We start from the raw sequence: 269,052 nt of genomic DNA, 5'->3' as shown, positions 1-269,052 counted from the left end.
CAGAAGTGAGGACTGCATGGAGGGCTGCTTGGACAAAGGCATGGAGGCAAGAGAAAGAATGTTGTGTTTGAGAAACAGCTACCAAGCCAGTTTGATTAGAATGGAGAGTGGAAGTCATAATTCAAATAAGACAGATTAAGTGACATGCCGCAGGACACACAGGTCAATGTCACAACTGGAGCTAGAACCCGAGAATTCTAGCTTAGAGTCTAGGAGTTCTTTCCAATGTTGTACCTCAGTTTCCTTATCTCTAAAATGAGGGGTTGGCCCAGATAATCTCTCAGGTCCCTTCCAGTTCGGACTTCCTTCGATGCTATGACAGTTAAAAAAAAAAAAAAAGAGAGAGATGCTGAAGCCTCAGGAACAGATTGGGCTCCTCACCTTTGCAGCTGGACAGAGCTGCTTCGATGTCCTTAGGGGAGAGGATATCTGTCATGCTCATCTTGATTCTGTAAAGTAATAATTGAGAGTGAATTATTGTACCCTGGAAATTGTGTTCTGTCTTTCTTTTGTAGAGGTTCTAACAGAAACTCCTTGGCTGGAAACATTTCAAACTATTGATGCCCAAAGAGGTCCAAAGGAGGCTAGCTGCCTGGGATTTAGGCAGTGAATGAGGAATTTCTTGCATTTTCCTCACCTGTGACTAAAGGATATTGAAGAATAAAGCACTCAAAGTCCAGGTAATGTATTTTTGGGCAACAATTCTGTCCATCAGCCAGATAAGCCTTAAAGCAATACCAATAAAAACAATCTATATTTAAAATACCTTCCAATGACTAAGCAGGAATGGCATTTAATGGAAGAAAGTGACTATTTAGAATGAAATCAAGCAGGCTTTACCTATCACACTTGTCTTGATGATGGATGAATGATAAGCTACAGCAGGGGTTCTTATCCTTTTTTGTTTCATAGAGCCCTCCAGCAGCCTGGTGGAGCCCATGAGCCCCATCTCAGAATAATATTTTTTAAATAATTGAAGCAAATGTTAAATTTCAGTTAGAAGTAAGTGAAAATAAAAATACATTTTCCCATCCAAGTTCACTAAGTCCCCCTGAAATAAGGCCTCCTTGTGCCTCAAGTTAAAAACTCTGTTCTATAGCATTCTTAGGAGATGAAAAGAGCCCCCGGTATTAAAGAAAAAAAATCATCCATGGCTTGTCATACTTACTTTCTTTGGCTATGCTTCTAAATGGATGCAAATACACTCTGCCCCCGATGAGGAAACTTTGCCTGGGAATGGGGGAAAATATTCAAGGGAACCCCTTTTCCTTTTCCTCACTTCCCAAGGTGGGATGAGCCAAATCCAGTCCTTGGTTTAGAAAACTGCCAGATCTCAAAGTCAATCTGATCTTCCTGAGAACCCAGAAAAATTTGCCCAGTGGAAAGTTTCAAGGACTTCCAAAGTGCTCCACGTTTAGGTGGAAAAGAGAAACTCTTTTGCTTGCTCTGAGTTAACAAGCTCAGGCATCAGGACCCACCAACAAGAACCTGATCCAAAAGCCACTCACTTGGAAACAGCTACAGCCTTAATCTCCTACAGTCTCAAAAAACTTCCTAATGAACAAAACGCATTCCCTATTTCCCCCCTCCAGTTAGGGTTCTTCCCACCCCCTTCTTTTGCCCTCTCATGGGCTAGTGAGTCTAGAGGAGACATGGAAGACTAGCTACAACCTGTGCTATCCTAAGTAAATGCACTCAGAGGTTAGGAGTTTGCTTGGGTGGTCCTGACACCTTTCCACCCAAACTCTTAGTGAGCTGGGAGTTAAGCTGCAACTCAACCACTTGTTTTACTAGTTAGTCCCTGATGCCTTAGAGAGGTCACCAGGCAACCGCCACTTTTAATCCTCTGCCTCTTTGTGCTGTGTTTAATATGAGAGATTATTTCCTTCAGTGTTTGGGGTTTATGCAAGTTTGTTTTTCCAAACCTGCAGAAGAATGTGTTCTACTTACCTTTAGGATGTTCCTGACTCTACAAAGAGGTGCTACTGGGAAGCAGAGAACTTTCCTTAAGGCTCCTTGAGACCTGATCCCTACTTATATACACATTAAGTTGTAGACCATATACAGATTTTTGGTCTGGGTATCAGGGATGGAGTCAGCCGGTGTCAGATGAACTTGCCTAACTAATCATCTCGCACTATTTTTATCTCAAGAGAATACATATGATATTTGCAAATGAAACGAGATGAGTTGCTATAACTATGAAAGGGTTTCACCAGATCGAATTTCTTATGATTTAAGCAGAAAGTTTTGACTTCTCCATAGGCTCAGGGCCAAGAAGAAAGACAAGTCTGTTGGGCTAGACCCCAGGACCAGAGAATCAGCTGAACCAAACCAGTCTTGCAATAAGAGAGATGACAAATTTTTCAGTGTGATAACTTGTTATTACCCTGAGTAGATGGTATACATGGAGGAAAAATGTCAGGGAAGAATCCTGGCCTGCAAGGTTCGACTCATAATTTACCTGGAGGAAATGATTGGAGACAATCTGAACTCTGTTGGTTGAAAATAAAAAGAAGAAACAGCTTAAATTCTCCTTTTCTTTCTTGTTCTCTCTTCATGCCTGCTTAGAGAACATTTGACTTTACACTTTGGTGCTGTAGAAAGAGCTAGATTTTGAGTCAGAGGACTGGAGTTTGAATCCCACCTCTGTCACTTACTACCTCTGTATGTAGTCACTTAATTCAGGGTTTCAGATTCTTCATCTGTAAAATAAAGGAGTGAAGCCTGGAGTTGGAAGGACCCGAGTGCAAAATCAGCTTCAGACACTTACTAGCTGTGTGACCCTATGCAAGTCACTTAACTCTGATTGCATCATTTTCTTCATCTGTAAAAAGAGCTGGAGAATGAAATTCTAATATCTCTGCCAAGAAAACCCCCAATGAGGTCACACACACTGACCACTGAAAATGACTGGATAGTAGTGAAATAAGAGAGGATACGAACACATGGCTTCTAAAGTCCCTTCTAGCTGCAGATCTCTGACCCTCTGACTCTCCCATTTCCCAGCACCCAAACTCTAAGAAGAGATTTCTATGAGAAATCCCATGAGCTCCTTCCTACCAAAGTGGAACCTTGATCTTAAAGTATGAAGGGGCTCTTCTGACCAATTTCCAATTTATTTTCAATGCTATGGGTTTACACAAGTACTCCAAGTGCTTACCGATTTTCTTTTCCTGGACACCCTTTCTCTGCCAGTCACCCCAAGAGGGCAGTCAGGATTGTCAACATCTCAATCAGTCAATAAATGTTTATTAAACACTGACTATGTACTGGGGGCAGCTAAGTGGGCGTAGTGGATAAAAAGCCAGCCCTAGAGTCAGGAAGACCTGAGTTCAAATGGAGCCTCAGGCACTTACTAGCTAGCTGTGTGACCCTAGTCAAGTCACTTAACCCTGATTGCCTCAGTTTCCTCATCCTTCAAATGAGCTGGAGAAGGAAATGGCAACATGTCTCTGCCAAGAAAACCCTAAACGGAATCACAAAGAGTCAGATGCCACTGAAAACAACTAAACAACAATAATGACTATGTGCCATACACTGTCCTAAGCTCCAGGGATACAAAGAAAGGCAAAAGGTAGTCTCTGTTCTTAAGGACTTCACAATCTAATGAGGAAATAACATGCAAACAGCTTTGTACCAGCAAGCTATACACAGGTAAATTGGAGAGAGTTAAGAGATGGAATGCACTAGATTAAAGAGAACTGGAAAAAGTTTTCTGTGGAAGGAAGGATTTTAGCTGAACTTGATGGAAGTCAGGAGGTAGAGATGACTAGAGAGAGAATTCCAGTCATAGGGGATAGCCAGTGAAAATGCTGGGAGAGTGGAGAGGGGGAGTTGGGGAACAACAAGGAAGTCAAAGTCACTGGATTGTAAATAGGGGGAGTATAAAACATAAGAAGAATGGAAAGGGAAGGGGAGCAGGTTATAAAGGTCTCTGAAGACCAGAGGATTTTATATTTCATCCTGGAACTGAGAGCAAGCTACAGGAGGTTATTGAATGCAGAGAGTATGTGAGGTAGATGGGGAGGGTGTGTGAGGCACTATCAGATCTGAGCTTTAGAAAGATCACTTTGACAGTCCAATGGAGGATGTACTGGAGTGGGGAGAGGCTCATGGTAGAGACACCAACCAGCAGATTATTGCAGTTGTCCAGGGATAAGGTGATGAGGGCTACACCAGGGTAACAGCAGTGTCAGAGGAGAGAGGGTGTATGCATGAGATTTGACAAGAGTACAATAAATAGGCCTTGGCAACAAATTGAATATGAGGAATGAGAGAAAGTGAGGAGACAAGGATGACACTTAGGTTACAAGGGTGGATGTCTGGGAGGATATTGTTACCCTCAACAGTAATAGGGAAGTTAAGAAGAAGGGAGAATTGGGGAAGAATAATGAGTTCTATTTTAGACATGTTGAGTTTAAGATGTCTCTGGGACTTCCAATTCAAGATGTCCAATAGGCAGTTGGAGATACAGGTCTGGAGTTAGCAGAGAGGTTCATGCTGGATAAGTAGATCTGAGAATCCTCAGCATAGAGATGATATTTGATTCCATAGAAACTGATAAGATCACCAAGAGAAGAAGGCCCTCTACAGAGCCCTGTGCTACACTGTAATGTTTATTATGAGAGTTAAAGATCTTCCCCACCCATTAATGGCACTGCCCATTAAGAGAAGCTTGATTGGGGGAGATTTGTAGGAAGGCCCACAGCTTTTGTTAATTTCTAGTGAGGCGCTGGTTCTCAAGGGTTGTGATGCCCTCTGGCCCTGAAAATTATATATACAGTATGTATACATACACTGTGAGATAAGATTTAGTTTGGGGGCTTACTCATTGTAAGTGTTTGTTTGACTAGACAAGACTCTGGGCAGCCATTCTAAGAAGCCCCCCTGGCTTTGAAAACCCAGATGTTGGTGCTTCTCTCTCTGGTAACTATGAATGTATGCAATGGTCAGACAGCTGGATCTGTCTGCTGATCTGCGATGTATATATTGATATATTGCTTGTGGTCAGACAGCTGAAAGCTCTGTCTGTTGATCTTTGTCTCTCTGTTTGTATTTTCTCTGAAGTTCAGGGTGCTGACTTTTTCCCATGAACTAAGGGAATGATATATGTGCTTGATTAAAATAGATTGTTGACCCCTCAAAAGTTACTTTCCTTTTAGAAAAGCAGATCTAAGAACCTGTACAGCAAGCCCTCCTGTGTATGTCGGGGTCCTTGCTGTTACATATATCCAGAGTTATGGATGAAGATCCAGCCAATGATCAGAGAAAGAACAGTCAGACAGGTAGGAGGAGCCCCAGGAAAGAGTCGTGTCACAAAAACCTAGAGAGAAGATACTGTGAAGGAGAAGAAGATGATCAAGTGTCAAAGGCTATAGAGAGGTTAAGAAGATGAGGAATAAGAAAAAATGAGGGGAAAAACTTGGATTTGGCAATTAAGAGGTCATTAGTCATTTTAGAGAGAGGTTTGGTTGAATAATGAAGTTGGAGTCAGAGTAGAAAAAGTGAGAAAAAAGTGGAGGCATCTATTGTAATGGCTTTCTCAAGTTTAGCTGTAAAAAGCAGAAGAGATAGGACAAAAGTTAACAGAACTGGAGGGACCAAGTCAGGGTTTTTTGAAGATCAGGAAAGACATGAGTGTATTTGTAGGCAGTAGGGAAAAAGCCAGGAAACACTGAGAGATTGAAGATCATTAGAGACGCCTTAGCGGGCAGTTGGCAGAAATAGGAAAGCTAAGACCAGGTGCCTCCATCCAGTGTGCAATCAGACAATCAAAACATGGAACTGTGTATATTTCAATTAAATTAAACACTTTTGAATAAATTAAACACTTATGTAGCACCTGGGCCACTAGAAAAAACTACCCTAGGTTTGAGATTCCCACTCAAAACCATGAGCTCTCTCCTCAGCCTGATGAGTTTATTTTTACCAGCCAACACATTAGTTCAATGCAAAAGGCATTTAATTTTAATCATTGTCTCACAGCCCATTTGTCCTCAGGTGATTAATCAGTGCTCCACACCTGCAACAAGGGCAGAGTTGGTGGGAACTTGGGCTAAGACAGATCTTTCTATCTTCCAGTTCTGAGAGGGAAAACATTAGAATCTCTTCAGGTCTCTAAGGGGAGAAACTGACACGATTGAGGTACTTTGGCTTCTTCTCGGGGTCTTTCTCTCCCTACTGGGATCTGAAGAGAGCCTAGAACCTTGTCTTCTCTCTCAAAGTTGGAAGTCAAAAGATCAGGATCTCTATCACAAGTGCTCCCCTACTCTTGTCCCCATGCAGTTGTGGAGTGTTTAATAATCAGTCTAGCAATTAGGAGAGTCTTACACAAATAAGCTTTGAGGCTAGAGTTATCAAACAGACCCTGAGTTCTGGGCTCTTGACCAAAGTATACAGCCTATCATGTACCTGAGTTACTGCCAATGCTCATCTGTGAAACTGAAGGGCTGGGGAACTGTATTCTTGCATATCTGTGAGTAATAAACCACCTAACTTGTGATCTATGAGTATTTAGGTTCCTTCTTGGAATCTCAATCATTTCAGCTTCTTCCCAGAGACTTGAAGGGGTAGGTACCCCACCAAATGCCTGAGCTACTGCCCATGTTTGCCTATGGGAATGAGAGGCTGGAGCACCACATGCTGGCATGTGTGAGTGATAAATTGCCTGACTTGGGATTCTTGATTGCTTGCATTCCTTTACTGTACCTCAGCCATGATCCCACAGTTGACTTGGTGATTCTTTTATAAGTTACCCACACCTCTAGGTGACAATATATTAGCATGGAAAGAGAATTAGCTTTGAAGTCAGAAAATCTAACTCACATCTTGCCTTCGTCGCTCACTACTTACTGGACCTTGGGCAAATAACTTTACCTCTCTGACCTCAGTTTCTTCGTTTGTAAAACCGAGGGATTGGCCTAGATGACATCTCAGGTTCCATTTAATTGTAAATCTATGATCCTAAGGGCACACATGTAGAAAATGTGACAGCAACATTAATCAACGAGCATTTATTAAGTACTTGCTGTGTGCCAGGAACTGTGACTGAAAAGACCCATTGCCATGTGGTAAGGGTCCTTAGGAAGGGGTCCGTGTGACCAGGATGACACACACTTCCAAAGCTTCAAGCTATCAGTGTCCTACAGGGGACTCATCATGCTTCTCTCTAATGGGTGTGGAGTTGGACATTTCTTCATTAGCTTTCACTCTTATTCCACGTTCTTGCCTAAACACGTACACTTAGCAGCAACAAATTACTTAATTTTGTTCTGTTTTACAGGCAGCACCAACATCCCTGTTCTCTCTACCTTCATTTTTTTCCTCAACCCCGCTCCCCAGTCTCCCCTTTGATGAATTATGCAAGGGCATAGATTATCAGAGAAATGAAAGAAGGGGATTTACATGAAAGAAGGCATTTACAATAACAAAAAGTCCCTGTACATGTCTAATGCCTACTAGGAAGGAAAGCAAGGTAGTAGAATAAGCAGAGCACTTAGGTGGGTAGTGTAACATCTTTTTGCAGAGGAAATCTGTCATGTCCACACATGTAAAGAAATTCTGATTATGTTAACCTATTCATCAGCTAACTAGTATACGTGTTATGCTCAGAGTCCTCAGGAAAGACATAGGGGTTGGTAGTGCTGCTTTCATTCCATCCATGGACTCCACCTAAATGGAGAATTCAAGGTCCTGGGTCAGGTCAATGATGTGGACTTGGCCACTCTTCTTGCACAACTCTTTGCCCAAGAAGCAAATTCTTTGATGACCAATCCACCTTTAATCAAATGCTCAACTTACTTTCCCAATGCAGAGTCAGAGTTCTCAGGACTGTTAACATCAGTCAGATAATAAACATTTATTAAATATTATATACTGGAGGCAGCTAAGTGGGCACAATGGATAAAGCACCAGCCCTAGAATCAGGAAGACCTGAGTTCAAAGCCAGCCTCAGACACTTACTAGCTGTATGATCCTGAGCAAAACTGGAAAATTCAATGCAACCATAGGTAGCCTGAGGTGTTCTGGTCATTGAAAGAGGAGAGCAGCACAGCACCATTGTCTGCTTCTCTGCCTCCTATTAAGTCCATAGAACATTTCAATTATGAACTTGGTGAAGTCTTGGGACACCAGGTCCTCTTTGCTCTTGGCAGAGATGACTTTAGCCCTCTTAAACTCTTTACTGTCCTTCTTCAGAACCTTGAGAAGTACTGGGAAAACCCCAATACTTGGCAAAAGCCATTGTGATCAGATCTGATCTTCTGGATGAATGAATCTTTTTTTTTTTTTATAGGTCTTTCATTTGCAGTTTCCAGTCATCTTCAGCTTGGTCATCCATTCTACAGGACAGATAGCTCCAAGAGCTCTAAGACCAGTGAATTTTGGACAGGGATTTCTGGCTGAATTCAAGCTTATTGAGTCACAATGATGTCATCATAAGCCAAACAGTTCTTCTGAGTACTTCCCAGTGACTCTCCCTTCTGCTGCAAAGGTTCCTTCACCATTACCTTTACATGGACCCTGTTTACATTGTCTACTCTATGAGGCATACTGTGCTAGGCTCAGGAGGAGTTGCAACATTTAGATGATACCTGTTTCCTGCTCAGATGAAGCTTATAGCATGATCCAAATTTGTGCAAACCAAAAATTATGCATAATAAGTGCTAAAGTGGTATGTTTCTATTCTGATCACAAAAGCCATCATGCTCAGGGAGGACTATTCCATCAAAATGTACAGTAAACTCATGGAGGTTACAGATAGATCTTGGGATCAGACTTTACATTTAATCTGTCCCTGACTGATTTTAAATACGTTATTTCAGTGTAGTTTTAAGGTAGTATGGAATAGTGGAAAGAATTTAGGACATGATAACCTAAGTCAAATTGTTTACTGTCTCAGCGAGTGGGGAGGGGAAGGAGAGAGGGAGGGAGAGAATTTGGAACTAAAATTTTAAAAGATGAATGTTAGAAATTGTTTTTGCATGCAATTGGGAAAAATAGTATTTAAAAAAAAAAGAATTCAGGAGGTGGAGTCAGAAGATACTCGGATTCAGCTCCTGCCTCAGATACTTACTGGCTCTGTCCCCTTGAGGGAGTCACTTAACCTCTGTTTGCCTTAGTTTCTTCATCTGTTAAATGGGGAAGTTAAACTCAATGATCTCCAAAGTACCTCCTAGTTCTAAATCTATGATTCTCTGATGCCTATAACTTGGTATTAAGAGAGACCTAGTTTCAAATCCTGTCTCTGGTACTCGTCCATAAAAATTAGATGATGATAAAGTGGGTAATTATTATTGGTGGGGGGAGGTAATTGAGGCTAAATGACTTGCCCAGTGTAACACAGCTAGTAAGTGTCTGAAGCCAGATTTGAACTTTTCCTGACTCCAGGGCCAGTATTCTATCCACTACACCATCTAGCTGCCCCTGAAGTGGGAATTATTAAGCAAAACATATGCTACCTAATTCACAGAACTACTGTTAGTGAAGTAGTCTGTAAGTCTCAAAGAGTTATAGAAATATCCTATGGATCAGGAGTCAGCAAACTACCACTCAGGGATCAAATCCAGTCTGCTGCCATATTTGTATGGCCCTCGATTAAGAATGGTTTTCACATTTTAAAATACAATAAAACAGCTATAAACTAATTTTCCCACGTTTCAGTGTACTAAGAAATGAGTAAAAGTGTTAGCTATCACTTCTGAGCTAGACGTTCATAAAGAAACATTATTCTCAAAAATTAGAATTGCAGATATAGTTTCATTTTCTTTACTGTTCCTATTTCACTAATGTCACACCGTAATGTAGGAAATTAGGTCATGTCTATATGGTGCCAAACACCTTACTGAAAATTGAAAGACTCAAGCATCTGCTAGGATAAAAATAACACAGATAAATTAAAACATTAGTCTGTGTGATGCCAAACATCTAAATATCTAGGTAGCTGGTTAAGTTTTTTTTCTTTCAATTTTCTTCTGGTAACCTGGTATCATGTTTAGACAACATTTTTGTGTTTGGAAAAAATTTATCCCAAAGAAACTCTGATTATGTTAGCCTACTCATCAATTAACTAGTATTTATTGAGCATGGAAGTAGTATAATAAAGTAGAAGAGAACTCTGGTTTGGGAGTCAGATGACCTGGGTTCTGATCCTAGTTTTTAGACTTATTATCTATGTGGTCTAGGGTGATTGAGTCAGGTGACCTCTGAGATCTCTTCCAGCTCTTAAAACTATGATCAAATAATCTTATGATGTAAGACATAACTTATTCAACTTGTCAACAAAGAATGATTAAACACTTAGTATATACTATGGCACTGTACTAGGGTAAGGATAGGAAGGCAGAAAATTACATGATTCCTGACCTCAGGGAGCTTACAATCTGTAAGTTATGTATGCCCATGGAAGAAACATGGACTGTCTAAATGTAGAGAAGTGCATCTCACAGGCAACATGGATGGATATATCTAGAATCTGATCCATCCTTTTCTAGGGGAATACTGAAATTTTTTACCTTGAGAAGAGTAAAAGACTGGGTGCTCACTCCTTACCTTGCCTATCTCAAGGAAGGTATCAGACTAAAATTGTATCTTTTTGCCCCATCAAATATTACTGGTCTCAGGGTACAATTTTGCGGGGTTCAAAACATAGCCATTTCCCTATTTTCTCTTAAGGAAGAAGGTAGCCCCAAGCTCACACTTGCCAGCTCAGTCTCTTCCCACAAAATGCTAATTTCAATATCAATTATTCAATATAATAACACTTGAGGCAGCTAGGTGGCAGAGGGAGTGCTGGGCATGGAGTCAGGAAGACCTAAGCGCAAATCTGGCCTTACTAGATATGTGACCCTGGGCAGGTTACTTAACTTCTGTTTGACTTAATCTATAGGAGAAGGAAATGGCAAATCTCTCCAGTATCTTTGCTAACAGAACCCCATGGACAGCATGGGTGTGCTACAGACCACAGTGTCAGGAAGAGTCAGACTCAAATGCCTGAACAACAATAAAACACTTATTAGGTTCCTACTCTTTGCCACGCACTGTGCTAAGCATGGGGTATACAAAAAGAAGCAAAAAAACAGTCCCTGCTCTCAAGGACTGCAATCTAATTACAATCTAATTAGAAAGCAACATGCAAATAAATATATGCAAGGCAAGCTATTGGCAAGATAATGAGGAAGTAATTGACAGAAGGAGAGCACTAGAATTAAGATAGTTTGGGAACGGTTTCCTGTAAAAGATGGGATTTTAGATGGGACTTAAAGAAAATCAGGAAAGTCAGTAAGTGGAGTTGAGGAGGGAGAGCATTCCAGGCATGGGGGACAACCAGAGAAAATGCCCAGACCTAAGAGATAAAGTGTCTTATTTGTGAAACAGCCAGGAGGCCAGTGTCACTGGACCAAAATATGTTGTGGAAAGTAAGATGAAAGAAGGCGGGAAAGGTAGGAAGGGGCTAGGTTATGAAGCGTGTTGAATGCCAAGCAAAGCATTTTTCTTTTGATCTTAGAAGCCATGGGGAACCATTAGAGTTTGTTGAATAGGGAGGTAACATGGTCAAACCTGTGCTTTAGGAAAATCACTTTGGTGACTGAATGGGAGGTAGATTGGAATGAGGAGAAACTTGAAGCAGGCAGACCCAAACAGTGGGACAATAGTCCAGGCATGATGGGATGCATCACAGAGGTGGTAGTGTCAAAGGATAGAACAGGGCATATTTGAGAGACATTGCTGAAAAGAAATCAACAGGCCTTGACAACGAATTGGATATGGGGATTGAGAGATAGTGAAGAATCCAGGACAACTCCTAGCTTGTGAGCCTGTGGAACTGGGAGGATGGTGTTGTCCTCTACAGAGAAAGTGGAAAGGGCAGGGGGTTGTAGAGGGAAAGATAATGAGTTTCTCTTCGGACATGTTGAATTTAAGAGGTCTGCTGGCCGTCCAGTTCAAAATGTCTGAAAGTCAATTAGAGGTTTGAGATTGGAGGTCAGGAGAGAGATAGGGCAGGATAGGTAAATTTGAGAATCATCAGCATAGAAATGGTAATTAAATCCATGAGAGTTGATAAGATCCCCAAGTGAAGTAGTATAGAGAAAGAAGAGGCCCGAGGACAGAACCCTGAGGAAAATGCTGTTAATACAAAAAAGCATCACAAATAACAAATAATGGATGAACACATTTATCAAGCAAAACAGCAAAACAAAAACTGGAAAAATTCTACAAATTAGAATATACCAGTAAATGCATACTAACTGAGCTCACTGCTGGGAGTAAAAAGACATGTAAATAGACTGGGATCTATAGACACAGAGGGGAGGCTGGCTCCCAACAAATCCCTGCTTTCCAGCTATACAAAGTCTACTTTTGCTTTTCAGTTGGGTGAAATCAGAGTCTTTTTCTTGGTTTAAACTGTAATTTCATCTCACTTGCCTTCCTTTTTTCCTTTCCTTGGCAACCTGGACCCCATTCATATTACTAGACTGTGTATACCACTCAAATGAGATAGGAAATCACCAATACTGTTTCTTCTGGTGTGATGAAAGACCACCAGACCTTACCGTTAGCTCTGACACTCCCTATTCCATACCATCTGCCTTGTTGTCATCTGACCTACTCACTATTGATGTCTAAGTCCCCTTGGAACCTGTCATCAGACCTCTCTTGACACAGTTAGAACTCCTAGACCTTTCCATCTGCCCACTACTGATATTTCTTTTATGCATTATCTCTCCCAATTGGAGTATGAGCTCCTTGGGAGCAGGAACTTTCTCACATTTGCTTTGTGTATCCTGAGTATGTGTCATTATCCTTGGACCATGACAAGAGCTTAATAAATGCTTTTTCATTCATTCATCTACTCCAAACCCCATCATTTTTCAGATGAAGAAACTACTGAGCAGGAGGTTTGCTAAATGAACTTGTTCAAGACCACACAGCCAGTCAGTGGTGTGATCAGGGCTTGAAACCAGTTCCCTGTCTCAGTCCTTTGTGTACTTTGCATCCCACCAAACATAGAATAAGATAACACAATAGTGCATATAATAAGATATTCGATCTTAAGTTTAGTAAGTAATCTTTCCTCCCAAAAAAATGAAATGTTTTGTTCAGGGGCAGCAGGGCTGGCAAAAATCAGTAGTCAATTTATCAACATAATTCTGTGGTTTATAATTTTGTGACATCATGACATAGTTTTTATTAATACAGGTACTGTGAACCTTATGAAAGTTTAAACTAAAACAGATAATAATCGTAAATGCCAGGATACACACCAACACTGTGGGACTTATTTGAATAAATCATATGTAGGTCTAGCATTTTAGGCAAAGAGAACATCATTTTTAGGTTGTTAGCCCCCTGTTGCTGTTTTTTTTTTGTTTGTTTTTTTAATTTATGTATTTAAGTTTTCAACATTCATTTCCACAAAATTTTGGGTTCCAAATTTTCTCCCCATTTCTCCCCTCCCCCCACCCCAAAACACCCAGCATTCTAATTACCCCTATCACCAATCTGCTCTCCCTTCTAACATCCCTCCCTTCCCTTATCCCCATCTTTTCTTTTGTCCTGTAGGGCAAGATAAATTTCTATACCCCATTACCTGTATTTCTTATTTCCTAGTTGCAAGAACAATACTCAACAGTTGTTCCTAAAACTTTGAGTTTCAACTTCTCTTCCTCCCTCCCTCCCCACCCATTCCCTTTGGGAAGGCAAGCAATTCAATATAGGCCATATCTGTGTAGTTTTGCAAATGACTTCCATAATAGTCGTGTTGTATAAGACTAACTATATTTCCCTCCATCCTATCTTGCCCCCCATTTCTTCACTCTCTCTTTTGTCCCTGTCTCTCCTCAAGAGTGTTGACTTCTAATTGCTCCCTCCTCCCATTACCCTCCCTTCCATCATTTGCCCACCCTGCTTATCCCCTTCTCCCCCACTCTCCTGTATTGTAAGATAGGTTTTCATACCAAAATGAGTGTGCATTTTATTCCTTCCTTTATTCGAATGTGATGAGAGTAAGCTTCATGTTTTTTCTCTCACTTCTCCACTTTTCCCTCCACTGAAAAGTCATTTACTTGCCTCTTTTATGAGAGGTAATTTGCCCCATTCCATTTCTCCCTTTCTCCCCCCAATATATTTCTCTCTCACCCCTTAATTTAATTTTTTTTTAGATATGATCCCATCCTATTCAATTCACCCTGTGCTCTCTGTCTCTCTCTCTCTGTATGTGTGTGTGTGTGTGTGTGTGTGTGTGTGTGTGTGTGTGTGTGTGTGTAATCCCACCAACTACCCAGATACTGAAAAAGTTTTCAAAAGTTACAAATGTTGTCTTTCCATGTAGGAATGTAAATAGTTCAACTTCAGTAAATCCCTTATGATTTCTCTTTGCTGTTTACCTTTTCATGCTTCTCTTCATTCTTGTGTTTGAAAGTCAAATTTTCTTTTCAGCTCTGGTCTTTTCATCAAGAATGCTTGAAAGTCCTCTATTTCATTAAAAGACCATTTTTTTTCCCCCTGAAGTATTATACTCAGTTTTACTGGGTAGGTGATTCTTGGTTTTAGTCCTAATTCCTTTGACTTCTGGAATATCATATTCCACGCCCTTCGACCCCTTAATGTAGAAGCTGCTAGATCTTGTGTTATCCTGATTATATTTCCACAATACTTTAATTGTTTGTTTCTAGCTGCTTGCAATATTTTCTCCTTGACCAGGGAACTCTGGAATTTGGCCACAATGTTTCTAGGAGTTTCTCTTTTTGAATCTCTTTCAGGAGGTGATTAGTGGATTATTTCAATATTGATTTTGCCTTCTGGTTCTAGAATATCAGGGCAGTTTTCCTTGAAAATTTCATGCAAGATGATGTCTAGGCTCTTTTTTTGATCATGGCTTTCAGGTAGTCCCATAATTTTTAAATTGTCTCTCCTGGATCTATTTTCCAGGTCAGTTATTTTTCCAATGAGATATTTCACATTATCTTCCATTTTTTCATTCTTTTGGTTTTGTTTTGTGATTTCTTGGTTTCTCACAAAGTCATCAACCTCTATCTGTTCCATTCTAATTTTTAAAGAACTGTTTTCTTCAGTGAGCTTTTGAACCTCCTTTTCCATTTGGCTAATTCTGCTTTTTAAAGCATTCTTCTCCTCGTTGGCTTTTTGAACCTCTTTTGCCAATTGAGTTAGTCTATTTTTCAAGGTGTTATTTTCTTCAGCATTTTTTTGGGTCTTCTTTAGTAAGGTGTTGATCCACTTTTCATGCTTTTCTTGCATGTCTCTCATTTCTCTTCCCAGTTTTTCCTCCACTTCTCTTACTTGATTTTCAAAAATCCTCTTTGAGCTCTTCCATGGCCTGAGCCTGAGTGGGCTGGAATACAGAAGCCTTGACTTCTGTGTCTTTCCCTGATGGTAAGCATTGTTCTTCCTCATCTGAAAGGATAGAAGAAGATATCTGTTCACCAAGAAAGTAACCTTACATAGTCTTTTTTTTCCCCCCTTTTTGGGCAATTTCCCAACCAGTTACTTGACTTTTGGGTCCTTTGTCAAGAGTAGGGTATACTCTGGGAATCTGTAAGATCTCAGTTCCTCCAAGGTGGCACAATCAATTCTGTACACTGGTCTGGGAGCAGATGAGACTTTTGTGCCCAGAATCTTAGCAGTTACCTCTCCACAAATCCCTGGTGTCCAGTTCTGCCAAGTCAGCACTGGGCGCTGATTTTAAGTTAAGCTGTGGGGGCAGGGCCGCCATTCAGTGCAAGTCAAAGACCAGCTCCCTCAGGGCCCCTACACAGGGTTGAGGTAATATTCAGCTCCTCAGTGCCCCCAGGGATTTTTACGCTCCAACAATGGATGTGGGTGGCTGTATGGGCTGCTGTGTGGCCTCTGTGGCTGCTGCCTGCTGCCAGAGCTATGTGAAGGCCCTTCTCCCTTCCCAGCCAGCTGAAAAAACCCCCGTCACTGACCTTTGGCGCCTGTGGGTTGAGGGATATGTGAACCGCTGCTGCTGGGACTGGGGATTCGCTGCAATTGCGACTGGAGATTCCGCCCCCGATATGTCCTCCTCCCAGAACCGTGCCACACCATGCTGCATGGCCAAGGCTGGGCTGGGCTCCACTCTGGGTCCATGCAACCAACGTTTCCCATTCCCTTTCAGGTCACCCTGGGCTGGAAATCTCCTCTACTCTGTTGTTCTTCACTTCTGCTGCTCCAAAGTTTGTTGAGAGTCCCTCTCTACAGGTATTTTATGGGCTGTGTGGGGAGAGCCTCTGTATGTGTGTCTTTCTACTCTATCATCTTGCCTCCACCCCCCATCCCCCTGTTGCTGTTTTTAAAAGACGGTGAGTAAATTGGCATCTTTCTGAGGACACTGAAGAAAAGAAAAGAAAAGATTGCTGATATATTCGGTCAATTACACCTGCCTTTCCCATCTGTGCAGGAGAAGAGTTCACACCATTCTGTTTGTTATATTTCTGAAAGTGTGAGGGAACTAAGGGGCTATGATGTGAAGTCCACGGGAGGCTCATAAATATGAAGTAAGTAGGCAAAAAAAAAAGTACAACCTAAAATAACTTTGTCTACTGCTGGAAATGATTAGCTTTTAGAATGGGAAATGTTGGACAAAATAAGTTATGTCTGAGGGCCCCTGGGGAACTCAGCTTTGAAACTCCATTGCTCAGTATGGGAGGTCAGGCAGAGAAAGATGAGTATCATAGGATCACAGATTTAGAAATGAAAGGATCTGTAGACGTCATCTAGTCCAATTGTCTCATTTTACAGCTGAGAAAACAGATGTTCAGAAAGGTTCAGAGAAATGCCTCAGGTCACACAGCTGGTCAGTAGCAGAGGCACTATTTGAACCCAGATTTTCTAATTCTAAATCCAATGTGCTTTCCACTGCACCATAGTCCTTGTTGGAAACCAACAGGAATACAATAATTCTATGCCAGATTATTATTACCGTTCATCAGAGATTCTTGTTTATGGAGCCTGTGAGTAGAAATGTAAAAGGAGAAAAAAAGGAAAATTTTGTATAGTTTCTGCTATTGTATAAATATGGATTAATTTGACCAAAAAGGTAAAAAGTTAAATCGGAACAAAAATCTGGAGTTAGCATGGTTTTTAGGACCTATTTGGACAAAAACTTTTGACTGAATTGATGTTTTTTCTTTTTAGATAATATTGTATTTTTTCTAGTTACACATAAAGACAATTTTTAACATTCATTTAAAAAATTTGTGTTCCAAATTTTCTCCCTCCCTCCTTTACCTACACCCTCCCTAAGACAGTAAGACATTTTATATAGGTTATACATGTGCAATCTTGTAAAACATTTCCATATTAGTCATGTTGTGAAAGAAGAAAAAGCCAAAAGGAAAAAAATACATACAAAAAAATGAAAATAGTATGCTTTGATCTGTATTCAGACTCCATCAGTTCTTTCTCTGAATGTGGATAGTATTTTCCATCATGAATCCTTTGGAACTGTTTTAGATCATTGTATTGCTGAGAAGAGCTAAGTCATTCATAGTTGATCATCACACAATGTTGCTGTTACTGTGTACAATGTTCTTCCGGTTCTGCTCACTTCACTTTGCATCAGTTCATGACTGGATTGATTTTTGCTATTCTGTGCCTAAGCACAACCTCAGAGCCTCATTAAAGACAAATTACTTATAAGGCTTCCTATGGCACCTCTCCAGGTAACATCTGCATTTTAGGCAACATCTTTTAATTTTTTTATTATTTTTTTATTTTATTTTTTTAAATTTTTTATTTTATTATTAATTTGTTAAACATAAACACTTCCATATCCAAAGAAGAGAAAAAAAAATAAGCAGGCACATAAAACTATAAATCTCTGTTTCTAGTGTGAATGTTAGTATCAATGCTGCCATGCTTGTGTGTCCCTTTTTGAACTTCTTTCTGTTCTCCATATTTAAAAAATGCTCTATTGATGTTTTTTATTTAAAAAAATTTTTTGCATCACCATCACTATCTCATTCTTCTCACAACTCTCCCTTCTCCTAAAAAAGTCCTCCTTTGTAACAAATAAGCATATTCAAGGAAACAAATTCACTCATTCGTATCTTAAAATGTAAGTCTCATTTTGCACAATCCACCATCTATTTACCAAGAAGAGGGAAGCATTCTTCACCATCATAACTAACCACTTGCATTGTTTAGTCTTTCAAAATTGTTTTCTATTGTAATAATTGTATAAATTAGTCCCTTGGTCTTCTTATTTCACCTCTATCAGTTCATATAAGTCTTCCCAGATTTCTCTGAATCTGTCCCTTTTGCCATTTTTTACAACACAATTATATTCCATTATATTCCTATACCATAATTCATTTAGCTGTTCTCTCTTTGATGGGCACTCATTTTTTTCCAGTTGATTGGAACAACAAAAAAGTGCCGCTATAAATTTTTTGTACCTATAGGTTCTTTCCCACTTCCCACCCCCAGATCCAGACAATGAGTTATATTGTCTTCCCTATTAGAATGTTAAGATCCTTGAAGGTGGGAGTTGTTTTGTTTTCTTCTATTTGTATCCCTGGCATTTAGTACAATTTCTGGCACTATTAAGTTCTTAATACATGTTTTGTCTATCAGTAATAAAATAGGTCATGCGTGCCCTGAAAAATTAAAGGGAGAAATGGAATTAGCAAAAAAAAAAAAAAAAAGCACAAAAAAGAAATAAAGCAGGAACTGGGTGAGTGTAAGAAATTTCAGGACAAGATGACATAACTTAGCAATTTAGAAATATGTGTGGAGAATATAAATATATTAATAGAATCAATGAAAAGTAGAATCATTTTACTAGGGGACAGAAAGGTAAGGATAACAGTGGAAACAGCCAAACAAACCCATAAAACAGCCCAACTGAAAAAGGATGTAGAAGATGGAGATGGATCTGGAGGATGGATCAAAGAGAAGAGTAACAGGCATTTTAGGGTTAGAATTACCCAGCTTCCTGCACACTATGAAGAAAGGCAGCTGGCCATTATGTTTCAGGAAAACATACAAGACAATTTCCCCCCAAAAACTGAAAACAAGGACAGATTGAAAAATAGATGAACCACACTGACGTAATAAAAGCTAAATGACCCCATCCCAACTCCCTGAGGTCCCACAAAAGATGTAGTTCCCTTGAGAGATTATAGCAATTTTTTCTATTAAAATAGCAAAAAGGGACTTGTATGAGTCTTAATGAGTTGTAAGTTCAGAGGGCTATTTCAGAGAGGAAAGGGAAGTGTTGTCTGCCTACAAATGTGCCAACTCCATTTGGAATTCAAAGTCTTTGAATTAAATGATGCTTTTGCAACCCGTTTCCAATTGTACAAGCAGGTTGTTCCTCCAGGGTTGCTTTAGGACTACTTTAAGTTGACTGAGAACTGAACAATTCAACGAGTCCTCTACAGTTTCAGATACTAAGGAAATTCCAGTGAGGACCAAAGAGATCATATATCAACCATCTAAGTTGACCCCAACCCACACACTTGTTTTAGCACCTTTCTTAAACACAACTGTAACTAGGAATTCTTATATCTGGGACAAATTGAAGTGAGATAGAAGGGCAGATCTGGAGGGATACCTTGGGCCGCAGAACACAAGGTTGTCTGTGGGCAGAGACCCAGGAACATGACCTTACTGAAAACAGTGACCCTGAATAGACCCTGTGGGGAAAAACCACAGGATACAGCTTCTGAGAAGACCATGAGGAAAGGCTCAGGGAAACGCTAGGCCAGGGCAAGCTAACTGGAGGTACAGAAAACCCTAAACATCCCACCTAGCCTGCTTAAATGGACAGTGAAGCTGAGATTGATCCTAGGCATGCCTGTGAACGTTATAGCAAGGGTCCACAGGCCAGGCGATACAAGGAAGGACACACAGGGTGCCCTGGTCAGGAACAGTCACACCACTAGAAAGAGTCCATCCCACCCCTCCAAAGTGTCCAATTTGTGTCTCCACAGTATGATTGACAGCCTCCTAATCTCGAGGCAGAGGTTGGGGACAGGCTAAGAGAAAGCAGGCAGGGGGTATGGTGGTAGAGGAAAGTGGGTTTAAGGAGATAGGTGACTATGGGTATATGGGAACCAGCTCTTACTGACTTTCAAAAGCTGATTGTTATTTTTTGTTTTTTAGTGTGAGCATCACCACCCTGGAAATCAGCAAGTATTGCAAATCAGATCTTAATTTATTGTTTTTGCTGATAGAAAGAACTTAAGAAAGTTATAGAGAAAATGTTAACAATTTGAATTAAGCTTTAAAGTGTGTTGTGGGCATTTTCCCCCCACAGAGCCAGCTGTTAAGCATTTTGCAGAATATTCCTGGGTGTAATAATGTTAAAAAAACAAACCTGGGGGGGTAATACCAGGGGACTGTCTAGGGCAGTGGGGGCAGTCATGTTATACAAGGTGGGATGAGCCAAAGACCATAGCTTGGGGACATCAGGCAGGAAGACTGCCACAGAAGGAAGCATACCCCCCAGTTTTCTGCACCCTGGGATCAATGCCCTGGTTGTCCTGGCCTAGTTACATCTCTTTTCTTAAGAAAGTCTCAGTTGAGATATTTAAGGGACTCATTTTTTTTACTTTTATATAAACATTCATTAACACAGGAATCTAGGGAACCAGAAAGAACCAAAGAGAAGGTATCAAAGCTGTTTGCCTTTGAGGTCAATTTAGGAAAAAACATTGAGAATGAAGCTAGGTAAATTCTATAAGGAACATTTCCTTTTTTCTAAGAATGATCTGTCCCAGCACGCCAGTCCAAGTGCATTAGGAAAAAATGGGAGTTGAGGTTGATTAAATCCATTTAACTCAGCTTTCCAGATTTGAATCATAACAAGATTTTGGTATTGTTTTCAATAAAATTCATGCTTCATGGACTTTTGTCCAAGTAAATCTTGCGGTCATTTCAGAGCATTTCCAAATAGTTAAAATGATGCATTTTATGACTTGTTTGTCCTGAAGTCAGAGGTCCGCTAAGGACTCCAAGCTCAATTCTTTTGAAGAGAATTTATTAAAGACAGGAGCACAGAATCAGAATGCTCAGGCCAAACATGAGGACTATTTGATTTAAATTTAGATATTATTTTCCAACCTCCAAAGAGAAATGGGAAAGAAGACAGGGGAAGGGCACGATAATTACTGTTCTCCAATGTAAGCATGTCAAGGTCTTTAGATAATTTCCTTCTCTCTTTCTTCTTCCCTCCTTTCCATTTTCCCTCTATCTATTCTTCCCGCATTCTCTCCTTCACTCACTGCTTTCCTTTATTCCCCTTCCTTCTTTCCTCTCTTCCTTCCTCCTTCCCTCCTCTTCTTTCCCTTCCTCCCTCCCTCCTTTCCTTCCTTTTATCCCTACCTCTCTTTCTCCTTTCTTTCCTCTTTTCCCTCCTTCCTTCCTTTTATGTTACCTTTAGGCAATCCAGACACTGAAATGTGATCAGAAACATGCCACCTGGAGATGAAGGATGAGGGAGTAACAGGCCAAAATGAGCTGGTCCTTTAATCCTCACGTCACTTATTGTCAGGGCATAAGGCCTTTTACTGACAGACAACCAAGAGAGCAGGCAACCAGAGAGCCCATCTCTCTGGGCACCCAGTCTGGGCACTCAGAATACAGAATTTCTTCTCAGGAATGTCAGGCCAGCTGCCCATCCTAGTTTCAGTGCTGGGGCCTATCTCAAGACTTGCTTCACCTTCTACAACAAAATACCCACTCTTTGAAAATGTCTCCAATTATTTTTCATCCTTGATTCAGAGACTCAGAAAGGCTTTGTCATTCCCTCAAAGAGAACCACAACTTTTTTTGGAGCAGCTTTATGATTTCATTGGTATGTGGACTTCATATATTCTAGTGATACAAATTGGCACCTGTATCTAGGTATAGAGGATAGAGTCCCCAGCTTAGTGTCAGAAAGACCTGAGTTCAAATCCCACCTAAGATATTAGTAGCTGTGAGCCTGTACAAGTCATTTAACTTATTTGAGCCTAATTTTTCCCACCTATAAAATGAGGGAGTTGGATTTGATGGCCTCTAAAATCCTTCTATGAACTTTCAAATTTTACAGTTGCTTAGGACACTGTAGGGGTAGTTAGGCAGTGCTGGGTCTGCAGTCAGGCAGATTCATTTTCATGAGTTCAGATCTGGCCTCAGACGTACACTAGTAAGGTGTGTCATCTTGGGTAAGTCACTTAACCCTGTTTTCCTCAGTTTCCTCATCTGTAAAATGAGCTAGAGAAGGAAATGGCAAACCACTCCAGGATGTCTGCCAAGAAAACCCTAAATAGGGTCACCAGAACTAGGACACAGCTAAAAAATGAATGATAAAAGGGCACTGAAAGGTTGTCAGAGTCACATGACTGGTATATGTCCAGAGATTGGACTTGAACCCAGGACTTCCTGACTCTAAAGTGCCTTCTTCCCTCCTCTTTTATCCCTGGTAACTTCCCTACAGACAGTAATTTTTTTAAAGTGATAGTCAGTCTCTAACATGAGTCTAGAGATGAGAGGCATTTCTAATGCCATCTAAGCCAAACCCTTCATTTTACGAATGAGTCCCATTCTGTGCAAGTCATGTTACATGTTACATGACCCAGAGGCCAAATGGCAATGCACAAGCCTATTGATGAAAGTCAAATAATAACAATATTGATTAATATTAATAATAGTATATTATTAATAGAATTGACTGTTGATATGTCATAAAGTATTATGACATGCAAGATATAATTATATTATGTATATATAACTATATGTTACATAGTTTATATTATACATATATAATTAATATACACATAACAATATATAATACAGATATAAATACATACATTATATATCATACATACACATAACGCGTACATCATATATACATGTATATATAATTACATATCATATCTTTCATGTATAGATGTATGCCTAAGGGCTCCCTCTGAGGTCTCTTCTCAATCTAATATCTGATGTCTCTAGGTATAGTTATCTTTCCACGGTACCACACAGTTGCACAAAAGAACACAGTATTTCACAGTATTTCCAGAAAGGGTGCTATTTCCTAAGGGGGGGTGTTATGTTTCATAACAGTAATAAACTTAGCAAAAACTTTAAGCCAAGTACGGCGATTTTCTGACTAATTTCTGTGTTCTTTTCAAATGTAAACAGTGCTTTCCCTCACTCCCTCCTTCCCTCCCTCTGTCTCTGTCTCTCTGTTTTTCTGTCTCTCTGTCTCTGTCTCTCTCTCTCCCTGTCTCTCCCTGTCTTTCTCTCCCTCTGTCTCTCTGTCTGTCTCTCTCTCACCTTTCCCTCTCCCCATCCCTCCTGGTTCTCCTTATTTCATTTTGTACCAGTTCATATAAGCCTTCCCAGTTTTCTCTGAAACCATTCATTTCAGGATTTCTTACAGCACAATAACACTCCTTTATATTCATGAATCATGATTTGTCCAGCCATTCCACAATTTATATTTTTGTACATTTTTGTCCTCTTTGTGCTCCCCCCGCCCCGCCCGATCTTTGTGGTATATAGATCTAATAATGGTATCACTGAGTCAGTTTGTTTGAGTTTAGTACCTTTGGGAGCACATTTCCAAATTGCTTTCCCACTGCGACTAACAGGGTAAAAAAAAAGATCAGATCTATCAACAGTGAGGTACACTTGCTAAGTCCAGGGCACAGATCTAGAGGCTAGAGGTCAGTGGGTAGGGTCTGTGGTGGGGGGATGCAGCAGGAAGACAGTGGATAGAAAAGAAAGCAAGGGGCCACAGAGAATCAAGAGGCATGGCCACAGCAAGGTGGCAAGGCTAAATAAAGAATGCTTTTCATACGGCTGCCCCTCCCCCACCATACACGTGCTTAGTCACATTTGCCTCTCAGTATCATAGGAACAGAAAGGACAGGAAGTAGAATAAGTTAGTTATGGATTTGTCAATCACAAGGAGAACTTCTTTCTTCTCTCTCTCTCTCTCTTCATATATATATATATATATATATACATATATATTAACATGGTGTGATTTTTGAGGAAATATTATAAAATGATAATTTTAGAAAACTGGGAAGGGGAGAACCCTTTGGGTTATCAAGTCTCTCCCAGCATCACAGATTTAGACCTGGCAAGCACCTCAGAGTGTCTCACTTAGTCTATCCCTTTAATTAGAAACTGTGGCCCAAGGACATACAGTGACTTGCCCAAGGTCTTGCATTTGAATCTGGGTTCTCTGACTCCAGTTCCAGCACATATCCTCTCAACACATAAGGGAAATGACATGCGGAGAAGATAAGTGACTTGTTCACTGAACTTGCTCAAAGCCACATAGCTGGTGGTTGTTTGCTTGATCTCCACAATTTATATCAATATTGATGAAATTGCAGGTTGAACTTTTGGCTAAGTTACACCTAAGTTTCTGGCAGTATTTTCTAGGAAATACTAGGAACCTATACCAATTCCTTTTTTTTGGTCCTCCAGGAACTTTGTAAAATTACTATAAGAAGGAGGAGTCAAAAACCTTGAATTATTTTACCAGGTGCCTCTGATTGTCTAATTGGCATAGATAAATTTAGATGAGGGCCGCTAGGCGGCACAGTGGATAGAATGCCTGGCCTGGAGTCAGAAAGGCTCATCTTCCTGAGTTCAAATCTGGCCTCAGGCATTTACTAGGCTATGTGACCCTGGACAATTCATTAACCCTGTTTACCTCAGTTTTCTCATCTGTAAAATTAACTGAAGAAGGAAATGATAAACCACTCCAGTATTTCTGCCAAGAAAATCCCCAAAGGGGTCACAGAGAGCGGGACACAGCTGAAAAACGACTTAACAACACCAAAAGTTTAGATAACCTCCACAGAGCAGGGCAGGAGAACTCCCCAGATGCTAGATGACCAGGCAATGTTTCCCAGGATAGTGATACACAGTGGCTCCCCCCTCACCAAGAGCATGCAGAAGGTTCTGGTTATCCTTCACGGATGTGAACAAGTACTTAGTCATCTTCTTGGAAAGTCAAAGCTTCCTGTTGCATTGTCCCAAAAGTTCTGTTTGTAATTACCATCGGTTCACTCCCCAGTTATCTAGATTAGTTTCAGGGGTGTCAGGTAAATAGAAAAGAGGCTCACCAACTTGTACGTAAGGATCCCTGCAGACTGAATGCTTAGTTTTAAAATGTAATGTTATCGTGTTTTATCATATTTTTATTAATTTTGTTAAATATTTCCCAATTTCACTTTAATCTGGTTCAGGCCTTACTGGGGAGTGTGGCCTGATGATGTGGCCCACAATCCTCAGGTTTGACATCTCTGGGTTACAGCAATGTTGTAGATCCATCCAGTTGGATGGTGGGTTTTAATGCCCTTTTTGAGCCAATTAACTTTGCTTTGGTCCATGAATCCTTAACCCCAGGCAGCCAAATGCTCCCAACGTATCCTGTCCATCACAAGGAAGACAAGACAAGGTCAACAGCTCTCCATACTACTGGGGAAATAACTCTAGTGTCACCTTTGTATGCAGATATTGTGGTACAGTTTAAAAAGTACTGAATTCTAAATCAAAGGATTTAGGTTGAACTCCTACCTCTGTCACTGTCTGGGTTTCCTGGACCTCAGTTTCCAAATCTATAAAATATTTTAGAAGTAGGTCAAATGTTCTTCTTAAATCAAATGCCCAGAAAAGAGAAGGCAAAAATGAAACAGAAGCAGGTTTGGGGACAAATAGCAGACAACCTCTGGAGTCCTTTCCAATCTGAAATCTATGATCTTATAATCCTTCAATATCTCTTTGAAGTTCTAAGTGACTCTCCATATTATTGTTAATGTCACATTTCTTTCTCCCTGTATCTCAGAGAGCCCAGAATTGCAAATGCATTTTAAAAATAGCTACTGGAGTTTCTATTCTTTCACTGGTTGTTATTTTCTTTCTTGAACTATCCTGGGCTCAAAATCCAGATTTTTCTCTGGTTTACAACCATATGGTTTTCCCAGTATGCCTGTATTTAGTATTCTTCATCCTAGAGCACCTGCAGCTGAACAACCAGTGTTCTAAAGGACAGTGAATGAGGAACCATGAACTAATGGTAAACTTCTATTGGTGTCCACCAGTGGCTGCTGCCTATGGTTCATGTCAGACCTCCATGGTAAACGGGATATTATTCTGGTCAGCAAAGAAATGATACAAACGTATTTATGCAATGCTAATTTTGTCTGAAGCTATCAGGTGGTGTGGGGATAGGTTGCATAATGGTAAGTAAAGCAACTGGAGGCAATCCAGTGTAAAGTGATGTGTGAAGCAAGGCCCTTTTCTCAGTGGGTGGAGATCTGCATCAGCAAGAAAGAGATATTCTAACACCTCTCAGAAGCTGTGCATGTTTGGATACCCACATTCTTTGCCAATGACTCATTTGGAACATAGGCAGGAGCTGACAAAGCCTCTTGAACTCCATTTGGTCAAAGGAAGGCAAAGGCTAGCTTGCTATTGGGACTGTCTTTCTATTCTTGTCAGATGAGACTAAGAAATGCATCGACAATTACATATGTGTGATAATGCTGCACAAGAGCAAAATGTTCGTGGAGCAGTAATAAAAATGGTTCACGTTTATAAAGTGCTTTAAAGTTAACAACATGCTTTCTTCGCAGTGGCAATGCAATGAAGTGGTTAGCTCAATAATTATTCCCATTTTACAGATGAGGAAACTGAGACTAGCATAAGTTAAGTGACTTTCTCAGGGTAAACATGGTAAAATGGAAAGAACAGTAACTCTGGAGTTGGAGAATCTAGGCTCAGGCCCCACCTTTGATGCTTACTACCAATGAGGCTTTTGGTAATTCACATCATCAAGTGCTTTTTATTTGCTAGACACTATGCTAGCAAGTGCAAAGCATGGGAAGCAAGTACAAACAATGAAACTATCCTTACTCACAAATAGCTTACATCCTGATCAGGGAAACAACAAGTACGTACAAAAATATATACAGCACAAATGTAAAGTGAATGAATATAAATATATAAAGAGTAGTTAAATATGAGGTAATTTGGAAGAGAACATTAGTTGTTAGGGAGATCAGGAAAATCTTCATTCAGAAATCAGTGTTTGCTTTGCTTCTTAAAAGAAGGGGAAAACTCTATGATGTGGCCATAAGAGGAGAATATATTCCAGGCAGGTAGGTGGTTCCGTGGATAAAGCACTGGGCCTGGAGTCAAGGAGACCTGAGTGCCAATCCAACCTCAGACTTTGGTCTCATTTAAAATAATAATAATAATTTTTATTTACGACAAGGGGGCTGGCCACTTTTCCTTTGAGTCTGCACAGTCTTCTCTACTGTCTACCCAAACAGAGGCTTGGAGAAAGTGTTTCCATAAATTCTTGATCACTCCTAATAGAAGGGTCTTGTTCCCTACCCAAGGCACATCCAGGCACTTAACTGCTTCCTGTCAGCTTAACTTAGGGGTAAAGTATTTTAATTGACTACTGAGCCCAGGCTGTGTGCCCCAATGGAACAAAAGCCCCAATGGAGGACCTAGAGCTGTCTCTCCTGGCAGCTTTCAAATAAAGAAGAAATAGTATGGATCTGTAGGTGGAGAGAGAGGTAGTAGGCAGCAGTATTAAGCAGCAGCTCTAACTAACTACAGCTGTCTCATTTCCCTCCCTGATATGAATGCATGAGCCTAATAATTCTTCTGTCTCTGCTGTGTTTATTCCTTCTTGAGCGTAAGTGAAAGAATATTGGAGACAAAAGGATCTTGTGAGCTTCAAAGGTCAGTGGAGCCACCAGAGATCTAGTGATTGGAGCCCAAGGCGGATTTTGCCATAGCCACTATAGCTAAGGTGGGCAAGGAATCACCATAACCTCAAAAAGCAACTGGCATGACTCAGACCAGCAAGAAAATCCACTAGGAAGCTCAGACAGTGTGTCCTCTAAGTAAGAGAGTCTATGCTTCACTCGGAAGAGAACTTGATGGGAGAAATGTTTGTAGCAACCACTTTAAATTTGAATCTCCTCCCCCTCAAAGACCAAGCTGGTAGAAAAGAATCGGCCCTTAGTTTTAGAGGTCTTTGTTCTTCCCCTCTTACTGTAACTTCTCAGTCAATATGTCTTTGTAAAAACTAATAGATGTTAAATACTAATTGATAATATCATGGAGATATCAAGTGGTTAAATGATACTGCAAAAATTTTAACTGGCACTGGTCAATGATATTAAGGCAGTAATCATTAGTGATTAATGTTGGGGGGAGCATACCATGGAGGAGATTAAGTCTGTAGTGTTAGAAAGACCCTCTTTCCTTTCAGGCTGCATCTAGAACCTGAGAGGAGAGGCAGCCAGACTCTGAGTTCCTGACCTACCATTGCAAGGGGAAGAGGAAGAGGGAGTTGCAGAGTGGGACCAGGGCCTATATTTTTTTTATCATTCCTAACTTGACAAACATTGACACAATGGACATTTCCATATACAAAGAACAGATAAAGAGGATTGCAGATGAGACTCCATATTTTTATTGTATACAGTTTGCATTTCTTTTTTAATGTATGTGATAAATGCTGCCCATTAGTTTCACGCTGTCCTGCTTATGTCTCTTTTACCTTTTGGTCACTTTTTAAAAGACACCACAATAACCCTTTTTTATTTCTTTTCTCTTTTTTTGCTCTCCCTATAGCTGCTATTTCTTCCTCTTCCCTTAAATCCTCCCTTCCATTTGGAAAAAACACAACAACAACAAATCTTATAACAAATAAACATAATCAAGCAAAAGAAATCCACATATTGGCCATGCCCCAAAATGTGTCAACGCTTGGGAGATTATGGTATACAACATCCACCAGACCAATACAGATATTAAAATATGGGCCTGTGTTTTGGGGGGAGAAGAGTAAGGTAACAAGTTCTTCACTCATTGTCTTTTGCCCTAAAATGCTTCCCTCTTCCAAACTTTCCTGTTATACTCAAGGGCATCACTATCCTCCCAATCACCCAGACTCACAACTTTAGCGTCATTTTCCATTCCTCACTTTCATTGTTTTCATTTCTACTTTGCCAACATCACTGGTATATTCCCCTTCTCTCCACTCACATTGCCCCCATTCTGGTGCAGATCCTCATTCAGTCACACGGGATTTATAAAATAGCCTCTTAACTGGTCTTCCTATCCCAAGTCTCTCCTCACTCCAATCCATCCTCCATTTGGCTGCCAAAACAATCATCCTAAAAGCACAACATCTGATTATGTTACTCCTCTAGTCAATAAACACCATGGGCTCCCTGTTACTGCCAGGATCAAATATAAAATCCTCTGTTTGGCTTTTAAAGCCCTGTATAACTTTGTCCCTTCTATCTTTGAGGATGCCTTCTGACAATAGTTCACTACACTTCCTTTCCTCTCTTCTTAAGTCTCCACGGTCTGCTTCCTGCCTTCTCTGTCTCATTTTTTCTTTCTCTCTCTCACTGTTTTTCTCTCCTCTTACTGTCTCTCTCCTCTTTCTGTCTTGCTGTCCTCTGTCTGTCTGTCTGTTTCTCCTTCCTCATCTCCTTAAAAGTTTTACCTCAGGATTCCCAATCCCCTCAGTTGCTCGTGCCTCTCTCACTCTATTACGTTATATTTATTTTGTTTCACTCTGTGTAGGGATACTGACTCTCCTAAAGGAATGTAAACTCTATATGGGCTTTATTTTAGCCTTTGTGTCCCTACCACCAGGGCTGTGCTTGGAGCCCTGGAGGGCAGAACCAGCTCCAACCTATTGCTAAATTTTTTTTATGAGTATATTACTTGGAAATAAGCAAACGCTAAAAATCAGAACTTGATTTATTGCTTTGTTGATTGTCTTGATTTAAGAAAGTAATGAAGAAAATGTTGGTATAAGGAAGCCCACCTGTGGTGACAGCTAGCCTTTGAATCTATAGTATGGGGGTGTCATTGTATAGTTCCAAAGGAAGCAGACTAGACATTTTCAGACTCTTCTCCTCCCACCCTTCTTCAAGGGAGCCTTTCCTTCATACTAGGAGGAGAAATAGGAAGTTGGGGCTGGAAGCCATTGTACTCTCCCCAGAGATATGGGGTACCAGGTTAGAATTATGTCTATCTCCGTAAATATTGTTAGTTTGGGATATATGATCAGGTTCAATCTAACTTCTGGTTGCTGTGTCAATATGATTGGGGGAGGAAGGATAACCCTAATCTCTATATCCAAAGTGTAACCCCTTTTTCACCTAATACCAATTCTACAATGAATGCATATAGCTAATAGCAAAGAAAACCAATTTGTCTAAATCATAGTGAAACAGAAATCAGACATAATATACATAGAAGAATATGTGCCAGAGTAAAGGAGCTCTCCCATTGCAACTGGGATAACTTGGCTTAACCAAGAGAAGATCCTGGATGTCACCCAAAATGAAATTCCTTGAAGTCTCTGGTGTTAGAGCCATGATGGAGACTCTAACCTCCTCTTACAATCTCCTCTTAGTCTTTTCCTTCAGCAAACTGAAGTGAGATTGGCTTCTTCCGCCTTCCCTCTGGAAGCTAGAAGCCAGAAATTCAACCTTAAAGAGTCTCAAAGAAGACTGAAGAGGGCTGGAGCTGTCCTCTAGTTTCTCTTCATTAGGGCAGGGAATTCATCTCTACCAAGAAGAGAAGCCCATACCAATGGACTTTAGGATAGGGGTAACATTGGTAATGCGGATTTAAATTTTAAAGTGTGTCCTGTGTACATAATATTGAGTTTTGTTTTTAAGAGAGCCAGCTGTTAAACATTTTCCAGCATCCCCCTGCCTGGACCGTCATAAATGATTATCGATTAATTGATCTGTTGGCTCTCAAAATTGATACTGGGAATAATATTTTGTCAGGAAATTATTCCTGTCCCCAAACAAAACCACGAGAAAGCAGGGTAAAGTAAAGGCTATAGAATAGTGTCCACTTCCTCTTCCTTTCAGAGAATCACAATGTCAGAGTTACATAAGGAATCTCAGATTTTACCTTGTTTACCTAAACAGGAATTTCAGACATCTCCAATAAGTTGTCACTTGCCTCTGTTTATTGTTACTATTCATTCTTCATTTTCATAGAGGACAGGGTGATGTCTTGGATAAGTAATGGGGAACTTACTCCCTCCTGGAACACTCCATTCCTGTTATGGACCTCTCTAAGAGTTAGGAAGTTTTTCTAAGTGTTCAACTTAAATCTGTTGCTACAAATTTCATTCCATTGCAAATATCTCTCTTTGATCCTTTGGAGGTCAAGCAGAACAAGTATACTCCCCTCCTCTACTATACTACACTATAGCCTTTCAGATACTTGAAGGAAACAATATGCCCTCCCCTGTAAGTCTTCTCAGTGCTAAACATCTCCATTTTCATCAAGTATTCCTAGTACTGAGGGGTCTCTAGTCTTCCCATTATCCCAGTCACCCCCTCCAGCTTGTCACCATTTTCAGCAACAATAAAATTATTTTCTTGACTTCATAGGAAGTCATGTTTGATCACAAGCACCTCTACTGTGAATCTACTTTGAAAGTCTCCAATTTCCTAGAACCACAATTCTTTTTTCCCTCTCCTATTCCAAGGCAACTGTTTTTAATAGTGGGTCAAATAATATTCACAACTTTGTCTTTGTCTTACATTACTATCTCTTACGATCTCTTTCCCCACAATTCTGGTACTTCTCTTCCCCCCACCCCCATACACTTAATCTATTCCTTACTTGCCATTAAGATGATCTTCCTACTGTGCTTCAGGAGCTGGCCAAATGTTCTTCATAAATTAATTTTTGATAAGAAAGGAGATGACGTTAGTGTTTGGGAAATGCAGCATAAAATAATATCTTTTGTGATATGGCTCTACTATGCTATTCCAGTGAAGAGGTACTAGATTCTTTTTGATGTCTGGAGTCCTCTTTGAGGATCCAGAGGCTTTTCACCTGTAGGCTAGGAGCCCTGGACTAAAGGACACCAAAGGGGACCAACCAAATTGGAGGGTGAGAATACAGGTCATGTCCTAGGCTCCCCAGGCTTTATCTCAACACAACCATACCTACCCTTAACCACTAGCACTTTCCCATTCAGCCCACTTCATCTGTTGTACAAGCTCCCAAATTCTCTTCTGCCTACACACATAATTCTGAGTCTGCTATCTCCTCAGGATAGCTATAAACTGGTCTTTACCCAGACACGCAAAGCAGGAGCTGTTAAGGTACCATTAGGAAAATTTCTCCCATGTCAGATCACTTCCTGACTTCATCCAGCTTAGCTGGCAGACTCCATCTTTTGGAATCAGAGACTAGTCAGTAAAAAACCCCACTTTTCAACATGGGTGAGACAAAGTGGGTCTCATAGGCTAGCAAACATGAATAGGTTGTGATCTGCATTGTAGATTTCATTATAGCATCTTTGCCTTTACTCACCTATTCTTCTTTCTTCTTTTTGTCAAGGACATCACTATTTTTCCAGTCACTCCAGTTCACAGCCTTGGGGTCATCTTCAACACCTCTCTATCCTTTACCCCATATGCTCAGTCAATTACCAGATCTTGTCATTTCTACTTCTACACATCACTTACATCTTATCCCCTTTATTACACACCCACTATGTTACTTCAGGGTGTCCTCTCCTTTCACTTGGACTATTCTAATAGACACCTAATTGGTCTTCTAGCTTCAAATCTCCCCACACTAAGCCATTTCCCTAAATACAGTGCCCTTCTCTATAAACTCCTTATTGACTTGAAGATCAAACAGCATTTCATGCTAGGCAACTAGGTGGTACAGCATATATAGAATGCTAGACTTGGAATCAGGAAGTTGTTATTTAGTCATTTCATTCATGTCCAACTCTTTATGACCCCATCTGGGAATTTCTTGGGAAAGACACTGGAGGGGTTTGCATTTCCTTCTCCAGCTTATTTTATAGATGAGGAAACTGAGGCAAATAGAACCAAGTGACTTGCCCAGGGTCACACAAGCTAGTAAATTTCTGAGGTCACATTTGAACTCAGGTCTTCCTGACATCAGGGCGTATTGGTAGAGTGCCGAGACTAGAGTGAGTAAGACTCATCTTCCTGAGTTCAAATCTAAATTTAATTTAAATTTAATTTACTTTCATTTAAATTTAATTTATATACTAAAAAAAATTTTTAATGTGCATACTCTTTGACCCAGTAATACTGCTTCTAGGCCTGTAACTCAAAGAGTCATAAAAATGGGAAAAGGACCCACATGAACAAAAATATTTATAGCAGCTCTTTTTGTGGTGACCAAGAACTGAAAACTGAGGGAATGCTCATCAATTGGGGAATGGCTGAGCAAGTTGTAGTATATGAATGTAATGGAATACTGTTGTGCTATAAGAAATGATGAACAGGAAGACTTTAGAAAAAACTGGAAAGACTTATATGAACCGACACTGACTGAAGTGAGCAGAACCAGGAGAAATCTGTACATAGTAACACCCACAGTGTGCAAGGACTATTTCTGATAACCTTGGTCCTTCTCACCAATGCAAGGACTGAAACATTTCCAAAGTTCTCATGAAGCAAAATGCCATCCATATCCAGAGAAAGAACTATAGAGTTAGAATGTAGAGTGAAGCAGACTATTTTCTCTTTTGTTATGTTTTCTTTTGTTTGAGCTTTTCTCATGGTTTCTCCCATTCATTTTAATTCTTCTATGCAACATGACTAGTGTGAAAATGTGTTTAATAAGATTGTATGTGTAGAACCCAAATAAGATTGCATGTCATCTTGGGGAGGGAGGGAGAGAAAATTTAAAACTTATGGAAGTGATTGTTGAAAACTGAAAACAAATTAATTATAAAAATTTTTTTAAATGAATACAAGTCATTTTGTAAAATTAATGAGCAAAAGTTGAGAGCATTAAAGAAAGTCTAGTATTAAGGAGTAATCCAATTTATATCATTCACAGTTAAATTTATAGACATAAGCCATCAGAGCTAGAAGATTTGAGACTATCTTGTCCACCCCCACTCTCCATTCTACAGAGGAGGAAACTAAGGCCCAGAGAGGTCAATTCAATTTAATTCCATTGAACAAGCATTTATTATGCATCTCCTATGTGCTGGACACTGCTCTAGGTCCTTAGGATAAATCAACAGCTACAGCAATGACAAATCTAGTCCCTGCCCTCATGGACCTTACATTCTACCAGGAAGAGATAAAGCGTATACATAGAAAACTAATACAAAACATACAAAAAGCAATTTCTAATTCAGATCTAACATGAAAGAATGTGAGTTTCAGAGGGCACTAGAGAAGGATAGAGTAGAGTGGGTTAAGGACATGGGAAGGATGGGGCTAACATGAGTGGGTATGGGAGAGAGCGAGGGGTGATGGACCAGGCTTTGACTTGGGCAGCCCATGACTCAGAATCACAGGGATCCCAAGTGGAACCATAGGGCAGTAGATTGTCACAGTAGCAATCATAACATAAATTTGGTTATTAGTCCCTGAGCAAGAAGTTGAAAGCAAAGGAGCACAGGCAGATGGACATATATAGTAGTAGGAGGGCAGATAGTGAGACCCTGTTGCCGTCTGATGGTCAAGCCAGCTGTCAGTGAAATCTATGTATTGGCAGGGCCATGATATGAACCCAGATCTTCTTATCTCCAAGACGAGAGCTCTTTCTACTACACCTGCTGGAAAGCCAGAAATGAAGTCTCAGGAGGGTTTATGAAACACTTCAGAATTCATTGTCAAGTCATGCTTCAAAGTAAGCATAAAATTCACACATTCACTGTGGTGCTAGTTACCATAAATTACTTAAGTCAGGCTATTCAGAAACAGACTTTGATCTTTATGAGTCAAGTACTGTTAGTCACCTTAAAAAAGAGATATTGTTAAGAGATTTTTAGAATAAAATTAGCTGCCTTCTGTGGTGAAAACACCAGATTTACCAAGATAGCTGAATATAATTTCTCTTAAAAATTATTCCCTTCTTTAATATGTTTACTGGTACTTTCACTTGAAAATTATCTAGAAATCGAGTTTCTTTCTTATTCACTCCTATGTGTCCCAGAAATGAATTGACATCCTAAAATCTGGGAATCCTAAACTAGGAATCATTTCACATAGAAGTATGAACAGGATTCATACCTTCTGCAAATCCTGGGGACTTAGAAATGATTTAGAAAGTCCTAATCTACTGGGCACAGGAAAAGCTATAGGATAGGATTCATGGAACTTGAGATAAATTGGAAAGGACCATGGAGATCAAACGATTTAGTCCCCCTTTTTTGTAGACCGAAATGCAGCATGGCATAGAAGGTAGAGAGAATGGGATACATATACAATATAGAGGCGGTTCCTGCCCTATAGGGGCTCACAGTCTAATAAGAGAGACAGAGAGAGAAATGGTGGCCAGAGAAGAGCATTATGGTCTAGAAGCCAGAAAGGTAGTAAGTGGAACAACAAGGCAGTCAATTCATACAACCTTTCCTTGGCCTATGGTGGTGTTACTTTGCTACTTGGCACTACAGTTACAAAGAGAAGGTGGGGTAAGGGTCCCCAAAAGAAAGTGGAGCAGAAAAAAATAATTGGACCAAGAGGAAGCTGCATGATCATAGGGAGTACTTAGTGGAGTGGCTTAGTTCCTCCTAGACATAGTCCTAAGAAGGCCAGTTTGGAGGGTGGCAGAAAGCCAAGAAACCCTAAATTCAAGTCGCATCTCTGCCCCTGGGGCTGGCTGTTAACCTTGGGTAAATCATGTAGCTTCTGAATGCCCATACTGTTGCTCTGCAGGAGGCAAAAGAAATTTACATGAAGATTCTTAAATCTCTAAAAATCACTGGCCTGGTAAAGAGATTTTCCTCACCTTGAGTTCCCTATCCCAATAAAATTGTAAGGGCAGATCATTTTTTTAACACATGAGAAGACAGAGTCCTAGAAAAGTGACCTGCCTGAGAATCACATAGCAGGCAATACATTTAGAAAAGGTGTTGAAGGGAAAAAGATAAATCCTGTAATAGATATTTGGAGAAAGAGAGAAAGATAATCCAAATGTCAACAATCAAAGTATCAAGCCCCAGACCTGACCAAGGTCAAGAAGTAATCAATAAATTGTCTGCTGGGGGCAGAATAAGAGAAAAAATTAAAAGAATGGTCAAAGAGGAAACTGAATCTCCACCATGTTAACTCTGAATGGAAGGTCTTTCATAAACTTTTTTTTTTTAATGCTTTGTTCTTCCCATTTTATGGACAGAGAAACTGAGGTCTGGAGAAGTGATATGACTACAGTCACAGAGGGGAACCAAGGTGAAGACAAAATAGAATTTGCTGACTCCTAGACCAGGGCAAGAGTCAGGGATTCATCTGCTAAGGAATCTTGAGCCAAAAGATCTTTTGGACTTTACACCTACTCACTTCACCTCCATAGCCCCTTGATTGGGCCTCAGCTATGCTTAATATGGTATGTAGGCCCTTTAAACAAGCTGGATTTGGAAAGAATCTGCCTGGAGGCAGACTGTAGGAGTCCTGTCCCCACCCTCAATTTCAACCTCTCAGGGCCACCCCCTCACTTCCAAGCCCTATTTGGCTCTGAACCACCAGACCATCTGTATTCCTTGACAACTGTCAGTTTATGTTGACAAACTCTGCCTTATGGGAAGCTTTCCAGTGAGATTCATGGGCACCATCTTGTGGTTCCTTTGGATGTGGGCAAGACAGAGACATGAGATTGGAGGAGGATCAGGATCTGGGGCATGTTGGGTGTTTTTGATTTTTGCTTATTCGTATATTGTCTCCTCCATTAGACAATGAACAACCTTGCGGGCAGGATCCAAGTGTTTGCCAAGGATTAGCAGAGTCTGAGCTAGCATTTAATAAATATTCATTAACAAAAGCAATCCCTGTGGGTAGCTGCTTTTGCTCTTGATTTCATTAAATGGAGGCAACCGTCAAAGATAATAACTCCCATCTCTAGATCTCGTTAAGTTTTAAAATCTTAATTTTATCTCTCTCTTTTGATCTTACATTACATTCATTTCTAAATATATCCCGTCCTCTCCCCTCCCTCATGCCATCCCTTCTAACATCGAGGTGTCATAATGAATAAACCCTGTCCTTGAAGACAGGAAAGTCTGAGTTTAAAGTCTGACTCAGACACTTAATAGTTGTATGACCCTGGGCAAATCACTTAACCTTTCTAGGTTTCCTCATCTGGGATAATAATAGCACCTCCCTCACAGGGTTATTGTAAGAATAAAATAATATATGCAAAACAGTTTAAAATGATATATAAAATGTTAACTATAATTGTTACAGATAATTTTTTTCAAGAAGAGAAAAGCAATTCAGCCAAAAAAAAAAAACCCAAACCAAAAACATATTAGCCAAATATGATTGCGTATACAACATTCCATATCCTTAGTCTCCTACAACTAAAAAGGAGTGACAAAAGACCATTTTCATACCTCCTCTCCAGGGTCAAGCTTAGCCATTATAAATACACAGGGTCAGTTTCCCTTCCTTTTTTAAAAAGAAAATTCCTTCAGTTGACATGGCTTAGTCATTGTCTATATTGTTTTCCAGTTCTCCTTCTTTCACTCTGCATTAATTTACGTAAGTGCTCTCTGAACTCTTTATATTCCCTATTTCTTATTGAACAGCAATATTCTATTATAATCACAGAATCACAGAATATGAATGTTGGAAGGGACTTCAGTAGCTCTCTGGTTTAACCCATACATGAAAGGAATCCCCATAATAACACAGTGTACAAGTGGCTGTCTAAATTCTGCTTGAATACCTCATTGGGGGATCCCACCACCTCTTGAGACATCCCTTTCCCTCTAGGACATCACTGTTTTTTCCCTGACGTCATCTTGTTCTCTCTCCTCCTCTCTGACTACTGACTTCCCTGGCCTCCCTTACGTCCCAATGAAGATCCCACCTTCTACAGGAAACCTTTCCCAACCCCTTTAAATCCCAATACTTCTTTTATACCTCTTTTATTTTCTGTTTGTACTGAAAGCTTGCTTTGTACATATTTATTTGCTTCTTATCTCACCCATTTGATTGTAAGATCCTTGAAAGCAGAGACTGTCTTTTGCCTCTTTTTGTATCCCTAGTTCTTAGCACAGTACCCAGCACATAGTAGGTACTTAATAAATGTTCATTGATCAATTGACATCAAACCTAAACTGACCTGTTTGCAACTTTCACTTAGCGTTCCTGGTTTTGCTCTCTGAGGCAAAACAGAATAAATCTAAATCCTCTGTCACATGATAGCCCTTCAATACACTTTAAAACCTCTAATATGTCTACTGCACTGTTCGTAATTAATAATAATAATAGCTAATATTCATACAGCACCTGTGCCATTTATATAGCACTTGAGAGAAGTGCTTTATAATTATTATTTCATTATATCCTCACAACAATCCTAGGAGGCAGATGCTGTTATCTCTTTTTTACTGATGAGGAAACTGAGGCAAATAGAGGTTACATAACTTGTCCAAAGCCATACAGGTAGCAAGTGTCTGAGACTGGATTTGAACTCAGGTCTTCCTGGCTCTGAGTCCAGTGTTCTGTACAATATAGCACCACTTAGGTAATCTTCTTCATGTAAAACATCACCAGTTCCTTCAACTAATCCTCATTTGATATTTACTCTATGCCCTTCCTCACTTTAGTTGCCCTCCTCTGGAGATTATCCAGCTTATCAGTGTTTTTCTTAAACTCTGCTGCCCAGAACTGAACATGATATTCCAGATGAAGTCTAAAGAAGAGGCAAGTAGAAGACATAGTAAACAATGCTGAGCCTGGAATCAGGAAGACCTGAGTTCAAATCCAGCTTCAAACTTCCAGCTGCATGACCTTGAGCAAATCACTTACCTTCTGTTTGCCTCAGTTTCCTCAACTGTAAAATGGGGATAATAGTGGCACCTACCTCCCAGGGTTGTTGTGAAGATTAATAAGGCAATATTTGTAAAGTACTTGGCGCAGTACCCGACACATAGTAGGCTCTATATATCATAGTCCAATGGCAGGACAGAGTCAAAATGACTGGCAATGACTCAGGATGCATTGGATGACCTTGGCATCTTCCATGTCTAACAGAGCTCTAAGCACTCCACATTGCCTGTTTCAGCTGCCTTCATGGCCGTTGGAACAAATTGTTCTCATCCACCCATTCTACCAGAGGAAGTCTTCACATGCTTGGGGTAGACACCCCTCCTAACTCATCAATGGGTTTGAGACCCCTTGGTTACCTTCAACCTGGCCAGTCTGCTAAAACGGTTTGCCTGGGTGTGGTGACTGTGCATGCTGCAGCTTCTTGGAGCCACAGGTGAGAGTTGGGTGGAACAGGGGACACCAAAGCTGGAAAAAGCCAGGAATAAGGCTCAGCAGCCATCACACCAAAGTAGGGTCAGATAGAGAAAGGAGGAAATCACCCTCTGTCAGAGAAAGTCTAAACTTTGCATTCATATTTAAAGCCTATCCACACTCTGACACCAACCTGCCTTTCCAGTTTTGACTCCTAAAACTCACTTATCCCTGAACTACAAAAAAACTTAGGCCTTCCTATCTTCATTCCTATGTGTGTATTAAGTGCCAAGATGCTAGCTATCATCTGCAAATGTGATGAACTATCATCTATGAACTATGAACTATCATGCAGATGAAGCTATCATCTGCAAATGTGATCGCTACCTTTACCCAAGTCATTGATAAAAATGTTAAGTTTAGAGAGTCAAACACAGATTCCACCAGAGGCCTCCTGCCACAGTGACACTGAACCATTAACAACTGCTCTTTAAATCTAACCATCCAACTAGTTCATCAGCCATTTGATTATCTTGTTGTCTTATTCACATCTTTCCATCCCCATAAGAAACCTATGAGATACTTCATCAAAAACTTTACCAACATCTAGGTAAACTATCTCCATAGCATTCCCCTCATCTACCAGTTTAGTGATCTCATTGAAAAAGAAATGAGGCTAATGTAGCATGACTTGTTCTTCACGAAGCCCTTCATAATCACCACTTTCTTAACTGGATGTTCGCCAACCATCACTTTAATGATCTGAACTAGAATTTTCCCAGGAATCAAAATTACGCTCACTAACCTAGAATTTTCAGACTCTATTATTTTCCCTTTTTGTTTTTTTTTAAAATGGAGATGACATTTGCCCTCCTTCCCCATTTCTCATGATCTTTCAAATTTTAATGATAGTAGCTCAGCAATCATATCTTCCAATTCTTTAATTCAACAAGGGCATTTACCCTCTCTCATAGTACCCCCTTGCTTATCTTGGGTATCAACTCCCTATTAGTCAGTTTTGTTCTGGTTTTTTTCCCAATATGACTTTTAAAGTACCTCTTTCTGTTGTCCTTAGCTTACCTGTCTAGGCTCTGTTCATTCTGAACTTTAACATTCCTAAGACCATGTCACACTCATATTTATTTTCTGTGGCCTGGCCTTGTTCCTATCTGCTGTACCTTTCCTTTTTCCTATCTACTGTACCTTTCCTTTAAAATTCAAAGTTGGTTGGTGGGTTCCCTGTGTGTACACATAGGTCTCTTTCAACAAATCCTATTTTCCTTCCTCAATGGAATTGTTTCCTTTTGGGTGTTCAAATTTTCATTCCGGAGCATCTCCCATTCCTCCCAGGCTGGCTTCACCAGTAGCTTTTTATTTTGTGTCATTCTACCCAGCTTTGCTCTCATACCTATAGAATTCGTTTTCCCAAAATCTAGGGCACACATAACTTCCTCTCCTCTGTCATAAACTCTTAGATAAAGTGGTTATTTTTTCCCCTTCAGGGTTTTCTTCCCTTTAACCCCCTGCTCCAAACCAATTCCTCCCTGTTAGTGAGAATCAGATAGAAAATAAAATATATTCTTATTGGTTTCTCTACTTTTTGAAGGATTAAATTATCACTGAGTCAAGTCAAGAAATTATTAGCTGATGTACCTTTGAGAGAGAGAGAGAGAGAGAGAGAGAGAAAGAGAGAAAATTTTTCCATTCTGGAATAACTAAAGTCCCTCATCACTACTGTATCATACCCTTGTGCCAGGTTTATCATCTCTTTGCCAAACTCCTAATCTATTTCCTTCTTTCGTCAGAGTGATCTATAATATTCTCCACTGACAAAATTGTCCCCGCTTCTCTCTCCTTAGACCTTCTCCCCAAATATTCCCTGTTGTTGCCCCTACCCTCTGATTCCTAGATTTCCTCTCATGAGGATACCTTCTTAATACAGGATATCCTAAAAATCTTAGTGCAGTTTTAAGCTTTAATAGCCTATATTAATTTAACAGCTTAAATTAAAACGATTAAAGGTTTAAATTGCACTAAGACTTTTGGGACACCCTATATGTGGCATTAGCTTTCCTTATCTTTCATCTGTCCTAGTCCTTTGTGGTTTTTTCCCACAATAACATTCTGATTTAGATAGAAAATGTATTATTTTTCCTTTTTTAATTCAATTCAATTCAACAAGTTATGTGCCTACTGTGGATATAAGGTACTATGATAGGAACTGAATGACCCTCATTTAGCATTCTCTTGGTAAAGATTTGGAAGTGATTTGCCTTTTGCTTCTCCAGCTCATTTTACAAATGAGTAAAGTGAGGCAAACAGGGTTAAATGACGTGTCCAGGGTCACACAGCTAGTATCTGAGGCCACATTCAAACTCAGGTAGTTGAGCCTTCCTGACTCCTAGTCCAGCACTCCATCTACTGTGTCACCTAGCTGCCCAATTAGGCACTGAGGAAGTAAGGCAAAAAAGTGAACCACTTCCTGCCCTGAAGGGCCTTACTTGGGGTGGGGGAGGGGGGAAGGAGGGAGAAGATAATTCATGGTTGTTTTGTTTTCTTTGTTTTTGAACCAATGATTTCATCTGTTTTGGCAGTTCACTTGAAGAAATTACCATTGTGACCAATAATAAAATGTTACTTGGGGCACTGAGAAATTGACACATAGCTGTTATGGGTCAGAGGCAGGACTTGAACCCAGGTATTCACAAAATAATTTCAAGAGGTAGCAGGCACTGATGCCTGGGTGGATCAGGAGAAACATACTGAGAAAGATTTAGTGACTTGCCCATGGGGCCATCAGAAAGGGAATTCAGACATAGGTTTTCTGACTCAGAATCCTGCATTCTTTCCACTATGCCACGAGGTTCCCAAGGAATATTCATTCAGATTGTGTGGTCCTTTTAGTCGTGTCTGACTCTCCGTGACCCTGTGTGGGATTTTCTTGGCAGGGATACTGGAGTAGCTTGCCATTCTCTTCTTCAATTCATTTTACAGGTGAGGAAACTAAGGCAAACAGAGTTAAGTAAGTTGCCCAGAGTCACACAGCTAGTAAGTGTCTGAGGCCAGATCTGAACTCAGGAAGATGAATCTTCCTGACTCTGGGCTGGGTGCTCTATACACTGTGCCACCTATGTACTATGGATAGGGGAAACAAAATACAATCCAAATAGATAAAAATGAATATACATGAAACAATGGTGAACAGTACATAGTTAAATGCTAAATGGTGAAAAAGAAACTGCAAATCGTGTAGGATTTCCGAGGAGATGATTTTCATACATATTATCACATTTGAGTTTCATAATAATGCTGAAATAAAAGTGATATAGATATTATTATCCTAGTTTGCATATGAATCTCAGACCTTCAAATTATAATTATTGCCTGGTTTTTCATGTTTTTACATCCACTTCTCTAACACTGTACCTTGCACCTAGTACCACCTTCAAATAAATACATGTTGAACGAAATTCCTCAAGCTGATATAACTTGAATCAGAGATTTTGTTGTATTTATTATGGGGGAAGGGAGGAGGGGTTTGAATTCAACCTGTGATCTCTTTGGTGTAGGGAATTTCAGGTGAGGAAGCTCCATCAACCAGTGCCTATCAACTCCTCCTCCACAATTTAGTCTTAGAGAGTTGCGGCAGCACTGAGAAGTCTAGTGCTTTGCCCAGAGTCACACAGACAATATTTGACGGGAGTAGCACTTGAATCCTTCCTGATTCCAAGGTCAACTTTAGCCTCTCCACCAAACTGCCTTTCAGATTTATCATTAGTAGGACCACAGTACATAGTGTGCTCTGAATATTATTATTATTGAATCCTAGTTTTAGAAAAAAGATCGTAGAACTCAGTTTAGACTCCAATAGTGAGCATGTGCCTGAAATATCCAGCTCTGCCGTTAAATCTAATCTTGGGCCAATCACTTAACCTCTTGATGCCTCATTTTTCTTATTTGTAGAATACAGAATCGGACTAGATAATCTCCAAGTTTTATTTTAGCGTGAAATTCACAATCATTGTCTCTAAAATTATGAGCTAATATATATTGCATTCTTTAGAGTAATATATAAATATTAAGTAGTTGTTGTTGTTCAATACCATGTAAAGCACTTTGTATGCCTTTAAAGCGCTGTATAAATATTACGTAGTAATTGTTGTTGTTTATATAAAGAACTTTCACCCCTTTAAAATATTATAGAGTGGTGGAAACTGGGCATAGACCAATGCCTGATACCACACATCAGAATAAAGTTCAAATGGGTATACAATTTGGGTATAAAGGCTGATACTGTAAACAAATTAGGGGAGCAAGGAAGAGTGTATTTGTCAGATTTATGGAGAATGGAGAAATTTATGAACAAGTAAGAGATAGAGAACATTATGAAGTGCAAAATGGATAATTTTGATTACATGAAATTGAAAAGTTGTTGCACAAACAAAGCCAATGCAACCAAGATTAGGAGGGAAGCAGAAAACTGGGAAAGAATTTTTGCAATTAGTGTCTGTGAGGAAGGCCTCATTTCTAAAATATACAGAGAATTGAATTAAAAGAATACAAGTCATTTCCCAATTGATAAATAGTCAAAGGTTATGAACAGGCAGTTTTCAGAGGAAGAAATTAAAGCAGTCTCTAGTCATATAAAAAATATTCTAAATCGCTATTGATTAGAGAGATGCAAGTCAAAAAAACTCTGAGATACATCACACCTATCAGATTGGCTAACATGACAAAAGAGGAAGATGATAAATGTTGGAGAAGATGTGGGAGATTTGGAACACCAGTTCATTGTTGTTGGAGCTGTAGGCTGATCCAACCATTCTGGAGAGCAATTTGGAACTATGTGCAAAGGACTACAAAAATGTGCATACCCTTTGACTCAGTAATATCGCTTCTAGGGCTGTACCCCAAAGAGATCATAAAAATGGGAAAAGGACCCACATGAACAAAAATATTTATAGCAGCACTTTTTGTGTGGTCAAGAACTTAAAATGGAGGGGATGCCCATCAATTGGGGAATGATTGAACAAGTTGTGGTATATGAATGTAATGGAATACTATTGTGCTATAAGAAATGATGAGCAGGTGGACTTCAGAAAAACCTGGAGGGACTTGTATGAAATGATGCTGAATGAAGTGAGCAGAACATTGTGCACAGTGACAGCTACAGTGCGTGAGGATTGTTTATAATAGATTTGGCCCTTCGCAGGAGTGCAAATACCTAAAACATTTCCAAAGGACCCTTGATGCAAAATGTCATCCACATCCAGAGAAAGAACTATAGAGTTGAAACTCAGAATGAAGCAGACTATTCTCTATTTCGTTATTTTTTGTTTTGGTTTGGTTTTTCTCATTCATTTTAGTTCTTCTGTGCAACATGACTAATGTGCAAATGTGTTTAATAAGAATGTATGTGTAGAACTCATATAAAATTGCATGACATTGTGGGAATGGAGGAGGGAGAGAGAGGGGAGAAGAATTTAAAACTTACGGAAGTGACTGTTGAAAACTGAAAACAAATTAATTATTAACCAAAAATAAAGTATTGTATAAATATTAAGCAGTTATTGTTGTTGTTCAATACTTGGTTGATTTGATAACAAAATAGCTGGTCAATTCCTCAAAAATAATTGAACTATTTGCTAAGCTGTATTACTTTGTCATTTGATTAAACGAAATAGTCTTGGACTGAACTGATACATCAATAAAATAAAAACAGACTATGTAAAAACAGTTGAAAGTTCCCAAAGACATTTGATTTTTTTCTTAAATGATAGCTCTTTCCCAGACCTATGATTTCATTGGCTAGAGCAGCTCCCAATGAAAAAATTCCTTTTACCAATGCTGAACTATAACTCATCTTACAGAATTACCTGGGGGTACTTAAGAGGTTAAATGACTTGCCTTGCCTCACAAAACCAGTATAAAAGTTGTCACGTGAATCCCATTAGACAGATCTTCCTGGCTTTCCATACACTATACCACCTCTGTGAGGCCTCTAAATGAACAAAAGCCAGAGCAGGGCTGTCTCAGAATTCTCTCTCTTGGCATGCCTAGCAGCATCAGCACTTTAACGTGGTTGAGAAGCTATGGGTACAGGCTAGGATGTGATTTTTTGTTCAGACAGATCCAGGCGTGCTTGCTCCACCTCCATGTGAAGACCCAGGTTGGGGGTGGGGGGGAGAAATCTGTTGCTTAACTGGAAAAGAACAAATCTTCAATTAATTGTTCCCTAAGGGGATCACAGGAGCGGAGTGAGTCTTCCATGAAATTTTCCATCTGCAAATGACTGTGAAAATGGTTGGGGAAGGAGGTTACATTTTTCTATTTCCAAGATGATCCTATAAAACTATGAGAAGGGAAGATTTTATTTTAAACTAACCAGATGACTCTGATCTTTTCTTCTCATTGGCAGTCCAAGTATAAAAATGCCTTCGATAGCTTTAACTTTCACCACGTTATTAGAGATTACTGAAAAATGATATTGTAATATTTTCCTGGCTTAGCACTTCATACGCCTTGAGGCCGAACATATCCTTTTCCTTGGCCAAAAGGGGTAAGCAGAAGTCTCTGGACCTTTCCAAGGGAAGTCCTGAGACTTCCCTGCTCAACTTCACTGACTCACTCATCTTGATCCCTTCCTAATAGCCTCCAAGAACCTGAGTCTACTGCATCCAGATAACTGTCCCAAAGCAACTAACCAAGAGAACCACCAACTCAGAGAAGGTTTGAGAAAAGAATACATCCCTCACTCTTCTTTGTAGTCTATTGGTGAAGAATAACAAAAGATAAGATTTATATAGCGCTTTAGGTTTTGCAAACTAATTTACATATATTATCTTATATGATCCTTGTAACAACCCTATGAAGTAAGTGTTATTATTATCCCCATTTTATAGAGGAAGAGAGTGAGGTCGAGAGAAATTAAATGACTTTAAAATTTTATGTTTTAGTATTGCATGTTCTGTCTGATTAGAGGGATATTCCAATTATTTTACTTCATTGCTTTTTTTTCTCCTTTAAAAAATTATTAGTTACAAAAGATGGCTATTTGGGTAGAGGAGGGGAGAGGAATATATCTCAAATGAAAGTAGTATAAAAACGGAAGATGGCCACAAAAAATTTTTTAAAAGGTGGATACCAAATATATGAACAAGTCTCATTAGAAACTGTCTCTTTAGGAATTTGTCTCAGGATTGGACTGACTCAGAGCAGCCCATAGCTGCCCTGGAGCTGTGTGAAGTTGGAGCAGCTGGGAGAAAGAGAGATAGTACCATGAATCAGGGGAGAGTCAATATCTTGCTGCCATCAGAAACATATCTAGAGAACCTTCCTGGTGGATTCTTTTGGGACTTTCCTCACATTGTCATGAGTAGGCCACCAAATTTAACAGAGAGAAAGAGAAATATTGCTCTGTTCAATCATCATCATCTTCATCCAGGCAACTAGCATAAGTATTATATTCATTTGATATCCATGGGGATGTATTGGGGAAATGACTCAGGGTGGGATAAGAAAAGGAGTAACTGCTGAGTGATGGAGCATTTTAACTCTAGCTCAGTCATTGTACTCTAAGGATCATCTCAGCCCAAGTGACTTAGTTTCTTGGCTTTAACAGTAACACAAGAATCAGAGCAACTGCACCAGCCTTCTACTTGTCCTCTGATCTTTTAAAGTTCTGACTCCTCTTTTTATCCAATTCCTGGCTAGAACACCAGGCCTGAAATCAGAAGGATCTAAATTCAAATCTGGTCTCAGATACTTTATAGTTGTGTAACCTTGGGCAAGTCATCTAACCCTATTTGCCTCAGTTTCTTCATCTGTAAAATGAACTGGAGAGGAAATGACAAACCACTCTGGCATCTTTTTGCCAAGAAAACCTCAGATAGAGTCATAGTCAGACTCAACTAATCAACAAAACAACAACCTATCCTATGGGCACTAGTTTATCTTATCTCTTCCAGAAGGAAATATTTCAGTACCTGTTGATCAGAGGATCATCGGTTTGGAATTGGAAGGAACTTCAGAAGTCATCTTGTCCAACCCCCTCAAGTGTAGATGAGGAAACTGAAATCCCTTACCCAAGATCACCTAGCTAATGTGTCAGAAGTCTTCAATTTTGGCCTCTTTTCTGTCTCCCAGGACTCAGAAGCCATTATAGTCTCACTTCTTCCTTTTATAATTGACAAAACTGAGGCCAGAAAGGTTAAAAAGACTTGCCCAAGCTTACATAGATATTAAGTTGAAGAACTAGAATTCAAACCCAGGTCGTTGGACTCTAAATTGAGGTCTATTTCCATTGGATCATGCTGCCTCTCTTCCCCTAGACTTTCTTTACAGCACTTATGGTTTACCCCACACACAATCTGTCACTTCAGCATAAATAGTCTTATACCATTTTCTAATTATTTCATTTGTCAGGTTTCCTTAAAAAGAATGTAAGCTCCTGGGGGCACCATATTTATATTTCTCTTGTATTTGCACAGAGGATAGTGCAATGTTCTATTTGTGCATAGTAGATGCTCAATATGGGGCAGTTGGATGACTCCATGGATAGGATGCTGGGCCTGGAGTCAGGAAGACCTGAGTTCAAATTTGGCCTCAGATACTTACTAGTTGTGTGACCTTGGGCAGGTCGCTTAACCCCTATTTACTTAAGAGGCAGTTAGGTGGCTTAGTGGATAGAGAGCTGGGTTTAGAGCCAGGAAGACCTGAGTTCAAGTCTGGTCTCAGACACTTACTACCTCTGTGACCCTGGGCAAGTCACTTAACCTCTGTTTCCTTTAATCCACTGGAGATGGAAATGGCAAACCACTCCAGTATGTTTGCCAAGAAAATCCTAGGGAAAGGATGGTTCTCAGGGTCACAAACGTGACTGAACAATAACAATGACAAGATGGCAATATAAATACTTGTTGATTGACTGATTGAATTGATCCCGAGTGTTGTGCTATATGCAAAACATGGTGTCCTTTTCTCTACCTAGTCATTGGCCTCAGAAGCAAATGGGTGGATTTACCCATTTCTCTAAGAAATTAGAAAGACTCTGTCTTGGAAAATTCACAATATAATTAAGGTCAGACTAGTTCTTGAGAGAAAGATTTTATATTTGATGTTTGGAGATTAGAAGTATGACATTTCCATAGTTCCCTCCTCCATAAATCTGCCCTAATATGTCTCAGCTGTTTTAGATCTCTTCCTAGAAGGGACCCCTCTGACTTCTTCCCCAAAAGGAAGTATTAATTCCTGGGTTCATTTCAAAAGTATGCCTCACGTCTAATTTCAATATATCAATACCTGTCCCTAAGGAACAAGTATGATGGTTTTGAAAAAACAAAACTGATACATTTTGCCAAAATCCCCAGATACTGAGAACCTGGACCATAAATCCTTGGGAAATATCGGAAATGGTTCTTCTACCCTAAGCTAATTCTGTCCTGGGAGCCCAGTATGACTTTGTTTACAGGAGCTAGCAGCTGGTTGGTCTAGTTATCTACAGGCTGCTCTATGTAATTAAGTTCATCATCACGAAAAAATTAATGACACCCACCAAAATCAATCCAAATGAGGAGACAACCAATAAATGCATTCCTCTCAACTCCCATCCCAAAGAAGCAGATAGGAAATGGCTCAGAAGGAAATGAAACATTTCAAGGGAAATCAAGTGATCTGAATTCCCAGGTCTGAAAGAATTAAAAGGAGTGGGAAGGTGGAGGTGGAGAGAAGAGTCAGGTAATTCAGGTAGGACAGATCAGATCCAGAGTGTAAGTTCCTGTAAAAGGCTGGACGAAACTCACTAGTCACTCTTCATTCAGAACTGAAATTCCTGAAATGATCAAATGTTTACTGCATTTCCATATTGTTAACCACCAGAATAAAGGAGGAGATCTGGAAGACAATTGTTGCTACAGAGGTAATCATTGTGTTTAAGGGAAGGCTAGAGAAAGTGAGAGGAAAAAATGACCAAAGGACACTGAATTAAATACTAGGGAGACTTAATAGTGGTATATCGACAAAACAAAGGACTAGAATAGAGGTTCTTTAAGCATTTTTCTTCTTAAGCATTTTTTTCATCACGAAATTGACCCCTTTGGCAGTCTGGTGATACCTACGCACTTCTTCTGAGAAAAATATTTTTTTAAATAATTGAAGGAAATGCTAAATTTCAGTTAGAAGTTAGTGAAGATTTTTCCATCCAAGTTCATAGACCTCCATGAACTCTATCCATAGACTTGAAGTTAAGAACCCTTAAGCTAGAGCAGAAGTTCCCAGACTTATTCGACCTACTGCCACCTTTAAAAAAATTACTGTGTCCCTCCAGAAATCTACTTTCTTTAACAGTTTTTTTGAAATTTGCATCATTTCAAAAAAATGTTTTAAATGACACATCTTAAGTTTAATAATTTATGGCAAATTTGTGGGGTTTTTCCTGCACTAAAATTTTGATGATGCAATATTGCATCATATAACCACATAGTATTGTATTGAAAACAAGTCATTACATGCACGTATTCCTACTGATACTGATGCAGGACTTCCCAACAATGTGGGACAGACTAGCCTGCCAACACTTGCTTGTTAAGTCCTGTTGACACACTTGACCACTGATTGATCATAACTTGCATTTTGTGTGTTTATTAAGAAAATAACGTAATCACTTTGACTTTAACTCTATTACCCAACAGATGAAACTGTACTAACAGTTTTTCAAAATTTTGTGATCCCTTCTTTTCTTATACTTCCATCTCCCTTTATTTTTATTCAACAACCCCAATTACACACAAAGCTATCCCTCCAAATCCCACCCCACCCTGATCAATCCAGCACCCCACCCCCCCAGGGAGAGGTATCACCCACTTTGAGAACCTGCTAGACTCAGAGGATGAGCAGGCCTAGCTTGTTATCCTTCCTTTACCTTCTTCTCTGACTATGAGCAAGTTATTGACTCTTTGTGTCCTCAATTCCCTTAGCTACAAAATAAGAAAGTTAATTTAGATGATCTTTAAGGTTCCCCCTACTTCTAACTTTTCTTTGATTCTAATCATAGTTTTATACTTGAAGTCTAATTCCAAATGAAGACATATGAAATCCAATGTAAACAACAGAAAATATCAAGGAATTTCTCAGAAAAAGACTATATTGCATGATAGCGATTTCTTCTTTCCCTTACTAAGTAATATGCTCTTTGAGGGCAGGTGCCATATCATATTTACCTTCATATCACAGATTTATAGTTGCAAGGAACCTTAGAGACCATTAGGTTCAATTTTCTTTCTCCCCTCCCCCTCCTATTTTGCAGATGAATAAACTGGAATACAGAGAGGTTAAGAAACTTACGCCAGATCATACAAGTAGTAAGTCAGAGAACCTGAACCTTTTTGTTATTTCTCAGTCATGTGTTTTCCTTGTTTAACAGTGTTGAGAGATGAGAGAAATAGGCCCAACAGTCTTCAGTCTGATGGGCTAATTTTGTACAGGAGGCAAAAACATAGATTTAGAGCCTAATCCTAATGATATAATGTGCTTGGAATGGTTGATTATGTGCATGAGTATATATACATATATATACATACCCCCAAATATGTGGTGGGTGTATTTCTATGTATGTGTACATAAATTGCAGCTCTGTAGACCCAGAAATTTCTGCCTATAGGGGTAATACTAGAGAAAACATAAGGAGGAGAAAGAAATGTGGTAGAGGGGAAGCCAGATCATTTTTCATAATGAATTCAGGCAAACTGGAGAGATGATGGAAATTGAGATAACTACTTTATTGAACTATGGTTCACTGCTACACCATAAATTTTCCTTTCCTGAGTGTGATTTAAAGCTGCAGTCTTGATCACAGGCTATCACAATGCAGCCTCTGTCCTGTAAATAATCCAGCTATTATATTCTTAGATCAATCCTGTGAAGAGGAAGAGTTTAAACAAAGAAAACTTTGTGGTGTCAGTTAATGGAAGTGTAGCAAGAGAACTTTTTTTCTTTGGTACTTGGTATCTAATGCAGGTGTAACATTCTGTTCAATTTCAGTTTCTTTTAGAATAAAGACTATGTTTACCCCCAAATCTCAAATTTATAATACAACTTGGTTATATTGTTTAACTTTGTCTTATTTACATATATTATTTTTAATTTTGTCTTGTTTATATATGTGTGTATATATGTGTGTATTTATATATGTGTGCATATGTGTGTGTATTTGTGTGTTGCAATTTGACAAAAGTATCCTTGAGAAAAGTCCAAGCAGTATTCTAGAAGTAAACACTTTATTTTAAATGCTTGTTAATATTAATTATATTAAAATATTAAATTTTATATTAAAAGTATTAAATTAATTGTAAAATTAAATTGTATAAAACAAATAAGATAATATACATAATAATATTTTGAAATACTGGAGAATGTAAGGCAAAGAAAAGCTTTGGGTTTACATAGACTGTGTTCAGTCCTGGGACTCTTCTCTCCAAAAATCTCTTTTTTTCTCCAAAGTTCTCCCTAGAATGCGAGATTTGTTCATGTCTGGGTAGCCACATAAAAGGAAGAGGACCTTTAGCTTTTCTGCAAGGACTAAGGCTATTAGAACAACAAAAAATAGTGCAAGCCTTATTTAACTCCACAAAAATAAATGCAAAGTATTCACATCCAAGTCAATAAACAGATATAACTCCCTTTCATGTCCATGACCACCTCCCCAGAAACCCATACTTCAGGTTTGTAGTACTATTTGGAAAGTCTCCCACCTCCTATCCCTGAACAAAAAGAGATAATTGAGTGCTTCTGGAGAGTCAAGCAACCACTTCCCAGGGACTTAGACAGTCCTCCTGACTTACAATAATACTAGCCTGGATGGAGACACCGCTCCCTTCACAAAGAGGACGACCTGAGGATCAGTTGAGGATTGACTCCACTTTGTGGACCTGCATAGATCACATACGGACGTGTTCAGTAAAGTTCTGGGTTTGGTCTTCTATGCCATGGCTACATCCCTTGAGTTTCTTGCTTGGTCCAGAAACTAGAGACATTGCTCTCCTTGTCAAAGAAATCTAATTCCCCACACCTCTGTAACTGGGTAGTTCCTTGAAGCAAGAACACATATATCCTAGTCCCCTTCTGGGAATGGAGTTCAAGTCTCTATTCAGCCCTTTTTCTCTCTTTCCCTAATTCCCCAGATCTTCAGTTTTTGAAGGTTAAGTCTAGCAATGTAGCTCGAGTATGAACAAGCCTTATCAAACTTTCTCAGCATGGTGTCAAAGGGGTATCAAAAACATTTACAAATCTTCTGCTGTCTTATCAAAGGGTTGCCAGGTGGCGCTGTGGATTGAGTGCCTGGTCTGGAGTCTGGAAGACTCATCTCCCCAGTTCAGATTTGACCTCAGACACTTGCTAGCTATGTGATCCTGGGCAAGTCACTTAACTGCCTCACTTTCCTCATCTGTAAAATGAACTGGAGAAGGAACATATCAAACTATTCTGGTATCTTTGCCAAGAAAACCTCAAATGGGGTCACAGAGAGTAGGATACAACTAAACAACAATGAAATCCTATCAAAGTGGCAACCTTGTTCATAGAACTTCACATCTTATTAAGGAAATGAGTCAATGCTGGGACAAAGGGTGTCTAGTAATAAAGACCTAGGACAATACCTGAGCACATCAACCACCACACAAATGAAAGGGATTTTTCTTAAAATGATAATATCTAGCAAATGTTCATGGAAGATAGGCAGGACTTGGAGTCTGAAGACCTGAGTTTGAATCTCTAACACCACCATTTACCTTCCTTTACCTCCCACCCCACTTTTCAGCTCCTTATTAGATGTTGTCTTTCCTCCATTATGAATACATGTTCTTTCAGTGGAGACTAGACTGATTTCTTATTTTTTTTTTTATTCCCCAGCACTTATTTAGCACAATTGGCATGTCATAAGTACTTAATAAGTGCTTTATCTATCATCTATCAATCCATCTATCTCTATAGGGCAAATCTGAGCCTCAGTTTCCTCAGATATAAAAAAATGGAAATAATAACATAGTGCTATCTACCTCACTGGGCTATTGTGAGGGAAGTGTTTTGAAAATGGTCAAACCTATATAAACATGAGTTATAATCATCAATTTCTCTGTACTTCTGAATCTCTATGACCTCCAAGTACTTGGCCAATTACTCTAAGTTGGGAGCAGTTTAAAGATAAAAGAAACTGTGTCTGAAAATGCGAGGGTCCCTTCCTCAGAACTTCAATTAGTTCCATTTTTTTTAAAACTCAAGAGCCAGGAATAAATGTTACAAATGGGTTAGAGGTGAAGGTTGGCGGAGATAGGGACAAATTAACCAACCAATATAGGTAAGGGAGGAGTGAATCTTACCCAGGCATGGTCTTTTCCCAGGCAAAGAATAGGGAGAATATCCATAAATGTCTTCTTTGCTACTGGAGAATGACTAACTTTAGTTTGTCAGCACCATGATTTTGTACCATAATTTAACATACATAATCACTCTCTCAGAGGAGGGCAACCATTACAGAGGAAGCTGGGAAAATATGCAAAATGTTAGGTCACTGAAAAGAATTTCCAGAAACTCATATCAGCTTTCTCACCAAGAAAGGTATAGTTTTCCCACAATTCTTTTGGCCTTAGGAAAAGAACCCTATACCTTAAGAAAAAATTACCTGTTTTTAAAAATAGACTTTTATTATTGTCTGTGTTTTCTTCACTACCTACATTTCCCCTGTGTCCTTCCTACCACCCTATACCAAAGAGCTATTATAAAGAAGTTTATTATAAAGAGTTTCTTATAAAGAATTTTTTAAAATAAATAAACATTTTAAAGCATCTACTAGCTGCAAGGCACTGTGCTTGGCACTGGGACCACAAACATTTAAAAAAATGACACATAGTGTCTGTCCTCAAATAATTTATAAAACAGTAGAGAGGGTTAATCATATACACAAGTAACATGATCCATTACGTTCATCAAGTATTAATTAAGCACTTATTATAAATCAATTTAATGTAATCAGAGTTATCCATTTTGCACTTCATAATGTTTTCTATCTCTTGTTTAGTCAAAAATTTCTCCATTCTTCATAAATCTGATAAATACTATTCCTTTCTCCACTAATTTGTTGATAGTATCAATCTTTATACCTAGATTGTGTACTCATTTGGACTTTATTCTTGTGTATGGTGTCAGGCATTGGTCTGTGCCCAGTTTCTGCCACACTGTTATCCTATTTTCCCAGGAATTTTTGTTGAACAGTGAGTTTTTTTCCCAGAAGCTGAGGTCCTTGAGTTTATCAGACAGTAGATTGCTATATTCATTGACTACTGTGTCTTGAGTACCTAACCTATTCCACTGGTCTACCCCTCTGTTCTTCCTTTTCTTTTAAAATTTTGAAGTCCAAATTCTCTCTCCCTCTCACCCATCTCCTCCCCTGCCCACTGAGAAAGCAAGCAATAGGATATCAATTATATATGTGCAGTCATGCAAAACATATTACCATGTTAGCCATATTTCCCAAAAAAAGCAAGAAAAATAAAGTGAGAAAATTTTACTTCAGTTTGCACTCAGAGTTCATCAGTTCTCTCTCTGGAAATGGATAGCATTTTTTTTTTATCATAAGTCCTTTGGGAATTTCTTGGATTATTGTATTGATCAAAGTGCCAAGTGTTTCACAGTTGATCATCATCACAACATCATTGTTACTGTGCACAATGATCTTCAAGTTCTTCTCACTTCACTTTGTATCAGTTCATATAGAACTTGCCATGTTTTTCTGAAACCACCCCCCTTGTCATTTCTTATAGCACAATAGTATTATATCACAATCATATGACACAAGTTGTTCAGCCACTCCCCAACTGATGATCATTCCCACAATTTCCAGTTCTTGGCCACCACAAAAAGAGCAGCTATAAATATTTTTATATGCATAGGTCCTTTTCCTTTTTCCTTGAACTCTTTGAGATATAGACCTAGTAGTGGTATTTCTGGGTCAAAGGGTCACAGTTTTATAGTCCTTGGGGCATAGCTCTAAATTTTTCTCCAGACTGGTTGAACCTGTTCACTACATGACCAATAGTTTATCAGTGTCCTTATTTTTTTTCCCTCAACCCCTCCAGCATTTGTTCTTTCTTACAGATGTGTGGTGGTGCCTCAAAGTTGCTTTAATTTGCATTTCTCTAATCAATAGTGATTTAGAGCATTTTTTTATATGACTGTTGATAATTTTGGTTTCTTCTTCTGAAAACTACCTGTTTATATCTTTTAATCATTTATCAATTGGGGAATGACTTTTATTTTTATAAATTATAAAGAAATTTTTAAGAAAAAAAATTAGCAAAACTGATTAATGTATACAAAGATCTGTCATTGTATGCAACGTTCCACAACTGAGGAACTTCACTTCTGAAAAAAATAAATAAGGAGAGGTGTCTTTTCATAACTCTTCTTTGAGTCCAAGCTTATTCTTTATAATTTTGCAACATTCAGTTATGACTGCTTTGTAACTTTTCTTTCTATTTACATTGTTGTAGTCATTATGGATTATTGTTTCCCTGGATACACAGATAAGTCTTTCCATATCCCTCTCTATTCATTGTTCATTGTTTCTTTGCAACACAGTAATATTCCATTATATTCTTATACCACAACATGTTTACCTATTCCCCAATTGATAAGCATCTACTTTATTTCCATTTCTTTGCTAGTAGAAAAAATGCTACTATACACAACCAAAGCCAATGCAACCAAGATTAAGAGAGAAGCAGAAAATTGGGAAAGAATTTTTGTAACTAGTGTCTGTGATAAAGGCCTCATTTCTAAAATATATAGAGAACTGAGCCAAATGTATAAGAATACAAGTCATTCCCCAATTGATAAATGGTCAAAGGATATGAACAGGCAGTTTTCAGAGGAAGAAATTAAAGCTATCTATAGTTCTATGAAAAAATGCTCTAAATCACCATTGATTAGAGAGATGCAAATCAAAACAACTCTGAGATACCACATCACACCTATCAGATTGGTAACAGACCAAACAGGAAGATGATAAATGTTGGAGAAGATGTGGGAGATTTGGAACACCAATTTATTGTTGGTGGAGCTGTGAGCTGATCCAACCATTCTGGAGAACAATTTGGAACTATGCCCAAAAGGCTACAAATATGTGCACACCCTTTGACCCAGCAACATCACTTTTAGGACTGTATCCCCAAGAGATCATAAAAATGGGAAAGGGTCCCACATGTACAAAAATATTTATAGCAGCTCTCTTTGGGGTGGCCAAGAACTGGAAATCAAGGGGATGCCCATCAATTGGGGAATGGCTGAATAAATTGTGATATATGAGTATAATGGGATACTATTGTGCTATGAGAAATGATGAACAGGAAGACTTCAGAGAGGCCTGGAAAGACTTCTATGAACTGATGTTGAGTGAAAGGAGCAGAACCAGGAGAACTTTGTACACAGCAACCACAGTGTATAAGGAATTTTTCTGGCAGACTTAGCACTTCATTGCAATGCAAGGACTTAAAACATTCCCAGTGATCTCTTAAGGCAAAATGCCCTCCACATCCAGGGAAAGAACTATGAAATTCTATTGCAGAATGAAGCAGATAATTTTCTTTTGCATTATGTTTTGGTTTGTTTTATGATTTTTCCCATTCATTTTAATTCTTCTATGCAATATGACTAAGGTGAAAATGTATTTAATAGGAATGTATGTGTAGAACCTATATAAAACTGTATGCCATTTCAGGGAAGGGGTGGGGATGTAGGGGGAAAGGGAGGAAGAGAGGGGAAAAATCTAAGATATATGGAAGTGATTGTAGAACACTGAAAACAAATAAAATAATGAAAAAAAAGAAAAAGTGTTACTATAAATATTCTGGTTTAGAGGAAGCTTTCTTTTCTTCAATGACATCCTTGGGGTATATGCCCGGTAATAGAATCTCTGGGTCAAAAGATATGAACATTTTAGTCCCTCTAGACAAATTTACTTTTAATGTTGTTCGAGTTTTCATTGACTTGATGAATTGTCAAGAAAATGAGTGCTAGAGAGCTATAATGATGTCAGAAGAATGATAATAAAGCATGCTTCTCACCTTTTTGCCAAGAGATAGTGTGTTCATGTGTTTTCTGACATACTTATTTGTTACAAGGAGGAGGGAGAAATTGGTGGAAAAGAAAGAAAAGAGTGTCAATGCAATGTCAATAAAAGATAAACAGAGGAAAGCAAAAGAAACTTCAGAAGGTAGCATAAAGGAAGTGATTAATAAATGCTTGGTTTTTTTATCATTACCATTGCATTAAATTTAATATATTCTTTTTTTAAAAATCAAATTATACATAACAGTTTACATTTTCATATCCAATCCTCTCTTCAGTTTGTACAAACACTTTATATATCGAAGTATTTATGTTGTTTGATATTTGTTAAGTTCATAATAAAAAAGAAAACTTTGAAAATTTTAAATTACAATAAGAAATTGTATACTAAAAGTGTCTTGGGAATAGAAATTAATATTTCAAAATCTAATCCATGGGAAAGTGCTCCTTGTTGTAAAAGCATATTTTAAAAGAAAATCTCCTTTAGTTTCTATAGAAATATTAAGAAATGATATTTTTATCTAAAACTCTTTCCACACTTGTGGGAAAAGCTCCTTGGAAAAGTGGATGATATGCTGAGGATAAAACAACCTTCTAGCTATGATTTGTAATGTTCAGTCAGGGTTATTCAGAGTCAGTAAGAGAAGTAAATAAATGGAACTAAAGATAATTCACATCATTCTGATTGGAAAAGTAGAAAAAATTAAATGCAATTGTGCACAAAGTGGCATTAATTCATCTAGAACCTAGATGAATGACTTTAATTTCAGATTCCCCCAAATCAGGAAAAGAGAATGTCATTTTCACTTAAATATGGACCAATATAACCCCCTCATTTTTGCCAGCTATCAGAATCTCTAGCAAGGGCCAACTTAGAAAAATGGCAGAGGAAAAACAAAAGGAAAAATCTAGGATTTCAGAGAGTGGCCAAGCAAGTTTAAAGTTTTAGACCTTGTTGAGATAAGAGATTAGAGATATTACCATGCCTAAGTATTGATGTCTGTCCCCTGCATGTAATGTAGCACATACATCATTGTGTGGCTCAAAGGGAGGCAGAATATCTATCTCTAGTCTCTTCTCCCCACAACCTGTCCAAGAAGGGATACAAGAGGGTGGGGGGAGAGACTTGGACACTGTGCTCTTCTCAAAGAGAGGGAGTACCAAGCTAAGATCATAGCTATCTGGTCCCATAAATATTACTAGTCTAGGGGAATGTGGTTTTTTAAGGTTCAAGCTAACCTTCTGATTGCTATCCATTAATGGGGAAAGAGGAGCCTTATATAAAGCCTTATATCTAAGGCTTGAAGGCTTGGCTTCCTTCCCACCAAATAACAGTACCACTAGGAGATAGCAAAGAAATTCCATTTATCCAAGTCAACTGCAAAACAGAAGTCAGAGAAAACATACAATGGAGAATATATTCCAGACAATACAGAGTGGAGGAGCTCTTCCACAGGGAGAGAGGTAATTCAGTTCATGAGAAAGTCTTAGATTTCACCTCCAGGAAGTTCCCTGAAATCTCTAGTGTAGCAAAGTGGGAACAGGGACATAGTGGAGACTGCCAGCTCCTCTCACGTCACTTTCTTTCTTGAGTCTTTTCCTTTAGCAACCTGCAGTGGGGTTGGGATTGTCCATCTCTCTTAAAGCTGAAATCCAGAAGCACCCTGATTACAGTGCTCTGCCCATTCAGATCCTAGTCAATACTGTTAATCTGCATAGCCTTTCAGCTATTTTTCAGGAAATTTAAAGGCTGACTGGAAACTGTTGAGGAATTCTTCAACATAGAGATCCTACGACCCTATTAGAGAGTAACTCCTCCCCTCTTGGTTACTTTTTCTAGAAAGTTGTTTCCCCAAAATTCATAGTCTCAAATGTGTTTTGTCTCTATCCCTCTGCTTTGCTTTCTGTACTCCAGTTCAAGGCAATACTCCAACCCTATTGATATTGGAGTAGTTTGCCATTTCCTTCTTCAGCTCAATTTACAGATGAGAAAACTGAGGCAAATAGAGTCACATAGCTAGACACTTGTCTGAGGCCAGATGTAATCTCAGGAAAATGAATCAGCCTGATTCCAGGCCCTTTCTATTCTATCCACTGTGCCACTAGCTGTTACTAATTAGCAGGTACACAATTGAGATCTCAGAATCAATAAATATGGAACATGCTTCGAATTGTGTATAAGCACAAGAGCAGGGAGGGTTTCTTCAAAACTTGTCAACAACCAAATTCATAGGATCCTAGATTTAGAATTAGAATGAACTTTAAAGGTAACCTCATTTTACAAATGAGGGAACTGAGATCCAAAGGTTACAGTTTCTTGTATCAAGATTACAAGGTACTAAGTGTCTTCTAAATGCTGTTCTCCTACTTTTTTCTACCTCCCTAAATTCTTTCCTTGTTAATTTGGTCTGGTGCTTCATTTATCTGTCATTATGGCTCTAAATGTGAAATTTCTCTGTGATGTAAAAGAAGGACCCCTATGTTCAATGTCAGAGGACCTCAGTTCAAATTCTGCTTCATCATTATCTTTGAGATCTTTGGCAAATATCTTTCTGAACCTCAGTTTCCTCATCTGTAAAATGAGAGGTTCATATTAGATGAATTCTAAATCCTATAATCTATTTGCAAGGGCAAACAAAAAGCTTGCTTTTGGGGATTTCTCACGAGGAAAGTGGTATAGATAGTTATAAAATGCCCCTAGAATCAGTTCCTCAAAAGCCAAGCCACTCCAAAATGTACCTACACCTCAGTTCCTTCTTTTAAGTTCTTACATCAATTATCTTTTGGACTCCAATGAAAATATTTTTCCCCCATTAAAAAAAATCAGAATATGAAAGCTTTTCTGTTTGTTTCTGGGGAGTAAAGAGTACTGAATTGAAGAATACATAAATACATAAAGAATATATAAAATGGATATAATAGTAGTACCTATTTCATAGGGTTCTTTTGAGGACGAAATTAAATAATATATGTAAAGCATTCTGCAAACCTTACAGGGATATTTATATGCTGGCTATTATCTCTACACAGCTTTGAAAGTCATGTATGTGCTTTCTGTTTGAATTCAACTTGACATCTTTTCCTTCATCTGCCTTCCTGAGCAACTGAGGGTTCTATCTGTCTTCTCCAACACTTCTGAGAAAGTAGACTCCTCCTTTGTGAGTCATAAAGTGTTTTCTTCCTTGGGTAAGGTGCACAACCACATGAGCAGTTTTAGATTATCTCTTATCTCTGGGTCATGGGAGGGGGGAAATCTGTGCTATTTCTTCAAACTTTGTTCCCTCTTATGATTACTAGATTTTTTGTTTTTGTTTTTTTCACTTAGGTAAAATGGTGAGTTTTCTCCTTTGAAGAAATTAAAATAATAACCATTCCTTTTATCTTGGCTTTCTGAACATAGCAGCATTTTTCCATCCTACCCTTTGTAAGAAAGAGGTTTTCTTTGTCTTCTCTACTATCTGCCTTCCCACTTCTTTGAATAAGGAAGTGTAGTCATTTAGGACATGAATGTTTCTGGGAAAAATGTTCACATCCATCAGGAAGTTCCAATTGTTTCCTCTCTCTCTTAAATTAGTTATTCTCAATTTAATGTCTATAGCAAGGTCCATGGGAGACAATGGGGTATAGTAAAAAGTTTTGGAGTTAGGAAGGGTCAGGTTCAAGTCTCTGTCACATATCAGATGTGTAACCCTAAGCAAGTAATTTAATATCATAGTTTCCCAGGTAATTCTCTAAGCATATTTTACAGACCAGTTGCGTATCTGCATTGGTGGAAGAATCCACACCAGGGGTTTCCATTGTAATGAAATTACTAGTCTAGATCTGTTAATAAATAGTATGCATTGAAGTTACACCTTTGATCCAGCTTAGTAACAGTAGATATTAGCTTCAAAGATTTCATTTTTGCCTTGGGGTTAATAGGCAGTACAGATTAGAAACATAGTAGTTAGCATTTTCTGGGGTTTTAAAACCACTATCATGTATTCACTCTCTGTGTGAAATTCCAGAATGTGATTATTCCTAATTTATAAATGAAGGATAAATAAGATGTCCTTATATGTGCTCATTGTTAAGTATTATTGCAACCTGAGAAAAAAAATAATAACTCTAAACTGTGAAATTTTTCTATTTCAGATAAAAACTCCTGGGACTATAATTTAATTCTGTTCTGAGTTTCAATTCCAGGTATGATTATCTGAATTCTTATTCAGCCAATGGGCTGCCATTCAAGGAGAATGTCATGTGTTGCCCAAAGGGAGTTTGGTCTGGGAACTACTACAGGTGGATATCTGTGCCTAGGAAAGGTTGAGGGGTTGATATTGAATAGGCAAAAGTTGGATCTTCTTGATTCAGTTTTCCCATTGTGCTATTCCCTTTCTGAACAGGAAATTTTCCCACCTGGTTAATTCTGAGTCTGGCTATTACATCCTGTGTATGATGTGGAACTTGGTTGAATGATTGGCTGTTAACTCTGAATCTTATCTGGAATCAAACAGAGCTGAGGGAATTTTTTTCCCCTTATGGTTTATGTCAGGTCAGTCCTTGCCCTTGAAGGGGACAGTCTTGATATTGTCATAACCATGTCCCTACTTTTTCCTTTCATAGCAAATTTCTTGGTTATAAGGGTGGGTGAACAGTAGAAGTTTTGTTGTTGAAATACTAAAACTATTTTGCTGCAATACTAAATCTATTAATTAAAAGATTAATATGAAAACATCTGAGTTACTATAATAGAATGCAAGTATGAAAGATCTTAGTATTTTTTATCTAAATTTGTGATCACTTCCATATTCTAAGCAATTAAGTAAATGAGTTTTTAGGCTTACCACTCTCTTGCTAATAGTTATATATTCATATATAAAATTAAGTCCTTGAAGTATCTCATTCTTTCAGGATGATATGAGAATGTGTGTGTGTGTGTGCACGCGCATGTGTATGTGTGTGTGTGTGTGTGTATCCTCAAAGAGAGGGTTAGGATAAAGATGTAATAGGTTTTTCTTTTGTTTTTGGATGTAATACAGTAGCAAATTTTGAGAAAGAATCAAGATTAGACCATTAAAAGTCTGAGGACTAGGATATATGTGTGTGTGCATATGTAATTGTGTGTACATATGTATAGATATATGTATGTGTATACATAATATCCATATATATAGATGTATTACATGTGTATGTATGTATGTATGTATGTATACAATTGCCTTCTAAATGTTTCTGATGGGAAATTCAGGCTTGGAGTATGTTTTAGTAATAAGTTCTAAAAATTTGATTAAGGATTTAACACATAAAGTTAAAATGTACATTAATAATTGTAAAGAAATTCTAAATTCATCTCTTTTTTTTCTTATTTTGAGGCTTCTGTCTGATATTATTAAAGGATTGAAGGATTCATTTTCCAAGTCAGGCCTTCATGGATTTTTGTTTGTTTATTTTAAAAATTCTTCTTGCAGTCTGTTGATGAAATTGCCCATATCAGATACATGGTTGGGTAGAGGTAGAAAGAGTAAGTGCTATGGAAAATTTAGTTCTCTGAAGTTTCAGGTGAATTATGAGTTCCTAATTTGGTATTTTTCTTATAGATCTGTTGCTAATAGGATTAAATCCATAGTATTTGAATTTATTTTCATCACATAACAAACATTTTATAAATGTTAACTATTGTTATTTTTATTTAGTGTAATGACTTGATGCTGCTTTTTGAATGCAAGTGGTGTAGAATGCCAAACTGATAGATGAACTAGTTTCTGTATAAGAGGATTTGGAAATACATTCAGCTGAATTGATGTTATTTGATTGAGGAAAATTTTTGTGATGTGTTTTTAAAATCCATAATATTATTTATTGTTAGGGTTCTAATTTTTCTTGTTTTATGGTTTTGGGAAAATCCTTATTTATGAACTGCCATTACTTTGAGAAAAAAGATAACCAGAGAGTGATGCAATTGTATCATTAGAAAAGTAACTTCCTTTTCAATCTGGTTGCTTTTGGATTATGAATGGAGCAGGTTGAGAATGTGGTCACTAAGTTTAACACTGTATGATATATTTAATTGGGTATATTTTGCTTTAAAATGGATAATAATAATAATAAAAACTTCCTATTTGGGAAAAATGGGTCTTTTGGGTTTTCCTTATCTGTGAGGTTTCTTGGGACTCTCTATTTGGGCAATGTCATTAACCTTATGAGAAAAGCTACAAAAATAATGGAGTGGGTGGAGCCAAGATGGCAGAATAGAAGGATGTACTTCTAGAAGCTCTCCCCCCAAAGCCCATAAAAATGACTCTAAACAAATTCTAGAGCAGCAGAAGTCACAAAATGGCAGAGTGAAAGAGATTTACAGCCTAAGGAAGCCTAGAAGGCCAACAGGAAAGGTCTATTGCACTGGGCATGGAGCAGAGCACAGCCCAGCCTTGGCTGTGCTGTGACAAGGACAGAACTGTAGGGAGGTTCAAGGCACCACTGGCAGTAGCTGCAGGTCCCAGATTCCTCAACTCACAAATGCCAAAAACAGGTTCAAAGGTCAGTGAGAAAGCTCTTTCACCTGGGTGAGAAGGGGACTCAGTGGTCTAGCCCTGGCCCCAGGCAGCTGCAGCTTCCATTGTTGAAGCCCTGGCCTAAAGACCCTGGGAGAATTGAACAACTGATCTGGTTCTCAGACCTGAGTGGTGGCCCTGGGGAGAGGAGGAGTGCTGACTGGCATGGTGGAGCTAGAGGCGGTTGTGGAGAGGGAATCCTGCTCACAGACCAAAGTGCAGGCCAGGAGAGGAGTAAACTCTTCTCCCTTGATAGTGCCAACTTGGAGGAACTGAGAACTTACAGGTAATCAGAGTATACCCTCCTCACAACAAAGAACTCAAAAGTCAAGTAACTGGCTGGAAAAATGCCCCAAAAGGGCAAAAGAATAAGACAATAGAAGGTTACTTTCTTGGTGAGCAGGTATTTTCTTTCATCCTTTCCAATGAGGAGGAACAGTGCATACAATCAAAGGAACACTTAAAAGTCAAGACTTCTTCATTTAAACCCTCCAAAATAAATATGCAATGGTCTCAGTCCATAGAAGAGCTCAAAAAGGATTTTGAAAATCAAGTAAGAGAGGTGGAGGAAAAATTGGGAAGAGAAATGAGAGCAATGCAAGAAAATCATGAAAAGAGAGTCAACTACTTACTAAAGAAGACCCAAAAAAGTGCTGAAGAAATTAACACCTTTAAAAATAGGCTAACTCAAATGGCAAAAGAGGTCCAAAAAGTCAATGAGGAGAAGAATGGTTTAAAGAGCAAAATTATCCAAATGGAAAAGGAGGTTCAAAAGTCACTGAAGAAAGTAGTTCTTTAAAAATTAGAATGGAGCAGATGGAAGCTAATGACTTCATGAGAAACCAATAAATTACAAAACAAAACCAAAAGAATGAAAAAATGGAAGACAATGTGAAATATCCCATTGGAAAAACAACTGACCTGGAAAATTGATCCAGGAGAGAAAATTTAAAAATTATAGGACTACCTGAAAGCCATAATCACAAAAAGAGCCTATATATCATCTTTCATGAAATCATCAAGGGAAACTGCCCTGATATTTTGGAACCACAGGGTAAAATAAATACTGAAAGAATTCACCAAAGAAATTCACTTTCCTTCAGGAGAAAGGGATCTGAAAAGAAAAACTCCTAGGAATATTGTAGCCAAATTCCAGAGTTCCCAGGTCAAGGAGAAAATATTGCAAGCAGCCTGAAATAAACAATTTGAGTATTGTGGAAATACAATCAGGATAACACAAGATCTGGCAACTTCTACATTAAGAGATTGTAGGGCTTGGAATATAATATTCCAGAAGTCAAAGGAACTAGGATTAAAACCAAGAATCACCTATCCAGCAAAACTGAGTATAATACTTCAAAGGGAAAATGGTCATTCAATGAAATAGAGGATTTTCAAACATTCTTGATGAAAAAACCAGAGTTAAATAGAAAATTTGACTTTCAAACACAAGAATCAAGAGAAGCATGAAAGGGTAAACAGGAAAGAGAAATCATAAGGGACTTACTAAAGTTGAACTGTTTACATTCCTACATGGAAAGATAATATTTGTAACTCTTGAAACTTTTCTCAGTAGTTGGGTAGTTGGAGGGATTATACACATGCACATATATAGAGAGACAGAGGGCACAGAGTGAGTTGAATAGGAGGGAATGATACACAAAAAAATAAAATTAAGGGGTAAGAGAGGAATATATTGGGAGGAGAAAGGGAGAAATGGAATGGGGCAAATTATCTCATAAAAAAGGCAAGAAAAAGCTTTTTCAAAGGAGGGGAAGGTAAGAGAAAAAAAGTGAAGCTTACTCTCATCACTTTTGGCTTAAGGAGGAAATAACATGCACACCCAATTTAGTATGAAAATCTATCTTACACTACAGGAAAGTAAGGGAGAAGGGGATAAGTGGGTTGTTAGGGGGATGATAGAAGGGAAGACAAATGAGAGGAGGGGAGTAATTAGAAGTAAACACTTTGGGGGAGAGATAAGGTCAAAAAGAGAGAATAGAATAAATGGGAGGGCAGGATAGGATGGAGGGAAATATAGTTAGTCTTTCACAACATGACTATTGTGGAAGTCTTTAGCAAAACTACACATATATAGCCTATATTGAATTGCTTTCCTTCTCAGTGGGGATGGGTGGGCAGGGAGAAAGGGAGAGAAGTTAAAACTCAAAGTTGTAGGAACAAATGTTGAGAATTGTTTTTGCATGCAACTGGGAAATAAGAAATACAGGTATTGGGGTACAGAAATCTACCTTGCCCTACAAGAAAAGAGAGAAGATGGGGATAAGGGAAGGGAGGGGTATGATAGAAGGGAGGGTAAATTGAGGGAAGGGGTAATCAGAATGCTAGGTGTTTTAGGGTGGAGGAGGGGAGAGATGGGGAGAAAATTTGAAACTCAAGATCTTGTGGAAATGAACATTGAAAACTAAAAATAAATAAATAAATTGAGGGAAAAAAACCAATGGAGTGGTTTGATGAGGGGCTAAGACCACTCTGAGTCAAAGTAGAGGGATTTTGCTTATAGTAAAAAGTGAGTTCTGTCTGATAGATTATTTTGCCATCACTTATGAACATTATGAAATTGTACCTGTTAATTATATAATGTATATGAAACTTACATCTTTGAGCTAATTTAGTACCAGTAGGACTAAGATTTAATTATTTTATTTTGCTTTAGAGGTTAATAGGTAATACACATATCTGTTAGTCTGAAAGCTTACAGTAGTCAGAATTTTTCTGGGGTTTTTGAGTTAACTACCATGTGTTCACTGTATGTGTGGAACTCCAGAATGTGGTTACTCTTAATTTCTAAATACTTCATTTCTGCTCCAGGATGGATTTAAACTAGTAAGTCCTCATATGTATTTTTGTTAATGATTACTGCAATTTGAAAGCAACAATAATAACCTAGCCCTAAGCTGTGATTTGTGAAATTTTGCTGCATGAGATAAAATCTCTTGGGACTATAATTTGATATTATTCTGAATTTTGATTTCAGGTATGATTATCTGAATTGTCATTGAACTCTCCAGTCTACCACACAAGAGAAACGCTATGTGTTTTCCAAAGGGAGTATAGTCCAAGATCTACTACAGATCTGGGCCTGGGAAAAGTTGAAAGGTTAACCTTTCTTGGTTAAGGTAAGATCCTCTTGACATAGTTTTCCCATTGTGCTATTCCCTTTCTGAACAGGAAATTTTCCCACCCAGTAAATTCTGAGCCTTGTCATGATTCCTTGTGAATAATGTGGAACCTTGCTATATTATTGGCTGGTGTCTATGACTTTTACCTGGATCAAGCAGAGTTAAAGGAGTCTTTTTGTTTGTTTGTTTTCCTCTGTCATGTTTATGAAGGGTCAGACTGCTCTTAACAGGACAGTCTTGACACTGTTAAAACCACTTCCCTCTTTTTTCCTTTTATAGCAAATTTCTATAATCAGAGTAGATGAATAGTAAAAGTTTTTGTCATTGCAATATTAAATCTATTAATTGATAGATAAGTACTGAAACATTTCTGAGTTACTGTGGCAGGATACAAGCATGAAAGATCTTACTGTTTTTTATCTGCATCTGTAGTCAGTTCTATATACTACATGATTAAGTGATGATAGAAATGATTATTTTTTTCACATATTAATAATCAATCATTAAATTAGGACCACTGGGTTTTCTACTTCCTCATCCAGAAACCAATCATTGTGAGAAATCTTGGGCAAGATTTACTCAGCCAGAAAGGCTAAGAGCTAATAAAAGAGAATAAAGAAATTCTAAGTTTAGGTGAATTGGTGAATTCTTGCTCATTGTATTTATTCAGACAGGTCTGGGAGAATGTGGATTCTCCCTTTTGTCAGAAGAGTGATACGGAGACAGATAATTCTCCTTGACCAGAACTGAGTGCTCAGTGTCCTCATTGAAATAAGCCTACCTCTCATAATATTCATTCTCTCATTACTTATTAACAGTCAGAGTTGATTTCCACCCTCAGGTACAACCCCTTTTTAAAGGACTTTATAAAAATTGAAGATTAGACAGGCTCTGTCTCTTTGTTCACCAAGGGGAATAACAAGCCTAAATGGTTTACTACTTTCTAGACATAGTTAACAAAACTGATTATAATTTACCCAGAAACTCTTTCTCTTGGAAATTTTCAATCATCACAGTGAATAAGTTCTTAGGTTTGCCATGTCCTTGCTAATAGTTATATATTCATATATAAAAGTAAATCCTTGTAGTATGACAATCTTTCAGGATGATATGAAGATAATATATATTCTCAAAAGAGGGGGATATAATAAAGATGTTAAAATGTGCAATTTTTAATTTAACTTCTTTTTGTTCCATTTTAAATTCCAAATTCTCCCTCTTTCCCTCCCCACCCCACACTAGAGAAGGTCACCATTTGACACAGATTTATAAATATATGCAAAACCATACTATGCTCACTTCTATTTATCAGTTCTTTCTCTGGACATGGATAGCATCTGCCTTCTTAAGTCCTATAGAGTTGATGTGAGTATTTATAGTATTCAGAATAATTTGGTAGTTCACAATTCTTCAAATGACATTGCTTTTGCTGTATACAATGTTATCTTGATTCTGCTCATTTTAGTTTTCATTATTTCATGCAAGTCTTCTCCACGTCTTTCTAAAATCAACCAGCTCATCATTTCTAACAGAACAATAGTATCTTCCATCATGGGAGAGAGGAAGAAAAATTTAAAACTCAAAATTTTTTTAAAAGGATGTTAAAAATTGTCTTTACATGTAATTGGAAAAAATAAAATGTTATTTCAAAAAGAAAAAATAGGACTACTATAAATATTTTAGAATATTTCTTAGGTTCTTTTCCTTTTTCCCTGATCAACTTGGGATCTTACAGGAGTATTTCTAGATCAAAGGATATACACAGATTTATAATTCTTTGGATAAGTTTAAGTAAGTGTGTTCATCCTTCGTTGCCAAAGAAAACCATGCCGTCGGAGAAATAATGACATGACTTGCACTTGACTGTGTTTTGAGTGAGGGAGGGCTATGCAGGTCACCAGCCTCACTTCTCCTCCAGAGCCATCTGAATCCAGTGACCAGATATTCCTCAGAATGACTGGAGATGACCCAGGATGAGGCAGTTGGGGTTAAGTGACTTGCCCAAGGTCACACAGCTAGTGAGTGTCAAGTGTCTGAGATGAGATTTGAACTGAGGTCCTCCTGACTCCTGCACTTGTGCCCTATCCACTGCACCATCTCGCTGCCCCCTTGGGCAAGTTTACAATTTGAATGAAGTAGTACACTTTGAGAAAAGAATAAGTTTAGACTGTTTTCTTTTAAGATCTAGAATACATATATGTTTGACTTTTAAATGTTTCTAATGAGATATACAAACTTTGAGTATGGTTTAGTAGTATGGCCTCAAAATTGGATTAGGATTTTGCATATGAAATTATATTAATAATCATAAAGAAAATTTTAAATCATATTCTGTTCCTATTTTGAAGTCTCTCTCTGGTAATAATAAGAGACAGAAGGGCTCATTTTCCAAGTCAGGGCTTCGTGGATCCCTTTTGGGATTCTTCCTTCAGCCTGCAAATATCATTGTCCATGTCAGGTGTTCAAGTATAGACAGTATGCACAAGCAGTATGTAAAAACTGAAATTCTCTGAATTTTCAGGTGAGTATAGGTTTCTAATTTGATGTTCTGTAGTCCTATTGTTAATAGGATTAACTCCATAAGGTTTAAACTGGTTTTACCACATGAACTAGTTATTGGAGAAACAAATTTAGGAGGTTGTACTACTAAATTGTATTGATTCTTGTTACTAGCAGATTTTAGCAGTATTAAATAGGGAATCTCTGCAAGTGACTTGGAACCAGAGAAGTAGATGTTCTAGGAGAAGCCCCCTCCAGAGCTACTCTTCTCAAATTTCCAAGGAAAGAAGTTTCCAGGGAGTAGATAACCACAGGTGGGACTCAAAATGGACATTGGGAGGGGGTTATCAGGAACAAGAAGCTTGATGTTCTATAATATTGATGATCATTACTGTATTATTTTAGCTTTAATGTTTCATGGGGTTTTATGTTTGTCTGCAAGAGAGGTATACCTAAATTCCTTTTATTTACTGTGCAAGAATCAGGGCCATTCCTCTTGTGACTTTTGGTCAACTGAAAGCCTCTCTTCTATTTATATTAACCTCACATGACCAAAACTGGATGTATGGAAATGATAAGGTTAACTGTTTGATGTTCCTCAAGCGGGAGACAAAGGGAAGTTTGAGCTTTTTAAAGTGATTTAGTTATTTATTAGCTACCCTTGCTAACTGGTGGTATGCAAATCTTTCTTCTCAACCAGTCCATTGTGAACTCTTTAAATTAGTATTTTAATCTCTATCCTGACTTAGTTTACCTATAGAGTCTGTTTCATAAAGTTTGTGTCCTTAAGGGACATATGAGATTATGATGCTTATTTAACTAAGTTTGTTCAACTTTTATGATATTGAAGGAAATGTGGGATTATGATTTTTTGTTTATTTTCATGGTCCCAGTGCACTTGTTTCCTAGTACAAGTTTAAGTTCCTTGACTTAACAGCCCCCTGAGACCAAAAAGGCTTTTCACTCTCTCCTCAGGTTGGCTGACGACTGCAGGTTTTGGATCCCTGACTACTCTGTAACTGTCAAATCATTGGAAACCAATCAACTTCTAAGGACACTGATAACCATTTCATGTAACCCTAGCCCACTTGTAAGAATATCATCCATGTATTCTCAGAAAAACCTGGAAAGACTTATATGAACTCATGTAAAGCGAAGTGAGGAAAACCAGGAGAACAGTGTACACAGTAAGTGCAATATTGTACAATGATTAGCTGTGAATGACTTAGCTATTCTCAGCAATACAATGATCCAAGACAATTCAGAAGAACTTATGATGAAAAGCACTATTCATCTCCAGAGAAAGAACTGATGTAGTCTGAAGTATACTTTTTTTAACTTTAGTTTTCTTGGGAGTTTTTGGTCTGTTTTCTTTCATTCTTTCATACTGTGACTAATATAGAAATATGGTTTGTGTGACTGTATATGGATAAATTATATCAAATTGCTTACCTTCTTAATAAGGGGGGAGGGGAAGAAGAGGAAGGGAGGGAGAAAGAGAATTTTAAAAAGAGAAATAAAATTTTAAAAAATGAATATTATGATTGCACATATCTAATCCATATCAAATTGCTTACCATCTTAGGGAGGGGGTGGTAATGGAAGGAGGAAGAAACTTTGGAAAACAAAAATTTTTTAAAATTGAATGTCTTTTGTCTTTTCATGTAATTGAGGAAAAAATAAAATATTCTTAAAAACAATTATTAAATTACTATTTAAATAAATAAGTTATTAAAAAATAAATTATTTTACATGTAACTAGAGGAAAATATTATTATTATATACTAAAAATAATTTAATTAACCTAAAAAACAAATAGTAAAAAAGAATATGATTCTTGGCCCCTAGTTTTGTCAGGATTTTGTGCTTCTATAGCACAAAAAGGGAAGAATTATGGGTCCTGACCTCTCCATCCTGTCACCTGCTAATACCCCCTCATCATGTTCCCTGACCAGCCTGGAATAAGGTATCAACATGTCCTGTTTTGCACCCAACTGCTTAACTGCAATATCCGGGGTTTGATGGACAAAAAGGTATGAAATAAGATCTTTCCTAAGGTCCTGGAAACAGACTCCATCCCCAGTCATCTCTAGCTTTATAAACATATTGCTCCCTCCCTGAATGTTGCAACTTTATTCCTATGAGAGAGCTGCCCTTATGGGCAAATTCAATAAACCTTGCTTCAGTTTAAAATTTCTGATCTGCTTAACTGGTTATTCCCATCTCCCCACAAGATCCTCAGATGAAAGGTCCTCTAATGAGGCCTGGCTGTACTCATGGTTATTTCTGCATTGCATCCCATTTGATTGTAAATAGGGAAAGCCTGGAACAATTCAGCTGTTTAACCCATCAAGTAATTTATTTAGAACTGAGAGCTTCATGGAATTCTCTGGCACTTCTTAAAGATGGCTACAGATTGATTCATTTCTCTTTTCTTTTTAAAAAATTATTATTATTATTATTATTTTTACAGTTTTAAATTTATTTTTAGTTTTCAACATCCACTTCTATAAGTTTTAAATTTTCTCCGCCTTGCTCCCCGCTCCCTCTCCAAGATGGCATGCTCTCTGATATGGGCTCTACACATACATTCCTATTAAACACATTTTCATATTAGTCATTTTGCATAGAAGAATTACAATGATTGGGAGAAACCATGAGAAAGAAAAAAATAAAACAAAAAAGAAAATAGTCTGCTGTGCTCTTCATTCTGACTCCATGGTTCTTTCTCTGGATGTGGATGGTATTTTCCATCATGAGTCCTTTGAAATTGCTTTTGGTTCTTGGATTGATGAGAAGTCTATCAAAATCAGTCCTTGCACACTGTGTTTCTGTGTACAATGTTCTCCTAGTTCTGCTCATTTCACTCAGCATCAGTTCATATAAGTCCTTCCAGTTCTCTCTGAAGTCTTCTTGTTCATCAGTTCTTATAGCACAATAATATTCCATTACATTCATCTACCACAGCTTGTTCAGCCATTCCTCAACTCCTGGGGATTTCCAGTTCTTGACCACCACAAAGAGAGTTGCTGTAAATATTTTTGTTCATGTGGGACCCTTTCCCATTTTTATGATCCCTTTGGGATATAGTTCTAGAAGTGGTATTGCTGGGTCAAAGGGTATGCACATTTTTGTAACCCTTTGGGCATAGTACCAAATTGTTCTCCAGAATGGCTGAATCAGACCACAGCTCCACCAACAATGAATGTATTTTTTCATATGACTGTAGATAGCTTTAATTTCTTCCTTTGAAAACTGCCTGTTCATATCCTTTGACCATTTATGACTTGTATGGGAATGACTTGTATTCTTGTAAATTTGACTCAGTTCTTTATATATTTTAGAAATGAGACTTTTATCACAGACACTAGTTGCAAAAATTCTTTCCCAATTTTCTGCTTCCCTCCTAATCTTGGTCGCATTGGCTTTGTTTGTGCAAAAACTCTTCAACTTAATGTAATCAAAATTATCCATTTTGTACTTCATAATGTTCTCTATCTCTTGTTGGGTCATAAATTTCTCCATTCTCCATAAATCTGACAAATACACTATTCCTTGCTCCCCTGATTTATTTATAGTATCAGCCTTTATACCTAGATCATGTATCCATTTGGACTTTATTAAGATGTACGCTGTCAGACATTGGTCTATGTCCAGTTTCCCCCACGCTATTATCCAGTTTTCCCAGCAGTTTTTGTCAAAATAGTGAATTCTTATCCCAGACACTGGGGTCCTTGGGTTTATCAAACAGTAGACTGCTACGTTCATTGACTACGGTGTGTCTTGAGTCCCTGACCTATTCCACTGGCCTATCCCTGTATTTCTTAGCCAGTACCAAGTAGTTTTGATGATTGCTGCTTTATAATACAATTTGAGATCTGGTAGGGCTAGGCCACCTTCCCTAGCATTTCTTTTCATTAGTTCCCTTGATATTTTGGATCTTTTGTTCTTCCAGATGAATTTTGATATTTTTTCTAGCTCTAGAAAATAATTTTCTGGTAGCTTAATTGGTGTGGCACTGAATAAGTAAATTAATTTAGGTAGAATTATCATTTTTATTACAGTAGCTTGGCCTACCCATGAGCAACTGATGTTTTTCCAGTTACTTAGGTCTGAATTTATTTGTGCAAAAAATATTTTGTAATTGTGCTCATATAGTCCCTGGGTTGTTTTGGCAGGTAGACTCCCAGATATTTTATAGTGTCTACCATAACTTTAAATGGGATTTCTCTTTCTAAATCTTGCTGTTGGGCTTTGTTAGTAATACATAGAAATACATGTGATTTATGTGAGTTTCTTTTGCAACCTACAACTTTGTCAAAGTTGTTTATCATTTCAAGTAGTTTTTTACTTGATTTTCTAGGATTCTCTAAGTATATTATCATATCATCTCATTTCCCTTTTCAAAAGCAATGTATCTTAGATCCCAAATATTTGAACCTAGCTCCAATAAAGTGTTAGACCTTCTCCTTTAGTAGTCAATAGGTGATAAACATTTAAGTGCCTTCTATGTGCTCTGAGGATTCAAACACATACAAAGACATTCTGTCCTCAAGTAGCTTACAATCTAACTGGAGAAGACAATATACAAAGGAAGCTGAAAAGGAATGTGTACCCTAAACTGTGAGCATGATGTTCCTGGAATGGAAACCAAGTAGAGTCGCTGATGGAAAATGAAGTACTAACTAAGTGTTTTTGGGGTGGGGGAACCACATTCATCATCAAAGTATCAGAAAGCAAGAGTAAAAGGAATAGAATTGAAACCCTTCCCAAACACCTGGTGATTCTGGGAAAGCAACCAAAATAGAAATCTGAATGAACCAATAAAAAATTTTAAAAGCATTTATTAAGTGTTTATTGTGAGCACTGTGCTAAGTGTTGGAGATACAAATTGAAAAACAGACTCTGACCTCAGGTAGCTTACATTATGAGGATAGCTTACATTATAATATATAAAGGAGAGTGGTGGCTAGCAAGGTGCACTTTGGGCCAGAAAGTTACAGGGATAGTGAGAAGGGCAGAGGGTAACATAAAGGAGAAGGCAAGAAGGGCTACACTGGGGAGGAAAATAATTTTTCATATGAAAAAGTGAACATTAGGTATTATACCTCCTCTCCCTTCAATTAACTGTGGTTTCATCTTCAAGAAATATAAGCTTATTTTTTTCACTATAATTTCATGAAAATCGTACTACAATTCTCCCTATAATTGTCTAGTTCATATCAAAAGGTAGGTGTGGTGGTGGCATGCTCTTGAATAGCCTTGACAACACAAAGGCTCACAATCTTTTCCAATTCCTACATGAAGGGAAGGGCCAGATTCTTTTCTTATCTCTGGTTGTTGTGAGTTCTGGGCTCCCTATCTCTGGATCTGACCCAGTCTCTGTGTGGTTAGGCACATGAGGTGGAGGTTTTTGTTTTTTTTTTATTGGGTTTCTTTTTTCCCCAAATAGTGAGAACAATCATGCCCTACATATTTGGGAACAGAATCTAGATAAGGTAAGGTCATGGGGGAAAGGGAGCCAGTAAGGATTGGGTTCAGAGGCCCCACCCCTTTCCCCCCAAAAAAACAGTTTAAAAATAGGCATGATTGTGAAGGTAGTCCATGTCTGCTAAAGGCATGTTGCTGAAGCAGACCCAGATCTTGTCCTTCCCTTGCTCAGAAAACTTTCCCTTACCTATTGGAGACAGCATTCAGAGTCAGAAACCTGAGTTCACACCCTGGCTCTGATACTTAAATTCGTGTGTGTGACAATGAGTCACATCCTGGCTCGGATAATTAACTGCATGTGTGGCAGTAAGCCAGCTACCTTACCACTCAGTGGCCTCATCTGTAAAATACAGAAAATAACAACACCTATACTATCTACTTCACAAAGTTGTTAGGAAAGTTTTTCATAAACCACTAATGTACTGTGTCAATGTGACTTGCTAATATTATTACCCGACAACCCTTAGGTATCAACTTTACCTCTATTAACTTCCTTTTTTTAACCCTACCCTTGGTTTATCTGAGTTCTAGTCTCAAATATGGAAAGCGCAGTCTGAGGGAAAAAAAGACTTCTTTATTCTGGTCATATAATACAGTGGGAAAAATCCTGAATTTAAAGCACTCCTGGCTTCCTTAGTTTTCCTTCAAAAGGCGACTAAAATGGCAGGAGGGGCAGCTAGGTGGTACAGTGGGTAGAGCACCAGTGCAGGAGTCAGGAGGACCTGAGTTCAAATCTCATCTCAGACACTTGACACTCACCAGCTGTGTGACTTGCTGTGTGACATTGGGCAAGTCACTTAACCTCAATTGCCTCATCCTGGGTCATCTCCAGTCATTCTGATGAATATCTGGTCCCTGGATTCAGATGGCTCTGGAGGAGAAGTGAGGCTGGTGACCTGCACAGCCCTCCCTCACTCAAAACAAAATCAAGTGCAAGTCATGTCATTATTTCTCTGATGTCATGGTCTTCATTGGCAACGAAGGACGAACACTCACAAAATGGCAGGAAGCCTTTCCTAATATCCTTAATTCTCCCCTCCGTTGATTATCTCGAATTTATCCTTTATATAGTTTGTCTATACATAGTTCTTTGCATGTTGCAATCCCCATTAGACTGTGAACTCCTTGAGAGCAATGACTATTTTACTTTTTGTAATTAGCAGTGCTTAACACAATAATGCCTAGGTCATAGTAGGTGTTTAATAAATGCTTATTGATTTTATTGACTGCTTCTAAGTTAGAGGACCTAAGTTGAAATCAAGATTGCCACTGCCTGAGTGACTGGACAAGTCACTCAATTTTCCTATGTCTCAGTTCATCTGTAAAATTGGTAAGTTGGCCGATATAATAAAAATGACAATTTTTGTCATTTTGTCATATCCATTGTAAAATGGATAAATTTTACCTATTTATTTAAGTGCCATCCCCATTAAATTACCAAAAAGAACTTGTTTTACTGAATTAGAAAAAAATAATAATTAAATTAATTTGGAAGAATAAATGGTCAAGAATATCAAAGGAATTAATGAAAAAATGTAAAGGAAGGAAGTTTAGCAGTACCATCGCTTAAACTATACTATAAAGTAGTAATTATGAAAACTATGGGTATTGGCTGAGAAACAGAAAGGTAGATCAGTGGAACAGAGTAGACATTTAATACTCAGTAGCAAATGGTTATCGTAACCTTGATGGGGTACAGATTCTGGGAACCTCCTTGAACTCTCCTTGAATCTTCCCACTTAATCTGGCTTTTCATACTCAAATCTGTTACCTTTAACCTAGCGTGGCCCTCAGTGTTACCAGAAGTGACATTGTCTGTTACCTCTGGATGGCCCCATCTGCTTCCCACCCAAGCCCTCCATTGTCTGATACCTTCCAATTGCCTCCAGCTGTTTCCCACCCTGTATTACATCATTAGTTACAACCCCCACCCCCTCCACCACCCCACCACCCCCTGTCCCATCAAGATCCTCCTTAGACCCTCCTCACAGGCTACTAGATCACCTTTCTGTGTATAAATTCCATCTCGCCTCCATGAAGGTTCTCAGATTCAATCCAACTCAGATTTAGTCCAGCTGAGATTGTATCTGGCTCACTTGTTAAGACAAGTGTTATAAATGCTTAGGCTAAGAGTCAACTCAATGTGGCGAATCTTTAAAAAACTTTGTTTTACTTTGGCTGAAGGAAGGCTTGAATCAAATTCATTCAAGAAGGACCCAGTATTTTGGAGTCCCAAGCACCCCGAACCTCAACAACGTTATGTTTGACAAATGCAAAAATTTAAAATTTTGTAATATGATTTGATTATCTGGTAAAAAAAAATTGTTGGGAAAGCTGGAAAGCACTCTAGCAAAAATTGAGCATAAACCAATATCTTACACCATTTACCAAGTTAAGGTCAAAATGAATACATGACCTAGATATAAAGGGATATATCATAAGAAAATTAGAATAACATGGGGTCTATTACCTATCAGACTTATAGACAGTACAATTTATGAATAAACAAGAGATTAAGAATACTGTGAGGTGTAAAATGGATAATTTGGATTACATTAAATTTAAAAGATTTTGTACAAATAAAACCAATCTAGTAAAGATTAAAAGGAAAACAGAAAGTTGGGAGAAAATTTTTAGAGATGGTTTCTCAGACAAAGGTTTCATATCTCAAATATATAAAGAATTTTGTCAAGTTTATAGGAATATGAATCATTCCCCAACTGATAGTCAAAGGACATGAATAGATAGTTTTTAAATATATATATTTTATATATATTTTCATATATAAGATATATGAAAAATGCTCTAAATCACTATTGATTAGAGAAACAAGAAATAAAACAACTTTGAGATATTTTCTTATACTTATTAGATTAACTAAAATGATAGAAGGGAAAAGCTACAAATTTTGGAGGAGATATGGAAAAATTAGGGCACTAAATACCATTGGTGGAACTGTGAACTAATCCAATCATTTTGGAAAGCAATACAGGTTACTATGTATACCTTTTGACTCAACCATACTACTATTATATCTGTTTCTCAAGGTGTTAGGGAAAAAGGAAAAGAATTTATATGCTCTAAAATATTTACAGCAGCTCTCTCTGTGGTAGCAAAGAACTAGATATTGAAGGGATGCCTGGCAGTTGGGGAATGGCTAAACAAGTTGTGGTATATGATTTTAATGTCATACTACTTACTACACTATAGAAAATGAGTTGGTTGATTTTAGAAAAACATGGAAAGACTTTCATGAAATAATAAAGAGTGAAATGCGCAGAACTAGGAAAATGTTGTACACAGTAACAGCAATATTGTTCTAAGTAATTTTCAGTGTTACAATACTCACATAAACTACAAAAGAAGATGCTGTTCACAACCAGAGAAAGAACTGATAAATAAAAATATATATAGAATGGTTTTACATAAATATACATATTTGTGTCTAATGGTAGCCTTCTCTAGGGCATGGTGGGGAGAAAGAGAAAAAAATTAAAAGTATATGACAGAGAACCAAGAAAAACTTAGAAGGAAGCATAGAAAAACAGGATAACTGAAAAATATGTACAGTATTTATTACATAGTTTTTTTTAACAAAAGCATAACAATATGAAATGGAAAATTCACCATTTTATATTGAATCCTTTTTTAATGTTGTGCTGTGTACATAGAAAAGTTCTATTTTTCTTTGTGTTTTTGTATTGAAGTTCAAAATGGATAGAATAAAATAAAATAAAATGGGAAGTTGGATGAGATGCCGCATAAAGTTGCTTCTAGCTCTAAATCAGCAATCCTACCTTTCCAACCATATTTGTCTCTCCTCCCTTAACACGTATCTTCCAATGAAGTCAACTAGTTTTGATTTCAGTTCTCTATACGTACCTTGAATATTTCTGCTTTTATTCATATAATTTATTCTGCAGAATGCTTTGAAAACTTTACCACAATCCTGTGAGGTGGGTACCTTGGCATTTTGCGGATGAGAAAACTGAGACCTAGAGAGATGTGACTTGCACAAGGTCCTGCAGGTAGTATTCAGGGAACAGTCAGGATTCGAACACAGGTCTTCTGAAGATGATGATATTGATGATTATGATGATAATTAATAATAATGATGAGTGATTTACATTTATAGGTGTTTCAAGTTTTACAAAGTGCTTTACAAATTTATCTCATTCGATCCTCATGACAACCCTGGGAGGTAGGTGCTATTATTACAATGATCTGATAGATGAGAAAAGTAAGGCAAAGAAATATTAAGTCATTTATGCCAGGTCACATAGCTAGTAAGTGTCTGGGACAGATTTTAAACTTAGGCTTTCTTGATTTGGGGTCAAGCACTTCTATTCACTGCCTCCCAAATCCAGTGCTCATTTCACTGTACATTTTTATTTTTCCTATTAAATTGCAAGCTCCTGCAGGGCAGAGAGTATTTCTTACTCTTTTTTTGTATTCCCCACAGTGCCTGGAATAGTGTTTTACACGTAGTAGATGCTCAAGTAATGTTTATTGAATGAATATATGAGTGAATGAAAATTCTATTTGAGAAATGTGACAAGACCTCCTGACTCAGTTTTTATTTTTTTACTGGCTTACCACTATTCTTGAAAGGTCAACAATTAGGGAAGGTGCTCTAAATAACAGAATTAAGGCTCCTGTTAAAATAGAACTAGTTTTTCTGGAAAGGGCAATATGGTACTAAAAGCAAGACAGTAATATGAAAAAAGCAGTTATAATATACAACTTATAACATATGATATATAATGTAATAATATGTAATAGTTATAATACATAACTCCTATATATATGTATATATGTATACATATACATGCATATGTAGGAATTATAAGACCTCAGTTTTGAATCTGGGCTCTTCTACTTCTTGCCTCTATTTCTCTGAACTAGTCACCTAGCCTGAGTTTCAGCTTCTTCGTCTGTGAAACTGATTGATAACATGTTCACTGCTTACTTCATAGAGCTATAGAAAGGATAAAATGAGATGATAAATGTGAAATCACACTGACTGCAAAGTGCTATATAAATACATGTGTACGCTATCATAATCATCGTTATCGTTATTAAATAGTCTGCATGAATTGACTATATATCAGATTAGTTCTAGATGTCTAGTCAGACCCTGGCTGAAGAAACGAGAAACAAACCAAGGAAATTTTCTATGAGTTATCAGGGAAAGGAAAGACGAGTACTGAAAGACACTAAAGTGAATGGGGGGAGGGAATTCAGGAAGTGTCTGGGCAGCCAAGAGGCAGTAGGTGAACTCAGGGAAAAGTAGAGGGGGATCAAAAAGGAAGGACAACAGAAGGAGAATGGAGTAACTCTAAAAACAAATTTTAACCTTTGAATAATTTTGCCTAATGATGACTTTGATCCCCAAAAGTAAACTATTTAGGATGCAATGAAATGGAAAAATTAATTTCTCCCTTCTCCCACTAATTACTCAGAAGTCTTAAGGTATACTTGAATAATCTTTGATTTCAGTATTGTAGGGAGCTCCTTGCATGAGAAATCTATCCACCAACACAGATCATTCTCACTTTTTGATTTAAAAGATAAGTCCTAAGAAACAGCCGAAGGACAGATGTAAAGTGGCTTGTCCTAGGTCACAAGGCTCATAAGTGTCAGGCTTTGAACCTGGGGCTTCCTGACTCCAAACCCAAGTCATCACAACTCCAACCACCACAACAACATGCTACTTCTAGCCAATGATTAACTAACATAGCATTATTCCAAAAGCACCAGTGTGGTATATCTCTGAGTCTCATAGACTCAGAACTGTGGAGCACCAAATTCAAATCTTGAATCTTCCCCCTTATCTTTACTACACTGAGGAGAGACTTCCAGGCAAAACCATAAATATTCATCCAATGAGGTTATTGCTGGTGTTGGTAAATGCAAGGGTAATCAGGTGCCAAGTTCCAACCCAACAATCCCACTTCTGACAGAGACATGAAAACATAAATACTCAATTGCTTGATTGATTCATTGGTTGAGAATTATGAAGAAATCATCACTATTGTCAAAAAGAATTTGTCAAGTGTTCTGTGATACATGGTGCCATGTTGGATATTGATCAAAGTAAGCTGAATAGGTGGAAACTTAGCCTTCAAAGAAGTAACACCTCCCCTTATAAAAAAATTTTCCTCTTCCTCTAAGATCCATTAAAGGTGTCTCCTCATTGGTGTAGTTTTCACTGCTCTCTCAATTGGATGACTTCCCTCTTTCCTCAGGTTTTTCTAAGATACTTACATGACATCTCTCCTTCATCCCCACAAATCCTTAACTTATATCACACTGGACTGTACACATATCATCTGGGACCAGCGATACAAGGTATATCTCTTGTCTAAGGTAGTTAGGTGGTGCCATGGACAGAGTGTCAAATTAAGACTCATCTTTGTGAGTTCAAATCTGACTTCAGATACTTAACACCTGTGTGACCCTGGGCAAGTCACTTGACCCTGGTTGCCTCAGTTTCCTCATCTGTAAAGTAAACTGGAGAAAGAAATGGCAAATCATTCCAATATCTCTGCCAAGAAAACCCCAAATGGGGTTATAAAGAATCAGACAACTGAAAAGTAACTATACTAGAAAAAGGACCAACCTAGCTGAATTCAGAGATTCATCACTATATTGACCATAGACTAATGAATTTGAGGCCATGATATCTCTTGCTGATCAATTACTACATTGTAGTAGAAAGTTTACAGTCTGTACTGGTTAAGGAAAAGCTCAAATTAGGAAATGAAGGATTCTTTCATTTACAAACTCAGAAAATCAGAATCTTAAATTTGGAAGGAAGCTAAGAAGCTATCTAATTCAACTGTATATGAACAAGAACCCTTTCCATCATATACTGACTGATGATCACTCAGAATTTGCTTGGAGACCTCCAGTAAGGAAGAAATTCACCAGGTAACACTTTGCACTTTTCTAACTCTAACCCTTAGGAAATTTTTCCCTTCCATTAAGGCTAAATTTGCTTCTGCCACATTCACCCATCACTCCTAGTTTTTTCTGCCCTTTAGGGACAACTCCTTTTCCATATGACATGATACTCATTGAAATATTGAAGAAATGCCCTGTACCTGTGGTGTAAGTTACCAGAGGGCAAGGACTGTGTAGTTTTCCATCTTTGTATCAGCAGTGTCTTACAGGTTAGAGACAGCTAGGTCTTGAAGTGGATAGAACACTCAGAAAATCTGAGTTCAGATCCTGCCTCAGATACTTACTACCTGGGTGATCCTGGCAAATCACTTAACTTCTCTGAGCCTCAGTATCATCATCTGTAAAATGGTAATAATAGCACCTATCACATAGTGTTTTTTTAAGGATCAATGAGATAACATGTAAAGATCTTTGCAAACTTTAAAGCAATCTGTCTAGTATTATTGAGAAATGTTAAATGAAATGACCAAAAAACCTCTCTCTTACGAATGTTGTGAGGATAAAATGAGATAATACTCATGGTGTAAAACACTTTGCAAACCTCAAAGCACTATATAAAGGCTAGTCACTATTATTACTGCTTTACTGTTACTATTATTTAGTCAAAGTACCTTCGTCTCATTCAGGACCCCAGAGCCCCTAACTGATGAACTTTAGAGTTAGAACTCTCCCAAACCAGCAAAACTTGTGTTTGGCCATGCCCCAAGGGAATAGAGGTAATTAGGGGAAGGAGTCTGACCTGCTGGACAGGTGGGTTAGCCAGATTCCCAAATGTGGGAGAAAGGCTGTGGCTTTGGATTCTTGAAGTGGGTTATGGGAAAGAGAAAGAGACCACAGAAGGAGGAAGATGTCATAGGAAAAAATCCATCTAGCTAAACTACACGCATGTTGTTGAAATTTGAATCCCTTGTGGTCACCTGGGTGCTGCTTACTTCATCTAGCTGCTAAAGGGTTAGCTCCAAGTTCCTAAATTCCACTTTAACTATGAGTCAATCATTTCCGGGCCACTCTCCTTCCTGGCTAGCACAGAAGGAAGAGAGAGAGGGAAACAGACAGGAGACCTGACCCAGGGCTGTCAGCCAAAAGCAGCCAGGGCTCACACTTTTGTTAGCATGACTAACCACTTTCCTATGCTATCTTGATTGTACTCTACAAAATTGTGGCACCACCATCCTGGCTTGTGTGTTATTGATAGACATGAGGAGATGGAGAATTTCTCTCATCCTTGTGGAGACAAATATACTGAGGGCTAAGGTGAGAGAGAGGTTTTGACCTTTTTTTTTTTAAAAAATAAGTTTTATTGATAGATTTTGCTTTTATATTACTTACATTTCCCAAAGTAACCCTTTTCCCTCCTAATCTTCCTGGAATAACAAAAAATCAAAAAGAGGGGAAAAAACAGTCCAGCAAACTCAACCAATACATCCAAAAAAATATCTGACATTTCAGTGTTCCACACCTATAATCCTTATCCTTTCCATGTCCCATTTCAATCTCTTGGAAGAAGAGAGAAGAGTTCCCCAGTTGATAAATGCTCAAAGGATATGAACAGGCAGTTTTCAGAGGAAGAAACTGAAGCTGTCTAGTCATATGAAAAAATGCTCTAAATCACTATTGATTAGAGAGATGCAAATCAAAACAACTCTGAGGTACCACATCACACCTATGAGATTGGCTAACATGACAAAACAGGAAGATGATAAATCTTGGAGAAGATGTGAGAGTTGGAACACTATTCATTGTTGGTGGATCTGTGAGCTGATCCAGCCATTCTGGAGAGCAATTTGGAACTATGCCCAAAGGGCTACAAATATGTACATACCCTTCGACCCAGCAACATCACTTTTAGGACTGTATCCCAAAGAGATCATAAAAATGGGAAAGGGTCCCACATGTACAAAAATACTTATAGCAGCTCTCTTTGGGGTGGCCAAGAACTGGAAATCAAGGGGATGCCCATCAATTGGGGAATAGTTGAATAAATTGTGATATATGAATATAATGGAATACTATTATGCTATAAGAAATGATGGACAGGAAGACTTCAGAGAGGCCTGGAAGGACTTATATGACCTGATGCTGAGTGAAAGGAGCAGAACCAGGAGAACTTTGTACACAACAACAACCACAGTGTGCAAGGAATTTTTCTGGTAGACTTAGTCCTTCACAGCAATGCTAAGACCTAAAAAATTCCCAATGGGCTCTTGAGGCAAAATGCCTTTCATATTCAGAGAAAGAACTATGGAACTGAATCACAGAATGAAGCAGACCATTTTCTCTTGTATTATGGTTTTTTTTTTTTTTATGGTTTCTCCCATTCATTTTAATTCTTCTATGCAACATGACTAAGGTGAAAATGTATGTAATAGGAATGTATGTGTAGAATCTATATAAGACTGCACACCGTCTCAGGGAGGAAGTGGGGAGGGAGGGGGGAAGGAAGGAGAGGGGGGAGAAAGAATCTAAGATATATGGAAGTGATTGTAGAACACTGAAAACAAAATAATTTTTAAAAAAAGAAGAGAGAAGAGATATCTTCTTCTACAGTTATTTTTCTGTTTCAACTTACTTCATTTTATATCACTTCATATAAGTCTTCCCATGATTCTCTGCATCTTGGTTTGGCCATTCTTTTAAAGAGTCATTTTGGAGCATGAGGTCAGAAGGGCTAGGAAAAGAGGACCCTTCTCCATTTTCCAGGGGGTAGGGGTGGAGAGGAATGCATCCCTGTGTAATGACTGTAGAAAACTCCAGTCATGAAGTTAAAAGCCCAAGTGAGAGGAGAAATGCAGAAATGCAGAAATGCAGAAATTGACATTGAGGCTTTCTGCAGGCTTCTTAGCCCAAAGACCCAATGCTGTAGCTGCTAACGGGCACTGAGGCAGGTTGGCTACAATAATCATTTGTTGATCTATTACATTCCTAAGTGAATAACCCAGTTTCATAATTCATTTACACATGAATATATGTGTGTGTGTGTGTGTGAAATATATTTTATACCCTAAGTGAAGATGTATTGTTGTTGTTCAGGTATTTTCAGTTGTGTTTGACTTTTTGTGACCCCATTTGGGGGTTTTCTCAGCAGAGATACTGGAGTGGTTTGCCATTTCCTTTTCCAACTCGTTTTTTACAGATGAGGAAACTGAGACAAACAGGATTAAGTGACTTGCCCAGGGTCACACAGCTAGTAAGTGTTTGAGGACAAATTTGAACTCAGGAAAATGAGTCTTCCTGACTCCAGGACTGGAACTCTACCCACTGTGCCATCTAGAAGCCCCTTTACATGAGTGTAGCACATGCTAACATGCTACCCCTGCCATTCAGTAGAAATAAATGAATTGTTTCCTCCTCTCTGTTTAGGAGACACCACATCCTTTGAAAACTGTCTATTTTGGGAAGCACTTGTCTTCTAGTTTAAGTGATTGACTGGCTCACATGAATTCAAGTCCCCTGACCCCATTACTTTCAAATAGAAGTTGTAGGCTTTTTCTTTGTCTTGCTACCTCACTTTACACTCTGTCCAGTTGCGTCTTGGAGTACTATAAGGATTGTTAGGAGTGGAAGAAAAAAGATCCAAGGATTTCTTTTCATGACTTCATAAGCAACTACCCCTTTCATAGGGGAAGGAAAAGTGTTTTCACCATAATTCCCTGGTGGGGGACATTCCCAGGCATAAGTCCATCGGATATGACCCAAGAGTCAGGACAATTTGAAAAGGAAGTGTTAACTCATCTTGCTGTTAACATCTGTGACTTGCTGGTCTCCAGTTACAGTGTATCTTGATATGCCCAACAACAGATTAAATGAATTTGCCATAAGATCTCTTCGCAGGCACCCAGCATGAGACTTGGGTTTCATCAGAGAACATGTGAACACAGCAATTATTTTGCATAATCTTTTCTTTGTAAACACCCTCTTGGGTGAGTCATGAAACTTTCTTGGCAGCCTGTTTTTGGTGCCACATTTCATTAAAATAAATATAATTTCCTAAAGATGCATTTCTCCAGTAAAATAACTTATGTAAATCACAGCTGGAGCATTGTATATTAATGTAATATGGAGGTATATTTCTAAAGAAACGTTGATTTGCAAGATGTCATTTTTAATTAGCAGGAGTTTATATAAGCTAGTGGGAAATATTTCCTTACTATATGATGGATGGCTATTTGGTGTAGTGGATAGAGTGCCAGACCTAGAGTCAGGAAGATTCATCAAATCTGGCCTCAGACTTACTAGTTGTGTGACCTTGGGCAAGTTACCTAACCTTGTTTGCCTCAGTTTCCTCATATGTAAAATGAGTTGGATTAGGAAGTGCCAAACCACTCCAGTATATTTGCCAAGAAAAACCCAGATGGGGTCATGAAGAATCAAACATGACTGAACAACAACAAATGTGATGGCTGTACTTTTAAGTTTTACAAGCTACTCGCAATGAAAGCTAATGTTGTACATTATTACTCAGAAAAGAACAAAGTCTAAATCTAAAGGATCCAAGATCAAAAGTTTACATGACTTCAAAATCTTTTCCTGGATAAATTGATTTCCTTAATTTATCTTCAATAAAAATTGGATAAAAGGATTAAAATATACAGTAGTGAGATGAGCTTTTTCTCAAAGAAATGAGCTCATCACTGGAAATATTGAAGCAGAGGATTCCCTTTTGTCTCTAGGATAAAATATAAATTCCTCCACTTGGCATTTAAAATCCTTCATACTGTGCCTCCAGTCTATTTTTCCAGGCTTATTTTACATTATCCTTCTTCATATGATCCTACCAAAGTGATCTACTTGCAGTCCCCAGTCACTGTATTTTCTACCACCTTGCCTTTGTAGAGGATGTCCCTCATGCCTGAAATTCCCTCACCACCCCTGCCCTTGCTTCTGTCTCTCCTGATCCATAATTCACATGCCACCTCCCACTGATTCCTTTAGTTGTTTGTGCCCTTTCCCTCCTTGTGTAAACTTGTAAGTTTACATGTTGTATTCTGAGTCCGTCCCCCTCCATACAATGTTAAGCCCAAGCCAAGGCAAGGCAACAAGTACTATTTTTAAGTGCTTTGATGTGACAAGCTCTGGTCTAAGTGCTGTAAATACAAATACAAGCAAAAAAAAAAAAAAAAAGACAATCCCTGCCCTCAAGAAGCCTGCATTTTAATGAGAAAAGATGATACATAAAACGGATATGAAATGGAGGAAGAGATGAAGGAAGAGACTCTCCCCAGTATAGGGAAAGCAGCCTGAGAGAAATAAAGACATGCCTGGCCTGGGCCTCCTCCTTCACATGGAGGCCTGGGAAGAACCTCAGAAAATCAAAAGGAGAGGCAGCAGAGGCAGAGGGTACTTTCAGCATCTGAATTTCGGGGACAAAATGAGCTTCCAGGGTGAAAAGGTTTCTGGGGCATTGTATAGAAAGTACCAGAGAGTTAAGAGCACAACCTGGAGCTGCCTTGGATCTCTAGGTCTAGCACAGTGCTGAGTACAGAGTAGGAGTTTGATAAATTCGTGTTGAATTGCATTGAACTGATGAAAACTTTCCAGGAGTTGGCAGAGAGAAGCTTTGATCCCAAGGAAGACTGAAATTAGGGGCCTGCTGTTTACCTCTCCCCAGGTAGTCTTCTGATTTCCCCTCTACTCCTATCCATCACCACCCCCTTCCAGTAATATCCTGTCCTCACTTTCCCTCTTTCTTCTTTCCCTCCTCCTTCATTCCTAAATGCTGCCAATCCAATCCAATGCTATTTCTCCATCAGTATCTCATTCTGTCCTCGGTGGAATATGGGTTAAGAATCCTAAAGGGTTTTTTCTAATACTAAAGCTCTATAACTTTGTAATTCAAGTATTTTGAAGAGTTAAATTTATTTTAAATCAGCCTGTATTATGAATTATTTCAGAATGACAAATATGTGAATAGATCAGTTTGGTGAACATTATCTATGACTTACCAGAGAAGTCTTAGGACCTTAGCTGCTAGAGTTACACAGAGTTAAGTGACTTGTCCAGGGTCCCACAGCTAGCAAGCATCAGAGGGAGAATTTGAACAGAAATCTTTCTGACTTTGAACCCAGTACCCCAACCACCTGTGCAAACCTTAAAGCACTGCATAAGTGTGAGCTGTAACAGTCATAAAATACCAGTATTCAGGATGTACTTTCCCAAACCACATAAAAATTAGCAGGTTGAGTTGAGTTCCCAGAACTAGATCCTCTGGATGTCTATCTCTAGCTATCTATTTGAACTCCTTTTCTGGGTGTGTACTGACCCTCACAGTTAACTGCCAGTGATTAGTGTCCCAGATACTTTTAACTAATTAATATCAATGAGCTTTTAAACAGATAAATATTGGCTGGGAAGATATAACAAGAACAGAAGTTAAAAAAAAAATTTCCCCCCAACATCAGAGTGCATAGTCAATAATCAGTGAACATTTATTAAGTACCTACTATGTGCCAAGCACAAAAAGAAGCAAAAAACAAGCTCCAATCCAATGAGAGAGACAACAAGCAAAGAAATGTGCACAAACAGGATAAATAAGTAATTAAGAGAGGGAAGGCACTAGAATTAAGAGGGATTGGAAAAGGCTTCCTGTAGAAAATGAGATTTTTTTGTCAGGACTTAAAGGAAGACTGGGAAGCCAATTGGTGGAGATGAGGAGGAAGAACACACTGTCTACTATGTTGCTTTAGTTCCTGGAAAGAGTGGGCTCAAATTTAAAACAGCTTCTACACAGCATTCATCCTACCAAGTTCACTTCCAAATGCAGCAATGCCCATGGATGAATAAATCCTAATAGCTGCTACTGATAGACTGGGTCATGCAGGTCCACAGGACTTGGATCCTCTCCCTTTGATTGCAGCAAATCCTAGCACGGACTTCAGCTCCCAGGTTTAGGGTGGCTCACTCTCCTGACTTTTCAAAGCTCACAAGGTACTCTTTCACCTAAAAGCTCAAAAAAAAAATATGAATACAACAGACATTATTTTCCCTTACAAGGGAAAGAAACCAGAAAGAACCCTGATATGTGGCCAAACATCAATTCCATATGCAGTCAGTCAATTCAAGACAAATATTAACTGACTAGGTGTTGGGTCTATCCTATACAAAGCAATCACTACATTGAGCCAAATTTGACAACTTTAAGGCTCCCATTCTTGTCCTGCTCTCTGCTGTCTCTTTTCATGCTTTTTCTCATTCCATTCCCAAGGCCTGGAACGGACTTTCCTTTTCATTGTCTTTCTTCCTTCAAGATCCACTTTAGATAGCACTAAACTATATCTGTGAAGCCTTCTCTTGTCTACTCAGATGAAAGTACCCAGCAGGTCTTCCTTCTCAAACTTCCCATGGCATTTGATCTGTACCCATCCCTCACACATCACACTCTACATTTATATCATAATTATCTCTGCTCCCCATCTCAAAATATTAACTCTTTGAAGGCAAGACCTGGACTAATTAAGGTTTTTTGTATTCCCAATGCCTAGACCAGAGCCTTGTACGTAATAGGTGCTCAAGAAAATATTTTAAATGGAATGAAGTTGAACTGAATCAGTTGGGTTACATTTTTGGCCAAATTGGTTGAAAACCCTGGCAAAACCTTTGTCAGAGATCGTGTCCACGTAAGTATGATAACTGTCAGCTGAAAAGTAAAAAAAAAAACTCAGTGAACTGGTTATTTATCACAAGATGTAGATGGCATAGTGGTAAAAGCACTGGATTTGATGTCATGAAAACCTGAGTTCAAATATAGCTTCACATACTATCTATGTGACCCTGGGCAAGTCACGTAACTGTTATTTGCCTCAGTCTCTTCATCTGTAAAATGAGAGTGATAACAGCCCCTATTTCCCAGGCTTGTGGTGAAAATCATGAGATAATAATTATAAAGTGCTTAACACAATGCCTGGCGCATAATAAAGATTAATGTTAGCTATTACTATTTTATAGACAATTCCAACTATTGAAGACAATGATTGGATAGATAGATAGATAGATAGATAGATAGATAGATAGATAGATAGACAGATTGATAGATAGATCGATAGATAGACAGATAGATCATAGAAAGACAGACTGAGTAATATTATATAAAGGATTAGGAGTCAGGAGTCTTGAAATCTAATCATACCTGGATAAGTGCTAGGCCAGTGTGGCCTTTTGGATATTATTTCACCTCTTTTTATCTGTTTCCTTCATTTTTGAACTGTAGAGAGGAAGGAGTTATAATAGATTATCTCCACATTTTCTGTTAACTCTCAGCTTGGAGGCAGAAGACTTGGTTTAAAATTCCAGTTCTGCTACTTAAATCAATTAACCTCAGTTTCCTCATCTATAAAATGACAGGATTGGACTAGATCAAGGGTTGTCCATTTTTGTGTGTGTGACATGGACTCCTTCAGCAGTGTGGCAAAATCTTTATACCCCTTCTTAGAAAATTTGTTGCTTACATTCATTTTTTTAAAAAAATATTTCATTTTCCCCCAGTTACATGTAAAGACAAATTTTTACATTCATTAAAAAATTATTTTGAGTTCCAAATTTTCTCTTACTCCCTCACCTCCCCCCTCCCTGACATAGTAAGCAATTTGATATAGGTTACAGTCATATTCATTGTTAAAGAAAATGCTGGATTTCAGTTAGTTAGTGAAAATAAAGATGGAATATTTTTTCCCATTCAAGTTCAAGGATGTCCTGAACTCTATCCATGAGGTTCTATGGATGCTTCATTAAAAATCTCTGGCCTAGATGATCTCTAAGGTAACTTCTAGCTTTAAGTCCTATGATCTTATAATTCTTCCATCAACGCATATCAACACTGCTCTACAATTTTAGTTTTTGTTGTTGTTTAGTTGTTTTCAGTCATGTGCGACTCTTCTTGATCCCATTCAAGGTCTTCTTGCAAAGATATTGGAATAGTTTGTCATTTCTTCCTCCAGTCCATTTTCCAGAGGCAAGTAGAGGCTAGATGGCTTGCCTAGAGTCACACAGGTAGCACATGTCTGAGGCTGGATTTGAACTCAGGTCTTCAGGCCCAATGCTCTTGCTTTATGATCTTATAGATAAATAGCTAGTCCATAGGACTTTTCACTATGGAAAAGATTCTAAGTATATTCCATAAGAAAAATACACATATGTACAAAAAGTACCATATAAATAGTAAGAACTTCCTTAAGTTTTTATGCTAGACGTTTAATTATTCAATCGATTAAAAATATGTATTAAAGGCTTGCTGCATGCCAGAACTTCTGCTAAGCTGTAGATATATAAATACATCTCACCTTTACTACTTCCTTTGAGGTCAAAGGGGAGGGAAACCCAAGGCAAAGGGAATTCCCATAAGGCTGCTTAGGAAACCTCAAGAACCCCAGAGGCAGGAAGTGAGTTAAGCAAGCCAGTTTATTCAGCACCTACTCACTACCAGAAACAAACGCAAACTTGAGGTTTGAGTTTTTAATATGAAAATTAGTATTTACATGATTGAAGATGCATAAAACTATATGATGCCAAAACATCCTTTCAATCACTATTCATTACAAGAATAATATGGAATAGGTTTTCTGTTGTTATGGTGGTAGTGGCTGCGTTTTTTGGTGGGGGAAGGGAGAAGGAAGGGAGATTCCAAGCCTAGGAATTCCTTTTAAAGAGGCAGATAAAATCTAACTCCATTGCTACAGCCTAAATCCTAGGGATTTGTTGAGGCCAACAGAGGTTAAAAGATTTACCCAGATTCAGGTTAGTAAGTATCAAAGACCAGATTGTAAACCAGTCAGTCTTCCTAACTCCAGATTCAGCACACAGTCAGACTTCCTCTCGGCATTTATTAAATCAGAAGGAGAAAAATCAGTCAAGGCAATTTTGGGATATCATATAAATTTTTGAAAAAAGACTGATTGCTTTTTATTCTTGTTAATCAGTATTCTATGCCATGCTGACACAATCTATTAAAAGATGAAAAATTATTTGTGAAGATGAGAGGTAACTACCTAGATATTCCAAAGTTAGCCGTTTTTGTACCCTTCAAAGGAGCAAGCCAACCTTCCTTCCAAACATCGACCCACAAATGCAGATTTGAATGATCACAAAGTGATCATGTTTCATATCTAGAAATCTAAGACACTCACAGACAATGCAAAGTTGCACATACATACATACACACATACAAACATACACAGCCCCAAACTGTAAAAACATAACTAGACAACAGCAATATTTCAAGCAAAATACAAAATTAAAAACAAATTATTCAAGAATTCCCACCAGAAATAAAACACTCCACTTCCCTCAGTTGATTCAATTATCTCTCTAAAAAAAGGCTTTTTTCACACCTCCCACACAAGCAGCAGATTCAGTCAGTTGGTGAGGATAACAGTGCATAATCTAGATAGAAGCATGAGCCTAGGGTGTGGAGCAAGAATTACATGGATTGCTTAAGGTAGGAAGGAGAAGATAAGTCTGATCTTCCTAAGAGTAAATGTTTGGAAATATTCATTGCCATTTTGGGTCACTTTTGGACTTTTTTTCCCTTTTCTTTCCTTCTTTCTTTTTTCCTTCTTCTCTTTCCCCTTCCCTTCCTCCTTTTCTTATTTCTTTCTTTTTCTCTGTTTCTCTTTCTCTCTCTCTCTTCCTTTGTTTCTTTCATCTTTCTTCATCTTTCCTTCCTTTCTCTCTTTCTTCCTTCTTTTTTCTTTCTCTTTCTTCCTTCCTTCCTTTTCCCCCTTTCTTCCTTTGTTTCTTCCTATTTTTCCCCTTCCTTCTGTATAGAGGAAAGATACTGATACTGACTGGCACAGAAGCTTTAACCTGCTCCATTTTTTCTGATCTGGACCTGTTCATTCCTTCTCAGGCAGCCCTGGTGATCTTCAGCTCCCTGAAGACGCAACATAGTGGTGTAGTCTTAGTTCAGTGTGTGTGTGTGTGTGTGTGTGTGTGTGTGTGTGTGTGTGTGTGTGTGTGTGTGTGTGTGTGCGCGCACACGCGTGTGTGTGTGTCCTTCGTTGTCATAGAAGACCATGCCATCAGAGAAATTAATAACATGACTTGCACTTGAGTTTGTTTTGAGTCAAGGAGGGCTGTGCAGGTCACCAGTTTCACTTCTCCTCTAGAGCCATCTGAATCCAGTGACCAGATATTCATCAGGATGACAGGAGATGGCCCAGGATGAGGCAGCTGGGGTTAAGTGACTTGCCCAAGATCACACAGCTAGTGAGATTTGAACTCAGGTCCTCCTGATTCCTACACTGGTGCTCTATCTGCTACACACCTAGCTGCCCCCAAGTTCAATGAGCTTCAGCTCTAATGCATCTCAAAACTCCTGAATTCAAGCAATCCACCAGCTTCAGCCTCTCTCAACAGAAGGACTAACAGGCCTGTACTAGAATACAAAGAAGAGACCCATCATCAAAACCTTAATGAATTCCATCAGAACATTCTAGTACAATCCCTAACTATTATAGGATAGACTCTATCTTTGTGACTATACTGTTTTCATCTTAAATTCCTTGTGAGATAGAGATACATTTTATAAGCAATAATCTGCAGAACTGGTAATAATGCCAACATAGACCAATGCCTTTTTCTTGAGATGCTCTAATGTTTTAGGGCTACAATGCCAGACAGAGGCCCTCCATTTGTGAAACTGATGAGTTTCTAAAAAGTTGGCCTCTAAATTGAACTTTTGTAAACAAAATAATTTTTAAATGTACTAATGATGATTTATGGAGGCAGTGTGCCTTCATGGAAAGAAAGCTGGGTTCAAGATCTACCTCTAACACATACTAGCTTTATATCATGAGCCATTAGCACAGTGCATGGCACATAGTATGCACACAATACATGTATGTCAACTGATTATATGACCCTGAGCAAATCATTTAACCTCTTTGTGCCTATGAATATCCTCTAAAGGTATAAATTTCAGAACAGTTGCTGATCCTCATTGGTAGAAAAGTGGTTTCCTGAGAAAGTTCCCTATACCAATGAAATGATAGATCTGGAAAAAAGAAGTAATTTAAAATCATCCTATTTTTAATTCTTTGGTAAAGTCAAATAAGTGTTAATTCTCACTTCATCTTCTCAATTAAATTCTATTTAATAACTATTTGCTAAGAGCTTTTCATTTAGATTAGACCTATGATTTCTTTGATGTAGGTAATCTTATACCAAGTAAACATTTACTATGTACAAATTCAGATTTTCATATGCCATTTTGGGTTTCATGAATTAAGACATGGACAGTACTAAACCTGGACAAGAAAGTGTGTGGGGAGTATAATCTCTAATAGAGGACAGAGTATCCACATCAATAAGAAGAATTATAAGAATAAAAGCATTTATACAGTGTGTTAAGGTTTATGGTACTTCACATGAACTCACTTGATCTTCACAACTCTGGGAAGTAGGTGCTAATATTATCCCCATTTTATAGTTGAGGAAACTGAGGCTGAGACTTAGGTCTTCTTGACTCCAAGTCCTATTCTCTACCCACTGCACTATGGAACCATCTAAGTATCTGTTTTCCTTAAATGGAAGTGACCCAGCATATTAGGTGTCTTTACTGTCTAGTAAGGCAGTAAGTCTCTAAAAAGAGACACAAGAAGGAACAGTGACTTGCCCATTTTACAAATTTTCCTTAGTGAGTAATAAGTACTCCTTTATTTCTCCTTAGCCCTCTCCCTGCCAGCCTTCTCTCCACCTCCTTCAGAAGATCAGGTTCTATGTGTTCCCTTTTCAAGGGATTTTTACTTCAAATTCCTAGTCTTTTTTTTTCCTTTCAATAACCTTTATACACAGTATATCTTAAAATAACAATAGAAATCACTTTCTCATAGCCCATTAATTTTTTGCTTTTCTCATTTGACATTTGCTTTATTTTTTCTCAATTACAAGTAAACAAAAATTTTTTAACATTCTTTTAAATTTTTTTGAATTTTATACTCTTCCCCCCCTCCCTTTTCTCCTCCCTTCTTGGGAAAGCAAGCAATTTGATATAGATTCTGCACATGCCGTCATGCAAAACATTACCATATTAGCCATGTGGCAAAAGAAAACATGGACCAAAAAAGCCAATATTAATAGAGAAGGTTTAAAAAGTATGCATCAACATGCATTTGGACTCCATCAGTTCTTTCTCTGCAGGTTGATATTATTTTTCTCCATAAGTCCTTTGGAATTGTCTTGGATCTGTATTGCTGAGACTATCTAAATCATTCACACTAGCTCATCACATAATATTCCTGTTACTATGTACAATGTTCTTCAGGTTCTATGCATTTCACTTGGCATTAGTTCATGTAAGTCTTTCTATGTTTTTCTGAAATCATCCTGCTCATCATTTCTTATAAGCACAATCATATTCCATCACAATCATATACCACAACTTGTTCAGCCAATCCCCAATTGATGGGCATCCCCTCGATGTCCAATTCTTTGCCACCACAAAAAGAGCTGCTATAAATATTTTTGTACATATAGGTCATCTTCCTTCTTCATTGATCTCTTTGGGGTTCAGATGCAGTATTAGGTATTGTTGGATCAAAGGGCAGTTTTAGATTCCTTTGTAGTCCATGTAACTTTTTTTTTGTATTACTAATTTATTTTCAATTCATGGCACAACACAAGTGCTGGACCTGAAGTCAGAAACATTGAATTTGAATATACTATGACCCCAGAGACTTGCTAACCATGCTATCCTGGACAAGTCACTTGAACTCTGCTTGCCTCAGTTTCCTCATCTGTAAAATGGTTACAATAATAGCACCTGTTTCCCAGGGTTGTCGTGAGGATCAAATGAGATAATATTTGTAAAAGCACTTAACACAGTCAAGTAGTAGGTTCTATATAAATGCTTTTTCTCTTCTACTATTTTTCTTATCCCTTCCTTTCCCTTTTGTAGGTCATCAGGTTCCTCCAAGACTGAACCTGGTCCATAGGTGCCTAAATTCAGAGCAGAAAGGGGCTCTGTAGTGGAGAAGGAGGTGAAGGACCCAAGTCCCCTGGGTACAGCAGCAGCTCTTGTTACTACACTAACACTGAGTTTTAAATTATCTTCAGCTATTTAATTGATCGAGGCATTTAGGGTTAGGGTTAGAATCGAGGGTTAGGGCTAGGCTTGATTTCTCATCAGAAAATAAACTAATTTTCTGATATCATTGAAGAATCATCTTTTGTCATGGGTATGTGCTTAATTTGGGGGGAAGGGGGAACAGTTAATTTGGAGTTACTAATTTCTCTTAGTTTTTATTATACCAAACTCCAAATTTCTTCTTTAATTTCATGTCCTCAAGAAGTCTTACACATTTCAAATAGGTATTCATCAATACATAAATGGTTTCCTCCTGATTGGTAAGATTTTCTCTTGGAGTATGAAACTACCATTTCTGGGTGTGTTAAATTTAGGATCTAAATGGTTGACATCCTGTGAATTCAACTCTTTTACACCCTACCCTCTGTTTCTAATACCTCCATGCTATTTTGTCATTTGATTTCCTGGAATATAGTATTAAAATGATTTTTTATTTATATTTTTCCAGGAAAAAAATAATTCTGAGACTGTCTCACTAAACTGTTTTTGTTTCTTTGTTTTCTGGAGATTTGAAATTTTGCTTTTCGTCTTTTGCCCAGTTTTGCCACTTTAAAATTGTTCTCAATTGTTTGTTCTTCCATCTCTGAATTTTTTCATTCTCTCTAAGCTAATTAATTTCTCAGAGAATATTGTTTCACTAAAGTGTTCCACTATTCTTTTTGTATGGTCATCATTCATATTTGTCCCTTTGAATTCTTCCTTTAGCCATTTTATTTCCAATTGTAAAGATATCAACTCTTCCTTCATATCTTTTATTATAATTATAAACTATTCTTACAACAGATGCATTCTCTCTTTCAGAGCTGTCATTGTTATTATATTCCTTTTCTTTCCTTTTGCACATTTATCCTCATTTTCTTTTACTCTCTAGTAATATTTTGATGCCTCTTTTTTCATTAATACTTTCTTTGTTTATTTTTTTCTGCTAGTTTTCTCAAAAGGTTTTCCTTTGGGAGGTTTTCCTGCGGAAGGTTTTCTTGCAAGGGCTTCTTCCCTTTCCTCTCCTTTAAAAAAAAAAATTGGCGTATTTGTCATTGTTTGGAGGTGATGAGGGGAAATTGGGTGTAGTCACAACTACTCACTCTGTTGTCTTGCCAAAGGTATTTAGACACACCCTTAGAAAGCCCTTTTTTCCTGTTGATCCAAATTTTTTTTTCCTTAGGCCTTTTCTTAAATTGACTCATAGGCCTGGAATGTCCTTCCCTTTCTTACCTCCTACCACTCTAAAACTAAAATTGAATAAATTAAACAGATATTTATCCAGCACCTACTATGTGCAGTGTACTGTGCTAGGCCTTGGGAGCAGAATAAAGAAAAAACCTGAAATAGACCTTTCCTTTAGGGAATTTATTACCTAGAATAAAAGGGGTGCTTCATACCTCTCAACCTCAATTAAGGTAAATAACAAAATGCTGTAGGTCTCACTGCCTTTATCTGCTGAAAATGCCTCCAAACACAGAATTAATCAGAGTATGTATAAATAATTCTTAGACACTTGTATTGGATCAATCAATCAATCAATCAAAGGCATAAACTAGGTGTGGAAATGTCTGTAATCAACTTGAAATGTTTCTAGAGATTAGATAAAATGAGATGACACTACACACAAAGTATATTGGGCTTGGTTGAAGAAAATGAGTCATGCACCAGAAGTCTTAGATAGGAGAGCAAGTGAGTTTGAAATTCAGAATTTTAGTACCAGGCCAGTCTAGTAGCAAAAAGTTACTGCCAAACCCATAAGTGGGAATCACTTGGGGGAAGGTCAGAGGGGAGCCCCTTTGGCCAGAGGAAAACTTTGTGAACTTCAAGGGGTTGGAAGATTTGGATTTCCATTGGCAATAGTAACCATGGTCTGAGGATAAACTAGACAGGCCAAGGAAAAGGAGTGTCAGAACTATATAAAAGTCTCAGCCCACTAAGTCTAGTATAATGCTGCACACTTAAGGAGAATCTCTGACAACTCCACAAAGAAAAAAAAAAGAAGAGGACTCCCATTGACCTAGTGGAAACCTATGCAGTTGGGGCATTGTCTCTGGCTGTCGGCCAAAGCTGGAATGCTCTTTCCTCAATTCTACCTGCTCACTTCCCTGGCTTCCATTAAGTCTCAACTAAAATTCCATCTTCTACTGGGCCTTTCCCAATCTCTCTTAATTCTAGTGAATTCCCTCACTTAAGTATTTTCTATTTATCCTGTACATAGCTTGCTTTGTATATCTTTGCTAGCATGTTGTCTCTCCCATCAGACTGCATGCTCATTGAGAGCAGGAACTGTCTTTTGCCTCTCCTTGTGACACTAGCACTAGCACAGTACCCGGCACATAAACGGCACTTAATAAATATTGATTGATTGATTATATATAAAAACAAAACATATACTTTTAAAAATAAATGTTTTAAAATAATGTCTGATAAGTAAATAATGATCACTTGTTTTGTTTCTAGTATTGTGCTCATGATGGGAAAATCTCTTGCTAGTCAGTCAGTTTTCATTGGCGATCAATGGCTAAGCTAACTTTCAGTGTCTCTTAATTATATTAATTCACATTTCTAAAGTACTTTGAGGCTTTCCAATGAAGTAGGTAGTATCATCTCCATTTTACAAATTTACATTCTGCAACTAAGAGAGGCTGTGATTTTCCCATGGTCACAAGAGTTGAGTCAACATAGATTACCTTGTAGGCAGCTAGGTGGTGGAGAGCATAAAATGAAGGCCCTGGAGTTAGGAGGCCCTGAGTTCAAATCCAGTCTTGACCTTATCCCTCTTTGCTTCAGTTTCCTCATCCATAAAATAAATTAGAGAAGAAAATGATAAACTACTCCAATATCTTTGCCAAGAAAATTCCAAATGGACTCAACAGTAATAAGGTTACTTACTCCTAATCCTGCTTCCTTTTTGTTTTCCTTTCTTCCTTCCTTCTTTCTTTTCTTTTTTGAGATTCTACCACTTTATTTTACTTAGGGTAGAAATACATAAATTACTCTGTAAATCAAGGCAGAATTCTGTAGGCAGAAATCACTCACAGTTTCGATGCCACTAATGATTAGCAGGGAAGCTTTGCCCATTTCCAACCGGCATTAGTTGGTTCTCCCCTCCTTAGGCAGCAGATCTGCTTAGTTCTACTGAATTTCAGAACTCCTGAGCTCAAGCTTTCTACCCATGCTCAACCTCCCAAGTGTGCCACTAGGCCTGACTCCAGCTCTCTTTCCATTGCTCACTACAGTCTTGTGAGATTATATTTCTACCTTTCAAATACTTTTTTTGAAGCTTCATATAATTAATCTAAAGATTAAAAGGAAAATAGAAAGGTCATTAGCTGAGTGGAGCCTTTATGGAAAGAAAGAAATAAGAATTATATAGGATGTGACAGGTCATGGAAGAGTTGTAAGAAGCATCAAAAGAAAAAATACCTACACCAATAATGTCTGTCAAAATTTTAAAAAGTAGATTTTGAAATCAAGTTTTCCATTTGTTTCCGCTCACAGGAACTCAGAATGGAAAATTTCTCATGCTAGACTGTAAACTTCTTAAAGTCAGGGACTGTGTCATGTTTCATCTTTTTCTTCCCAGAGTCTAGTTCATACTTCAGTGGCTAGACTGTGGTACTTGCATGGGTACTCCTATGGATCATCTCCATCGTTGACCTCTCATCCTATGTAGCTTTTCTCTAGGTCCTCCCATAAATCCTCTAAGCTAGTCCTCCCCACAGGCCAGGCAGACAATAGGCAGACAACAGGCATTTGCTAAGTGGTTACTATGAGTCAATAGCTGTGATATAAATATAAGTAAAAAGAAAGATGGTCCCTGCCTTCAAGGAACTTACATTCTAATAGGGGAAGATAATGCATAAAAGGGTTTTGTTTTTTAAAAGAGGGAAGAACATAGGGGCATGGTGGGGAAGTCAAGGGAGTCAGAATCACCTGCCAGGAAGGAAATGAAGCATGGTCAGTCCAGATCCTTCCCTAAAATGAAGGTCCCCAGAAGGACCAGTGGGAGAAGGGGACCAGAATGGAAGCAGGATGTCCCACATTGAGGATTCCCTAGATGCTGAGGGAAGTTCTAGGTTCAAAAGGCAGCTGAGTTTTAGTGTCAAAGTCCAGAGAGTCAGAAGCACAGCCAGAAGAGTGTGTCAAAATGCCTTTTGATATCATGTGGTTATCAAAGCAGCACCCAGGACATCCATCAATGTGATACACTCACCCTAGGTACATGGACTATCCACTTCCTTTTCTGATCATCTTCTTGAATAATATCTCTTATATCATTTCTTTCATTCAAGTCATCATTATGAATATTCTGCTGCCTACTTATTCCTATTATATATCTCTGTTGCCCCCTGGGTCACCCACATTTTTAACTATGGTCATAGCCATGACTCATAGCCATATAGCATCAAATAAGGCATAAAACAAAGACATTCATGCTCCCCAAAGATGTTTGTCATAGTGGAAATCCAATATAGAATCCAAATGGAAGAAGTGAGGTCCTTTTGGTGGCTGGCATTATGTTGATTACATCAAACATGAGGATACAACAGATCCTCCTAAATGAGACCCTCAAGTGCTTAAAAGAGTTTAGTATAACAATCCACAGAGGAAAAATAAGAAGCTAAGAATGCCTGTTGTCTGATATAATGATATAAATATAATGATATCAAATTAAACAGCTCATTGAGCCTATCCATCTGCACATATACCTCAAACAGACTGAAAAGGGCATTTGAGATGGACCCAGATTTGAAGAAAGGGAGGAGGCTTTTTAGGATGAAAATTATGCATCCTTTTTGAAGATCCTAAACAAAGTTCAAGTAGTTCTGGTGATATTTTCCTCATAGCTAGTGCCTATTAAATTTTAAAAATTGAATTAGGGAGGGGTAGACCCAAGATGGCGGAGTAAAAACAGGGACTTGCTTGAGCTCTCCCCCAAAATCCCTCTAAATACCTGTAAAAAAATGACTCTAAACAAATTCTAGAGCCATAGATCCCACAAAATTACAGAGTGAAACAAATTTCCAGGTTATGATAACCTGGTAGGCTGACAGGAAGGGTATATCACACAGGCTAGGAACAGAATGCAATCCAGAGTCACTGACACAGACAGGGACTGAGCAAGCCTCATGAGACTGAATCACTGGCAACTGTGGCAGTTTCCAGACTTCTCAACCCACAAATGCCAAAGAGAGCATAGAAGGTCAATGGGAAAACTCTGTGGGACCTGAGTAAAAGAGGAGGGCTATCTGGCTGGGGTCCAATCCCAGCACCAGGGTTGGGGAAGTGGCTGTGGCAGCAGGGCCAGCAGCAGCGTTGGTGGTGGCAGCAGCAGCAATAGTAGGAGCAACAGTAGCAGCAAGTGCTTTCAGAGTTCTGGACCCACATTCAGTGAGGGATCGAGTGGTGATACAAAACCCCTGAACCCTGGAACAGTACACCCACCTCCACCACCGTCACCACTAGAAGCAGAGTCCTACCTTGACCAAGAGTTAGAAAATCAAGTATTTGGCTAGGAACATGAGCAGACAGAGTAAAAAAACTCAGACTATAGAATCTTAATTTGGTTAGAAAAAAGATCAAAACATACAACCAGAAGAAGATAATAAAGTCAAAGCTCCTACATCAAAAGCCTTCCAAGAAAAATGTAAATTGGTCACATGACATGGAAGAGCTCAAAAGGGATCTTGAAAATCAAGTAAGATAAGTACAGGAAAAAATTGGGAAGAGAAATGAAAGTAACGCAAAAAAAAAAAATCATGAAAAACAAATCAACAGTTTGCTAAAGGAGACCCTAAAAATACTGAAGATAATAACACCTTAAAAAAATATACTAACCCAAATGACAAAAGAGGTCCAAAAAGTCAGTGGGGAGAAGAATGCCTTAAGTAGCAGAATCAGCCAAGTGGAAAAGGAGGTCCAAAAGCTCACTGAAGAACACAATTCTTTAAAAATTATAATGGAGCAAATGGAAGCTAATGACTTTATGAGAAATCAAGAAATTATAAAACAGAACCAAAAGAATGAAAAAACAGAAGACAATGTGAACTATCTCACTGGAAAAACAACTGACCTGGAAAACAGATCCAAGAGAGATAATTTTAAAATTATTGGACTACCTGAAAGCCATGATCAAAAAAAGAGCCTAAACATGATCTTTCAAGAAATTATCAAGGAAAACTGCCCTGATATTCTAGAACCACAGGGTAAAATAGAAATGGAAAGAATTCACTGATCACCTCTTGAAAGAGATCCAAAAAGGAAAACTCTTAGGAATATTGTAGCCAAATTCCAGAGTTCCTAGGTCAAAGAGAAAAATATTACAAGGAGCCAGAAAGAAACAATTCAACTTTTGTGGAAATGCAATCAAGATAACACAAGATCTAGCAGCTTCTACATTAAGGGATTGAAGTCTTGGAATATGATTTTCTGGAGGGCAGAAGGTCTAGGATTAAAACCAAGAATCACCTACTCAGCAAAACTGAGTATAATGTTTCAGGGGAAAAATGGTCATTCAATGAAATAGAGGACTTTCAAGCATTCTTGATGGAAAGACCAGAGCTGAATAGAAAATCTGACTTTCAAACACAAGAATCAAGAGAAGCATGAAAAGGTAAACAGCAAAGAGAAATCATAAAGAATTGATTAAAGTTGAACTCTTAACATCTGTACATGGAAACATGATATTTGTAACTCAAGAACTTTCTCAGTTTTAGGTTAGTTGGAGGAAATATAGATAGATAGATGACACAGGGTGAGTTGAATATGAAGAGATGATATCTAAAAAATAAAATTAGGGAGAGAAAGAGGAATATATTGGGAGGAGGAGAAAGGGAGAGATAGAATGGGATAAATTATTTCACATGAAAGAGGCAAGGAAAAGGTTTCACAATGAAGAGAAAGATCAGAGAGGTGAGAGGGAATGAGTGAACCTTACTCTCATCAGATTTGACTTAAGGAGTGAATAACATACACACTTAATTGGATATTTTACCCTACAGGAAACTAAAGGGGAAGGGGATATAGGATGATGGAAGGGAGGACAGATTGGGGGAAGGGGTAGTCAGAAGCAAACACTTTTGAAAAGGGACAGGGTCAAAGGAGAAAATAGAATAAGTGGAGGGGCAGGGTAGGATGGAGGGAAATATAGTTAGTCTTTCACAACATAAATTTTATGGAAGTGTTTTGCATAATTATACATGTATAACCTATGTCGAATTGCATACTTTCTCAGTGAGGGTGGATGAGATTGTTGTTGTTGTGTTTGTCCTTTGTTCTCGAAGAGGACCATGACATCAAGATGAGAACATGACTTTCAGTTAACTTTGATTTGAATGAGGGAGGGCTGTGCAAAGTCACCAACCTCACTTTCTTCACCTGAGCCATCTGGGTCCAGAGGTCTGAAATTGATCAGGATGACTGGAGATGGCCCAGGATGCAACGGGAGACCCTGGACCTTTCAGGTCTTATCACAGTCTCACTTTGAGTGAGAAGCATCCATTCAGTGAATAGGCTTCTTTAAGTAGTTACTCAAGGGATGGCCCCTTTAATAAAAAAAAAAAATCAAACTGGGAGGGGAAGACCCTCAGGATTCCTGGGTAAAAGAGAAACAGTTACTATTTAGTTAGTACATTCACTCTGTGCTAGATGGGTGGGGACTGGCTGTCCAGTCTATGACCTTCAGAGTGAATTGGGTTTAAGGCTTGGTCTTTGAGCAAGAAATGTAACCAGTAAACCCAGAGGAAAAAAGACAACTTTTGGGCACCAGAGAAGGAGAAGAAGGAGGAAGAGGAGGAGAGGAGTTGCTACTCACTCACAGGTTGTATTTGTTCTTCATTCTTGAAGAGGACCATGACATCAAGATGATGACATGACTTGTGGTTCACCTTGATTTGAGTGAAGGAGAGCTGTGCAAGGTCATCAGCCACACTTTCTTCTCAGGGTGGGTGGGAAAGAAGGGAGAGAATTTGGAATTCAAAGTTTTAAAAACAAATGTTAAAAATTGTTTTTTTTTTTCATGCAACAGGGAAATAAGATATACAGGGAAAAGGATGGAGAAATCTATCTTGCCCTACAGGAAAATAAGGGGGAAGGAAATTAAGGGGGGGTGATAGAAGGGAAAACAGACTGGGGAAAGAGGTAATTAGAATACATGCCATCTTGGGGTGGGGGAATGGGAGAGATGGAGAGAAAATTGGGAACTCAAAATCTTGTGGAAATGAATGTTGAAAACTAAAAATAAATTTTTTTTAAAAAATTGAATAAGGAATGAAAGAAATATGTATTTGTTTTTTTTTTAAGTTTGACTTAATCATAGATCTGGACCAAAAAAAATGTCCTAATCATCCTCTACTCAAGTCCTACACTGATGCCTCCTGGTGTTATGAAGTTGAGCCTGGGTCCTTGAAACAATGCCAGTAGGGAATGTCTTCCAGGCCTTGTCAAGCTGTAAAAGCTTGGAGGATGTCTGCTGTTCAAGGGCTAGCCCAACAGAGTTCAGAAAGGCTCTTCACCAACTGGGCCACAGGACTGTGGGTTTTTCAGCTACACCATCTCTCAGAGATTGCTTACTAAGTTTCAGAGATCACAATCTTCATTGGTGGGAGAATTACCCACACCAACAGAATTATGGGTACTCTAGGTACCAATATAGGTACGAACAGGTGTTTGTCCTAACAGTAGTAGTAAAGCTTCAGTATGATTGATAGGCTTATAGTCTGTTGCAGCATAAAGAGTATTGGATTCAGGGTCAGAAAACCCTGAAACTAGTACCAGAACTCTAAGTTCTACTATTGCATGCCTTTGAGACCTGGATCAAATTACCCCTGCCCTCATCTGTTTCTTCATCTGCAAAATGGGGGTGGGAGGGGTTCAATTCAGAATTCGATGGAATGACTTGCCCATGGTCACACAGCTACTAAATCTTGTTAATCCTTTGTTCTTGAAGAAAACCACTGTCTTGACTTGACTGTGAATTGGATTTAAATGAGGATAGGAAGTAGGGTAGCTAGATGCTGCAGTGGATAGAGTATGAGACCTGGAGTCAGGAGGACCTGAGTTCAGATTTGATCTCAGGTGCTTATTAGCTATGTGACACTTAGCAAGTCACTTAACCTGTTTTCCTCAGTTTCCTTACGTGTAAAATGATCTGCAGAAAGAAATGGCAAACCACTCCAGTATCTTTGTCAAGAAAAACTCAAATGGGGTCATGAAGGATAGGACACAACTGAAACAACTCAAGGACAACAACATTGAGAAGAGTGAAACCATGGGTATGCTGGAACTTGCTTCAACTTGGTTACATTTTCAGTGTGAGCGTTAACATCTTTCAAATCAGCAAATGCTACGGCTTAGGACTTCATTTACCATTTTGTTGACTGTCTAGACTAAGGAAAGTGATGGAGAAAATGTTAGAAATGTGGATTCAACTAAAATGTGTGTCCTGTGTACATGGTTTTGTATATGTTTTTTCCCCCAGAGAACTGATTGTTTAAACATTTACCAACCAGCTCTTGTGATCTTACTCTTGGTCCAGCTCTCTTTCTATTACCCAACCCAGTCTCACATTATTCCCACCTCTTTCCTTGAAACATTTTTTTTTCTGAAATCCAAAATAGTCATCTAAATTTAATATAGTTCATAGGATCGTATATTTTGAGCTAGAAGGGGTCTTCTAGGCCGTCTAATCTAAACCTCATTTTACAGATGAGGAAACTGAAATCCAGATTGGTTATGTGACTTGCCCAGAGTCACATAGTTAATACATTTACTCAATATCGGAGATTGTATTTGAACACAGGTGTTCCTGATCCCAGTGATGTGGTTGATAAGGTTCAGGAGTCAGTCATCTGGAAAGAATTTAAGAGACAGATATTCTCCTAGTCAAGAGGGCTTTATTGATGTGACAGCAACGGGTTAGTCCTTAGGGGAACTAGCAATTTAGAGAAGGACAGGGGTTTGCTTTTATACACAAGTCTTAAGCACTCAGAGAGGGGTGGGGTAGGCTCCTTCCTGGATAGTTAAAAACAGGAACGATGTCAGGAAAGGGGAAGCAGGTATATTGGGTGCTTTACAAAACAGTTCAAGGACAAAACAGGGAATTTCATTTGCAACATTCAAGGATATGGTCATTAGTTAGAAGGGTTAGTGATGTACACAAAAAATAAGTAGGTTTTCTTGTCAACAGATAGACCCCCCTCCCCCCATTCCCCTAACCCCCAGTACTGGGCAGACTTAGATATAGACAAGGCTGGGCTCTTACTGCTGGGCAGAAGTCAGCCTCATCACCAGGTCTAGCAATCTAATGCTTATAATGGGCAAAGCACTGCCCTAGGTACTGGGCACAGGTACAAAGACAAAATGTAGACTGTCCCTTCCCTTAGGGAGCTTATGTTCTGCCTGGGAGAGGGATACATGTTAGCAGATAAATACATAAAAGGTAAGTTGATCTTTGAGGTCTTTCCTAGTTCTGACTCTGAGGATCCCAATATGAAAAATTTAACCCAGTAATATAGACCTATTTTTAAAAATTCAACAAACTCAATAAGTATTTATCACATGTGGATTTTGTAAAACTGTTGTGCTAGGCAACAGATATACAGAGGAGATGGCAGACCCTCCTCACCCCCATTCACTCCTTCATGTCTGACAGCTCTCAGGGTTAGGAAATTATCCCTGGTGTGTAGTTTAAATTCTTCATGCTGAAATTCAAGAATTTGTTTCATTTCCATAGAAATAGAGACTATCATACTTCATATATTTGAAAACTCCTATTACATCATCCTTTAGGCATCTCTTCTTGGACTTAGAGTTGGATCAAGAGAAATCTAGTGAGAAGAGCCTTTCTTCTATAACTTTAGAAAGATTCCTTAACATCCTTTAAGGGATGTGGTGGAAGCAGCTTCTACAGACTTTGGAGAGCCCCTTGTTAAATTTTCAGTGAGAGCATTAAACCTCAGAAATGGCAGCTAGGGGGCTCCTTGAATACAACACTGGGGTTGGAACCAGGAAGATTCATCTTCATGAGTTCAAATCCAGCTTCAGACACTTCTAGCTGTGTGACCCTGAGCATATCACTTAACCTGTTTACCTCAGTTTCTTTATCTGTAAAATGAGCTGGAGAAGGAAATGGTAAACCAATCCAAATCTTTGCCAAGAAAATCCCAAAAGGGGTCACAAAGAGTTGGACACAACTGGAAAATGATCTAACAACAAATTAAGGATTGTTTTAACATTTTGTTGATTGTCCAAACTTAAGAAAGTGATGAATAAAATGTTAACAATGTAAATTAAACTTAAAAGTTTGTCCTGTATATATTTCATTTTTGGAGAGCTAGTTGTTAAGTATTTTGTAGCTCAACCCCCTTAATTGATAAATGGTACAGTAGATAGAGCATTGGACCTAGAGTCAGGAAGACCTGAGTTCAAATCTGTCCTCAGGTACTTACTAGCTGACCCTGGGCAAGTCACTTGACCCCTATTTGCCTCTATTTCCTTATCTGTGAATTGGGGATACTAATCTCACCTACTTCCCAGAGTTGTAAGGATCAAAGGAATTGTAAAGCCTGAAATATAGTAAGTGCCATATAAATGTTAGCTATTATTATTCAAATTTGATGATGCCAGGTTAGGCCTTTGGATTCAGAAGATCCTAGCATTTCTACTTTCTCCTTATGTAACCCTTAGCCTTTCTGCTTCCTTCTAATTCCAAACCCAGATCCAAAGAGTCCATAAACTTCAAAGTCATTTAAAAACAAAGTCATGAGGAACAGAGATAACTAAGTGTTGCCCACTGATTTTACATTCCTAAAAAAGAAACTGGGAGAAAGAGGAGAGAGTCACTCACCCCTTACCAAAACCTCAACTTGATTGTCAAAGTTTACACCTTCCACAAAAAAACTCTCTCTAATTGTCTGTTAAATGTAGAAACTTGCCTGTATATTTGTGACTGAAAAAAGAAAGGAAAGCTACATTCTTACTTCAACTCCACTTTTGCCATTCTGTGGAAAAAAATCTGCTACTTGTGTTTAAAATTTTGTGAAATATAAGATTATGTACATATATAATACATAATATGATTATAATATATATAAATAAATATAGACAGAAGACTGTACCATTCCAACCACATTTTTTTTCCTTTTTTTGAGACAAGCTCTCCTTTTATCACCCTAGATGAAAATACAGCCACCATTCCCAGACCGTATCTCACTACTGGAGAAGCATGGAAAGCTCTGACCAGAGCCATCTGTGACGTGGGCAGGTTTGCCATTCATTGGACATCCTGGAGGGTTTAGTATGCCAGTGCCAAACAGTGTGGTCCCTAGACCATATAGCATAGAACTTCTAAACTCAAGTGATTCACCAACCTCTTCTTTCCTGGTAGCTGGGGTTACAGGTGTACTCCATCACACCCAAAACAATTTCTTGTTTTTATGTTTGATACAGGTGGCAACAAGTTTTCATTATATAAGAATACAACATACATGATAGAAGAGACGACACTCTCCAACGTGCTTTGTCTCAGAAGGCTGGAAGTACTTCAAATCATTTTCTGCATAAGAGGATTGCAAAGGGTAAAGGTGGAAGATGGCTCATTTCAAAACCTGAAACAAAGGCACTCCATCTTATTGATCTGTTATGATAGATGTCATAATTAAATACCTATATTTGTGCCACACATTGCTAAAGAGTCCTATTACTTTCTACATAAAGAAAGTAATATTGTCAAGCATTTTCAGTAGTACATTAAAAAGAGTGTTTGTTGTTGTTGTGAGTTGTGTCCAACTCTTCACGACCCCATTTGGGGTTTTCTTGGCAAAGATACTGGAGTGGTTTGCCATTTTCTTCTCTAGCTCATTTTACAGATAAGGAAACTAAGGCAAACAAGATGAAGTGACTTGCCCAGGGTCACACAGCTAATAAGTGTCTGGGGTCAGATTTTAACTCATCAATATGAATCTTCTTGATATCAGGCCCGGTTCTTTATCCACTATGCCACCTAGCTGCCTGTGGAGTCCAAAGTACCCAGTTTCAAAATACTAGCTGTGCTACTTACTAGCTGTATGGCCTTGGATAAATCATTTAACGTTTATGAGAATGAGTCTCCTCACCTGTAAAATGGAAGGGTTATACTAAATAAACTCCAAAGTCCCTTCTAACTCTAAATTTAAGAACCTTTGATATCTAGGCACCCAGACTTTAGGTCCTTCCTAATGGTTTGGAATTTAGAACAATCTAAGGTAGACGCTAATGATGAAGACGGAGACATTAGAAATTAAAATTAAATTAAGACATAAATAAGAAAAGGTAGAAATATATGTCATGGAAGTTCTATTTTGCCTTATTTCTGGCTAGTCAGGGAGACCTTCTGAAGTCATCCCATTCAGAAATGTTGGACACCTGGCCTAGGGGTACATGCGGCCCACAACCCTTCTGAGTGCAGCTGGAACCAGATTAAAATATAATTGGGAAATGTTTAACAAAGTAAATAAAAATACAATAAGACAGAGATAATATTATATTTTAAAACTAAGTCAACATGCAGGTTGCAGGGATGTTTATGTACTCTTCATTGGCCCTCCTCACTTCTATTTGCCTTTGCCACCACTGATATAGTCCATTCCCTGTTTCTAAACAAGACCTGACCTGAGATCCAAAATTACTGTGTTTCTAAAGCATCTGAGGCCTCTGAATGGACATAAAATAGAAAAAAGTCTTTCTTTCTCCCTCTGTCTCTGCTCTGTTTTTTTGTCTCTCTCAGTCTGCCACCCTATCCCTCTTCACCTTTTCTTTTGTCCTATCTTTTATTCACTCAAAAGGAAATCGGTCACATTCTTTTCAGAAGGGTGTGGTTTCCAGGTACTTGAATAGTCTCATACCTTGACTTCTTTTCCTCAACAGGGTTGAGGGCAAAGGGCAATGTAACTGAGGGCTGTAACTTTGGATCTGGCCAAGAGAAGTTTCACCTTTCTCAGCCACGAATATCTAAGGGTGCAGAGTTTGAGGAAGCTCCTGGGCTCAGCCTGTATGACTGAGGCAGCTGAGGTCTGATTGGTCTCTGACACACTATTTAATTCAGGCATAGCCCACACCCTGCTTAAATGAATAACCCATCATGTTGCATAATGGCACTTTGGGGATTGTTCCCAGTCTTCGGTTGAAACATACAAGTCAGCCATAAAACAACCTGTTCAAAGATTAATCTCTCTGCCATTTCTAGTTTGTTGGAATGGGATGTGTCCCTTGATGTTGTAAAATGATTAGTAGATGAAATGATTCTACCCTTGTCATCTTCCAATTTATTTGCTTGGGACAAAAGTCAACACTGTGACAGAGCAGTCAAGCTTGATGTGAGCTAACTCGCATAGGCTTTTGTTATAAAACCACTGAATAGAAGCATTTGTTGTTATTCAGTTGTTTTCATTGCATCCAACTCTTTGTGACCCCGTTTTGGGTTTTTTTGGCTGAGATACTGGAGTGATTTGCTGTTTCCTTCTCCTGTTCATTTTACAGATGAGGAAACTGAGGTACCAGAGTAAAGTGACTTGAGCAGGGTCACACAACTCATATTTGAAGTCAGATTTGAACTCAGGAAGATGAGTCTTCTACAGACTCAGCCCTCTATCTATTGCACCACCTGACTGCTCAAATAGAGGCATAGTGATGGCAAATTTAGTAGAAAGAACACTGGGTTTGGAATCTGTTGCTGTTGTCCATCCTTTGTTTTCAAAGAGAACCAATGATACCAGGAGGGTGATTGTCTGGACTTGGGCATGAATCGGATGTAAGTGAGACAGTTGCACAGTCATTACCTTCATTCTAAAATCTGTGGCCTTAGGCTGAAATCCGAAACTTTTCTATTTTATTACTTGTGAAACCTTGGGCAAATCACATCACCTTTCTGGGTCTTACTTTTTTTTAACCTACATTTATAGGGATTGTCATATTATCCATTATTCTATAGACAATATTATAATTCAGGTCTCAATCAGCAACCTTTCAGAAAATGAAAAGTAGCTGAATACTGTTTTTCATTGGGTAGTAATGGGAGAAGGGGGAGAGGGAGGCAAGAGGACTATAGGCTATAACCCTGAATTAATTAGGAACAACCAGAAAAGATCCTCGATCCTGCTCAAAAATGTCTACACCCACAGTCTTCCGATTAGATATTATTTGTGGGCTAAACCCCTCCCCATGCCCCACTCAATTCCTCTTTTAAAAGAAAACTACTCTATTGTAGAATTAAACCCAGTTGTCACACCTTGTGGTAAATTATTTCAACAGGAATTCTATGCTTACTAATACATAGTAAGCAATTATCAGTTCAACCAACCAACAGGCAATGGAAATTTTTCTGCAGGGAGGAGGAAGCTATGGTAGGGAGCAGAAGATCATATAATTGGAAGCACCTTTGGATATCAATCTAGTCCAATCCCCTGTTTTATAGATGAGGAATTAGAGACCTGAAATTTCTTCATATGGCCATACAGGTAATAAGTGGTAAAATTAAAATATAAATCAAGGTCTTCTAACTTCAAATCCAGTGCAGGAAAAGGTAATTTTGGAGCAGGGACACTTCTAGGGAGGGTGGACCAGGTGTGAATGTTTGTTCATCCTTTGTTGCCAAAGAAGATCATGCCATCAGAGAAATAATGCATGACTTGCATTTGACTTTGTTTTGAGGGAGGGAGGGCTGTGCAGGTCACCAGCCTCACTTCTCCTCCGGAGCCATCTGAATGCCGTGACCATTCCTCAGGATGACTGGAGATGACCCAGGATGAGGCAATTGGGGTTAAGTGACTTGTCCAAGGTCACACAGCTAGTGAGTGTCAAGTGTCTAAGGTGAGATTTGAACTCAGGTCCTCCTGACTCCTGCACTGATGCCTATCCACTATACCATCTAGCTGCCCCGGGTGGACCAGGTAGAATGCTATGAAAAGAAGTATCTGGACAGACAGTTGAAACCCTGGAAGATGGATTCCTTCAGGACAGAGGCAAAAGGGCACTAGGGCTCTGGGAGTTATCACAGGAGTACAGAAAAGAGAGGATGAAGATACCAAAGAAAAATCACCCACTACACAATTTTACCTTGGACTAGGAAGTCTGATTGATAACTGAAAACCACAGTGAGATAGATTATAGAAGAATGGCTTTCCTTGGTCCCCTGAACAGCCTTAGTTAGGGGAACACTGCTAATGAGTTACTAATTCAAACCTCCCCTGGGAGGTTCAAGAAGTTTCTCTGAATTTATTGAAGGGTATTATTCCTGTGACTGCCTTTGTATTGCTTGGCAGTTCATGAAAAGAGTTTTCCCCCAATCCCCCACCCCTAACTCTCTTCCAGGAAGCCTATAGAAAAGAAAGTGGCTGCAGATAAAAAGAATCATCCAGTTTGGCGGGAAGCGGGGGGAGGGGTGTGGGAGAGGAGGGTTTCCTGATCCCTTTACCTAACCTGAGTTTCCCAAAGTTCTTAGGTCCTCAGATTCGTTGGTTTGTCAGATTCTTATTCTTCATTGTGCAAGACAGAATTCAGGTGTCATCTCTGCTTCTGGTGCAGCCAAAAGCTTTATGGGGAGAGAGGGTGAACTCTCTATTGATACATCAATCAACAGATATTTACTTATTATTTAATATTTGAAAAGTTTTGTCTATGGTTCCTAGGAGGGCAACAATTTATGAGTCAGATGCAAGCGGCTATGAATTATCCCTTAGCATTATAACTTTTGGGGAAAAGCAGTAGATAGCAAAAGAAAGTGTTCACATCATACTAAATTCTTTTCAGATAGAAAACACAAATATTACATAGCTGTGTTCCATTACAAACAGGGTATAGATACCTAGTTTTTATTTGGCTCAGAAGAAAGCTGAGTAGCCTGCAAATGATTTTTAGATGATTTACTGCCTTTGCATAAGCCTGAAGAAAGAAGAATGCAAAAGAGAAAAGAATTTAGTTATTGCCTGGTAAAATTAGCAAGGAGCCAGGCCCTTCTTAGGGTCTTCTCTGATAGGAGAGGCAGGTGATGTGGTGGTTAGAGAGGATAGCCTTTGAAGTTAGGGAGAACTAGATTCAAATCCTACTAACTTGCTAGTTATGTGACCCTGAACAAGTCTTTCAGTGTCCCAGCAACTCTGAATCTATGAGTTACTCATCTACATGTGAGTTTCTTCACAGGGAGTTCACCATGCCAGTGAAATCACAGGTTGTAAACAATAAAATAGATAAAGGGTGGTTAGATGAATAACAATCTATGTGGAAGAACTTCAGCAGCTCAGAGGTCCAGTAACAAAACAAATGACTGGAAGTGGGAAAGTCAACAAGATGAAATGAAAATGCAGAGGAAACTGAAAAGCACATGGGATAGACATTGTGTGATCATATAACTTCTAACCTTTAGGAGTTTAAAATGACAGGCTTTGTTAATTTCACGTAGTCTACCTCTTTTGGGCTGGGAGTGAGATTTTTGTTTTTTGGTTTTTTCATTTTAAAAAAGATCTCCTTTTGGAAATCTTGGAAAGGGAAATAGAAATGTGTGTGGCAATGTTGAGGGGTACTAGAAAGGGTGTAATGTTAGCCACCTGATGAAGAATTCGAACTCTTTCTTCTAGTGTGAAGTGAAAATAAGATTTTTTTCATCTCTGAGATGACTGTGAGCTCTGAAGGGAGTGATTATTTTTGCACTTTGTTTATTTCTTCATACACCTTTGGCATTTAACTATAATTATTACTAACAATTATAATGATAGAGGTGATGTGGTATGGTGGATCAGGTGCTGGGCTTAGAATTAGGAAGGCCCGGATTCAGATTTTTCCTTTGACACAAACTAACTCTGTGATCCTGGACAAGTTCTTTAACTTCTCTCAGCTTCAGTTTCCTCATATGTAAAATAAGGGGATTGGACCCCAAAGTCCCTTCCTACTCTAAATCATCTTCCTACTTTAAATAATCTTTTTTTTTTTTTGATAGACCTGTGATTTTATTGAACAATAGTCCAAAGGACAATAGAGCTAAGTATGATGGCACTTTAGTATATGTATACACTTTAGCTACAAAGGTGGCTGAAGCTGTCCTCAGGAGTTCTGAGCTGCTTTGAGCTAAAGTATCATGAGGGGCCACCAAGTTGTATCAGCATGTGCTAATCAGCTCAGATTGGAAATGGAGCATATGAAAGCTCCCATGATGCTTAGAGAGGGAGAAACTGGTTTGTGAACAGCCCCTGAATATGCAGCTTAGGCAAGATGAGGAGACTGAGTCTTAAAAAAAAAAAGTGTGGGATGTTCCAGAAGTCCTCTGGTATGAGGACTTGTTGGGCCCTTTTCAGGACTGCTCATCCACCTTTGGAGTCTCTCTGATTCACCCAACTCTCACCTGTGCCTCAAAGAAGCTGTAACACATGGTGACCACACCCTGGTAAACATTCTTGGCAGACATGCTAAACCAGGTTGAGGATAGCCTACAGGCCTCAAACCCATTGATGAATTAGGGGGATGTCTCCCTCAAGCATATAGAGACTTCCCCCAGTGGAATGGGTGGGTGAGAACAATTCCAATGACCATGAAATGGGCTGAAAGCCAGTGCTGTGGAGTGCTTAGAGCTTGGTCAGACATTGCAGAAGCCAAGGATTCCCACTGGATCCCAGTGCACCACTAGTTGTCCTGATTTTTGTCTTGCCACTGGACTTTGATGGCTCTGGAAGAGAGAATGAGGCTGATGCCTTCATGCAATTCTGCCTCACTTAAATCCAAATCACCCACAAGTCAAGACGTCATCCCATGATGTCCTCTTCAAAAACAAAGGATACACAACAATAAAATAGAATAGCCAGATGGTAACTTGCCCTAGGACTGTTTCTATCTGACAATTTAGTACTTTCTCCATCAAAAAAAAAAAAAGGGGGAGAGAGAGAGAGAGAGAGAGAGAGAGAGAGAGAGAGAGAGAGAGAGAGAGCAACTAACAAAAGGACTTTCTGCACACACTGCTATCAATATATTTTCTCTTTAGGCTTCAATCCTGACCCTGTGAACCTTCCTTACTATGCCCCTGTAGCTCCTCACCCTGGAATTTCACTCCACTGCTGGGTTTCTCACATTGGAAGTATACTTTACCCCTGTAACCCCTTCCTCTGATTGGCTGATTTTTCCCAGAACCTCCATTTTAAAGAAAGCTATTAAAGCATACATATACATAAAAGCTCTTAGGGAAATCAAATCTTCTTTCTTTTCCAGTCTCACTTGACTCTCAGAACTTTCTCTATCATGCCCCCATCCTAGCACCTTTCCTCCCTACCCCCTCAGTCTTTTATACATTGTTAGAGATTCTCCAGAATGTAAGCTCCTTGAAGACAAGAAGTGTTTCTCTTTGCTTGTATTTGTTTTCCTGAGGCAGCTAGGTGGTGCAGTGGATAGAGTGCCAGTGTAGGATTCAGGAGGACATGAGTTCAAATCTTACCTCAAACACTTGACTCACCAGCTGTGTGACCTTGGGCAAGTCACTTAACCTCAATTGCCTCATCCTGGGTTATCTCCAGTCATCCTGATGAATATCTGCTCACTGGATTCAGATGGCTCTGGAGGAGAAGTGAGACTGGTGACCTGCACAGCCCTCCCTCACTCCAAACAAAGTCAAGTGCAAGTCATGTCATTATTTCTCTGATGGCATGGTCTTCTTTGGCAACGAAGGATGAACACAATTTGTTTTCCCAGTGCTTGGCACAGCACCTGACATGTTGTTAGTGCTTAATAAATGCTTGTTGACTTGATTTAGCTATCATCAAGTAGTATGCAGTTGAGTACTTACTTTGTCCTTCAAACTTAAAAGTTAAAATAAACTCATGAAATCTTCTTCCCTGACTGAGTGGAGTGATAGGATAGTTTTCCTATCCTATTAGACTTCTGCTTTTCCCATATGAATAATTCAACACAAAATCTTAAATTCTTAGGGTCTGTACATCTAATGATCCTTTAACTTCTGTTAGTGTGCCATTCATTGGTTATTTATTGAGCATTAGTAACAATAGAAGATGATAACACAACCGAGAAGAGCAAACTTTTGCCAATTTATTTTGCCAATTTTGCCAATATCATTTAGGAATAAATGATAAATCTTTGTCAGAAAGAGTTGGGTTCAAATCATGTTTTTCGGTGCTTATTAGCTATATGACCCTGGACATGTCCCTTAACTTTTCTGAGCCTAAGTTTTCTCATCTCCAAAGTGAGGATGATCATACTTTTTGCCTTATGTCACTGGATGGTAGTGAGTCTCAAATGAGATTGGGGAGGGAGTGAACTATAGTAGTTAGGAAGACTTTCCTGGAGGAGGTAAAACTTGAGAGAGTCTTGAAAGTCACAGTTTCTGAAAGTGTGAAGAAGTAAGCATCAAGGAAACACGAGGGAAAGTCTGAAAGATAGAAATATATATGATCTCTTCTGGGACAGTAAGAATAGTACGGCTGGAGCAGAGAATAATAGGAGAAGAGTGAAAAGTAAAGTTGGAAAAGTTGGATAATGGAAAATAAAAGTTGGAACTGGCTTCAGAGAGTCTTAGAAGCCAAGCTAAGGAGTTTGGACTTTATCCCATGGGAAATGGAGAGTTGGCCTTGGAGTCAGGAAAACTTGGGCCTAAGTTCTACCTCTGACACAGTGAGACTATTGTAAAGGTAAGTCACTTACTACCTCTGTGTTCCCAGGAACTTTCTAAGACTGTAGATTACAAATGAGTTCTTCATCTGTTTGAATCAATGGAGGGAGTTACCATATCAGGATTTCCTCAGAGATGAAACCACATGTCCAAATCAATTAACAGGGAGGATTTTTAGTAAGGCAATGACATAATAAAACCAGTGTTTTATGAACTGGCAGTGATAAACAAGATAGATTAATTGGGTAGTGACTGGATGCACAGCGGTCAGTTAGGAAGCCATTGTGGCCATGGTGGTATGATGTTATAAGGGTCTGGATGAGGATGGTGGTAGTGATAATGAAAAAGATGTCAGGAATTTGGGAGACATTACAAAGAAAAACTTTACAGGACTTGGTCATTAATTATATATTATGACTGGGTATTGGTGCATATCATTTTGTTTCCTGAGGCAATCAGCACTGAGTGACTCGCCATGGGTTGCACAGCTAGTAAGTATATGAGGCTGTATTTGAACTGAAGTCCTCCAGGCCTGGTGCTCTCTCTATCCATTGTGCTAGCTAACTACCCCTGTTGCACATCATTTTACAGACAGATTTAGAGCTAGAAGGTGTCCGCTACTTAGAACTTTCAACTTTATAGATGAGGAAACTGAGACCTAGAGAGGTTAGATAACTTGATCCGCTTTACACAAATATTAAGTGGCAGAGCAGGAATTTGAACCCAGATTCTTTGACTATTAGAGAGGGAAAAGTAAAAAATAACATCGTTATCAAGTATGAGTGATGGAGGAAATGACAGAACTATTGATAAGCATAAGTAAGTCATAAAGAAGATTTATTTTGAGAGGAAATGATAAATAACAATCATAGGATGTTAGAACTACCGAGGGGAAAACTGAGGCCAAAGAGAAGGGGATGTGGACTTGAGTTCTAAGGTCTTTTCAGTCTATCAGTTAGTCAACAAGGATATATTAAGCCCCTCACATACACCAGGTACTGAACTAGGTGCTGGGAATATAAAAATTAAATGAAGCAGTCTCTCTCCTTAAGAAGATTACATTCTAAAATAAAAAAATATATATGTACATATATTAGTATTCACAAAATAAAGACAAGGTGATTTTGGGAAGGAGTCCCAACAGCTGGGTGAATCAGGAAATCCCTCATGTAAGAGCTTGAAATGAACTTTAAAGGTAACTTGGTATTCTAACAGGTGAGCACAAAGTCTGTTGCAGTCATGGGGGTCAGCTCAGTTCAAAAATCTGGAGAAAGAAAATGGGATATGCTGTGTGGGGAACAGAAATAAGCTAGCTTGAATGGTACATGCCTCTGTGACTTTGAGGACTTGACCAAAGTTCTAGATCTATGAGCCTGGGGTTGCAGCTAATTGATGGGAGAACTGGGAGCTGGAGCTCAGGTCTTCCTAATCCTTGTCTGTTTCCACTGTACCAATATTTGGCATAGTGCTTGGCATATGTTATTGAGTCATTTTAGTCATGTTCAGCTCTTTTGTGACCCCATTTGGAGTTTTCTTGGCAAGGATATTGGAGTAGTTTTCTATTTCCTTCTGTTTATTTTACAAATGAAGAAACTGAGGTGAATAGGGTTAAAGTGGCTTGCCCAGGGTCACATAGCAAGTAAGTGAAGCTAGATTTGAACTCATGAAGATGAGTCTTCCTGATTTCAAGCCCTCTGCTCTCTCTATGGGCCAACAAACTGCCCACTTTCAATATAGGAAGTGCTTTAAAAAAAAGTTTGTTAAAAGAAAAAAAGTTAGTTGACTTGGCTGAACTGAATTTGGCTTTGGTTGTGTGGTGATGGTGTGACATCCAATAGGAAGCTACAAGCATCCTATATTTCTTTTTTCCTTAATGTTTTTCTTGTAATTTTCTCTTTCTTACATTACTATAGTTATATACCATCCCTATCCCACACCCAGGGAGTCATACTGTTAGAAACACTCTTGACACTAAAAACGTATCAAGGAAAATTTATCATAGCAGAGTTTAGAGGAATTGAACACTTTGGCCAAAGCAGACCCCCACCCTCTTTTCAGGAAGAGGAAGCCCTGAATACTGAAGTGAGATCAGCTATATATATATATATATATATACATGTATATATATAATATATGTGTGTATGTATATGTGTGTGTATGCATATATATGTGTGTATATGTATGTGTATATATGTGTGTATACATATATATGTGTGTATGTATGTATATGTGTGTATATATGTGTGTATACATATATATGTGTGTATGTATATGTGTGTATATATGTGTGTATACATATATGTGTGTGTATGTATGTATATGTACATACATACATACATACATATATATATATTTCAAGACAGATCCTCCTACCAGGAGATGGATCGCTCTGTTCTCCATTAGGTCACCATCTTCTCTCCCTGCCCATTATGGGATCCCCCTCCCAAACACGCTTGAACACAGGACTTTAGCATAGGGACCCGTTCAGGCGGGGCTGTGCCCGCTCCCACGCAGGAGGTTCAGAGCCTTCTCCAGGTAACTCGAGGTCATTTTCTTGGCTACTGTAGCGAGTTGTGGATTCCGTCCCTCTATCAGGAACTTTGTAAGTTTCTGAAGGCCGCTGTCTGTCTCCTGATTGGCTGAGTCCACCTGCAGTCTGCCGGTCTTCTCCTTATCTGACTTATTCTCAGTGACTTCATCCACTAATAATAACCTGCGTGGATACTTAATTTTTGCCGTGTCTCACAGGATCATACGACAAACGGTATTTTTTAGAGAAAACCCGCGCAGCGCCTGGGGGTGCCCACGTGCCAGGACAGGGTAGGCGGGGGCACCCTCTCACCTCTCCTCAGCGGTCTCCTCGGGCTGGATCGCGTGTTACACGGCTCTCGTCTGCCCTTCTTTCCACGGACACTACTGGAGTCCTTTTCCCGGCTCTGTTTCATTCACACCATATACCTCTTTCCATGCCTTGTATTCATGGCACGCAATATTCCTCACACCACATATACAGGTACCACCATTGGCACAGCCATTCTTCAGTTGATGGGCATCTACTTTGTTTTCATTTTTAGCCATCACAAGAGCGCTATTTTATTTTATTTGCTATTACATTTGGAGTGCACGAGGGCTTTCTTCTCCGTGACTTTCGGGTCCCGTCCCCCGCCTTTCCGCCTGCAGGGGGCGCTCCGCCGGCTGCCGCCTCTCTCCATCCCCACCCTCCCTCCAGCCGCAGCGGATCTTGGCTCCTCCTCCTCCCTCCTCCCCCTGCCGCCAAGGAGGTGGGCGGGGGGGGGCCCTCCAGGAGAGACCCAACTGCTCCTCGATTGGCTCCCGGAACCATCCATCCCGGGATTTCGCTCCCGCCTACGTCACGTGACGCAGCCCATCATGGCGACGGCGGCGGTGGCGGCGGCGTTGCTACTGCTGGGGCTCCGGGCTCCGGACAGCGGCTGCTGAGAGGCGGGCGGTAGCGGCGGAGGCGGCAGGAGCCGCCGGCGCAGCTGCGACCGACAGACACTCCGACGCGGGCTGGAAAGATGCTGTTTCCGGGGCTGGAGCGGCGGGGGCGGACCGGGAGCCGGGCCGGGATTTGGGAGCAGCGATTTGTCTTCAGGAGCCGGCGCGGGCGCCGCTGAGGCAGCCCAGGGGAGGGAGGGAGGGAGGGGAGCGAGGAGGAGGGAGCGACCGACGGGCCGGCCCGCAGACCCAGCGCCCCCAGGCCCAGGGAGCCGGCATCCTACGCCGGCCCGAGCGGGCCGCAGAGCCCTCGCCCGCCGCCGCCGCCGCCTCCACTCGCGCGGGGGAGATGCCGGGGCCGCCGGGCGCGCTCGGGCCGCCGCCGCCTGGACCTCGGGCGCCGCCGCCGCTGCCGCTGCTGCTCCTGCTGCTGCTGCCGGGCGCCGGGGCCGCGCCACTTCCGCAAACAGGTGCAGGTGAGAGGTGGGGACGCCGCGGCGGGCCCCGGAGCGGGCGGGGGGCGCTCGTCCGGAAGACGGAGGAGAAGAGAAAATGGCTCTGGAGAGCGGGCTGGGAATGGGGGGACCACTTGGGGGATGTTGTCAGGGTGAAGGGGAGGAGGAGGAGAGTGGAAATCCCCCCGACATCTCCGGAGGATGGAGGGGAGGAGGCCGGGGAGAGCCTGTACCGCGGGTGGGGGGGGGGAGGGACAGCTTTGGGGGGCATGGGTTGGGGTTCGGGGTGTGTGGAAGCAGAGCTCGGCCGGCCTCCCCCCGCTGCGCTCCCGGAGGCGGCCGCGGTGCCGGCTCCGTACCTGTTGTACGTGCCTCTCCTCTCTGCAAGGCGGCCGGGCTCCCCTTTTCTGCTGTCACCTGCCTGCCTGCTGGGGAATTCTCACGTCTTGCAGCAGGAACGATTTTTTAAGCCCTTTTCCTACTGCATTGCAAGTCATTAAGGGTAGTGCTGGTTCTTCTATAGCTTCCTGAAACGTACTCTTTAGGTTTCTGGGCTTTTTTAAAAAATTTTCAATGAAATGAATCCTTGAGGATAATAGTTGTGAAACTGCATCTGTAAATTCCCTATTTGTTGAAATCGTGTGATCGGAGTAAACTACTTTGTACGGTTATTAGGAATCTGGTCTAAAGGTGATCAGTTTATTTTCTTAGCAATGTCAGTTATCTTTTCCCGTTCTTTTCTTCCATAATGTACGTTTGGCAGTCTTGTCCACTAGCCCAATCAAGTATTCTGAATTTGCCCCCTTTTTTTCTTAACAAGTCTACACTAATTTGCCATTGTGAATGAATGGTTGCTTGTTTGAAATAGGAGAGACCAATGTATCTAGGAAGCTTTTTGTGGTTTCCTTTATCTATATCAAATTCTTGGAAGAAGAGCTGAAAAGCAAAAAATCTTTGTAGAATGAGTACCGTTTATTGATCCTATTGAAGTTATGTATTCAAGAAGCTTTGGAGAAAAGCTCACAGTATTTTGAGACAAATACCACTGAATTTGACTCAACCTGGTACCAAGAGAGGCTTTCGTTCATTAATGAACTGGGTAATGTTATTTGTGCCAGTTGTGCTTGTCGTTTCATTGATACAGGGAAGTACCAGATGAGGAAATCCTTCTGTCAGTATAGATTACTGTCATTTTTGCAATGATTAGTCTGAAAGAATTGCCTAGAGCACGAAGATACTTCGACTTGCCCACTAATTTTCCTGGAAGGAATTTGAACCCAAATCTTCTGCCTTTGAGGCCATTATACTTCAGCTTCCATTACACTTCAGCTTCCTAGACCTTATCCTGTAAGATGAATTTTGTTTTCTGATCTAGTAGATAAAAAAAAAGGTGAATTTCTAATTAGCCCAGAGCAGATTAGCACAGCATCCTCCTAGACTGAAGAGAAAATGAAAAAAGGAGATGTAAAAAAGTCATTTGAAGTCAATTCAAAAAACATTTAAGTTCCTGCTATATATATAAGGTACTATTTAATAGAGTAGAGACAAAATTTTTTAAAACGACAATCCTGCCTACAAGGAGCTCCTAGGAAGATTGTATCAGGTATTGATTGACATAAATAATGAATACAAGGGTAGGATAAAGATTGCTTGTAAAAAGACTAATGAAGGTACAATTGTCAATTCTCAGGACTATTGGGGACTTGTTTTTAAAACCTTAAAACAAATCTTAAAATAAAAAAAATTTTAAAAGCAAAAAACAGAATCTTAAAGCAACAAAAACTCTGCCTGTTTGTGAATGCTAAATGTCGGTTACTACCCTTTATGCCTCTAAATTCATGTGGATGCTTAGGTATAAAACAAAATGAAAGATCAGCTTTTATCCGAGTATTATAAAACAGATCTTTATAATGTATTATATGTAACTTATTATGTACACATAATAATTACATATCATATATAGCATATATATAATTTATTGATATCTAGATTATCATGTTAACTTTTGTAAAAAAAAAAATTCCCAGTGGATGTTCACCTTGTGATATATTGAATTCTATTGATTAGAGGATTTCAGTAGATGAGTGATAAATGTAAATGGTAAAATCTGGGTAAAATTTTGTGGAAATGACAGACTCAAAATATAAAGTCTGTTGTCTTTTTGTGGCTGACACAGGACTAGATATTACAGTACAAAGATTCTAAATAAATGTTTGTTGGATTGGTCTAATAATTGAGATGATTCAAAACTAAATTCATTTTAGGCCAAGAAGAATAATTTGAAGAAAACTTTATATGTTATCATTTCTCACTAGGTAAGGCAGACTTCCCAGTGAATTTATACACTTGACAAGAGCCATTAAACATTGTAAAAATGGTAAACACCTATCTTTTTTATTATATCAGTCATTCAGCAAGCATTAATTCCCTTCTGTGTGCCAGCCATGATGCTAGATTCTGGGGTTGCATTCTAAAAGAGAAGACCATGTGTACACATAATATGCAGATACAAAATAAATACAAGGTAATTTGGGGGGAAGGCAGCAACAGGGGTGGGAGAAGAATGAAGACCAGCCTTCATCTAAGAGGTGAGCTCATCCTTGGTCTAATCTCAAAGTGGGGAACCTGTGGCCTTGAGGCCACATGTGGCCCTCTAGGACCTCAAGTGCAACCCTTTCCCCTGGCTTATCTTTGAAGGACATCAGGATTCTGAGTGAAGAGGAATTCCCTTTAAGCCTTGTGAGGAGAACAGCCTATTAAAAAGTAAGGGAGCCATGAAATTAGAATTGGTAAGAACAATTATATTTTTATCTGACTTATTTATTGCTTCTTTTTTCCTTTTGCTCTTTTTGGAGAGAAAAGAGTAGCATAGCATTTCATTTACATACACAATGATTATAAGGCTGTTAGGTATCATCTAGCCTGGGAGAGGCTTTGCATTATTCACTTTTATTGTGTTACTACCCCTTTATGTAAAAAAAGATACGGTAGAGAAATCATTTGAAACAATCAGATAAAATCAAGCTTTAGAATTTTCTTTGTACTTTGGGTATCTTTAACCACCCCTCTTTGTAAATGACAAAATAATCATGGATAAATGAAAGTCACAGAAAAGTCAGCAACTTGATTTTATCTGATTGTTCAAATTCCTGCTTAAATCATTCGACTATAATGTTTCTGTGTAGTTATGGTAAATATATTGTGTTGGTCTGAAGGAGTTTGCTTCATAAATCTCTTTCTTGGTTCTCCCTTTCAGTTTCTTGGAGATACCTTGCAGTGTGTGATCTGAGGTATCTTTCTTTTGCTACTAATCCATATTTCCAGCAGGACCATCATTTTCAGGCACTTCCATCTTGGAGATCTTCAGGAAAAGAAGTAAAAAGAGAGAAAGTTCATTATTTTCATGACATGTTAACATTTTAGTTTGAACCTTTTCTTCTGGACTTCAGTTTTCATTAGATTCTGCTTGTCTTAGAAAGCATCTCTCTGTCTGTATGGATTTGTTTGACATTTGCAGTATTCTCAGCCCTCCCAAAGTAGAGAGACTTCAAATTGTTTTGAAAGATTGGGTACTTTCCTGTGTAGAAGGCCCTTCTATAAGTACACAGTATCTTAGTGGTATTGGGGCAGTATTTAGTCAAGGAAACCTACTTCTATTGTTCTGTGGGATATTAGGTCACAGAGTACAGAAGAAGCTTTCAGCAGTTCCAGATAAAGGACTATACGGAAGTCTCAGTGAAGCCAGTGGGAATCAGCTACTGACTAAACTTGAGTATGTGAAACTGGGGCTCTACCTAGAGTTAGACTAAACAAAGACTTGTCACTTACAAAATGCTTTTAAAGGGAGAATTTAGTGAAATGCACGTTTCAACATACTGACACACAGCTGCAAATTATTTCTATTACAATTTCCATAAAGGAGTTTTTCCATCTTTGTTAGAAATAGACTATATTATTTATTGTAATTACTACTGCAACTACTTTTAGTATAATGGGTAAGAAAAAAATACATCTTATGAAAAGGTCACTTCAGATAGTTCATAGTTCATTTACATATATACATGAAGCCCCTAAATTTTGCTTGCATTGATAATGTTGAATATCCATTTGTTTTTTCTTCTTTTTTTTTTTATGAGTTAAAGAGTCCTTAAGTCATCAGAGTTTTGTGGACAGTGTAGTTGACATAAGTGTTGTAGATGTAATGAGGGGGCATTGCAAGTAGATAAAAAAGGAAGTAAGTTTTCTCTGGATTATATCCAAAATTCTGAAACACCTGGGAATGAATCCTCAGAAAAAAACTGTGTAAATTGAGTTATACAAGGAAAAAATATATAGTCAGTATTCTGTTTCATACTCAGTGAGAAAAGAATTTATGTAAAGACTTGAGTTCAAATGTGGCCTTAGACACTTGCTGCATGACCCTGGTCGGGTCACTTAAAAAATATGTTTGTCTCAGTTTCCTTGTATATAAAATGGAGAGAATAACAGCACCAATCTCAGAAGTTGTGTGGACCAAATGAGATAATATTTGCATGAGTAATGCCTGCACGTAGTAGACACTATGTAAATGCTAAGTGGTGGTGGTGGTATTATTTTTCCCTCAATAGTATTTTATTTTTTCTAGTTACATGTAAAGATAGTTTTCAACATTAATTTTTATAAGATTTTGAGTTCCAAATTTTTTTCACTCTCCCTTTTCCCTCCCCAAGACAGCAAGCAGTCTGATAAAAGTTATACATGTACATTCATATTAGAGATATTTCCACATTTGTCATGTTGTGAGAGAAGAATCAGAACAAAAGAAAGAAAAAAACAAACAAAAGAAAATAGTATGCTTCAATCTGCATTCGGACTCCATAGTTCTTTCTCTGAATGTAGATAGCATTTTCCATCATGAGTCTTTTGGAATTTGTATTTCTGAGAACTGTATCAAGGTTGATCATTCACAGTGTTGCTATTACTGTATACAGTGTTCTCCTGGTTCTGCTCATTTCACTCAGCATCAGTTCATGTAAGTTTTTAAAGATTCTTCTGAAATCTGCCTGCTCATCATTTCTTATAATAGTATTCCATTACATTCATATACCACAATGTGCTCAGCAATTCCCCAATGGATGGGCATCCCCTCAGTTTCCAGTTCTTTGCCAGGTAGTGATATTTTTAAATTCTCTTGTATCCTGTTCTTGTTAATAATAGTGAAAAGTATCATTTCAAAGAAGGAAGCACCTTAACTTCAGCTCAGGGGAATCATTTCTAGAAAAAAGATACCAGGGAAAGTTGAGAATTTTTTTAGATTATTAAATTTTAGTTAAATTTATTCTTTCTTTGGTGTGTTGACAAAAGAAGACCCTTCATGACTAGTATTCAGATTGCATAGGCTGGAGTAATTAATTCTCAAAATAATTTTTTGTATTGGTAATTTATAGACAGAAGGACAAGAAATAATTTGAACCTCTGAGAAAGGGTTATGTAAATTCATGCTGATCTTAGTATACCATACTGAGGTTTTTTTTAGAGTAATATGTTACTCTGTTTTGTGGAATACTTTTTTGGGGGACATGTTTTAGTTATAGCAGCTCTTGTAAGTAAAAAAAAATTATAAACTAAACTGTCCATCTAAATTGAGTGGATTGAAGAATAAGTACAGTATTTTGTTAGAATAAGCATCTCTGAATGCCACAAAAAGGAACATATAGTAGACATGTTATTTTTCTGTGGGATAAGAACAAAGAAATGCAAACCCTTAAAGTTAGTGTGATTTCCACATGGGGAATGGTTGCTACTGGCTTTTAGCTTTTTACCATTTTTTCCCTACCTCCTACCTGTCTACGTATCTTTTTTTTATATGGTCTAGCTGAATATCTCATTCATAAGGGAAAAAAAGTATTATAGAATAGGGAAAGTTAGACAAAAATACCTAGTCTGAAATGTGCAGACTGCTAATTACAAAGCACTGCTTATACATTCCATTGTTTATCTGTCCTCGGACCTTTCTTGGTGACACACTGTAAGAACAAGCTAAGAAAATATGACAAAGCAGGTATATTGGAGCAAAATAATGAGATAATATATTTTAAAATTTTAGCTGATGACTAATTTGGAACCATGCCTTGTCATTGCAGTCATAGCCATACCAACAGGCTAATCAGTGAATAACTTTTTCATGATTAGAGAGTAGTTAATATAGATTGTACTTTTCTTTCAGAATTAATATTTGATCTTACAAACATGGAAGAAATGAGAACTGTTGTTATCATATGGTCTAGTTACCTAAACCACAGTACGGTAGGTGTTTTCTGTTTCTTTCTTTCTGCTTCCATTTCTCTTATCCTTTCCTAGCCTACATCATTTACAGTAATCTAATGCTCTCCTCATCCAATTTCTTCTCCCCTTCAATTCATCTTATATATCGCTCCCAGATTAATTTTCCTAAAATATTGTTTTTTTGACATTTTGCCTTCACTGCTCTAAAATCTTCAGTGACTTCCCATTGCTTATAGAACAAAATACAAACTCTTTAGTCTTAACATTCAGGTTATCTCCACAACCTGAATCCCACCTAAGGCATCCAATTCATTTCATACCAATTTCTTACTGCAGTGGTTCCCAAACTTTTTGATCTTAGGATCCCCCAAAGAGTTTTTGTTTGTATGGTTTGTAAATATATAAATAAATACAAAGCAATTTAAGGAGGGGAGGTAGCACTAATACCCTGGGAGGAGGTTGTTTGGGAGAAATCCAGGGAAGCCTTCAAAAAGATGTTGCTACGCCTTGAAATGTCATTATCGTGATCTTGAAGTTAGGTAATGATGACAATAACTTCTGACATTAGATAAACTTTTAACATTTGCAAAGTGGTTTATATATGCTATTTCATTTGAAACAGTAAACCTGTTATTAACCCCAAGTTAAAACTTAGATTCTGTGGTCATTTTTCCCATGAGGATTCTGAGTCTCACAGAGCTTAAGTGACCTTCCCATGATTACACAGTTAGTAGGCATCAGAGGCAGGTTTTGAGCCCAGGTCTTTCTGATTCCAAATCTAGTATTCAGTGTACCTCAATTCTAAAGAGGCAGAGATGAGGCGAAAAGGCACATTACAAACTCAGAGGAATGGTTTCTGTGAAGGAAGTGGAATATTGGATTTGGAAAGCAACTAATAGTACTGTTTTTATAAAACATAGAATTCATAAAAGAAGTATAAATTGAATTAAGCCTCAAAAAGAAGGTTGGAGCCGAACTGTAGAGGTTCTTAAATACTAGGCAGAGGGTAGGCTTTGAGATTCATTGCAACTCTGTGGATCCCATGAATTTTTCTTTCTGTTACAGGCAATTGGGAACCCTTGGCACAGGAATGACATTGTCAGACCTGGGCTTTAGGAAGTTAATTTTGGCAACTTCAAGATAAACTGGAGAATGTTACAATAGCACAAGTGAGAGATGATGAAGGCCTAACTGAGGGTAATGGCTCTATGAATTGAGAAAGGAGAATAGATTCAAGAGATGTTGTGGGTTTAAATTTATGATACTTGGGAACTTATTGAATATGGTGGATGAGGGAGAGTGAAGAGTCAAAATGACTCAGAAGTTAAATGTGATTGACTTGGAGGATGGTGTTCTCAACAGAAATAGGAGAATTTGGAGGAGGAATGGGTTTAGGGTAGAAAAAGATAATTCCAATTTGGCCTTGAGATGTTGATGTGTTATCCATGTGGGAGATATCTAGCACTCAAGTTGTGGCTATGGAAGTTGGGTTTGTTGAGAAATAGAATAGGATTTATGTAGAGTATGACATGTGTTACTGTAGCGCCATTGTGATATTCACAGTGCCTATTAAGGCCATGAACATCCCAGTGCAGTTCTGAATCACGAAATATGACAGACTCTCCACATGGAAGACTGAACCAAAATATTTATTCAGACATCAGGAAGCCAAATCCACCATAGTAACAAAAATCTATACATAATAACAATGCAGAGGACATCGCCATCCCCAGGCCTTCCCTCATGGTTGACTTCCCACAAACCAGCTCCCTTAAGCAAATCACAAGCAGACCCCCTTAAATAAAATCACAAACAAGCTCTTTCACTCATGTCAGCCAGCTGCCTTCTTGCCTGCATCCTTCCTTGCTCTGACTGCTCTCTGACCTATTTCCTCTCAGCTCTGCTCTAGCTCCACCTCTTCCTGTTCTACCCATTCAGCAAACTCCTCCCTCTACAGGCTGCATGTGACTCGGGCTTCCACATGACCTAGACAGGTCACATGGGCTTTTTAATGAATATGTAAGATCTCCCCATTTAAATTACCATTACTACCTGTAGTAGAAGTCCACTGCTGCCAGCTTCTGCTCTCTTTCCCCCAGAGCCCTAAGACTAGAGGTATGTATAGTAAGCAATCACTTTATGGTGCAAGGAGGGATACTTTTTTTATGATTATTTTTTATAAGTGCATATAAATGTATGTATGTAAGAATCGCAGTTTTTTGATTATCTATAAACACTCACTTAACATGGTTGGTATGTTAAATAGGAAGTTCTTGTCCAGTGTACTTTGGGTAGAAATGCTACTAGAGTAACTGAATCATTTCATTATTGACATTCTTGCTATAAATGAAGACAGAAAGCAAAAGGAAATTGCAGCTAAGTGGAAGATTAATGCACTCTTGAATTTTATTGAGAGGCTTAGCCCTAGTCAGGCCATATCTGGAATAGTATTCAGGGTACTACACTTTAGTGAAGGAAAGAATTTCCAGATTAGGGCAAACAGGTTGGTAAAGAGTCTTTTCTATGAGTCTGTGTCATGTGAAAATCATTTGTAAGAGTTGGAGGTGTTTACCTTGGACAATAGAAGACGTGGGGAACTCCTAGCAATGGGTGAAAGTTGAGAAGAAGCACATTCAGGCATGAATCAGGAAAAACTTGCTAATGGTTAAAGCTGCCCTCAAATGGAATGTATTACTTCAGGAATTACTGGGTTACCCCTCCTTGGAGACCTTCAGGCAGAGACTGGATGACTACTTGTCAGGTATGCTATAGTGGGATTCCTTTTGTGTATGAGTTGGGCCACTGATGATCCTTTTTGATTCTAATATTTAATTCTAAAATTCTGCAAGTCTATGAAGAATGATTCTTGCATAGTTCATGGAGAAGGAAATAAAGGAGTTTTTTTAATGTATTTTAAATTTATAGGATAAAATAAACATTTCTCTAACAGTATAATAAAAAAGATGATTGCACATAAAAATACAAATCTATTATGTACAACTTGCTATTCCTTTTAAATACATAATAAAGTTATCATGTAAATTTCCCTCCCTCCCTTTTTTTCTTCCCTTCCTGCCCTCTGCCCTAGGAATAGCTGCCGTAAAGTATACAATTTAATTAAACACTTGGTCACTTCATGTTATACTTGTGATGAGCATTTCCAGAAACCATGAAGATAGTTATGCTTATACCCTAATATCCATTGTAGATCATGAAGTGGTAGAGACAGTCTATGAAGAAATCAGTGAGACACTTTAAGTTAAAACAATGTTAAATACTTGGTGATTTCAATGCAAAGGGAAGGTATAGGTGAGAATGATGAGAAATGTTGGAAAAATTAGGTTTGGATGTAAGAAGTAGAAGAGGCCAGACGTGCATGCACGCGCACACACACACACACACACACACACACACACACACACACACACATTGACTATGCATCACAAATATTTTCTTCAGGAAAGGAATTAGGGCATGGCAGGCACTAAGTAACATCACAAGAAATGAAATTGATTTTATCTGAATGGATCTGAAAGAACTAGTTATAAATGTGGGAGTCATTTCCACATCAGTTATCTTTGTACAGTTAGATAATCAAATTTTTTAGAGCAAAGATCAAATCAATACTGAATTATTAAAAAAAAAAGTTAGAAAATCTGAAATCCCTTTAAAACCAGTCCAGCCTTTATCCAATTGATACTGAAAAAATGGTAAATGGAATAGACAGTTATGTGGGCTAATATCATTTCCTAAGGATTTAACTATTTTCTTAACATAATTCAGTCATCACAATAATGAGAACAAAAGAGCTTAAAAACTACCTTAATCAACAGATAATAACCTCTTTGCTGAACAGATAGATGTGGCAGCTGAGGACAAGTCTAGAAAATAAGTTCATATGGAAAACTTATAAAAAAAAAGATGTCAGAAGGTCATAAGTAGTATTATGTCAGAAAATACTGAGAAATGATGTAAAAAATTTTATAGAAAAACTTGGAAATATGAAAAACCCAGTTAATCCAGATCATTCTGAGGGCATTTGGAGAAGAACTGGAAGTACCATATCAAACAGATAAAGATGGAAAAAGATTGGTTACCTTTCAGCCTTTTTTAGAACATGTTACCTGCATTCTGGCCATCCTACTCATCCTCATTCCACCAGATTATGAATTCTGCCCTTTGGGACCCTGGCTTTAGATAAGTTTATATTTTATCTTGCCTAGAACCAATCCTCATTATTTTCCAAACTGTGCTGCCTTGACATCATTCCTTTTTCCTTTTATGAATTCTCTTCCCCCATTAGAATGTAAGTAGCTTGAGGAAAAAGGCTTTCTTGCTTGCTTGTACTTGGAACCACAGTTGTTTAACTGTGTTCCCTGGCACATCGTAAGCACTAATAAATACTTTATCATTCACTCATTCTTTCATTCATGATCATTTTATTATGACAAGTTTTTCTCTCCATCAATAACTGAAGGCACAATCCCGAATATCCTGCTTAAGGAAATAGAAATGGCACTAAAGATAGCAAAGGGCAGCTACGTGAGTCCTAGTGACACCAGAGGATGGTATAGGAAAAGAAGGTAAGACTGCCAGGCACTTGGGGAAATATCGTAGCTATTTACTACTTATACTTTAAAAAGAGGGGGAGGAGCCATTAAGAAAACATCCTATATGCCTACTTTCCCATCTACATGATGGAAAATCTGTAATGAGATGAAAATAAATTATAGATGTATCAGCATCATTAATACAGGTGTGTATAAGTAGGATTTTGCAAAGCATGTTACGTAGCAGGTTATATATTTAAAATCACAAAATTGACTGAAGGTTATAGAACATACAAGGAGCCACTTTGTTTGTTACTAGTTGACCAAAAAAGAATTTGATTCAGTAAGGCATAACCTTTCCTTCAGTAACATATCTCATGTATTGGTTAAAATCATACAAGATTCCTTGAAAGATAGAACAGAGATAAATTTGTTCAACCCTCTAATAATAAATATTAAATGATATTTATACAATATAATGTAGGGATAAATATAATTGTTAAGGTTTGTTTACCATTCTTGAGGAGGATGATCAGAACAGAGTCCACATGGAAGAGGTTTTCCATATAGATGGTGAGGTCCTCCAGATGATTCTGTTTTCTGATGCCAGTATGCTGATCATATAAACATTGGAATGTGGGAAAGTCTCCTAAATTAAATGCATAATCACTCAAAGGCCTTGTCAGTTGTCAACTCAGGAAAACCCAAGTGAATGAAGAATGTCCGTTGATGAGGCCATATTATGAAGGCAGATGGACAATTCAGTAGAGCAGATCGGTACATGGTGGCACTTCATGGAGAGTGAACGGGGCCTAAACTTGTGTAGAAGAAAAAAGAGGCACATTTATCCACAGTTTGTGGACTTGTGAATGGCCATAACCATTTTGGAAAGCAATTTGGAATTACATACAAAAAGTTGTTAAATAGTGTGTGCCGTTGTCCCCACTCTATCACCGCTAGGCTTATGCCTAAAAGAGAGAAAAAAAGAGGGAACAAGTTTTGTGTGTTTTTATGTATACACACATATAAATACATACATACATATATATGTTCTTTTTTGTACAATTGAGAAATGTCTGAATGAGTAAGTTGTATATGAATATGATGGAATACTATTATGTGCTATAAGAAATGAGAATAAAGATGATTTAAAAAAAAACTTAGACACATGAATTGATGCAGAGTAAAGCAAGAACTGGAAAAACAATTTATAACAGCAGTGTGAAAAGGAACGATTTTGATAAACTGATGAATGAAATGAACAGAACCAAGAGAACATTTTATTGAATAACAACACTGTAAAAACTACAAGAATTACAATCAATGTCGTGACTAATCATGGAAAAATGTTATTGAAATGTAGGCTCAATAAAGGAGATCGTAACTGATTACGTAGCAAGAATAAAGGGTAACAGTGGAGAGCATATGTGCTTCATTGGTAACCTCATATTGTCTAGATCTAGAAAACACCCTTGCCAGAAGATTAGTCAAATGACACGGACAAGAATAGCACAGATTGAGAAAGTACGGATGGGTTATGACCTCTTATTATCTGGAAGAATGAACCACATCAGGAAGAACATTGATTCATTTGAAGCCTATTTTTAAAGCTAGAAAATTCAGCTCTTCATGGCATAGTAATATGTGATCAGCCACATATTATAGTGAAAGCTTAGAGTCTTTTGATAGTACAGTTTATCTTACCTTCAAGCATTCAAAATAACCTTTCCTGATGTAATTTTCCAGTTTTAGTTATTATTTCTGCCAGTTATTGGTAAACCACACCCATTAGAAGCATTTATACTCATTGATGCCCTCCTCTTTCTGTTACCTGTGTTAGCTAAAAGTAGGTGGAGTTTTAGATGGTTTTGTAGAGTAGTAGAAGTAGTAGAAGATTGTAACTGGGGAACAGAGGTAACATGGTTTTTGTATTTTGAGGAATTATCTGGAGTTTTTGAGACTAAGTCAAATAATATTCATGAAATACCATGTTAGAACTGCTAAATCTCATTTTAAATATGTTATTTAAAGAGGAAGCAGGTAATTCTTTAATTAGAAAAAGTTCGTATTTTAACTAGTCATGGTAGTGTGCTGTGATATATCAGAATAGCATATGGTATTGATAGTCCTATGTAATCTGAAAATGTATAAAATCTTGCTGGGGAAAAAAGTATATTCATTTTAATCAATCTTGTATAGCATGGGAAAATTCTTATTAAAAGTTGTATATGTGTGAAAAATAGTCCTGAGGTATTGCCTACTTTTTACTTATTTTTTTGTGTGTGTATATGTATATAATGTTTATATATGCACAGGATTATATTACTAGAGATTTACATACACTCTAGTGGTTTTGATTTAGAACATAAAAGCACATTAACATTTGATAAAGATATGTACGAATTTTTATCATTTTTGATAAAATGGGTTACTTACGACAAGAAAACAGACTTTAGTCTGTTTTTTTTTTTAATCCCTAAAATGATTTTGATGGAGAGGGAGTGCTTAATAAGAATAATTTGTACATTGAGATTTAGCTAAACCGAATTAATTCTATAGAACTTTATCCTCTAAATTTGGCTTCTACAGTACTAAAATATAAATAGACCTGAAGGGATTTCAGTTTAATATTCTGTAGCTAAAACTCCTAATTATAATAGGTAAATAAGCAAAATGTTTTAAAATGTAACATAGGAGCAGTTCCATGGTTCCACCTCAGACCCATCAGAAATAGCAAAGTTAACAAAATTGGAAAATGAAAGATTGCTGAAGGGCCTACAGAAAAAGAGGCGCATTGTTGTATTGTTGGTGGGGCTATGTATTGGTTTAACCTTTGTGAAAGACAATTTGCAACTGTGTATGCCACCAAACTTACTAAATCGGACCCACCCCTTTCCCAGTGATACTTCTATGATGCCTGTATCCCCAAAGAGATTAAAGAAAAAACAAAAGGATCTGCATGTATGAAAGTATTTTAGCAGCTCTTTCTAGTGTCAAGAGACTGAACACTAAAGAGGGGCCCATCAGTTGAAATGGCTGAATAAATTCTGGTATGTGAGTGTAATGCAGTACTGTGGTACTGTAGGAAATGAAGAAGTAGACAATTTCAGAGAAATCTGGAAAAGTTCATATGAACTGATGCAGAGTAAAGCGAGCAAAATGAAAACAATTTGTACCGTACCTCAATTGTAGATTTCTTTGCTGTACCATTCTCTTGAATGATATTTCCTTGGACTATTTTGGGTAAGTTTATTATTTCTCAGTGTCTCAGTACTAATCAGTGTGCTGCTGTTGCATTTTAATAATAGTTTTAAGTAAGACTAAAGTAGGGCTCTGAACATAAACTGAAAGGCTACTTTTCTGAAAAGTATTATTTGCCTTATATGGACAGTCTTTTTTTTAGAGCCATTGTACTATTAAACAATTTTGAAAGACAAGAATTCTGGTTAACCTTGATTCCAGGGACCCCAATGTTAAAGATTGCTCCCCAACTCATGATGGAGAAGTGATGGACTAATATGCAGAATAAAATGTATTTTTGGACGTCACCAATGTGGGAATTTGTTTTGACCTTGCTTACTTGTTATAAGCATTATGTATTTTCTTTTATTCTTTGAGGAGAGGGGGAACAGGTGGGAAGGAGGAAAAAAATAAATGCTTGATTTTTTTAAAAAACCTATAATACTCAGGATTTGCCAAAAAAAATGTAATATAGACTACTTTATAATCATTTTGGGTATAGAAAAAATAGCTGTTTTAAGCTAGGTAGTAATTGTTTAGCAATTGAAATTCTTGTTTTAAAAACTTTAAAACATTATGATGTACTTACCTTTCATCAAACTAGCTGCTCAATTTACAGATTGTTAGGTATTTAAAATACACAACTACGTTGAGAATGATACTTTGATGATGATTTTTAAAAAGTCAAATCTCTTTCAGCAATTCTGATGAAAATGGAGACCTGTTTTCAAGAATGAAAAATTGGAGCATTCTTATGAATCTTTTTATGCTAATTTTAATAGTACTTTTTCTAGTGGGGCTCATTACTAATCATCATAATTTACAGTATGAAGGGATTTCTTTTGTTATACCGCAAGAAATAGTTGCTTGACTCAAAGTAAGGCCCAACACTCACATCAGCAGTTTCAGATTGTGAATAGAATACATATTTGCAGATAGTATTAGAGCAATCATTGGTAATTGGCAGTACTGGTATAGTCAGAGGTCTCTAAGGTACATTAAAGTCACGATGGATTAATGAAAAGGTTGTGAGACAAAGTCAAAAGACATGATTTCTAGACTCACTTCTCCAGTTAACTAGCTGTTTGACCTTTGGTAAGTCATTTAATTTGATTAAGCCTATTTCATCCTGTGTAAAATGATCACTTGGACCTAAATCCTTTAATTGTAAGATTCTGTGATCCTAAATCCTGAGAGTTCACTAAGAGATAACCAATATTAGCTGCTTTTGGTGATCAGAAATTTTTGTGATAAAGTGAATATTAACTTTTTTTTAAAAAAAAGCATGTTTTATATTTTATCTTTTCCAATTACATGTATTCACAATTTTAAACATTTAAAATAAGTTTTTGAGTTCCAGATTTTCTCCTTTCCTCCCTTCCCTCTCCCACTTCTTGAGAAGGCAAGCAATTTGATATAGATTATACCTGTGCAGTCATGCAAAACATTTCCATATTAACCATGTTGTAAAAGAAAACATAGACCGAAAACAAAACAAGAAAAATAAAGTTTTAAAAAGTATGCTTTGATACTGCATTCAGACTTTATCTGGTCTTTTGCTGGAGATGGATACATTTTTCATCCTTCAGAATTGTCTCGGATCATTGTATTGCTGAGAATAGTTAAGTCATTCACAGTTGATTGTTGTACATTGTTGCTGTTACTGTGTGCAGTGTTCTCTTGGTTCCGCTCACTTCATTGTGCATTAGTTTATATGTCTTCCCAGGTTTTTCTGAAGCCATCTTGCTCATCATTTCTTATAGCACAATAGTATTTCATCACATATCACATACCACAACTTGTTCAGCCATTCCCCAATTTATGGGCATCTCTTCAACCTACAGTTTTTTGCCAGCACAAAAAGATGCTATAAGTATTTTTGTACCTTTCCTTTTTTCTTTGATCTCTGTGGGATATAGAAATAGTGCTATTGCTGGGTCAGAGGGTATGCGGTTTTATATAGCCCTTTGGGTTTAGTTCCACATTGTTCTCTGGAATGTTTGAATCAGTTCACAGTTCCACCAAGAGTGCTTTAGTGTCTCAACATTTGTCATTTTCCTTTTGCCACATTAATCAATCTGGTAACTGTGAGGTGGTACCTCAGAGTTGTTTTAATGTGCATTTTTTTAATCAGTAGTGATTTACAGTATTTTTTTTTAATATGACCATGCATAGCTTTGATTTCTTCTGACAACTGCCTGTTTGTATCCTTTTACTGTTAATTGGAGGATGATACGTATTATAAATTTAACTCAGTTATATATTTGAGAAACGAAGCCTTTGTCAGAGAAACTTGCTGTAAAAATTTTTTTTCTTGTTTTCTGCTTTCCTTCTAATCTTGGTTGCATTGGTTTTGTTTGTGCAGAAACTTTTGATTTAGTGTAATCAAAATTAACTGTTTTACGTCTTGCAATGCTCCTTATCTCTTGTTTGGTCATTAAAATCTTCCCTGAGAAAAGCATTTTCAACTATAGATTTCTTTGCAGTACCCTTACACAGTACCATTCTCTTGAATGGTGTTTCCTGGGGACTATTTTGGGTAAGTTTGTTATTTCTCAGTGTCTCAGTAGCAATCAGTGTCCTGGTGTTGCATTTTAATGATAGTCTCAAGTAGAAATAAAGTGGGGCCCTGAACAGTACCTGAACAGCTACATCCCTGGAAAGTAGCATTTGCCTATCTTGAGAGTCTTTCCTTAGAGCTAAATTACCAGGTTGAAAAGGGAAAAGATTTAATTTAATTTTTCTTGAGAAGAGTCCAGCTTGCTTTGCTTCGCTTTGCTTTGCTTTGCTTTTTTTTATAAAAGAATCAACGAGGCAGTATTTGTGCAAAATAACATTAAGTAGAGGAGACCCCTTCGTTTGTATAGATCCTAAATTGGTTATTATTATGGAGAGCAAATTAGAGAATGTTCTGTTGAATGTGGTGAATTATAAAGTGAGTAGATTATTGGTGTTTCTTTTAAGTAAATTTAATACAAGTACTTGTAAAAAAAAAAGCAATATGTCAGGTAAAACCCATCATTTAATTCTCCTTATCTGTAGTTAGCAAGGCCTATATATTGGTGTTTAACCAGTTCTAAACCCCTGTAACTTAATGGAGATCTAGAGAACTGAGAGGTCCTCTCCTCTAAAAAAAAAAAAAGTAATTTAAAAAAGTTTAAAGGAATAAAATGGTCCTTTTAGGAAGGATTTCTGAACCTTGGGGTCTGTGAACTTAAAGAAAAAAATTTTAATAGCTCTGTTTCAATATAATTGTTTTCCTTTGTAATTTTAGGGTTGTGTTTTTTTTTGTAATTTTAGATATTTTATTCATTTAAAAACATTCTGAGAAAGGGTCCACAGATTTCACCAGACTATCAAAGGGGATCTATGACACACACAGAAAAAGGTTAATAAGAATTTCTATTGTAAGGGAAGACTAAAGGGATTAGAATTTTTTTCATTCTAGAAAAGATATTGGGATAAGGGGCTTGAAAATCTCTTAAAAGAAAATAGTGTTCTAAAAGAGGAAACTGCCATATATTGCAGAGCAGAATAAGATAAAATAGTTTAAATTATACTGGAAGAATTTAAGGTAAACAGGAAGAATTATAGGTTCAGAGACACCAAAACGGATTATTAAAATGAGATTTTGCAATCGTAGTCTCTGCTGAGAGGCAGCATGGGATAGAGGAAGGAGTGCTGGACATAGACATGAGTTCAAATTCTGCCTCCTACTATTGGGCAATCAGTCATAGGTTATCTAATCCAAGACTTAGTTTCCTCATCTCCAGATATTTACCTGATAGCATTGTTATGAAACGCATGCGAAATAATATATAAGTGCCTTATAAGTCTTAAAAAGCCTGTATGTTATATAATCTCTTAACATTTTTAAAGGAAAAAGCAAACCTCTTTTGAAGACATTTAATCCACTTTAAGATCTGTAAAGCAAAGGGGCATGAATGAGGTGGTCTGATCTCCAGAGATTCTTTTCAGCCTTGATTCAGTAAAAGTGACATTATATTTTCAGAGGTTACTAGTAATATTAAAATGCCCTAGAAGTTTCCTTAAAATTTTATAGGCAGTACTGGGGGTGGGGAGAATGTTCGTTTTTGGACTTGAGCTTCTTCCTTTAGTGTCTTATTTAAAAAAATTTCTCAGGTTGAAAATTTAAGCAATAAACTAGTATAACAAGGAACTAGCAGTAGTAAGGGTCTAGAGTCCAGGGGTAGGGAATCTGTAGCCCTTTGAATGAATTCAAACTTCTCAGAACAAGTCCCCTTAATAAAAGGATTTGTTCTGTAAAACTTGGACTCAGTCAGAAGGCCACACCCAAGGACCTAGAAAGCCCATCTTTTAGTTAAGAGCTTTCTTCCTTCCTTACTTGGCTCTTTCCTCCCTTCCTTCCATCTTTCCTTCCTTTGCAGTCTTTGACTGTGGGCCTCAAAGCAAAATCTGATTCACATCACAGAAAACTTTGACTTTTCTGGCTAAATTGTGAAAGGTACTTGTACCATCTTGTATTGGAGCTACCAATAGTCTTCTTTTAGATTGATTTATATTGTCTTATGTTATAATTTTTCTGATGTGGCTAAAAATTAGACCTCTTTCTGTGCATACCCTTTGACCCAGCAGTACTGCTACAATGCCTGTATTTCACAGAGATAAAATAAAAAGGAAGGAGGACCTATATGTACAAAAATATTTATAGCAGCTCTTTTAGTAGTGGCAAAGAATTGAAGGATGCCCATAAATTGGGGAATGGCCGAACAAGTTGTGGTATATGATTGTGATGGAATGCTGTTGTGCTATAAGAAATGATGAGCAGGAAGATTTCAGAAAAATCTGAGAATACAATGTGAACTGATGGAGAATATTGTAATGATGATCAACTGTGAAGGACTTGATCAGTACTCTGATCAATGCAGTGGTCCAGGACAGTTCCAAAGGACTCCTAATGAAAAATACTATCCACCTTCAGAGAGAAAATTGATGAATTACTGAATACAGATTGAAGCATTTTCCACTTTACTGCACCCCCCCCCCCTTTTTGCAACATGAATAACATGGAAATGTTTTGCATGACATGTACAATGGATGTCATATTGTTTGCCTTCTTGGTGGGTGGGGAAGGGGCTAAGGGAGGGGTAGAATTTGGAACTCAAAGTTGAAAAATGATTTTTTAAAAAATTAGAGCTCTTTTTTTAGGGGCAGAATTTAATGGAAAATGTCAAGAGAAATACACAATTTTATCAAAAAACCTTCGTAACATTTTGTTGAGGCAGTGATCAAATATACAAAATTCTCCTAATATTAGTAACAGTTGGTGAGCTAGTCAGCCTCGAAAATGATCATTACATAGGTTGGACAACATTACCCGTAATTAGTGCAAGGTGCAGTTTTATTTCCCTAAGCTGTTAATGTTTAAGTTATGTGTCATTTCAGGATCTCTGACTCATCAGCTCTAACACCATTTACAGCATTCACAGTACTGCATGAACAAGTATATTTAGTGCTTTGGTTCATTGTCCCTACCTTTCTAATATTAGAAACTACTGAGACTTGAAATTGCTTAACATTAACATTATAACAAATGTATTATTACTTTGAGGCACAGAAAAACATTTTAGTGACTTAAGATTTTGTGTACAGAACTTATGATAACTTACATTGAGGCACAGAAAAACATTTTAGTGACTTAAGATTTTGTATACAGAACTTATGATAAATGTATTCATAATTTGTGGTTGAAACTATTTGTGATGTCCCTTCAAACCACATTCTGTCTCAAATAGTATTGATTCCTCCCTCACCCCCACAACTTCTATATGTTACAGAGCTGCTTTCAAAGGTATGAAGGAGGAAGAGATAGCTGCTATTTGCTGCTAAATGATGTAATTTCATTTTATCCCTTTAAATTTGTCTTTGCTAGGCTAGTTGGCATAACAGGACTGATTTACAAGCCTACAAACCTCAATCCTTCGCCATTCATACCATTCTCTCAAGTCCAGTGTATTTTGCTATTTCAGGCCAGGTACTCTCTGTTCACCACCACTTACCCATTTCAGTTTACAGTTGAATTTCCTGAAGTGGAAAGGGGTGATAGAAAAGAGGAAAAAGAGAGATCTGTGTATAGGCTTTTGTGGGTCCCCCTTTTTTCTTTATGTTTCCCACTCTTCTTGTTCCTAAAGCCAACATGATGGGAAATGAAAGGGAATGGATCATCAGGTAAATTTCTCCATTAGTGATGATCCCCAGAATGAAAATGGTGAATATATCTTAATAAGTATTCACAATATTTAGGTAGGAGATACTCTTGGACATTTCCTTTGATAGTACTAAAGTGAAATACATTTATGAAATATTCTAGCCTTGAAAGAATTTTGAACATTTATATGTGAAGAGAATATGTACAAACACATAATATATAAAATTATTTTATTATTTTATTATCCTTGCTTGGGACTTTAGCAAGTAAACATAGGTACTATGGATAGAACTTAGTTTCTCAAAACCCAAATTCAAATCTTTGCTAACACATTCATTACCTATGTTGACACTGGGCAAATTACTTAGCCTCTTTGGGCCTCACTTTACTTATGTGTAAAATGAGAGCATTGAATTCAATAATGTCTAAGATCCCTTTCAGTTCTAAATAGTTGATCCTGTGAATGTGGAAGAAATATAATACTCTCCTATCTATTCAGATAGGAGAGTTGGTGTTATGGAAAATACTTGGTTACTACTTTGGCAAAAATGAATTGCAAAATAGGTAAGAAAAACCTGAAATATTTTATTATATAATAGAGGATCTAAAATGTTTCTAACTTCTAAAAAGTGGTAAAGAAGAGGACTAACCAAATGCAGTATATGTAAGGAAATTTCTGTCTAGCTCTGATTTGTGATGGAAATAATTTGCTAATGTGGATATTGAAGGTCTTGTGCTTCTCATACATAACAAGTGTATGACCCTGGGCAAGTCACATAACCTCTCAGTGACCTAAGCCTTATCAGAGAAGTTATTGATCTTCATTGGTAGAAGAAGTTTCTACAGCATGAATTCACAGCTCCAGGTTTCCCTGTTTTAGAAGAAAAAGAAATTGTTGAAATTGACTTTCCTCTTTAAAAAAAAAATTATAAACTTAATCCTCAACATACACAAAGATTTTAATATATAAAGGACTACCAAAAAAACCCGCTATGAAACCATGAACTTGTTATGTATAATGTTTTGAAAAAGCATATATTAAATTTAATGTGGCTAACAAATGGCCATATTTAGTGTGGCTTTCTGAATTTAAAGTTTGGGTATTGTTTCCAATGTTTTATTAATGATCCATTTTCTTTTTTATCTGTCACTACCTTTTTTAAAAATTGTAGTGCATTTTTCAGTTAATCTGTTTCCTCTCTCCATTCACCTTTACCCACACCCATACTGGAAAAGGAGGAAAAATAAAACCCTTGTAATAAATATGCACAGCCAAACAAAATATTTTTACATTGTCCATATTAAAAATATGTATCAAAAGTATATCTCTGAATCTGTCACATGTCTGTGGGGTGTACAATATTTTACAGCATGAGTTCTCTAGAAAAATGGTGGTCTTGGTGTTAATCAAAACTTTCAGATCTTTCGGAGTTGTTTGTCTTTATAGTATTGTTATTATATAAGTCATTCTTCTGGTTCCATTCACTTCACACTGTATCATTTCATATATGTCTTCCTAGGCTTCTTGGAAACTGTCCTCTTCGTAATTTCTTATAGCACAATCATATTCCATTATATTCATACTACAATTTGTTTAGCTATTCACCCATGGATGGGGAATCCCCTTAGTTTCTGTTTCTTTGCCACCACAAAAAGAGCTGCTATAAATAATTTCATTCATATTAGTCATTTTCTTAGATCTTTGATCTCTTTGGGGAATAAATCAAGTTGTGGAATTGATAGGGTTTGTACAGTTTACTGACTTTTGGGACATAGTTCTGAATTACTTCCCAAAACGTCTGGCTTAGCAGTTTTTGTAAATATATGAGTGTGTACAGTACGTAGAATGCTTTCTGGAGTGGCTGAATTAGTTCACAGCCCTACCAGTGGAACATTAATGTACATGTTTTCTCAGCCACTCACACATTTGTGATTTTTCTTTTTTGTTAACTTAACAATTTGATGGATATGATATGAAACCTCAGAGTTGTTTTAATTTAAATTTCTCTATTTGTTAGTGATTTGGAACATTTTGATGTGATTATTTGTAGCTGATATGTTCCTTTGAAAACTGCTTCTTAATGTCCTTTGACCATTTATGAATTGGGGAATGGTTCATTCCTAAATTTGAATCAGTTTCGTGTGTGTCTTGGAAACAAGACTTTTATCAGAGGAACTTACTGCAAAGATTTTTTTCACAGTTCCCTGCTACCCTTTTAATATTAGTTGCATTGGTTTTGTTTATGCAAAAACTGTTATTAAATTTTTATACAATCAAAACTACGCATTTTATTTATCCTCCTTATCGTTTGTTTGCTCATGAACCTATCACTACCTATTCTCTACCCAAATCCTCATAGAATCCCTCTGGTAGTCAGGCAAAACAAGTCAGTACATTGGCTCTGTTTGAAAATATACGTCTCCTTTGGCACCTCTTGTCTATTATCCTTCTTGCCAAGAGGTAGGAGGCATGCATCATCGTTAGTCTTCTCAAGTCATGGTTTATCACTGGTTGATCAGAGTTCTAAAGTTTTGTAAAGTTGTTTTCCTTCACATAATTTTGAACATTGTGTATATTGTTGTCCTGTTCTGCCTATTTCACTCAGCTCATACAAATTTTCTCTGAATTTTTCATGGTCAGCTTTCTTATATCGGAATGATATGTCATTAGTTTTGTATACCAGCCATTCTCTAATTGATGGAGTCTGTTTTTCTTTGCTCCAACAAAAAATACTTTTATAGATATTTTTAGACATGTATGTTTTTTTTTTTCCTCTGACTTGGGTCTTTCTGGGGTGTATGCCTCATAGTGTTATTGTTGGGTGTACTTAGTGGAGTATTTTTGGTTTTTTTAATATCATTTCAGATTTTTTTCTAGAATTGTTCAATCAGTAATATCACCACCAGGTATTAGTGTGCTTGTCCTCTTACATCTTACAGCCCATTTAAGTCATTGACTCTCCTTAACCATGTCTTTCTTTCCCCCCCACCCCCTTTAGGTCATTTTCATGAAAATTATTTTTTTCTCATTATACCAGTTACCAAAAAGCAACTTATATACTTCTGAATATTTTTGGAATTTAGGTTGTCTACCTTGTGTTCTTTTGAAAATATGTAGTAATAACCCTTCTAGATTTTGTAACAGAAGAATTGGCATTTGGGTATACTTCATTGTGGGGAAAAATGATTAGAAGCTTTTGGCATTAAAATTCTTTTCCATGTTTTTCCTTTCAAGCCCTCCCTTCTTTCAAATTCCTCATTTCTGTCAAAAGTATCGCCATCCTTCCAGTCTCTCAGGTTTGTAGTACAGGTATTAATTTTTGTAGTACAGGTATTAATTTAGACTTTTTATTCTCCTGCACCCTACATAGCTAGCCATTTTTATCTCTACTGCATCTCACACCTAACCCCATCTCTCCACTCACACAGCTACCACACTTAGCTCAGGCCCTTACCATGTCTTGCCCTAGATTATTGAAGTAGTTTCCTGATTATTCACTGTGCCTCAAGTCTCTTACCACATCAGTCCATCCTACAGACTGGTACTAATGTTAATTTTCTTTAAGCTCAAATCTGATTGTTTGATTCCCCTAATTAAATGATTGGCTGATAGAATTCTAGACCCTGGTTCTCATACATGTTGTAACCTCTACCTTCTACCTACCTTTTGGCAGTTCTACTGTTTTTATTATGTATATAGAATTAAGTAATCTTATGGACTAAAGTGCTGACAGTATATATGGATAAATATCACAGATCTGTTTATGGAAGCAGCCGAGATTTTATAGGCCGAGTCAAAAGTCTCTGGGCATTTAGCATTGACGGTTAAGTACAGTAAAATCCCTGTATAAAGATGATGTTGAGAACTGTGTTTATGTTAGGTTTTCCTCAAGCTTTTTGTTATCTGGCATATCCAAATCTTTGTAATAGCTAGACATGTTATTATAGGAAGATACTGTAACAGAGCACAGTTCTTGCATACAGCATATTTTTCTTATCTTGCGGCATATTTTTCCTGAACTAAAATGTTAACACTTGTACTTTCTACTTGTTTGTAGGCCTGAATCTTCATATCATAATTATAACTGTTTAATTTCTCTTAGGCCTTTCGGCAAAGGTACCATAGGAACATTTGAATCACCCTATTTAAAGATTCCTTGTTTCATTCTTGATATTTTAAATACTTAATGCTTTAAAAATTATGATGAACAGATCTCTGTAGTTCACATTTTGTTCATTATGGATTAAATAGCATTATAGTTGCTACTTTTTTGTATTTGAGAGGAATGAAAGGGTACTTTTTGTTGTAAGTCAAACATTTTTTTCATTCAGGAGCTTTCAGATTATACTAGTTAAATAATGTTTACTGTGTTAACATTTGTAGAGAACACAGAGCTCCTTAGAAACAACACTGTTTATGATTATTTTGTTCAAAAAATGATTACTTTTAAGGTTCAGCTTTCTAAGTTCTGATGTCTTCACTGTAAACGCCACCTAATTTTTAAAACTTAATAATGCTTCTGATGTATAAAGTGACTATAGTATTTGACTCATAAAGATCAAAATCTGTGTCTGAGTATCCTCATTTGATGACCTGGGTAATTCATAGTAATTAACACCAGAATTAATATGAGAATTCTGTGTGTATTTTGATGCATAACTTGAAAATGAATTGTAGAGTTTCACAATGGTACTTCCTCTTAACTAAGTGTAGGGCTCTAGATTTGCAAACAGAATATCTGAGTTCAAATCATGGCCCTGTCAGCAAATAGCTGTGAAATATTAGATAGATCACTTCACCTCTCTGGTCTTCAGTTTGCTTATCTGTAAATTGATTAGATTATGATAGCTGGGCTCAAATTCTGACATTCTGTGAATCTCTGGATCTTCCTGTAAACAAAGAGTTGGTGACCAGTTTTTTATTTTTACACACATTTGGAACCCACGGTGTAAGTTTTCCACCTTCTTTTTCATTTTCAGGAAATACCAAAAATCTTAGTTCAGAAAAACAGAGGATGAAACACCCCTCCTTTCAGTAGGCAGTTGGGGGGTCAGGGTGGAGAATGTTCCATAAACAGTTAGATGCAATTATTTTGCCAGTCATTTTTGCCCATTTCATTGTTATAGTGCAAGTTTCCTTGGGGAGAAGACTGTATACTGGGAAATGAACCAGACCTCTTTCTATAGTTACTGATGATCTATTAACTACCCAATCCTGAGTACTTGATTACCTTCTTCTTCTGGATGCTTGCTCTTTCCTGAATTTTCATTGTGCCCTCTTTTTTATTCTCTTAATTGTCTCATCATTCCTCTTTGGTACACTTTGCTGATTTATCACTCATATCTGACCCCTCTGGGTCCACCTCAAAGCATAGTCCTAGGCCCTTTTCCCTACATTTTCTCTCCTGTTAACAATCATCAGCTTTCATGGGCTCTGATTGTAACCCTTATGCCAGGAAAGTAGCTTTCCTCCCCTCAGCCTCTTAGAATCCCTGGTTTCTTTTAAGACATGGCTCAGACACCACCTTCTGCGTGAAATCTTTCATAATCGCCTCCCCAATTCTCTGCAGATACTATTCCCCTCCCACCCCTCCAGATTGCCTTGTATCTAATTTGTGTATCAGTTGAAAGCCTAGGACCTAATCATAGAAAAAGGGCCAAAATATTAGATGTGAGATCATGCCATATGATTTATTTATGATACATGAAAAGTCCCTTAAGTAAGTCAGAATGGAGCAATGTTATTGGATGATGACTGAGCATTTTTCTAGGAGACCCTTAAAAAGTCTAGGCAGATTTTAGAAAAACCTGAAAAGGCTTACATGAACTGATGCTGAGTGAAGTAAGCAGAACCAGGAGAACCTTGCACACAGTAACAGCAACATTGTGCCATGACCAGCTTTGATAGACTTAGCTCTTCTCAGCAATGCACTGATCTAAGACAATTCCAAAAGACTTATCCGCATCCAGAGAAAGAACTGAATGCAGAGTCTGAATGCAGATCAAAGCATGCTATTTTCTTCTTTGTTGTTTCTTTATCATGGTTTTCCCCTTTTGTTTTGATTCTTCACAATGTGACCAATGTGGAAATATGTTTAATATGATTATACATGTATAGCCTATATCAGATTGCATGCCTTCTTGGGGAGAGGACAGGGGAGGGAGGGAGGAAAAAATTTAGAACTCAAAATCTTATAAAAATGAATGTTGAAAATTAAAGCAAATTTTTGAAAAGATGATAGTCTAAGTCACTCAGTTAGAGGTAGTAGAGGCAGGAGTGAGAAGCCAGGGAAGAACCTAACTCCTTAGCTTTTGGGGAAAGAGGTAACTTTCTCTCCTCCTGCCATCTCCCACTGACCATAGCATTTAGTATTGGAACTACTTGCTCAGGTACCACCTGGCATTTGGAAAGTCACTTCCAGAGAGTTCAAAGAATACTTGAGAAAGGACAGACTAAAAGTGGCAGCCATTTGAGGCTGGAAGCAACTTGAAGGAACAGGACTTAGAGCAGTACAGAAGAGAAGCCACTCAGGACTAGCTACCCTTGGCAGTCTCTGAGAGTGGAGCTGAACAGAAGGGTAGATCTTAGGAACCAAGCTGAGCAACACCCAGCATGTGCTGTCCCCAGGAGTAATTTTGTGAGGACTCCACTGAGAAATGAAGGACATTGATGCTCCAGAGTTGCTGGACTTGTTCTCTGAACAATGTGCCTCACTGTCATTGTACTCTGTGCACTCTTCCCATGGACACAACATTTGTGGAAGAAGTTTATGCCCCAGGTTTATGTCAGAAATGTTTTGTAGCCATTATGACATTTTTTAGTAAATGCCCTTATTTTGAGTTAATTGTGTCTGTCTGTAGTCTGACTCACTGAGAATCACAGCAGTGGAGTCTGTACTGTTAGAAATGTAGACCCACAGGATACTTGTCTTTTTATTCCCAGCACCTAGCACAGTGCTTGACACATAGGTGCTTAATAAGTGTTTATTGTTTAAAATAGAGCCAAAAGATTTTGATTAAAAAGGGGCAGAGAGATTTTGAGAACCACTGTTAATGTTATATTCCATTACACATAGAGTGGGATATATTTTTGTTGTTCAATTGTTTCAGTCATGTCCAACTCTTTGTGACTCCATTTGGGGTTCTCTTGGAGTGGTTTACTGTTCCTTCTCCAGCTCATTGTACTGATGAGGAGACATAAGGCAGACAGAGTTAAGTGAATTGCCTTGGGTCACACAACTAGTAAGTGTCTAAGGCCAGATTTGAACCCAAGAAGGTGAGTCTTCCACTGCCGCCACTTAGCTGCACAGGATATATCTTAAATTTCTTCTAATATGTATTTTCTCTTAGAATGATGACTTATCTGAAAAATACTCTAATATTTCTCTTTATTAACAAAATATCTAATCATTCACTCAATAGACATTCAGTGTTGGTTGATACTAAAAAGGTACCCTTTAAAAATTCAGTTGAATAACCAAAGAAAGAAGCAGAACTTGTAGTATTACTTTTTTAAAAAAAAGATTAATTCTTATCTAGGAAAAGATTTTTCAGACATTTTCAAATGTGTCATTTTTTAGAGCTTCAGTGCATAAGCACTTCACAACATAATTTTTTTGTGACATGTATTGTAACTCAATCTTTCCAAGTAAATTTTAACAATTTTGTTACTAGCTGTCTTCAAAATATTTTTTAAAATGTCTTCTTTGCATTCATTTTTTTATAGGACATCTTAGTGTAGTGCAGATTTCCAGTTGTGTATGGTTATTTCAGAGGATGTTAATTCTTTCAACTAAAATTTAAAAAAAAAGATTTAGGCAACAGAGGTTTTTACTTTGCTAGTGAAATCTGTTTCCTATTTCTAATAGGAAGCCTAGTATGGACATGAATATGTACATTTCTCCAGAACAAAGAAAGATTGTATATTTTAATCAAATTCTACTAAATTAGGTATAGAATGAGGTTTTATAAAAATAGCTTGACATGTTTTCTGTTATGCTTCCACTGTTTAGTGGAATCAGTTTGGGGGTTAAATTTGGAAAAGTTACTCCTTAAAATATCTTTTATTTTCAGTTGGTACTTTAACAAGTTTTCTATTGCATTTGAACCATTGTTTCATAGATGGCTAAGAAGCAATTACATAGACCAGGGTTACATTTGTTTTTCTTAGTTAGGAATTTTGAGAGCTTTATTTAGTATTTGGATTAGAGGGTCAGGTGCCACCCTTGACTAAGCTGCTGAGATATACTAAGAAGCTTTCTCTCCATGTATCTTTCTGTAGAATGTGTGAAATATGTGCTTAGTCCTTTAAGTTGTGTACTTACTTTGATGAAGGATGACATACCCTGACATCAGTGAAATTGTGTATCATTGGAAGCGCTGAAGCATATTTCATGAAAATTTTCAGTGTTGAGACCATCTGTTAGTGACTTTATTTCCCTTCTTTCAGGCCTCAAAACTTAGCTCTGAATCTTCATTCATTCTTGCCTCCTTTTCTATAAGCAAGGATGAAATGACCTTTTTTGGGGGGGGAGGCAAGACCGATCCCTCCAGTTATGCCTATCTCCTTTAGAAGCTTGCCTCTTTTATCATTGTCATCTGAGATAAGAAATGTAAATATGTTCTAAGTTTTAATGAGCCAAATAAATGCCAGCTATATAAATCTATATTTATATAACAAATTAATCTCATTCTTTTCATCTCTGATGAAATTCAGAGAGAAATGGTCTTGGGACAAATAACTAATCTGCTCTTATTCCTCCATATTTAATTATATGCAGGTTATTGCACAGATGGATAAAATAGCTGGGTGTTGTTGTTTTTTAATAGAAGAAAGGCATTAGATTAGGATATAAGCTCATCCTCTGTGGATGCGCTGAAAGCATCCTTGGTCCAACTTCCATGATAGACAAGTCAACAGGAATGACATATACTTTGTCCTATTCCTATGTGATATTGATCTCTTCTGTTTGGTCTTTATGTTTTGAAAGCTTTTTGTTCCGTGTAGCATGAAGATTAAGAATCTGGTCTAGTGATATCTATTCAAATGGTCATTCTTAAGTTTTTATGGAGCAGTGTTCATAGGGGCTGGGTGGGAACAATTTATTCTGTAATAATTATAGGGTTCCAGTAGAATTTAGTATTTAGTTCTCTAGGTTATTTTGAGGCCTATATTTGTAGTATGGGCATTTTCCACAGAAGGTAAGTAATTCTAGCTTCTGATAAATCTGGCCGTAAGGTCATGTTTTGCTAGCTGTATTTTAGTGGTGAATTTTCATGATCTGCAGTAATGTGCAGCACTGCCTGTGTCATTTCCTTGTATATCTACATAGATTACTAAAGCCAAGATCCTTAACACCACTGTAGGTTCTTTTGGCAGTGTCCTGGGCCTGAATTACCATTTAAAAAACAACAAACTTGTTTCCACAAACAAAGCTGCATGACTTTGTCATTTGTTTAATGTTTCTTTCTTAAAATATTGTGAAATAGTATGAAAATGTTGGGTGGGTCTTTTGATTCCTTCCTTGGATCATAGCCGTTTTATAAGCTTCATCCAGAGGCAAACCACTTTCACTTTCATTTGAATTTCTATTCTGGTGACACCTACCTCTTAACTACTTCAGCTATTGTTTAGTGAAGTAGTCTGTCTTTTTCCAAAAATCTTTGTTTAGATTCTTAACCTATCATATTTGCTGAGAGTGTCTGTCAATCTTGTTCCTCTTTTTTTGATGAAGTATTAAATTTTCTGTAGCTGACTTAGTATTGTGGGTCCTTTGCTTCATTAATATTATACAAATATGTACAAAGGCTAAATAATAAAAATAATGATCTTATATCTGTAACAGATTCAGACAGTAGAATCATTATTCACATATTTTTAAAGCTGGTCTTCTGATATTTTATTATTTAGTATTATAGAACCATAGATTCATACTGGGAAGGTACCTTACAAAGTAAATCTGTCTTAACTACCTCATTTTACAGATGAATAAACTGAGGCCCAGGGAGGTTATGCTGTTTACTGAGAGTCACACAAGTAGCAAATAACAGAGCCAGGATTTGAACCTAGGGCCTCAGATCATACTCCCTGTTTTAAAAAGGCTGGTTCCATGCTCAACTAAATCCATGACTTATTCTTAATATAACAGTAATTACAAAACAACAATAAAAAAATAGCGTATATACACACACACACACACACATATATATCTTACTTTTAGGTTTACAGAGTGCTATGCAAATACTATCTCATTTGATCTTCACAGTAGCCTCAAAAGGTAGTTTTTATTATTATCCTCATTTTACAGATGAGGAAACCAAAGGCTTTTCATCACGGAGGTTAAGCGACTTGCCCAGCTTTCCACAGCTGGAAAGTATCTGGGGCAGGATTCAGTCAAGACTTCCTGATTCCAGGTTCCATCCATCTAAGTGCTTAGGTTGCTGAATATCCTTTCACTGATATTGTTAAATAAACCTTTTATGAAATGTAAAAAAATAAAATAAAAAGGCTGGTCAGTCTTCACAATATAGAATTAGAGTGTAATATTAAAACACTTAACCATTGGAAGATCTTTTTTAAGTTTTCTGTTGAAATTGCTGATTATAAATCTATAGAAATGTACTAATTCCGATCTTTTCATTGTTTATGCCATAAAATAAGGAAATATTTATTATGAATGAAAAAAAGTGAAAGTATTTTAGTGTCACTGGTACATGGAATATGGAGGTGGGAGAGTACCAAACAACCAAGGAATAGTAATAGGTTTCAGTTTTGACTGTGTAGGTTTATTTAGGCTATTTTATTAATTTGAAAAAAAGGTTTATAGCAATGACTCATCATAGTGAACCTGGGTGTGTTGTATTTTAGTATATAGTTATAGTATATAGTTATATTTTTAGTATATCATCTCATTTATTCTTCCTTTATGAGTAAAAAGTTTAATTTGCCACACTATGCAATACCAACATAAAGTATAGGTTGAACTACTTATAGACTAGCATAGGTAGAAACAAAATAAGAAAAGTGACTGTTAGTGGTGTTAAATCTTAGAAGATTCAGCTGTTAGTGATTTGTTATTATCTCTTAGCAAATTTCTGCCAGTATTATAAATGAAGAATGTGCTTATGGCTACACACATACTTTCACAGTGGGGATGAACTACTTCATTTCTAATTTAGTCCAGTGCTATTCTTTATTTTATAAAGTTTAAAAAAAAAACTATAGTCATTCTTATATATATCTTACCATTCACATAATCCTTCCTCATGACAAAGATAACGTTGGTACTACTTTTAGAAATCATTAACCAAAAGTAAATATACATATTTGTGTACGTAAATATGCTAAAAAAAAAATTCACCCAGTTTTTAGAACATCTATAGACTTTAATTTGACTAAAAGTGAGATTTTTGTCCAGTGATCAAGATGTGGACATACTGCTGAAGGAGGTGAATCATATGAATCTTGACATTCTTGGTATAAAAAAGAATTGAAGAAAGTTCTAGCTAATTGAAAATATGGCATACATACTCTTGGAGAAACAGAGAGAAGTTGGTAGCATTAGTTAATATTTGTAAAAAGAACAACATGTAAATAATTGTAGCTTATGCACCAAAAGGTTGCTGAGAATGAAGAATAAGAAAGTTCTACTTAAAAACTCAGCAATATCTTCTGTATTAAATAAACATACCTTTGATGCTTAAGAATTTCTTTGCAAGGGTGAAAAAAAGTTAGGATTCTAAGAAGTATTTTAGAAAAAATGACTCAGAGAGAAGACTCATAGACTATGCAGAAGCTTCACACTTCGATGAGAAAATAATTGGTAGGCACTCGACATAGTATATACCAAGTAACATCACAAAAAAATGCAAAATTGATTATATTTTAACAGATAACAAAAGATTTATTATTGATGTGGGAGTCAAAACTGAATCACTTATTTGTGTACCATCAGATTACCAACTTGCTAAAACAAAGATCAGAATAAGAATCAGAATTTGTTTTTTTAAAAAAGCAGGAAAAAAGAAAAACATAAGCTTATCACCACAATAAGAAAGTCAAAAGAAACCAGAAAGTATCTTAGCAAACATTTTGTATATGACCAATCAGAGATATAGGACATTCAAAGGCAACACCAGTTTGAATGTAAACTTGTTTGAAAAATGTTATGAAGAGAGGGAATACAGCAAATTATAAGCAGTATCACCTCATAAAGCAGAAGCAGTAAAACAGTTCCAACTAAGCAAAGTTGTTCTAAGGATATTCAAAGACGAAAATGGGAGTATAACAAAAAAAAGGAAAATGGAAAAATCTGCAAAGATGACAGTTACAAAACTGTTAACTTTTTACTATCAAAGACAGTAGAACAGAAATACATGGATCATCACAGTTCCAGATGTGCTTGTAGGGTAGGTACAAATAGCACTAAATAGAGCACAGACAGAAAAGGATCTGGCTTGGATCTATATAGAGGAGAAGCATGCCCCCCCATGCCAGAATCACCACAACTGTTTGAGCATTGAAGAATTGATATGCAAGGTATCTGAAGGTGGGGTAGATGAGACATGGACAGAGTCTTGGACCTTATTGTCCCCACATTCTCCATTCAAAGGCAACTGAGAAAAAGCATCAATAACTCTCAGCCTATACACCTGTTCTCCCTTCTGTACAAGTTTTCTGAGAGTCATCTATACATGAATTAAGGGCATCTTCAAAGAGTATGTTAGTATGTAATATCGGGCTTTAGCAAGCAATATTAAACAGTGGACAACATATTTGTCGTTTTGCTGTTGAGTGAAAGACGTAGAGAATATAAGATCCCATTGTGCTTATTGTTGAGTATGAAGAAGTATTTGATTCAGTATAACAAAACTCTGTTTTCCAGGTGCTCTCCCAACATGTCTCCCATCTATACATCAAATCATTTAAGATTACTTGAAAGAGAAAACAGAAATAACTGTTCAGGTCATGCATAAAACAAGGAGAGATGTACTCACCAAAAATGTCTGATGAAGGAAATCCAGTCCAAGTTGAAGAGGGATCTCTAGATTGCTATTTGTAGATGACATTGTTCTTTAAGTATCCTCAGTACCCAGAATGGAAGAGATCTACAACTATTTAAGAGTTTGATCTGACCATCCACTCAGGAAAGACCAGATGATTGAAAAGTGTCTACTGACCTGGTTACAACACAAATGAATGAGTCTAAAGTTGAATAGAAGGAGAGGAGGCTGATTTGTCCTTGAGAAATTGTAGATTATGATAGTTAGAATTTATGTAGGATTTTTAAGGTTTCCAAAGCACTTTGCATATATTATTTCATTTGACCTTCACATTATTTCATGTGTGAGGTATTTATATTAGTCTTATTTTACAGATGAAAAAGCAGAGGGTTAGAGAAGTAAAGTGACCAAACCAAGTCACACAGCTAGTAATGAGGTGAGTTTTGAATTCAGATCTGCCTGATTCTAAAGGATTTCCTAGGAGAGTTCCTTTAATGACTCCAGGCTTCCCATAGAATTCCAGACCAATTTTTTTATATCATCTTTCTGCCAGTCTTGCTATATGGCAATGAAATGTAGAATATAATGGTTTCTAATGTATTAAAAATGAATATCACACAGAAGGCAGTGGAGGGTCATATGATGTTTATGAGCTTGCTTTATATATTAGAAAGGGACATCACATAAGAACCAGAGTAAAAGATGTCTTCAAGAAAATATATGATTAGAAGAGATATGCTGATGGTCATGTTGCAGGGGTGCAGGAAGACAACTGTGTGATACCTCCTGATATTGAGAGAATACAGGAAGGCCTCCATCATGTGGGTTGGACCCCTTCGGTGAACTTACAGGAAGACATGGACAGTTGTACAGGACAGGCAGATGTGAATAGGTTGTGGTCTTTAGAAGGAGCAGCTTCCTAATTGATGACATCTTAAAACCATTTAAGTATTGAGTATTTGCAGGGAACTGTGGTAGGTTCTAGAGCTACAAAGATAAAAAGAAAACAATCCCTTTTCTAAAGGAGCTTACATTCCAGAAATACACAAATAGTAAATACAAGGCTATGTACAAAATTTTGCAGATTAAGATCAGTATAGGATGTGTTGTAGTAATTGAGGGATTGGGATTGGAAAAGGTCTTGTGTAAGAGATGGCACGTGATTTATGCTTTGAAGGAAGCTACAGATTCTGTGATTGAGAGGTGAGGAAGAGAATGCATTCCAGCCTTGGGACCTCCATGTGCAAAGGAAAAGAGATGGAAGTTGTGTGTGGGGAACAGGGAGTAGGCCAGTTTGCCTAGATTAGAGAATGCATGAAAAGGGAGTAGTATGAAATAAAATTGGATAGAAAGTCAGGATGTGGTACACTTTAAATTCCAGACTGAGGATTTTTAATCTTATCCTAAAGACAGTAGAGGGCCATGCAAATTTTTGAGTTGATCATGGTTGAGGTAGAATGTCACCTCACTGTTAGATCTGTGTTTTAGAAATAACTTTGACAGACATGCAGAGAATGAATTAGGAAAAGAGGAGAGTTTGAAGAATAGCATTAATCTAAATCAAATTTGGAAAGCCCTTTCTTAGGGTTAAAATCAAGATAATAGAATGAGCTATTGAACAAAATTCTGGAATCTCCTTCTTTGTTTTTAAATATAATGATTTTTCATTTGAATTACACTGTGAAATACTTACCAGTACTGCCGAGAAGAATGTACTCTTAATATCCTTTGTGTTCATCAGTTAACATAGATTCTTGCAATACATATTTTTCAGCACAGATTTAAGTTCTGATATTTAGTCAAAATAGTTTTGTGAGAATTCTTTCATTTGAATGCTTATTACATCATTACTATTCACATATAGGTTGTGTTCATACAAGAATTATAGTGTTAGCACTGGGGAAGCACTATAGAGATCACCTAGTACAACTTCTTTATTTTACTTTATTTTGAATTATCATTCACATTTTTTAAAAATTTTTCTGTCACTCCTTTGTTAACTCCCTACCTCCCAGTGAACTCTTCCTAATAGAGAAATGTAGTTAAGCAGAATAACACATTGAACATGTTTTAAAATGAATGCCTCATTCATCTTCCTGTTGTTTGTTCATCACACCTTTGCCAGGAGTCAAGATACATGCTCTACCCTTTACCCTCTGAATTCACAGTTGGTCACTAGACTAACCAGAAGTCTGGAGTCTTCTGGTGTTTTCTTTTACATTATTGTGGTCATTATGTAAGTTGTTCTGGTTCTTCTTACTTTACTCTGTTTTAGTTCATGTCTTTCTCAGTTTCTCTTGATTTCTTCTTGTCGTTTCTCATGGCACATTAATATTCCATATAGCACAATTTGTTCAACTATTCTGCAGTTGAAGGATACCCACTTTACTACTATAAATATTTTTACATTTAAAATCCCTTCTTTTTACAGCAGAGAAAACAGACCTAGGGGGGAGGAATGATGTGCCCAAGTTAACGGTGTTATTAGTGATGGGAATTTAGTGCTTTTTGTTTGTTGTAGACGTATTCTGGTCTTTCTTCAATGAATCAAATTTACAACAAAATTTACTTCATCACAACTTGGATGGAGCATAATTCAGTCCCTTTTTTTTTAATCTGTGATTTCATCATAGGTATATTAGCTGCACTGTTAGTGAATGGTATTGGACTAGTAAGGAAAAATTCTTTATTTAGAGAAAATAGTGTCCACCAGTATGTCCTAACTCCAAAAATGTTCAGACTTGATAAGTTATCATTCAGGTAACTTATTCACTTCTCAAAGACTCTTAATTTGGCCATAGCTTCATTCTAAGCATTTATTTAATATTTGATTCAGTTTATGCTTGTGGGAGGAGCATGTATATTTATTCAGTGATTAAAATTGAATTTTGAATGCATTTGTTTTTAAGAGTACTTCTTTCTTTTTAGGGGAAGCAGCTGCTGCAGAAGTGTCCTTACTTTTTGTGGTTCTATCTGTATGCAGTTTACTAACATTGGTAGTGCTGATTGTGAACTGTGTATCCTGCTGTAAAGATCGAGAAATAGACTTTAAGGTAAGCATTAAAAAATAGAAACACTTTAAATGGTCCTCTGGAAATAACTCACATATAATGGTATTAAATATGTGTAGCAATTTTGATAGTATTCACTACAGAGAATCTAAATTTTTGCCATGCAAGTAGGAAACCATGTTCATTAATTCATTTTTTGTGGGGGAAGGCACATTCCTTTTAAAATAAAGGACAAAAGCCCATAAGACTTTTTTTGACTGGTAAATTTGTGTTACTTAGTTAAGATTACTATGGAACAGATGTCTGCAAACTTTTTCTGGAGTTGAGCTATTTTTTATTTCAGACTAGATGAGCATTTGGGGATATTTTTAGAGGACATTTCATCCTTCAGCTACAGGTTGGGCTAGATAATTTCTGTCTAACTTGAAATGATTTCCAGAAGCCTTGATCTCCCTAAGAATAGGAGTTTCCAGGAAAATAACTAAATATTATTGGAGAGGAATACTACTAAGAATGGAATACAGTAGTAGCAATTGACTTTAAGCTTTGAGATCTCATGGGAGGTCAGAGGGTCATTAAAAATCATATAATCCAAATAGTTCTTTTCACAGATGAGGAAATCCAGACCCAGAAATGTAAAGAGATTGGTTGGGAACCTTAGCTATAAAACTTTGCTTTTTAAAAAGGAAATATTTTCAATTCTCATTCCCTGGTTTTATTGGTTATTTTATGTTTATTTATGATGTGGCCAACTTCCCTTAATTCAGCATTACTTGTGGATGATATCTGTATATTAACAATAATAATAGCTAATTATATATTAGTACTACTACAGAAGGTTTGAATGCTATAAAGTCTTTATAACCAAGTATTTTCTTGGCTTTGATGTATAAAAGCAGCCTTGTTATCAGAACCATCTGTGCCTATTGAATGGACGTTTCATTTATATGAACTTCTCTGCAGCTGCTACTTTGTTCCAGTCTAGTGGCACAAGAAAATTACCAACTGTCTGTTTATCTCTGAGATTCAATCCATACAAAGTAGAGGTAGAGTACAGCTCTAGGAAAAGAATCATACCAAACATGCTTCCCTCCTGGAAGCACAGAGGTAGGGTGACTACCTGGGTCGTGAAGTGTTGCACATGCCATTGCAATGTCGTCATTTTGCCAGTTTATTTTTGGTAACCTCTTTTTGTTGTTACAAGAGGACGGTCTAGTGTCACTGATGGGAAAGATACTCAGAAATGCTAATTGAATAAAACAGTCATAGTAAAGGAGGAAAAGAATCACTAACAGTGATAATTTTGTCTTTAAAGATTTTATGATGAGTAGGATATTGGTATCATTATACTAAAATCAATTTTGTTAATTTAGTGACCAAGCTACCCAGAGTAAGGATATAGGTAGGTATAGGAATCTGTACGCACAGAGAAAAATCTGTGTCCATGCAATGTCAGTATTTTTAAGGACATTTTAATTAATATTTTGCTTTTATATAACCTATGTTTCACAATATGTTTTACTCATCTTCTGATCCCATAGAGCTATCCCTCATAACCAAGAAGGAAAAAAAGAGGAAAAACAACTCAGCAAAACTCAACAACATATCAAAAAACTCTGACATTATCTCTTCTTCAGGGCCACACTTGGCCATTATAATTTCAAAATATTTTCAGCGGTTGTTTTTTCCATTTACATTGTTGTCATTACGTATATTTTATTCCTAGTTCTACTTACTATACTTTGCATTATTTTATAACTTATTTTTCTTTTTTTATCCTATCTTCTACTGTAGTAATATTCCATTACTTTCATATGCTAAATCTTGGTTAGCCATTTTGTTTTTGGTTCTTTGCTAGACCATAAAAGGTTCCATAATAAATGTTCTAGTGTACATTAGGACTTTGTGTCATTTACCTCCTTCTTTGGATAATTCTAGAATGGTTGGATCAATTCACAACTCTACCAGTAATGTCAGTATGCCCATCTTTCCACAACTCCTCCTACATTGACTGTTCTTGTCTTCTGTTTATCTTTGACAGTTTTCTGAGTGTGAAATTTTGCCTCAGAGTTTTCATTTTTTATTTCTCTTATTGTTCGCAATTTGTAGTATTTTTACAGGGTTGTTAATAGTTTACAATTCTTCTTTTGAGAACTATTTGTTCATATCCTTTTCTTCTAATGTGAATAGCTTTTGACCTTATGTGTTTCTTTTAATTGTCTTTATATCTTGTATATTAGGCACTTATTAGAAATAATCCACACTAAGATTTTTTCTTAGTTGATTACTTCCCTTCTTATTCTAGTTGCTTTTATTTTGTACATGCAAAAACTTTTAAATTTCACGTAATCAGCATTAATCATTTTACCTTTGGTAATTTTCTCTTTTACTTATTAAGAATTCACTTTCTGGTCTTAGCTGTGAAAGGTACCTGATCTGATTCTCATCTGATTTTTTTCATAGTTAGATTTTTAATAATTTGGGTCATCCACCCATTTTGAGTTTGTGTATTCTACAGTGTATGATATTGCTCTGGACTGTTTTCCAGTTTTCCTCGCAGTTCTTATCTCTCTGGGTTTATCAAGCCCTGTGTAGGGTTCAGTTATTTCTGATTCTTTTTTGTCTAGTCTGTTCACTTAAGTTTCTTGGACATTTTTAAACTAGTACTAAATAGTGCTGATGATGGCTACTTCATAATGTAGTTTTGAGTATTCTTTTTTCATTCATAATTTTTTTCATTGTTTGTCTTGATGGTCTTGATCTTTTGTTGTTCCGATGATTTTTGTTATAATATCTAGCTCTGTATTCTGTTGGAAGTTCGATATAGCACTAAATCTGTAAGTTAATTTCAGTAATATTATTATTTTTATTATATTGGCATCACATGTGGACATAGACCATCCCTTTAAATGGTTTATTTCTGTAAAGAACATTTTGTAATACTTTGATATATTGACTCCGTGGTAGTTTATACATTTTGTAGTTATTTTGCCTGGAGCTTCCCATTCTGTTATTTTTTCTTGGATTTTGTTGTTTCTATACAGAAGTATTATTGATTTTGAGTTTATTATATAAGCTACTACTTTAATGAAGCTATTATCTCAGTTTCTTTCCTGATTCCTTAAGATTGTGTAAATAAACCATCATGCATCACCAGATAAACAATTTCATCTCCATTTTGCCTATCTTTATGCCTTCAGTTTCTTTTTCTTGTCTTAACTGCCATTACTGCCTTTTTCTAGAAATGTGTCAAATAACAGTGGGGCAAGGGGATGTCCTTGCTTTATTCCTGGATGTACTGGAAAAACTGGTTTTGTCACATTTGCATATAATACTAGCTTTTGATTTTAGATAGATACTTTTTATCCTGTTAAAAAATGTATATCCTTCTCTGTCTTATGCTTTGTAGGATTTTTAGCAAAAATGAGTGTTGTACTTTGTCAAAGGTCGTTTTGCCCTCTAGTGATATATAATCATGTGATTTGGTATGTTTTGTTTTTAGTAATATTAATTATGTTAACTGTTTGCCTTACATTGATCCTTGCATCCGTGGTATGTATGCAACTTGATCATGTTGAATGATTTTTAAAGATAAATTGTTAGGGGTTTTTGGGCCAAGATTTATTTTAAAAATTTGAATCAGTATTCATTAATGATGTGGTCCATAATGATATGCACCCCCTAGTTTAGGTATTTGAATTGTATATGTCTCATAAAAGGGATTTAGTTGAATGTTTATCTTCACAAATTTTGAGAATGGTTTTTGTGTAGAGATATTAATTGTTCTCTCAGAAGTTTGAGGGAACTCTTCTTTAAATCCATTTGGACCAAGTTTTTTCTTTTTTCCTTTAGTAGGTGATTTTACAGCTAGTTCAATTTGCTTTTCTGAAATTTGATTGAGATCTCTATTGTTTTGTAATTTAAGTGGAATTTTTTTTGTTCTGTGTTTTTAACCTCCTTTCAAATTCTCAGTTTTGTTGGCATATAGTTTTGCATATAGTAGATTTTGATAATTTTTATTTCTTCTTGATTTATTGTGATTTTATCTTATTCTCTTATTTTGATAATTTGCTTAAGGTGGCTAAAGGTTTATTAATTTTGTTAGTCTTTTTCAAAGACTCAGATTTTAGCTTCTTCAGTTCAGTTCTATTGTCTATTTGATTTCTAATTTATCTGTTCTCAGATTTTTTAAGATTTCCTTTTTTGTACTTACTTTGAGCTTCTTGATTTATTTTCTATTTTAAAATTTCATGTTCATTTCATTATCATAATTTAACACAGTGCCTCACATTCATATTAAGTGCTTTATAAATGCTTATTGACTTCATTAATCCTCTCAGAAAGCAATATATAATTTCTAAGAAAATGATCCTATTATTAGTTACCTGAGTTCTTATCTGAGTAATTCGATAATAGAAACCTGGTCATTTGGAGCCATATCTAAATTCTGACATTTAACTGTGGTCAGTACTCCAATATGGTCTTCATTTCACCTTTCTTGGCCTCAGTTTTCTCCTCTGTAAAATAGGGGTACTGACAACACCTACTTCCCACAGTTGCTTCTTTCTCATGTTGCACCAACCCTTTTGAATTACTAATGAAATGAATATTCTGCTTGTCTGTTTGGTCTTTTCTTAATAGCAGAATAGGGGAGTTAGGGGATGGAAAGAGTTAGACTTAACTGTAGCATGAAAGCTTTTCCTCAGTTTTTGTTGGGTAACCTTTTTTCCTGACAGTTCACATTTCATCGAATTTAGTATGCAAGGATTCATGTAAATAGAAATGCAGAGGTCTATGCAATAAGTTTTTATGTATTTAGGGTTAACTGAGCCCTATCAGGAACAGCCTTTTTCCTATGGAATTTAGAGTTGGTCATGTAGAACTTATTCTAAATATAGATGGTACAAGTAACTTCATGGTGGTTGTTTGTTTTTTTTTAAATCTAAGATCACTATTGGCTGGTCTTCAACTCCTGAGTTTGTGTCAGTTGCATTAATATTAGTTTAAGGTGTGGCAGCATTGTGTAGTGGAAATAGCATTCAATCTGGGATTCGGGAGACCTCAGTTACCATCCCAATTCTAAAAAATTTTATAACAATGGGCAAATTGCTTAATCTTTCTTAGTCTGTTCATTCTTCTGTAAAAATGAAGTGGCCATCTTTTTAAAATTTCTCTGATTCTAATGGTGTTCCAATCTCATAGCTTACTGAACTCTTTAGGACAAATATAGGTCATAGGAATTTTAGCTATTTTAGAAATCAACTAGTCAAAAACAATCAAAACCAAATGTTGGAAAATTATGAATTTGCTTGACCCCAAAGAAGAGATATGAGACGATACCTTTGCAAAGCTAGGGGTTTAGGGGTGTGGAACATTGCTTCTAATGCTACCAGGTTTTTTTCATTGTGTTGGTTGGTTTTGCTGGGGTTTTTTCCTTTTTTTAAGAAAAAAAATTTTTGTTATAGCAGATGGCTGTCTGGGAAGAGTGAAGAGGAAAATATACAAAAGGAAGTGTAGGTAATAGAAAAATCTCTTTTGGAAAAAGAAATCACCTAGTCAGTCTCCTCATTTCCAAATGAAGAAAGAAGGGTGAAGGTCACAAAGCTAATAAGTGATAGAGCTGAGACCAGAACTTAAATTTCCTGACTCTTAGTCCAATTATGTACATCATATTAGCACCCTAAGCCTGTGAAACGCACTTATTTTTCCCACCACATCTTATGTTCAGTCACTTGTACTGACCCTGTTTTTTGCAGCATCTTTATTGTGAAAGAGGTGGTAAACTAAGCAACATTATCATTTTGATGAAAGAACCTTTACAGCTTCCTACAGGGGAAATTGAGCAAATCTCTTATTCAGATGTTCCCACACACATATTTTAATTTGGTATAGCTCATTTGCTCTATTCACCTTGCAGATGCGAATAGTGATGGCATCCATTAAAGCTTTTGCTTATGTGAGAATATAGCTATGTAGTATGTAAGAAATAGATTTTATGATTTTTCTTATCATACAGACTTAATTTTCCATTAATTGTTTGACCCACTAAGCACTGTGATTTATAAGATGATACTTGATGATACACGGGGGAACCACAGACCATTTGGGTGGTGTTGACATGGTAGATTATGTCAGTAAAATAGAATATTCTCTAAAAACTAGGTAAACAATATCCATGGCTGTCCATTATTTAAGCTATTAAATGCTTTAGGCAAGCCCCCAAATTATGATGCGATAGTACTTACTGGATCAAGAGAGGAATTTTGTTATGTTTAGCTTGATCAATCACTTCACATCCTTATTCAGTGTTTTCTGAATTTTCGAGGTATCATTTTTCCGATAATTCCAGCTTTTGCCAGTTTTAATTAAATTCAAATTACACAGAATTGTTTTATACTAGTCATTGTGGTTCAAGTCTTGCTGTTTTTTAAATTAATTAATTAATTTTTAGTTTTCATCATTTACTTCCACAAGATTTTGATTTCCAGATTTTCTCCCCATCTCTCCCCTCTGCCCACCCCAGGAGATCATGCATTCCAATTACCCCTTTCCCCAACTGCCCTCCCTTCTATCATACCTCTCCCTTCTCTCATCCCCTTCCCCTTTATTTTTTTGAGGGCAAGATATATTTCTATACCCCATTGCCTATATGTCTTATTTCACAGTTGCATGTAAAAACAGTTTTTAACATTTCGTTTTAAAACTTTGAGTCCAACTTCTCTCCCTTCCTTCCCTCCCCACCCATCCCCACTGAGAAAGCATGTAATTCGCTATAGGTTATACTTGTGTAGTCATGCAAAACACTTCTATAACAGTCACGATGAAAGGCTAACTATATTTCCCTCCATCCTGTCCTGCCCCCCATTTATTCTATTCTCTCTTTTGACCCCATCTCTCCTCAGAAGTATTTACTTCTAATTAGCCCTTCTTCCCATTTTCCCTCCCTTCTATCATTCTTCCCCACTCCCACTTATCCACTTCCCCCCTGCTTTCCTGTAATGTAAGATAGATTTTCGTACCAAATTTAGTGTGCATGGTATTCCCTCTTTAAGCCAAATCCAGTGAGAGTAAGGTTCATTCTTTCCTTCTTACCTCCCCCCTCTTTCCCTCCATTTAAAATACTTTTTCTTACCTCTTTTATGTTAGAGGTAATTTGTCCCATTCTATTTTTCCCTTTCTCCTTCTCTCAATATATTCCTCTCTCGCCCATTAATTTTATTTTTTAGATCACATCCTTTCATATTCAGCTCATCCTGTACCCTCTGTCTATATGTATATGATCCCGCCAACTAATTGAGAAATTTGTTGAATTGAGAAAAGTCTCAAGAGTTATAAATACTATCCTTCCATGTAGGAATGTAAACAGTTCAACTTTAATAAGTCACTTATGATTCTCTTTGCCTTTTCATACTTCTCTTGATTCTTGTGTTTGAAAGTCAGATTTTGTATTTAGCTCTGGTCTTTTCATCAAGAATGCTTGAAAGTCCTTTGTTTCATTGAATGACCATTTTTCCCCCAAAGTATTATACTGAGTTTTGCTGGATAGGTGGTTCTTGGTTCTAATCCTAGCTCCTTTGACCTCTGGAATATTATATTCCAAACCCTCTGATCCCTTAATGTAGAAGCTGTTATCTTGTGTTATCCTGATTGTGTTTCCACAATACTTGAATTGTTTCTTTTTGGCTGCTTGCAATATTTTCTCCTTGACTTAGAAGCTTTGGAATTTGGCTACAATATTCCTAGGAGTTTTTCTTTTTGGATCTCTTTCAGGAGGCAGATTTGTGGATTCTTTCAATATCTATTTTACCATCTGGTTCTAGAATGTCAGATAATTACTTGAAAGATGATGTCTAGGCCCTTTTTTTTTAATCATAGTTTTTAGGTAGTCCAATAATTTTTAAATTGTTTCTCCTGGATCTGTTTTCTAGGTCAGTTGTTTTTCCAATGAGAAATTTCATGTTGTCTGTTATTTTTTCATTCCTTTGATTTTGTTTTATAATTTGTAGATTAATGAAGTAATTCGCTTCCTCTGCTCCATTCTAATCTTTAAGTAATTATTTTCTTCAGTGAGTTTTTGGACCTCCTTTTTCATCTGTCCAATTTGCTTTTTAAGGCATTCTTCTTCTCATTGGCTTTTTGGATCTCTTTTGCCATTTGAGTTAGTCTATTTTTGAAGGTGTTATTTTCTTCAGCATTTTTTTGGGTCTCCTTTGGCAGGCAGTTGACTTGTTTTTCATGATTTTCTTGCATCACTCTCATTTCTCTTCCCAGTTTTTGCTCTACTTTGCTTACTTGATTTTCAGAATCCTTTTTGAGCTTTTCCATGGCCTGAGACCAATTCATATTTTCCTGGAGGTTTTGATGGAGAAGCTTTGACTTTGTTTTCTTCTGTTTGGATCCTTTGGTTCTCTTTGTCACCAAAGTAGGATTCTATAGTCTGATTCTTTTTCCGATTTTTGCTCATTTCCCCAGCCATTTACTTGACTTTTGAGCTCTTTGTCAAGGTAGTTCTCTGCTTCCAGTGGGGGTGGGGAGGTGCGCTGTCAGCTGCTCGTTCCCTCCCCCACACACACACAATCTGTGGGCCTAGAGCTCCAGAAACAGCCTCTGCCTCTGCCCCTGCTGTGGCTATCACGGGCTCCTCCACCCCTTCCACCACCATGGGGCGGGGTCCATACCACTCTTTTGTCTCACACAGGTCAGATAGGTTTTTCTACTGACCTTCCAGGTTGTCCTTGGTGTTTTGGGATTGTGAAGTCTAGAAAATGCCATAGGTGCCAGATACTCAGTCCCCCTGAGGCCTGCTCAGGTCCCATCTGTGGCCCATGCTGGACTGCACTGTGTTCTGAGCACAGCCACGACAGATGCTTCCTATTGACCTTCCAGGTTGTCTTGGGCTGGAGATTTGCTTCCCTCCATCATTCTGAGTTCTACTCCAGAATTTTGTTAGAGTCATTTTTCACAGGTATTTGGCTGGACTTGGGGGAGATAGCTCTAGGAAGTCTCTGCTTCTATTCTGCCATCTTGGCTTTGCCCCAAAGTCTTGCCATTTTCTAGAGATCAGAGATTTTATAACTAGTTTATTTGTTTTTCTGTAGAAGCTACTTTTCAAAATGTCTTCTGTATTTTCACAAAAATCAACAATTGGAAATGGAGAGAAAATTAAAATCATTATGAGGAATCTGATTTGATTTGCTTTATTGGGATCTGTAAAAATGTTCATTGAAGAATAATTTCTCATTTTATAGTTAGCTTCATATAAATTAATTGAATGATGTAGTATTTTTAAAGTCATAAATATTTTGGAAATCTAAGTAACTTTTTGATACAAATATTTTTGTGTGCATGAGGCAGGATTGGTATAGTGGATATCGTGGTAAAAGAGTCCTTCTTTAAATTAAGAAGATCTGTATTCAAGTCCTATCTTTTGACAGATTAGCTGAGGGACCATATCAGTAACCAAGCATAGTCTTCTGTTTCTTTGGTTGACATTTGCTTCATAGAACCTCACATTAGAAAGAGAAATCTGAAGCCCTCTGCAATATATGGTTATATAAAAGTTTTATGTAAAGGAAATCCAAGTTATGATGGAATTTATAATTTCCTGACTGTGTAATTTAGTCATAAGTGTTTTCTTTTTTTCTTAAGTGAATCCTTAGTTCAGAAAACTCCTATGATGCACATTCTCTCCACTAAAACAAATTAGCAACTCCTTTATATCTCACCCTTTTAGAGTTGTCTTAGGTCCTAAAAGTGACTTGCTGTTGGTTACACAGCTAACATAGGTGAGAGCCAGGACTTCTTTTAACCTCAAGGTAGGACCTCTCTATTCACTTTGCCATACTGCCTTTCTGTCAATTTTTTTAGGTGTGGATAGTTGAAATATTTCTTGTTAATAAATCAACATAATTAATATGTTTATTCTTTTCTGTCCCAACTTTTTTTAGGAGTTTGAAGATAATTTTGATGATGAAATAGATTTTACACCACCAGCAGAAGATACACCCTCTGTTCAGTCTCCTGCAGAAGTTTTTACACTTTCAGTTCCAAATATTTCTTTACCAGTTCCATCCCAGTTTCATCCTTCTTCAGGTAGTATTATTGGTCAAATTTTTGTCCTAATGTCAAGATTCACTCCTTATTCTGAATGAAATCTAAAGATTACGAAAACTTTTATCATTAGTGGAAGCCCTGCTAATCAATGAAAATTAGAGGTGATATTTATTTTATAATCTCTATTCTTTTTATCTTTCTACCTTCCCAAAACTTGTTCTTTGTTTTGAGTTAATCTTTTTGCTGCCGCTATTCAGGGATCAAAGGGGAGAACTTTGTTCTTAGAAGAATATGACTTCATAAAAGGAAATGAGCAGTTATTGAGCTCTTACTATGTTCCAGTCACCAAGCTAAATCCTGGGAATACTTTAAGGTGGGGGTGGACGTCACCTTCCCTTGGGAAGCTTACATTCTAATGAAGGAAGATAGCACACAAAAGGAAGCTAAAAAATTGGGCATGGGAATGAAGTATCCAGTGGAGCGCATGGTCAAGAGCAGAATTAAGAATGAATGTGGCCGACTGCCCTAGGTTCCTCCACAAAATGGAGATCTGTTAACATGGATAGTTAAAGTATATGACTGATCTTTGCCATGTTGTGATATGAAAACATAGACAGTAGCATAAATTACAAATATAGTTACATTTGAACACATTAAAGTATAAAACGTTTTCCTTTCTAGCTCATAAACTCAATTCCATCCCATAACCCTAGACTTTTGGAGTCACTATTCAATTCAATAAATTCAGTTTAGTAAACGTTTATTAAATGTCTGCTACGTAGGCCAGGCAACGTCAGCACTGGGGATACAGATACAAAAAAAGAAAGACATCCCCTACCCTCAAGGAGCTTCCAGTCTAATGAAGGATGACAACACACAAAAAGAAGTTTAAAAGTCAGAGTGGGGATGGACACCACGGGTACCTGGTGCAGAGGCATAGTATTTCCTGGAGTCCAAACCAAGCAGAGCTGCTTATGGAAAGCAACTGGAGAGTTACCTAGAAAGTTCAGATCTTAGACCCCTGTAAAGAAAACTTTGGGAGGAGTTTAGTGCTCCACCCTCCAATTCTTAGTAGCCCATATTAATTCTAACTTCCAGGCCTAAGGTGCCCTCTTCCTTTTAATCTTTAAAAAGTTAACCCTTTTTTTTTTTTTTTTTTTTTTTGGTTCTGCTCCTTTAATTTTAGTTCAGGACTCTTCTCCTGGTCTTCTGACCTGTCAGTGCAGCCAGTGTTTGGTAGGTTCTAGGTTCTACCCCTAGAAAATATTTGATCAACCTTTCTCATAATTATAAGTATTCAGCCTCTTACTGAATTTCTTACTGCTAAGTAGTAAATTGTGATCTTGGGTTCAATGCATCCTTTCATTCTTTCCTTAAGCTTTTAAGTAGTTTTACTAAAAAGTTCGCATAATTCTTTATTAACTCTTCCTTCTGTCACCTTATGTCACCAGCCCACAAACCACATCCCTTCAAATAAGATTCTCTGTCCCTTTCTCTGGGAATCACATATGTCAGATACTCTATTACTGTATTTTAAAAAAATCCAGATACATTTTTGTCTTGGAAAGTCCCAGCATTTTTTTTTTTTACTTGTGGTAGTTTAAAAAATAATTAAGATCTTATATTTAGCATGTTATCACATTGACTTTTGCCTTGGTAGATAAGTCTTTCACTCTTTGTTTTTTGGTCTTTGTATTTCCAGCACCTACCGTGATGCTTTGTATAGTAGGTAATTAATTCATAAATGTTCATTGAATTTGTTGAATTGGTATTGCACTTCAGTGCACCATAGGAAGTACGTCGATTTGTCAGTCTGATTGACATCCCACAGTAAACATTTGGGAATCTATTTGGTTGGATCCTACAGCTTTACTGTATGTTATAAATATTTTATAAATAAGAACTGAGTGATTGCATGGGTAGAAGAGCGTATCATTAATTGCATCTGCCATCCCTTAGGGCTAAGTAACCCTTTTAGAGTAAATCAGTGTAACAAATAGAAACAATTAAATAAATCTGTAGTGATTGTGTAAGTTTACTATCACAAATGTGTTATAGTACCCCAGGCATTTATAAAATGTATAATGAATGGCATTTTGATGTGTAAATCCTTTTACATTGATGGAGCTAGAAATATAACTCAGTTATTAAATTAAGTTGGTGTTAAAAGAGCAAATGCATGAAATTGGAGAGCTATATCAAATCTGTATTTAGGGGCAGCTGGGTGGCACATTGGATAGAGCATGGGCCCTGGAGTCAGGAGAACCTCACTTCAAATCTGGACTCAAACACTTATTAGCTGTGTGGTCCTGGACCAGTGACCTCACCCCAGTTACCTCCTCCCTTCCCCCCATATATATATATATGTGTGTGTGTGTACATATATATACGTATGTATGGACAGTTTCTCAATATATGTCAAAAACTATTTAGCAAACCACTACGCTTGGTGAATAGTCAACTGGGTTCAAACCTCACCTCTGATACACATTGGCTTGGCACAGATTACTTGACCCATCAGTGCCCTAGGCACATCTGTAAGAATACAAGTTGAAAAGTATGTATAGTTCTTTATTGGTAGAGGGAGTTTTCTCTTTGGGAGATTCTTGTAACTGTGAAGGCTCATGCAGGTCTGTTCCAAAACAATACAAATACAAATACCTAAGGTTTAGATGGAGGCTTTGAAATTATAGGATATGTTAATTTGCTGGGTGTTTATTTTGTGTTCTTTGCATTGAACTGCTCTTACTTCTCCCATTTCTAAGGGCCTTATGGTATTGAAGACCCTGAGCTCAGTGTTAGGGATACAAAAGTGAAAAATGACAGTATCACCTTCAAGAACACTGTTTTAGTATAGTTTATGGTGACAGAAGCTAAATTGCAGAGGATTAAGGATGGAGTTGGTAGAAACATGGTTGCAGTAGTTGAGATTACTTATTTGGGAAGTTTGGCAGTTCTAATATTTGAAATGAAATATTCTAATGTTATTTGCCCATTTACGCTATTGTTGTACTTGAATAAATGCAACAAATATTAACCATCTAATAAGTATAAAACACTGTGCTAGGTGCTGAAGATGTGAAGACAAAAGGGAAACAGCCCCTGCCCTTGGGAAGTTTATACTGTGCTCCATTAGGAAAAACTTGAAACAATACATAGTTTTGTATACATATAATAAAACTGTGGTCAGTGCCATGACTAGCCCCAAGTCTGTAGGACAGAAGCCAAAGCATGCTTCTACCTCTTGACAGGGAGGTAATAATTAGAGATGCAGAATGGAATACGTGTTGTTAGATATGGCCAATATGTTGAGCCTTTCTGTTCTGCTAATTTGTGACTGAAGAGGGTTTTCAAAATTGTTTTCCAATTTCAAATTGTAGGGAAGAAAGAGACTAGTTATAACAATGCAGAGAGAAAAAACAAAAGCATAAAGAAGTCATTTTTAAAACTCATACAAGAGAACAAATGGAAGTTTAGAGGGAAATAAAGATAAGCATGACAGCTTCTGGAACTAATGTGCCGAAAACTAAGTAAATAAAACAGTTTGTGCATAAGTAGATTCCGAGATTCAAATGCAATATTATCATCTTTGTACATAGAAACGTTCATGTTTATTGATATTTGTCAAGTTCAGAAAAAAATTTAATATATATTTGATGACTTTGTTACTTAAGTTCTGGTGACCTATAAAAAAAAATTTAATATAATTGGGGGGGATGGTTTTTTTTCCCCTGTAACAGAAGGATTGAAGTCTCAAGTTGCACGCCAGAGTCTAAACTATATCCAGGAAATTGGAAATGGCTGGTTTGGGAAGGTAAAAATTTAATTTCTAAAGCTTTAGTAGTGAAATTTTGATTGTCTGCTTGATTGATATACATCCTTCATCATGTAGAATTCCTATTGAATATCATAATCTATAGTTATTGAAAATCAAATCTCAGAAAATCCTATGTGAATCATACTTTAATTACTCATATTTTAAAAATATTTCCACAAATTATGTATTTGTGTATGTATCAAACAATTTTATAGTTGAACTTTAGTACTGGAGAAATCATTCTTGTTCTACATATTTCATTTTCTGATAATTTTTACTTCTCAGAGCTCCTTCACCTCACTAGCTCCCAATTTTATTTATTTATTGTCTTAAAGATGTCCAGCAGGATTTTTAGGTTCAACACAGCCTTGTGATTAGCACACCAAAATGACTGTGATTGACCACTTGAGTATTATGTTAGAAATCATGGGATAGGGAGAAAGAAAAGAAGTCTTTATTTGAAATTCTTCCTCCAAGTTCCTCCAAATTGGCACTTTTTACCTTTTTTATAGTTTTTTTAAAAAAGATCTATCAATAGTTCTTAAAACCTTAGCGATATGGGTAACATCCTGTTGTAACAATAGTAGCTTGTTCCTATAGCATGTTTGAGACTTAGAAGGAAAATTCCTCACAGTAGTCCTGGGAGGTTCATAGTACAAGCATTTTACCCCTGTTTACAGAAGAGCAAGCAGATTCTGAGAGGTCAGTGACTTTTCTATCATTTCAGAAGAGAATTCTAACCCTGGGTTCCTGATTCCCATTCTGCTTTTTTCAGTATTCTGCAATGCTTCTCTCTTTGTAAGGAGTGCCATTGTAAAGAAGCATTCTGTATAACCAAGCTTTTGATGCCTTTTTGTTTTTACATTATGGTCATTTTTGAGGAGTCTTCCTCTCTCAGATTCATCCTTTTATGACAAAGAAAGCCATTTCAGCAGATATGCAGTAGTGTCCCATATGTGATATTGGATACAGTAGTCAGTCTTAGCATTTCCCTGTGTTTCTTCCATGAATAGGGAGTTATTTGTCTTCCTGTTACCTGTTCTCCAGGACCTTCGACTTCATCGTCGACTTTGCTGTGGTCATTGTGCATATATCATACTTTTGTTTTTGCATTATAAAGTGAATGGCAGAGAGAGCACTAAGTTAAGCTGAATTATTATTGAGCTTTTTAGAGTTTTTTTGTTTGTTTTGATCTTTACCATCTCAGTTATTTTTTAGATACTTTTACTTACATCTCATCTTTCCATCCCTCAGTTAACACATTTAAATTCCCAAGCTACCTACCAAAATAAAATAAAAGTTAAAAGATCAAGGAATTAGAAGATAATATGTACATGAAAGCATTTGTGCTTTTGCTACTGCTCTTTAGTTTCTCATTCATTTCTGTGTTATTATGAGATCAGACATTGAGTAATAAGTTGTTTATCACAGCAGTTCACAAAGAGTGTCACCTAAGGTATAGAGAGTTTGCAGTCTGTATTGGTGAAGGGTATATCCACACTGTTCAAATCATGGACCCTTGAAGTAAAAATATTTTCTCTGTAGTGAATGACATTGCTAGGTCATACAGATCAGATATGTGACTTCTAGCAATATACTCACTATAATAAAATTTCATTGCAACAAAACCATTTCAGGCACCCTAGGAATTTTTTACTATTGTATGATATCTGAGGGATTAATTTTTCCAAATCACAAAGAACCAAATATTGATATAATGTAACTTCTAACTCACTTTCATGCCAGTCTTTGGTTTTTAGATGTTGGTATCATTTTCTGGATCAAGCAATATAAATTTAATCCCTCCTCTTCATGACAGCCTATCTAAAATGATATTTGATGATACCTTTATATCTCCCTTAGATCTTCTCCATAGTAGTTTCTTCAGTAATTCATCAAATAGCTTATTTTCCAGTCCTTTCAATATTTTGATTGCCTTCATATGTTTGTGCTCTGTCTTGTCAATGTCCTTCTCAAATATGGTGCCCAAAAAGTAATGCAGATGTGAAATTACGAAATATAGTACTATATAACCAACCCCATTTGGGACACTGAACTTCTGTTAATGCAGTCTAAAAATGACTTAGCCTTTTTGTTGGTCTCATCACATTATTAACTCGTATCAAACTTGAAGCCCACTAAAATGTTTTGATCTTTTTTACATGGTCTATTATCTCTCTGGGCTTCTCCCATTTGTATTTCAGTTTTTTAAAAATTTAAGCATAGAACTTCACACTTATTCTTTTTGAATTTTATCTTATAATTGAGTCTATTCTGTTGACATCCTTTCATATCTCAATTATGTCATTCAGAGCGATCAGTGTTCCTTTTAGCTTGGTCTTCAACAAATTTGATTTGTGTGCCACTTGTACAACATTTTGTTAAATGTTGAACAGAATGGGGCAAAGAACAAATTCTTGTGATACCTTCCTCTAAGCTATCATCATCTTTCTACTCTTTAGATCAGGTTTTGGAGTTCTTAACATTTTACTATGATAGAGTCCATTATTATCTCTTATCTTACAATGATATCATGAGAGACTTTGTTAAAAGCCTTGCCGAATTCTAGATTAGCGTCTGTAGCCTTCCTCTAGTTAACTTCTACAAGAGCCATGTCAGAAAGGGAAATTTGGTTAGTCTCCATTATTCTTGAAGACTGCGTCCTGGCTCATAGTTTTCAGTTGTCTTATCCCTTCCTTAATATTCCATTTTCCTCTAAGTTAGGTTAAACAGCAACAATAAAAAAGCTTTTTCTCTTTTGATATACTCATTCATGGCTTAAAATCACAAAGATCAGCTTCCTTTTCTTTGTTGACATACTTTACCACATTGGTGGCAGTCTTTTTTTCACATATCCTCCTTCTTATTACTTGAAAAAATCATAATTCAGTTCATTAGCAAAGCTATGTACTATATATCTTACCTACCCTCTTATTTACCTTCAAACATTGTTTGCTTATTTACAACCTTTTCTGCTTACAGGACATATTACTAATTTATTCAGCCAGCAAGTGAAATAGTTTTAAAATATTTAAAAGGAAAGTGTTTTTATTTTTGATCATTTTGATCTTAAGCCAACATTAGCTATTAACTTTAATTTATTTTATCACTTTTACCTTAATTACTATACTCTAAATTACTTTGGTCATTTTTCATACTTTTTTACCTTGTGATGCTTTTAACCCAGATCTGCTTTTCTTAAATCATTTGTTAATCCTATATTTCCTTACTGTTTTATAAAATTGAATTAAGCAAGTTTTTTTATGCTTCTTTGTTTATATTAAGCATTTTTAATTTGTATTTTGTTACTTTAAAGAGGATGTTCAATGTATAGTTTTAGGTATAAAATAAAGGCATACTATTTCTGGAACGTGATGATTATTTTAAAATTAGAATATATGTATCTAAAGTTATGCTATTTACTTGCACCCAGGAGATGAGTATTTTTATCCCTTTATAACTACCTGCTCCTTCTAAAACCCTAGTCTGTTGTCTTCTGACTACCTAGATTTAAGCCTAAGGTGGTTAAGTCCTGTGTCATTAGAGAACAAGATCTAGCAGATCCTACCCAATTAGAAAGGTTTGGAGTACATTTTAGTGACTGTTAGAATCAGTCTAGCAAAATTTGGAGAGACACATAAACACTGGGTTGGACAATGGATATTATCTTTTGGTCAGAGTAATAGTAATTTATAAAACACAGAGGACATAGAGAACTCAGACAAATTAAATCTCAGGTCCTTTGCATTATTTAAATATAACAAAGGAGACTTAACTAACATAATCCTATCAAGGTAAAATGTTTTTGACCAATAAAATTTTAAAGTAGCCCTGTAAAATGACCTGTTAACTGATAAGTTATGTCTTGCTTAATAGAAAAGGTATTTGTCCGTATGCATGTTAGAATAATTTGCTTCTTTCTGAAAGAAAGGAATTATCTAAGACTTCTATGTGGTGGTTTAAAAAAAAGGAAAGAAAGGACTATTGTCTTCACATATTATTCCCACTCCCATATTTCAGTTGATTTTAATCAGGAAATGAAACTTCCTGTTCTAGTTTGCTGGGATTTATATAAGGAACTATTCTTTGTTTCCAGGTTCTGCTCGGGGAGATTTACACAGGCACTAGTGTAGCAAGAGTAGTAGTGAAAGAGTTAAAAGCCAGTGCAAGTGCAAAGGAGCAAGATAAATTTTTGAAAAATGGAGAGCCATACTAGTAAGTAAACTTTAAATTATGCAATGATGTAAATATATTCTGTTGAGTGAAATTTTTTATTTTTTGAATATTGAAGACACTTTTCTTACCTTGTTTTTTTTTTATATTAGTATGGTATCTTTTGTGGGAAATATTATTCAAAGAAATTTTCATACTCTATGACAAAACATTGAAAGGATAAATTATTTGCCCTAAAAACAACTTTTTTATATTAAATATTGAATTATAATTATATAATTAAATTTGCTAATGTATAGTAGCATGGTAATAAATGTTGGCTCAAAATTGAACCTTTCTTTGTAAATTTGAATGACTACCCTTAATAAACATCCAATGAAATATAAAAATGTTTTCTCTAAGTTATGTGTAAATTATAAGTCCATTTCTCCTGATCAGAAGTAACATACTTTTAGTTTGCCATTTCTGTTTAAATTTGACTTAGAATGTTCTGGGATGGGGGTGTAATGCTGGATTTATTAAAGGCAGGGAGTTGAATGAAGACAGTTGATATCCTGCCTCTCACACCTGCTAGCCTTGTGACCACAGGCAAGTCACAGCCTCTGTGAGACCAACAACTCAATAACACTGACTTTTGAAAGAGGTTGCACTCTGAATAGGTAGAGGGAGTTCCCACATATTTAAAATCATAGGTCCTTAACATTTTGATATATTATGATTGATTTACGTTTGAGTCAGTACAAAAAAAAATTGGGGTAAAAACTTGTAAAAGTTTTATTGACATGCTTAGTGATGAACATTGATTTGAGGTTTTTTGTTTTTTACAATATAGTATTCTTCAGCATCCAAATATTCTTCAGTGTGTTGGACGGTGTGTGGAAGCAATCCCATATCTTCTGGTGTTTGAGTTGTGTGACATGGTAAGTTTCAGGAGAGAATTTAAGTTCAGATTTTTAGAAGACTTTATTTGAAAAGCATATGAAATATGTGAACCTGGGGACCAAATATCAGTTTCACCACAACCTCTTGCCTCAATTCCAGGTGCTTTGTTGGTAATTTATTAAAAAATCATAAATAAGCTTTTCTGGAAAGTGCTTGTTTACGTGTTTTCACCGGAGGAGGAACATCTTGCTAGCTCTTTTACTTCCTTCCTGGACTCCAGGCCTTCAGGTCAGAGTATAACTTGGGGACTTCATGATGTAATAAACAACTTGATCTTCCACTCATTGTGTGAGGCTACCAAAGAAATGAGTGAGCCCAAGCTCAAAAGCTCAATTCAACTTTATGGATAACTGTGGCAACGTGATATTATTAAGTATCTATTAACTGTAACCTTCCACAGACAATTGTAGGTACTGCTATCATCTACCTATGACTTGTCCACTTCCTGTCATATAAACTTGTTTTTGCTGAGTATTTAATATACTGTTAGGAAGATGTTGCTGGGTCAAAGGGTACACAAAGTTTAGTAACTTTTGAGGCAGGGTTTTAAACTACTTTCCAGAATGATTGTGGAACAGTTCATAGCTCCACTGACTATACATTTATATGACTTTTCTCATAGCCCCTCCTCATTTGTCATTTTTGCTGATCTGAGTGTTAGGTAAAGCCTCAGAGTTCCTTTAATTTGTATTTCTCTAATTATGAATGATTTGGAGCACTTTTTCATATTGTTGTTGATAGTTTGGGATTTCTTTCTTTGAAAACTGCCTGTTCATATCTTTTTGTCTTTTATCATACTCATTTATCTATTAGAAATGGGTCTTAGTCTTATACATTTGGACCAGTTCCCCATGTATCTTGAATTTTTATCCTAGAAAATATCCTTTATTTGGACTTGTATCCTAGAAACTTTCTACAAATATTTTTCCTAGTTATATGTTTTCCTTCTAATTTTAACTACACTAAGATTTGTTTGTGCAAAACCTTCTAAATTTTATATAGTCAAAATAGCTCACTTTATGTTTTGTAATCCTCTCAATTGTTTAATCATAAGCGGTTATCTTCTCCATCGATCTGAGAGGTAGTTCCTTCCTTGCTCCTCACATTTGTTGATGATGTCAGCCTTTATAAGAGACATCCAGATTGACTTATGAATTTGATATCTGTGCTTTACTAGTTGTCAAACGGTTAAAGGTCCACTAGAATTTGAAAATTAGACGAACTTAAGAGTGGAGCCAGTTAAAATAGGAAAAAAACTTTGTATCAGATTTCTCTGATAAGGGATTGGTACCTAAGATATATAAACAATTGGTGATTATATATAAGACTATTAGATGTTTTCCAGTGGTCAAAAGATAGGAACAAATAATTCTCAGAAGAACTGCAAAGTATTCACAACTACATAAAACAATGATCCAGATCATTAATAGTAAGAGAGGCAAATCAAACAGCCCTGCAAAAGGACAAAAGTGACAAAAAGTGGTACCAGTCAGTGTTGGAAGGGTTGTGGAAGGATAAGACACTTAGACGTTGTCTGAGGAACTTTGAAGTAGTACAGCCGTTTTGGAAAACAATTTAGAATTATGCAAATAAGGTGATTGAAATGTTCATGCCCTTTGAACCAGAGATTGCATTACGGGGCTTATATCCCAAGGAAGTCATTGGTAAGAAGCAAGTCCCTATATACTCCAAAATATTTTTGATAGCTTAGAATTGTAATCACAGTGAATGCCCATCAACTGGGGAATGGATAAACGGTTGGTAGCACATGAATATAATGAAATATTATGGTGCTGTAAGAAATTACGCATGTGATGAATTCAGAGGAATGCAGAGTGAAGTAAGCAGAACCAAAAAAAGATTTATATAGTCAAAACAGCAATATAAGTAGAGAGTACAACTACACCCCCCAAAATCAAAAGTGAATATAACAAAATTATCAAGAAGGGCTTGAATTAAGAGGTTTGAGAAGACAGTTCCAATCTAACCATTCGCAGATGTAAGAAGTCCACAGGTGTCACTCATTGCACATGTTTTGGACATTTTCAAAGTTATTTGAGTTTTTTCTCTTCTCTAAAACAATGCCATTTGTTATATAGGATGGCTGTCAGGGAAGGGGAAGTAAAGAGATACTTGGGATAATTATGATGATATAAGAAAGAAAATATCAATAGAACCTTGTTTTTTATAAGAAATGGAATGAATATTAGGTAAATAAAGTAATAACAACAACCACTAGCATATTTATTGCCCTTTAAAATTTGTAAAGCACTTTATCTCCTTTTAGCTTCACAACAGCCCTGAAAGATAGATGAGGAAACTGAAACAGAGGTTAAGTGACTTGCTCAGGGTCACATAGCTGGTAATTGTCTGAGGGAAAATTTGAACTCGACTTGACTCCAGGTGCAGAACTTTATCCACTTATATCACCTATCTACCTCAGTAGTAGTAATTTTCATCACATAGTACCTCTGCTTTCACATAGATTCCAATAATTAGGCTTCCTGAATATAGTACTAGAGTTGAAGTTTTAAAAAAATCAAGTAAATATTATATTCTTAATCCAAAGCCAAGTAGCTTATTTTTTCAGCATAGGAATTTTTAAAAATTTCTATTTAAAATGGAGAATTATAGCCCTTTATGTGTGAAAAGATTGTCTCTTTTTTCTTGGTTGAATATTGAAATTTAATAAGGATAATTGTAAAGTCTTACACTTGGTTACAAGATGGAAGAGACATGGCTAGATAAAAAATCTGACAAAAAGTTTTTAGTAGTCTGCAAGCTCAATGTGAATCAATAGTCACAGCCAAAATGCTTATGCTACCTCAATCTGCCTTAAGAAAGGCATAGCATTTAGACCCAAGTGGAAAATAGTCTCACTTTATTTTGCCCTGGTCACACATTTTTAGTATTGTGTTTAGTTCTGGATGCCACTATTTAGAGAAGAACATGAGCTACATGGCTAAAAGGAAGGGTGACCAGAATGGTATAAAGCCTTGAATTCATGCCATGTGAAATTTGTTTTAGAGAATTGGGCATGATTAATCAGAAAATGAGACAATTTAGACTTGTTAGCACCATGTCTGTGAAGTATTTAGTAGGCACTTATAAATACTTGTTGATTGATATTTTCATTTAAATTTCCTGATGGAATTTTAAATGTTTGAATATCAGTCATGAAGATAGTGCATTCCAAAGAAAAGTGATTTGGTGAACATAATTTGTTCAGGATTCTTCCTGCTGCTTTAAAGAAGTAATACTCTTGAGTTGTGTGATATTTTAGAGTCATATTTGAGATAATTGCTAAACAAAAGTCACATGACTATTGTATTATATATTCTAGTATGAAGATTTGGAAAATCCAAAGACTTATACTAGAAGGAATTCATATGCCTTTAGTAACATGGTATGAAGAGATTCATTCAAAGTAAATCTAGTAGTTTTTGATAAGGCTTTCATTTTATTGGGAGATCATTTAATCTAAGTGCAGTTCACTTGATAAAAATAAGATGTCCCAAATCTTACCCTTCAGGCCGTCCTAAGTCATACTCTGCACTTAGCAACCATATTTTTCAAAATGTTGGTTGCCTTTCCCACCTCCCCCTTCTTTGCCTGCCCACACAGTAGTTTAAGCAGACTTTTGTGTAGCCAAGTAATATGTGTTTACTTCTTTACCAACTATCATAAATATGTATATAAAACTATCAAAATTATGATCTATAAACTCTCAAAATCCCCAAAGCACTGGATTCCTCCTTCCTTTTTTCATCACTGTTAAATAATATACCACAGTAATAATAATAATATTACATGTAGCACATATAGTTCCAGAGTGAAAATGCAAATGCAGAATTTCATTTGATCCTCATAACATCTCTGTGAAATAGGTAATACTACTTCTGATTTACAGTAAACAGGCTTAAAAGGATCAAACTGTTAATTGTGGATCCAGGAATAAAACCAGTGTCTACTGGCTTCTTGAAATATGTGTGTATGTATAGACTAATTGTTTGTTTTCTAAATTATGCTAAGGAGACAGAGACAAAATGAAATTGTCCCTGCTATAAAGGAAGCGTTCTTTCAGGGAAGATAAGGTGCTCACATAAGCATATACAAGATGAATAGGAAGTTAGTTTGGTTTGGGGAGGGGGAGGGAAAACAGCTGGGGAGATCAGGAAACTTCTGCAGGTGATATTTGTGCTGAGTGTGGAAGAAAAATAGGGGGAATTCTAAGAGGGAGAAGTGCGAAGGGATTGCATTTTAGGTAAATGAGACAGTCATATACACAGGATGTATAATGTCATGTGTAAGGAACAGCAGGAAGTCCAGTTTGGCTGGAGTAAAGGCTAGGAATGTAGGCTGAAACCAGGTTGTGAAGGCCTATAAATGGCCCTCTTCACCAGTCCAAAACTCTCAGGTTCATTCTTCTTGCTAATCCATCTTCCTTCCAACTTCCAGCCTAGGCTATTGAATCTCACTCTCCTTTTCTTTTTCAATTTAAATTCTCTTCATAGGATTCTAGGATTTAGAGCTGAGAGGGCTTGAGAGCTCTTCTAGTTCAAGCCTTCATTTTAATAAGGAAATTGAAGCCTAGAGAGATTAAGTGACTGCCCTGAGGATATACAGGGATTAGCAAATATCAGAACTAGGAAGTAAGGGAGGACATAGTCCTTCCCTCAAGCAGCTCATCTTCCAGTGGGGAGAAAATGCCTCAATATCTATGATCATTCAAGACATAATGAGAGTAAATGTTTGGGAGTAGATAGGAAAGACCTTTTGCAGAAGGTAGGATTTGAGCTGAATCTTGAAGGAAGCCAGGGAAACTGGAAGGTGAAAATGAGGAGGGAAAAAATTCTAGGCATAAGGGACAGCCGGTGAAAAAGGCAGGAAGAAGACCAGTGTAGCTAGATTTTAAAGAACATGGTGGAGATTAAAGTATAAGAAGACTGGAAAGGTGGAAAGGGCTTTAAATGCCAGACGATTTTATATTTGATCCTGAATGTAATAGGGAGACACTGGAGTTCATTGAGGTAGGGGAGTGCCATATCAGACCTACATTTAAGAAAACTTCTGGGATGTGAGGTGGAAGTAAGATAAGAGAGGTGAGAGATGTGAGGTGATGAGAATCTACCCGATGGCCTCTGTGTGAATGGAGAGATGAGAATATTTATGAGAGATCATGTGAAGGTTCAGAAAGGTCTCCTGGCCAATGTAGTCAAGTGTCTGATAGGTTCTACCCCTATAAAAATCTTTGAATAGTTTCTTTTGCTTTATGGATGTTTAACCTCATCTTTCTTACGTCCTCTGAGCTGAGCTACATCTTTCTATAAGAACATCTTGGATCATATTCCCATCACTTGTATTCCTATTTACTTTTTATCTTTATTTCTTTTTTATAATAGACTTTCTTAAACAAGGCTTTCTTTGATGAATTAACTCATTTCTATATCTTCTGACTCTTCTGCAACCATAAATCCATTGTAAAAAAAAAAAAAAAAGCAAAACATAATTTTTCTCAACAAAAAATTTCATCGAAGTATTTCCTTAGGGTATTTAAAGTATTTATGCTCTCACATCTCTGTTTTATGTTTTATATGTGTGTGTGTATACATTCTTCTTCCCTATATGAGATTGCTATTTAGTCTGCCATCCTAAGGGAAGAGATACATTTTGCCATATGTAATATTTGTTAAAAACCACTTGATTTTATTTGGGAAGGTGTAAGCAGAGTACATTAAGTGGGAATATGTGCATTCTGAATTATTTTGTGAATGTTATTTTACCTATACTGTACATTTGGAATTACAATTAAAACACATTTACTAGGTAAAAAAATGGCACATTCATTTGTTTGATAATTATGAAACCTTCATTTTCACACGTTTTCTTTCCTATTCAGTTTTTAGATTGAAAATACTTAGTTCAGTATAGCCTCCTATACAAATTAAAAGTCTCTCAGAATAATTTCCATTCATTTCTCTAGAATTAATCCTGTTTCAGTATATTTCAAACGAGATGTAGAAGTTAGCTCTAAGAAACATAAAGTAACGTGTTGCTGCCCCTAAGTGACGTCTTAATATAGTTGCTTGCTGCCCTCTACAGTCAGGTATGGAAGATAGCAGGTTTGTGGGGATTTTTAAAATTCAGACTTCTCTAGGGTATTTGATTTTCATCTAGAATGTATACCATTAAGTGCCCATTTAATTGGTGTTTATTAAGTTCAGTATAAAAATTAATTTTTTCAAAATAGAATATGCCATTCTAGAGCCTTTCCAATGCCCCCCCCTTTTAAAATGAAACAATACAATTGTGAACCATAGGTATTACATGGAGGGAGTTAACATTGTGTCATTTAAATGGTAATGAAAGTTTGTAACTGGATGACCTCAGTATTTTCCAGGAGCTAAAACTCTGAATAAAGACTGGCCATTCTGTAATTTGAACAAGCCAATATGAACCAATCGCTATAATGTGAAATGTATTGAAACCAAAATCTTTATTTTGAATTTGCCATTGGAATGCTTTGAAATGTAGAATTATTTCTTCCTGGATCCCATTGATTTCAAAATAATTATGAGCAGTCAACCACCTTTATTATTATAGATTTAAATATCAGCAGCGTTCTAATAACTGACATATAGAATCATCCCTGTATCCTGCTCAAATGTTGAATGTCTTAACTTGGAAAAATATCATAGGGAAAAATTATAGAAATGTTGACAGAGAAGCCTGACCACAGCTTATCAGTCATCTTTCTCCCTGTTGAGAATTGCTGTTACCATTTTAACATAGTTCTATCAGTTTAACGTGCCTTTACCTTAATATTTTGGGTTTTAGTGACATAGGAAGAGAGAGGGACATTTCAAAAAATAGTATGTGGACATGAATATCCTCTAGTGATATTTTTAAATGACTGCTGCCACTTTGCCATTTCTCCTTTCACCTTTATAGAAAAAGGCACTTGGGAAAAAATGTTAACTGTTTGGCAAAAATTGTTTATTTTGAGAAGTAGCCAAATGTTATAGACCACAAATCATCATTCCCATAGGTTTGTGTTTGACCTCTTTGTTTGATAGATCTGATAAGGTGTCCTTATAGTTAAGGAGTCTCGGCAATAGATTGAATTTTAATATTTCGTTGAAAATATAGGTGTACACCTTTTATTTCTTGTTTAGTTTCCAAATAGATTACTTTGAAGAGTCCTCCTTAACCTGTAACCCTGTGGTCATTTACCTGAGTTTGTTTGAATTAATTTAATTCGTATTAATCAACATTTATCGATTTCTACTTTTTGTAGAGCAGTGTGTAGAGCAGATGGTGGGGGGTTTTTTGTCTTTTTAATTTTGTTACTGCCCTTGATATTTTTCATTTAAGAAGATAGAGAAAAAGTCATAAAAGTGATAAGAGAATTTTAAAAGACATAAAATAATATAAATTTAGTGTAAAATATATGCCTAATTCCTGAGGGAGTGGGACATTTAAGACTTGCTTTTTCCTTGTGAACAAAAATATTGTTTGGCTTAAAAATTATTTCAGTGAAACAACATGATAATTCAGCACTCTTTACTAAGAGCTGTAATATATTACAGTTCTTCAGAGCTTAACTAAAATTTTAAAAGAAAAACTTCCATGCCTTTTAGTTAGCATTACCTTTTTTCCTTGATTTTATGCCTCTTTTTTAAAGTTAAAATTGAAACTAAGGTATTTTCAGATTTCTTTCCCAATGAGAAGTTGAGACTAGTTGCCTTCATTTTTAATAGTTTGTTAGATGTAGTTATGGAGCTTATTTAATCTAATAATAAAAAGCTTAAATTTCTAATCTAATAAAAGTTCAGTAAAAGTTTAAATGTGGTTTTAAAGTCATTATCAAAGCATTGAAGATTTAGCAATAGAAATGTTTTCCATTTTTGTGATAAATTCCTTTTATTGCCCTGATATGGGCGCCCTGATCACCATTTCCCTTTATACTACTTAACTAAACTTGTAAAAGATGTCCCAGGGAATTTAGAAAATTATGTAGTAGCAACATGGGGATGACTTGGGGTCTCAAACTTTAAATTTTATGTAGTTTTAGAGGTATGCAAAGCCAAATTTTATCATCTTGTTTATACTTTTCATCAGAATTATTAATTTAGTGAACTTTCTTTAATTCTTGGGGACAGGTAGTTAAAGGAAAATAGTTGTCAAAAAAGCATGTGACTTCAAGAGAGACTTTCCTATCACATAGCAGGTGCCAGGTAACCTGTTGGAACACCTGAATGAATTGTTATTGATTCTACCTCATTTTTCCCCTTTCTTCTCCTACCTCTATAAATTGATCAGTATTAGAAACATGAGCCTCCCCAGTTTGAGAGTGGCAGGAACAGTGGGTTGAAATCAAAGGGACCTGGGTTTGAATCTCAGTTCTACTTATCTCCTGTGTGACCTAGAGCGTTATCTTGTCCCTTTATGCTACATTTTTCTCGTGTAAAATAAAGAGGGCTGAACTGTATAATCTGTAAAATCCTTTCCAAGTCTTCTGGCTATTGTTATTGTTACAGACCTTCCAGTTTTAGTTTATGTTGCATTTATTCTCTAAGAGTGCTTAGCTGCATTCTTGAGAACACTTTGAGGGTAATAGTATGACACCATTTCTTTTGCTCTCTATTTTCACATGTGAGTCTATGTGTGTTGTAATCTAATACCTTGAAAATATATATTCCGTCATTCAAAGAAAAATCACTATATGTCTGTACTCTGTGATCTCAAGATTCCATTGCCAGGCCCATGCTCCTGAGGAAGTCAGTGATTTAAAAAAAAAAACAAAAATGTTCCAGACACTTACCAGCTATGTGACTCTAGGCAAGTCAATTTAACTTCGCTGTCTCAATTTCCTTATCAATAAAATGAGGTTAATAAAAGCACTTTTCTCATAGAATTGTTGTAAGGATCAACTAAGTTTACATAAGTTAAGTAGTTTGCACGACTTGTAGCATTACATAAATGCTAACTGTTATTGTTGTTATTTTACACCAAAATATTTAGTAGTACTTTTTGTAGTAGCAAATAACTGGAAACAAAGTAGGTGCACATAGACTGAGAAACTGCTAAACAAGTTGAGGCAAATGAATGTAGTGGAATGCCATTGTGCTGTAAGAAACAGTGAAAATAACGAATGTACCAAAACTTGAGAAGACTAATGCAAAGTTAGGTAAGCAGAACCAGGAAAATAGTCGTGTAAACAGGGAAAATACCACCAGTATAAGTGAAAACGAATATTGTGAAATTAGGATCACCAAGTTTGACCCCAGACAAGTTCTGTGAGAAGGTATCTTCCCTTCTTCTTTACAGACATGGTGAGAACTTTAGGTATGGAACACTCCTAATGGTGTCAGACTTTTTTGATATGTTGGTTAATTTTTCTGAACTATTTACTTTTTCATCTCTGTTTTCTTCTTTTTTTATAAGGAAAGGCAGAGGAAAAGATACATCAGGAAATGCAGGTTATGTAAAAACAAAAGATATCAGTAAAAAAATTTTAATTTCTATATTCCCATTTTCAGTTTTCTCTATAAAATGAGGAGTTGGACTAAGTGCAGGTGCATAATTCTGTATTTCTGTGTTTGCTTAAGTTTGGCTTAAAAATCAAAGCTAAAATAAGTAATGCAATAATGCAGAGCTATTTTTTTTACTGTTGTGCATATACTGTTTCACATATGATTGGATAAAGAAGGTGATATAACATACTTGTAAGAAAAGCACTATATATTTAAGATGTATTTTGTAAGAATCATTATTTGTGACTTAAAACTTGATGAGTTGGATCTATTAAGTTCATACATTTTGTAACTACCAATAACCTTGGTGATTGATGTTAACTAAGTAATGCATTTAGTTGCTGCTTTCATCTTAAGTATCTCTTGGACATATTTGGCATTCAAAAATAGTAATATAGCTAGTTTATTTTTTCCAGGGTGACCTAAAAGCATATTTGTGCAGTGAGCAAGAGCATATTAAAGGAGATTCACAAATAATGCTGCTACAGAGAATGGCCTGTGAGATTGCTGCTGGACTTGCCATAATGCACAAACATCATTTTATACATAGGTAAGATCTTCTGACTTGAGGATTGGTTTATCTAGCAACACTTTGTTGCATTCTTGGGAATATTTAACTTTCTACAAAGGTTATCTTGTGTGTGCTCGTCCTTTGTTGATGAAGAAGGCCATGCCATCAGAGAAATAATAACATAAGTTGCACTTGACTTTGTTTTGAGCGAAGGAGGGCTGTGCAGGTCACCAGCCTCACTTTTCCTCCAGAGCCATCTGAATCCAGTGAGCAGATACTCATCAGGATGACTGGAGATGACCCAGGATGAGGCAATTAGGATTAAGTAGTTTGCCCAAGGTCACACAGCTAGTGAATGTCAAGTGTCTGAGGTGAAATTTAAACTCAGGTCCTCCTGACTTCTGCATTGGTGCTCTATCCAGTGCACCACCTAGCTGCCCCTAAAGGTTATCTTACCAAAACATATAAGGAGATAGAGATGTCAAAGTAGAGAATTTTTTATAATATGCAGCCAGATAGCATTACATTGGGAGCATGGTTTTATTAAAGGGATAGGCTTTTGTAGCAGTGCATATGTTGAAATCACCATAAGTGCTGTATAATTTCACAAATGCTATCTAGTCACATCACTGCTTCTTTCTCAGCTCCAGGTCCAGCTCATTATCAGTTAGCAGGGCTTACCAAGAAATAGATTGACAGACCAATTGAATATCTTGTGATGGATCTTCTTCCAAGTCTAACCTTCTAATCATGGGTGTTTCTCCCAAGGCTTTGTTTCTCCCTCTGTACTTTTTAATTTGGTGATCTCATGAGTTCCCTTGGATTCAGTTACAATCTCTATGGAAAAATTCTCAGATCTATTTATCCAGCCCTAATCTCTCCACTAACCTGTAGGCTCATATCTTCAACTTCTTAATTCAGCATTTCAAACTGGGTGTCCCATTAACATCTTAATTTCCTTATGTCTAAAACAGAACTCACTAGCTTCTCAAAAAATGTTCTTTTCTTCCTAACTTTCTTATTATCATCTTATTATCATCTTCTTCATCACCCCGACTTGGAACCTAAGTGTTATCCTCAGCTCATCACTATGAACCCCTCCCCCCTTCATTTCTAATTAGTTTCCAAGTCCTATAAATATAGGTAGATATTCATATTTATCTGTACATATCTCTTTCATATCTACCACCTTCTATCCTTTGTATGTAGTTGTTTTCATGCTGTTTTCCCCATCAGACTGTGGGTTCTTTAAGAAGATGGACTGTTTTGGGCCTTTCTTTGATTCTCAGTGCTTACAACAGTGATTGGCACATAGTGGGTCCTTAATGAATGCCTCTTGATTTGACCAGTTCATTAGACTTCCCATTCCTTTACCCCTTATGATCTGTTCAATTTAGAGTTCTTCATTTACATTGTAAGTAGCTTAAAAGAAACATGAGATGTGCACATTTAAAGTCATCACTCCAAATGTATATGCAGACTATTTGTGCCTGACCTGTGGGAGAGCCTTCCAAGCTCATATTGGTCTGGTCAGTCACAGTTGGACACTGTGCATTGACCCCCAAAATAGTGATGTCATTTTCAAATGAGAAGGACAACAACCTGTGAGCTCCCAGAGCTGCTACTATCTTAACATAACATACCATTCCTAGCTTTCATTGACCAAGAGTCTGGACTTAACATTCCCTAAATTCGAGTCTTCTCAAACAGTGTATTATTAAAATGCCATCAGGTCATTTTGAGGAGATTATACTGTTAATAAATACACTATATGATTATCTGTACATTAGCCAATTATATGTGTTCTGTCATAGCCTGTTAAATATCCAGCTTGTTAATAGTATAATATTACCAGAATTGTTTCAACTGAGAATATTGAGGTAACTAAGTTATTAAGCTGTCATAAATTACTAGTGTCAAGTGTTATCCAAATGTATAATTGCATACTTAATAGTAAGGATCGTTTTCCTTAAAAGTTTTTCCTGATGTGTAACTAGAAGCATCTTAACCAGGAAAACATAGGAGTTAGTTCATTCATGTTAGCAGTGCATGTGCCCTTTAGCCAGGGAAGTTCAGAGGTTTTCATTATTACATAGGTAATTTGACATTCATTTTGACTTTCTACTGTTTCTCTTGTTCTCTTTCGCTGTCCCTCATTTAAGAATAATTAAGGATTCATGTATAATACACAAAGCTTTGCTCTAAATAATTTGTGTAGTTATTAATTTTAAATTAAAAAGCCAATAACAATTTGATTTTGTGTGATTTTACTTTCGGGATTGAAATCTAATGTCTTAGTTGCTACCCATTGAGTGTAGGAAGTAACTTCTTCATAGGACCTTTCTAGCCAGCTTGCTTTTTTAGATTCTTGGATGAGTCTTGGGTGAAAGATGTTAGGGAAAGGCAATCAGTTTACAAATGAAGTTGGGGCCCACCTTGCTTTGGGAACATGTGATAGCACAATCACATCAAATGTACAAAAATATATAACTACTTCATTTTCTTAGATTGAGCATAGATCCTAAGGAAAAATAGATTTTTAAGAGATCAACACTACAGATAGACAATTTATGGCCTTTAACTTATTTTTAAAAGTTCAACATATTTACTACTTTGAAAATGTACATGTATAGAACATGTGTACACAGTATTATCGTATTTTTAATATATTTTTGTCCAAACCTTATATCTAGCTTTGAGTTTTCAAAATAATGATAAAAGCAACTAACATTTACACTTAGAAGACTGACAAAATGCTTTGCATGTATGATTTAATTTGAACATCACATCATTCATGTGATGAAGACACACTGTTACTCTCCCCATTGTGCAGATGAGGAAACTATTCTTCAAAGAGGTTGAATGACTCAGTGACCCTGGATCTCTCATCTGGGAAGCATCAGAGGTAGAATTCAAACCCAGGTCATTTCTGACTTCAAGTCCTGCTCTCTATTCCATACTGCTTCAGCCTGACCTAAATAGAATGTACTGAGAAATAAGGCTGTTTGCCTACTACTTCTATTCTTATAAGCTCGGAAAGTTCTAGCTCCCAAAATTTTTTAAGAGTAATGCCCTAATGTAAAATAAATCCAACAAGTCTACTGTGGCCTTTAGTCTGACTTAGTTGAGGTTAAGTCTAGAAATTGCATTTTGTTCAAAGCTCCTCTCTCAGTCAACCCCCCAAGCCTTGGGGTTAGTTAACTGAAAGCATTTCTCAATGACCTGACAGATTCTCTGAATTTGCCCCAGGCAGGTGAAACACTTTGGCAATTCTCTTGGCCTAATACATTTCCTTCCACTTCTCTGTGTTCTCTCTGTGTATAATAGATTGTGTCACATTTTGAGACAGTAAAATATATGTGTATACTGGTCTGCTAAGAAATAGCTTGGTCTGTACTAGCTCTCAGTTTTAAGATGCAAAGAAGTTTCTCAGAAAATGAAAGATCTTTGTATCAAATCACTTTTCAGTCTCGTCCTCAAACACATAGCAGATGACCTCATTCGCTTCCTGCTTTACTGAGAATATTGAAGCCATTAGCTCCCTTCCCATCAAAACCTCTACTCTTTCACCCTTCTCTTGAATTCTTAGTCTATACTACCTGCACTCTCACACTGCTCACTCATTCCTTAACACTTGCAATTGGGTTTCTATCCCCCCTCTCTGTGGGATCACCAGTAACCTCCTAATAGCCAAATCCAATAGTCTTTTTCTCAGTCTTTATCCCCCCTATCGTTTCTGTGTCCTGTGGTATTATTGATCTGTTTGTTTTGCTTCCACCACACTGTAGTCTCCTGGTTCTCTTCCTTCCTTACTGATCTTTCCTTGATGATTTCTCTTGAATCACCCAACAGCAAAATGTGATTCTCTCCTGAGAGTTTTTCTTCAATCTTCTTTTCTCTTTACACTCTCTTCCCTTAGTCATTTAAATCCTCTTTGAGTTCTTCCACCACCTCGCTTGCACATAGTCTGTGTACCTCTTTAGCTCTGACTTTTTCCTCCCAAGTGTCAGACCCCATTTTCAGCTCTCTGCCAGTCATCTCCATTTTGATATCTTGCTTTATCTCAAAGCCGTTGTCCGTAAAACTAAACTCATCACCTTTTCCCCTTAAACCAGTTCTTTTCCCTGATTTCCCTGTATTTACCCATGGCATCACCATCACAGGCAGAAAACTTTAGTCATCTGTGACTCCTTTTTCTCCTTAGTGTTCTATACCTTCAATGTTGAGTCTTCCCTCTCTTTGCAGTTTATTTCCATAGCAGTTTCTGCCCTTTGTTCTCTTAACTGTATTATTACAGTTGGTCTCCAGGCATTGTTTTCTCTCCCTGTTCCCCTTTACCATTATTCTTTGTTTCAGCAAATGTTTAAGTATCTACTGTGTCGAAAGCATTTGCTGTGAGGATGAGATAGAGTTAAGAGTGAATCCCTACCTCCTGAAGTTTATAGCTTAATAGAGAGATTAGTTAGTACACAAATCATTATGATATACAACCTTCCATGCCAAACTGAGCTTAACCTTTTTTTATTAAAAATTATTTTTTAAATTGAATTTTATTTTATTTTCAGTTCCTAATTCTCTTCCTTCCTCTCTTCCCTTCCCTTACCCATTGAGGAGATAAGAAAAACAAAACCTGTTACCAACATGTATAATCTTGCAAACAAATATCTGCATTCAGTGAGGGTGAGAGAAAATATTCTTGTCTCTGCACTCTTGAGTCCATCAGCTCTATCTGGAGGTAGATGGCGTGTTTCATCTTGAGTCCTTTGGAATTGTAGTTGGTCATTGTTTTGATCAAAGTTGCTATGTTTTTCATTATTGGTTATCTTTACAGTATTGTTATTTTTTCCCTTTTTTTAATTAATTTATTTGTTTTCAGTTTTCTACAATCACTTCTATAAGTCTTAGATTTTCTTCCCCTTCTGCCCCTCTCCCTCCCCTCTCCCCAAGGCAGCATGCAATCTTACATGAGTTCTACACATACATTTTTATTAAACACATTTTCACATTGGTCATGTTGCATAGAAGAATTAAAATGAATGGGAGAAACCATGAGAAAAAATAAAACATAACACAAGAGAAAATATTCTGCTTCATTCTGCGATCCAGTTCCATAGTTCTTTCTCTGAATGTGGAAGAGGTCCTTGCATTCTTGTGAAGGGCTACCAGAAAATTTTCTCACACACTGTGATTGTTACTGTGTACAATGTTCTCCTGGTTTTGCTTGTTTTACTCAGCATCAGTTCATATAAGTCTTTCCAGGCCTCTCTGAAGTCTTCTGTTCATCATTTCTTATATAGCACAATAGTATTCCATTACATTCACGTTCAGTCATTCCCCAATTGATGGGCATCCCCTTGATTTCCAGTTCTTGGCTACCACAAAGAGAGCTGCTATATATATTTTTGTACATGTGGGACCCTTTTCTTTGGGATACAGTCCTAGAAGCGATATTGCTGGGTCAAAGGGTATGCACATTTTTGTAGCCCTTTGGACATAGTTCCAAATTGCTCTCCTACAATATTGTCATTGCATAAATTATTCCCTTGCTCCTTAAGCCTAATGTTATTAACTAATTCTTCCAGAATTCCTAGGTCATGCGATTCAAAGCTGGAAAGGACCTTAAGTATTGTTTAATCCAAACACTTTTGTTTTACAGATGAGGAAATTGAGGCCTAGAGAAGTTAAGTGATTTCAAAGTCACAGGGATGTTCAGTTAGCTCTCAGTTCCTCTGACTGCCAGGGCTCCTTTCCATTATTCCATAATACTCTTTTTAAGTGCATTAGAGGTGTTAAGCAAAGTTCTATGAGGGGAATCATTACTGAACAAGGAAAACTTAAAGGATTGGAAGAATTCAACAGATGAAAAGGAGGAAATAGCAGGAAACCACACCAATAAATACATGCAAATGGAATTGTGGACTTGTTGAATCTTTTGCATCTCTCCCCTACCTTAATGCTTTCGAGCCTACCTCAGGTTCTCATCACTTTTCACTTGTTCTGTTGTAATAACTTAACTCATTACCCTATAGTCTTTCTCTTCTCCAGTCCATCCTCCACATAGTTGTCAAAATAATCTTAGGCAGAAATCTAACCATGGAACTCCCCTGCTCAGTTTCAGTTTCATTTGTTCCCTGTTGCTTCTAGGATTAAATATAGACTTCTCTACCTGGTATTTAAGGCCCTCTGCCATCTGACTTCATCTGAGATCTCTAGCCTTATTTCACAATTCTCACTTTCATGTAGTTTTTTCTTGGTTTTGTTTTTTTGTGTTTTTTGGTCTGTTGGCTGTTTCAGGTATTCTACACTCATATTTCCCACCATTTGTACAAGAACAAGTACTTTCTACCCCTTTACCAGGAATGTTATCCCTCTTCACCTCTACTTCTCAAAATAATTTTTCCTTCAAGGTTTCACTCAAGTGTAGACTCTTCTATGAGTCTTTCCTGTTCTGTTTCTCTTCGAGTTTACTTATATTTACTTATATGTATTACATCTTACTAGAATTTTTCATTGGAAGAGATTGTTTTTGTATTCCCAGCACGTAACGTCTTACATGTTGTAGCAACTGTGAATACATGTTTATTGAATTTGAATTTTATTCACACAGAATAGACTATTTTAGTTGTATTTACAATAAGCTTGAAATTAGCATTGAGAAATGGCTAGAAAGGTAGCATGGTGCCACATTAGAGAGGGTCTTGAATGCCAGACAAAAGAGTTTGAATATCACTTGCAGGGCAGCAAGGGAGCCTCTGAAGGTTTTTAGAATAGGTAAGTGACATGACTAGATCTGTGAGTAAGAATGATCGTTCTGACACTGGTATGGAGAATACAATGGAGGAAGCATTGGAGTTCAGAAGACTTGGTATTATTGGCTATTAAAATTGGCCACAAATTGCTCCATAATGCACAAAGTTGATCCCGTAACTACACTGCTCAAAAACTTATGTTAACTTTCCATTGAATAATAAACTCCCATCTGAATGAAGTCTTTTTTCTGTGGCCCTCCTTCCTTCCAAGGCCTTCCATGATCTTAGTAACTACCTACTTCACAACTTCTATCCCATACTATCCCCTCCGCCTAAGTTGATCACTTGCCATCTCCCAAACACTGTTTGCAGTGTTGTACTTGCTGCCACTCTTTTGTGCTTGGAAGCCTGGTAGTATGGAAGATAGAACACTGGGCCTGGAGTCAGGAGGACCTGAATCAAATCCAGCCTCACAACTTACTCCTGTGTGGTTCTGGGCAGCTCATCTAACCTCTGTTAGCCTTATTTCTTCACTATCAAATTGGGATCATAATAGCACCTACGTCTTGGTGGTGCAGATCAAATGAGACAGTTATCAAGTATGTTGCAAACCTTGAAGTGCTATAGAAGTATAAGCTGCTATTATTATTCGATATGCGTAGGGTAACCTCCTCTCTGCTTCTGCTTCTCTCAGTTAAATTCTTCCTCCCTCATATGATCTTCAATTTATACTAATATCTGTTTCCATTAAAATGGAAGCGCCTTGAAAATGTAGCATTTCATTCCTTGTATTTGTGTCCCTAACTCCAATCCCTAGGACATAGAGACATTTAATAAATGCTTGTTGGTTTATTGAGCATCCTTGCTAGATACCAGATTCTTAGTTCCTTGAGGTCTGAATAGTGTTTTACGTTTATTTGTGTCTCTGGTAGCACCTGGAATAGTCATTTACTAAGCATTTTTTGGCCTGAGGGAGGGAGGAATAGTGGAATAAAACTTGATGTGCCCATGGATAGTAGCGCTTCATTGCATGAATTTTGGTATTTGTTTGTTTTGGATGGCTCATAATTCTAATCTAGGCAGAAAAGTAAGAATGTTTGGTTTAAAGGCTCACAAATTAGTTATAACATGTTTGTTATGGATTTTTGATATAAGAAAAGACAAAGTAAAATGGAAAAGCAAACTTAGAAAGCTATCCTGCTAGGGTTAGAGTTTTCTTTTGGTTCAGGGAAGAACAATAGCTCCTAGGTGTCAGTGACTCACCCATCAAGATTTTAAGATAAAAATATCACGAAGGCAAAGACTTAATTCAACTTTTTTTCCAAACATACCTTCCACTTTTATGGGCTATAGTTACACAGTACTGTGTATGTGTATATGTGTGTGTGTGTGTGTACAGACTTGTCATTACAGCTGTTTATTTCCAACAACACTCCCTTGATTATGTCAGTACACGGTGAAGCTTCAGCTTCCCTCGTTTTGTTAGGGGTAGCAGATTCAAACAGCAGGAATGATACTCCCTCACAGTGCTCATTTTCTGGACTTCTACGAACTGATCTGAAATGATGAGTGTAATTTTCCTTTTTGAGTTATTATGGTTTTCCCATTGTTGAGGACATCAGCATCTAGAAGTGACTACTTCTGTTTTCTGTTTGGTTCTGTAGTCTCTTAAACTGTGTGCCAGTTAAGAGCCACAGCTACAAGAAACCAGCAAGTTAGGGGATTTTTTCTGAACTAAACATTCTGAGTAGAAGAATTACAGCAAAATCAATAGAGGACCTTCTTCAGAGTCTTGAAAACCAAGGATTTGTGTGACCAGTCATTTAACCTCTCAGTCAGTATCCTAGGCAACTCTGTAAGGCTAAAGTACACATAAGTTGCTTAATGTGCATTGGTAGAGAGAGAGAGAGAATTTTATTATTTTACTAATGAAATTACAAGTCCACACAACACAGAAAAACTAAATAGTGATAGGAATTTCTACCAGGTCCCGTTTTATCCTTAATATTCATTTAACCCGAAAACAAGGTGTATCTCTAGCTAGTAAGCAGTTTATATAACAGTGAAGCTCAACTAAGCTTTTCTTTTTTTTTTTCCTAATGAAGTAATGGTCTACTTAATTTTTCCATAGAATAAAATATAGAGATTAGGAGGAGCAAGGATGAGTTGAAAAAAATCTCTTATTATTCATCTTTAATTAAGAAAAACAATCCTCTTACTTTGAAATTTTTTTCTACTATTAAAAATAAAGGAGATAAGCCCCCAAATATAGTTTGTCAGTTCTCTGCCTCCTGGCTTCCTGACCATTCAAGCCCCAGCAAAAATCTTACCCTCAACAAGAAGCCTTTTCTGATGCCTCTTAATCCTACCCTCTTCCCTCTAGTTATCCTGTATATTTCTTGTTTGTCCATAATTGTTTGCATGTTATCTCTCCCATTAGATTGGGAGATCCTTGAGGATAGGGACTAGGCTGACTTTTGCCCTTCTTTGTATCCCTGGTAAATAGGAGGCTCTTGATAAAAATTCTTGCTGACAGGCTGACATGGTATAACACTGAATTAACTGTACTGATTTACAAAAGAACTTATTTACATCTGCTGTCCAAATGAAACACATATATTAAAATTTCTTGGAGTAAATTCATGGAATGCTTTGAAAATCAGTATTAGAACATAGCATAGGGTTTATCATTACATTCACTCTAAGGTTTAATTAAGGCTTTATTTCTCAGTCAGCAAACCATTACTAACCACCTCCATGTGCCAGGCACTGTGCTATAAAACCCAGGGGATACAAAGAAGAGCAAAAATCAGACTACTCTCAAAGGAGTTCACCATCTAATGGGGGAGATAACATGTAAATAATTACATTCAAACAGGATATACATGCAGGATAAAATGGAATTAATAAACAGAAGACTTTAAATATAGATAATAATATGGGGTTTTTTGGTACCAAGATTAATTTTTTTAAAATTAGTTTACTCTGTTGCCTGATAATGAATTCAACCACAATTCAAAACCTACATTAGCCAAGTTATTGATTTTTGTCACAGAATTGGCTTTGGCTTTTCATATTTTTGTTTCATTCTTTTTTGTTTTGTAGTGACTTAGCCCTGCGGAATTGTTTTCTCACATCTGATTTAAATGTAAAAATAGGAGACTATGAAATAGGACTTGGCAAATACAAGGTGAGTTAGAGGTTTTGGTGTTGACTTTTCCTTCTAATTCAGTTTCAAAGAATAATAACCTTTATGTTCACAAAATATCATTCTTTATTCAATGCAGCTTTGGTCTTGATGTAATTTTTTAAAAGAGGGAATTACTGTTCTAATTATTTTAATGGCAGTTTTGGCTTCTGAAAGCAGGAGGGAGTGGGGAGGGAACAGGATAAAGTTGAAGTCTACGTCTAGTGTTTCTTCCAGAATATTATGTACTTCTACTTGGGAAATTTAATATTTCCTTCTGGCAAATAAGAAATTGTAAATGAGTAAGTGGACAGTAAACCTTAGTACTATTATCCTATTTTTGGTTTATACAAGGGAATTTTAAAGTGGAAGATCACAGAGGTTAAAAAATGAATTGGAAGAAATATGAACTTCCCTGTAACAATTTTAGAGAAATAGTGCTGTTGTTTTTTAACAAGTCTAAAGCTTCTTTTTAATATAGAAATTCATTTCAAAACAGCAGCAGCAAATTACTGAAGTTACATTGTATGTACAAGAGAGACAGCCTCGTGGAAAGAGCCCTGACTTTAGAGTCCAAGGACCTAGGTTTGAATCTTGGTCCTGCTACTTAACTTCCTATGTGACTTTGAGCAGGTGACTTAACTTTATGAACCTCAGTTTCCTTGTCTATAAAATGGGAGGGCTAGATGATTTCTAAGATCCCTTCCAGTTGTAAATCTGTGAAACTGTGATCCTAGTAGCATCTGTTATGTAATACTGTACATATAAACTTCTTCATATAGCCAGCAAAATTACAATTTAAGTTCTGGTCCCTTCTGGAGGTAATTATCAGTTTAGACTAAACTGTCAGAACATAACCCTGAAGAGAGAGTTTCCTATTTTGTTTGTTTATTTACATATAGATCACCTATATGAAATACCATATTTATAATACTGTAAAATACCCATAAGTTCTGGCATTTATATCCAAATATTCTTTTGTCCTGTGACTGTGAGTGATTATACACCAGATATTGTGTGCCTTTGTTTTCCAGGAATTAAAGACTATTCAGGGCCATTCTGCAGTTCACTATTCAACTTACAGAACATTGTAGAGAATTTCATAGAAGCTTACTTACCATTTATCCTAGAAAAATTCTTTTGTGACAGCAGAAGCAGAAAAATATATTCCTTTACTCTACCCCACCCCTTTTTTATACAAGCATTTTTAGTTCACGTTAAGCATCTCTTAGAAATAAGTTATGGTGCATATTAAAAATCTCATTCAGTTTTCTCATACTCTGTGTCTTACTTAACACCATAGGCGGATTATATTGAAACAGATGATAATAAAATTATTCCCCTTCGGTGGACTGCACCAGAATTGGTAACCAGCTTCCAAGAGAGATTACTAACTGCAGATCAAACAAAGTTTAGTAATATCTGGTATGTAACTCTTTAGTTGTCATCTTGTATAGTCTTTATTTGGCAAAAATCAGATTGTGGCCATTTTTAAGAAGAAGAATGGTTTATATAAAATATAGAAAGAAAACTTTCTAATTAACTGTTCATATGACTGGGAAATTTTGTAATTTTTTTTTTTTTTAGCACTTTTACTTTCCCAGAATACATATTTTCCAAAACAAAAATGAGAGAAGTCAGCAAAAGGTGAACATGTAAGTTGATATTAAATAATTCTGTACTAGCAAATGAGATTTTTATTAGTGTACTTAATGCTAGTTAACGAGACATAGTTGAACCTGGTGATTTCTGTTTAATATTTATTAAAATATCAGTCTGTTGATCTTTAGAATGTTCTTTGTAATTAAAGATATCTATTTCTAACAGGGAGAAATACAGACAGGTAAAGTAATTTTCCAAGGACATGAAATTAAGAATTGTAGCATTTGTTTATACCATTCATTTTTATACCTAATTTTATGTTAGTAACACTTAACTGTTTCAGTATTGAATTTAAAAGCATTGTGTAATAATGGATAAACAATTGGCTTTGGAGTCAAGAAGACCTAAATGCCTCAGGCAGTTCTCTAAGAGTATAAATTATATATACATTGGGAATTCCCTAAATTAATTGCATTTCAGGTACATGCACCCTTCTCCCTCTGGCTTCCCCCAAATGATGTATATTGCCAATATCACTATTAAATTATAAAGTCTAAAGATAGGAACTGAGTCCTTTTTTTTTGTTTAAGCTTTGTATCTCCTTTAGATTGTGGCACAAGGTTATATACATAGCGGATACTTAATAAATACTTTTAAAGTGTCGTGTGGAACATATCTGCTCAGCTATGTCATGAGCTCTTTGAAGGCAGGAACAATGTCTCAGATATTTTGAACCCAACACTTCTCACCACATAGTGGGCACTCATAGAATTTGAAGCAGCTCAGTGGCTAAAATGTTGGGCTTGGAGTTGGGAAAATCTAAGTTCAAATTCAGCCTCAGACTCTTATTAACTATGTGACCCTAAATCACTTAACCTCTGCCTCAGTTTCCTTATCTATAAAATGGGGATAGTAATAGCACCCATCTGCCAGGGTTTTGTTGTAAAGATTAAATGAGTTAATTATAAAGTGGCTTAGCACAATGTCTGGCGTATAGTAAGTGTTATATAAATGTTAGCTCTTATTATTTTGAATTAGAAGAAACTGCAGAGGTCATCTTGTCTAATCCGAACTTGAACAGGAATCTGTTTATATATCTGTCATCCAAAGATGAAGTTTTTTTAAATAAAAAAGCACTTAACAATATTTTCCCCTCCCCTCAAAAAAAAAAAAAAAGATAATCAAGAAAGATTGTAATCATAGACTCCTGGACCTAGTTTCTTATCTCTATAAAATCCTTGAAAACCATTAGAGATAGATAGACAGACAGACAGACAGACACACACACACACATATATATATGTAAATCAAAATGATCCTTTATGAAACTTGGTAATCACATCTGTAGAGTCACTAAAAGGGGGAGAAAATACAGGATTCCGCTGTGTGGTACTCTTTTTATTTTAAAAAGACTTTGACTTGGTAAAGACTGTCCTCAGATAACTTATCTCTTAAATATACATTTTAACTTTATGTAATCCTGTCACAGATGTGGCTGTGAAATTAACAGTCCTCTGAGTATTGATATCAAGAGACATATGGAACAGTAAGGTAAATGTTTATTTAAGGGGTTCACCCAGTGTGGTGAAAGATGTTATCATTATTCAAACAGAAAGATTCCTATTCATGTTCTTGTTCAAAAAACCATTATACTAATTGCATTGAGCCTTATAACATTACAAATACATAGCTATACAAAACAAATTAGTCTAACCTTCCACACTGAAAAAAACCAAAGTGAATGAAAAGTGAATATGTCCTAGGCTGATGCAAGCTAGAAAAGCAAGCTGTGAAGGTCACCCACTGTTTCAGAGTGTCTTTCACAGGTTCTTCAGATGAACAATGAGGTGGACTGAGAGTTCAGTTGAAGGCAGACTTTGGACTGTGTCACATCTGAGAAATCCTTTTGAATAATCCCAAATACCTTCTGCCACAAACGCTTCGCTTCTCTCTCTCTCTCTCTCTCTCTCTCTCTCTCTCTCTCTCTCTCTCTCTCTCTCTCCCTCCCTCCCTTTCTCCCCTCATTATTTTCTTAGTAATGCTACATGGCACAGAATCATGGAAAAGACAGAATTGCTAATAAACAGAGGATTTAGAACTAGAGGGGAGCTTAGACAACATTCAGTCCAACCCCCTAGTTTTGTAGAAACTGAAGTCCCAGAAGGTTACTATTTCCCCACAGTAACACAGATTTGAACTCAGATTCTCTGACTTCAGAGCCAATACTCTTTCCCATTATCCAGCAGATCTTCTGTAATAATAGTAATATTATTATTAATAAGCAGTTATAAAGTACTTCAAGGTTGCAAAGCACTTTATATGACTTATTTGATCTTTACAACCCTGTGAGGTAGGTGCTATTATCTCCATTTTACAGATGAGAAAATTGAGGCAAAGAGATTAGGTGATTTGCCCAGGGTCATACTGCTAGAGAATGTCCAATACAAGATTTGAACTCAGATCTTGCACCTTTGCAGTCTGGCTTCTGACCATACCACTACTGAAACTTCTTTCAACGGTTTCACTTGATTTCTTAAGGGAAATGGCTTCTTTTCAGCCATTCTCCTTGACTCCTCTGTAGCTTTATTTTATTTTATTTTTTTTACTGATAGCTTTATCTCTTCCTCCTCCCCCTCCTAGATAATCTCTCTTCCCTTGGCTTCAGTCATATTACTATCTCTTGGTTTTCTTCCTATCTGACTGCCCCCTCAGTCTCAGCTATTTCATGGTCCCTCCCACCTCCCAAGCATGTGTTCCATGACGCTCTGTCCTCAACCTGTTTTTCTCTCCACAGTCTCTTGATGACCATATCTATTTCTCCAGGTTCAGTGATTTATTTAGATGACTTCAAAATTTATTACATCCAATTTTTAATATCTCTCCTAAACTCCGTACCCACCAATTAATTACCTACTAGACCTCTCCCTTTGGATGTTCCGTTGAATCTCAAGCTAAGTATATCCAAAATAGATCATCTCAACTTCCTTACCCCAAACATGCTTCTCTTCTAATCTGCCTTGTTTCTGTTGAGAGCATTACCATCCTGCCCCTTGCCTAGGTTAATAATCATAGTATCATCTCTAACTCTTCCATCTCCTCCTTCCAAATCCTATTTATTTTACTGCCCCAGTTTCTCCCTCCATATCCTTTTCCACCACCCTTGTTCAGGCCTCATACCTGTAGTAATTGTAGTAATCTCCTAATGAGTCTCTCTGCATCCAGTCTGCTCCTTGTTGATTTGTTTTTCACACACAGCTGCCAAAATAATCTTTCTAAAGTAAAAGTCTAAACATGTCATTTCTCTGTTGAAAAGCCTTCATTTATTCCCTATTATTTCTTGGATAAAATAAAAATGCCTTATCCTGGCATTTTAAGCCTTCTACAGCTTGATTACCAAAGGGCCCAGGACAGAGCTTTGGGTTATAACCCAAAAGTTAGTGGGCATGACATGTATAAATACAGCAAAGGAAAATGAGGAGGGGCATTCAGATAGGATGAAAAAAAGAAATCGTAGGATCAGAGACTTAGAGCTGGAAAGATCTTAGAGGCCATCAAGTGCAGCCTAAAGATAGGAAAGTAAGTCAGAGAGCTTGAATGACTTCCCAGAATCATATGCAGCAATGTCTGTGAAGTATATTTTGAACTCAGGTCTTCCTGATGCCAAGTGCAAAGCATATCCATTGTATCATGCTGCCTCTTACCATACCTCATGGTTAACTTTGGAGAGAGCAATTTCAATTTAGTGATGAGGTCAGAAACCAAACTCCAGAGAGTTTAGAAGTGAAGCAGAATTAAAGAAGTGGAGGCAGCAGGTATTCTGCTCAAAGGCTCTCTATAAATAGGCCTCCCACTCCCTACCTGTTGTTTCCAATTCCGCTCAAAGATCCTTCAGACCTCTCTTCATGGTCCCTAGAAGATACCATTTCCACCTCCATGTCTTTGTTTATATACTGAATTTCCTCCTCATTCTATTCTGGAATGCCCACCATTCTTCTCTGCCTATATAAATCCTGCCTATCCTAAGTTCTATATCCCCTATAAAGTCTCCCTTGATTAATTTGAATCCACATTGATCCTTTCTACCACCATCCTTCTTCAGCACCTGTGGTCTAAAATGTGCTCATTTTAATACTTATGATGTGTTACCTTTTTTACTCTTCTGCCTAATGGGATTTGCAATCCTTGCAATCCTGGAACTATCATATATTTATTTTTTAATCCATTTTCCCCACCTCCTCCTTATAAACACCTAGTAGCAGAGTGTAAAACACATAGTAGTCAGTCAGGCAGTCAGTAAACATTAATTAAGTACCTACTATATGCCAGCCTCCCATGGAGCTCATAACCTAATGGTGAGACAACATGCAGCTAGCTTGTGTGTAAGCAAGTTATTCACAGGATCAATGGAAATAATTAATAGAGGAAAGGAAAGAGAATTAATTGGGATTAGGAAAGGTTTCCAGTGGAAGGTGAGGTTTTACCTGGGACATGAAGTAAGGTGGGCAAACCATGAAGCAGAAATGGTGAAATAAAGTGTTCTAGGGGGACGGAGCCAAGATGGCGGAGTAGAAAGACGCACATACACTAGCTCCGAACCCACAGCCCATAAAATATCTATAAAAAAGATTCTGGAGCAGCAGAAGCCACAGAACAACAGAACAGATGAGATTTCTGTTCCAGAGAGACCTGACGCGAAAGGTCCATTGCGCCCCAGACCGGGAGGCGAGCCCAGCCCTCCTTGGCCATGCGGCGCCGAGAGGAGCAGATCCAAGCAGGCTTCAGGGACGGAATCTCCAGCAGCCGTGTGGGTCCCTCCACCCACAGGTGACAAGGGTCGGTGAGAGAGACTTTTTGGGTGGCCGACAGGGGAATGGGGTGTCCCCGTGGCTCGGGCCCCCTCGGGAGGCAGCAGTGGAGGCGGCAGCAGACAAGGGCTCCCCAAGCAAGCAGGAGCCTGGATCCATTGTTGAAGGTTTCCGCATAAACCCCCTGAGGCAACTGAGCCCGTGAGGCGGCCCTGCCCCCACCTGAGCACCTGAACTTAATCTCACACTGAATAGCAGCCCTGCCCCCGCCAAAAGCCCTGAGGCTGGCAAGCAGCATTTGAATCTCAGACCCCAAGCACTAGCTGGGCGGATCTAGAGGTGAGGTGGGTATGGAGAGATTATTCAGAAGTCAAGTCACTGGCTGGGAAAATGCCCAGAAAAGGGGGAAAAAAAAATAAGACTATAGAAGGTTACTTTCTTAGTGAACAGGTATTTCCTCCCTTCCTTTCTGATGAGGAAGAACAATGCTTACCATCAGGGGAAGACATGGAAGTCAGTGCTTCTACATCCCAGCCCACTCAATGGGATCAGTTCTGGGAAAAGGTCATAAAGAGCCCAAACAATTTTCAAAATCATGTTAGAGAGGTGGAGGAAAAACTGGGAAGAGCAATAAAAGACTTGCAAGCAAAGTATGAACAACAGATCAGCACCCTGCTAAAGGAGACCCAAAAAAATGCTGAAGAAAATAACACCCTGAAAAATAGACTAACTCAATTGGCAAAGGAGGTTCAAGAAGCCAATGAGGAGAAGAATGCTTTCAAAAGCAGAATTAGCCAAATGGAAAAGGAGATTCAAAAGCTCACTGAAGAAAATAGTTCTTTCAAAATTAGAATGGAACAGATGGAGGCTAATGACTTTATGAGAAACCAAGAAATCACAAAACAAAACCAAAAGAATGACAAAATGGAAGATCATGTGAAATATCTCATTGGAAAAACAACTGACCTGGAAAATAGATCCAGGAGAGACAATTTAAAAATTATGGGCCTACCTGAAAGCCATGATCAAAAAAAGAGCCTAGACATCATCTTTCATGAAATTATCAAGGAAAACTGCCCTGATATTCTAGAACCAGAAGGCAAAATAAATATTGAAAGAATCCACCAATCACCACCTGAAAAAGATCCAAAAAGAGAAACTCCTAGGAATATTGTGGCCAAATTCCAGAATTCCCAGGTCAAGGAGAAAATATTGCAAGCAGCTAGAAAGAAACAATTCAAGTACTGTGGAAATACAATCAGGATAACACAAGATCTAGCAGCTTCTACATTAAGGGATCAAAGGGCATGGAATAGGATATTCCAGAAGTCAAAGGAACTAGGACTAAAACCAAGAATCACCTACCCAGAAAAACTGAGTATAATACTTCAGGGGAAAAAATGGTCTTTCAATGAAAGAGAGGACTTTCAAGCATTCTTGATGAAAAGACCAGAGCTGAAAAGAAAATTTGACTTTCAACCACAAGAATGAAGAGAAGCATGAAAAGGTAAACAGCAAAGAGAAGTCATAAGGGACTTATAAAAGTTGAACTGTTTACATCCGTACATGGAAAGACAATATTAGTAACTCTTGAAACTATTCAGTAACTGGGTACTTGCTGGAATTACACACACACATGCACACGCACACACTCATAGAGACAGAGTGCACAGAGTGAATTGAATAGGATGGGATCATATCTTAAAAAAAAAAATGAAATCAAGCAGTGAGAGAGAAATATATGGGAGGAGAGAGGGAGAAATGGAATGGGGCAAATTATCTCTCATAAAAGAGGCAAGCAAAAGATTTTTTTTAGTTTGGGAAAAAAGAGGGGAGGTGAGAGAAAAACATGAAGTTTACTCTCATCACATTCCACTAAAGGAAGGAATAAAATGCACACTCATTTTGGTATGAAAACCTATCTTACAATACAGGAAAGTAGGGGATAAGGGGATAAGCAGGGTGGGGGGGGGATGGAAGGGAGGGCATGGGGAGGAGGGTACAATTTGAGGTCGACACTCACAGGGAGGGACAGGATCAAAAGAGAGAATAGAAGTAATTGGAATCAGGATAGGATGGAGGGAAATATAGTTAGTCTTATATAACACGACTATTATGGAAGTCATTTGCAAAACTACACAGATTTGGCCGATATTGAATTGCTTGCCTTCCAAAGGGAGGGGGTGGGGAGGGAGGGAGGAAAAGAAGTTGCAACTCAAAGTTTTAGGAATAACTGTCAAGTGCTGTTCTTGCCGCTAGGAAATAAGAAATACAGGTAAAGGGGTATAGAAAGTTATTTGGCCCAACAGGACAGACGAGAGGATGGAGACAAGGGCAGAGAGGAATGATGGAGAAGAGAGCGGAGTGGAGATGGGGGCAATTAGAATGCTCGGTGTTTTGGGGTGGGGGGAGGGGACAAGGGGGGAGAAAATTTGGAGCCCAAAAATTCTGTGAAAATGAATGTTAAAAGTGAAATTTAAAAAAATAAATAAATATACTTTAAAATACTTTAAAAAAAATGAAATCAAGCAGTGAGAGAGAAATATATTGGGAGGAGAAAGGGAGAAATGGAATGGGGCAAATTGTCTTTCATAAAAGAGGCAAGCAAAAGACTTATTAGTGGAGGGAAAAAGAGGGGAGGTGAGAGAAAAACATGAAGTTTACTCTCAACACATTCCACTAAAGGAAGGAATAAAATGCACACTCATTTTGGTATGAAAACCTATCTTACAATACAGGAAAGTAGGGGATAAGCAAGGTGGGGGGGGATGGAAGGGAGGGCATGGGGAGGAGGGAGCAATTTGAGGTCAACACTCATAAGGAGGGACAGGATCAAAAGAGAGAATAGAAGTAATGGGGGACAGGATAGGATGGAGGGAAATATAGTTAGTCTTATACAACACGACTATTATGGAAGTCATCTGCAAAACTACACAGATTTGGCCTATATTGAATTGCTTGCCTTCCAAAGGGAAGGGGTGGGGAGGGAGGGAGGAAGAGAAGTTGGAACTCAAAGTTTTAGAAACAGCTGTGGAGTACTGTTCTTGCCATTAGGAAATAAGAAATACAGGTAAAGGGGTATAGAAAGTTATTTGGCCTTATAGGACAAAAGAGAAGATGGAGACAAGGGCAGAGAGGGATGATAGAAGAGAGAGCAGATTGGTGATAAGGGTAATTAGAATGCTCGGTGTTTTGGGGTGGGGGGAGGGGACAAAAGGGGAGAAAATTTGGAACCCCAAATTTAGTGAAAATGAATGTTAAAAGTTAAATAAATAAATGATTTTTTTAAAAAAAGAAATAAAGCGTTCTAGGCATGGGGCACAGCTAATGAAAATACTCAGAGTCAGGAGATATAGAGTGTCATGTACTTGGAATAGCAAGGAAGCCAGAGTCACTGGATCACAGAGTATGTGGGGAGGGCAAAGCATAAGAAGACTGGAAACGTTGAGGGGGAAAGGATACATTATAAAGGGCTTTGAATGCCAAACCAAGGATTTTATGTCTGATCCTAGAAGTGATGGGGAGCCGTTGTTATTACGAGGTAGGGGGAGAGATATATGATCAGACCTGCACTTTAGGAATAGCATTTTGCAACTGAATGAAGGTTGAACTGGAATTTTGTTGCAGCAGGCTATTGTAGTAGTCCAGTGCCTACAGCAGAGGAGAAGCTAAGTAGCTGTGGAGAGTAGTGAATAAAGCATAGGGCCTGGAGTAAGAAGACCTGAGTTCAAAGATGGCCTCAGACATTGTTGGCTAGCTTATGACCCTGGGCAAACCATTTAATTCTCCGTTTGCCTCAGTTTCTTCATATGTAAAATGGGGATGATAATAATAGCATCTATTTCCTAGGGTGGTTGTTAGGAGCAAATGATAATATTTATAAAGTACTTATCACAATGCCTGGCAGATAATAAGCGTTCTATAAATGTTAATTGCTATTACTGTTACTATTTAAAATCAGTAGTCTTTGGCAACAGAATCAAAATAGGGAAGGAGTCAAGAATGACACCTAGGTTGTGACTCTGGGTAACTGGAAGGATGGTGGTACCTTTATAGTAATAGGAAAGTTTGGGAAAAGTTAGATAACTAGTTCAGTTTTGAACATACTGAGTTTAAGAAATGACTAACAGGCAAATGGAAATGGAATCTGGAGGTCAGTAGAGAAGTGGTTGTTGAGTAGTTCAACCCTCATTGTTTTGTTTACTTGTTTCAGTCAAGTCTGCTTCTTTGTGACCCCATTTGGGTTTTCTTAGCAAAGATATTGGTAATGGTTTGCCATTCCTTCTCATTTTACAGGGAAGGGACTGAGGCAACCAGGCTTTAGTGACTTACCCAGGGTCACACGGCTAGTAAGTGTCTGAGATCAAATTTGAACTCAGGAAGATGAGTCTTTCTGACTCCAAGCCCAGTGCTGTATCTACTTCGCCACCTAGCTGCCAGGAGAGGTTAGAACTGGATGAGTAGATTTGAGAATCAGTAGCATAGAGATGATCATTGAATCATTGAATCCGTGGCAGCTGATTAGATCATCGAGTTATTTCATTCAATAAATACTTGCTGATTTGAATTGTGCTTTTACCTATGTGCAACATACACTGTCAGGTGTAGTTTTTAGCAAATGTTACATGATCTTTTCTCAGCCATAAGAAGCAAACTTGTATTAAAATGTAAATGTATATAGATTTGGTTCCCTCAAGTGCCGATTTATTTCTGTAGCCAGTGATTTTCATCTGTGGTCGTTTAGAGTACCAAGTTATGACTGTTATGGATGGTATACATGATTACACATATATGACCTATATGAAATTGCTTACCATCTTAGGGAGGGGAGGGAGAAAATTTAGAACTCAGAATTTTATATAAAAAGTGAATGTTAAAAGTTTTTTTACATGTAATTGGAAAAAACAAAATACAACTGAGGGGGAGGGGAAGACAAAGTACCTTGTCAATGAGACTTAAGTATCCTAGTCTGTTACAGCTGCTTTGAGACTTAAGAGGCTTTCCAAAAAACCTCTAAAAACATTCAGAATGGACAGTGATACTAAAAGCTACAGGTCTTTATTTGGCACATTTTAACTCACAATAAGGGAAGGTTGAAGGGGTGATCAAGGAGGGAGAGCACCACAAGAGGAAGCAGAGTCAGCAAAGGAAGATATAGTCTTAGCCGGCACTGTGTCTCGGGTATTCTCTTCGGGCCATGGCAGCAGGAGAAAGGTTTTTAAGAAGCTGCTCCATGGCCTTGCCTCTTTAGCTCTCTAGTTCTCCTGTCTCTACCCTAACTGGTATGGAAAATGACAGCCTCCTTTACATAACAGCAGACCTACACTTGTATACAACGACATGGCTTGTCTGCTGGGGCAGCTCTGAAACAGAGCAGGCAAATAGGGTTTTATAGGGAGTGATAGAGGCTCGGGCTAGCACATCTGGTTATTTCCTACCTCTGATGTCATAGACAGGAAGACACCAGGGATTGGCTAGTGAGCATAGAACATAGAAGTTTCCAGCTTCAAACATTCCAGCATGGAAGATTCCAGAAAAGGGAGGGCATATTGGGGAGGGGGGGTGGGCAGCATATTGAGAGCAGAAGCAGGCTGCTGCACACAAGTTTTATGGATCTCAAAAAGGCTTCTAAAACAAAAAATTACCACCCTAAGGTCTTGGGTTTTCTTTTTATGGGCCCTATTGGCTTTGTTTTGTTTGACGCTATAGACTAGACCTTTAAGTATAATCACTTAGTCATTTTATAAATGTGTCCTGTTGTTCACAAGGAGGAATAGGGAAGGAAGTATAAATGGATCAGTGCAAATCTATCCCTGCTACTGGAAAAACACCTAAAAGAGCATGAATCAGTAGTCGTCTTCATGTATCAAAGCACATATTAACAATAAGGAGGAAATGTGCTGAACTCACCCTCTTGTTCATGGTAATATTACCATGATGCTAGGTCCAGAATTGTTATGAGTTTTTATTCGTCGTTTATGATTTAGTGCAAACCATTGTGAAATCTTTCAATGCTGTTGGTATAGAGGGATTTTGATATGTAACTTAAAAGAAAAGTAAAATGACAAAATGTCCAATACATATTGTCCAATAAGTATAGAAACTTAGGTGAAAAAAATTGTAGGAAAATATGATAATCCTTTCATCTTCTTCCCTCTTCTAGGTCACTGGGTGTAACACTTTGGGAACTCTTTGACCATGGTGCTCAGCCTTATGCACACCTTTCTGATGTCGAAGTTCTCCAGCAGGTCATAAAAGAGAGGGACACAAAGCTCCCTAAACCACAGCTGGAGCAGCCCTATTCAGAAAGATGGTAACCTTTGGTTTTACTTTGTTGACTTTCAAATAATTAGGTGCTCTGAACATGTTCCCATCGTGTTCATTTTGGGGAAATTACAGTTGTGAAAAGCCTCTGTTTTGTGTGTGATTGTTTTTAATTGTTTTTCAACATCATGGTCCACTTAAAAGCTTAGTTAGCACTCTACTTGCTATTTTTAACTGACCTTTTTTCTTCTTTAAAGCAAAATACATTTTTTTCTTGAGGTAGTAAATTGTGGTGAATTTCTAAGCTATATTGAGCTGTTGATGCAGTAGGGTATTTGAATCTGGAATATTTGTCTTTTTTGGATAAAAATTAAAGGCAATTAAAGAGTAATGTTAAAATTATAATAGTTATTATGTAGTACTTTATGGATTTAGAAGTTATTTTTCTTGTAACTCTGTGAAGCAAATGTTTGTTGATTGATTGAAAGAATTATTCCCACTTTACAGATTAGAAACTAAAACTCGAAGAGCTTAATTGACTTGCTGAGCTAGCTACAGAGCACTGAAGCTAGATTCAACCTAGGTCTCCTGTAAGACAAATTTCTTGCGTATAAAAAAAATAGAGATAAAACATTTCTATCAGTTACATTATAAAGGGCTTCTGCAAAAGAATGTTTCTTTTTCATGAGGTTATTTTAACCTGTGTTTTGTAATATTAATAGTGTTAGACTTGAACTTCACAGTTTTCCTTGCCTTTATTTAGTCTGTTTACTATATAATATTGAGTTATAACTTAGCATACTGCCTTTGGTCAGTTAAAACCTACAAAGATTTAGCTGACAGTTACCTTTTACTTGGACTTTGTGTTCCCCCATTTTTCTTCTCTTATTTCTTCTCCCAGGTTATGTTGTGTGCTTTATGCAGAAAGAATAATACATGGCAAGAAATTATATCTTTTCTAATTCTTTACTGGAAAGAAAACAAGTAAAGGACACTTGTCTGTGCTAAATTCACTTAAATCAAAATGAATCCACTTAAAATATAAAAGACCATTTCCCAAATATAATGAACAATTAAATCCAAATTTAATGGATTTGGGGTTGGGCAGTTCCCATAAAAAACTAATGATTAGGCAAAAGAATTAAAAGCAGACTTAAAGAAATGTCATTCTGCCAAAAACTAGATTTTTATGTCCTTTCATCTTAATATCTTGATTGAATTGGATCTCAAGAATTAAAGAATAAAAATTATCCAGGGGGGTGTAGAGGTCTTGGATTGAGATGGGAATTTGCACTTAGTTTTGTTATTTTGTTATTTTATCTACAAATATAATTGCCTCTTATCTTTCAGGTATGAAGTTTTGCAGTTCTGCTGGCTACCACCAGACAAGAGACCAACAGCAGAAGAAGTACATAGACTACTAACTTATCTTCGTATGCAAAGCCAAAGGGACTCTGAAATTGACTTTGAGCAGCAATGGAATGCTCTTAAACCAAATACCAATAACAGAGAGAGTTCAAATAATGCTGCATTCCCAATACTTGACCATTTTACCAGGGATAGACTTGGTCGTGAAATGGAAGAAGTCCTCACAGTAACTGAAACAAGTCAGGGGCTTAGTTTTGAGTATGTCTGGGAGGCAGCTAAACACGATCATTTTGATGAGCGCAGTCAGGTCAATCCTGATGAGGCCATGTCATATACAAGCATCTTTTTTCCAGTCGACGTTTTTGAGAGTTCACTCTCAGATCCTGGACCAGGAAAGCAAGATGAGAGTGGCCAAGATATGTCACTCAGGGCACCAGGGGTAGTCCCTGTTTTTGATGCCCACAACCTTTCTGTTGGGAGTGATTATTACATCCAGTTAGAAGAAAAAAGTGGTGGCAGCTTGGATCTTGATAACCAATCAACAATTCTTACTACAGAAGTGGATAATCCTGACACATTAACTGATCAAAGTTCCCAACTCGTGGCACTCAGGGATCTTGATGATGGGGAATCAAATACAGATGGAGATTTTTTTCACTATGCTGGAGACCCTAAAGATATTGGTATACCTGAAGATTCACATGTTGCCAGTGTCCCTGAAAGCCCTTTCAGTAATATATTTAATGAGCTTGACAAATCAGAGGATTTGCACAGTCATCAAAAAATATTTGACTTAACCGAACTAAATGGTATTCATGCTGAATTTAAACCAGCTGCTCTGAGCCCAAGCTTGGATATGCCTAAAGAGACACAAATAACTGGTTCTCTTGAAAAAAAGAATGGCCATATTTTTGATAGTGATGCTGTTTGTTTATCTGAAAATCTTGTCCATCAGAATGATTTTGACCCACTGAATATTCAAGAACTGTCAGAAAACTTCTTGTTTCTTCAAGAGAAAAACTTAATAAAAGACACATTGTCTATGAGAGAACACACAAATGATCTCCAAACAGAATTAGAAAAAGCAGGTTTTACAGGGAATGTGTTAGAATCTTCGCATAGAAATTCTTTAGACATTGAGCTTAACTTCCTTGAAAATAAATCAACCTTGCCTTTGTTACAGGATAATGCAAAATCTGAAAGTAAAGAAGACTGCATAATGCCTTTAGAGGAAAATTTGAATCTCTCATTGCAGTCTTCTCCAGACTTGCAAATAACATCTAACTTGCCCAAAACAGAAGAAAAGGTTTATGGAGTACATCCAGATTCCATTCTGTTTCAAGAAGAAACCAAACCCACATGTATAAATGTTCTTACTTGTGATGATAGCCCCAAGCAAGAGTTAAATCCAAGCTCTAAGGCTGCCTTGGTTGAACTGCTATCCAGTGATGCCATAAAAGAAAACATTGAAAGTGGATCACATGACATTTCTTCCGAAAGCGAAAAGTCCACAAATATCACTAAAGGTGAACCACTTCATTTTGATGAAGAAACTATTTGTAGTATGGATATGGAGACTCGTCTTCCAGAAGAAATGAACCAAGATTTGGAAAACAAGTCCCCTTTACGAGACCATAATGCTGGAACTTTGCTAGAGAAAGAAAATGAAACTCTAGGGATTTCAAATCAACTTACTTATAAAGAAGCACCAAAGGAAGTTGGCTTGATATCTGCCCTTTCTTCTGATTCTACAAGCCAAGACAGTCTCTTGGAAGAGAGCATCTCAACACCCATACAGACATCTGAGCAGTCTGTAGAAACACCAGACTCTTTGGATTCATTAGATGTCCATGGGGTTTTAGATGTGTTAGGTACTCAAAGCCCTCAGAAACTTGTGCCACCTGATAAACCTGCGGACAGTGGTTATGAAACAGAGAATCTAGAATCTCCAGAATGGACTTCCCATCCTGCTGTTGATGATGCTTCAAATACAGGTGCCACATTAATTGATGATGGCACTCTTACTGCTTTGCCTCCCAATCCAGTTATCATAATTTCAGATGAAGCAGACGGCAACAAAGATTTTGACTTGACCTCAAAGACATTAGCATGCAGTACTCAAAACTCCTATCGAGACTCTGCCTATTTTTCCGATAATGATTCTGAGACAGATAAGAAAAGTGAGGATGTCACAGGAACATCAGCAGCATTGGCCTTGTTTACAAAAGATCAGCCCCAAAGGGATTTAGCCAATGCTGAACAGAGTTATGATGCCAAGCATAATTGTTGTGAAGAGAGAGTTAACCAAAGCCCTCTGTCTGGTTTGCAAAACACCAAAGAACCAGAGTTACAAGATACATTGGAGCCAGAGCAGACTGACATTCCCAGACAGGTTGATATGGCTGAATTGGAGGCAGAAAATTCTTTGACTCTTATTGCAAGTTCGGAGTGTAGCTATAGTGAAGAATTTGACATTCTAGATGATCACTGCTGCAGTCGCACTTCTACTGGCACCAATACTGATGAATTACTTGCCTACACAAATGCTAACTTTTGTTCTGGAAGCCCTTCAGCAATGGCAGGAGCCTCCTTTTCTACAGACTTGATGGGCGATAAGTCCTTATCCTGCTATTCTGAGGGGCCTAAGTTGAAGGAACCAGATATTGAAGGAAAATACCTAGGGAAACTAGGTGTTTCAGGAATGATTGATATATCAGAGGATGGAATAGATGCAGATGAAGAAGATGAAAATAGTGATGATTCTGATGATGACCTGAGAGCTTTTCATCTTCACAGTCTCAGTTCTGAATCAGAAGATGAAACAGTACATCCAGTGCCAGTGATACTGAGTGATAATGATGATGGGAAGCATTTACGGAGTTTACTGAAACCACCTATGGCAGTTAGAAGTGACAAGCTACCTGATAATTGGAGAAAGGATAAGAAGGCAGTAACATTCTTTGATGATGTCACAGTCTATCTATTTGACCAGGTAATCATAATTTGCTAAATTATTTTTAATTTATTTGTTTTCAGTTTTCTATAATCACTTCTATAAGTCTTAGATTTTCTTCCCCTCCCCAAGACAGCATGCAATCTTATACGGATTCTACACATACATTCTTATTAAACACATTTTCACATTGGTCATGTTGCGTCGAAGAATTAAAATGAAAAATGAGAGAAATCATTAGAAAAAACAAAACTTTACCCAAGAGAGAATATTCTGCTTCATTCTGCATTCCAGTTCCATAATTCTGTCTCTGGATGTAGAAGGCATTTTGCCTCAAGAGTCCATTGGGAATGTTTTAGGTGCTTTCATGGCTTTGAAGGGCTAAGTCTACCAGAAAAATTTCTCGCACACTGTGGTTGCTACTGTGTACAATGTTCTCCTGGTTCTGCTCCTTTCACTCTCAGGTCCCAAATTGTATTATAAAGCAGCAATCATCAAAACCACTTGGTACTGGCTAAGAAATAGAGGGGTAGATCAGTGGAATAGGTTAGGTACTCAAGACACAGTAGTCAATGACTATAGCAATCTACTATTTGATAAACCCAAGAACCCAAGCTTCTGGGATAAGAAATCACTGTTTGACAAAAGCTTCTGGGAAAACTGGATAACAGTGTGGTGGAAGCAGGGCATAGACCAATGCCTGACATCGTACACAAGAATAAAGTCCACATAGATACATGATCTAGGTATAGACTGATACTATAAACAAATTAAGGGAGCAAGGAATAGTGTATTTGTCAGATTTATGGAGGATGGAGAAAATTATGACCAAACAAGAGAAAGAGAACATTATGAAGTGCAAAATGGTTAATTTTGATTACATTAAATTGAAAAGCTTTTGCACAAACAAAGCCAATGCAAATAAGATTAGAAGGGAAACAGAAAACTGGGAAAGAATTTTTGCCCCTAGTATCTGTGATAAAGGCCTCATTTCTAAAATATATAGAGAACTGAGTCAAATGTACAAGAATACAAGTCATTCCCCAACTGATAAATGGTCAAAGGATATGAACAGGTAATTTTCAGAGGAAGAAATTAAAGCTATCTATAGTCATATGAAAAAATGCTCTAAATCACTATTGATTAGAGAGATGCAAATCAAAACAACTCTGAGATACCACATCACACCTATCAGATTGGCTAACATGACAAAACAGGAAGATGATAAATGTTGGAGAAGATGTGAGAGAGTTGGAACACTAATTCATTGTTGGTGGAGCTGTGAGCTGATCCAGCCATTCTGGAGAGTAATTTGAAACTATGCCTAAAGGACTACAAAAATGTACATTCTCTTTGACCCAGTAATATCACTTCTAGGACTGTATCCCAAAAAGGTCATAAAAATGGGAAAAGGTCCCACATGTACAAAAATATTTATAGTAGCTCTCTTTATGGTGCCCAAGAACTGGACATTGTGGGGATGCCCATCAATTGGAGAATGGCTGAATAAGTTGTGGTATGTGAATGTAATGGGATACTATTGTGCTATATAAGAAATGATGAACAGGGGACTTCAGAGAGGCCTGGAAGGACTTACATGAACTGATGCTGAGTGAAAGGTGGTAAATTCTTAGTGGAGAATTTTTTTAATGTTTAAAAATTAGACATGTCAGGAGTTCAAAATATAAAAATGAATTTACTTAGAAAATTCTTGCCATTTTGGAGCACTGCTAGCTTAGTGTCATCATTTTATTACCATTGGACAGTTGGTTTCATCATTTTGTAGCATTGTAATCTAGGTATGAAATCAGATTAAATTGAGGGATACAGATTCAGGTTCTTTTTTTCAATTCACCAAGTGGCCTCACCACCAAAAGTGCCTCAGTTTCATATATTAAAATTGCAAATAATATTTAATCCTTACTCAACAGAGCCATTGCACAGACGATTGAAACCAAAATTTTTGTGACTCTCAGAAAATAACATGGGCAGTAAGCATAAATTAAGCTTTTATTGGCATGCAAAGTAAAATATTCTCCATGGATATTGCTCTCTGGACCTCTCCCTTCTAAATCAACTGGGTTACATTAGCAAAGAACATCCTACTATGGCTATGTGGTTAGGTGATTTCTATTAAGAGAACGTCATGTAAATTAAACCCAGATAACCAACAAAAATAACAAAGTGACAGCAGTAATTTTTTCTAATTCCTAATATATGCCCTTTGGAAAAAAAGTAAAGTAAAGGTAGGCATTTGGGCCTAGCTGTTGGGGAAAGAGATTAACAATTAGCACCTTAGTAACTATTATGGTTGTGGCAGTGAGAATGAGTTCGAAAAAGAAGAAGAGCATTGATCATAGAGAAGACACTAAAGAAGTCATCGTCTCATTTCCTTTTTTTAATAAATGAGAAATTTGAGGTCCAGGGAGATTGTGACTTCCCAAGACCACACCATAGTAAGGGGCAGGATGTTAGGATCTGAATTCAGCATTCTTTTCACTGACCACTATCTGCCTTAAGTTTTATGATCATTTCTGTCCCTTGATAACAGTATTTCAGGATTATACCCTGTTTAAGGGTATAAGCATTAATTAAACTTCTCCTGTGTACAAAAACATGTGTTAAACCCTGGGGATACAAATTCAAACAAACCAACAAAAATGATCGCTGATTTAAAGGAATTTACCTTCTACTGGTTGGATACAACATGTAGAAAGATAAATATGTATATTACTTTTGAGGAAGGAGAGAGTATAAAGCATGTATTAGAAACTTACTGTGTATCAGGTATTGTACCATGCACTGTAAAATAAAAAGAAAAACTTCCTAATTGAGGAAAACAACACATGAAAGGGAGGGGCAAAGAAGCAGTTCTGAGAGTCAGAGGATGAGCCAGGTTTGAAGTGAGTGTGACTGTGGTGGATACTTCCTCAAAAGGAGGTTTCAGGGGAAGAGTTCTCTAATTGAAGGAGGAAGCCATTAAGTGTAAAGATAATTGCCAGAATGAGGCAGCTGCTGTCTCAGAGGTTCAGTAGGCCAGAGAGTCATGGCCTGAGCTAGTACAATATAAAGACTAGGGGAAATTAGAAAATAATTCCAATAGAGGTAGCTCATGAACACGAGCTAAGCTTTGAAGGAAGTCAAGGATGCCAGTAAGTGGCAGTAAGGAGATAATACATTGCAAGCAGGGAGGGCAGACTTTGTGTAGGCATAGAAACTGGAGATAGGATGCCAGTTCAGGGAACAGCAAATAGACCAGTTTGCCTGGAATGCATAATGGACATCTAGGTGGCCCAGTGCATAGAGTAGCAGGTCTGGAGTCAGGAAGACTCATGTTCATGAGTTCAGATCTGGTGTTAGACACTTCCTGGCTGTGTGACTGGGCAACTCACTTAACCCTGTTTAACTCAGTTTCTTCATCTGTAAAATGAGCTGGAGAAGGAAATGGCAAACCACTCCAGTATCTTTGCCAAAAACCCCAAATGGGGTCACAGAGTTGGATATAACTAAGAGCAGCAACATAATAGGTGAAGGGGGAGGAGAAGAAAGATGCAATCAGTAAGCCTAGGAACATAGGCTGGAGCCAGATGGTACAGGGCTTTGTATGCCAAGGTGAGTGAGGAGTTTATATTTATCCTGAAAACAATTAGAAACCATTGAAGGGTCCAAGGCAAGGAAAATTCCACTCTTTGGAAGGCAATTTTAATTACTTTGCTTAATTTCACAAATAACTTGACACTGAGGTACAGTGCTTCTATTTCTAGTCTTCATTTGAGGTCATCTGTGACTTTTGATTTAACTCTTTAAATAAGACTTGCTGACATGGGATAGAACTACATCTGTAGAATGTGCTGAGGCATCCTCCTTGAGATTCAATCTGTGTAAAATCGTTTGACTTCCTTTGACCATTTATACAGGAATCACATTTTCTTTGCTTAGGGATGGGCTTCCTCAATGTCTGCTATAGCAGAGGTGTCAGACTGGAGGCTGAGCAAAACCCTGAACCAGATAAAAATGTAATTGGGAAATGTTTAACAAAATAAAAATACAGTATAACAGATAATGTTAATTTTGTTAATTTGAGATTTTCTTTTTTATTATTATTATTTTTTAATGTTTAACAATCACTGCCATACAATTGAGATTTTATCCTCCCCACACCTACCCCCCACTACCCCCCCTCCCTCCCCACGACTGCATACAATTCTGTATAGGTTCTACATATACTTTCCTATTGAGTATATTTTCACTATAGTCATGCTATGTAGTCAGACTAAAATAAATGAAAGAAATCATATAACAAATCAAAACATGATACACAAACACATACACATACACAAACATGATCTGCTACATTTTGTGAATGACTTCCATATTTCTGTCTCTGAGTGTGGAAGGCATTTTGCCTTGAGAACCACCTTTGGGATTTTTTTTTTTTTATAAGAAGTTTTTGCGTTATTACAAAATTCCAAGTCTACCAGAAAAAACTCTCGCACACTGTGGTCGTTGCTGTGCACAAAGTTCTCCTGGTTCTGCTCCTTTCACTCAGCATCAGGTCATATAAGTCCTTCCAGGCCTCTCTGAAGTCTTCTTGTTCCTCATTTCTTATGGCACAATAGTACTCCATTACATTCATATACCATAATTTATTCAGCCATTCCCCAATTGATGGACATCCCCTTGACTTCCAGTTTTTGGCAACTACATAGAGTGCTGCTATAAATATTTTTGTACATGTGGGACCCTTTCCCATTTTTATGATCTCTTGGGGATATAGTCCTAGTAGCGATATTGCTGGGTCAAAGGGTATGCACATTTTTGTAGCCCTTTGGGCATAGTTCCAAATTGCTCTCCAGAATGGTTGGATGCGCTCGCAGCTCCACCAACAATGAATTAGTGTTCCAACTCTCCCACATCCTCTCCAGCATTTATCATTTTCTTGTTCTGTCATGTTTGCCAATCTTATAGGTGTGATGTGGTACCTCAGAGTTGTTTTGATTTGCATCTCTCTAATCAATAGTGATTTAGAGCATTTTTTCATATGATTATAGGTATCTTTAATTTCTTCCTCTGAAAATTGCCTGTTCATATCCTTTGACCATTTATCAATTGGGGAATGAATTTGAGATTTTCTAAGTCAGTGTGAGGGCCACAAGGATCAAGGCTTGTGCTGGTGCAGCAGAAGGATTCCTTGCTCTTTCCACTTTCCCCTGCCTGTTCCATTTTTGTTGCACAGAAGCCTGTTTTCTAAAGCTTCCTTCAAGCTCTCAACCTGTGGTTCCTTTTAATCTCAACAGTTCTTTCCGCTGTAGTGTTACATATGGTTTAAAGCCAAAGCAGCTCACATTTATATAGGTTCATAATGGGCTTTCTCCACAACAACCACTTGAGGTGTAGGTATTTCTAGAGTTGTATTTATTTTTTACGAGAAGAAACTGGCTCAAAGAATTATTTTTTTTAATTTAAAAAAAACTGTTAAAACTTAAATACACAATAAGAAAAGAAAATGAAACATAAACTTAAATACAAAATACAAAAAAAGCATTGCCCCATGGGCACAGCAGAACATAAGATTCAAAATATACAGCAATAAATTTACTTTTCAAGAAGGCCTAAATAAATACTACATATTGTACACTGAGCTGCCCATCTTTTCTTCCTGTTTTCTTTTGTTCTCTACTGTTTTTTTAGCTCCTTCCCTCACCCCCACCTCAAGAAGGCTACAGTTAATAGAGAACTCAGTCAAATATACAACAATACAAGTCATTCCCCAATTGATAAATGGTCAAAGGATATGAACAGGCAATTTTCAGAGGAAGAAATTAAAGATATCTATAATCATATGAAAAAATGCTCCAAATCACTTTTGATTAGAGAGATGCAAATCAATACAACTCTGAGGTTCCACATCACACCTATTAGATTGGCATACATGACAGAATAGGAAAATGATAAATGTTGGAGAGGATGTGGGAGAGTTGGAACACTAATTCATTATTGGTGGAGCTATGAGCTGAACCAGCCATTCTGGAGAACAATTTGGAACTATGGCCAAAGGGCTACAAAAATGTGCACACCATTTGACCCAGCAATATCGCTACTAGGACTGTATCCCCAAGAGATCATAAAAATGGGAAAGGGTCCCACATGTACAAAAATATTTATAGCAGCTCTCTTTGTGGTGGCCAAAAACTGGAAATCAAGGGGATGCCCGTCAATTGGGGAATGGCTGAATAAATTATGGTATATGAATGTAATGGAGTACTATTGCGCCATAAGAAATGAGGATCAAGAAGACTTCAGGGAGGCCTGGAAGGACTTATAAGATTTGATGCTGAGTGAAAGGAGCAGAACCAGGAGAACTTTGTGCACAGCAACAACCGTAGTGTGCAAGAGTTTTTTCTGGTAGACTTGGAACTTTGTAATAACGCAAAAACTTAAAAATAATAATAATTCCCAGTGGTTTTCTAAGGCAGAATGGGCACACTCAGAGAAAGACCTATGGAATTCATTCACAGAATGTAGCAGTTCATGTTTGTATATGTGTGTGCATGTGTGTATTATGTTTTGATTTGTTATATGATTTCTTCCATTTATTTTAGTTCATCTATACAGCATGACTATAGTGAAAATGTATTCAATAGGAAAGTATATGTAGATCCTATGTAGAATTGTATGGCGTCTTGGGGAGGGAGGGGGTTGGGGGAGCAGGTGGGGGGGGGTAAAAATCTAAGCTTTTTGGTAGTGATTGTGGAACATTAAAAAAATAAATAAAAAAAATTTAAAAAGGCTACAGTTAGGCACAGATGTATGTACACATACATGTATGCATACATGTACATGCACTTACACATATACTTAGGTATATCTCATCCGACTCGTATATAAATATATACATTTATATGCATCTGTGTAAAACAGTACTACACTTGTTTGTCTTCTGTTGCCTGAGGGTGGAGAGCATCTTCCTTCATAGGTCCAAGTCTCTCCATAGTTATCGAAGTCTGTCATTTCCTGTGCCACAGCAGTATTCCAGCCTTATGCTGTCTGGTTATTTTAAATAGTCTAAAACAGTATTGATTAATATGGCTGACATGTGGTGTGGTTTCCCTTTTTTTCTCTTTTGATTAAATCTATTTTAGCTTTAACTTTGTCTTAGATCACGTTTACTACCCCTGCTTTTTTCCCCTAATAAATTCTACTCCTTATCTTTATTTTATATTTGTTTGTATCTCCTTTATCTTATCCCTCCTGACACCTGTACTTTACTTCTACCTGCTACTTTGCCCTTCTATTACTTAGCCTACTCCCCCCACCAAAGATCCTTCCCTTATCCCCTCTGCCCATCCTGAAATCCCTCCCTAATCCTCTCCTCCTTCCCTGTCCCTTCAATGAAGCCTTTATTTCTTTCCTGAATTTAGAATACTTTTATGCCCTTTTAGATATATATGTATTGTTCCCTCTTTAACCCATTCCTGATGAGGGTAGGGTTCCTCTAGTAGCCCTCCTCCTCCACTGAATTCCTTTGTCAGTTGTTCTTCTCACACCACGTTTGTATAAAATAATTACTCTTTTTACTTTTTCCTAAACAGTTTACTTTTTAGTTTTGCATCATATACAGATATGGTTCTGATACCTAAACCAGGAAGAGACAAAACAGAAAGAAAATTATAGACCAATTTCTCTAATGAATATAGATGCAAAAATTTAAATAGGATTTTAGCAAAACAAATACAGCATCTTATCACAAGAATAATACTTTATGGTCAGGTAGGCTTCATACCAGGAATGCAGGGCTGGTTCAATATTAGGAAAACTATTAGCATTATCGATCACATCAACAACAAAACTAAGAAAAACCAAAAGACTATCTCAATAGATGCAGAAAAAGCTTTTGACAAAATACAGCACCCATTCCTATTAATTTTGCATCATACTTAACTGTACCCCAATCTTTCTTTCAAGCTACCCAATAACTAATAACAGTCTTATACAATTTGCATTTCCTCATATAAAAAGTAAACAGTCTGACCTTATTGAGTTCTTGTAATTTTTTATCTTATATTGCTCTTGGATCTTGCATGTCAAATTTTCTATTGATTTCAGGTCTTTTTGCAACAAAATCCTGAAAGTCTCCAATTCATTAAATGCCCTCTTTTTTTTCCCCCATTCAGGATTATGCTTAACTTTGCTGAGTATGCTGTTTTTGGCCACAACCCCAGTTCTTTTGCTCTTTGATATATAGTGTTCCAACATCTGCTGTCTTTTAGCGTAGATAGTGCTAAGTCTTGTATGATTCTAATTGTGCTTTACCATGTTTCTTTTATTCTTGTTGCTTGTAATATTTTCTCCTTAAGCTAGGGTTTTAGAATCTAGCTATGATGTTCCTGTAGGTTTTCCCCATAGGATCTCTTTCAGGTACTGATTGGTGGATTTTTTTTCTATTTCAACTTTCCCCTCTTGTCCTAATACTTCAGAACAGTTTTCTTTAATTATTTCTTGTATTATTGTATCAGGATTCTTTTTTGGATCATTACATTCAGGTTAGTCTGATTATTATTGTGTTTTCTCTTCTTGATCTGTTCTGCAGATCAGTTGTTTTTCTTATGAGATATTTTACTTTCTCTTCAGCTTTTTCATTCTTTATATTTTGTTTTGTTATTTCTTGGTCTCTTACAACTTCTCTGGGTTCCCCTTGCCCAATTCCAATTTTCAAGGAGTTATTTTCTTCCTTAAGATTTCGGATCTCCTCTTCTAGTTGGTTGACTTTCTTTTCATAATCTTTTTGTTTTTCTTGGATTGTTGTTATTTTTTTAATTTTTCCCTCAGTCTTTCTTATTTGATATTCCGAGTCCTTTTTAAGTTTTTCTATGAATTCATTTTGGGTAGGTGACCGTTTGACGTTACTCTTTGGGGTGAGAAAGATTTGTTTTTCTTCAATATCTTCCTCTGAAGAGGAGCTCTCATCTTCTCTATTCCCATAGTAACTTGCTATGGTTGGGTTCTTTCTCCTTAGCCTGCTCTTTTTTTTTTTTTTTTTTTAATGTAGAAGCTTGCTTTTATAATCACCTCTGGTCTTGGGATATAGGGGATGGTGCCTCTGGATGCAGGTCCTCCTTCAGTTCTCTGTTCTGGCTTGGAACTAAATCAAGACCTCTACCCTCCTCTGAGTGTCCACAGCCAGAGGTGTGCTGCCCCACTGCTTCTGCACTCACCTGGCATGTACTGGTTCCTTCTCTCCCAGGGCTGTGTCTTGCCTAAGGTGGTCCTGGGGTTCCTTATCAGCAGAGGTTCCCTCAGTAATCTTTCCCTGCTCAGACACCTGCCTCTCCAGCCCATCTCCCCACACCGTCTAGGAGGTGGAAATTCTAGCCCCAGGACTCCCAGCTTGCTGTTTCAGAGGAACCAGCCCTAGAGGTGTTTACTCTTCACAAAAATCAAACCTTGGTCCTGAGATTTTTCTTCAGATCTTCTCTTGTTTGTCCCAGGAGGACCACTGTTCTGCCCCAAACGTTTGTTTTTACTGCTTTGCCTTCACCCTGAGGTGTTATTTTGTCTCGTTTATGGGAGGAATCTGGAGAGCCTGGAATTTTCTGACCTACTCTGCCATCTTCCCAGAATCTTTCTCAGAGTTTAATCTGTTCGAGATGATAGAACTAGCAAATGTGGGTGACTGAATTCAAAGCTCTCTCATAATGCTCTTTCCATACCATACCTGTTTTTAAAATATGGTTGCTGTCTTTTAAATTTTTTTCTGATTTCTGCCTACTTTGAGTGTGAATACAAACATAAGAGTGCAAAGAGCCGTGAGTCCATGTCATATGAGGAGTAGTTGGGGGAGACAGGAATGATAGCTGTCTTCCACCATTGGGGAAGAGGCCATCCTGTGGAGGAAGGGTCAGAATGGTTATGTAGAGAGCAAAGTCAGGAAATAAGTGGACATTGAAGAGAAGCAAATTTGGGTTTTATGTCAGGTAAAACTTCCCTAAAATTAGAAAAGTCCAGAAGTGGCTGTGGCTACCTTGAGCGCCTAGTTAAATTTCCCTTCCTTGAAGGTCTTCTGGCAGAGGCTAGAAAATGACTTGGTTGTTACTTTATAGTCAGGATTCTTTTCAGATATGGGTTGATCCCTTCCAACTTTGGAAGTCTGTTTCTGTGATTCAGATTTGATAAAACCTTTATTAGTTTTAAGCTTCAAAACCTATGTGTAACTTTTCAAATGTAAAAAAAAAAATGCCATCATGGTAAGTGAGGACTGTACAAAGCAATTCACTAGAGATTGAGAATTGAAGGTTATGTTTTAAAGGATTTTAAAAATGCAAAAAAATCAGATATCATACAGTGGCATAATGAAGTTCTGTGTTAGAGGAAACTAACTAGGGAGTTTAGAAATTAAGATACAAATCAAATATTCTTTAGCTCTTTTGATTCTGTTTTTCTTTTCCTGGTTTGTTTGGCCAAATTTCATTTCCTTTTGCCTAATTAATTTACTATTATTTATTTGACCTTCTGTTATACCCTCCTCCCTTCCAGTTTTCCCTTCCCTTTTGTTTTTAGTTAACTAGAGAATCCTAGTAAAATGAAATTTTTTTTTTCTATTAAGGAGTAGAAAGAAAACTTAGACCTGGTCTGAAGGACCCATTTTATTAGATATCCAACAAAAAATAAAATTTCTCCATTACATTCTGAGTGTGAATTGTAGGCTTATCTTAACTGTTTTTTCATGGAGCACTCAAACAAAATTCTGATAAGTAAATAATGTAATTATTTAATCAACAAGTCTTTGTTGAGCACCTACACATCAAAGGCATTCTTTTAGATGCTGTGGAGATTGAAGAACAATTCAGTTGGAGAGAGAACACCATAGTCCAGTCAGATATGGGCAGGCAAGACAGAGAAAAAGGTTTGTTTTGGAGATCGAGGGGCAAAAGACAGCACGTAAATGTTATAGACCAAGTTGTTGGCTAAAATTGAGAATAAGATTTTTTTCCCCTTTTTCCATATAGTATATAATTAGAATTTTTATCTTCTTAGGAAACACCAACCAAAGAACTGGGACACCGAGGAGCAGAAGCAAATAATCAGGAGTCTAATAGTGCATCACCATCATTAAGTCCCAATTACTTGAACAGATTTACAAACTCAGAAAGTTCAACTGATGAAGAAGGTATTTTGAAAATCTGAGACAAGCTTTAAAATGTAGTATTTATCCGTTCATTTGTATTCATACAAACACTTATTGTTGCCTGACGATGTATCTCTGCTACAGAGAATTTTCATTGCTAATTATTGTAAGCAAATTTTATTGTGTGTAATATCAGAGTACTATATATTTGGATTCTTTTCTTTTGAATAATCAAGAAGCAGTTCCAAAACTAGAATTTTTTTTTCAGGTGGAGGTTTTGAATGGGATGATGACTTCTCTCAAGAATCTTTTATGTCAAAAACAGCAGATAACCTTGGTTCCAAGGCCTCTCTTCAAACATCAAAATACTTTTCTCCTCCACCACCATCTAGAAGCATTGAGCAAAGTTGGTCACATGCATCGCCTTATTCCAGGTTTTCTATCTCTCCTGCCAACATTGCAAGTTTTTCTCTTACACATCTTACTGATTCAGATATTGAACAAGGAGGTGAGTACTTGTGTGACAGTGGATGCATGTACAAACACGTGGGTATGTGGGGGTGGAAGATTTGGGGAGGTGTCAACTCTTCGTTATAAAGAGGGCATGCCAATTAATATGGTAGAAGTTACTATATAAATAAAGGTTAATTTCAAAGTATCTTGTTTTCTACACCCATTATAGAAAATTCTTAATCAGATAATCACAAGCCTTCCATGAGCTCAGTTCTTTTTCTCATATCTGTTCCATACCACAAGCTGAGTAAATTCAGTAAAACCAGATATGCCAGATGTCTGGTGGGGATTTTTAGGTTCCATTTACCAGAATGGACAGAGCTCCATGAAGGAGCAGTGACCTGTTCCTCCCCAGTATTTTTCTGATCTTTGGCTTGAGTTTTAGAAATAGCTCTGAATCATTGCCAGATGGGGCAGGATATTCTCTTGCCCTTAAAAACCTTTTCTTCTCTCCCTGCCCTTGGCTACAGAAAGAAAAATACAGAGGATTGATTTAAGCTCCTGAATTCATGTTTTTGGTAATAGACCACACTTCGCTACAGTGGCATTTGAGGCACCTTCCTTTTAGAATTCTCTTTTTCCATAAAGTGCTTTGTTGGGGTTGTTTGGGTTGGGTTTTTTTTTTTTAATATTATCAATATGAGGTAGATAGGGAGGAGTAGAAGTGAAGGGACAGGGATACGTATTAAACAGTATCTTAGAATAAATACCACCTTTTCATAGCCAGATTTAAAGATTAATGTTAACGGGTACTCTGGCAACTGAGGTTTGCAAATCAAATAATGTAAAAGTAATATAAAGAGCTTTTATTTGTACTCGCACTGATTAGATAATACCAGTTACCCAGGAGTCCTACAAATAAGGCAGATGTTTAGAAAAATCTACCCAATTTTTGGCGTGCTTTATGACTGGTGACATTGAGCTAGATGTGTGGGTTAAACAGATGTGTTTCTTCTGTGTGAGAGTATGACAGGTGTTGCTTTAAAGGAGAAAAATCAGTCAGGTAGTAAGTCTTCAACTGCTTACTTTTCTATGTAATGCATTTGTGTTGAATTTGAACTAGAAAATTTTTATCCTACAAAAATTGTTTATCTTCATGTCATCTTCTTGTCTTTTTACCATATAGGAAGCAGTGAAGATGGAGAAAAGGATTAAGTGGGTAAAATGCTTTTTTTAAAATCAGAAACTGCTCATCCAAGACAGCGCACCCACACTGACGGCCTGCTCAGTGTAAATACTGATGAGCGCAGTCGTGTTCGGAAAGCCCTGTAGGCTTCCTCTGCAGTAAGAAGAGGAGAGTCAAGAAACACAGAAAAGAAATGTTCAACCAGAACTTTTGATGTGTATTTGTAACGTGTGTTTTTAATCAGTGCAATTTGCTTTTCATTTGGAAGAGATGAATCTACAGCTGTTTTAAAAAACTTGAAGTATTAATTCTTCAGGCAATTGTTGTTTGTAATAAACTTGTAAAGCAATTACACAACCTTCTGGTTATGTATGGGACTGTATCATATTCTTTTTATATTTTTCCATGTAGTTTATTCTATTTGAACCTGCACCTGTCATAGAATTATATATAATTGTGTCTGTACAACAGGTGGCTGTGTCACTGAAGCCGTATGAATGATAGTTGGTCAGTGGTGAGCCATATTTATTCTTGGGGGGTAAAGATCATTAAATACATATTACCTTGCTTTTTGTAATTGCACTATGGATATATGTTCCCAGAGTCCCCGACATTGTACAGAATCAGAATCGTAAATTATTCAGGAAAATAAAGCAGGTCAAGCTAGGGCTGTTTGCTAGTTTGATTCTCCTGTTTTTATATTTTGTTTGCTATGCATGGTACTTGTAAATTTTAAATGAGTGTTATGCTGTTGTAGAATTTGCTGGAATCTTAAACCCAGTACCATTTTTCAAAATGATAAATGATTCTGAATGTTACAGTGTTCATGTTTTTATAGGAAATATTTTTGAGGAGTCTGAAAACACTGATCTGGGTTGCCCAACTGAATCAAATGCATTTTCCTTTCTTCTCTTAGAGTGACTTAAGGATTCAGGCTTCTTTCCAGTTAGTCGAAAGATCTTTCAAACAGCGATACTTATTTTTTTGTTTTTAAAGGGATGCAGAAATGATTTAGCTCCTGAACTCTCTGGAATAAAAAATAAAGCAACTGTAAAGGTTGACCCAAATAAAATTTCTTAGCTTATATTAACTAAATATGAGATTATTAAGTGAGATACTTCATCGTAATGTCATGGAGTTTTCTCAAAACAATTTAAAAGATCAGATTTTTATAGTGACTGTTTGATTCTCCTTTACTTTAAAAAGGCAGTGATACCAAAACTGAAAAATGGGAACTGCTACTCCCAAAGTCCAGCTGCTTTAAAATAAGTAAATGTTAATTGCCACTTAACCTAGACTCCATCGTTGGTTGATGTGAACAGCTGATTAAATCAGCAGCCTCCCTGGATGAACCTGGTTGATTCCAAATAGTTCTCCTGGGTAGTATGGCGGTCAGTCCATGAAATGAGTGATGCGTTGCAGTTGAGGGTGGTGGCCAGCTTTAAAATTGTACTAACTCAATCTTGCAGACCTTTCAGATGTTTCTGTTACTGTCCTGAGCACACCCAAGTCATTTTCTTCTTTCTTTCTTTCCTTTTTCCTTTCTTTCTTTAAAGCAGGGATTTGGGGAAATGTGCCACTAGATGGGCATGACCATAAGCTGGCCCCAGTGCTCATAGGGGACTGGATATTTCCTCCTGGATTAAAGCATGGTGCTGCTTTTTTATTGTTTAAAAACCCTTGATTTTTAAGAGACTGGAATGCTTGAGAAACAGCTTGTGATTGTGCAGAGAAGGGGAAAAGGAATTTACTCTAAAACAGTTTTTCTTTTTGAAAATTGATAGTGGCCACGGATAAGCCTACTGTCCAGCTTCCCCAGATACACTGTTTGCAGTTGCCAAAAAGCTGCAGTGATATTGTGCTGAGTGAAGAGTCAAGTTCATGGTGAAGCCATTTATCATAAGGGAAATTTTGCCAATCAGTGGGTTGAGTTGATGCCACAGAACATTGTTCTTTATGTCAGCAAGCACTCCTAAGACCCAAGTGTAAAAAGCCTTACTCTCCTTAGTACGTGTTACAGTGTCCGCTACTCTGAGAGCTTTGAAAACAGCATAGGTCACAGTCTGTGACTAAAGGTTAAAAGAAATAGTGAAGACTAGCAGGCCATAGCACCTTATAACTTATGGCCTCAGTTCAGTAATGTAAATTTTTATAAAATCTATAAGTTCATGTAGTAAAATTATGACCTCCTTACTACATGTACACATTGACTGATTTCTTGTAGTAGCATTAAATTTCCACAGACAAAAAAAATTCAAAGTAGAGACTGTGACCCTTTTTAAAACCACTATTGTATACACTAAACACTCGCAGGAGTCCCCCAGGAGCATGAAATCCTGTTTCAAAAATATTCGTATCTCCTTGTGTGTATATTTTTTTAATCACAGGGCATTAGAGTATGATTATGCCAAAATTAAACCTCAACTCGGAATTTCTTGCTGTGGAGACTCCTTGAATATTAGTAATGAATAATATGTTTTATAGCTGATCACTCACCTAAATTGAGTAAAAATTGAGATGGCTGCTCTTATTTTACAAAATTGTAACTATGGAAATTCAGCTTATACTTCTGACGTCAGACACATTGACCAGACATTAAGTAACCATCTACTAATACGTTGTGGTAAGTGCTGAGGATTCAGATATGAAACAAAAAAAATTGCCCCTGCCCCCCAAGGAACCCACATGGTCAGCCCAGCAAGGTTTTCTTCAAACTTTTAGGCAATTTTTTTTCACCTTGTATAAAGAGATTAGCCACATAGTTTCCATTTAATAGATTTAAAAAAAATTAGCACTACCCTGAGCCTCAATAAAAAGTTACTTCTTTAAGTCTAAATGACATGTAACTAGTTGCCAAACATGCATCTTTATATGATCAATTTAGATTGGAATTTATGGAAAAATCTTAATGTATTAGGATATGGAAGGTAGAATTTATTTACTTAAGTGTGTGTTAGCATAGTATTTTGAAATTTCAAGCAATACACAGTAGATGGTTCAATAAAATATATTTATAATTGTCAACTCTGTGTTGGAAATATTAGCATGTAGCTCATTGTTCAGATCTAGGGGGGTTTTTTGGTTACAAGCAGTAGGATTTTTTTTAAATGTTATTTGTTCTAAAACAGATTATGCAATTGGAAAGTAAATCATTGGGATTCTTCAGATTAGATAGAATTGGTTTATAATACTTGATCCACAGCAAATATTCATTCCTAAACTTCTGTTTGATAGTTCAAAAAGTATCCAGTTTTAGGTTGCATCTTATTTTTTCGGTGGTTTATTGCTGAAGAGCTGGATTCTATCATATAAACCCCATATTATTTAAAATTGCCTTTATTGTCCATCCAAAACAGTTAACTCATTTTCTCACGTGACCCCATAATCAACCTAAAATAGAAATGCATAAAAAGAGCTTCCAAAATCTCTGATAACCTGGTTTAATAAGCCACAAAAGTGTTTAATTTGAAACAAAATATTCAGTAATCTGGCTTGTAGATGTACAGTTGGGTGAGTAACCATTTTTGTAGAAATGGGCTTATCTAGGAAAGGGTATTGCGTATTTCTGCTGCACTAAAAATCCTTTCAAGCCACCTCCTTTTGTTCCTATTTTGAAGAGTAAATTTATAGGATTTAATGAATCTTTTTGAGTGTGTATTGAGGGGCTTGGCCAAAGGGAAGAACTTTTAATTTTGAACTATATACTAAGCACTTCATTTAAAACTTCAGAAGTGAATCAAGTGTTATAAATCCAGTTGTTTGGATGTAGTGGTGGGTAGCATCAAAATATATTAGCCTTATGAGAAACAGCCTTAAAATAAGAATGGGGTGTACAAAATAATTTCAGCTTTAAGTCACAAAAACAATATTCTAAGATATTAATGGTATTAGTTCAAGTCTTTGATTTGAAAAATAAAATTTCTGTAATAAAAAGGACCTTAAAGATGTGCTGACAGTATTTGTGATACCAGCAGCCTGTTAAAGATATGTTTGAATGACTTAAAATAATTTGGTTTTCTTTAATAAGTTATTCAGATTTGCACAGGCCTCGATGTAACTTGACAATGGTACTGATGTGTATATGATGTTGAATTATGTTTGTAAATGAGGAATTATGTAATAAAATCATAGGTATGAGGGTTTTCATATTGTAATTTAATACAGGTATATGAGGTTTATGGCAATATCATAGTTAATGAAATTTCAGGTAAATTGTCTTTAAATTGTGTACATTTTTAAATTGTAAGATTTCTACTGTACATTGATCATGCATAGTGTGATTCAATAAATTGCTTGTAATTTAAAAATTATTTAATATTCAAAATAAAAATATAGTTATATATTTATAATCTCTGTTTCTGTGGTCATTTACTGCATCTTCACCATTAAAAAAAGAAGGAACATGTAGATTGATGGAATTGGCAGTCATCTTGAATGGTCCACTGCCCCTTCATTAGGATAGCATTTAAGTTGTCCCAGCTGAATTAGGAATCTTTCCTATTTTGGGGGAGCTCATCAGAAGGTTTCTGTATCCCTGGGTAATGGTATTCCAGGATAGTGAGTACTCTCCTTATCTTTTGTCACCTTTTGTTTAGGCCCTACAACTCCTACACTGTGACTTCAGAAATACTTATATAACCCAGTAGGTATACTATTCATGTTAACAGTTAACTACTAATTCAAACACTAAGCTAGATACTTATCAATTTAAGAATTTCCTCCAGTAATAAAAACAATTTATTCACATCTGCCCATCTTTTGCAACACTTGTCCTTATCTCCCCAAAAGTTTGCCCCAGAGGATCCACCCAACGTGCCAGAGGTGTCCTTTACTTTCTCCTGACATTAGAGGGATACTAGAGGAGCACCCTGACTATCCATCCATCATCCCGCATTCTTGCTACGTAACCCCCTCCCATCTCCTATTCCTGTCATACAATTCCTTGATGACATCTTGTACTCCTCTTCTTCATTCCTTCCTAGGGACATGTTGCAGCCTTCTCACACCTGTTGTACACTCTCCTGGGATACTCATTTTTGGTTCAGAAATAACAGTATTCCATGCCTTGTTGCCATGGAGGAATCACAATGGAATGTTACTGTTGAAAAGATGGGCCTTTGCTTTCATGGGAATCTTGGGATCAATAAAGGAGCATTTCAGTTTCCTGAAAACAGCCAATCCTTTCTGTTCAATTCTGGACCCAAGTTTTTTACCCATCTGGGATGTGCCTCCCAGATAGACAGACTATTGGATAAGCTGTATAGAGTAGCCATCCAAATGAAGGTTGAAATCTGGGCAATTGGCATTCCTCACCTGTTTATTCTTTCTTCTGCGTATGGACTGATCAGACTTCTCTGAGTGATTACCTCCTTTCTCATCAACTCAAATCAGGATACATCCAGAGTTCTATGAGGAGCTGAACCTCTTCATCAGACTTTGTCGTATTACTTAGATGGGTTACAGATTTGTGTTGCTACCGATTTTTTTTGTTCCCAATACTTACAGCAGCATTGTGTAACTTTCGTTCTCAGTCACATGAAAGAAAATGGAAATGATGACTTAAAGAGGTCCTTTATACATGCTAGCCAAATGTCCTTATGTACTATAGACATCCTAAAATCAGAATTTCAGAGCTATTTTCCCCAACAGTCATCTAATCTAACCCACAACCAAAGGTAGTCCTTTCTGTCTTTCATTTTTGAAGACCAAAATGACATCGCTATGTGGAAGTCAAGGTACAGTATGTCCAACTGTGGCTGATCAGATCAATATGAACTCAGAAGACTCTACAATGGATCAGGCACAAATAGCCCATGTAATGTACAAATAGTCCACTATAATGTGACATCTAATCTGTTTAAAGATCTCCAATGAGGGGAAACTTATTACATCTTGAAGCAACCCATTTCACTTTGGACAGTTGTAAATGTTAAGAAGTTTTTCCAGACTTCAATCCTGTCTGGGACCAAACAGAACAAGTCTAGCCTCTCTGAACTTTACAGCATTTCAGTACTTGAGGACAGTTATGATACTCTGCTGAGTCTTCAAGCCCAATTCTTTTGACTGATCCACATGTGACAAATAAGACACTTGACCATCCTGGTTGCCTTCTGAATAACCTTTGGCTTATCAATAGTCTTAAACTATGCTCCCAGAATAGAATATTCCTTCCAGAGTTGTCTGACCGTGCCAGACTATAAAAGGACTCCCTTGTTTCCCAGGAGCAATGAATCTCAAGGTTGCATTAGCATTTTTTGACTGCAGTAGCACACTGCTAAGTTATTGACCTTGCAATCTACTCAGTCGCCCAGACCTTTTCCAGACAAACCATTTAACCAGATTCCACCACCATCTTATATTAACAAAGTTGATTGAATTCATGTGAAAATGCCCATTCCTATCGAATGCCATCTTATATTCAATCTGACGTTCAAGTTTGTCAAAATCTTCTGGGATCCTTCATTTTATCATTGAGTTCTTAGCTATCCCTTCCCGCTTTGAGTTATCTTCAATTTTGACAAGTTGTTTATCCTTTTATCTAGGTCACTGATAAAATATTAAACAGCATGGGGCCATCTACATTTGGAAGGATGGAGGAAGGAGGGAGTGCTTCTCAGCTAGAAACCTCCCAACTGATTCTAAATCCAGTCATTCAACAAGTTCCAAATCCATCTATGCATCATCTCTCCATCTTTCTCAGAGGAAGAGTACGAGGTATTTTAGTCAAGTGCTTTCCACATATTAAGGTAAGTTTGATCTCCACCATTCCCTGATCTAGCAGTTTAATAACATGTCAAAAAAGAAAAAAAATAACTACTTCATTTTCTAAATGGTTACCAACCTGTCTTAGATTTTTCTACACTTAATAATATTTTATTTTCCTTCATTACATATTAAGATACTTTTCAATATTGATTTTTGTAAGATTTTTCTCCCTCTCTCCTCCCCAAGGCAGCAAGCAATCTACCATAGGTTATACATGCACAAGCATGTTAAACATGTTTCCACATTAGTCATGTTGTGAAAGAAGAATCAGAACAAAAGGCAAAAACCACAAGAAGGAAAAAAAAGTGGAAATAGTATGCTTCAATCTACATTCAGAATCCATTTTCCATCATGAGTCTTTTGGAATTGTCTTAGATCATTGTATTGCTGAGAAGAGCTAACTCTATCATAGTTGGACTTTGTCACAATGTTGTTGTTATGTATAATGTTCTGTTTCTGCCCACTTCATTCAGCATCAGTTCCTGTTCATCATTTCTTTTTTTATATAATTATTTTATTTGTTTTCAGTTTTCTATTATCACTTCCATATATCTTAGAATTTTCCCCCTCCTTACCCCACTCCCTCCCCAAGATGGCATGCAATCTTATATAGGTTCTACACATCCATTCTTATTAAATACATTTTTACCTTAGTCATGTTGCATAGAATTAAAACGAATGGGAGAAACCATAAAACAAAACAAGTTCTTTCTCTGGATGTAGAAGGCATTTTGCCTCAAGAGTCCATTGAGAATTTTTTAGATCCTTGCATTGCTGTGAAGGACTAAGTCTACCAGAAAAATTCCTTGCACACTGTGGTTGTTGTTGTGCACAAAGTTCTCCTGGTTCTGCTCCTTTCACTCAGCATCATTTCTTATAAGTCTTTCCAGGCCTCTCTGAAGTCTTCCTGTTCATTATTTCTTATAACACAATAGCATTCCATTACATTCATATACCACAACTTGTTCAGCCATTCCCCAGTTGATGGGTATCCCTTTGATTTCTAGTTCTTGGCCACTACAAAGAGAGCTCTATAAATATTTTTGCACATGTGAGACCCTTTCCCATTCATATGCTCTCTTTAGGATACAGTCCGAGAAGCGATATTGCTGGGTCAAATGGTGTGCACATTTTTGTAGCCCTTTGAGCATAGTTCCAAATTGCTCTCCAGAATGGTTGGATTAGCTCACAGCTCCACCAACAATGAATTAGTGTTCCAGCTCTCCCACATCTTCTCCAACATTTATCATCTTCCTGTTTTGTCACGTTAGCCAGTCTGATAGGTGTGATGTGGTATCTCAGAGTTGTTTTGATTTGCATCTCTTTAATCAATAGGGATTTAGTTGCTCATCATTTCTTACAGCACAATAGTATTCTATTACTTTCATCCATTCCTCAATTAATGGATATCCTCACAATTTCCAGTTCTTTGCCATCACAAAAAGAGCTGCTATAAATATTTTTGTACCTGTGGGTTCTTTTCCGTTTTTTTATGATCTCTTTGGGATGCAGACTAGTAGTGGTATTGCTGGATCAGTACCTAGAATTTTGTCAGGGATCAAAATCAAGCACCCTGGTCTATTGTTTTTCAAAGTAAACTGTTGCCTTTTTTAAGAATTAGGATATTTGTATAGAACCCATGTAAGAGTGCATACCGTCTTGGGGAGGGAAGGGGAGAAAATCTGGAACTGTAGGAAATAATTGTTGAAAACTGAAAAGAAATAAATTAATAAAATTGGGGGAAAAAAGAATTAGGATATTTGCACTTCTCCCAGTCTTCCCATACTTCTCTCAGTTCTCCATGCTAGCAAATCAATCAGTACTTATAAAGCACCTACCATGTGCCAGCCACTAGAGAAACAAAAAGAAACAAGAGTCCTTGACCTCAAGGAACAGACAATATGTTGTCGTTCCATCATGTCCAACTCTTTGTGACCCCTATGGACCATACTATGCCAGGCCCTTTTATCCTCCACTATTTCTCAAAGTCTGTCCAAGTTCCTGTTCTTGTTTCCATGACACTATCTATCCATCTCATCCTCTGTCTTTCCCTTTTCTTGATATTTCCCAACGTCAAGATCTTTTCCAATGAGCCCCTGTCTTCTCATTATGTGGTCAAATCTAAGTGGCCTTTTCTTATTTCTTACCTTCTTGACATGAGACACTTGGCCACCCTCTCCTTCTACTCTCTTATCTCTGAGTTTTTGTGATGCTGTTTTTTCCTGCTTCTCATAACTGATAGACCATACCATCTCAGTCACTTTCACTGGATTATCAGCCGTGTAATGTCCTCTGTGGTTATACTCCAAAGCTCGGTCCTGGACTCCTCTTTTCCTTTTTCATTCTCACTGGGTGACCATCATCACCTCCCATAGATTTGTCATGCAAATAACTCCCAGATTTATACATCTAGCTCTAATCTCTCCTAAACTCCAAACTCATACAAATCAACTAGCATTTAGTAAGTGACTACTATGTGCCAGATACTGTACTAAGCACTGGGAATATGAAAAAAAGACAATAACAACAAAACAAAAAAACCTTCAGAAAACAACCCCTGCCTCATAGGAGTTCACAGTCTAATGTGCAACTACCTTTTGGGCATTTCAAACTGGATATCCCATAGGCAACTCAAACTCAACATGTCCAATACAGAACTCATCATCTTTACCCCACCAAAAAACCATCCTTCTTCCAAACTGTTCTAATAATGTTGCAAGCAGCATAATTCTTGATTCCTCACTTTCCCTTCCCCTGATATCCAACCAGTTTCGAAACCTTGTAATTTCTTTTTCTACAGTATTTTTTTCCATCCATCTTCTCTCCATACACACAGTCACTATTCCAGTTCAATTCATCGTCACCCCTTACCTGGATTATTGTAATGCCCTTCTAATTGATCTCCCACCTTTGTCTCTTCTCATTCCAATCAATCCTCCACAGAGGTGCCAAAGTGATTTTCCTACCATGGATATAGTTCAACCATTCCAAGTGACTTGAATGCATCAAGTACAATTAGGGGCTTTCTTATTAATTACTTACGCATCTACAGTATCAAACTTCTTATTAGACATTTGTTTCATCATTTCTCTTTGGCAGAGAAGTCCAAAGAAAATAAGGAATGAGCAGCTCTGCATTCTCTGAGTTGCTGGTTATTATAATTCTTCCTCTCCCTGACCTCCCCCACAACCAAAATAAGGTCATCACCAGAAAACTCACCACAATGGAGATTTCTTCACCTTAGGCACTCACACCTTGTCAGTATCTGCACTAGCTTCCGCCCTTCTGACTGGAGAGCTGAACAGTGGAGACAAGATCTCCTCCCAAAGACTCCCTTTATAGAGGGTTCAAAATCCTATGCATTTCTTTGTTTGTCGCCAACTCTCTGTGCTTGATTTAGACCTCCAGAAGGTTGCTCTTCAGCACCCTCTTCCCTTTCTCAACTTCCTTTTGTATATTATCTTTCCCCTCTAGATTATAAGCTTCTTGAGGTTAGGAGCTATCTTTCTTTTCCTCATTTATATCCCCAGCACTTACTAGAGAGTCTGGCCCGTAGTAGGTGCTTAATAATTGCGTATCATATTGTATCATCTCACCTACCCCAAGCAGTGATCTCATCCCTTCCTTGATCATCTTTCTCCCCAACATAGCTTTTAAAAAAAATACCAAACATTTCGTGGTATCCTTAGCTTGCCTTGCTAACCTCAGTACATTCTGAGTTTTAGAACTCCAGACACAGTACAATGTTCTCAGATTCATAGCTTTATATCATATTTCTTTTATATCATATATCTTTTTCAAAATCTAAGTTGGACCATGATACAACAAAAATCCAAAGAATAAAGATGAAACATGCCACTCACCTGACAAAAAGGTGATCAGTTTAAAATGCAGAAAAGGATATGCATTTTCAGACATTGCTAATGTGGAAATTTGTTTTGCTGGACTAAGTTAATATATATTGAAGGATTTGTTTTTTAAATTTGCTCAAATTGGCCCCATTTTTCCTTCTCATTGGAATTGTTTCCATTTTCATCTTCTGAATTTCATTCTTGAGTTTTCCACCTACTCAATGGACTTTCCATAGGAAATCTTAATCCATAGGATGCTGCCTATTCTTCTGAATCCTTTGAAATCTATTTTCCCAAAATTTAGGCTAGATTCTACAATGACTGATTTTTGTTTTTTCTCTCTGCAAAAAAATTTTAAGAAGGAGCAATCACTTCCTCTGAAGTTCTAATTATTTCCACTGCAGAAAACTTGTTACTGAAAATCACTTCCATCAATTCTTTTGTTGGTTTCTCTTAACTTTTGAATGATGAAATTACAATTAAAACAAATTAAGAAGTTATTAGTCACTGTGCTTTTAGCAGAAAAAGAACCCTGCCAATGTCTAAACAACTGATCTGTCATCACTATTGCATCATATTTTAGTGCCAAGCTTGTGATATTTCCCAAGCTTCTCATCTATTTCTTCTTTCTGGCCAGGTGGTTTGTAGTGTGCTCTGATGACAATGACTTCTGCTTCTCTCCGTTGACCTTCACCCAAATACTCTCCACCATGCTTTTCCCTCTTTAATTCTTGGATTGTCTCCAGAGACTATGCCTTCTTAATATGTAAATACCACCACATCCCACTCCACCCCACCCCCTGACCAATCTTGTTTCTTTTGAATAAATATAATAAAGTATTTACAACCAGAGTTATAGTTTAGTGACATGGTTCACACTCCAGTAAGTCTCAGTAATACCTATGAGGCCTCACTTGTCTCCTTCCATTAGGTCATCTAGGGATTTATATATACATATTTGAGGCCACTGGTTTTACTTCTGTCTCCTTTCTTGGACTTTGCTGTGAGCCTTGTACATCCATGTAGAAAATCTGCAGCAAAGGAATCTTCTGAAACTTGAAGTAGTGGAAGAAGTTAGATGAATATTTTCTGGCAACACAGGGAGCCACAAAGATTGTCTTCAGTTTGGTATAATCTGTTGCCATGCAACAACAAATTCAGCCATTGTGTCCAAATCTTTTTTTGTTTTAGATAGGTGGTGACTTCAGCGCACAGAATAAACTAAAAGCAATTAGTTTTCATTGTCCTAACGCCTTTCCATCATACTTGAAAATACTGTGAAGTTTAAAGACTGGAAATGTACTCAATTTTTCCTTTTAATCAAAAAACAAACATCTTTAGTTATACTAGACAATGGAATAAATTAGGCTTTAGCCTGTGCCTGTTTGCCTAAGATAATGTTAAAACAACAGACAGGTTTTTCCATGAAATACTCCCTTCTGATTCTCTGCAACAGGTTCTCACCTAATTCTCACCCTTTGGATAAGTAAATTTCACCTATTAAAGGAAACCCAAATTGTTAATGTGACTCGCTTAAAGTTTATAGTGTGAGGAGGCATAGTTACTATGAGCAAATGAATTCTGTTGATTATCTATGATAGTGATTCTTCCTTTGACATAATATCGGCCCAATATATTGCCTACACTCAATTTCCATGTCCTTATTGGCTCAGTCCAATCTCTCACTCCCTTTTCCCCTCTCCTGCAAAAACAAATTTATTCTTCATGTGGTCTAGTAAATTAGTCTTCTTAAAATGCCATTTTCATGTAATGCCCCGCAAACTTTTGGAAAGCCTCCGTTGCCTAGAGGTGGACTTCCAAACCTCCTTACCCTTGCTCCCAAGTCTGTCCTGAATTAGCTTTGCAGTCTAATGCCCCATTATTATTGGACTAGGGAATTTCCTTTTAAAGGAGCATAGATATTGAACCAGAAGGGACCTACCTAAGATGTCACCAAGTCCAACCTGTACATTTTGCAGATGAGGAAACTAAGGCCCACAGAGACTTGCCTGAAGTTACACAGGTAGTAAGTGATGGAAATAAGATTTGAACCAAGGTCCTTTGACTCCAAAGCCAGCATTCTTTCCTTCGTTCCACTCATTTGCTCCAATCAGGCTGAAATACTCACTATCCCATGATTCTTCCACTTTCCTCACCTCTCCTTTGTACCTTTGATCATAGTTCTCTCCTCCCCCCCACCATTCTTTCCAAACCCTACTCATTGCTAAAAGGGGAAAGGAGATACTTGTACAAAAATATTTATAGCAGCTCTTTTTGTGGTAGCTAAGAATTGAAAATCAAGAGGGTGCCCATCAATTGGGGAAGGACTAAACTGGTTGTGGTATATTGTTATGATGGAATATTATTGTGCTATAAGAAATGACAAGCGGGATGACTTCAGAAAAACCTGGAAAGGCTTAAATGAACTGATGCACAGAGAAGTGAGCAGAACCAGGAGAATGTTGTACACAGTAACAGCAACATTGTATGATGAAGAATTGTGAAAAACTCTTGGCTATTCTCCACAATACAATGATCTAAAATAATCCCAAAGGACTCATGATCACCCTGCTATTTATCTTCCTCCAGAGAAAGAACTGACGCTGTCTGAATATAGATGGAAGGATGTTATTTTCACTTTTTCTTTTTTCTTTCTTCCTTTCAATTTGAATCTTCTTGTATAAAATGGCTAATATGGAAATGTTCTATGCGATTGCACAGATATAAACTGTGTCAAATTGCCTATCATCTCAGGAAGGGGGAAGAGGAGGGAAGAAGGGAGGAATTTGAAAATGAGAACTTTTTTAAAGTGTTTCAAAATTGTTTTAACATGTAATTCAGGGGAAAAAATAAAATATTATTTAAAAGAAATAACTCAAAATCCATCTCTTCCATGAAGTCTTCCCTGACTCTTCTAACCCCTAATGACCTTTCTTTTCTCTGAATTACTCTGGTATTTTTTTACAACTCATTTTTTTTGTGGCTTAACCTTATACAGATCATTGTATAATTCTTCATTAGTCAGTCAAAAACAAGCATTTATTAAGCTATTGATTGATCAATTGAAATAGCATCAACCCCAAATTCTTTGTTATGAGGAATGCCTCTCTGAGAGAGAGAGAGAGAGAGAGAGAGAGAGAGACAGAGACAGAGACAGAGAGACAGAGACAGAGACAGAGAGAGAAAGAAAGAGAGAGAAAGAGAGAGAAAAAGAGAGAGACAGAGAGAGACAGACAGAGAGACAGAGAGAGAGAAGTGGGAGGAAAATGAAGGGAAATTTAGGTGATGTGAAAAATGAAGGATATCAATGAAAGTTATCTTTGTAAGAGAAAGGAAGACATCTCTAACTTCAAACCTTTACACCTGAATTACAATAAAGTAGCAAAATCTCAGGGATAAAGGCCTCATCTTGGGGATAAAGGCCTCATTTCTAGAATATATAGAGAACTGACTCAAATGTATAATCATACAAGTCATTCCCCAATTGATAAATGGTCAAAGGATATGAACACGCAATTTTTGGAAGAAGAAATTAAAGATATCTATAATCATATGAAAAAATGCTCTAAATCACTATTGATTAGAGAGATGCAAATCAAAACAACTCTGAGGTACCACATCACACCTATAAGATTGGCAAACATGACAGAACAAGAAAATGATAAATGCTGGAGAGGATGTGGGAGAGTTGGAACACTAATTCATTGTTGGTGGAGCTGCGAGCGCATCCAACCATTCTGGAGAGCAATTTGGAACTATGCCCAAAGGGCTACAAAAATGTGCATACCCTTTGACCCAGCAATATCGCTACTAGGACTATATCCCCAAGAGATCATAAAAATGGGAAAGGGTCCCACATGTACAAAAATATTTATAGCAGCACTCTTTGTAGCTGCCAAAAACTGGAAGTCAAGGGGATGTCCATCAATTGAGGAATGGCTGAATAAATTATGGTATATGAATGTAATGGAGTACTATTGTGCCATAAGAAATGATGAACAGGAAGACTTCAGGGAGGCCTGGAAGGACTTATATGACCTGATGCTGAGTGAAAGGAGCAGAACCAGGAGAACTTTGTGCACAGGAACGACCACAGTGTGCGAGAATTTTTTCTGGTAGACTTGGAATTTCGTAATAACGCAAGAACTTCTTAAAAAAAAAAAAATCCCAGTGGTGGTTCTCTAAGGCAAAATGCCTTCCACACTCAGAGAAAGAAATATGGAAGTCATTCGGAGAATGTAGCAGATCATGTTTGTGTATGTGTATGTTTTTGTGTATCATGTTTTGATTTGTTATATGATTTCTTCCATTTATTTTAGTCCGACTACATAGCATGACTATAGTGAAAATATACTCAATAGGAAAGTATATGTAGAACCTATAAAGAATTGTATGCAGTCGTGGGGAGGGAGGGGGGTAGTGGGGGGTAGATATGGGGGGGATAAAATCTCAATTGTATGGCAGTGATTGTTAAACATTAAAAAATAATTTAAAAAGTGAAAAAAAAAGCAGTGGGCTGAGAAAGACAAGAGAGGTACAAGTAAAGCGTACTAATTAACAGTGGACTGTCTGACAGCTGTAGAGGGTATGAAAAACTAAAAAGACATGTAAATGTACTATATCATAGCTGGCTACTGTATTAAATATTCATAACAATGATCCTCAGTCATCAATAAAATCTTAAATTAGAAAAAAAAATAAAGTAGCAAAATTATTTGATCAGAGATTTGCCTCTTCTTCCTAAGTATCCCACCTATTTCAATAATATCTTCTACTACCTAACACAAAACATCCTGTATAGGACATATTCACTCTGACTATCATTCATGATTTATGCTAATCTCATTTCATTAAGAGTGTGGCCAAGAGCTAGGAGGAAGAGGAGAGGGTTGTCTACACACACACACACACACACACACACACACACACGCACACACACACACACACACACGAGAAATAGAAATAAAATAGTTATAAGGTAACAGGGAGAAACTCTCATAAACCTTTCCTGAAGTTTCCTGTTCTTCCTCATTTCTCTTTTCTTTTTTCATAGTTATACCCTTTGAAATTATCTCTTAATATTCCAACTTGGTTTTCTCTCTGGCCTGTGATACATATTTGTACCATACACTTTAGTATTCAATGATACCTTGTCTTATATTCCTTTCTAATTTATGTGTGTGTGTGTGTGTGTGTGTGTGTGTGTGTGTGTGTGTTGGGCTTGTATTCTCGACAAGAGTATAACTCCTCCTGAGAGTAAGGAATAGTATATATTATTTGTATACTCTGAATAGGTGATGCAGTGGATAGAGTGCCAGACCTAGAGTCAGAAAGATCTGAGTTTAAATATGGCCTTAGACACTAACTAGCTGTGTGACCCTGGATAAGTCACTTGTTTGCCTGCTTGCAAGATGTTTACCTCAGTTTTCTCATCTGTAAAATGAGCTGGAGAAGGAAATGACAAACCATTCCAGTATCTCTGGCAAGAAAACCCCAAATGAAGTCATGAAGAGTTGGACACCATTAAAAAACAACTGAACAACTTTAGTGCCTAGAATCGAGCTGAGTGTCTAACAGATACTCAACAAATAACCTGTTGAATAAAATGACCAGAGTATGTCCTGTTCTTGAATAATCAAGAATTGTTTTAAAACTATATCAGTAAATCACATTGGAAAAGATAATGCTATCTAAAACTAGGAAGTAAGCTTTCTAAGACCAACTTAATCTATTTACTAAATGCAATTCAACAAAAATTTGATAAGGGCCTGTTTTCTATATATGCCAGGCACTGGACTAGGTGCTGGAGATTCTCAAATGGATTCATGATCTCTGTGGACATTCACAGGCTGCTCCTTCCAAATGTGCCACACCTGCCCATCCTCTGCAGCTCCTTCCCAAGTTTTCCCATAAGTTGGCCATCCAGTGTATTAGAGGCCTCCTTTGCTTTCTGCTGTCATTGTATTCAGCATGTCCATAGTCATCCCTTGACACATGGCCAGTCCATCCTTCTATCATATTTTTAACTGATGACAATTTTTACTCCAGAATCCATTTATTTTGTGTTGTCTGTTCATACCCATCATCTGCCTTTCCATGTATATTCCCATTGTTTGATATTTATTTTCATCTCTTTAAAGACCATACAAAAACAGTAAAATATTGGTATTTTCTTTTTAAAACAAATATTTGTTTTATGGTTTCTCCCATTCATTTTAATTCTTCTATGCAACATGATCAAGGTGAAAATGTATTTAATAGGAATGTATGTGTAGAACCTGTATAAGATTGCACTCTGTGTCAGGAAGGGAGGGAGGGAAAAAGGGAAGGGAGGGGAAAAAATTTAAGATGTATGGAAGTGATTGTAGGACACTGAAAACAAATAAAATAATTTTTAAAAAATAAAAAAGAGTATTATAACCTTTATAATAGGTACTGCTCATCTACTTGGTCTGTCTGCTGTGGATGGTCAGGTTATTGATATGGATCTCTTCCAGAAGTCTCTGCAATGTTTCAGAGTAATAGTAAGAGATAGAGTACTATATAGAGTACTAGAATTGACATTACCTAGCATCTTAGAGGATCTCACTGTCTACAGGTAATCCCTCTTCAATCTGAATTCTGACTGGATTTGCTTGATCAAGTGGTAAACACTTTGGCAAGCATACATCTCCTTTGTTTTGTGCCCTCCCTCATTTTTATGATCACAGGATCATTGACCAAGGGTTGTTTTTTGTTGTTGTTGAGTCATTTTTCAGTCATATCCAACTCTCAGTGACCCCACTCGGGGTTTTTTGGCAGAGGTACCAGAGTGGTTTGCTCTTTCCTTCTCCAGCTCATTTTACAGATGAGGAAACCAAGGCAGAAAGAGTTACGTGACTTGCCCAAGGTCACATAGCTGGTAAGTATCTGAGGCCAGATTTGAAATCAGGAAGATGTCTTCCTGTCTCCAGGTGAAGTGCTCTATCTACTGCACCACCTAGCTGCCCCTGTGATCCAGGCAATGAATGTTGTTACATCTTTCAAGAATAAGGGTATGGTTAATCACGTACATCAATCAAGTCAGCACACTCTACCTATAGTAAGTGATAAGATGCCCTAATAACTTAATGAAGTGAGAAGTCTTGATAAATCAAGTAAATCTTAATTATATGTTTTAATCAATCTTAGGCTTTAAACAAATTTCTTAAAGTCTTTGGAATAAAGATGATTTTGCACCAGGAGATTGGTCAGATAAGCTGAGGAAATGATCAGATCCTAGGGGTAGGAGCTTAACTATCAGGCTCCTCCAGATATTAAAGCTAGTAAATTGTCACAGTAAAAACCAGTTTAAAAAAAAAAAGAATTGTTCAGGCGAAAGGAAAGGAATAAGCATATATTTATATAGCACTTAGTGCATGCCTGGCAAAGATCATCTCATTTGATCCTCACAATCCGAGAGGCAGGTGCTGTTATTATCCACTTTACAGATGAGTCAAAATGAGGTTAAATGATTTGCCCAGGGTCACACAGCTAGTGATTGTCTGAGACTGGATTTGAACTCAGGTCTCTCGACGCCAGGCCCAGAACTCTGTATACATTGTACCTCCCAAATGCCTCCAAGGAGGCAAGGAGAAGACCTTAAAAGCTGTGAAGGATCAGAAGAAATTTGGACTTCCCACTAGTACCCTGACAGCATCCCCAAATCAGCCTTGAGAACCAAAGATTTTACTGGGTGTACATTTGTGCCTTGATCAGAAGACAACCAAAGCAGCTTTCCCATGCCTAAGGGAATTTTCTTGAATATCCCATAAAGGAAAGAAAAGGAATTCCAGCAGCCAGGAACTGTGTGTTATCCCTCTGCCACATGAATTCATGTGGCTACTTTCCCCTGATGGAAGAGGTTGTCACAGACTTTTTCAGGGTGCTTTATACCAACTGTTCTTACTTTATCACTTACAAATATCTCCTTTCTAAAGACTATTTAAGCCTGGCTAACTACAATGATTTTCACCTGATAACCATAGAGAACAGACATCAGAAAAGAGTCTAAAGCTGATAGCATTGGAGGGAGAAGGGCCTTCTTTAAAAATATATATATATATATACATTTATATGTATGTGTATATATATATATACGTGTGTGTGTGTGTGTGTGTGTGTGTGTGTGTGTGTGTGTGTGTGTGTGTGTGTATATATATATATATATATATATATATATATATATATGATTTATTTATTTATTTATTTTCAGTTCTTAACATTCACTTCCCCTGGAATTTGAATTAAAAATTTTCTCCCCATCTCTCCCCACCCCATTCACCCCTTCCTCCTGTCTGTCCTTCCTTCTATTACCAACCCTTCTTCCATTCCCCTTCCTCTCTATTTTCCTGTAGGGCAGAATAGATTTCTATATTCCATTGCCTGTGTAGCTTAATTTCCAATTGCATGCTAAAACAATTTTTAACATTCATTCTTAAAGCTTTAAGTTCCATATTCTCTCTCTCCCTCCCTACCCACCCTCATTGAGAAAACAAGCAATTCAATATAGGTCATACATGTGTAACAATGCAAAGCACTTCCATAATAGTTACGTTGTAAAAGACGAACCCTCTGGCTTATCCTGCCCTTCATTTATTCCATCCCTTCCCTTGACATCCTCCCACAATAGTATTTGCTTCTGATTATCCCTTTGCCCAATTTGCTGTTCCTTCTATTATCTTCCCTCTCTTATCCCCTTCCCCCTTGCCTTCCTGCAGGGTAAAGTAGATTTCCATATCCAATTAAGTGTGTGTTATTCCCTCCTTAAGCCAAATCCGATGAGAGTAAGGCTCAATTATTTCCTTTCATCTCCCCCCTCTTCCCCTCCATTGTAAAAACTCTTTCTTCCCTCTCTTATGTGAGATGATTTGCTATATTCTACCTCTCCCTTTCTCTTACTCTTAGTAAGATGTGCAAATTTGGGATATCCACCCCAAATATTCACACAGACTTTCTGTGCCCAACCTGTGACAGAGCATTCTGTCTTTATATTGGTCTGATCAGATACACTGAAATTTCACTTTATCATGGTGATGTCATTTTGGTCCTCTTTGAAGACAAAGGACAACAACCAACCAACTCCTAGTACATTGCATTCAACAGTAAATTTTATTTTTTTAGGTGTTCTCCCTTCATATTCAGTTCAACCTGTGCCCTCTGTCTATACATATGTGTATACACACACATACACATACACCCATGTACATATACATACCTACACATATATAATATACACATACATACATACCCATACCCACCTACATATATATATATCTGTATATATATATATATATATATATATATATATATATATATATATATATATATATATATATATATATATATATATATATTCCCTCTAACTACCCTAATACCGAAAAAGGTCTCATGACTTACAAATAACATCTTTCCATGTAGAAATATAAACAGTTCAACTTTAATGAGTTCCTTAAGGCTTCTCTTTCCTGTTTACCTTTTCATGTTTCTATTGATTCTTCTATTTGAAAGTCAAATGTTCTATTCAGCTCTGGTCTTTTCAGCAAGAATGCTTGGAAGTCCTGTATTTCATTGAATGATCATTTTTTCCCCTGAAGTATTATACTCAGTTTTGCTGGGTAGGTGATACTTGGTTTTAATCCCATCTCCTTTGACCTCTGGAATATCATATTCCAAACCCTTTGATACCTTGCTGTAGAAGCTGCTATGTTATCCTAATTTTCTTTCCACAGTAATTGAATTGTTTCTTTCTGGCTTTCAGGTAGTTCCATAATTTTTAAATTATCTCTCCTGGATCTATTTTCCAGGTCAGTTATTTTTCCAGTGAGACATTTCACATTGTCTTCTATTTTTTCATTTTTTTTTTGTTTTATTTTGTAATTTCTTGGTTCCTCATAAAGTCACTAGCTTCTATTTGCTCCATTCCAATTTTTAAAGAACTATTTTCTTCAGGGAGCTTTTGAACCTTCTTTTCCATTTGTCCCATTCTGCTAAAAAGCATTCTTCTCCTCATTGACTTTTTGGATCTCTTTTGCCATTTGGGTTAGTCTAATTTTTAAAGGTGTTATTTTCTTCAGCATTTTTTGGGTCTCCTTTAACAAGCTATTGACTCACTTTTCATGATGTTCTTGCATCTCTCTCATTTCTCTTCCCAATTTTTCCTCCACCTCTCTTACTTGATTATCAAAATCCTTTTTTGAGCTCTTCCATGGCCTAAGACCATTGCATATTTATTTTGAAGGTTTTGGACATAGAAGCCTTGACTTATGTCTTCCTCTGATGGTATGCTTTATTCTTCCCCATTTGAAAGGATGGAAGAAAATATCTTTTCACCAAGAAAGTAACCTTCTATAGTCTTATTTTTTCCCTTTTTTGGGCATTTTCCCAGCCAGTCACTTGACTTTTGAGTCCTTTGTCAAGTGGAGGGTATACTTTAGGGACCTGTAAGTTCTCCGTTCCTCCAAGGTGACACAATCAAGGGAGAGGAGTTTTCTCATCTCCTGGCCTGCACTCTGGTCTGTGAGCAGGATTCCCTCTCCACAGTCACCACCAGCTCCACCAGGCCAGTGCTCCTCTTCACCCCAGGGCTGCCACTCAGAACTGAGACCCAGATTAGATGCTTGATTCTCCCAGGGTCTTTAGGTCAGACCAGGCTCCCTTCTCACCCAGGGGAATGAGCTTTCTTACTAACCTTTGAAGCTGTCTTTGGCATTCATGGGTTGAGAAATCTGGGAACCACAGCTGCTACTGATAATTCCACTCCCTGAAGTCTCAGAGCCTAGTGTGATAGACCTTTCCTATTGATCTTCCAGGCTGTCTCGGGCTGGAAATCTCTTTCACTCTGTCGTTTTGTGGCTTCTGCTACTCTAAAATTTGTTTAGAGTCATTTTTTACAAGTATTTTATGGGCTATGGGGGTAGAACTAGAGTAGGTCTGTCCTTCTTCTCTGCCATCTTGGCTCTGCCCCTTAGTGAGTAAGAGTTACTCACAGATCCTTGAGGAGAAGTGGTAGCCAAACTCTGTAGGCCTACTCATCAGGACAAGTGGGAATTAAGATAAAGCCTCAGAGGATATATTAAACAAGAAATGTTGAAGGATTTTAATTTATGGATGGGAAATACCTTGTTGGAAGAGAGCCTTTAAAAATAGCTCAACCAAATTAGATGTGGAGTTTTTTTTCATAATCAACAAACAGTAAGTCCAGTGGGAATTTATATTCTCTACCTCCTCTAGTTAGTTATGAAATGGTAAATATATATTCTACTGTAAAATATCACTTATCTGCATCTTCCCTACTAATATCCCGATTGTGGATTCTCCTAGGAGAAAATAACCCTATCCAATTTTTTGCCAAGGCCTGTCTATTTTACCTTTGTAACATCTCTCCTATATGTCCTTTTCTCTCCTCATTCCTGGTATAGGCAGGCCCTCATTGCCTCATACCTACACTATTGCCAGCAGCCTTTTGGGTGGTCTCGATGTCACAAGTCTTTCCTTGCTATGGATCATCCTCCACTCAGTTGTCAAAGTGATCTTCCTAAAGTTTAGGTCTAATCACATCACTCACACACACACACACACACACACACACACACACACACACACACATGCACACACACTCAGTAAACTCCAGTAGCTCCCATCACCTCTACAGTTAAACATATAATCATATTCGGTATTTAAAACCCTTTATAACCTACCACACACACACACACACACACACACATACACACATACACACGTGCATGCACACACATCTTCAAGCTTTCTTGCACCTTACACCATCGCCCTCACATACTTTGTGATCCAGTCATACTGACCTCCTGTTCCTCAGACGAGACATTGCATCTGCTGACTCCTTACATTTTCTCTGGTTGTTCCCTATGCCTGGAATTCTTTCATTCCTCATTTTTGCTTCGTGGTCTTCCTGGTTTTATTTTACAATCCTTCTTAATGTTAATGCCTTCCAATTTATCCTGTGTATATCTTTTTTGTGCATAGTCGTTTGTGTGTTGTCTCAGTCAATAGACCATAAGTTCCTTGAGAGCAAAGGCTGTCTTTGGCCTTTCTTTGTATCCCCAGAGCTTAGCACAGTGCCTTGCAAGTAGTAGGCACCTAGTAAATGTTGACCGACTGACAAGTAGGCACCTAGATTGGTAGTTGATGTTTTCTCACTCATTGTTTTTCCTTTGTAATCTCAGCTGAGATTTCCACACACCCTCCCCGCCCCCAACATTAGGTATCTTCAGCTCCTTCAGTTTCCTTGTGACTTGTTCCCTTAACTCCCACACATTGGGTCATCCCCAGAGCAGTCCTATTTTATGTACCCTTGAGCCAATCTAACTACTTTTCTTATCTTTGTTCTCTTTTCTGCCTCCTTCATACGAATATCCAAGAGTTCAAAGTTAAGAGCTCAGGTTCAGTGATTTTACATTCCCTGAAGAGCTTATAAACATCTTTTGCAGACAAGTACAATAAATACCACATGCCAGACACTAGGCAAAATGCTGGGAATGAACAATCAAAACTGAAACTGTTCCTGCCTTCAGGGAGCTTATAGTTTGCACAGAAAAGTAAATATATAGTATGTGTAGGTTTTACTTATCCAAAATACCTTCCAATCGATATTCCCACTTTATCTCCACAATAGTCCTTTGAGGGTAGAAATTATTCCAGATGAGAAAAATGAGAAATTGTGATTTTTCCAAAGAAAAACAGCTTAATAAGTGGAACTGAGAATGAAACTCAGATTTTTTCCTCTTCCTTCATCAATATTTTCTTTCCATAGATCATGTCTACTGTTCAATGTCTGTGGACATTGTTGGACATTAGATTTGGCTTCCCGTATAATATTATACTTTATGTAAATGTCATTCACATGCAAAGATGACTTACTATAAATAAGGCAATTTTTCTTAGTGCCAACCTTTCCAATAATAACAGTAGGTTACATTTTGGTTACCCATACTATCTGGTATAAATGTCCCTTGTGACTGATAGCTCATGTTTATGAGGGGGCTACATCCATGGTCACAAAACAGAAAAATTAATCTTGAAGATTATATTGCTTGGAGTGATTAGTACCTTTCAGAGAGAGAGATAATTGAGTTTTCTTTGTTCAGGTTGCTCAGCTGATCTGGTGTCTGGCAGTGTCTCATTAATTATCTATTGTTGAGACATGTTTGTTTTTGATAGACAGGCTTGTTATTTGCTTTTTTTTTTTCCTTCAAGAGTCTCATATTTCTAAAATAGAAGTGAGAAAGAAGACAGGAATTGTTCGTGCAGGTAACAAAGATGTCAGGTTTAGAAGATAATTTCTGTTTTCTTGACTGGTTATTATCTTAGGTTCATAAAGTCGCAAGTGTAAGTAATTGAATCTGTTGAAAACTAAGTTGAGGAGAAGGAGGCTGAGAAAATAGTGGGGTGGGGTGGAAGTAGCACAGTAACTCAGAATTCCAATTCCAGTTCCTACTGTGAACACAGTTACCAGGAAAAGACAAGTCTCCTGCCTCCAGGGATGACAGTCTTTGAGGAGGAATCATGGGAGCAAGCCTTCTCATATAGGAAGCATGCACCAGCAAATTATACTATCCTGGGATAAAGTCCCCTTTACCCCATGCCAGTTGCAGCTCTGAGTAAAATAATCACGTTCTCCTACTCAACCTGACTCCTGTTGTATGTTGTTGCTTCCCCACCTGAATAGCCACCGAGGCCAGAAAAAAAAAAAGCATTGGCTTGTGATCAGATAGTTTAGCTTCTAATCCGTGACTAGCTGCATAACCTTAAACAAGTCATTTCATTTCTTCAGGTCTTATTACCTCATCTATTAAATAAGGAGTCTGGACCAACTGATCTTTCAACTCTAAGATTCCATAATTCTATCTCTAATATATTTTGTTGCAATTTATCTCTCTTGATCTTGAAATCAGGAAGACTCATCTTCATGGATTCAAACCTGACCTCAGAATCTTACTAGCTATGTGAACCTGGGTGAGTCACTTCATCCTGTTTGCCTCAGTTTCCTCATCTGTAAAATGAGCTGGACAAGGAAATGACAAACCACTCTAGGATTCTTGCCAGGAAAATCCCAAAATGGAGTCACTAGTCAGACAAAACTGAAAACAACTAAACAACAACAAAATCTCTTTTGATAATCTGTATTTAGGATGTTATTTTCTCTCCAACTACCATCATCTCCAACAACACACTTAACTCCTCAGCCTCCATTGTAGTAGCTAGGTATTTAAGCAGGAATTGAATTCTGATCAGCATCTGGCAAAAAAGAACACAGAGCTAGATACTGAGAAAGACACCATCTTGTAGGGCTCTGTGCATAGTAAGTAGATATTCAATTTAGTAAATATTCAATCAGCATGATGTAACAAAAAAAATGTGCAATTGATTTTATCATTCTTGCCAAAGAAATTAAATCTGATAAGCATTTATTAGGAGCCTATTATGTGTAAGGCACTGTGCTAGGCACTGGCAATAATAAAGACCAAATCAAAACACTCTCTTCCTAAGGAACTTAGATGAGATAGATCCATGATCTACAAGAAGCCTAACTCCTATGTGACATTTCTTTTTCAAGAAGAGAATTGGAAGGTGCTGGGTATGATGAACTGTAAAAAAAAAAAAATCACAAAAAATAAATTGATTGGATTTTAGTAGATAGTAAATGACTAGTCATCAATGTGAGAATCATTTCTAAATAAACTATCTGTATAAAGACAAATCATTGGGTTCTTAGAGAAAAAACCAAAATCCATACCAAATTAGAAGAGTAAAAATGAGAACTTATGTCACGCAGTTGAGAAATCTCCAACTTGACTTCTTTATGTTGACACTTTTCAAGGAAATATATGAAAACAATATATAGACATCACCATTTTCTAAGAAAGTTTAACCAGTATCAGTAAAATCCATTGCTATGACCTGACTAAAGAGTTGAGAATCCACTCTCAGCCAGCAAACATTTTATCTACTTGCCAAACTGAGAGAGATAGTCAACAAAAGTGTGTGTCTAATCTTGTCCAGTCTACCTCAGTAGCGTCCTAACTGGCTGTCCAAAATCTAGCGTTTCCCTTCTCCATTTCATCTTCCATATATCTGAAGCACAGATTAAGAATCTTCAGTGACTGTCCATTCTCTGTAGCATAAAATACAAACTTCATTGTTTGACACTTACAGCCCTTTACAACCTGGCTCAAACTCATCCTTCTTAGCTCATTACACTTTACATCCCCTCAAATCCACTACATTCCAGCCAAACCAACGTCCTTGTTATTTGCCATATGCAACATTCCATCTCCTTTCTCCACATCTTAGCTGTTCCTCATGCCTAGAATACTCTCATCACCATTTCCTAAACTCTCTAGCACCAGGTTAGTTTTAACTCAATTTACTCCTGTAAGAGGTCTTTTGCTATGCTCCCAGTCTGTTTGTGCTCCCCTCAAAATTATTTTGAATTTAATTAATATTTATTTATCTAACATGTATATACAGTTCTATTTATTTAACATGTATATACATGTTGTTTCATGTCAGTAGACTACAGGATGGCCAAAAATTGTTAGTGTAGTTTTATGTTTTGAAGACTTAAGACTGCATTTAGACTTTTGGAACACTCTTTATAAGCTTTTACACAGCAGGAACTATTTTGTTCAATCTTATTTTCCCTAGCACTTAGCATCTTACCTGGTACATAAGCAACTGATAATGTTAAATTGACAAGGGGAATGCCAGTTTAGAATATAAACTTATTTATAAAATCATGCAAAGGAGGAGGATAGAACATTAGAAGAATCTTCTCATAAAACAACGCAAGTCAATGAAGGGAAATACAAACTTATAGAAAGCTTGGGAAGAGAGTCTTCCCAAGGTCATTTGTAAATAAAATTGGAAGGGCAACAAGCAAGCAAAAAATAGAAAAGATCTATAAATATTTCTATGGCAAACACTTTCTCCTCTAATGATAAATAAATAAATAAATAAATGATGATGATGATAAATGGGCTCCCTACATTTGGACTGTGCCACTATAGTCTCAGATGTACTATATAAAGAATCAAAAATGGTACCAAAAGAAGACAGAAAAAGAAGCTGAATAAGACTGGATAAATAGATCTTTGTTTTGGAGTGGAACCAGTTTTGAGGGAATTGAAGAACTGAGTCCCAAGAAAAATAAAAAAGGAAAAGGGTACCAAATACTAGGGGAAAGAATTTCAAACTTTTAAATAATTTTACCTTCTTTTTATTGATTCCTCTTATTTTAATATCACATTCATTAACAAATACCTCTCTCCTCCCACACCTAGTGCGTAACAAATATTTTTAAAAGAGAGGGAAGAAAAAAACAGTTCAACAAAATCACTGATGCATCAACTGTGTCTGATTGTATATGCAATATTCCATAACCATAATCCTTACCTCTTCAAAAAAGGGAAGGAGGTACATTCTCTATTCTTCTCTGGGAACAAACTTGGTTGGACCTTATCATAATCATTACACGCATCAAGGCCATCCTTGAAAAAGGTTTGAGAAAAAAAAGCAAGACTTCTGGAAGCAATGTTCTACAACTGAACACATCTTTACACTTATACAATAGACTGAAAGATATAGAGAATAAAAGATTTCACTGTACTTTTTATTTGTTGACTATGAAAAAGCACTTGACTTGTAGTACAAAATGCTTCCTTAACGTTTTTCTCGCTAACAAGGCTTCTCCCAAATATATGTCAAATTATACAAGATTCCTTGAAAGATATAACAGAGATAACTTTGACTGATATCAAATGAAGCATAAAACAAACTTTCCCCCAATTTTATACCTTCTATACTTATTTTGAATGGAATTTCTATTTCTGACTTTTCCTGCTGGTTTTTATTGGTACTAAAGAAGAATGCTGATGATTTTTGTGTATTGTTTTTATGTCCTGCAACTTTGTTAAAGTTATTGTTTCAATTAATTTTTACTTGACTCTTTAGGTTTTGCTAAGTAAATCATCATATCATCTGCAAAAATCAATCATTTCATTTCTTGCCTGCCTGTGCTTATTTGCTGAATTTCTCTCTCTTTTTTTTCTTGTTACTATAGCTAGAATTTGTAGGACTATGTTAAATAGTAGTGGAGATAAAGAACATCATTGCTTTATCTCTTTTCTTATTGGAAAGGCCTCTAATGTTTCTCCTTTACATATAATATTGCCTCTTGAATTTACTATTTACTATATTAAGGAAAAGTCCATTTATTCCTATGCTTTCTAGTGTTTTTAATAGTAATGAGTGTTGAATTTTGTCAAAAGATTTTTTAAAATATCTTTGATATAATTACATGGGTTTTATTGTTTATATTAGTAACATGGTTTGTTATATTTATATATATTTATATTCTTCTTTATTTTAAACCAACTCTGCATTCCTATTTTAAATCCATCCTGGTCAGTATGTATAATCTTTCTAATGTGTTATTAAAATTGCTTATATGGCATTTGAATCCTGTTCTTTTTTTTTTTTCTTATGTAATATTGGAATTGTTATTTGAATGTTTGATAGAATTCACTTGTAATTATATCTGATTCTATAACTTTTTCCTTTAGAAGTTAATTTATGATTTGTTCAATTTCTTTTTCTGAAATTAGGCTATTTGAGTCTATTCTTTTGTCAATTTGGTTATTTTATATTTTTCAAAGAATTAGTTCATTTTCTGTGTTATCAGTTTTGTTAGCATGTGTTTGGGTGAAATAGTTTGATAACTTCTTTTATTTCCTCTTCAATTGTTGTGAAATTGTCTTTACCATTTTTAACATGAACATTTTGATTTTCCTTTCCCTTTTATTAGAAATGAAATTAGCTAATAGTTTATTTATTTTATTAGTTTAAAAAAAAGCTCCTTGTTTTAGTTATCATTTCAATGTTCTTTTTCTGCTTTAAATTTTACTTCTTTATTTTCAAAATTTCTACTTTGCTACTGAATTTGGGGATCTTTTACTTGCTAATGTTTTAGTTCTTTTAAGTTCCATGCCCAATTTATTGTCCTGTTCTTCTCTTAATGAAAATATTTGGATATAAAAATTTTCCCCTAAGAACTGCTTTAGTTGCATCCCATAAGTTTTGGTTTTGTTATCTCATTATTGTCATTTTCTTTAATGAAATTTTCTATTTTTTCTATAATTTGTTCTTTGATACACTAATTTTGTAGAATTATGGTCACCAAATACTTTTTAATCTTTCCTTAAAGTCTCTTTCTGGAATCTAGTTATTATTGTAAGCAATAAGTAATACATTTAGTATTTCTGCCTTTCTATATTTTAATGATCTTTTTATACCCTAATACATGACCAGTGTTTATAAAGGTGCTATGAACAGTTGAGAAGTATGTAAATTACTTTTTATTCCCACTCAGAAATCACCAGACATTTATCATCTCTAATATTTTTCAGTTTCTATTCAATTTCTTAACTTCTTTCTTGTCCACCTTTAGGTTAGATTTGTCTAAGTCTGAAAGAGATACATTGAGGTCCTTCACTATTGAAGTTTTACTATCTATTTCTCCTTCCAATTGGATCAACTTTTCCTTTATGTAGATGCATTTTTTGGTATGTATATGTTAAATATTGATATTGATTCATTTTCTATGGTGCTATTAGGCATAATATAGTTTCCCTGCTTATCTCTTTTTATCATGTCTATATTTACTGTAGCTTTATCTGAAATCACAATTGCTATCCCTACTTTTTTGAGTTCACCTAAAGCATTATAGATTTTGTTCTAGTCTCTCATTTTAATTCTTTGCGAATCTTTACATATCAAATGTGTATCTTGTAAACCACATATTATTTGATTCTGTTTTCTAATCCATTTTCTGTCCTATTCTGTTTTGTGCACGAATTCATCCTATCCACATTCACAGTTAGTTGTGTATTTCCATTTATCCTATCCTGTTATACTTTTCCCCTCTTTTTGCTCCTAGCCAACCCCCTCCTCACAAACAAAATTTTATAAATTTACAAGTCATTTTACAAATAAAAAAGGTGGTAAAAGAGAGAAAGTTTGCTTGACCTCTGTGATCTATAAATGTTATAGCCTACTCCCCTTCCGTGGCCCTTCTTCTCTTCTTACTCCACCTTTGGTCCCAGATTTTCATACTTTCTTCCTTTCTTTTAATCCTTTCTTGACCATATTCTGTTTGCACAATAGGTCTAATAATGTTTATACCACCTACCTCACAGGATGTCTGTGAGAAAATCATTTTGCCAGTGTGGATTATTATAAAGTGAAAATGAGCTATTTTTATATGGATTGTGGAGGTCAGAATATGTTTAATTTAGAAGTGACACTTCAGCAATCACTGCTATTTTTGGTTTCCAAAAAGGTAACTATGAAAATTGCAATGAAAATATAGTACTTTTTTGACCAAAATGGTATTTTCTTTTAAAAATATTATTTAATTTTTAACATAAAAAAAATGAGTTCCAAATTCTCTCCCTCCCTCCAAGCAGAAATCAAGCAAATGTTTCCAAATGTGAAATATTCCAAATGTGAAATCATGCAAAACTTATTTATATATTAGCCCGAACACATAAAATTTTTAAGTGCAAAATGGAATTTGGTTTATCTTTTCCTGATGCTGTCAATGAAGGTAGAATGTTCCTACAGAAACATCATCATCACAAGTTGTACTCAAAGTCTTACGTGGGAAAGAAGTTGTGATATGTACAAACATGGTGATAGAAGAAAGTCTGGCTCTTCAAGACCTGGATTTGAGCCTGCTTTGTGTTTTAATGTTTAATTGAAAACAGGTTCTTCTCCTTCAAATAGCACTCAATGTGGCTTAAGTTGGAGGTAATCCAACATTCTGTCATTCAACAGCAATGACAACAAATTTTTAACCAATCTATCTTTTTGAGTTCTTAACTCCCAGTCTGGGATTGGAGATGAGAGATGGAATCAAGAGAGAGAAAAGAAAGACAGATGAGGAAGGGCAGGGCTTGACTGGCAGATAACAATGAAAAGCGTCCAAATAAAGCACTTTTCATCAATCCATATGTTCCATTACTGAACACATTGTAGGAAGAGCAAGGAAAGAAATCAAACCACAAAATATATGTTGGTTTAATTATTTAGGCCAGGAACTCATAATTATCAGCTGCCAATAACAAGTGTCCCTAAAGACTTCTAAGTCTGATGGACAGCAAACAGATGGACACAGACCATGTATCATTTTCAGTTCTCTGATTGGAGTTGTGTTTAAATAAGATAACAGACTCAAGCAATACTAAGAAGATGACTGGAGAGCTTCCTGAAACTGGCTGCCTTACAAAGGCCCCATTTTTCCAACAATGAGCTATTTTGAAACAATTTCAACTTTTCTTCCATCTCAGGTACTGTGGATCATAGAGGGAAATCACTTTCCCAAAAGGGAGTGTTTCTACAGTGCCTGAGTTGGCATTCAAAAGGACCTTCCCAATGGGGAATCCAAAGCTTCCTTCTGCGTATCTGGTTCCCAAATTCATTTCCCCATAGTGTTTCTTTGCCCCTTCTTTTCCATGTTCTTTGGAGAAGGGGAAGGAAATGCTGTTTGCAGGGTGTCCTGTCCTGGATACACACACACACACACACACACACACACACACACACACACATGCATGTGTAATATATTTTTCACACATATGCCACACATATATAACTACCACCAAGGTGGCTGACTGACGATATTTCAAACTAATCTTTTCTACTGAGATCTCTGCTGTAGAGATTGGCAATGTTATTGTTCAGTTGTTTCCGACTCTTCATGACCCCATTTGGGACTTTCTCTGCAGAGTTACTGGAGTGATTTGCCATTTCCTTCTCCAGCTCATTTTACAGGCAAGGAAACTGAGGCAAATAGGGTTTAGTGACTTGCCCAGGGTCACACAACTAGTAAGTATCTGAGGCTAGATTTGAACTCAGGTCTTCCAGACTCCAGGTCTAACACTGTTTGACCCAGCAACCCCAGAACAGGATACCTTCTTCAGTCAGGAAGACCTGTGTTCAAGTTCTGCCTTTGGCAATATTGATTACATGGGGGAGGTATGATTCAGTGGAAAGTCAGGCAGTCAACAAGCATTTAATAAACATTTACCACATGCCAGGCCCTATACTAAGCAGGAGATGCAAATACAAGAACAACAAAAGCTCTCAAGTAGCTTACATTGCCAGGTAGGAAGACAATGAAGAGAACTGAAGATTCTCTGGATAGCCACCCAGGCATAGTGGTGAATTCTGGAGTGTCAGAAGGAGAGACTGGGAAGGAAAGCTGGGTGGGCCAGATCTGGAGCACCTGGAAGGAACTCATCCAAGGGAGACAGAGGACACAGAAAGGAAGGACTGTTCCCAAGTGAGAAGGCAGCAGATGTATGATGGCAAAGTCCCAAGAGTCAGAAGTAGAGGTGGGAGGGAAAAGAGTAATGGTTATACAGTCAGAGGCCCTGGGTTCAAATCCCAACTTTTGATGCTTACTACCCATGTAACCTTGGGCAAGTCACTTAGTTTTCCTGGGTCTCAGTTTCCTCATCTGTAAAATGACACCGAAGTTCCTTCCAGCTCTAGCTATTAAATAGTTGTGTGAACCCGGGCAGACATAAATGGCAGAAGAAATGCAGATCTGTACAGAGATGGGGAGTTCCCTCTTTGGAAGGTCCCAATGCCAATAAAATCACAGATCCGGGTCCAAAAAAAAAAAAAAAAAAGAAATTTATGTAGTCTCTAAAGAGTCTTTTTCTTTTACCTTTTTTTCTTTCTGCCTCTATGTTTCAGATCTGTTGTGAATTTAGTCCATTTAATCCATTTCCCCCCAAGGTTTTTCTTCATTTTTTTTTCTTCTCAGACTCAGCTTTTCTTCACTTTTTTAAAAAACCTTTTTCTATTAATAGTCTCCTCCTAGACCTAAGAGAAGACAAAAACATCTAGTTGTGAAACTGCCTGCTCCGGATACCCCTACTAGGTCTATACCCCACAGAGTTCAATGAAAGAGAAGGACCCACGTGTACAAAAATATATATAGCTGCTCTTGTTGTGGTGGCAAAGTACTGGAAACTAAGGGGGAAGGGCATCAGTTGGGGAAGTGGCCGAACAAATTCTGTATGAACGTACGTATGTCAATGAATGTGTGAATACGAATGTAGAAGAATACCACCGTGCGGTAAGAAAAGAAGCAAGGGGCAGTGCTGGAGAAGCCTACAATGACTCCTACTAACTGATGTAGAAACAAGGGTGCAGAACCAAGAGGACAATTCTACAACACCGGCAACCTTGCGAAGACTACGACCTCTGAGAGCCTTGAGCGATGACCTGACCAGCCTCTGGCCAGGAGACGGGGGATGCTCCAGACCCGAGGTGATCCATCCCGGCTGCGGAATGGGACGTACGCTCTAGGTCGGGATCAGCTGAACTTCACGTACAAATGTTACAGGGATTATTTTTTTCCCAATGGGAAGGGGTGAGAGGTGGGAAAGAGAAAGAAAATCAATATCTGTTCATTGAAAATTTTTCGAGAGAGTCATGCCAGTCCACCCCGAGGTGGCCCAGCCGGTCAGGTAACGGCTTGGGACTGGGTTTCCTCCTTAAGCTCCTCCAGACAATGCTGGTTCTGTTCCTACCCCTGCCTCGGGGCTGCTGGACCTCCCTCCCTCCCCCCACCTCAGGCTTGGGGTGGGGTGGGGAGGGGGAGAAGCCCGACCCCCCTGGCAGTCTCTGTCTCTTCCTCTCCCCCACCATCCTCCAGCCTAAAGGGTTCCCCCCCTCCCTTTTAAGAGCAAGGGAGATTGGGGACAGACCCCTCCCACTCCTGTCCCACCCCTCGACCCCAACTCCCGCCTCCTCTCCCTCCAGCTGTCCCCCCCAGCAGACTTCCTCCTCCTCCTCCTCCTCCTCCTCCTCCTCCTCCTCCTCCTCCTCCTCCTCCTCCTCCTCCTTCTCCTTCTCCTCCTCTCCCCTCCACTTCTCTCCAGCATCCCCCAACCTTTCCCCTCCCATGCCACCCCACCCCCCCGCTCATTTACATCCCGGAGTCTCTGGCCCAGCCCTGCCCCGCCCCGCCAGGGCCAGAACTAAAGCGACGTGTCCTTGTCCCCGGTGGGCAGCCCGAGCCCGCTGGCCCCGCACACCTGTCCCGGCCAAGCACCTGTCCCAGCCCCGCGTCTCGGACCTGCAGGTAAAGGGGCGGGCGCGGGGGCACCAACCTGGCATGAGAGGTGGGGGTGGGAGGGGTGGCTGTCCTTGTCCTGGCACTTGTGGATGGGCGCACCGGAGCAGGGAACGGTGAGCCGGGGGCTTTCGGAGTTAGCGCCTCTCGCTTCTATTGCGTTTCCTTCTCTCTGCCGCTGACCCTGGCTGGGCACTTGCAAGGGCTCCCCTCCCATCCCCCTGCCCATGGCTGTGGGTCACGGAGGGAGAAGACAGGGTCCCCCCTCGCCAGCAGCTGTCTGGGGGAGTTCGTGCTCCTGAGCCAAGTGTCCGGGATTTACTGTTTGGAGACGGGAGGGCTGAGCGGGGTGGGCGACGGTGGTACGTCCTGGCAGGTCTGTGAGGTGGGGTCGGGAGGCTGGGGCCAGGAGCTGCCTGTCCAGCTGAGCCATTGAATGTCTTGGCTCCTCTCCCTTGGAACTTCTGCCCCCTAATGTCTAAAACCTTCCTGGCTGGCCCGCTGTCGTCAGAGCTACTGTGGCATTCTTCCTCTTCCTCTGTCTTTGTGGTTTGCCTTGGCATGTTTAGGAGGACCAGGGCTTAAAGGAGGGGAGGGGGTTCTTTGTATGTGCTTTCACGTGGGAACATGGGGGAATGAGATGATGTGTCTGGGACACAGAGATTTGGGGACAGTGACTTCCCTTTGAGGTCAGCAGTCAGTGGACTTCAGAAATGTCAGCTTCAGGGATGAATATCCAGGGTTTAAAGAAAGTGAGACATGGATGACCTCTATCAGATTGCTGGCTGTCTGGGGGGGGGGGGGGGGGGGGGGGGAGGGGGGTGAGGGGAGAGGAGCAAGAAGGAAGGAGAAGGGAAGTGAGGGAGGGAGAAAAATTTGTAACTCAAAATCTTACCGAAAAAACGAAGGCTGAAAATTGTCTTTACATTTAATTGGAAAAAACAAAATACAATTTACATTTTTTTTTAAAGTGAAAACTCAGGGCATCTTGTCTTGGAGAGGGCAAAAAGGTGAAAGTCACATAGAACCAAAAGAGGTCCTACAGAACAAAGGTACTGAGAGGCAAGCCGCACTGATCTCATTGAATAAATCTTTAAAATTTCCATAATCTCTCTCTCTCTCTCTGTCTCTGTCTCTGTCTCTGTCTCTGTCTCTCTGTCTCTGTCTCTGTCTCTCTCTCTCTCTCTCTGTCTCTGTCTCTGTCTCTGTCTCTGTCTCTCTCTCTCTGTCTCTGTCTCTGTCTCTGTCTCTGTCTCTCTCTCTGTCTCTGTCTCTGTCTCTGTCTCTGTCTCTCTCTCTCTCTCTCTCTCTCTCTGTCTCTCTCTCTCTCTCTAGTGATTATGGAAATTTTTAATTTATACATACATTTATATATACATAATATACATATACATATACATATACATACATACATATTAAGCACTTGTTATATGTAAACACTGTGCTAAGCGCTTGAGACACAAAAGAAAAAGCAGTTACAGTCATCGTGGCAGACAACATATTAGCACAATCACAACAAATAGAGAGTAGATAGAATGTAGAAGAAAAGGCATTAAAAATGAAAGAGATCAGTTATTGGCTTCTCCATGCCTTTCCAATGGCGTTGAGCCCTCCTTGACAAGTGTGGTCATTCAGTCCAATGCTGTGAACCGTCGGTGTCTTATTGCTAACAACTCATTCATGACTGGTGCCCAAAGATTTTTAAAAAGCCCTTTTATTTTTAGGAGGAAAAACAAATTGAAGATAAGCTTGGTTGCCATTTCCCATCTTCTACTGAAATATGAAAACCAAAAACAAACCCACGAAGCGAAGAATTTTGGCTGACAAAGAGACATTTCATGGTGAGCCAACATCCAGTAAAGAGGACCTGGAGAAATGTTTGAGGAGCAGGGACAGGCGGAAGGGGGAGAAGGCTGAGGGCAGCAAGGTGGGCACTGCCAGGAAGAAGTCCTCCTCAGGCAGCCGGGAAAGCAATTTGAGGAGGCTGGAGAGTAACGAGAGGGAGAGGCAGCGGATGCACAAACTCAACAATGCCTTCCAGGCCTTGCGAGAAGTCATCCCCCACGTCAGGGCAGAGAAGAAACTCTCCAAAATTGAGACCCTCACTCTGGCCAAAAACTATATCAAATGTCTGACCTCCACCATCCTCAACATGTCCAATGGTTGTCTCCCTCCCCTGGAAGGGGAAGGATCTGCTCACAGCTCGAAATTCTACCAGCACTATCAGCAGCGAGGAGATGAGGAAGGCCAAGAGCACCTAAAGAAGTACTCCACCCAGATCCACAGTTTTCGGGAAGGGAGCTAGAGGGACCTCCTCTCTCTGGACCGACATCATGACATCTTCAGGCAAGGAGTAATGGACTCCGAAAAGATGGAACGGGGCCATCACCCTTCTTTTCTCGTCTGTTACTTTTTGGCCAACATCTCAAATGATCATGCACCGACTATGGGGTAATTTTTTTTTCCCCATACAGGAGTAAAAGTGGTTCATCTTCCTTCTAAAAAAATAGTCAATTACTACTGAGAAAAACTTGAACTGACAGCCCCTTGCTCAATCACAGTCCCCAGAGGGCATTTTCCACCCCTCAGCCTCAGGCACACTGTGACTCTAGACTCCCCTTAGTCTCTAGACATCTGGGTGTCCTCAGACAGGTGTCCAAGACCTGACTCTTGTGTCATCCTCCCTGAGGGAGAGGAAATGGAAACAGAGTTGGCTCAGCTGTAGCTTGTAGTGACCTGAGTGGTGCATTATTCCCATAAACATTCTGACCTTTGTAACTGAATCATTTCTGAACCCTCTCTTGTATGACAGATAATCTTCTAAGAGATTTTTTTTTTTGTAAATATCGCCAACTAAAGTTGAAGACTCAATCTACATTTTTGCAATGAATTTTTTTTTGATCAGGAACTGTGATTGATTTATGTAGGGAACTCCACTAATGCAAATAATAACTTCATAATTCAGTACCTTATAGTGTTAGTGACTTGACCACAGTCACACAGTTAGTATATGTCAGATATGAGAAATGAATCCATTTTCCTAACTCCAAAGCCAACCCTTTACTCACAATCAAATATCATCCTATGATTATTGGTGTGTTATAGTATTTGAGTTCTGGAAGGGACTTTCATAATTATTTAATTCAATTCTCCCATTTTGCAGGTAAGGAAACTTGAAGATTAGACCTGTAAAAGGCTCACCTGTCAAGAATATAGCAATGTGGGGTTATAGGTTTTTGCTTCTAACTGATCAGTAATGAAATAGAAAACTTTTAAAACTCCAGAGCAGGAGCTCTTAGCCATTTTAATGTGATTGACCCCCTTTGGCAGTCTAGTGAAGCCTGTGAACCCCTTATCAGAAGAATGTTTTTTCAATAATTGAAGGAAATGCTAAATTCTAGTTAGAAGGTAGAAAAAATAAAGCAATTTCCCCCCCATCCAAGTTCACCTTCCTGCAATCTATCTAAAGACATCTTTGGGGTCTTCTGATGCCAAGTTAAAAACTTGTTCTAGAGGGAGTTTTGATAGGAAGGCAGGTTTTATATATTTTTTTATTCTTATGGTTTTCTAAAAGAATGTCTCCTGGAAAAAGAAAGTTGGAATCAATCCCGCAAGTCTGTGAAACACACTGTTGGTGAGATCTGTGCTGAAATTCTTGCAATTATCTAGACAGAAAAATCATTGGACAGTGCCTTCTGTACTTGGTACAAAAAGCATATTTTATGCGGGATGGGGGAGAAAATCCTCTAGGTCCTGGGCACTAAGTGCTAGCATACAGACCTTAAATGTTTTAAAGTTTCTTCTTCATGTGCATCCATCCTTGCAGAAGAAAAATCTGTTGTTTTTATTCATGCAGAAATGCTGGCTTTCCCTTGTAGTCAGATTGTCCTGTTCTCCCAGGGTCTCAGAGTTTGCCAAGCTCTATTCTGCTACCTTTTCTGGTTGGGATGAACTCGACCAACAATTCTTCGAATAGTTGTTTGTGTATTGTGCATTGTTCCAGCTGCACACTTCCCCCATCCGCAGCTGCACACTTCCCCTGACCCCCTCCCACTCCCAGATGGGTATCAAGTTGAGTAAAAGGTTGGGTAAGAGGGGACATGGTCCTTTTATTCATTTGACTCCTGTAGAGGTCCTGGTGGGCTGCCCTGGAACTGAGAACCAGGCCATACAAGCAAGGATCATTGTTTATTCCTTAGATACATTTCCTTGTGTTTCATAGGAGAGGGAGGTGGTGAACTTAGAGACAGGAGGGGTGGCACAGGGGTGCTTTAGTCTAATGAAAACAATAGTATTTCTTGCATAGGAGAGAAAAACATAAGATTGTGCCTTCTGCTTGGCACATAGAGGACTCCATTAATACTACATGCTTGTACAATGAGAGCTAAGATTCTTGATATGATTCCCTTTGGAAGGACAGAGGAAGATCTTCAGGAGAATTTAGGAGAATTGAAAAGCTTCTGGGAGCCTATGCATGAGGAAAGCTGATAAATGTTAAAATGTTATTTAATTGCGTTACAGTATAATTATGTAATGCGACATGTGATCACTGAGTGCTCTTTGCAATGATCAGGAAAATGTGCTGGGACTTTCAGATTGCTGGTTAAAGTCGGAAACTTTAAATACAATTCTAGATCTTTTGGGGGCAGCTAGGTGGTGCAGTGGATAACACATAGGGCCAGGAGTCAGGAAAATCTGATTTCAAATCTGGCCTCAGACATTTACCAGCTGTCTGACTCTGGGCAAGTCACTTAACCCTATTTGCCTCAGTTTCCTTATCTGTAAAACGAGCTGGAGAAGGAAATGACAAACCACTCCAGTACTGTTAGAAAACCCCAAATGGAGTCACCAAGTCTCACAGGAGTGAAACAACTGGACAATAAAAGAACTGTTTTATGATGCTTTTGGTAGGGGGCTAGAAGCAGGGTGTGTAGGGTGCATGTCCTACACACAGTCTCTTTCTAGTGCCCTGCTAAAAAGCATTGTTTTCAGTTCCTTGATGACAGAAACTAATAGCTACTTGACCATGAGCAAATCAACAACCTCTTAGCTCAGACAACTCTCTTTCCAAGAGAGTTAAAGAGAGCACATCATACTTAAAAATCACAGGTCCTGGGTGTATTGACTCATTTTCAAGAAACTGTTTTGTCTAGAGCGAAATTATGCCATTTGGACACTCAGTAGTATTTTGTTACTATTTCTAGTTAACACCCTGTTGGCTGTCTACCAGACAATTCTTCCCAATTTCCCTTTCTTCCCACTGGCCTGGCCCTTGGGGGGAAACTTAACAGAGTGAATGAAGCTTAGAGTCTGGGAGCTAGGTTCAAATGTTGCTTCAGATACACAGATTGTTGTGTGATCTTGGGCCAATTCACAGCCTCTCTGAATCTCCATTGATCTGGTGTAAAATTTATATTAATTTCACATTTACATGGCCCTTTGAGGTTTCCAAAGTACTTTCCTCACAACTACCTGTCAGGTAGTTAATTAACTATTGTTAAACCTGTCTTTCAGGAGAGGAAATTGACCTAGAGAAGTTTAACAATTTGCCTCTGATCACACAGCTAACATTTGAGGCAGGATCTGGTCTGATCCCAAGGCTAGCACATGGTTTCTGTCATCAAGGCTAGCACTCTGTCCCCTACATCACCTTCCTGCCTCCTGGGGTTATTGCAAAGAAAGCCCTTTCAAGAAAGAAGTTACTTTGGAAATGAGTCCAATAATCTCATTCCACAGAGGAGCAAACTGAGGACCAGAGAGATTGACTTGCTCCAGATAAATGTGCCATTTTATAGACAGAATCTGAGTTAAAAAGGTCTTAAAAAAAAAAACCCAGATATTCATTTATATAATGTTTTAGAGGGAGAAAAGAGCTTAACTCTCAACACATCTTTCTTCCTTTTATTTTCCTACACACACACACACACACACACACACACACACACACACACACACACACACACACACACACACACACACGGTGCCCCAAAGTCTGACCAGGGCAAAGTCGAAGAGACAGAAGAAGATGGAGTGTTGGGTGTGAAGAATTTAGAGAAAAGGCCGGTCTTGGTAGGATTGCAGAGTACAGGAAGAGAGTTCATATACAGTGAGACCAGAGATGGGTTTGGAGCAAGGTGGGGAAGGGTTTTAAAAACTGACCTAGGAGTTTATATTTTAATCTACAGGCAATAGGAAGCTAGTGAAGTTTGTGGGCCGGTGAGTAACATGGTCAGATCCGCACTTAAAGCAGGCTAGGAATCTTGACACTTGGGACTAGGAGAATTCGAATTTCTTGTCTGAGTGCTTAGTTGTATTATATGTTACCATATTTTTTTTTCCATAAACTGCAAAAAAAATTTTTTTTCAAAGCTTTGAGAAAAATGAGACAGGATTCGCTCCAAACATTCATCTCTTCCACTCCATTTCCCCACTCTTAAAAAGGACCTTGGGATAGAGGATCTGGAATCTTTCTGTGTGGGACTAGTATTTTTGCTGCAATTTCAAGCACTGTCTGCACAAATAGGAAAATGATGGTGGGATGAGTCAGTCTCCCTGCTGCTCTGGAGCCCAGGATGCCCCTGAGACGGTTTCCAAGAGTGAAGATTTCCTTACGGTGCCATAGTCAGTCTTTCCAAACTCACCTTGCAGGGCTGGGCACAGGAGTGAGAAGCGGCTGCTGTTGTTCTAACTAGCTTTTTTGGACTCAGGCAATTCTTAGGGCAAAGAGAGGCATTATGAAATATCAAAGGGTTTGTTTGGCAAACGGCCCTGTTGACATAAAAAAGGCATGAAACAGCAGTGTCCGGCACCCCAAGGTACAGATAATGCCTTTGAGTTTGAGTCTTAACTCTGCAGATCAAATACCGGTCACAGGAACTTGCTGTAACAGTCCTCCTCGCCCCAACTCATATCTCTTACAAAGCCAAATGCAGAGGTGCAATCTGTGGGCGTTTCTGATATTCCCATAATAATGCTGTTTAGTCAAACAGAGGCAGGATGATCTGCGGTAGTTCAGGAGATACGGTTTTAGTTCCAGCTTGACTGTTTTTACTGTGTATGATACAGGTAGCTCTGTGTGTGCGTATGTACACACACACACACACACACACACACACAGACGTATCAGCACCGGCCCAACAACTAAGAGAGCTGCCTGGGGCATTGAGAAATTAAATGACAACATGACTTCATAGGAGCATAGATTTAGAGCTAGAAGTGATTCTCATTTTACAGATGAGGAAACTGAGGTTGTGTCCTGCTCTGGGTCACACAGCTAGTAAGTGTCTCATTTGGGATTTGAATCTAGGTCTTCCTGACTCCAACACTATCCACTGAACCACACTATACTGGTACATGAGGGAAGAGAACTTACCTTTCTCTGCCTAGTTCCTCATCTTTCAGATGGGGGAGTGATAATACTTGTTCTACCTACCTCCCAGGGTGATTGTGAGGCCCAAGTGAGTTAGAGTGGATGTGAAAGCACTTTGAAAACCATTAAGCGTGCTATACAAAAGTAAGGTAGATAATGGAGTTCTTTGTCCATGCAGAAACAAAGGTGTGTCATAGTATTATACAAGTATTTTGAGTTTCTGTAGATGGGCCTTGGATGAGAAGCCATGTTGCCCCCTGATGTATAAGGTTTTCTTCTTTTGCATCTTATGTGTGGTTTATTCAAGTTACACTCTAAACGCAATTCTTAGTTTCCCCATAAATAGCATCAAGCAAATTTGCTGTTGGATGTATTCAGATTTTCACTCAAGATATGAATGGGATGGGAAAGGAGGATCTAACTGAGATCTTAAGACTAGCAGGGCTTTAAAAGAACTCTTTTGACTGCTGGGTTGCTTTTTGAAAATGTATTTGGATGGGGGAGCATGCCAGTTCAGGATTTTGTGTGGCCAGTTCTGGAAAGGGTTGGACTGCCCAGAGTAAACGCATTTTGTGGTCAGTGGGACCACTTTGTTCTGCCTGCCAAGGACACCTCTATGGTGGGTGTCGCCATTGTGCTGGATTTTGAAATGCATGTTTCCAGAACAAGAACTTTGAAATCCATCACTGCTGTGAAACCCAAAGGCCTGATGGACAGTGGAAAGTACTGCTTCCCTAAGTAGTAAATTCTGTATTGGATGCAATAAATTCAGCTACTTGTGCTCACATTCTCTTTTGCATGCTGTATCTTGATGTAAATATCCCCTGGAAAGCAAAACAGGTTGCATCCCCTCCTTAGCTCTTTTCATCCTTTCTGATGGGACTTGGTAAACTTAATTCCCTTGATTCTCAGAGGGTGACATATAGCTACAAACAGCCCTTTCCTTTTTTATTTTTCATTTTTCCCATGAACAGAAATTGAAAATTCTCTCCTTCCACCCACCCCACCCCCAAATTGGGAAAAAATACAAATGAAATTCTTGTAGCAAATATGCAATCAAACAAAGCAAATTTCCCAATAGCACTGGAAGCCATTTCTCCTTGTTATGCACAAAAGGTTTAAAAGGATGTCTTCAATTATCACGAAATCTGTTCAGCGTATGTGCATGAAAGCTGAGGGGTGACTTACAAGCAAACAAGGTTGACTTCATCCATTTTGCACCACAAGATGCTCAGGACATCTTTCCTAGACCAGCTGCTATTTATCTGGATAATTATTTAAGAGACTGTAAATCCATGACTTACAATCCAATAAATATAAAATGACAAGGGAGGGTTTCATAGCACTCAGACTGGAAGTATAAATGAGATAGGGGTGAGGTTGTGAAAATAACTCAGTAAGTGGTTTCAATCTCTGACTTTCTATTCCTCTTCTCAGAATTCAGACCTGAATACTGATTTCTTAGACAGATACACAAGAAGAGTAATCCCTGAAGCCTGCCTGGGGCTGGGGGGGGGGGGGGGGGAGGGGAGGGGGAGGAGGAGGGTGACATGATCCTTTTGCCTCAGAACTGGAGGGAACTTCAAAAGTTAGGCCATTCATTTTGAGATAGCTGTTAAGAGATCTATCATTTTTACAAGCCTAACTTCTACCCACTAATGTTCTGCTCTCAGGGGCCATGCAGAGTAAGTCTAATCCCTTTTTCACATAACGGTCCCCTTCAAATGAGATCTTTTATCAAGCTAAACATTCCCAGTTCCTTCAACTTACTGTAGTCACGAAGTTCTGGTTACAGGGCATGGGTTGTATTTTGGGATTGTAAATGTTTTCTGAAGCCAGCTTTCACAGACTGTTAGAAACACAGAATCCTGGGCTGTAAATAGCTCAATCATTTATCTGAACTACCTCTTTCCTATGTACGGACAGATGACTGGTCCTTGGGTAGGCTGTTTAACTCCCTCCCACAGATTTACAGCATGAATGTACATTTCCTAAGTGGTATATGCCAATTTTCTCTGATGCTAAAGCTACAAACTTCCTCATACAAATAAACAGCTATAAAATTAGAGGAGGCCATCTGAAATCAAACTAGAAAATCTTCCTAGCAAAAACACTGTGTGAAGTGACCCATGGAACAATTTTTTTCCGAAAATATCTGATGTAATAGCATACATAAATGCAGAAAAAGGTAGTTTGTCAATCATTCTAAGCTCCCCACAGTGCACAAATGTACATGGGCCCTCTACATTTTATGTAATAATATGTATCATAAAGGAAGTGGCCTTGATGAACAAAAT

At 37.5% G+C, this 269,052-nt stretch overlaps 3 protein-coding genes and 1 long non-coding RNA gene across 5 annotated transcripts in view; 2 read left to right on the top strand and 2 right to left on the bottom strand.

Annotated features, from left to right (window-relative positions):
• Positions 1–442, bottom strand: part of LOC140531704 (parvalbumin beta-like) — a 7,872-nt gene extending 7,430 nt beyond the window's left edge. Inside the window, exon 1 of the mRNA XM_072650490.1 lies at positions 382–442. Coding sequence (XP_072506591.1) covers positions 382–442 — 61 coding nt within the window. The remainder of the gene's footprint in view (positions 1–381) is intronic.
• A 119,905-nt stretch (positions 443–120,347) lies between these two features.
• LMTK2 (lemur tyrosine kinase 2) lies at positions 120,348–229,919 on the top strand. Of its 2 annotated transcripts, none has more exons than XM_072597828.1 (14): positions 120,348–120,610; positions 156,764–156,888; positions 166,794–166,938; positions 170,643–170,713; positions 174,813–174,931; positions 175,722–175,809; positions 185,784–185,917; positions 195,733–195,817; positions 197,118–197,239; positions 208,385–208,534; positions 209,836–212,845; positions 223,841–223,973; positions 224,200–224,439; positions 225,571–229,919. In XM_072597828.1, the coding sequence occupies exons 1-14, from the start codon at positions 120,484–120,486 to the stop codon at positions 225,597–225,599; spliced, it is 4,578 nt and encodes a 1,525-aa protein (XP_072453929.1). In that variant the 5' UTR covers positions 120,348–120,483; the 3' UTR covers positions 225,600–229,919. The 2 variants fall into 2 exon arrangements, with proteins under 2 accessions (XP_072453929.1, XP_072453927.1); XM_072597826.1 differs by having other exon boundaries at positions 170,640–170,713.
• LOC140497192 (uncharacterized) lies at positions 216,493–259,962 on the bottom strand. The gene is made up of 2 exons (XR_011964564.1): positions 259,424–259,962; positions 216,493–216,805 (listed from the first exon to the last, which is right to left on the bottom strand). It is a non-coding gene; the product is annotated as an uncharacterized lncRNA (long non-coding RNA).
• Positions 258,666–267,542, top strand: BHLHA15 (basic helix-loop-helix family member a15). The gene is made up of 2 exons (XM_072597829.1): positions 258,666–259,395; positions 261,111–267,542. The coding sequence occupies exon 2, from the start codon at positions 261,167–261,169 to the stop codon at positions 261,689–261,691; it is 525 nt and encodes a 174-aa protein (XP_072453930.1). The 5' UTR covers positions 258,666–259,395; positions 261,111–261,166; the 3' UTR covers positions 261,692–267,542.
• Positions 267,543–269,052: the final 1,510 nt, after the last annotated feature.

Source organism: Notamacropus eugenii, chromosome 3 (genome assembly GCF_028372415.1).
Source record: "Notamacropus eugenii isolate mMacEug1 chromosome 3, mMacEug1.pri_v2, whole genome shotgun sequence".
In the NCBI taxonomy this organism is placed as follows: Eukaryota; Metazoa; Chordata; class Mammalia; order Diprotodontia; family Macropodidae; genus Notamacropus; species Notamacropus eugenii.
The sequence above is the reverse complement of the archived record's forward strand: the minus strand, read 5'-3'. Positions and strand labels throughout refer to the sequence as shown.

Coding starts and splice junctions, on each gene's coding strand:
- LMTK2 (XM_072597826.1), top strand. CDS start 120,484: ATGCCGGGGCCGCCGGGCGCGCTCGGGCCGCCGCCGCCTGGACCTCGG. Junction 170,714..174,812: donor GAAATGGCTGGTTTGGGAAG/GTAAAAATTTAA, acceptor CTTTGTTTCCAG/GTTCTGCTCGGGGAGATTTA. Junction 212,846..223,840: donor CAGTCTATCTATTTGACCAG/GTAATCATAATT, acceptor TTATCTTCTTAG/GAAACACCAACCAAAGAACT.
- BHLHA15 (XM_072597829.1), top strand. CDS start 261,167: ATGAAAACCAAAAACAAACCCACGAAGCGAAGAATTTTGGCTGACAAA.